Source organism: Symphalangus syndactylus, chromosome 11 (genome assembly GCF_028878055.3).
Source record: "Symphalangus syndactylus isolate Jambi chromosome 11, NHGRI_mSymSyn1-v2.1_pri, whole genome shotgun sequence".
Lineage (NCBI taxonomy): Eukaryota > Metazoa > Chordata > Mammalia > Primates > Hylobatidae > Symphalangus > Symphalangus syndactylus.
In genome coordinates, this window is record NC_072433.2 from 113,394,403 (window position 1) to 113,610,877 (window position 216,475).

General features: G+C 40.1%; 1 protein-coding gene across 16 annotated transcripts; it reads left to right on the forward strand.

Moving 5' to 3' along the window:
- Positions 1–30,192: 30,192 nt before the first annotated feature.
- On the forward strand, positions 30,193–168,126 carry GRAMD2B (GRAM domain containing 2B). 16 transcript variants are annotated; one of them, XM_055299138.2, is made up of 15 exons: positions 91,118–92,513; positions 134,216–134,335; positions 135,217–135,259; positions 138,646–138,757; positions 141,210–141,276; positions 142,232–142,335; positions 146,705–146,800; positions 149,481–149,552; positions 149,652–149,732; positions 157,377–157,488; positions 158,353–158,478; positions 159,659–159,746; positions 160,850–160,954; positions 162,782–162,875; positions 166,882–168,126. In XM_055299138.2, the coding sequence occupies exons 1-15, from the start codon at positions 92,450–92,452 to the stop codon at positions 166,921–166,923; spliced, it is 1,326 nt and encodes a 441-aa protein (XP_055155113.1). In that variant the 5' UTR covers positions 91,118–92,449; the 3' UTR covers positions 166,924–168,126. The 16 variants fall into 16 exon arrangements, with proteins under 16 accessions (XP_055155112.1, XP_063469048.1, XP_063469043.1 ...); XM_055299139.2 differs by having other exon boundaries at positions 158,356–158,478; XM_055299137.2 differs by lacking the exons at positions 91,118–92,513; positions 135,217–135,259 and adding an exon at positions 30,193–30,532 and having other exon boundaries at positions 158,356–158,478.
- Positions 168,127–216,475: the final 48,349 nt, after the last annotated feature.

The following is a 216,475-nucleotide window of genomic DNA, read 5'->3' on the forward strand; positions in this document are numbered from 1 at the left end:
AGACAATAGGAAATGTCAATTTAACATCCCTGCTTACATTCATGTTTGTTTGGGCCTGGTGACTTCTTTACCTGGGAATGCATTTGGAAACTTCAAGTCACCTGCAAAATGTCAGTAAAACTACACACAATGAAAGAAAGAACCTTGAAGAGTCCATTTTGGTGTCAGACACAAAGGGAAATCTTATAGCATTGAGTCTTAACAATGGCCATTAATCAAATTTAACCAAAGGAAAGCTGTCTTGACTCAAAACTTTCCAGAAAGAGAAATAAGACAGACTTAATTCATTTGAGTAGCAAACAGACTTTGGGTTTTTTGTTGTTGTTGTTGTTTTTCGTATCCTACAGAATATTTAAGCAAAAAAAAAAAAAAGAAAAAAGAAAAAAAGGTGAAAGGAATAGGGCTAATCCTAGGTCAATTTTAAATAAATTCTGCTTTGTCCAAAAGCAGTGCCAAGTTCACATTAGGCACAAGAAAACCAGAGTAAACACCAGAGAGTTGAAAGGGTGATTGTCTCTGCCCTTGAAGGCCACATGGTACTGAGTAGCGGCCATAAAAGCTTCGTGAAAAGTAAATTCAGTTAGAATGCAGACACCCCCTCCTCTAATGGAGACAGACCAAGGAGAGATGGAGGATTTGCTTTTGACTTGGGATCGAATTTTTATTCTACCACACACAAAGCAATAAGACAGTGATCAAGACTGCCTCCTCCCTTAGGATTTTAAAATATACCCAAGCCCAAGAGGTGACAGGGGTGGGGGGAAAGCAAGGGAAGGAATAAGGAGATGTTGCTCAAAGGGTACAAAGTTTCAGCCAGACAGAAACAGTAACTTTGAGATTTGTTGCACTGCAGGATGACTATCGTCATGTGGCAGTAAAGAACTTGCTCGCACACATGAACGTTCAAGCTAGACACTGGGTTTTTTGGAACAGTTTCTTTCCTTGCCAGGTCAATATTCTTATATAAGTTATTTAAACTTCTCTAAGCCTCTATAAAAAAGAGTTAATAATAATCCTCCTGCATAGAGTTGTGAGGATTAAATGTCTTCATGCATGGGGAACATTTAAAATGTATATTTCAACAGAATAGTTAGTAGACACTGGAGACTCCAATGGGTTGGGGAGTAGTTAGGGATGAAATACTATCTATTGGGCAGGGTCCAATGTACACTGTTCAGGTGATGGGTACACTCAAAGCTCAGACTTCACCACTACGCAGTTTGTCCATGTAACAACTGTGCTTGTACCCCAAGTCTATAAAAGTGAGAAATAAAATGTGTATTTCCAGATAAGAATTTCAAATGTCTTACCATACAAAATGATATATTAGCAAGATGATAGATATGTTAATTAGCTTGATTTAATCATTCCATGTATGTGGGTATGTGTGTGTGTGTGTGTGTGTATATATATATATATATATATATATATATATATATATATATTTTTTTTTTTTTTTTTTTTTTTTTTGAGACCAAGTCTCATGCTGTTACCCTAGCTGGAGTGCAGTGGCACAATCTTGGCTGACTGCAACCTCCACCTCCTGGGCTCAAGCAATTCTCCTGCCTCAGCCTTCCGAGTAGCTGAGATAACAGGCATGCCCACCAAACCTGGCTAATTTCTGTATTTTTAGTAGAGACAGGGTTTCACCATGTTAGTCAGGCTGGTCTCAAAACTGACCTCAAGTGATCTGCCCACCTCGGCCTCTCAAAGTGCTGGGATTATAGGTGTGAGCCACTGCACCGGCCTTAATCATTCTGTATTGTATATATACCATCACACTGTACCCCATAATTATATACAATGATTTGACAATTAAAGATCACTTAAGAGAGATCAGAGTAAACCATACACCCCATCTCAATAAGAAATTATCAACTATTAATGTAGAAAACGTCTTATATCTTGATTTGAAGTACATACATTTATTATTTCCCACACCAGATATACTGATAACTTTCAGTCCTACAGATAATTAAGGGAAATTATGATTGTCTTACATATATAGCATAATCATCACTTACTTTACAATATATAATTTGCCACCCACACATTACCATTTTATCTGGCCATTGAACTACAGGTAATGATCCTTTATGAATCAAGCCTACAACCTGGAGATTTTCTATCTCATGTTCCTTTGGACCCTTGCAAAAACAATGTAGAATGCCTGCAGTGTAAAATTAGGCCTAAACTTAATTATCTTGCAGCCTATTTCCTGAGTTTAATTAACTTTTCTGAGTGGTTTCCACTGCAATGAGGACTAGACCCATTTTGTATTATTTAGTGTCATAATTTTCTCTTCTCCCTTAGTTCCAAGGACACCACAAGCTCCCTCCAGTCCTAATTGCCATGGCAAATGCAGAGATATGAGAAATGAAAAACAGCTATAACCAAAATTAAGAATCAGCTGCTGTGCATACTAATATAGGGTCAGAAATACTATGCTATCTAATTCCTGCTAGCCTCTAAATGAACTGACTTTAAATATTTTATTATCTTGTTAAATAAACTCAGGTTATAGATTCAAGTCCATGTCATTATAGATCAGGCTGTTTAAGGAATATGAATTCAGCCCAGGCCAACAGCTTTTCATATGCTAGAATATGACACACAGTTTGTAGTTTAAAGTGTCTTCCTTCTCTGTACTTAGCATACAGCTACTCTAAGAAGACTAGACGCAGCAAGATAACCTGCCCCTAGAAAGCATCTGAACCTCTTCCCCACAGTAGTGGAGTGAACGTGGCCTTTGGAGCCCAGCAGATTGAAATCAATCCAGGTTTCAGACAAAGGTAACTGCCCCATTGAGCGGTTGTGATGATTAAGAAAGATAACCGATCACCTCCCTTGCCTTTCCCTTTCCCAATATAAAATGTTTTAGGGAACAAAACAGTTATTTCCAGTGAAAAGTGTTGCTTGGCTTTCAACGTACCAGTGTGTTTTGTGAATGGCTGAGAGGGCATGTGAGCTGGAAAACAGACATAAAAAAGGAGGGGGCCAGGTGTGGTGACTCACGCCTATAACCCCAGTACTTTGGGAGGCCGAGGCAAGCGGATCACAAGGTCAGGAGTTCGAGACCAGCCTGATCAATATAGTGAAACCTCATCTCTACTAAAAATACAAAAATTAGCTAGTCATGGTGGCGTGTGCCTGTAATCCCAGCTACTCAGGAGGCTGAGGCAGGAGAATCTCTTGAACCCAAGAAGTAGAGGTTGCAGTGAACCGAGATCACACCACTGCACTCCAACCTAGAGGAGGAGACCATCTGCTGAGACAGGTAAGAATGAAATAAAATAGAGAAAAGTTAGTAAAGAATGTTGTTTGTAAGAAAAAATAGAAAAGGCCACGGAGGGAAGATGGAAGAGAAAGAATACAAAGCATTCAGGACATACAAAGCAAGAACGAGCCACAACTTCTAAGAGTCTATGACAGAAAACAAGAACTCCGAGAAAACAGAAGTGCTCTCAGGTCACCTTCTAGCCTCCAGGTCCTGCCTTCACTTTTATCCATGGCTTTGGTGCTATTCAAGCACAGAACCTGGCTTTATACCAGGTGGGCAGGGAGCTGATGAAGGTTGGTACCGGGAGACGCTGTAAACATTCTGATCCCACAGGTGCCTCATGCCTGTCTTGTCACTCATTCACACTGCTGGTCCAGTCATATGGCTGAGATTTTTCTTGCTTTAAAGCAAAATTCTCATCCTTAGTTCTGTAATGGGGAAGGTAGAGGATGAGGGATGATGTCACCACTGTCCCTGGTCAGAGGCACATTTTGACTAGCTCCATCCAGTCCCTCTTTGGTCCCCCACCTTAGCTAGCCATGGAGATTTTCTCTGCCATGCCAACATCTATCTTTGAGCTGTCCAGGATCCTATTTCCCACCCAGGTGTAAAGGGAGATAGAATGAGAGGTGCTTACGATTGTGCTGAGCCATAGAAAGGGGCATCTCCACTCCAGGAAGATCAGCTGGGGGCGCAGATTGATGCCAGTACTGGTGGACAGGCTGCTGTCCACATGAGGTCCTCTCCCGAGAGCAAAGAGAAGAATGTAGATCTTTGGCTCAGGTTACGTGTGATGCCACAGTTCTAGCTGACACCAGTGATAATGGCTGATACTTGCAGTGTTCTTTCCTAGGCTTACCAAGGTGGTTGTCCAGACTCAAACACAAGCAACTCTGGAAATATTCTGTTCTGTATTAAGTGTCCCATAACTGAGGATGTCAGGATTGAACCACCCAATCCTTATATAACTAGGGCACTGACATGTACTGAGGTCCTGGCATTTTTGTTGCTACTGTTACTGCACTCACATCATCTCTAGACTTTGGAAAACTTCCCCTCCACACATTCGTCTTCTTGCTTTCATTCAGAATTCCCGAATCTACCTTGTTTAGAGAAATAATTCTCAAGAATTAGCCCAATGTTTGATTCAATTTTTCAAAAACAAACAATAGACTCCTGCATAATAGAGAATTTATATTTCTCTCATATTTAGTCCATAGTCTTGGCCATCATAGGCCCTTACAATTCATGTACTGGCCCTTATTTTAAATTAAGATTTTTAAGATTTAGCCCTGAGATTATACTGAGCCATAATGGACTTTGTACCGGAACATCTTCTGCCTAGGTCTCTCCCCAGCCGCCCACACACTCCACTGCACACGCCTTAAATCATCCCTACACACCCTGCTCTTGTACCTGCCAACATCATCCACTGTCTAAATGCAGCTAGCAGCTGTTTATTTACAATTAGATCTGCCAGCCGGAAAGCAAACATTCTACATTACGGAATCAATCAATGTTTCAGGGAGCGGGGAAAAAGAGAGTCAGGTACAGCATGAAATGGAAGACAGGAACATTACGTTATATTGCAGCTGTCCTTGTCCAATGCCATTAGACATTCTCAGCACTAAGAATTAATATAAATACAGCCTATGATCAGCTGTCTTCTAGTCACAGATTTGACGTCTAAGAAATACAATCTACTAGAGGTAAGGATTTGGGTTTTAGAAGGCCGTAGCCTGATCACATGAACAATCCTGTCCTAAGGGATGGTTCTCTGTAATCAGGTTTTCCACCCACCACTATGTTTCTCATTTTTTTTTCCAAGTAGTGAATTCAAGTAGTGATTAGAGCTGAATCATACATATTGATACTTCAAAATGATATATTACCGTGTACATGTTACTTGGGGGTATTTCATATGTATTTGATATTTCCAAAATGAGAGAGTGCACCCAAATGATTAAATCCTCACGAAGTGGCGCTTTACAAGTAATCCTTCAGTTTTTATTGACTTATATATTTACTGGTGTTCTTGACCTTGATTTCACTGTTCATTCATATAGCACAAGTTAAAACATGTTTGCCTGATTTGTTCCTCAAATTAGTAAAGCAAAGGAGAGTAACAATTTAGTAGGAATACAGCAGCAAAAGTCTAACGCTCTGGTTTGGGCTTAGAAACTAATGCTCAAATTGGTGAGGCTTTTTATCAGATCTGTTTGAGTTATGTTCTAAGTTTTGGGTTTTTTTTTTTTTGGTGGTGATCAATGGGAATTATAATGGAGAAGGGTGACTAGTTATAAAATTGGAGAGTCACTAACCATGAGATTCTAGTATATAACCTAATATTTTTGGCCCATGAAAATTCCATATGAATGCATTCATACTTGTCAATGTCCTCTAAAAATCCCTGTAGTTTGATTGAGTAGCCTTTCAAAGAAAACTCTACAAATGTCCTTCTCTAGCCCTGGTGTGCTATGAATTTGAAAGTCTCCACTGTGTGTGCTGGCTCCTAATAGGCAACACTATTGCACTATTGTGCAAATGCAGAAACATCTGCTGCAGCCGCTAACAGCTTATTGAAAATGTCTAGCCAATCCTACAGCAGACCCCCTCTGCCCCCATTAGAAAATATGCTGGCAGTCAACAGAAACACAGCAAAACTTGGAGAGCTTCAGGAAGCAGGAAAAGACAGTGAAGGGCTTTGGGAAAATAAATAAAACCCTCTCAGCCACGTTGTAGGATTGGCCATTTGTGGTTGCAGAGCCTTCATTAAGAGGTTTCCATTTTCTATATCCAGTTGTTTCCCCCTAACCTTACAGGTTCAGACTCCACCCTTTCACCACCTAACTACCTCAACCTCAAGAGGAGTAATCCACTTTTATACTACCTGTTCACCTCACTATTCAAAGTAGCCTTATAAATACTCAGTTTCCCAGAGTACATGGGAGAGGGTATGTTTTAACATTACAAGCAAATGCTGGGAAATAGTTAAGTTGGTGCTGTGAGTAGACAAACTTAGAGAAGGGCCAGACTGAAAGGCAGGCAATCAGACCATTCATTGCAGGACCTCCACAGGTACAGGGGGATAAGGTCCCAAGCTAAATAAAGGTCAATAAAAATTCAAAGACTGTTCCCAGGGATGGGAGACTGTGTTGAAAACAGAGTGCTCAGTGTGGGGCAGTCATTTGCTTTGGGTTCCTTGGGAAAAACAGAAACATTGTGGACTTTGCGATGATGCCCTTTCCTTTCTCACAACAGCTCACTGAGTACAAATCAACTGGATATGACCTACTCGAAGTTATTGTGTTATTATAGCTTTTCATTCTTTTTGTTTTGCTCCTGGAAGATCCCTCCTTGCTCCTTCACCTTATGTTCTCATTCCCATCCCTCATGGCATTCAACTAACATCATATTCGTTTCGATTATTTGATTGAATGCAACATAAATGAGTTCTAACTTTAGCCAAAAAAAAAAAAACAAAAAACATGCAGTGGAAATGGAGAAATAGATCAACTGGAAAGGCAAGATGAGTAGCCGAGTATAAGGAAAGATGAAAACCAGGGTAACACTAGAGAAATGATGGACAGCCTCTTCAGAATCACCAAAAGGTTGAATCAAATCCAACCATTTGGAGTCTTGTTGATGTTATTCTGCTCAGGATTCAAATTCCTAGGTGGGGTTATGTGCCTATCCTTGGGCAGACTAGGGCTGGGCCCTCAGATTGAGATTCCCGTGGAGGCTGTGTGGAGTTGGCGAGGGGAAGGTCCCCAGTGCTGGTGGCAAAAGGTAGGCTGGGTGCTGGGCAGGCACTGCCCTTGACTATCCCCCACAACCACACCCAACATGTACATGAAGCAATGGGATGAAGCTCAGAGAAACTACATGTCAGGCTCAGCTCCTAAAATACAAGTTTATCCAACTGCTCTTCACTTTATGTCTAAATACATCCTCTTCTAACAGTGCATTTGATACATTTCATTCCTTCCTTTAACATAGAAATTTCTCATTTCAGTATTTAGCTTTCACAGTGAACTGTCACCAGGCTTTATTTCCTGCCATGGTCTGAACATTTGTGTCTGTCCAAAGTTCATATGTTAAACAAATCCCCAGTGTCATGGTATTCAGAGGTAGGGCCTTTGGGAAGTGATTAGATAGTCAGGGCAGAACCTTCATGAATGAGATTAGTGCCCTTATAAAAGAGGCACCAGGGAACCTGTCTGCCTCTTCCACCATGTGAGGACACAGTGACAAGTCAGCAGTCTGCAACTCACAAGAGGGCCCTCATCAGAACCCAACCAAGCAGCAACCCTAATGTTAGACTTCCCAGTGTCCAGAACTGACGTATAAGTTTCTATTGTTTATAAGCTCCCATTTATAGTACTTTATAGCCCGAATTAGGTTACTAAGATGAATCTCCACTCCTGCCCATTAAATAATTCTGATTAATTTTATCACAAAGACCAAGATATAGCTATAAAAAACATCTCCCAAAAAAAGGCATTTTCAATCACATTAGTGCTGCCCAGTAGAATTTCCGGCAATAATAGAAATGTTCTATGTCTGGGCCATCCAGTATGGTAGTTACTAGCCATATGTGGCTAGTGCAACTGAGGAACTGAATTTATTTAACTTCAGCTAATCTAAGTACAAGTTCAAATAGCCAAATGTCGGCAGTAGCTACCATCTTGGACAGTGCAGAAGAGATATAATATCCTAGAAATTCTTTTGGGGGTTCTGTCCGGCTTCTACACACTTCTACACTCATGTATTCCATCAATGTGGAGTGTTAAAGGCTAAACAAATATGTTTCTGAGAATGTTATTAGCGCTCTGTACCAATTGTACAAATGTGGCTGAGAAACCTTGTAGCTAGTTGACTGGCATTAGGTCACCCAAAATCTAAACCATGCCCGAGCAAATACGCAAAGCTCCAGGAAGTCTCAGGCTTTAGCTCTTCTTTCCACAGATCTGTGACCTTTGGCAAATCCAGTTTTCTACTTCTTGAAAAGAAGGGGGCTAGACTGCATGCCCTGGGGTTCTCTCTTCCAACTCTAACAGCCACAATCTTAATTTTTATCCCATTAAAATCTAGAAGCTGTGAAACAGAGGTTGCAAATATAAATGGCTACAGAGTCCAGTCTGGCAAATGAGTGAAACTTGGCAGGTGAGGACTGGAGCGAACCGGAAAACGCATGCTCGAGGCAATTATATAGCTGGGAACGTCAGTTCATTTCAAGATTCTGATTTTTAAAGAGACCTCAGGAATTTTTATTGTTGACATCTGAAGCAATTTATAAGAACATTTGTGAGCTACCCAAAACTCACCCAAGGTATGACATGGATTGCTTTAGATAGATTATAGCTCTGGAGCACTCCAACTCTGTCCTCCAAGTGGTCCCCCTCCCCGCCGTCGCCGCTGCCACCACCACCACCACCACATTCAGAATTGTCTGACCTCTCCCACATTCCCATACTGTCCTCATTTTAAATTATTACTTCTAAAGTTTCCTTCCTGGGCTGCAAACATGATTTACATTAAAACGTTGGTTGTTAGATCAACCCACAACACCACGATTGTGAAGGTGGCTTTGTTTCTAATGACAAAAATTATCAGAATGTAACCAATGTCGACAGATGCCTCATCTCTCCTTTATCATTCGTGATGCTACCAACGAAATTTGAGCATAAAGGGAATTCAATGCCTCTGTGATTCACTGAAGTTTGTGTTTTGAACAAGTTACATTCAACTTAGTCTCAGATAAAATTGCAAATAGCTACTGCCCAGAAAAGTCTAACTTTTCACTGAAGAATTAGTCAACTACACAATCTTACTGCAGTAAAAAGGCATAACCACCAGGTGGCAGCATAATATCATTGAAGAAGCTCAGACCTTGAACTTGAGGTTGTTTCCAAAAATTGTTTTGGTATCGTCTAGTCAATCTATATGACTTACAGATTTCTTTCTTATTTTCAATCAGTTATGAATATTATTTGAAATTACTGTGGCTTCAGCCATTCACCCTGAAATCAGCTTTAAATTTTTTAAATGTTCGGAGTTCGCAATACCTTGCTGATTATTAATCTGCTTGTCTTACAGGATCCTGGGAATAAAAGATGCTGCATTTTGTAAGAGAAACCCTAGATCGTAAGATTTATGTTCTGGAATCCCAGGAGTATTGTATACTAGCTCAGGAGACAATCTAGATAATAAGCAAAGAATCTTTTGGAATACAGGAAGTGCACTTCTGTGTACTCTGGAAATAAAGCTAAATTCAGATCTCAACTATAATGCCTAACAACTGGTCCCCAACCAACTAAGGATCAGTTCCTTCTCTCATCCTCACTTTCACTCACTCATACATCAATTTTGTCTTTAGTCAGCCATGCGTAACTGCCATCTCCTCGCAATTCAAGACAAGGCAAAATGTATTTTACCACTGAATATATATACATGTATACACACACACACATACACACATATCCATACCATTTTCTACCTAAAAAGAATTTCTTAGTATCACCATATATTCAGAAAGTGTTCTAATTCTTAATTGTCTCGAATGTTGTCTTAGTCCAAGCCTACTGCTATAGACAAATTTGTTCTTTATAAATTACCCAGCCTAACAAAATACCTTAGGCTGGGAAATTTATAAAGAACAAATTTGTGTCTCATTTCTAGAGGCTGAAGTCCAAGATTAAGGCACTGGCAGGTCTGGTGAGTACCACTCTCCACTTCCAAGATGGCACCTCTTAGTGCATCCTCGTGTGGATGCAGTGCAAACAGCATCCTCACACCTCTTACATAAGGATGCTAGACCCATTCACGATGGGCCCAATCTCATGACTTAATCACCTCTAATATTAATACAATCACATTAGTGATTAAGTTTCAACATATGAATTTTGAGGGGACACATTGACCATAGTAAATGTCCTCATTTCAGAAAACAAAACTTTCCATACCTTTTGCTCTTCCTGGCCCCTCCCTGCTTGTACAATTAATTTAGCAGAAGTTCACATTTGGACTTGGAAATCCATCACTGGGAGAAGCAGTGCTGAAGCCTGGGAGCTGGGGATTTTGACTTCACTGACCCTTAGGCTTATCCTCACAGTAACCCCTCCCAAAATGGAGGGCAAATCTGCCCCATCTCCATTCTTAGAGGTGGCACAGAAGCAAATTTCTGGCAATATCAGAATAGCCATTTTTCTCTGATTCCAGCAAACACGAGTTCAGAAATAAAGCCAGTTCTCAGAGCATCTAATAGAAGCTTAGTAATATTAATTGTAAAAAAAAAAGTTCTTTTATTCTTTTAATTTAATGAGACAAGAAGCTGATACAGTGGATCATTCAGGTTCTTAGGGATACCTGCCTGCCTTACAGACCCATAGAAAATCTAAAAGAAGTTATGGACACTCTCTCCACCAAAAAGAAAAGAAAAAAGTCACCTGCACTGTAAAAGAGTACACATTTTCAGAGGACTTGGGAATAGGGCACCCACACTTAGCTTCCAAGAAGAGAACCTTTGGCACCATCAACCTGTTTCCTGTGAGAGCTGTGCTGTGCACACAGGACAGTATAACAGCACATGAAGTCAAGCAGAATGTGACCTACAATCGCTCTCTCCAACCTAAGTATCTACTTCCTAGTAAGTTGTTTGTTCGACAGTTTTGTATTATTTTGTTTTCTCCAGACCAGAGCATCTGAGAGATGAGCAAAAAACCATCTCCTGAAAAGCCAAGGGAAGGTGACAGCCTCACAGGTTTTCGTGGTTGGTGAAAAGGGGGCAGACATTCTGCGGGCAGTTTGGTCATCTACCTGGAGGCTTCAAGTTCTGCACATGCCTTGACCAACCTGGCAATCTTCCTTCTAGAAATGTATTCTAAAGAAATCACTGTGACCGCACCAGTGATGTAGCAAAGAATATTCACTACAGTGTTTTTTAAAATACTGACAAATTAGAAATAAGGTGTCTAACAATGCTGGCGACGTTAAATCAACTATGGTACATCCATTAAAGAAAATAATATGCAGACTTTTACAACGGCTTGGTAAAGGTTATTGTACTGAAGTGTGTTTGATATATTACATGGAAAAGGCAGATTCTAGAATAATCTGTGCTATACAGAGACCATTATTTTGATTATATATCCTGGAATAATATCTATTTTGATTATATATCCTGGAATGATACATGCAAAATGGCTAAGACTGACACCTCTAGGTTATAGAATTAGGGCTGATTTTATATACTCTCCCTTTCTTCCTTTGATTCTTTTTCTCATGTGTATTTTTCTATAATAAATGTATAGTTCTATGTAATACAAGAAAAAATGTTAATGTCAGCTTGAGGCATAAGTGCATTCTGAGAATCCTTGCTCACCAAGGTCAAGGCCAGAAGCATCAGGAAATTTGGAAAGCCAGAGAGGTCAAAAATGAGCAACAACAACAAAATCAAGAAATCAAGACAACACCTATTATGGCAAAGAGTTTCAAGGAAAAGACCAATTCCAGGAAGGAAGAATCAAAGCCTTCAGCGAGGCTCTCACAGGGACTAGAAAATCTGCTGACAGACAGGTGAGGTGGCGACTGATATTGACACCTGCTCAGTTCCCCATTTTCTCCTACTAAAGGGATTCTTTATATATGAAATTTTTATATAAAGCTGATAATGAAATAAATCCAAGTCTCTATAGCTTCATAAATAGTGGTTCCAAAAGTCTAGCCTGTGGGAAAGATTTTAATTTTCAAATGCATATCCCTGCCATAGTCCAGAAAAAAACTGCCACATGTGTGGAAGAGAAAACTCAGCCCTTTCCTAGAAAAGATTAATAGCAGGTGCCAGCTTTTCTGTCTATTGTGCTTTTTACAAAGGGACTTTGTTTCATGTAAGAATATTTGAACTTCTTTTGTAAGTCTGAGCACATTTAACTCAGACACAAGTTAAAAATCAGAATAGGTTTCTTGGATTTACAGCCTCAATTGATTTTTCTTCTATAGGCTGTGTTTCCAGGCTGTCTGCCTTTCCACAATAAGCTAAAGGGATCCAAGCCTCCCAAAGCAGCACTCGGCAGGTATGACCCACAAACCCTATCAATGAAACTCTTTAAAAATTTAATAATCCCCATTTGCATGACTTAAAGTCTATCCCTTGTAACAATAGCTGTGGCCAAAAAATCGGTGTCAAAGATAGGGGTACAGTAATCTGACTTTATTTTTTGAGTTCCCATTTTACTAAGGTACTTGGATTTTAGTAAATTTGGATTTCCTTCTTTTTCACTGGTTATATCTAAGTTTGGGAGGGTTATATAAAGCCAACACCTTATGAGGGGGTCCCCGGGTTCTTGTGTCAGCATTCATACAGGTGTCCCCCAGACTGCACACAGCTGCCCCAACAGCTAAGAGGATCCCACACTTCCATGTGTTGAGGCAGCCAAGAGAACCCTAATAAAGTGAGTCAAATCTGGGAAGCTGTAACTTCAACTTTAGGCCAATCTAAACATTTTCCCCAAACCAAACATTAAGTGTTCTATCCAAGTCTAATAAATTCAGTAAGTGAAAGTCTCTGCCTAAGAAGGGAAAAATTATTTCATACATTCTGTAACTAGTTATTATTTCCCTTACCCAAGTGTTTTTCCCAGATCTTTTTGTACCTTTTAGCTCACTTTTCTTCAACTCATAATTTTTTTTTTCACTTTTCAGTGATTCTAAATTATTCTGGAGTGTAATTAATGTATATTTAGCATGTATTTGTCTTTAAATCGCACTGGTAGGTATGCCACTTTCCCACGTGCATTATATCCCAGGGCTAACTCTATTCTCTTATTAGGACATTTTTGTGCCCCTTATCTCCTTCCAACCACACTGTAATAGATGAACAATAAGTACAGCCATGCTATCTTTTCCTTGTGATGGTAGCAGCACCAGAAAATGCCATCAGGGACATGAGTTCTGCACTCTGGGGGCTGGGTTTGAATACCAGCTCAGCTACTTACTAACAGGGTGACCCTCCACAAATTATTTGTGTTCTCTCTGCCTTAGTTTCCTCATGTGAAGGAAGGGGTCATAATAATACCTATCACACAAGGGTTGTTTAAAGGATTAAATGACAATATATATCAAGCACATGGTGAAGTGTATAATGCAAATATAGGCCATTTGTTGGAAACCCAAGAACTCAAGTCATAAAGCAGACCCTTCTAAAGTGAGTCATGTTTTCTCCTACTCCTCTATAAGAATATCATATACTTATATAGTTATGTACATAACTACATAAGTGTTTTGGGTTTGACCAGACACTGATATCAAATCACTCATGGCTAGAATAGCAAAGTGCTATAGAAACAAAAGCAGGGCAGGTGTAAACCTTTGTAATTAATCAAAATAGTAACTCTATATAACTACCTCAAATTCTGTATAACTACCCCAGGCAAATCTATTTCTGTAGGTAATTAAGACTTCATTTAAGAAGATTTAACACCAATATGCATCCTCTTTAGATGACAATGCCCATGTATGTTTTCCCCTAAGAGTGTCTAAATCTAAAGACTTATGTAGAGGAAAAATCAAGTAATTCTGCATGCCTTCACTTGCATATTTCCAGAAGGCAAGCCTCATATTTTACAAAGAGTTTGTCAGGGTCGGGCATGGTGGCTCAGGCCTGTAATCCCAGCACTTTGGAGGTTGAGGTGGGCAGATCACCTGAGGTCAGGAGTTCCAGATCAGCCTGGCCAGTATGTGAAACCCCATCTACTAAAAATACCAAAAAATTAGCCAGACATGGTGGTGCATGCCTGTAGTCCCAGCTATTCAGGAGGTTGAGGTAGAAGAATCACTTGAATCCATGAGGCGGAGTTTGCAGTGAGCCAAGATCATGCCACTGCACTCCAGCCTGGGCGACAGAGCAAGGATCCGAAGCCCTGTCTCAAAAAACAAACAAAACAAAAACAAAACAAACAAACAAACAAAAAGGCGGTCAGGCATATCGGGAGAGCTTACCCTTTTGACAAAGACCCTAAACAAGGATAATTTGCAAGATATAATCCTTTGGTATTCTGGATATTGACTCAGGTTTGCAAGATAAAATGTTAAGTTTTTGTTTATTTGTTGTTTGTTTTTTGTTTGTGAAACCTCCGATGAAAAAGTCACCAATCAGAGCTCTCCAAGTGATCCTAGCCTGGTAACTATGTGTGAATGATTTAAAATCCTTCCAAAATAACTCTCCCTGTTGTAAAGAGGTCTTCTTAGCCATGGGCATTTCATTCATCATCTTTAGCATTTGCTGAAAAAAACAGTTAACTGTTCACCTCTCTCTAAAGATCAAATCCACTGTGTTTAAAACAAACTGCTTTCCTAGAGCTTTAAAAAAAATTGTTTACTTCTAAGTCCTAATGAAGATATATTAATTCAAAAGCCGCAGAATAGAGGTCCCAGATATAGCTTTTGAGTGAATCCTGAGAAAGGTCAGTAAGGTCGTAGATAAGAGGTTTCTGCCGCCTTGAATCAATCTTTTAGCGTGTTCCAAGCTCTCTGCAGTCTGTGCTAACCAGCTTTGCCGGGTTGAGGAAGGGTTATCCATTGGAAATGACTTGCATCTAAGACAGCAACAGAACAAATGATTTTTCTTCCTTTAAAAGATGAGATTGTTCTTAGCCCCTTTCATACAGTGTGTTTAGATGGGAAGACCAAAATGGCAGCAGGAAATACTTTCAACAAAAGATGTAACAACAACTCTCATTTACTCAAGCCATTGGATGGCAAGTGGCTAAAAGTATTCTGCTGAACAAGGAGATCCTCAGAAACATCAAGGTCCAGAAGAGCTCAAACCTCTGCTAAGTCAAGTACAAGGGAAGATACTGCTTTGGAGGACAGACACTAGTTCCCTCTTTTCTCCCAGAGCCTTGAAGTGGTGTACATCTCAGTCAGAGGTCTTCACTGCGTCTTTATGGAACAGTGAGGAGGAAATAATGTTTGGCACTCCTGAGAGATTTTCAGAAGACCACTCAGTAAGACCGTGGCAGATACAGAAAAAAAAAAAAAAAAAAAAGTTTTCCCACTTATGATAGCTACACTTCATTTTCTCCAACACAGGAATTGATCCCGGGTGCTACTACCAGATGACACAGCAACACAAGTTTTTTGTTGTTGTTTTTTTTTTTAAGAAAACAATGTGACAAAGCAAAATATCTTCACAAGGGTCTTCATTGTCCTCAGGATACTCCAGGCCACACTAATCTCTTGGCTCTTGGAAGCACAGATTCAAGTTGAGTAGTTTTCAAGCCTGGCTCCATAGAACCCCTTTAGGGAGTGAGAAGAGCCAGAAGGAACCCTGCCGTTCTACCCCAACTACCCCAGAAGAGCTCTTAAAGGGGCCCATGATTTTAATACATAGATATTTTTAAACAACCTAGGCTAATCCTAACCCTTTAAAAATGAAGAAACGGAAGCAAAGAGAATCAAAGAAAAGTACAGGTGAAACAATGAGGGTGGAAATCAATATCTAAAGCAGGCAGCCAGAGCCCAGGGTCTAAAGAGGAGAAGGACATGCTTACCTAGGGCCCAAAAGGATGGGTGCTTACAAGAGGTGGTTCCTCAAAAGTACGTCATACAAACCCCTCAAGATGGACTTTAATATTGATTCCCTCTTTGAAATGCACCTCATTTTCTCATAATAGATAGCAGCACAACTATTGATCTTTCATCATAAATACATTTATCTTCCTACAAATTAACCTTAGTCACTTTTTTTCTTCTCTTTCAATTCCAAACTCTTTACCTTGGCTATCTCTTCAACCCTCAACCCTTCTATAGGATTTTATTCTGAATTGGTAAAGTCAGTTTGGTCCCACACAATTACATGTAAATTGTATTATCCAACAGTATCAGTTCAATCTTACATCTGTGGCCAGTGTTGTTTTATGAAATTGGAATGAAATACTTTAAATATATATATTAATATTTAAATATATATTTTAAGGAAAAAAGTACTTGAAATACTACAAAAGATAATACAAGACTTGGTTCCCTTCATATGCTGATTCAATGAAACCAGATGGTAAAAGGAATCGTATAGTCGGGAGGGTCCTTAATAGATCATGTAAGCCTCTACCACCTTCATAGAGCAACATTCTTAGACTCTACCAATGGGATCAGCTTGAAAGGCATCCAGAGATAACTTTTAAAACACCCTTAAAGTTGTTCCCCAGCCATCTCTTCTCAGTTCAATAATTCCATTTCTACATTCTATCATTTTTATTTTCCATTTATCTTTTGGTTCTTTTCTGTACTCCTCTTGATTCTGCATATCCCACTTACCTTGAAGTGCCAGACTACTTACTAGGTTTTAAAAAGGGTCTGAATATAAAAGACTTTTTCTAAGCCCTTACATACTACTTTTTTGAGACAGTCTACTCTGTTGCCCAGGCTGGGGTGCAGTGGCATGATCTCAGCTCACTGCAACCTCCGCCTCCCAGGCTCAAGCAATTCTCGCACCTCAACCTCCCAAGTAGCTGGGATTACAGTTATGTGCCACCACACTGGCTAATTTTTGTATTTTTAGTAGAGATGCGGTTTTGCCATGTTGGCCAGGCTGGTCTCAAACTCCTGGCCTCAAGTGATCTACCGGCCTCAGATTCCCAGGGTGCTGGGATTATAGGCGTGAGCCACCACGCCCAGCCCTATATTCTTAACTGGACATGTAAGTTGCTTTTCTCCAAAAATTACCCAAAAGTCTATTAGCAAATAAATATAACTATTAACATTTTAGTATACTACATATATTCTCAGTTTTTCCTGTGTGGATACAAATTTAGAATATTATTGCTCATGTTTTTGTAAACTTATTCAACAACATATTTTGGAAATCTTTCTGCCTTATTAAAATAGGTCAACATTGTTTTCATGCTTTTATACTAACTCATTATATGCCTACAACAGCATTTAGATCCAAGATAGGTTCTGCCTTCCAAGTTGTTCATCTTTAGTCTCATTCAGGGTGTTCTTGATTGTTCTAGTAATTTCCTAACCGATCTCCTTGTTTGCTTTTCCCTCTATAAGCCATTATCCAAATGGTTGCCGATCTTACCTTTCCAAAATGCAGGGAGGATCACATTTCTCCCTATTCACAATTCTTCCACTGCTTTTTAGGTTAAGATTCAAATTCCTTCCCAGGGCATTCAACATCCTCCAAAATCTAGCTCTAGCTTGGATTACAGTAAGTTCTCACTCTGTCACTCAGGCTGAAGTGCAGCGGCACAATCTCAGCTCAATGCAGCCTCAACCTCCCAGGCTCAAGTGATCTTCCCACCTCAGCCTCCCAAGTAGGTGGGACTACAGGTACATGCCACCATGCCCAACTAATTTTTGTATTTTTAGTAGAGATGGGGTTTCACCATGTTGCCCAGACTGGTCTTGAACTCCTGGCCTGAAGCCATCTGCCTGCCTCAGTCTCTCAAAGTGCTAGGATTAAAGGCATGAGCCACGACCATTCCTGGCCCAGCCTCCCCATCTTCTCTAAATCCTAACATCCCAGAGTCCTCACTACTCTCTGGCCCCTCCGTGGAAATCCAAGCTTCATGCCTCCCCTCTTGCTTTTCATATTTCCTGTAATGTCCTTTCACCGCATTGTTTGACAAATTCCTACTCAGCTTTTAAGATTTTCTTCTCTGTAGGCTTCCCTGCCACCAGTAGAGTTGCTTTCTCTGTGTGTAACACCATTTCTATATTTTTATGCAATGACATTTACCATTGATTATAACTTTGTGTGCATATTTGTCCCTCCCACAATTCTGGGAGACCCATGCCTTTTCATCCCTAGTGTTTTGCATGGTGAATGGCACCTCAATAAATGCGGAAGTGAATTCAATCTCTCAGCCCATGCACCAGATTAACAACAACATGAGATAAGGTATTTAGGTCAGCTTAAATTCTGTGTCCCAAAGATGAGCTCTGTTTTCACCCATCACAATTGTGTCTCTGATAAGTCAGCAGAAATTGAAAATGCTAATCTTTCTTCCTCTAACTTCCAGATTGAGGGTAACATCCCAAATATGCAGGGAATAGCTTAAGGATAGCATCATTGACACTATTTCTACTCTTTCTACTGATAGAAAAGAATGATGATTTCAGGTATCATGTCCTATCTTCTATTACAGTCTACAAAACTCCTGGCAGAGACACCAACTGTGAGAGCAGTCAGTGCCGTATGGAAGATAGTATGTCTGCCCAGTGCAGCCTCCTGGGCAGAGACAAATCTATTGGCTGTTTCAAGGCCACGAACATATAACATTTAAATGTGAATTTTGGCAAATATGAAATATTAATTTTTTTTACCAGTCTATATGACTTCCGTTTTCCCACCCCCTTCTAAGAAATATACAATTTTTCTGCTGAAAACTTTTCTCCAAGTGATACCTTGTGACATAATCCTAGATGGTATTTCCGGGGGAAAACAAAGAACATGTCTAGATAACATTGGCTTCAGTGATAGCAATGTTTAGCTTTCACTTTCCTCTTAAGTTTTCTTGGAAACAACGCCTTATACTGGTAGCTTTTTCTGGCTTAGTGGGGCATGATGATTCTTTTTTCAATCAAGTGCAGTCCTATAGCACTGCAGTGTTGATTGTGTTTTGCTTTGCTGTTTGTTGTTTTTGTTCTGTTGCTGATTGCCACTGATCTGTTGGATGTTTGACCCCTTATTGGTTTATATGGAGACTGAAACCCAATAAAATCCAAATCAACACTGCAATACAGTGGATGTGGGGAAAAAAAAAAGTTGCCAGCCTAACAATTCTTTCCTTAACCAACCACTAGAGATACCCAGTCTCATATTTCACTTGAAAGTCAATGAGAAGAACCATTTGTTCTGTATTGTCCTACTCCTTAATGAGCTGTAACAAAGAAGAAGAGAAGTGCTCAAATCAGCGTACAGCTCAATAAACTTTCACAAAGCAAGCCTACCAAAGCAACCAGTGCTCAGACCATAATCAGCACACAAAAGCCCCATTTGTGCTCGCTCTTCAATACTCCCCACCCAAAACAACCTCTATCCTGTTTTGACTAGAGATTAGTTTTGCCTGTTTTAAGCTTTACATAAATGGATTCGTTCAATGTGTACTTTCATGTCTGATTTCTTTTCCGTACATTATATGTGTAAGATCCATCTTTGTTTTTGCACGTGTCAATGATTTGTGCATTGTCATGGCTATATAGAATTTTTGTTTCAAGAGCATCGAAGCAAACAAGTATTCTGAGGAAAACGCTTTGAGATACATGGTGTTAGAATATAAACAGCTTTAATCAAAAGAGTAAAAAGTAAATAAGACCACCTCTTGAAACAGCCTGAAGTCAATTGTTAAGAAGTAGCTGTTTCAGGAGAGAAGTAGAATGGTAAAAAGCTCTATGTATATGTTAATTTGCCTGATTTGATCATTCTACAATGTGTAAGCATATCAAAACATCACATTGTCCCCCATAAATATGTACAATTATTATTTATCAAAGATAAAACTAAAGAGAGCTCTCAGATGAATCAGAAAGGCCATCTTAGAAATACCCAGAACTGAGTCGGGGATCTTGGCTCAAAGGGAAATAAGACAGCCTTCCAAAAAGGTTTTGATTTAGGCTTTGTTCTCATCTCTTCAGCAAAACCTCTTTTTTGCCTCTCCATTTCAGACTTTAGAGCCCTAACTGTTCTGAAGGCAATATCCCGTATAGCGATCAGGTTTTGCCACAGCTTTCCACACATTGTATATACATGACCTAACCATTCCTCATGGGAAAGGACATTAGCATTCTGTTGCTGCCTCTTTAAAACACAATTTCTTGGCTGGGCACGGTGGCTCATGCCTGTAATCCCAGCACTTTGGGAGGCCGAGGCGGGCAGATCATGAGGTCAGGAGATCCAGACTATCCTGGCTAACACGGTGAAACCCTGTCTTTACTAAAAATACAAAAAATTAGCTGGGTGTGTGGTGGGCACCTGTAGTCCCAGCTACTCAGGAGGCTGAGGCAGGAGAATGGCGTGAACCCTGGAGGCGGAGCTTGCAGTGAGCCGAGATTGTGCCACTGCACTCCAGCCTGGGTGACAGAGCAAGATTCCGTTTCAAAAAAATATATATATATATAGATATATAGATATATAGATATGATATAGATATATATGATTTCTTGTATTAATATTATCAAAAGCCCTCCAGATTGAGGGTAACATCCCAAATATGCAGGGAACATCTTAAAGATAAAATCGTAAGTTTGATACTTTGTAAGTTTGATACTTCACTGTTGCCACTTTATGAAACTTTCTAAGTTACTAAACTATTGTTACCAGCTAACTGATATTTAAGGCACTAACATTTTTACCAATATTTCATAATACTAGCACTTAAGACAAGTTTTTATTCTGTTATGAAGATGTTAAAGCAATTATCAAAATGGTCCCAGAAACACTGAGGCCGTATTCTGAAAATATGATTACGCTTTATTCTTTTTATCTTCCTTGAAAAAAAAAAAAAGCTCAAATTCACAAAAAACTTTAGTTTCATAGAACTCATTTGAAGTACATTCAGTAGTTTTTAAAAAAGATACTAGTTTCAGTGGCTCTGGGAAATATTCCAAGAATCTAAGCTTTTTCCTACATTCTTCTACTTACGTGAGATTAAGTCTGTGATAGAGTTCAAGGGCCCTGGCTTTAAATATTTAACAGGAACAAGAGTAGAGGTGTTGGACTATTTACCAGGGTATTAGTAAGAGGAAGGAGTGGTTTGTCAGCACATGGTTATTTGAATTCTAGCTACAAATCCAAACCCAGATAAGAGGACACCAAAAGTTCATTTCATCAGCTACCAAGATACACTGAAATAAATTTAAAGTGGTCATAAATTGTATTAGCTCCTCCCATCAAGAGATAGAGTATTTCTCCACCATGTGAATATAAGTTGGATGACTCATGACTGCTTGGACTGATAGAATAAGTCAGAAGTGATGTTTTGTGATTTTTGAGCTTGGGCTTCAAGAAGCTTGCAACTTTGCTCTTGCCTTCTGGACCTGAGGCCTCCATGTGAGAAAAGTGAGTGAGGCCACTGCAGGGAGAGACCAGGCGGAACACACTCTGAAGGCCCCAACCAACCTGTCTTAGTCCATTTGTGCTGCTATCACAGAATACCCAGACTGAGTATCAAGAACAGAAGTGTCTCAGTTCTGGAGGCTGGGAAGACCAAGATCGAGGGGCCAGCATCTGATGAGGGCTGCTCACTGCTTCCAAGATGGTGCTTTGGATAATGCATCCCCAGAGAGGAGAAATGCTGTGTCCTCCCTTAGCAGAAGGAGAAAGAGCAAGTCTACTCCCACAAGCTCTTCCTCTAACAGCATTAATTCATCAGGGCTCTGCCAAACACATCCCCAAAGCCCCACCTCCCAGCACTGTCACACTGGGGGTTAAGTTTCTAACACATGAATTTTGGGGGACACATTCAGACCATAGCACAACCTCCTGATAACAGTTATTATTTGAATAAACCCCCAGAAAGAGCAGCAACATAACTGCCTAATTGAGCCCTGCCCAACTTTGTGAACAAATTGCCAGTTTAAGCCACTATATTTGGGAGAGGTTCGTTATACAGCAAGAGATAACTGAGACAGAGCCCATTTCATTGGCTACCAAACACGCCAACTTAGAAGGGAAACGTACTAGTATAGTTGGGGTTTTACTATCAGGTCTCTACCTTCAAATTTCTACACCACTGCTCTGCCTAGTTTGGTCCCAATTTATTTCCAATCAAGACAACTGTAATTGACTCCTGGTTATCTGTTCCTGCCCCTATTTACTTCCCACATCAATCTAACTTTCACATTATTCAAGTGGCTAGGATCCTAATTAACATTCTCCCTGCTGTCACTCTTCCGCTCAAACACACTTCTGTCCATGGGATAAAACCCTGAGCCCATTATTCATAACCTTCATAATGAGGCTCTGCCTGACTTAGGAGAGAAAGAGGAGTATTTAACCATTGACCCCCATATCCCACAGATCAAGTGTTGTTCCCCCCACCTCTGGGCATGTGCCATGGCCTAGAAAGTTCCCTACAGCACCAAAAATCTAATTTCTTTATATTTTCTTTAGATTAATAAATTAATCTAATACCTGAGGTATTAGATGAAGCACTTGAAGTGAGACAATATCAGCTAGAAATAAGTGAAAGCCTTCAGAGAATTGTCCAGTATAGTCACAGCTGAAATCAAAGGGCCAGTCAAGCATTTGTGAATCCATGTGCCAGCTGTACCTGCTGCTTCCTGTCTGAGGTCATACATCAAGATCCATTTCCTTAGGAAGCCACAGAAAGTCTGATGTAAAAGGTCTCCTAGGAAGTGCACAGATATCCTGGACCTCCTAAGCTGTTTATGCAAACCCTGAACCTCCATAAATCATCTTTTCAGACAATGTTATCTCAGTTAAATTTATCTATGGACTGTGTCTTCCCAGGAAAAACTTACCACAAGACAATCAGAAACATCTCCTCTAGAACCACCTGATATAGGATTATTTTGTAAGAGAACAACCCAAGGAGCCTCTATAACCTCAAGCGATCAAAATTTAGATCAATAAGAAATTGACATCGTGTGCTTCTTGATCTGATGCACTGAGAAGAACACAAAGATTGTCATTGTGGCAATCTTACCAAAGATACAAAACCTGAATTTAATCAGGAAGAAGCATCAGAAAACCCAAACTGAGGAACATTCTTAAAAAAAAAAAAAAAAAAAAAACTGTCCAGTACTCCTCAAATTTATTGACAGGGGAAAAAAAAAAGACAAAGGAACTGTTTGATTGGAGAGACTAAGGAAGCATGCTTATAAAATACAACATGGCCCCTGGGGTGGATTGCAGCCTAGAAAGACAGTTGAAAATTTTGAATAAGGCCTATGTATGAAGTAGTATTGTGTCAGTGTTAGTTTTCCAATTTTGATCAATTGTATTATGGTTGGATCTGGAATAAATGATGAAGTAACTCTCATAAGAGTTCAAAATGAGAAGTTAAAAAGTTTAAGTTGTTAGCTGGGCGCGGTGGCTCACGCTTGTAATCCCAGCACTTTGGGAGGCCGAGGCGGGCGGATCACGAGGTCAGGAGATCGAGACCACGGTGAAACCCCGTCTCAACTAAAAATACAAAAAAAATAGCTGGGCATGGTGGCGGGCGCCTGTAGTCCCAACTACACGGAAAGGCTGAGGCAGGAGAACGGCGTGAACCCGGGAGGCGGAGCTTGCAGTGAGCCGAGATTGCGCCACTGCACTCCAGCCTGGGTGACAGAGCGAGACTCCGTCTCAAAAAAAAAAAAGTTTAAGTTGTTAAAAATCAGTGGATAGCAGATAATGAGCAATTGGAAGATGATACCTGAAATAGGCAGATTACAAATGACGTTTGTCATATTTAGTTGGATATTGGTTGATTTGAGCACTGATTTGCAACATGAGTTTGGGGCTATCCCACTACACCCCCAAGTTCATACTCACCTATTTTTACTTGAATATGTCACTTAATTCTTAGAGAAACTTCAGAATAGTGTTGCTCACAGTTCACTTTGATTTTACAATGTAAAATATATGTATAAATATTTTTACAAGGAGTAAAAAAGAGGGAATATCATACGAACAAAAGGCTAACTTCCAAAGAGATAGTTGAGTTTCACAATCAGTTAAAACAGAATCACCTGGGAAGCTTGTTAAAAAAAAAAAAAAACTCTGACGCCCAAGTCTCACACCAAACCTATAAAATCAGAATATATAGGTGTGGGGTATTTGTACAAGTTCTGTGCAATTGTGAGGCATACTAAGAAAGTTTGAGAACCACCATTTAAGAAAATAACTGGTCTCTAAATTAGGATTCATTATCCACTAGATGGTGCCAAGAATTCAAAGATGGAAATTTGTGGTACAATGTCTATTTTCCTTTGAGTATACAGTGTGTTCATTTTCCTTCTTACCCACTTTCTCTTCCACCTCTCCCCAACTTCTAGGAAAGGGTTACATCACACCAAAACAGATATTTTGTTCAGTATCAGTTTAGCAGCTTCTCCTTGGATTTTGGTTATAACAGGCTCGTTCTGAAGGGATCTTGAGAGGAGGTTGTGTGAGTACTCTTCCCTTAGCCTTTTACTTTCTCAGTGCAGATATTTAGAAGAGGCAAATCCACTGTAAGAGGTGGCCTCATTGGCAATGAGTGATTGGATAAGAAAGAATGCTCTGACCAGTTCCTAAAAGCCGTATTTAGCTGTTTGTGGTTTTGATCCCTGTCCTTTCCCGGAAACAGTGACTTCAAGAACGTACCACAACTATTTGGTATATCAGTTAAATAATAAATCACATTATTAAATAATATCAGATTACTCTTAAGCTACCACTGCCTCAATGGGAAAGCATTTGACAGTTTCTTAAACTATTTTATGCTTTCTTTATCCTCAGGATTTTTGCACATTAAAAAATCCTGTGCAGATGATAATCTCATTTCAGTTTTTCTGATGAGTTTATGTGCTTGGAATCTGCTCCAAGGCATTGTGTTTATCCTCATGAATGTTTATTTTTAAATGTGTATTGAATAGAAATGGCTAGAAAGCCGAGCGAGACAAATAACATTTTATTAATCCTTGTCTTAGTCTCCTTGTGCTGCTATAACAAAGTACCTGAGACTGGGTAATTCATGAAAAAAAAAATGTATTTTCTTACCATTCTGGAGGCTGGGAAAGATCAGGGTGCTGGCTTCTGAGATGGGGTTTTTTGGCTACATCCTCACACGGAAGGAGGAAGAGCAGCAAACTAACTAAATGGTTCATGAAGCCTCTTTTATAAGGACCTTAATCCCACTAACGAGGGAGAAGCCCTCATGGCCTAATCATCTCTTAAAGGCTTCACCTGTTATCACACTGGCAACCTTTGAATTTTGGAGGGAACACATTCAAACCATAGCAGTCCTACAAATATCTATTGAGCAACTATATGTACCAGGCACTGTGATACACATTGGTGTAGGGATACAAGGTTGAACAAAGCAAAAAAATATAAGCTCTCATGAATTTGCATTCTAGCTGTGAGAAATGTACAGAGGAAAAAAATAGCAAGATAATGATAGAGTGACAACTCTTTTACGTAATAAAGCAGAGAGGTGTAATAGTTCCTGCACAAGCTGGTATAATTTTTGACATTGTAGTCAGGGGAGGCTCCCTGAGAAGGTGACATTTGAGTTGAAATTGAATGATGACAAAAAGAGCCAGAAAGGAAGCTATCTAGTCAGTGGGCGGAGCAAGTGCAAAGATCCAGGGGTAGAAACAAGTGTGATATATTGCAGATTAGGAAGAAAGCCAATGCAAGGAAGCATGAGCTAAATGAGGCTGGAGATATGGGCAAAGACCTGAGCAGGGCCAGAGGTTGCAATTTAGTGAAATAGAAAATTAGGAGATTTTAAAGGGAAGAGTAACATGGTTTTTCTTTTTCTTATTTTTAAATTTTAAAATCATCCTGGATCCTGATGGTAGAGGTGACACAAGTGGAAACAGAGCGATTGGAATACTGCTGCGACAGTCTGGATAACAGATGGAAGCTTGGACTAGTAATAGGAATACCAGTGGAGAGAAGCAGTGAAATTCTGGATGTGTTCTGAAGGCACAGCTGATAAGATTTGTTGATGAACTGCATGTGGGGAACAAGGGCATGAGAGAAATCAACAACACCTAAATTGCTGTTAGGCCAACTAGGGGGATGAGGAAGCCCTTTACTGGTCTGTCCTTACACTGCTAATAAACACATACCCGAGGCTGGGTAATTTATAAAGGAAAGAGTTTTAATTGACTCACCGTTCCACATGACTGGGGATGCCTCACAATCATGGTGAAAGGCAAATGAGGAACAAAGTAAAGTCTTACCTGGCGGCAGGCAAGACAGCGTGTGCACGGGAACTCCCATTTATAAAACCAGCAGATCTCGTGAGACTTATTCACTACCACGAGAATGGCATGAGTGAAACAGCCCCCAAGATTCAATTATCTCCACCTGGCCCTGCCCTTGATATGTGGGGATTGTTACAATTCAGGGTAAGATTTGAGTGGAGACACAGCCAAACCATATCAGAACGGTAAAATGAGACAAGAAAAATTCTGGAGGAGAGCTGTAAATAAAAATTCTACTTTGGTCACAGTAAGTTTGAGATGTTTATTTGATAGAGAGAAGTAAGAGGGGAATTATAAGACTTGGACATCATCAGCATATAAATAGCATTTAAAGTTATAGGATGAATAATATCACTGAGAGAATGTGTCGATAGAGAAGAGTATGCAGGACTGAGCCCACTGACTCTACATTGATGTTGTATTGTTACCCTCTCAATAAGCCTTCAGTGATTTTCCTTGTTTATTTATTTATTTGAGGAAGGGCTCACCCTGGTGCCCAGCCTAGAGTGCAATGGTGTGATCATAGCTCACTGCAGCCTTGAACTCCTGGGCTCAAGCAATCCTCCCACCTCAGCCTCCCAAGTAGCTGGGTCAGTGGTTATTTTTGTTTAAGTAATGTGGTTAAAATCAATATTGGTAAGGTGAGAATAATAATACTGCATACAATTATTGCAAGGAGTAAATGAGGAATATGTAAAATATCTAAGACATTGCCTGGTGGAGTAGGAAATCAACAAAATATGACCTTTTTTTCCCCTATTTCCTTCCTTGGTAAAAGTGGACTCTGCCGTAAACTGCAATAGAACTAAAATCTCTCTATTGGCTCAGATGTCTTTACAGCCAGAGAAAGTCTTCAGAATCATCGGCCTCTGCATTTCCAAAAGGAGATTCTTCCTATAGGATATTAACAGTTTTCCATTTCTATTTGGTTGAGTCTGAGTTAATAAAGTTGATTTATTAAAGTAGATTTATTAAATGCAGACCTTCATAGAGACCTCTAAGGGACAAAAATTGTGTGCCGTATTTGCCAACTTCTACACAAGCTAGAGAAATTGTCCACAGACCACAATTTAGGAAAGCATTGATTTACCCCAAGCCCCTATTTTACATAAGAGAAAACTGAGGCCAAGGGAGATAAGGTAACTTGAGTAAAGTTCCACCACTAGTAAAGCGTTCTGACACCAACGTTGGAGCTCTTTTTTCTAGAATATTCCATCACTATGATGTCGCTTATTATTACTAACATTACTCCAACTTTCCAACAGCGTTTCCCTCTGAGTAGCCTACATCAGCTCTTTTCCTAAAAGCTGAGTTGATGAGGTGTCTATACGGGGCTTTCAGGTAGATAAGATGCCTAGAGAAAGCAGTCAAGTGCCTCTGTTTGTCTGAAATAGAACCCCTGTGGTTTATGAAGAGTTGCCTATTTAAGAATGACTTTGTTACATATTCATAATATGGAGTAAGAGGTAGAGTTTTTCTTTCTTTTTGAAAAAAATGAAAAAGCACAAACTGAGTAATCAAACTGTTACCGTATTTATGGCCTCATCTCCAATAATATGTGTGACGTTGGATCCGTTCACCTGAGGTAAAATCTCTGAACTTTCATTTGTGTGGCTGTTATTAAGAAAGGCAGTAAAATGGAAGTTAATATTTGGTAAACCTTTGACCTATAATGCAGTTTCTAAATCAGCAGAAAGTATCTTCGTAGAGTTAAGCAGGAAAGAGAAAAAACAGAGCTTTGCCAAGTGCCTTTTCTCATCACCAATTCGCAGAGAAGAAAACTGGATTACACAGGCACTAAACCCTTATCATGTCCAAGGGCCCTTAACATGTTAGGCAAAAGGCAAGATTGGAAGCCAGGTTTGTCTCACATTAAAGGTGTATTACCCCTTCAATGAAAAAACCTGGAGTGCAGCCATTAAAATGGTGAGAAGGGCTTCCCATAGACCTGAGAAGAGTTGAGTGGTGAGTACTATTCTAAACTTTGCCTGGTGACCACGGAGGGAAGTGGAAGTACGGAAGGGGAAGTGGGAGGTGAAGTGGGATTGTAGTGGCAACAGTTTGTAGGACTAACGAATACAATTTTTAGATCTTTAATAGATGTCATCTACCCTACCCTAGAGCTACCTTTCCCATTCTCATGATAGCAGACCTCTAAAGCATATCAGGCTTTGATCCCAGGAAGATCCACTGTATTGCCTATGTTCCTCCTGCTGACCTGCTGAACCTGAAGACCCTCTCAAAATTACCCTCATTTAGCTCAAGTGGTTGGCAACAGTTAAAATGTAATTGCCCCTGGAGCTATTATCATGTTACTGCATTAGTGATATGAATATAGGATCTGAAGCAGTTAGCTATTGCTGTGTAGAAATCCATCTCAAAACCTCAGTTTGAAAAATTATTTATTATTTTTTATGAGTCTACAGGTGTTCAGGTAGTTCTGCTGATCTAGATGAGTTAGATTTTGGCTGGGGCCACTACTGTGTCTGTGGGGACGTGGCAGGTCACTGGGTAGCTGGGTGGTCTACGACAGCCGGAATGACTCAGGTCTGTGCCATGTGGTCTCATGTGGAGGATGCCTCTAATTCAGTCGTGTAGTCATAGTGACCACAGGGAAGGAGCAGAAACCCACGAAGCTTCTTGAGGTCTAGACTCAGAACTGTCACAGCATCACTTCTGCCACATTTTATTAGCCAAAGCAAGTAACAAGACCAGCCCAAGTTAGAGTAAGCAGAAATTACAAAGCTATAAGGCAAAGGCTATGGCTATATAGAGGCCATTAATGTAGCTGGGATTATCAATGCATTCAATCTACCACAACCTGAGGGCAAATTTTAATTGAAAGGATAGGAAAGGGGCTGGGCACAGTGGTTCACACCTGTAATCCCAGTACTTTGGGAGGCTGAGGTGGGCGGATTTCTTGAGGTCAGGAGTTCGAGACCAGCCTGGCCAACATGGCCAAACCCCATCTCTACTAAAAATACAAAAATTAGCCAGGTGTGGTGGTCCATGCCTGTAATTTCAGCTACTCGGGAGGCTGAGGCAGAGGTTGCAGTGAGCCGAGATTGTGCCACTGCACTCCAGCTAGGTGACAGAACAGGACTCTGTCTCAAAGAAAAAAAAAAGGAAGGAAAGGATACAGAATATAAGTTGTTTGCATTCTAAATAATCTCTTGCATAGATCTCTATTGTTCTATTACCTAGTTTTGAACTCAAGCAAATTGTACTCTTCTTTCTCATTTAAAGGTTTCTTTATCTTAGTATATCCTATGCAAGTAAATCATCTCCAAATGTACGCTTTGTTTTGCAATGGTCTTAGATTAAAGTGAATTAAGTACCTAAAACTATTTAATTATTTGAGTTCAGCCAATCCGATTTTTGTTTGATACGGAGTGAAAAAAAAGAAAGAAAAACTTTAATGCCATTTCATTGTTCTTCTAATTAATGAGCAACTTTACTGTCTGTATTAGTAACATGGTAGAACAGCTAAAAAGAAGGAAGTTTGAGAAAGTTCAGCTTCTCTGTGAATTTGCTTTCCAGCATGACAGGTTTATCATCAGTAAATATTCATTGAGTCACCACAGTGAGAAAAGAATCGTGATGAGTGTGACACAAAACATATTCTAAAGAGAAATATATTCTGATTACAGGATGCACATATGAGACATGGGTGATAAGACATTGATCATGCCATTCAATAGTGAATATCAAAGTTGTGTTAGGTTTGTTTAATTTATGTAATGAATAGTCATGAACTTGTAGGACAACTGAGGACCATTTGGGGTGAACTACGGTGGAGTCTTTGAGGTAACAGACAATCACTGTCTTCTAAAGTGAAGAAAGGCATCAGGATTGGGGAAAGACATACGTCATCATGAGTAAAGGGTCAGTGATGTGACTCCAAGTCAACATCAAGATAAGATGAAGCTCTTAAGGCAAAGACGTAACATTATCTTAAAGGTCACATTGAATGTTTCTGTGGTCATTTGCTTTCTCACGCATGTGGGTTTCAAGTGCGGCTGGTCCCATCCCTCTGAGCAGACTCTGAAAGAGAAAACTTCTAAGATAGCACTTGTGAGTGAAGAGCAGGCCAACTGGCTCAAAGAGCTGTGGTTGGGCAGATCTGGTGTAAATACAAAGTTCCTTCCTGACATTCCCCAGAGTTTCTTGAAGATCACCTGGCCTCTAGAAGATGACAAGGAGACAGCAAGTCCTACAAGCAAAAAGGAGCATTCAGCAAACATTCCAACCACAGCTCATGCCCTGGAAGAGTATGTTCCACGGGAGAGAAGTGAAGCCAATGGGTCCAGACCTGGAACTGTAAGTGACAGGTCTCAGACCTGGAAAAGCCATTTGGGAGTGGAGTGTGGCTTCTGTGGTTTAAAAGGCCTTTTTGGTATCTTAAGGACAGAGTGTCTCCACATGGAGAATGTCTTTGATTGCCCGCTGGGGGAATTTTCCTTGTTTATCATCAGGGTCTTGAGCAAAAGCAAGAATTATCCCACATACTGTAATGTCCTCAGAAACCTCTGATACAAGTACATTTTTCTTATAGGTGTATTGCATAAAACTGGAAGTTTGAGATTTGTCATGTCACTCAAGCTGAAAGGGGAATTCAAGTGGAGACAGCAGTGAGCAATGCTAGGAGTGGCTTGAAAGATACAGTTGCAATCTAAGACTCAATGTGTTCAGGAGAACTCAGTATTTGCCATTTCAGCTCAGGAAAACTAGGATTATAAGATATTTGCATGAAGTCACACTTGCCATGTCAACTGTCTACATTTTGGTTTTAGGTTCCTTTTAATCTAGAAAGGTAGGTTTGGGTTCGGGTTAGGTTTTATGAGTTCCTTGTAAGCAGGCACTATGGGTTAGGTTTTTGGTTTTTTAGGTTTTGCTTTGTTTTTTACTTTAAATTTTGTACAACTGCTAGCAGAGTAACAAGTATATGTAGAGATATTTAATTTGTTTAAAAATTCCTCTATTATTCTGACTATAATTGCTTTAAAATCCCTCAAGTAATCCTATCTTCAAAGAATAAATAATTGTATTGGAGGGTTGTTAGGCTAAGCCCAGAGCTAGGGCAATAAATAGAATGTCTTCAGAAAGACACGTGAAGGGTACACACAAACACTGTGAAGACAAACACTGTCTGTGAGGCATGATGGGAACTGAAAACATAACATAAAATATAAATGGGTGGGAAGATTAGGATCTCTAGTTTCCTTTCAAACTGGGCTTTGGAGTCTACAAACCTGCCTTTGAATCCCAACTCTGCTGCCATTTAACTGAATGTGTCGACTATGAAAAGAGACAGTTTCTCTTGAGTTTCAGTTTTCTTATTTCCAAAATGGTAAAAAAAAAAAAAAAAATCTGTTTCCTAGCATTACTAAGAGGATTGAGTAAGTTTCTATATGTAAAATGCCAGGCATATAGAAATTACACAATGAATAAATTCCCTCTGCTCCTCGTCTTCCATTTCTGAAAATCTAACAAGAAACACTGAAACACAGTATCTCAGATAAACTGCCCAGGGCTCTGCAGTTCTCATGATGGCCCAGCCCAGTCACCAAACCCTACCTCACGCTATAGTGTTTTCACAGGTGCTTTGGGCAGAGGTCCCATTCTAACTGTAATTTACCAAAAATCTCAAAATGATGTCTTTCCTGTCTGGGTTAATTGCTCATTGTGGCTGTGGAGGAGTTGGTAAGCCTCTATATCTGTGTTTGAGTGTCACAAACTGTGGGACATGAGACCAGTTCAATCGGCACTCTGAGCCTCAGTTCTTCCTCTGCAAAATCAGTGTAATGCCTACCTCCCAGAAGCATTCCCAGCATTGCACACAAGCATGTTAAGCCTACCACCATCATCCCAAATGTGGTGACCTTTCAAAAACTCCTTTCCAGTTTGTTACCCAGTTGGGTCTCCTCCTTTGTTTTTTATTATTAGTAGAGAATATTTTTTCATTTGTTATTAGCCACATGCATTTCTTCAGCTATAAATTGCATGTATATGAGCCTTTCACTTTACCTGTCTTTAATCTCATGCTTTCTAAAATGCCTTAAGATTTTGTTGACAATCACCATTATTAGTGTTCTTTGTTATTGCCATTATTACAAACAGGTGAAGTAAATAACTACCTAGAAAATTATGATTTCAGGATTATCAGGAAGAATTAAGGAAAAGTACCAAAAGTCCTGGCCTTGGACTTATGTAGACATACATGAAAAAGAATAAAAACACAAGATCTTCAAAAGGAACAGAGATAATCAAATTCATTAATTCTGAATATGTTTCTATGTATATTGTTTAAAATAGTTACCAAGAAATAAACACTAACATTTATGGTTAATTAATTTTCAACAAAATGGGCAAGATAATCCAATGGGAAAAGTATAGCCTTTTCAGCAATAGTGCCAGGACAATATTCTAAAGAATGAAGTTGGACCTGTACCTTACAACATACACAAATATTAACTCAAAGTAGATCACAGACCTTATATAAGAGCTAAAACTATAAAAATCTTAATAAACATATGAGTAAATAATCCTTGGGTTGGGCAATTATTTCTTAGGCCCAACACCAAAATCGCAAGTGATAAAAGAGAAAATTGATAAATTGGACTCTACCAAAATGGAAAACTTTCTTTGGTGCTTCAAAGGACACCATGAAGAAAGTGCAGAGACATCCTATGAAATGATAGAAAATATTTACAAATCATATATTTTAAGGAACTTGTAGCCACAATATATAAAGCATACAAGTCAATAATAAAAAGACAAATAACCCAATTTTAAAACAGGGCAAAGGATTTGAATGGATTTTTCTCCAAAGAGAATACACAAATCGCCAATAAGGACATGCAAATATGCTCAGCATCATTAGTCATTAGGAAAATGCAAATCAAGACCACAATGCGACACCACTTCATACCCACTCGAATGGCTATATCAAAAACAAAAAAAAAAGAAGTGTTGGCAAGCATGTGGAGAAACTGGAACTCTCATCCACTGCTGGTCAGAAATGTAAAATGTTATGACCATTTTGGGAAAAAGTTTGTCAGTTCCTCAAAAAGTTAAATATAGCAATTTCATTCCTAGGTATATAATCAAGAGAATTGAAAACATGTGTTTGCATAAAAACTTGTACACAAATATCCATAATAGCATTATTTTTAATAGCCAAAAAGTAGAAACAATCCAAGTCTCCATCAACTAAATAATGGATAAATACAATGTGGTATATCCATACAATAGAATATTTTTGGTCACAAAATGAGATGAACTTTGAAAACATCGTAGGTGAAAGAAGACAGTCACAGAAGATCACAGATAGTATGATCCCATCTATATATGAAATGTCCAGAATAGGTACTTTTTCTATATATACAGATGAGATATGAATGTCTCATCTCTAAAGAGAGAAAGTAAATTAGTAGGTTCACGGTTGCTTAGAGCAGAGTGGAAGAGGAAAATAGGGAGGATGGGGAGGGACTGCTCTTGGGTACAAGGTTTCTTTTAAGTGATGAAAATGTTCTAAAATTAGATGGTGGTGATTGTTGCACAATTCTGTAAATGTACTAAAGCCACTGAATTATACACTTTGAACAAGTGAACTTTGTATTATGTAAATTATATCTTAATAAGACTTTAAAAAAAACTCTAAAACGATAGTTACTTTAAATAAGACCTTATGATTTTATTATAAATATTGGTCAAAATAAATATAAAATTTGCTAAATCCTTATTATGTTCAAGGCAATATTTAAAGTCTTTACAAATACTAGCTAATGTACTTTCTTAACAAACCTATTTGGTAGGTACTATTATTCCCATTTTACAGATTAGGAAACTAAAATATAGAGATTTTCAAATTCCCCAGCTATTAAGTAGCACAGTAAGAATACAAACAGAAAGAGTCTGCATTTTTTAAACAAAGTATGTACTGAGTCTGGATCTAATTGTAAACTATGGGGAGGAAATTCCTGAAATTCAGAAAATTGTGGAAATTTTGAAATATTATAATTAATGATGGAACCTAACACAGCTAATGCCTCAGAGTAAATATCTATGTAATTACTTCACACAATAGCAGTGGAAAATGAAAGTGTAGGTTGTAGGATCGCTTCCCTCTCTTGTCCTGTACAAAGACAATATTTAACACAGATGGGCTGTTGCTGGTACGTTTTCATTCTCTCAAGAGGAGGAATTCTACAAAGCAGCATGATGTGAAGAGGATATAGATTACCAGGTCAGGAGTGGAACATGAATCAGGAGGCAGCCCTAGCTCTGCCACCAACTATTCAAGTGACCTATCCCCCATTAGTGATAGATCTATAACAGGAAGTATTTTAAGTACATGCATTCTAAGGTTCCTATTGGCTCTAAAATCTCATCCTCTATATCCTCTATTATCTAGTTTCTAGACTAATCTCGAAAACATCTTGGTCAGTGGTATGTTCATTCCCAAACAAATCTTTCTGAGATCTGTTTCACAGAATTCTCCAAACATGTCTTTGATTCTGTTTCCACTACTCTGGCCCCTGGTACTCCAGCTGTGGGAGAGAACAGAGAAGATGTATCTGTTTCTCACTTTGAAGGGTAAGGCCTCTTGAAAATAATGACTGTATTTAGTGAATATTGGATATACTTTCAGAATTACCAAATGATTTTGATAATCCTTTAGAGTAAAACATATTTTGATGATGATAAAGTGTTCATTGTGATTATCTCTGGTAGCTGAGGATTACAGATGATATTTTTCTTCTTTATATTTTGTTTATTTTCAAAATGTTTGTAATGAGTATACATTTTGTTTTGTAAACTAAAAAAGCAGTATATTTTAAAAACCTTAGTGGCACAAAGTTGTGAATGTAGTTCATGCCACTGAACTATACACTTTAAAATGATTAAAATAGTAAATCTATGTTATGTATCCCTTAGGCCAGTAAAATTAATACAAAAAATAACCTTATGGGGGACACTAATAATCATACTATCTTCAGAAGTATTTCTCTGAAAATAATTATCAATTTGCATAAAATCAAACAAAGGCAGAATATGCAATAACCACTATGCAATTTGACAGATAATAATGCTATTGAAATCAAAAATGCTGCTTTTTAAAATCTGGCAACTCTGAGGTCAAATGTATATGTTTTATCAAACACCCAAATGTGAATGTTTAAATGTTCACAGCAGTGTAAGGGAGTCAGCTCATGCTTGCTCAACTGTCAGCTCATTACAGGCTCAATTCCCAAAGTCACGTTCAGTTTATCATGTCAGCAGCTTGAAACCAGCTGTGGTGGGAGTATTTACACTGTGGAAATTGGCCAGTGCTACAAATCAGAGCTTTTTTTTTTTTTTTTTTCCTGAAAAACTGGTTTACCAATGCATCATTGTTTAAATAATAAACATATCAATCAACAGAAAGTTCTGCAAACAAAATTTTTAAAATCAACTATCTCAAATCATTTTATAAATTTAAGCAAATATAGTTAAAAGCACTAAAAAGACTTACCCAAGCTGGTAGCTAAACTAGGATAGGAACTTGGGTTTTCAAATTTCTTACCTTTATATCTTAAAGCCCCAAATGCACACAAAAAAAGAAAGATTATCTTAAGTCCAATCTTGCCGTGTTTACTTACATGTTTACTGAAGCTGCAAGATCAATTTTCTAATCTTCTGGGGGCAAACTCCCTCTAAAGTCATGAACTACGGCAGATGGTAATAGTTTTCTGACAAGGGGATAACATATATCCTTTCTCTGCATCCTCTCAAAGGGTTCACAACTTTGGGAGAGAAATCAACTCCTCCCCTCTTTATCATAAAAACCATAGAATAAAGAAGTTTGAAGGAGAGAGGAAGGGACTTAAGATAGGCTTTAGCCCATGAATTAGACCGGAATATTCCAAGCTGCTTGGCAGGGTCATTATCACCAGTGTCAACACTCCATGGGCCCAGACTGTCAACGCTTGCCCTCCCTCTAGGATTAGGTCTTCCACAAACCACGTGCAAACACACAGCTGTTGTCCCATTGAGAAAAGCAAATCATATCTTTCACTTATATCGTATGACTCCACTCAACATGAGTGAAAGTATGACCAGCTCAAAGATCATAATATTCATTGTCATTACCATCAGTAGTACTTTCTGAATGCTTACTATGTACAGGCTTCATACTTGAAGTTTACACATATTATATCAAGTCCTCCAAACAATTTTTTGAGATAGATATTATTGTTATTCCCATTTTTAAAAAAGCTCAGAGTAGTTAAGTCCCTTTCTAAGGTAACACAGCAATGAAATAATCAAGCCACCCTTTTCCAGGCAACCTGACCCCTAAACTAACACTCTAAACCATGAAATCAAACAGCCAACCCCAGGAATGTGGATATATTTACTTTACACCCACACACTGGTTTTCCATACATGGTTATTCCATGTATGGAAATATGGTGACATCTGAAATTCAAGGTGATTTTACCAGACCAAGGCTTTTTTTTTTTCTTTTTGAGACGGAGTCTTGCTCTGTCACCCAAGCTGGAGTGCAGTGGCACGATCTCGGCTCACAAAAACCTCCACCTCCCTGGTCCAAGTGATTCTCATGCCTCAGCCTCCAGAGTAGCTGGGATTACAGGCCACGCACCACCACACCTGGCTAATTTTTGAATTTTTTTAGAGACGGGGTGTCACCATGTTGTCCAGGCTGGTCTCAAACTCCTTACCTCAGGTGATCCAGGCGCTTCGACCTCACAAAGTGCTAGGATTACAGGCATGAGGCACTGCACCCGGCCTAGACCAAGGCTTTTTTTATCCAAATCACAGTACTATGTGCTTAGAGTATACAAGCTAATTGTATTAATAATAGCCTAAACACAGCATAATTTATCAAATACATCTTAAGGCAAAAATATTTCTAACTTTGCTTATTTGTAGAGAAAATCTCGTTTATTTCTACGTGTAAATTTATATTCCATGGCTCTGGAAAACTCCATTTTGAAGCTCTGTTAATCTGGTGGTTCTGGTTTGATCTTATGTCTCAATATCCAAATCCTACACCTGTAAAAACTGGAGGAGGAGGAGGAGGAGGAGGAAGTAGAGGAAAAGGAGGGAGAGGAGGAAAAAGGGAATATACAGGCATGAATTCCCCACCTCCTGTCCATTGAGCCTAGCATCAGTAGGCATATTAGTTTCTTATTTATGGAATCCAGAATGCTTGGATATAATAACCAAAGATTATCATCATCATTGCACAGGACTATATTCTTTGAATTATGGACGTTGTTTCATTGAAGAAAGAAAAAATTCTTATGGCCAAACTTTAATTTGTAGGGCTTAAGCAAAGAAAACTAGAGCTTGAGAAGATTTTCTTTTTTTTTTTTTTTTTTTTGATTTGGATTCTCACTCTGTCACCCAGGCTAGAGTGCAGTGGCGCCATCTCGGCTCACTGCAAGCTCCACCTCACTGGTTCACGCCATTCTCCTGCCTCAGCCTCCCGAGTAGCTGGGACTACAGGCGCCCACCACCACGACCGGCTAATTTTTTGTATTTTTAGTAGAGATAGGGTTTCACTGTGTTAGCCAAGATGGTCTCGATCTCTTGACCTCGTGATCTGCCCGCGTCAGCCTCCCAAAGTTCTGGGATTACAGGCGTGAGCCACTGTGCCCGGCCGAGAAGACTTTCAACATTATTTCTCAATTCCCATGGAAAGATATAAAAGAGTCTCTATGATTTTTATTTTAGCTGTATTTTATTTATTATCATATATTATTCATTTTGGCCACTGTGCATGTTCCTTTTATAGTTATATTTACATAAACGTCCTACTCCAGTTGTTTATCTTCGACCACCTGGTCTTTGTTTTAATTTGCACACACACAAATGAAAGCTGTGGCACAGGCTAGGAGGGCTTGGGCAGAGGCCATGTCTAAACAGTCAAAGGGCTCAGGCAGTGGCTGTGGATGGCTGCACAGCAGTCAACTGCCATTAATCTTGAAAATAAAGCTGTCAGAATTCACATTTTCTTTCAATGATCATGTACTATCAAAACCTTATTCCTGTTTAAACATAAAGTCCAGCTATAACTACGTGCACATTTTGTCAGCTTTATCACAGGCAGCTCATAGCAAGAAGTGAAATTCACCAGGCAAGCCCCAGCAGGCTTCAGCCCTCAGACAGGTTTAGGATGCCTCCTCCCACGAGAATCTGTTTTGTTTAAAACTGGAATGCCCTGAGGGAGGCATAAGCATTCCTTTGTTTGCCACTCTCTGCTGGCTTCTGTCCCTACCCCAGGGTTTTACTTACCTTTCTGGTTCCTAAAGGCCTTTGAGTTTGTGACCCGTGCTCTAGACTTTCAGAAAATCTCACCTTTGACACAATTTCTTATAAGGATCAACTCAACATCTTACATAAGAGTTCAGCCAATACTGTTTAACTACTTCAGTATGCTTCCCATAGGCTAGTAAATTGCTGCGTAACTGAAATAACCATATCACCCGGCTGACTGCAGTAATGGGACCAACTCATCTCATTCTGCTTCCAAAGCATCGTGCACATGGCCACTGAGCTCACTTTTCATCATTTTATTTCCATCACCTACAGGATAAAGTTTGAACTAACCACACTGGCATCAAGGATCCTTCATAATTCAGCCTCCGGATAAATGTTCACTATTCCTCTACTTCACCAACACAAACTCTCCACTCTCCACTCTCACACACGTACCTGGTCCATTCCCATTTATTTGTTCATGAGCACTACTCCTTTCCCTTTCTGCCTTTCCCAAGCCCCCACATTGAACCTCAAATCCCACATTTTCCATTAGACTTTTGTAAGTCATACCAGTCTCAATTGATTTGCCTCCTTTTAACTGTAAATGCTCAATAAATACTTGTTGAATGAATGAATGAATGAATGAATTCCAGCATGACCATATGCTTACTATTTAATTATGGCCAAGTGGTTTAACCTTTTAAAGATATAGTTTTTTGAATCTATAAAAATGTAATTTGGGCAACGATTAAATGAGATGTTATATATGAAATTATCTAGTAGAGATGCTATATTGACTCAAAAGATATTAGCTAGTACAGAGACTCAACAAATATTAGCCTAATTCACTGCCTTTCTATCGCTTTTATTTTTAATTAACTTTTCAGTTATGTAGATTGTTTTTTCCTAGCTTCATTGTTGAAGCAAGGACCCATTTTTAAAAATTTTTTTATCACTCGCTGCAGGTAGCAAAGAGCTTTGCTAATAAATACATATCAGTTGATTGAGTGAGTACAAGGAAAGCTTATTTTGAAAAATAAGTTCAAAGACTATTCACTGACACTGGAATTTCCTCCTTTAGAGACATTTTGTTCTAAGTTAAGAATTATCCCTGTTTAATCCAAACCTGCATGAGACAGACAGTAACAGACTACATTTCATTGGCCATTAACATCTGTGCCAGTAAGAGTTGTTTTTTGTTTACAAGAAGCAGAAACTCCCATGCAGGTTGTTGCTATTGTGTGAGGCATGGTGACTGGTTTAATTCAGCAATTTAATATAACAGCTTATTTAATGTCTCCAACATTTCAACACAATTTCAGCACAGAGATAAGAGAGGAAAGAGAAATATAGACCGTGCTCTGTCAAGGAAGGACAGGGAGGAAAGCTGGGGGCGGTGCACCATCAGAACCGTAGTATGAGGGCGCTCAGCAGTACTAAGGTGACCACCCGCCCCAGTTTGCCCAGCACTAAAGAGTTCCTAGAATTTAGGGCATTCAGTGTTAAAACCAAGAAAACTCAGCAGGAAAATATTGTCCAAAATAATGTAATATCACTGAAAGACTCACTTCAAAAGTGTTCTTAGAGTCAGTACAGCACATAGAGCAGCACAGACCTGTCCCTGCCAGGTTAGCAGTTGGTTAGAGCAAAATGCTAATGAGGCCAAGGCTAAAGGTTTGCTTTGATTTCCCAGGAAACTTTGCTCTCTTCCACAATCAGAAACTGTGTACTTCTCTTAAGCCAGCCGTTCTGCAATGTCACCGAATAATCACAAGGGGAACAAGGAGAGAGAGCATAGCTACTGTGGAACAAGTCCTTCACTGGTGCTAGTAACGAGGGGGGAGGGACACTGATGTTTTCCTTGTGCATGAACATTTGTCGCATGAAGAAACTCATTTTCTGAACTTATTTGTTAGTAAAATGCATATCTAGGTAACAATAATGACACATAATTGCAAATCCCTATTGCATATTCTCCTATGTATTTCATTCTAATCCTGTGAAATCAGCATAACATATCAAACAGAGCAGAATTCGGATCACCTGCAGTTGCCCAGTCAGCAAGCAAGAGACACATTCGAACTCTCGCCTCCTACTGTTTGTTTGTTTGTATTTGTTGTTATTGTTTGGGTACAAGTCACGGCCTCCTGTAACCCAGCAAAATATGCAACCTGAATATTGAGACTCCCTTGACTTTGTGTATATCACTTCCATAAGAACTCCAGAACTCTTCAGGTCCCAAGGACCAAGGAATGCAGCCTTAAAACTGCTGTGCATCTGCCAAACATTGGCTGCAACACACACGGTGTCCTAGTCATTTCCTGCATTAGTACAGGCATAAAGCACATCCACATTGCTCACCCTGTTGGTCAGGCTCAGGTGGTTAGAAAAAGCATCCTGCTTTTAATGTTTAGATGCTGCCAGTCTCTGCACCTCATTGTTTTGTTTTGTTTAGGTGTTTACTTTTCCATGCTTTTCTGACTAAATTCAGATTTAGTGGTGTTCATCTTAGTGAACTAAAAGTTGAATTTCCCAAACACATTTATTTCTTTACAGCAAATATAGATAGGATGAAAACCACCCTGTGTCACACTGATATATTAATCATTAACTGACTTTTAAAAAAATAGCCTCAGCTAGATTGAGTCACATGAAGAAAGAGCTTCCTGCAACACAAGGACTGTACAAAGCTGAAACGCAGAGATTTTCATATTATTTGGGAGACTCAGAAATGAACTTTTAAGGTTGTTCCCTGACTTGCGGATCAATAAGCGCACAATGGTGAAGAAAAGGCTGCCTTCTAGTGACACAGTGTTCCGGTTTGAGACTCCGGGCAGCCCAAGGAAGGCCAGCGTGGAGGCCTCACGCAGCTCCACAGACAGCCCCAGCTCGGTGTTCCTCAGGTGGGTACAGCCTGGGCCTGGCCATCCACGTCTATCCCCCTGGTGGCCTCAGCTACCCAACTGGTGATGCTTGGAGAGCTCCTTTTTCATTCCCGGAGGTAGGGATCAGCCATGGGAAGAGAAGGTGCAGCCTAGGCATCCTGACTAGTGGATTCAAAGGGGGTATATATTAAGGGATGTGCTCTTCTGAGCAAATAGAACTATTACTACTATTAAGGAAAAATAATTTTTAGTGCCTTCTTTAGTACTTTCTTAGTACTGGATAACTGGTCACTATGCAATTTCTCAATTCTTGACTTACTCTCAGGTTCATAAGAAGTGAAAACAAATCGTTGAACCCCAAATCAACTTTGGTATCAAAATTACATGAACTATTATTAAAATAACAATTATTAAAATATTAAGATAATTGCCTTCTTTTTGCCTTTCCAATTTAAATTTAAAATAGTACCAACTGTGCTCTGGTTCAAGTATTTACTGCATAGTGATTTATAGCAGTTTTGGCCAATTTCAGAACATATTCATTTTAGCTATAAACACATCAGTATCCGAATCAGCACATTAATATCCACATCAACAGCACTCTAATAATTACATATTTTTCGTGAAAATTTATTTTTCAAATTCTTTATTCATTTTGTCTCATTATATTTATCTAGCAATTTATAGAATGTAGAAATTTAGTATAAGTGGAAATCACATATTCAAAAGCAAGTTTTTCATCCAACTTCCATGTAAACTTTAACGTAGCATTCATGTAAACGTCTCAGAATAACCCCCACACCCAAACTTTACTTTTTGACAGCACCATATCCAGAAATTCAAGAGTTAAATATGATCATTGTTTTCTTTTTTAAATTGTTTTAAATCATTTATACAAAAAGTACTTTAAATTATAGCTTTCAAAAATTTAATAGAAAACAAAGAAATTCTATTTTATTTAATTGCATTCACATATCAGAATGCCAGGTTATGAAAATAAATTAAATACTTTTAAAAAGAAGTTTTAGAGACCAAAAAAGTGAATGTGTGCAAATTGTTTCATAATATATCTTTTTCAAGTTACTTAATTTTTCTATCCATTATTAAAATGAACCTATCTTACTTGCATTACTAGTTGAGCAAGGGTATAATTCTGTGATTTAAAATGTGAAACTTAGGCAAACAAAGAGAAAAATAAAAATAAAATGAAATGTAAAACTCATGCGTATTTCCATATTTTGCTGAGCTTCAAGGGCCTCTTGAATCGCTTTGTCTGTGGAAAGTCTATTTAAGACACTGTCAGGCTGTCAGGCAAATTCTTCTTTGGAGCTCAAGCTCCAACCAGGAAAAAAATTAAATTAAATCAAAATGTATCAACAAACAAATAAATATTAAAACAAATACAAAATACATAAATTATAATTGAAATAAAATAAATGTTTTCATAATTATAGATAAATAGGATAAAAGTAAAATAAAACCCACATCAACTTAAATTCAAGCCTCTTGCAAAAAAACTCCAGCCTATGTCACCTGCATATTTGAGGATTCAATATCAAGTTTCTATGTTAGCATCTATAAGTGGTTTTTTTAAATGTGTATTAGAACCAACCTAAAAAAATTTAACATATCTCTAAATAGGTCAGGCATTGAAGGACTTTTAGTCTAGTTGAAAGATGTATTTAATGTATTGTGTAGAAAATCATTGAAAATAATTTGTGGAAGCATGAGGCACACATTGGTTCAATCTTTGAGATAAAAAATAAGACCAGGTAAACACTTTCCTTTACCTTCTAAATAAGTATTGAGAATTTATGCGGCTATTTTAGTATCACATTATCCTTTCAATGAACTAGAGCTAATAAAATGTACTTGCAGATCAACAAGCCACTTCAAATAGGCACAGATACAATTTACACAGTGTTTTTATTCAATCACTCAATTCGCCAAAAGTTTATTGAGTACATACATGCCAGGCTATGTACAAGGCACAGAGGTTACAATCATGAGTGAGATAGACTTAGTCCCTGCTCTCATGGAGATTATTAGTTTAATGTTTAAGACAGGCCAAAAAATGAATGAATGCATATGTGCATACATAAATACACAATTCAAAAATTAATATGTTTTATAGGAAACAAAGGTGAGGCAGACAGTAAGAGAGTGAAAACTAATTTAGATGGGGTGGTAAGTAAAGGACTCTTCAAGGAAGTGATATTTAGGCTGACTTAGAACCAGTCATCGTAAGACTGAGAAGGAGCGTGATTGCCCTGCAGTAGGGAAGATAGGGAAGAAGTCTAGAGGAAACCTGCGAAGAGTGGCACCCATGAAATCAGAGAGATAAACAGATGATAAGGGGGGTTAGAGTTCTGTTCTAATTGTGACAGGAAGCCACTGAGGGTTTAGAATAGAAGAGTGTCATAATGTGACGTTCACTTTAAAAGAGCACTCTGGCCCACTTGTGAGTTATTTCCAGTTGTCTGACCATTCAAGCAATGCTACTACATCTTGCCTGTTTCCCCTGGTACACTGTGGAAGGGTGTCTCTAAGACACATACCTAGAGGAAATGCTCATCATAGATTCTGAACATGATTAACTTTTTTAGCTAATGTCATTCTGTGTTCCAAAGTTCTGTGTCATTTGCGCTACCACCAGCAGTTATTCTGCTGCCTCAGCAACACTGGAATTGTCTGATTTTTTTTTACTTTTTTCAATCTGGAAGATGTAAAATGGTAACTCAATGTGGGTTTAATATATGTTAAACTAAGAGGAGGAACATCTTTTCAACATGTTTAGTGGTCTTTTTTTGTTCTCTCTTCTATAAAATGCCTACTTATGAATTTATATCCCTTTTGAAGGAAAGAGGTCACTATCTTTTTCTTCTTTTGAGATAGTTTTTTAAAATACTCCAGACACTGATCTTTTGTTATGTGTTGCAAGTATTTTATTCCAACATATGACTTGTCTGTTTACACTCTCTACTGTGTCTGAGTTCTTATTTTAATTTGTTAGTTTATTATTTTCTTTATGATTTGTTTATGACTTAAGAAATCCTTCCATACCCTGACGTCATAAGAACATATGTATTTTCTGCTAAAAGTGTGTTTTCCTTTCAAACTGTGTTTTCCTTTCTGTGTTTGGAATGTATTTCCTTTTCTGGTGTGAATTAGGGCATCATTCTAAATTATTTGTAGAGATAATAAATTGTCCCACATTATTTATTGAATAGACTGTCCTTTCATCACTAATCTGTAATGCCAGCTCTGTCATATATCACTGTCTTAATTACCATCACTTTATAATAAAAAATCTGCTAAGATTCCTTATCCAGTTCAGAAGTGTTTCATTACGTTGACCTTTGTACTTCCACTTAAATTTTAGAATTAGCTTATCAAGTAAAACTTTTAAAAATGAAATTACATTGAGCCCATTGTTCAACTTGAGAAACTTCAACATCTTAATGATGTTAAATATACCAATTCACAAACATGGTATAGCTTTCCATTTATTTAGGTTTTCTTTAATGTCCTTCAATAAAGTTTTAGAATATTCTGCATAAAGATCTTACACATCACGTTAGATTTATTCCTAGATATTTTACACCTTTGTTGTTATTGTAAATATATTTTACATTGTATTTTCTTTTGTCAATGTACAGAAATATAATTAGATTTCTAAATTGATCTTATGTTCAACATCCTTGCTAAACTTTTAATAATAAATCCATAGACTCTTAAGAGATTTTCTTTGTAGACAATAATATTTGATATAATAAAAATTTTATTTTTACCTTTCCAAAATTTACTCCTTGAAATCTTTTTGGTTTTTTTGTTGTTTTTTTTTTTATATATATTTTTTTTATTATTATACTTTAGGGTTTTAGGGTACATGTGCACAATGTGCAGGTTTGTTACATATGTATCCATGTGCCATGTTGGTTTGCTGCACCCATTAACTCATCATTTAGCATTAGGTGTATCTCCTAATGCTGTCCCTCCCCCTCCCCCCACCCCACAACAGTCCCCGGAGTGTGATGTTCTCCTTCCTGTGTCCATGAGTTCTCATTGTTCAATTCCCACCTATGAGTGAGAACATGCAGTGTTTGGTTTTTTGTCCTTGCGATAGTTTACTGAGAATGATGTTTTCCAGTTTCATCCATGTCCCTACAAAGGACACGAACTCATCATTTTTTATGGCTGCATAGTATTCCATGGTGTACATGTGCCACATTTTCTTAATCCAGTCTATCGTTGTTGGACATTTGGGTTGGTTCCAACTCTTTGGGTTTTTTTTTTTTTGAGACGGAGTCTCGCTCTGTCACCCTGGCTGGAGTGCAGTGGCGCGATCTCTGCTCACTGCAAGCTCCACCTCCCAGGTTCACACCATTCTCCTGCCTCAGCCTCCCTAGTAGCTGGGACTACAGGCACCCGCCACCAAGCCCGGCTGATTTTTTTGTATTTTTAATAGAGACGGGGTTTCACCATGTTAGCCAGGATGGTCTCGATCTCCTGACCTCGTGATCCACCCTTCTCGGCCTCCCAAAATGCTGAGATTACAGGCATGAGACACCGCGCCTGGCCGTTCCTTTAAATCTTCTTTTGCTTTATTACACAAGCAAGGAACACAAGCATAATGTTGAGTAGATGCAATAATTCTAGACATCCTTGTATTGTTCCTGATTTTAAAGGGAATGCTTTTAATATTTCAGGATTTATCAGCTGTTTTCAGATTAAAAGTTTCCTTCTAGTTAAAGTTTCCCAAGAAGTTGTTAAAGTTATTCAGTGCTTTCCCAGCCTCCATTGGGTTAATCCCCATTTGGAAATCTTTGACACTGATAATGTGCACAGTACCTCAAAACTCAAAATTTGCAGAAATCATCATTTCTCAAAATATACAGAACATTAAGCAGACTTGGAAAAACATGAATTGCTGTAACCTCTATAGGTAGTTGACTGGGAAAGGCTTTGGTGAATTAAGAGTTCCATAAATTATCACTCCGGTAATTTAAAATATCAAAAACCTCTATTGGATCAAGAAGCTTTTGGAGATTTATTATGCAAATTAGCCATTAGGCAAAAGTGAAAGTTGCCCAGTAGAGTTAGTGTGTAGAATAGGACACTATGGCCTTTGGGAGTACAAACAAGGCCCAACATGGGAACTGAAGAGGACAAAAATGAGGCAGAACTAATCGGAAATGTTAGGAGGGTGCTCAAAGTCCTTCTGTGTTCTGGGATGAGGTCCACTCCAGGCTTGCAGTCAACGATAACCTTGGTGTCCAAGGCAACCCCACAGTCACACTCATTATGCCTCCACTTAGTGGCTCCAATGCATCTGTGTCTTCTCCTCTATTCTGGCTGCCACCAGTGGGTAGGAGAGAAAATGTTTGCCCTACTTTCCTTCTGCCCTCTTCTCTCAAGAGTTTTGTCTTTTCTTAGCCAACCCCACTTCTCCTGCTGTTACAAAAAGGACAGGAGCACTCTATGGCACCAGATGAACAGGAACACAGCAGACACTGTGCCATGACCCATTTTCACTAGTCAAGCCCATGGGCTCAGCACCTGTTCACAAGAGTGCTATGTAGAGGCTGGAGTGGGGCCAAGTCCTGGAAAATGAGGTTACTTCAAGAGCAGGGATGAGATGGAAGGATTCAAAGGAAGCAGCACTGTTTTAAGGGGATATAGAATGGCATTCGTTTTCTGGGTGTGGAGCAGGTATTTCAGCAAATGGGCAAGGTCAGGACAGGAGGACCTATGAACTCTGCAGAGCTTCACAGAGGAGAGTGAGGGGCAGGCTAAGATAGGAGGCAGAGAAAGAACAAATTGCACCAGGATGTAGTGAGACATGGCTATGGAAGTTAAAATGAGAAGGTTAAGTCAGAGGACTAGGCTCTCTTAGGAGAGTTAGAATTTTCCCAGCAGGAAAGAATAAAACTCGCCAGCAGTGTCATTGCAAGGAGCGAAAGGACCTCTGGTCTCTTTCCCAGACTTCACCAGATACTTCCGCACATTCAATATTTTCTAAATGCACATGGTCTATCTAGTTGCCAGGCTGTTGAACATGCTGGAAGTCCTCTTTGATGGCCTCAAAAATTCCTGTGCCCTGTCAAGATGCACCTGGAAGGTCTAGTTTAAGCTCTGAGTAACTTCCCTGTGCCACCCACACCCCCACTCTCATCCCTCAGAACTAGCAACCTTTTAATTGTTGGCACTATATCCTATATTAACCACTTATCAGAATGTATTGCCGTCAGGATGTATTTATTACAAAGCCAATGCAGCTTAAGCTTCTACCCTCATAAGACAGCTTCTACTGTCCAAGGCCCTGGGAGAGCCACTAGTAAGGTGCGCAGATAGTCCTACGTTCCTGAAAAATTTGCAGATAGTATTTTAACTGCAATTATAATTTCTGTCTCTTTCCACTCCTGTTTTTCCTCTTTCACACTTTTCCTCCAGTCAGATATGTAGCCAAAGGCATTTTTGGCATTCTGAACTAAGGGGAAGTTGTTCAGAGATACATTTAGTTTGGTATTTGTGGAATCTATTTGTGTGATTTGCCTTCATTTCTATGTGCACATAAGTTATCACTGGCTGTATGGTATTGGACTGGCTTCCAGGAATACTCCCACCACCCTCTAAGCCAATATACCCTGCTCTGGGGCATGGTGCAGAGCCAGAGATGGGATCATAATATGAACATGGTGCCATGCATCAGAAGTGTGTGGGTAGTGGAAAAGAAAATAAGTTTGAAATGGACAGAGCCAGAAACTAGTTTCTGAAAAATTTTTCAATCATCAGATATATAAATCATAAGATACATAAATATATAAAGTGGTAGATTCTATTCTCTTTATTGCCTAGTCAAGACAGTTATCTCCTATTAGGACTATATACTCGATAATGCAGCTGATATAATTATACCAACCTTATCCTTTTTCTTTCTTTTTTGGTGATAATTGTGCATAATAGACTTTATCAGAATTCTTGTGTTTATAAGGCACAAACACAAAGTAATACTAAAAACACCCACTGCATTTGTGTACGTGTCACATAGTAGATTATCATCATATTATCAAAATGGGTTTGAATTTGAAATAAATCTTTAACCTATCAATAAAAAGGTAAGATTTTTTTCTAGAGAAAAAAACTAAACCATCTTCTCTTTACTGAAAATATTATGAAGTTGTTGCCATATGAAGAGATCAATGAGTATCAGCTATAAATTATAAGAAAATATCATAGAATATGTCAGACAGTTAATTCATAAGAGCACTATATTACTTTTCTGGATTTGGAGATGTTTATGGAATCTGTAAACTCTTTCCAATTCATAATTTGATTTTTTCTCATTTAAATGTATAATCACTTTCATGCCTAATTCCTTGTTCATACTTTTCTTAAAGAAGACTCTAAAATTGTATAAGCTTCAGGCCCATAAAACCTGGATCTGCCCTCTGATTATAACCGCTTCTATGCCCGTCGTCTCCTACAGATCTGCTTTTTCTATTTGTAGAACTTCATACACTGTGTACTTTGCAGTACTGAGTGAAGGAATGGATGTGGTTCTCCCAGCTAGGGGAACGAACTCCCAGCTAGGGGAATGAACTCCCAACAGGAATGCATGTTGGCTTGTGACTGCCTGTTATCAGCCCCTTATTTTTGGAAAGTTTGAAAATATTGGTAGGAAAACTAATTTTACACAAATGGTTTTGAGTAGTTTTTACTTTGCCAATTTTTTCAGACCACCAAAAATTGTTATTTTTAAAAATACACACTATTCAATTACCTATTCTGTAATATTTGACTCACTTTTTTTATTTCAATAGGTTTTTGGGAAACAGGTAGTGTTTGGTTACAATAATAAGTTCCTTAGTGGTGATTTCTGAGATTTTGGTGCACACATCACCCAAGCAGTGTGCACTGTACCCAATGTGTGGTCCTTTATCCCTCACCCCCCTCCCACCCTTTCCCCCAAGTCCCCAGAGTCCATTGTATCATTCTTAAGCCTTTGTGTCCTCATATCTTAGCTCCCACTTATGAGTGAGGACATACGATATTTGATTTTCCATTCCGAGTTATTTCACTTAGAATAATAGTCTCCAATTCCATCCAGGTTGCTGCAAATGCCATTATTTCATTCCTTTTTGTGGCTGAGTAGTATCCCATGGTATATATATACTACATTTTCTGTATCCACTCATTGATTGATGGGCTTTTGGGCTGGTTTCATATTTTTGCAATTGTGAATTGTGTTGCTATAAAAATGTATGTGCAAGTATCTTTTTCATGTAATGGCTTCTTTTCCTCTGGGTAGATACCCAGGAGTGGGACTGCTGGATCAAATGGTAGATCTATTTTTAGTTCTTTAAGGAATCTCCACACTGTTTGCCATAGTGGTAGTACTGATTTACATTCCCACCAACAGTGTAAAAGTGTTCCCTTTTCACCACATCCACACCAACATCTATTATTTTTTGATTTTTTGATTATGGCCATTTTTGCAGGAGTAAGCTGGTATCACACTGTGGTTTTGATTCACATTTCCCTGATCATTAGTAATGCTGAGCATTTTTTCATATCTTTGTTAACCATTTATATATCTTCTTTTGAGAAATGTCTATTCATGTCCTTAGCCCACTTTTTGATGGGATTGTTTTTTTCTTGCTTATTTGATTGATTTCATTGTGCATTCTGGATATCAGTCCTTTGTCAGATGTATAGATTGTGAAGATTTTCTCCCACTCTGTAGGTTGTCTGTTTACTCTGCTGATTATTTCTTCTGCTTTTCAGAAGCTTTTTAGTTTACCTAAGTCCCACCTATTTATCTTTGTTTTTGTTGCGTTGGCTTTTGGGTTCTTAGTCATGAAGCCTTGGCCTAAGCCAATGTCTAGAAAGGTTTTTCTGATGTTATATTCTAGAATTTTTATGGTTTCAGGTCTTAGAGTAAAGCCTTTGATCCATCTTGAGGAGATTTTTATATAAGGTGGGAGATGACGATACAGTTTCATTCTTCTGCATGTGGCTTACCAATTATCCCAGCACCATATGTTGAGTAGGGTGTCCTTTCCCTACTTTTTGTTTTGTTTGCTTTGTCAAAGATCAGTTGGCTGTAAGCATTTGGCTTTATTTCTGCGTTTTTTATTCTGCTCCATTGGTCTATGTGCCTGTTTTTATACCAGTACCATGCTGTTTTGGTGACTATGGCCTTATGGTATAGTTTGAAGTCAGGTAATGTGATGCCTCCATAATTGTTCTTTTTGCTTAGTCTTGCTTTGGCTATGTGGGCTGATTCCATATGAATTTTAGGATTTTTTTTTTCTAGTTCTGTGAAGAATGACAGTGGTATTTTGATGGAAATTGCATTGAATTTGTAAATCGCTTTTGGCATTATGGTCATTTTCACAATATTGATTCTACCTATCCATGAGCATGGGATGTATTTCCATTTGTTTGTGTTGTCTATGATCTTTTTCAGCAATGTTCTGTAGTTTTCCTTGTAGACGTCTTTCACCTCCTTGGTTAGTTATATTCCTAAGTATTTTATTTTTTTTGCAGCTATTGTAAAAGGGGTTGAGTTACTGATTTGATTCTCAGCTTGGTCACTGTTGGTGTATAGCAAAGCTACTGATTTGTGTACATTAATTTTGTATCCAGAAACTTTGCTGAATTCATTTATCTGTGTTAGGAGTTTTTAGATGAGTTTTTAGGGTTTTCTAGGTATACCATCATATCACGGGCAAAGAGTGACAGTTTGACTTCCTCTTTACCAATTTGGATGCTTTTTATTTCTTTCTATTTTCTGATTGCTCTGGCTGGGACTTTCAGTACTATGTTGAGTAAAAGTGGTGGGAGTGGACATCCTTGTGCTGTCCCAGTTCTCAGGGGGAATGCTTTCACCTTTTCACCATTCAGTATAATGTTGGCTAGTGTTTGTCATAGATGGCTTTTATTATCTTAAACTATGTCCCTTGTATGCCAATTTTGCTGATGGTTTTAATCATAAAGGGATGCTAGATTTTGTCAAATGCTTTTTCTGAATCTATGGAGATGATCATGTGGTTTTTGTTTTTAATTCTGTTTATGTGGTTTATCACATTTATTGACTTGGGGATGTTAAACCATCCCTGCATCCCTGGTATAAAACCCACTTGATCATGGTAAATTATCTTTTTGATATACTGTTGGATTCAGTCAGCTAGTATTTTATTGAGGATTTTCTCATCTATGTTCATCAGGGATATTGGTCTGTAGTTTTCTTTTTTGTTATGTCCTTTCCTGGTTTTGGTATTGGGGTGGTATTTTCCTGTTCAACTAGTCCTTTTATCATTGTATAATGTCCCTCTTTGTCTATTTTAACTGTTGTTGCTTTAAAATTTGTTTTGTCTGATATAAGAATAGCTACTCCTGCTCACTTTTGGTGTCCATTTGCATGGAATATCTTTTTCCAACCCTTTACCTTGGGTTTATGTGAGTCCTTACGTGTTAGGTGAGTCTCTTAAAGATAGCACATACTTGGCTGGTGACATCTTTACCATTCTGCCATTCTGTATATTTTAAATGGAGCATTTAGGACATTTACATTCAACATCAGTATTGCGATGTGAGGTAGTATTCTATTCGTTGTGCTATTTGTTGCCTGAATACCTTGGGTTTTTTTTTTCATTGTGTTATTGTTTTACAGGTCCTGTGAGATTTATGCTTTAATGAGGTTCTATTTTGGCATATGAGGATTTGTTTCACGATTTAGAGCTCCTTTAGCTGCTCTTGTAGTGTTGGCTTGGTACTGGTAAATTCTCTCAGCATTTGTTTGTCTGAAAAAGTCTTTATCTTTCCTTCATTTATGAAGCTTAGTTTTGCTGGGTACAAAATTCTTGGCTGATAATTGTCTTGCTTAAGGAGGCTAAAGATAGGACTCCCTTCTACCTTGTAGGTTTTATGCTGAGAAATCTGCTGTTAATCTGAAAGATTTTCCTTTATTAGGTTACCCGATGCTTTTGACTCACAGCTCTTAAGATTCTTTCCTTCGTCTTGAATTTAGATAATCTGATGACTACGTGCCTAGTCGATTATCTTTTTGTGATGAATTTCCCACATGTTCTTTGAGCTTCCTGTATTTGTGTGTCTAGACCTCTAGCAAGGCCACGGAAGTTTTCCTTGGTTATTTTCTCAAATATGTTTTCCAAAATTTTAGATTTCTCTCCTTCCTCGGGAACACAGATTACTGTTAGGTTTGGTTAACATAATCCCAAACTTCTTGGAGGCTTTGTTCACTTTTTAAATTCTTTTTTCTTTGTCTTTGTTGGATTGGATTAATGCAAAAACTTGTCTTCAAGCTCTGAAGCTCTTTCTTCTACTTGTTTGATTCTATTGTTGAGACATGCCAGTGTATTTTGCATTTCTCTAAGTGTGTCCTTCATTTCCAGAAGTTGTGATTGTTTTTTATTTATGCTATCTGTTTCTCTGGAGATTTTTCTGACCATATCCTGTAACATTTTTAAAATTTCTTTCAGTTGGTATTTACCTTTCTCTGGAGGTTCCTTGATTAGCTTAATAATCAACCTTCTGAATTCTTTTTCTGGCAATGCAGAGATTTCTTCCCGGTTTGGATCCATTGCTGGTGAGCTAGTATGATCTTTTGGGGGTGTTAAAAAATCTTGTTTTGTCATATTACCAGAATTGTTTTTCTGGTTCCTTCTCATTTGGGTAGACAATGTCAGAGGGAATATCTGGGGCTCAAGGGCTGCTGTTCAGATTCTTTCATCCCATGGGGTTATTCCTTGATGTGGTGCTCTCCCCCTTCCCCTAGGGATGGGGCTTCCTGAGAGCCAAACTGCAGTGATTATTATTTCTCTTCTGAGTGTAGCCACTCAGCAGATCTACCAGGCTCTGGGCCAATACTGAGGAATGTCTGCAAAGTGTCCTGTGTTGTGATCTGTCTTCAGGTCTCTCAGCCATGGATACCAGCACCTACTCCAGTGGAGGTAGCAGGGGAGTGAAGTAAACTCTGTGACTTACTTTTTAAATGAAGTTTTAAATTTCATGGAAATTTATTTTGGATGAATTTAGCTTAAAGTCCTCACTTTCATTAAAAGCTTTTGATTTTTGAACAGATAAAAAAGTTCAATCAGGTTCATTTATATGCTTTCACCTCTAAAGATGTTTATTATTTATTTAGGCTTCATGTTTCATAAAAACAAAACCAGGCAAATGTAATTGAATTGAAGGTTCTAGGAGTTGCCTTCTTGTGAAATTATGTAGAAGACCTAGCATGGGGCTACATGGGGCAAACTGGGAAGCCCTGCCAAGAAGCACATAAGTGATGAATGAGTGCTTATATATAGCCCAGCAGTAACAATAATCACCTCTTCTATTTGCACAGTGCCTTACTCGTGGGAACTTTTTATAAGCATTACTTTATAAATCTTGCTGGCCTTTCACTGTGGCAAATGGATTACAGTTTTTCTCTGCATTACTTAGATGAAGTAAGCAGGTAAAAAAAAAAGTTTTCTGTTGTTGCTGTATGGCAAAACCATGCGAACAAATTAGTCCAGGTAGTATATATATAGCCAGATACATGACCAAAATGGCATTATCCAAGTTCATGGACCAATTTATTCACCCAACTCGGCTTCAAATTATTTGGGCTATTTTCAAAAATCAAACCCACTTTCGAGGGTCATTTAATTCCATTTCTTTATCTCACTCAGGGTGATTTATAGAGCCCCAGAGCATACAAAGATTTCAGAAGTAGACAGAATACTCTTTGAAAGAGAAGGTCAGGCTGGGCGCGGTGGCTGAAGCCTGTAATCCCAGCACTTTGGGAGGCCGAGATGGGCGGATCACGAGGTCAGGAGATTGAGACCACGGTGAAACCCCATCTCTACTAAAAATACAAAAAATTAGCCGGGTGTGGTGGCGGGCACCTGTCGTCCCAGCTACTCAGGAGGCTGAGGCAGGAGAATGGCGTGAACCCGGGAGGCGGAGCTTGCAGTGAGCCGAGATTGCGCCACTGCACTCCAGCCTGGGCGACAGAGTGAGACTCCGTCTCAAAAAAAAAAAAAGAAAAAGAAAGAGAAGGTCTGAGAGAACTATGTGAGATTCCCAGTTCTACACTGACTCATTATATGATTCTGTAGGCTTAAATGTTCTAATGCTGGTTGTGACTGTTACAGGACAACAAGGGAGATCCACAGAGAAATAATGGTATATTTACTCATCACCCAGAGCTCCTAGAAGCTAGCAGATACATTCTTTCCTCTCTAGTCCTAGCACCTAGCACATAGAAAAAATTTACTTTACTAAAGCAGAATCTTGAGTCTATTCTTCAATAGATCTTAAATCTATTCTTTGAGAAGAATAGATTCTTCTTGAGTAAATAAGGCTCAGATCCTGCTTCGAGGAGCTGAAATCTCTGTTGGTGACTGACACAGATCCAGAATACTATAGAAGGCAGACAATGTACATGCACTTTGAAAATTAAATTATGAGCCTAACTCTCCAAACTATCATTTTCCACAACATGCCTCTTGCTCATCCTCATATTGCTATATTTAGATCTAGAAATAAACTGCACATTTCCAATGCTTAGTACAACAAAATAAACCTTGCCTAATGTAAAAAACTAACAACTGCCAGTATGATCCCAGAGAAAGAGAAAGTTTCTATTTATTCCTTCAAATAGCCCCATAAGGGCAGGGTAATATTCCATGAGCAGGTCTCACTTCAAACATGCTCCTGTTTGGAGGGAAAAGAAATCTGGAAGCAGGAATGGGGAAGTAGAACAGGTATCTTCAGTGATCTCACAGAGTTGTCCTTTGGCCTCTTAAGGAGAATTATCTGTGACCCTGGTCAGCTTCCCCAGTCATATCTGTTGCCCTTCCTTGTGCCCAAGAAGTCCACACTCTATGCACGCACTCTGGTTCAGGGCCTTTGCACCTTCTTTGCCTACAATACTCTGGCAGGGTATTCTGAACTGTCCTTCAAAACTGGGCCAGGTATCACTGTCTTCAGAAAGCCTGCCCTGGCACCAATCTCCCTTTCTCTGTGTTCACATTGTGCCTTTTATTTATCTTTGGTATAACATTCATTATACATTAAATTATACTTGTTATATTTGTCCTTCTTCCTCACTGTGCTGCCTTTTGTTTCTAACCGATCACTGAGCACAGTTCCTGGCATAAAGTAGACAACGATAAATGTTAGACGGATGAATAAATTTCAGGTAGGTTATGGATGAATGAAGACATTCCCTGGTTGACAAGCAAGGCTGACCCTTGCTGGGAGTGCTGCTGACTTCACCCCAGGAGGGCTGAAGCTCAGCAGAACATTCAGGGCACACAAGTCACTAATATGCTCAATATAGGGAGAACAGCGAGTGGCAAATCAAAAGATACCACAGACCTTCTGATTCATAGTCCAGGAACTTTCCACTACTCCACAGAGATTTGTTAATAGATCTGAATTCAGATTTGACTCTCAGCAATCCCAAATATTTTATTCTTGCAACTTGGAAAAGAGAGGGGAAAATTACACAGCAAAAAGGATACCATAAGCAATATAGGCTTAAATTTTTACCTCCATAAATGTAAATGTAAGTTAATTTTAGCTTAATTTCACATTGAATTCATTTGTTTAAAAATTAATTATGGTAAAGTCGAATTAAGTTATGTATGAAATACATAAGCATTTACTTAAAGAAAACATCCATTTTTAATTTAATATTCCCTTACACATCCCACACACTTTCATATCTTCATGCCTCTGCTCTTATTTTCTCTGTGCCAGAAATAACATTTTCCTCAAATAATACTTAGTCAAAAAGTATTGATTGTGTAATAAGGCAGTAGAGATCCATTGGTGAATAAAACTAGTGTGGCAGGTTCTTATGTTGCTTGTAATCAGAGAAAGACAGGCATTAAAAAGGATTCTGAGTGTCTTGCACACTGGGAAGGTAGAGTAGAAGGCAGAGGGAGCAATGGGGGGGCAACCCAGTCCATGGAGTCATAAAGCAGCAGTCCCTGAGGAAATGAAACAGAACATGAGACTGGAAGAGAGGAAGAGGGAGAGGTAGAATCCCATTTGTGGAAATAGCATTTGCTATTCTCGGTAGACGAGAAAACACATTTCAAGTTGCTGAAAGAACACTGGGTCTCTGGAGCAGAGAGAGGGAGAGAGGGTTGGAGGAAATGAGGTAAACCGCAGACACACTTGCCTCAAAGAGTAAACATGCAACTCCAAAGCTTAATTATCCCAAATTATAAATAAAATAAAACTCTCCAGGATTAATATCATCCTATTTGTTTTTCTTTTAGAGATTGTATTCGGTTGACATAGATACTGAGTTAGTAGTGACTCTTGTAATACATCATCTTTTGGGAAAAAAAGACATTCATTTCTCTTGTGTAACTGTACATCACGATCACCACCCAGGATCTGTCTGCTGATCCTTGCATGATTCCATGCTCTCCAACATTCAAAGGCAAATCCAAATTCCAAATCGGTCATTGATATGAACATGAAATCCCCAAGGAAGCACGTTCCAAGCTGAGTAAGAATGATAAGTGTTAGATGAGTTGTCAATTGCTTCACAGCATATTATGCCAAATCTTAGCCTCTTAAACAATGAGCATGTATTATCTTACACAGTATCTGTGGGTTCTGAATCTGGAAGTAAATTGGTTGGTAGCTCTGGCTCAGGGACTTTCATGAGGTGGACAATCCAAGGCTGAGAATACCAAGAAGGGCAATCACTGGGGACCATCTTGGAGGCTGGCCACCACAAAAACTCTGAATATTTCTAATCTGAAAGGCAGTATTTGGTGAAAGGACATTAGTCTTGGAGTTACTTGGATCTGTATATGAATCACAACTCTGCCACTTACTGTGCCACCTTAGTCCCATTAACTAATCTTTCTAAATTCCAGTTTTCTCATTTGTCAGATGGGGCTAATAGCATCTAGCTTGTTGGACTATTCTGAGGATTAGGTACGGATAATTATGGAGGCTGGCAAGTTGGAGGCACTGAAGAATTGTTATCACTATAGCTACAACATAGGTGAATTGTTACTGTAGAAACACAGCTGGAAGTCATTATCCATACAACCCTATGTCAAATTCTAAGGTTTTGTTTTACCTATTTGTTTTATCATCACCGTATATTCTTTTATAACCTAGTGAGAGCCAAACAAAGGGAAAAGAAAAGGTACATGAGGCTTTAAAAAATTATGTACTTTTATGTATTTGAATACATGTAAAAATCATAAGAATTTTAAGGGCCAAACTTGAAGAGTCAAAAAACTGTCAAGCTATTTCAGTTCTCCCATATGACTGAAGTCCATATTTTGATGACCTTAAGTAAACAAGGAAATAAATAAATAATAATAAAGAAAATAGAAGAGGAAAGAAAAAACACCAATACTGAGCTAAGTGGGTTTCTCAAAATTTTAACTCTTCTGAAAAAAAAAAAAAAGGATTATCTCTTTTCATAAAAAGACAAGTTCTGTCTCAAGTCAAAATAAAACTTTTTTTTTCCCAACATTGCTACTGGTTTATGAGGCTAAACAAATGTTTTGTACTCAAAAATTTGAGAACTGTGCTTTGGCTTGGTTTTAAATGTCTCTGGGCTTAGTTTATTTTCTGGAAATATAAGAATAAAGACACTAAGAGAAGATGATTCTCCATCTGTATACTCAAAATATTATTTCTCTTATTGCTGCTATAACAAGAAATATATATATTTATGTATTTATAATTATATATGTATATAATTTCTCCAAATTCATATGCTGAGAGTATAAGTGGAAAGGGCCCAGACCTGGCACTGGCAGGCTTTTGTTTCCTGTGGCAAAGCACTAAGTCTCTCTTTTTTCTCATCTCACAAATGGAGAACAAATTGTAAACAGAATTTTGCCAGACAATGGAGAAACAGAAAGAAGAGAGAAAAAAAATCAACAGAGATTATATATACACATAAATTTACAAGCTCCTTCTGGTGAAAAAATGAAGAATTGTCTTCAGGGACTATTTCATTCTTTTGGCATTTAAAAAAAAATTTAGATAGTCACTATCTGAAGTGCTACATTTACCACAAAGCTAATGAAGCTGAAACTTCAGAGTCTGTCACTTGAATGAACTTCTTCTAATTCAATATTCATTGTTTGCACCTAATTTTGTGGGTTTTTTATTAAAGAAACCCCCTATACTATATTAGCTTCAGGCCTTACAAAACTGAATCTGTCCCAGTTGCTGCTGCTGTTAACTTAAAGATGCAATTTTCAGGCCTGGCACAGTGGCTCACACCTATAATCTCAGCATTTTAGGAGGCCAAAGCAGGTGATTCACTTGAGCCCAGGAGTTTGAGACCAGCCTGACCAACATGGCGAAACTCCATCTCTACAAAAAATACAAAAATTAGCCAGGTGTGGTGGCTCCTGCCTGTGGTCCCAGCTGCTTATGGAGTCGAGGCAGGAGTATCTCCTGAACCCAGGAGATTGAGGCTGCAGTGAGCCATATTCATGCCACTGCACTCCAGCCTGGGTGACAAAGTGAGATCTTATCTCAAAAAATAAACAAACAAATAAATTAATTAAATAAAGATGCTGTTTTCAACCAAGACAAATTTTCTAAATATTATAATGAAGATTTTATGCTAGTAAGTGAGATATTATTTACTAACATGTAGTTTAACAAACCTATACGAGAAGCTATCATTATGCTATGAAAGGTTTATTCCATTTTGGAATCAATCATTGATTCCTGGGAAATATGAACATGAAATTTATTCCCTACACAATCATAACTTTTTTAGGAATATTCATCTTAATATAACATAAGATGATCACATTGTATAAGACATGTAACTCAGCACACTATATTATACAACATATTTGTAATGTAGAATTTTATTTTAGAGTAAATTATGGATAAATGTATCTTTATTTTCCTTCTTGAGAGAAAAAAAACCTATTGAATATTTTAGTTATCTACATTATTATATCCCACATTTGGGGGGTTTTGAAGAACTAAAGCTTCCAAAAATCCCAAAGTTACCAAAGAGGGTGGGGTGGGGGTGAGAATTGAAAAATTATCTATTAGGTACAATATTTACTATTAGGCTGATGGGCATACCAGAAGCCCAGACATCTCCACTTGGCAATATATGCATGTAAGAAACCTGACTGGTACCTCCTAAATGGATAAAAATCTAAAAATAAAAAAAACCCCAAAGTGACTTTACTAACAATAATTCTTATTTGCATGGAGAAGTAGCATAGGATAGTAGTTAAGAGCCCCAACTTCTTAGCCAGGCTGCCTGAGCTCTAATGTCATCTACGTTACTTATCGTGTTGCACTTTAGTTTGCTCTCCTGTTAAAGGTGGGGTGAAAGCTTACCCCTCACAGGGTTATTGTAAGGATTAAATGAATCACCTCATCTGTGAAGTGCTTAGAAAACTACCTAGCACATATAAGTACTATAAAAGTGTTACTTGAAATACCTTTGGCTGGTTTCTAACTTGGACTGTCAACTCACATATTGCTTTATTAACCTGGGCAGTGATTTCGATCTTCTCTCCCACTGTCATTCTTCCATGAGCAAGGACACCTTGCTTCTAGATCACCTCCTGAATTGCCACACTTGTACTGGAAGAAATTATATTACTCATCCTTGTATCCTCCTAAGGTATTGTTTTATAGTCTTCTATTCTTAGTAAGAGTCCCTAAATGGTTTTTTTTTATTATTGCAAGTTAATACAGGAAAAACTAAAATAGAAAACTGTGTGCTTAAAATGAATGTTTCACAGCATAAGATTATTATGTGTTTTTTCAAAAGATGTTTTAATATTTGTTAAATTGCACTGGGCACCGTGGCTGACACCTATAATCCCAGCACTCTGGGAGGCTGAGGTGGGTGGATCACCTGAAGTCAGGAGTTCAAGACCAGCCTGGCCAACATGGTAAAACCTCATTCCTACTGAAAATACAAAAATTAGCTGGATGTGGTGGTGCACACCTGTAGTCCCAGTTACTTGGGAGGCTGAGGCAAGAGAATTGCTTGAACCTGGGAGATGGAGGTTGCAATGAGCCAAGATCATGCCACTGCACTCCAACCTGGGCAACAGAGTGAGACTCCGTCTCAAAAAAAAAAAAGAATGGTTAACTTGTCCACATTGGGAAATATAACTATGCCAATTGTTAACAAAGGGTTTTACTTTTGATGATGAATAAAGTAGTAAAACTTTAGGTTGAGTTTTTTATATAAAAATTACTGAAAGATGTCTTTATAGTACATATAAATAACCATATCTCTACTGGAAGGTGCCTCCTCATTTATTAGTCTACATGCTACAAAGGAATAGGCTGAACTGAGATGACTTGACTTTGAACTTTCACTGATATCTAGGTTTATAATAATAAAACAGAATGTGTTTATTATGGCCCTAACCTGTTTCTGTACCCAAGAACACCAAATGATTGAGACATGTATATAAAAGTTCTGAAGTCATGCTGTAAAGCATGGTAAATATTTAACTGAAATGTCAAGTGACCTTTCCTACTCATATCCAACTGACAGGAAAGGAGTTTTGTTTGTTATTTTCTACGTAGTTATATAAATGGCCATTAATTAATGATAAATACTAATAAGCACACATCATGATGAAATGTTCAGTTAGGCTGACACTACAGTTTTTTGGCCTAGGATTCTTCTTTAGACCCCAAAGAGGAATATCATTGTTTATTGCTGAAACCAGAAGAAATAAAATCATTCTGCTGTATATCTGTCAGGATTTTTTATGCTGCCAGAAAGTTATATAATCATAAGTAACGTAATTTCAGCAGCCCTTCATAAATGCAGCTGGAAGAGTGATAACTTTAATTCTGCTAGGCAATTCTTGAGTTGGTCCAGCCAATTCCATAATCTCTTGATAAAATTATAACAACCTAACATTTACTAGATGTCTTCTGTGTGCCAGACATTTCCTCCTAAACTCTTTCCACAAATAGGCTAATTTAAACTTCACAATAACCTTATGAAATAGGAACTATTATTACTCCATTTTCCAGGTAGGAAACTGAGGCTTAAAAATATTCTGCCTCATTCCCGTAATAAAAGAGTTGGACTCTATATGAAAATTCTAAATTCCATACTCTAGCCACTTCACTGTACTCCAACTCCTCCCACCTTTAATTTCCATCCATCATATAGTAACAGATTGGGCTTAAACATGTAGACCTCCTAATGTTAGTAGGATGATTTAAAATCTGGTACAGGAGTTAGATGTGGCACCAAAAGCATGAGTGACAAAAAAATGAATCAGCTGAGGTCAGGAGTTTGAGACCAGCCTGGCCAACATGGTAAAACCCCATTTCTACTAAAAATACAAAAATTAGCCAGGCGTAATGGCACACACCTATAGTCCCAGCTACTCGGGAGGCTGAGGCAGGAGAATCGCTTGAACCCAGGAGGATTGCGCCACTGTACTCCAGCCTGGGCAAGAGAGGGAGACTCCATCTCAAAAAAAAAAAAAAAACTTGTACATGGTTATTTGTCAGTTATAGCTCAACAAAGCTGAAATAAAACCTGTCCAAATAACAATAACACTTGTACATGGATATTCATAGCAGTATTATTTATAATAGCCAAAAAATGGAAACAACTCAAATGTCATCTACTGATGAATAGATAAAATAAAATGTGGTATGTCCATGCAACGGAATATTATTTGGCAATAAAAAGAAATGAAGTACTATTATATGCCACAACACAAATGAATGAAGCTAGTCATAAAAGGCCACATGATTCCATTTATATGAAAAATAGGCAAATCTATAGCGATGGCAAGCCAATTAGTTCCCAGGGACTGCAGGGAAGGAATGATGGGGATTGATTACTATCGGGTACAGGGTTTTTGGGGGAGGGTGATGAAAATGTTCTAGAATTGGTGGGGAAAGTTACACAATTCTGTTTGTGGTACTAAAATCACCGAATTTTACCCTTCAAAAGGGTGAATTTTGTAGTATAGTGAATTATATCTCAATAAAACTATTATTTTTTAAAAGGCAAGAAAGATCCTTAAAAGCCATTTCTTTCTTGGAAGTTCATATTCTGTAAGTACAAAGTAAGTAAATAATTTTTCCATGACTAAATTGGCTTGATGATTTTCAAAAAGATTGACATGCCTTTGCTAAACTGTATCTTCTGGTCAGTATTTTATCTGACATTTAACTTTTCCAAAACATTTCCCTTTTCTCTTTTCACTAAAATTTTGTAACGCTACAAAAGGGATGTATCAGGATGAGTACTGCAAGAAAAGGGGTTGTGTTCCCTAAGACCACCCACATTCAGAGATTCACTAGAAGGACTCATAGAACTCAGCATCATTGGACTCATGGCTAAGATTTCTTAACAGCGACATAGTAAGGTGGATCACAGGGGGAAAGATACAAGTGGAGTCTGCAGGAATCCATGTACAGGCTTCCTTAGGCTCTTTCCGGGGGCACAGAGAGCACACTTTTGCACCAGCAACAAAAATGTAGCAATATGTGTGCAATATTTCTGCCCAGAGATGCCCATTAGAAACTCAGAACGGAAGATTTTTATTGGAGGCTGGTCACACAGGCACTCTCTGACCAATACATACCTCAAATTTGAGCTCCCAGAATGAAAGCAGGGGTTCAACATAAATCCTATTATTTGCACAGTTTAAACAAGCGGTCCCCAACCTTTTTGGCACCAGGGATTGGTTTCGGGGAAAACAATTTTTCTTCCACGAAAGAAAAGTTCTTTTTCTTTTTTAAATTATTTTTCTTTCATGGGAGGGTGAGGTGCAGGCGGGGGGTGCGGGATGGGAAATAGTTTCAAGATAAAACTGTTCCACCTCAGATCATCAGGCATTAGATTCTCATAAGGAGCACTCACCCTAGATCTCTCGCGTGTGCAGTTAGCAATAGGGTTTGTGCTCCTATGAGAATCTAATGTCGCCACTGATCTGACAGGAAGCAGGTTGAGGACGCCTGAATTAGAATCTATTTAAAAATAAAGTAGAAGGTCATCTTTCTTCCCAGAACAATAAATTTCTGTTTCATAGGAATTATTTAACTACTGAACAGTTTGTTACAAAATATATAATTACACCACAGGACTCAAAGTTTATGCAAGAAAACAGTTTAAGGACTGAATGAGTACTTGGAATTTCTTAGACAACCTACCTTCACTACCTTTTCCCTTTTTTCTCCCCTTCCTCTCTTTCCCTTCCCTGCTTTCACCCATCAGCTTTATCCCCTTCGCTTTCCCCTTTTCCATCACGACCATCTCCCCAATTATAAACTGACTGTAATTTCAAAACATTCAAATCACTGTAAAAATTGTTTTCTTTTACAATTTTATTTCACAGGTTTTCCAAGTGTAAAATATTATCTCACTAATAGATGAATTCTCATAAAAATTTTTACATGTTTGCATATACATGTACCTGCATCTTCCAAATTAATAGCTTGATTTAAAAATTATCTTCAGAAAATATCAAAGTTGATGGAAATAAATAAAATTTTTTGACAAATTGCAACTTCAGCCCTTTGAAAAAATACGTAGTAAATTCTTATTTAGCAGCAGCATTTAAATACTACAACATTTCAAAATCTTCAAAGTTACACCTTACCTACAAGGCATGCAGAAACCCAACTTCCCCAGAACAAGACTTGGTGGTCAATTGTCTTGAATCTCCAAATAAGTCAACTTGGAAGCAAGACACAACATATGGAACCATTTGCAGACTATGCCAGCCTCCAAGATAATAATTATCTCCCACTTCAATTGCCTTCCATTGAGGCAGGTTTTTTCTAAGAATAAAATGGTTCTCCCTAAAGCACTGCAAAAAAACAAAGTTTCCTCAAAAAAAACGAAAAAGTTAATTTGATAGTGAAGAGCATGAACAGACTCTAGAAAGCATAAGATCATAATCCCATGCAGGCCAGGCCTTCCCTGAACCATGCTGAGAGCCATGTAAAGGTGACAATCTGGTATGTGCTCAGAAGAGAGCATCTGAGAATATCACAAGACACTCATACCTACGTCAGTTGTTAAAAAACTAGGGATATTAGGCCGGGCACGGTGGCTCACGCCAGTTATCCCAGCACTTTGGGAGGCCAAGGCGGGCAGATCACGAGGTCAGGAGATCGAGACCATCCTGGCCAACACGATGAAACCCTGTCTTTACTAAAAATACAAAAAAATTAGCCAGGTGTGGTGTCGGGTGCCTGTAGTCCCAGCTACTCTGGAGGCTGAGGCAGGACAATGGCGTGAATCCGGGAAGCAGAGCTTGCAGTGAACCGAGATGGCGCCACTGCACTCCAGCCTGGGAGACAGAGCAAGACTCTGTCTCAAAAAACAAAACAAAACAAAAACTAGGGATATTAGTCTGCAGAGGCAAACCTCAGAGGTCAGGTGGAGAAAGTAGGGCATGAGTATTAGTTCAGGTATTTAAAGGTTTGTTATGTGGTACAGCAAATCTACATGGCCTGACGAGCTAAAACTGGAACCAACAAGTGGGAAGAGATGACAGTCCAATCATTGCATTGTAAAAAAGAACTCTGAGCAACCAGAACTGCCCAAGGATGGCCTGGCTGCTTTGAGCCGTAATGAGCTGCGTGTAGCTGGAAGTGTTAAAGTCTTTGATTGATTCATTCAATATTCTGCATTCCATTTCAATATTCTGCATTCCATCCTATCTTTACTCTGGAGACGGGACATTGGTTCTACACACATGAGTGAAATAGTCAGGGTTCCTGCTTTCATCTAACTTAGATTCTGATGGTGTGATTTCAGATATTTAGAGGAAATTTAAATGCACATACAGATAGGACCTGTGAAACGTTTTGTAATTTCAAGAAACTGTAAATCTATGAAATAAAAGCCATGGGTTTTTCTACATTTGGAGTACCATAAATATGTTTTTTTTCTTTCCAAGAGTGAGCCAGCCAAACTAGTGACGCTTAGCTATGAAACACCCTAAGGCTAGCTCAGAGATTATTTTGGATACCATTGAAATTTGGGCATTGAAGTTATAACTGTGGGTCTCCAAAGTATATTAATGACGAAGACTCAAAACCGTTCTCTTAAAGTGAGCCAGTTATTGTCAGCCTTTTGCTTTTGGCTGCAGTTCTTATAACTTAGAGTTAGACATGTTTTTTGATTAGAAGATAGTTTTCCTTCAGAAAAATAGAATAATAATGTTTTATAATTAGGAAAGAAATCTAAGACTGGTTAAAACACACGGAAAGGGATTTTTAAAATATGGTTACCATTTAAGTCTCAGAATTAAATTAATACACAAAACTACTTAAGTACAATCTATTCTTGCCTGTTATAATCAGTGAAGTTCATTTTTTAATCATCTCTTAATCAGCATATTTCAAGATAAGATCACTTTAATCTGAATTAAACAACTATGGTCTGAGGCTAAAGTCCCAGGCTGGTTTGGAATTATGCTGTCTTGTGGCCGAAAGCCCTCATACTTTGCCTGGTCTGACACAAGGCTGGGGAGAGAAGCAATGGGGAAATTCCAGAGGTGACTCTCATTGAACCTCCCAGCATGGCTCCAGGCAACACAGAATTCACAAACATGTCTTCACAGGAAATTAACTTGCATTCACAAACACTCACTTTATTTTTTTATGCTTTTTTAAATTGCTAAGACCAATCCAAAAAAATCTATTAGTAAACTATGTATTAATCAATTTTAGAATGCCAGAAGTTTAAAAGAGAAAAAGAACAAACGTCAGAGACTGAAAAGTCAAAAGCAGCAAGAGAGAGCCTGCTACTCAGTTTCCAGAACAAGAGGGAGGGAGGGTCTGTGTGTGTGTGTGCATGTGTGTATGTGTGTTTCAGCTTTATTGAGGTATAGTTGACAAATTAAATTGTATATATATAAGGTGTACGATGTGATGTTTTGATATACACATACATTGTGAAATGATTACCACAATTGAGCTAATTAACATATCCATTACCTCACATAGTTACCTTTGATTTGTGGGTATGTGATAAGAACACTTAAGTCCACTATCTTAGCAAATTTGAAGTATACGATATACCAACAGTGTACAAGGATTCCCTTTTATCCACATCCTCACCAACACTTATATTTTGTCATTTTTATAAAAGCCATCCTAATAGGTATTAGGTAATATTTCATCATGGTTTTATTTGCATTTCCTTGATGATTAGTGATGTTGAGCAAATTTTCTTTCTTTTTTTAACTTTTATTTTAAGTTCAGGGGTACATGTGCAGGCTTGTTACATAGGTAAACCTATGTCATGGGGGTTTGTTGTACGATTATGTTGTCACCCACGTATTAAGACTAGTACTCATTAGTTATTTTTTCTGATCCTCTTCCTACTCCAACCTTCCACCTACCAATAAGCCCCAGTGTGTGTTGTTCCTCTCTATGTGTCCATGTGTTATCATCATTTAGCTCCCACTTATAAGTAAGAAGCTGCAGTATTTGGTTTTCTGTTCCTGTGTTAGTTTGCTAAGGATAATGGCCTCCAGCTCCATCCGTGTTCCTGCAAAGGACATGATCTCATTCTTTTTTATTACTGCATACTATTGCATGCTGTATATGTACCACATTTTCTTTATGCAGTCTATCATTGATGGGCATTTATGTTGATTCCATGTCTTTGCTATTGTGAATAGTGCTGCAGTGAACATACATGTGCACGTATCTTTGTAATAGAATAATTTATATTCCTTTGGGTATATATCCAGTAATGGATTGGTAGATCAAATGGTATTTCTGTCTTTAGGTCTTTGAGGAATTGCCACACCGTTTTCCGCAATGGTTGAACTAATTTACACTACCACCAACAGTGTCTAAGCATTCCTTTTTCTCAGCAAACTCACCAGCGTCTGTTATTTTTTTTACTTTTTATAACAGCCATTCTGACTGGTGTGAGATGGTATCTCATTGTGGTCTTGATTTGCATTTCTGTAATGATCTGTGGTGTTGACCTTTTTTCCACATGATTCTTGGCCGCATGTGTGTCTTCTTTTGAAAAGTGTCACTTCATGTCCTTTGCCCACTTTTTAATGGGGTTGTTTGTTTGTTGTTTCTTGTAAATTTAAGTTCCTTGTAGGTGCTGGATATTAGACCTTTGTCAGATGCATACTTTGCAAAAATTTTCTCCCATTCTGTAGGTTTTCTGTACATTCTGTTGATAGTTTCTTAAAGGGAAAGCGTTCAGTTTCTCCCCATTGTTTAGGATGTTAGCTGTGTGGTTTTCATATTGACTTTTACTTTATTTATTTATTTTTGAGACAGAGTCTGGCTCTGTCATCCAGGCTGAAGCACACTGGTGTGATCTTGGCTCACTGCAACCTTCACCTTCCAGGCTCAAGCCATGCTCCCATGTCAGCCTCTTGAGTAGCTGGGACTACAGGCATGCACTACCACACCTGGCTAACTTTTGTATTTTTTGTTGAAATGGAGTTTTTCCATGTTGCCCAGGCTGGTCTTCACTCCTGAGCTCAAATAATCCACTCAACTCAGCCTCCCAAAGTGCTGGGATTATAGGTATGAGCCACCACACCTGGCTTTGACCTTTATTTTCTTAAGTTCCTTCTATATGTATTTTATTGACAGTTTTAATCATGAAAGGATGTTGAACTGTGTCAAAGGCTTTTTCTGTGCCTATTGAGACGATCGTGTGGTTTTCTTCTTTCATTTTGTTAATGTGTTGTATCACATTTATTGATTTGCATATGTTGAACTAACCTTGCATCCCAGGGATAAATCCCACTTAATCATGATATATGATCCTTTTAATGTACTATAAAATTTAGTTTGCTAGTTGAAAATTTTTCTATCTGTGTTCATCAGTAATGTTTGGCCTGTAGGATTATTTTCATACAGTGTCATTGTCTGGGTTTGGTATCAAGATGATGATGGCCTCATAGAAAAAATTTGGAAGTGTTCCCTCTTCTATTTTTTTGGAAAAATTTAAGATGGACTGCTATTACGTCTTCTTTGAGTGTTCAGTAGAATTACCTATGAAGTCATTGGTCCTTGAATGTTTTTTCGTTGTTGGGAGATTTTTTTTTTTTTTTTTTTTTTTGAGATGGGGTCTTGCTCTGTCACCCAGGATGGAGTGCAGTGGTATGACCACGGCTCACTGCAGCCTCAACCTTCCAGGCTCAAGTGATCCTCTCACCCCAGCCTTCCAAGTTTCAGGGATCACAGTCATGCACCACCATGCCAACTAATTTTTTTATTATTGTAGAGAAAGTTCTCTCTATGTTGCCCAGGCTGGTCCTGAACTCCTGAGCTCAAGCAATCCTCCCATCTCAGCGGAAGATTTCTTAATACTGATTCAATCTCCTTATTTGCTAGTGGTCTGCTCAGGTTTTCCGTATCTTCATGATTCAGTTTTGGTAGGTTGTATGTTTCTAGGAATTTCTTCTAATTTACCCAGTTTTTTGGCATATAATTGTTCATAATAATCTTTTATGGTCCCTATTATTTCTTAGATATTTGTTGTAAGGTCTCCTCTCCCAATTCTGACTTTAATTATTTGAGTCTTCTGTCTTTTTTGCTTGGTTACTCTACTTTGTCAATTTTGTTTAACTTTTTTAAAAACCAACTTTTAGTTTCATTGATTTTTTTTCTTCTTTTTATTCTCTATTTGATTTACACTGACTCTAATCTTTATGATTTCCTTCCTTCTGCTAACTTTGGGCTTAATTAGTTGAGGTTTTTTTCTAGTTTCTTAAGGTATAAAGTTAGATTGTTTTTGCAAAATCTTTCTTCTTCTTTAACATAGGCATTCATCACTATAAACTTTCCTTTTAGAACTGCTTTTTCTGTATCTCATAGGTTTTGGTATGTTGTGTTTCATTTTGCTTTGTCTGGAGGTACTTCTTAAGTTATCTTTTGAGTTTCTTTTATACCCAATGATTATTTAGGAGTGTGTAATTTAATTTCCACATATTTGTGAATTTTACAGTTTTCTTGCTATTATCTCTAGTTTCATTCCATTGTGGTTGGAAAAGATTCTTGGAATGATTTTGACTTTATTGAATTTGTTAAGACTTACTTTGTGACCTAATACGTGATCTATCCTGGAGAATATTCCATGTGCACTTGTGAAAAATGAGTATTCTGGTACTGTTGAGTGGAAAGTTCTATATAAGTCTGTTAGGTACATTTGGTCTACAGTGTTTTTCAAGTCAGATGTTTCATTATCAATTTTCTGTTTGGATGTTCTATCCATTAGTGTAAGTGGGGTATTGAAGTATCCTACTATTATGGTATTGCTCTTAATTTCTGTCTTTAGATCTGTCAATATTGGCTTTATATAATATATTTAGGTCCTCTGATGTTTTGTATATATGATATGGTTTAGCTCTGTGTCTCCATCCAAATCTCATCTTGAATTGTAATCCCCACATGTCAAGGGAGGCATCTAGTGGGAGGTAATTGGATCATGGAGGCAGTTTCCCCCGTGCTGTTCTTGTAATAGTGTGTGAGTTCTCACAAGTTTAAAAGTGTTTGGCAGTTCTTCCCTTTTGCTCTCTCCTCCCACCGTGTAAGACATGTCTTCCTTCCCCTTCACCTTCCACCATGATTGTAAGTTGCCTGAGGCCTCCCCAGACATAAAGAACTGTGAGTTAATTAAACCTCTTTTGTTTATAAATTACCCAGTCTCAGGCAGTTCTTTATAGCAGTGTGAAAATGGACTAATACAATATATTTATAGTTGCCATATCTTTCTGTTGAATTGACCCTTTTAACATTATACAGTGATCTTTCACTCTAGAGACAGTTTTACATTTAAAATCTATTTTTTTCTTCTATTGTCATTCCTGCTTTCTTTTGGTTACCATTTGCATGAAATATCTTTTTTTAGCCATTCACTTTCATGTATGTCTTTAAATCTAAAGTGAGTCTCTTATATACAGAATATTACTGGATCCCATTTTCTTAATCCATTCAGCCACTCTATGTTTTTTTATTGATGATTTCAATCCATTTACATTCATAGTAATTATCAATAATACAGGACTCATTATTGCCATTTTGTTAATTATTTTCTGTTTTATGGTTCCTCTGTTCCTTTCTTGGTGATTTGATTTTTTTTTTGATAGTGGTATGTTTTGAATCCTCTCTCTTTATCTCCTGTATGTCTACTAGAGGTTTTTCTTAGATTTAAAGACACACATGAAAGTGAAAAGAAAGCAGGAGTGACTATAGAAGAAAAAATAGATTTTAAATCTAAACTTCATGGTAATCACAAGGAACATCTTATAATTATGTTATAACAGTTACCTTATTGTAAGCTGATAATAACTCCAATTTCATGCAAAAACTCTACACTTTTATTTCTCACACATACAGTTTATGTTATTAATGTCACAATTTATAGCTATTAATATTGTGTATCTATTAACAAATTATTATAGCTTTAGTTATTTTTAATACTTTTGTCTATTATCTTTTTATACTAGAGTTAGAAGTGATGTACACACTGCCAATTACAGGATTAGAGTATTCTGAATTTTACCATATACTTATCTTTACCAATGAGTTACATATTTTCATGTGTTTTCATGTTACTAATTAGCATCTTTCATTCAACATGAAGAATGCCCTTTACTTTTCTTATAAGGCAGGTCTAATGGTGATGAATTCCCACTTTTGTTTGTCTGGGAAAGTCTGTCTCTCCTTTATTTCTGAAGGACAGTTTTATCAGGTATGGTATTCTTGGTTGGCAGTTTTTTCTTTCAGCACTTTGAAAATATTATCCTACTCTCTCCTCGCAGGCTAGTTTCTGCTGGTAAATCTTCTGATAGTCTTACATATATTCCCTTGTATGTGACAAGTAACTTTTCTCTTGCTGTTTTCAAAACACTGTCATTGACTTTTGATCATAATGTGTCGCCATATAATCTTCTTCAGGTTGATCCTGTTTGGAAACTTTTGAGCTTCATGAACCTGATGTCCATATCCCTCCCCAAGATTTGGGAAGTTTTCAGCCAATTTTCCCATTTCTCTTTTCTTTCAGAGGCTCTCATAATGCATATATAGGTTTGGTTATGGTGTTTTATAAATCTCTTAGGCTTTCCTTATTCTTAAAAATTCTTTTTTCTTTCTTCTTTCAATCTCCTTGGATTGAAAAATAACATATGATGTGTCTTTGAGTTCACAGATTCTTTCTCATGCTTGATCAACTTTGTTGCTTAAGCTCTCTATTGAATTTTTCAGTCCAGTAATTGTGTTCAGCTCCAGAATTGGTTTGGTTCTTTTTTATTATTTCTATCTGGTTGTTAAACTTCTGATTTTGTTCATGTATTGTTTTCCTGAGTCAGTAAGTTGTCTATCTGTGCTGTTTTATAGCTCACCGAGCTTTCTTAAAATAATTATTTTTAATTCTTTGTCAGAAAGTTCATAGGTCTCCATTTCTTTGGGTTCAGTTACTGGAATATTACTGTGTTCCTTTGGTGGAATCATGTTTCCTTGATTTTTTTTCATGTTCTTTGAAGTCTTTCATTGCTATCTTCACATTTGAAGAATCAGTTAGCACCTCCAGTCTTTACTGACTGGCTTCAAGAGAGAAAGACCTTTACCAGTCATCCAAGCTAGAAATTTGCAGGGCCTCTTAAATCTTTTCTGTGGATGCACCTGCTCCACTTCTCTTGTTCCAACAAGGAGTGTTTTATGGAAACGCTGAATATAGATCTGCTTTACCTAGCACTTAGAAAAGTTTACTACCATATGGAAAAATGATAGCTTACATTATTATACTGTGTTTTGGGTAGACATTAAATACTGTGTCTTGAGTAGACCATATCTATTCAGCTTAGTCAAGATATCACTGTTGCTGATTGACTCAGACAATTAAATATTGAGGTAACCCTGTCATCCCAGGTCATATACGGGGTCACTCTAATCCCAGCAAGTGACACAGCAAATTGGAAAGTGCCTGGTTCACTGGTAGGCTTTCAAATTCTAACAAAACAAACTTACTGGTCATATATAGCTGAGAGTCTATTTTGTGACTGCTGAATTAGCCACAGGGAAAATCAAAAGCCTAGGTAGGGAGGCCCAGCTGAATTGGTTTTCAGCCTCCATCCTGTTCTAGTATCAGCACTCACATCCAGTGCCTTCAATAGCATCCTTCCGTTTTATGTATCTGCAGGGCTTCTACCAGCATCCTCGCTGGGACTCCAGGCCATCACTATGGTTTCCTGTCACCCCACCCTAAGTGGAAAAAGGAAAAGTGAAAGAGTTTTCTCTCCAAGTGTACCATTCTTTTAGCCAATGCAGAAAGCCTGGCTTACTAAGAAATAAGCTCACTAATAATAACACTTAAGGCTAATAAACCCAAGGGTTGCCTAACCCAGGAAGCAAATACTACCTTGGTAAATACCACCTTGAATTATAAATTGAGCCTTCATTCCGGGTACAACACCAACCTCTTCAAAGAATGTAATTCTGCTCTGTCTCTGAGTAGGGTCCCTGCAGCTCAGAACTCAGTCTGAAGACCGGAACCACCTTTATAATTTTCTTATTTGATACATTATCTCTTTGACAGGTCCACAGTCCCTTACCCACAATTCTGAGATAGAAGGGTTACTGAACACCAAACAACTTTTATAATTTTACAAGCAGAACCTGAATTTATGTGACGTAAGGCTATGAGCGGTATCTATTTATCTCACTTTGTGGAAATAGTCTTACAGTTAGCCAAAGAAATATTATTGTGTTGAATTACAGGCCAAGGATATTATGTAATATACAGCATATGTGTCATATTACTTTTCTAAGATCCAAAAATATCTCTGAACTCAAAAATACATCTGGCCCCATGAGTTTCGGATAAAGGCCTAGGAATCTGTAGTAAATTCAGAATTTGTTCTAGAGTATTCTTTCTATTTTCCATAGGGGCTGAGGTAATTATGTAGAATGTGAGGCTAAAAGGAGAAGGTCACATAAGGAATTAGAAATCTTCATAATGTAATGGGGAATTTAGTGGGAGGCAAGTATTTTTATAGAGCCAGGAGTTAGGATCAAGTCTTTCCAAAGCAATGAAGAAGATGCCATTTCCTCCTTGGCAGCCAGTTCTCCATCTCTCTGAATACCATTTGATTAATATTCACACAGAAAGAAATATATTTCTTAATTCAGTGTAGAGGTCACCTTGGGATAAGAAGTACCTTCTCCACACAAACAAGTTTTTAAAAAATGATTTGATTCCCAAGCTAACCCAGAAAAGTTTGCTACTGGGGTAGTTAAAACAGTAGAATTTGCAATACATGATAAACTCATTTTATGAGCAAACCTAGGTATCTGAGTTCTTTCCACATTACTCTTTATGTAGGAAAGTATATTTGGCATCCTAATAATGAATTACAAAATGCCATGTGGAACACAATGCACTTGTACGTTGGCTGTTGCCTGTACTATGCAGAGTGTTTTTCTGATTAATTAAGTCATCACTTATTGCTCAGAAATATTTACTGAGCACTTGTAATAGGTACTAGGAATAAAGGGCTCAACAGAAAAGAAAATGAACCATCCTTTACAAAGTTTAGGCTCTAGGGGAAAAAAGAGCAGGGGAAAAAAAAGTTTTAACAGTTTAAAATAAATTCATCTTAATGTAAAATTAAGTATTTAATAAAGTTACATATTTTGTTGTAATTTTATTCAAAACCTTCCTATACTGAGTTTCCTCTTACTTAAGGCAACTTATATCTCCACACACTGAAAGACTTACATAGAGGAACATAAAAGTCTCTAAACTTTCACAAAGGTCAGAAAGATTTTCTAAATACGTATAATTATCCCCCAAGTTCTGCTAATAAGGAAGAGGCTATCTGGAACAAACCAACTTATAAAGTTCACAGTGGAATAATAGCATCATTTTTTCAAGCATTAGATGTTGAACAGTATTTACATTTAATATAGATGAAATTTGTTGTTTTAAAAAAAAGTCCACCACTTTGCCAAAAGAAGATGGAATGCTAAAGTCTGATAGCTATTGTCCACATTTTTAGAAGGTTTGTCACAAAGTTCTACATACCATACTTTCAAAAACAATTGTGGTGCTATTGAAATGCTAATGTTAAATTCTCTGAGTGGAAATCAAAAGACAATAGCTACCTCCCCTGAAATCAGGAAATCCCAGGATTGTACAGTCTGAACACAACCCAAGGAAATGAAACCCTTTTTGTGATTGTAATATCTGGTAGAGAGGGAAAATGTCAAGGAAAGCAAAAAAAGTTAAGCCCCTTATTTTTCTTTGTGGTAGCTAGCAGAGGGAGTTAAAAGTACCAGTGTCAACAGAAATGGGAAGCTGTGGGTAAAAATCACATATTAGGATTACTTGTTACCTTAGACCAGTTTGCCTCAAGGACATGATGCCAAGAATAGAAAGTCAGTCCGTGCTTGATGTTAACCCCTTAAAGGAACAACAAAGAAATAACCAATTCCTAAGTGAAATCATGGGCATATGCAGCTACTCCTGTATTTTTGGATTCCTAAAAGAAATGAGGAATATAGGGAGAAAATGCCAGCCTGGAAATCAACAATCAGGATCCTCAAGAGTAGCAGATTATGACAGGGGAGTCTTGGATTCTATACTTGATAGAGTCGTTAACTGGGAAAATTTGGAAAGTCATTAACTGGGAAAACCAAATTCATCCAATAGGCCTTTGTTCCATGTCTAGAATGATTAAGCATTGATCTTGGCACTAAGAGGAGGAGAGGAAGAGGAGTGCATTACAAAGGTGTATAAGACACCATCTCCATGTCAACAGGTAGACAACCCTGTACACATGTAACAATAAATCACAGAAGAAGAATTATACCATATAATAACAAAAAATAAATCATGAATACTCATAGGACACTTTCTACAGGTCACATCCCATTCTAAGGACTCTCCATATTTTAATTATCACAACCACTCTTTGATTTTCTACACTGAGGAAACCAAAGCTAAGTTACTTACTGAAGGTCACACAACTTGTAAGTGGTAGATCTTGGATTTAAACCCAGGTTCCAGAGGCTGCTTACTCTTAACCACTCATAAGGAAACATGCAAAAGATTTTAATCCTGACTATGACTGGGGATACAGAATAAGGTGAGGAGGTAGGAAGAGGAGTAGAGGAAGCGTCTGGGAAGAACTGGTAGTTGAGTTCTATGTTGCCCATTTGGACCCAATATAACCTCCCTGGATGCTGTTTATCTCCAAACAAATGGAATTGATGACATTATCTCTAAAATCCCTTTGGCTCTTTTAAGTACTTCTTAATTCATCTGTGACATCACCAGAGATAGTACATTGTGGGAAAAGAGCAACCTTTGAAAACCAACACAACTAAATTATCAGTTGTGTGACTTGGGTGAGTTATTTGCCATTCCTGAATCTAAGCTTCCTCAATAGTACAATAAGACAATCCTCACAGAGTTGTAAAGATTAAATAATCTGTGCGAGGCACAGTGCCTGGCACAGAGGAAGCACTCAATTAATTTTACTCTCCCCACTCCCTTTCTTTTTCTTTAATTGCATATAATCTCAGTCCATGAATTCACCTAAGTCTAGTAAACCAGATCATTACATGATTAGCTACACGTTATTAGAATACCCTTTGGCAGTAGATGGCAAAAGATAGTCTTCTTGAGGATATCTTTTTTTTTTAATCTAGAAATTTCTAAGTTGCCATCCTGCTATTTTATATTAAAACACCGTTTGCTTTTCTTGGTTCTTTTGATTATGCAACTCAACAAACTTAGTAAACAGCCACACGATAAGCTAGGAACCAAGTAGTAAACTTGCATGCCATTCATAAACCATGACTGATATGGCCTAGGAGGTTTACAATAGATATTACATAGATTGTATAAAGCCAAAGAAAAGTGTAGTTAAGAGTTTAAAATGTTCTAGTGTTACATACTAAAATAAATATTTGAATAAAAGCAGGCAGAAAAAGTCCTACCTAAAAACTCATTTGTCATAATTTGAAGCTTTATTGTCAAAGACTAAGTAAAGGCAGAGAAAAGGAGGCATTTATCCACAGAAAAAAAGTAAATATAGAGACAAAGATCATACTCATGTCTAAAAGAAAAAAGATATTTATGTTGTTGTTTTGTCCTTCATTCTATTATTTTACTAACTCAGAATACATTTTTTACCAGCTCTGGCTAAAGAAGTTTGGGGCTTTTCTTTTTACTTTTTAAAATTGATATACCTAATGTTAAATGACAAGTTACTGGGTGCAGCACACCAACATGGCACATGTATACATATGTAACTAACCTGCACGTTGTGCACATGTACCCTAAAACTTAAAGTATAATAATAAAAATAAAATTGAGATTTAACTTACATATATTAAAACGCACAAATTTCAAGCATACACTCAATTTTTATATACGCATATACCCATGTAACTAACCACCACCTAGATCAATATGCAGAATATTTCCAATGCCCCTAAAAGTCCTCTACCCCCTTCTCAGTCTACAGCCCCAAGGCAATCCCCATCTAGACTTTTAAATAGAGAAGATAACAAAAATAGAAAATGAAAAAGAAACCCTAAATTTGATTTTGTTATGTTTTCTGCTGCGTACTATTTACAGAGCTTACTTATTGGAGTTTTAGTAACCCCTGGATACCCAAGGCTTTAAGGAATTGGTTCACTGGGTGATAAACTGAAAAATCATAGCTGGGGGCTTCAAAGAAGCAGCCTTTAGGTTTTTACTGTGGAAGAGTCAGATTACTGATGATTTCTTTCTTCTAGAGAAAAACAGGTAAAGAAAGCATCTGGAGAAGTAAGCCAGATTGCTTTCAACCTCACTGTCAACAGAAGTATGATTTTCAATGAAGTTTGAACACAAATTCTGTTTTGTGGTTCTGAAAGCCAAGATAAGTAATAACAGTAACAAACTCTGTATTGGGTCATAAAGCTATCTGCTCTGTGCATAAAGAAATCCTTCTGATTTGACATCAATGGAGCAGGAGCTTGAGTATTTTTCAAGTAATTGTGATAATTTGACATTCTTGCTACATTTCCTTTCACCCCACCTTTCTGATAAATTTCAAGCCATTTAATAGGAGTAGGGAGTACAGTGAGTGACAGAGGTAAGTGGCCTGCTTGGACAGCAAGGCAATCAGATCCAAGATTTTGGTTCAGTAGGTGCCTAGTCTAAACAACTGAGCTAATATGATATTTTAGTTAGGTCCCTACTATAGATTGGCTATCAACAAATGTTACAGACAGGGACACCTGTTAAGATTGAAAAGAGTCTCTATTATAAACATGCCAGAACAGCAGTACTAAATCAAGACTGTCCTAAGCAAACCAGGACATACAGTCACTCTAGCTATCATAAGCCTCTATTCCATCAGAGTTCATATAGATTAACTCTTAATTCCAATGACTCTTATACTACTTAAGCTAGAGCTTTCGGGGTGGCAAAAGCATCTTCCTTTCCTTCCGCTCACAAAAGGAAGAAAAAGCAAATAGACAAGACAGATTATGGCTGAGATCTAGTGAGTTAAACATAAAAATGGCTCCGATCTAAATATACAGGCTTAACTTCTGACAAGGATTCAGCATAAATAGGGTTGAGGATTCAGATGGGGACAGAGGTCACATCTTGTATATCTTTAGTAACTTCCTCTAGCACGTGTCATAATACTCCACACACTGTGGGTTGCCATTAAGAGGGCTGATGAACTAAAGGAGGGCAATATGCTCAATTTGTAAAACTACTACTCTGGCTAATAATGATGTGATGGTGGTGATAACCAATAATGGATATGAATTGAGTGCTATGTGCCTGGTATACTGTGCTAAGTCCTTTGTATATATTATCTCTTTATATTCCTTAATGATTCTATATTATTTTTGGTTTTTTTAATGAGTATCTTTTCATTTTTTATAATTTCAACTTTTGTTTTAGATTTGGGGTACATGTGCAGGCTTATTACCTGCACATTGCCTGATGCAGAGGTTTGGGGTATGATTGATCTCATCACCCAGGTCCTGAGCATAGTACCCAGAGGTTTGTTTTTCAACCCTTGCTCCCCTCCTTCCCTGCTCTATTAATCCCCAGTGTCCACTGTTGCCGTCTTTATGTCCATAAGTAACTGATGTTAAGCTCCCACGTATAAGTGAAAACATGTGATATTTGGTTTTCTGTTACTGTGTTAATTCACTTAGGATAATGGCTTCAAGCTGCATTCGTGTTGCTGCAAAGGATATTATTTCATACGTTTTATGGCTGCATAGTATTCTATGGTATATATGTGCCACATTTTCTTTATCCAATCCACCATTAATGGGCACCTAGGTTGATTCCATTTCTTTGCTATTGTGAATAGTGCTGCAAGGAACATGCAAGTGCATGTGTCTTTTTGGTACAATGATTAATTTTCTTTTGGATATGTACTCAGTAATGGGATTGCTGGGTCGAAATGGTAGTTCTGTTTTAAGTTCTTTGAGAAGTCTCCAAACTTCCTTCCACAGTGTCTGAACTAATTTACATTCCCACTAACAGTATAACAACTGTTGTTTTTATACACAACAACATTCCTATTTCTCCACAGCCTCACCAGCATCTGTTGTTTTTTGACTTTTTCATAATAACCATTCCAACTGGTATGATACGGTATCTCCTTGTGGTTTTGATTTGCATTTCTCTGATGTCAGTGATGTGGAACGTTTTTTCATATGTTTGTTGACTGTTTGTATGTCTTCTTTTGAGAAATATCTGGTCATGTCTTTTGCTCATTTTTAAATAGGGTTATTTGTTTTTTGCTTGTTCAATTGTTTAAGTTCCTTCTAGATTCTGCATATTAGATCTTTGTCAGATGCATAGTTTCTGAGCATTTTTTCCCATTCTGTAAGTTGTCTGTGTATAGTTTCTTTTGCTGTGCAGAGCTCTTTAATTAGGTCCCACTTGTCAATCTTTGTTTGTGTTGCAGTTGCTTTTGAGGATAATCATAAATTATTTCCCAACGCCAGTGTCCAAAATGGTGTTCCTAGGTTTTCGTCTAGGATTCTTACAGTCTGAGGTCTTACATTAAAATCTTTTATCCATCTTGAGTTAATTTGTGTATATGGTGAAAGGCAGGGGTCCAGTTTCATTCTTCTGTATATGGCTAGCCAGCTATCCCAGCACCATTTATTGAAAAGGGAGTCCTTTCCCCATTGCTTATTTTTGACAACTTTGTCATAGATCAGATGACTGTAGGCGTGTGGCTTGATTTGTGGGTTATCTATTCTGTTCCATTGGTCTATGTGTCTGTTTCTGTACCAGTACCATGCTGTTTCAGTTACTGTAGCATTATAGCATAGTTTGAAATTAGGTGATTTGATGTCTCCAGCTTTGTTCTTTTTGCTCACAATTCCCTTGGCTATTTAGCCTCTTTTTTGGTTCCATGTGAATTTTACAGTATTTTTCTCTTATTCTGTTAAAAATGATGTTGATAGCTTGATAGGAATAGCAATGAATCTGTAGATTGCTTTGGATAGTATGGCCATTTTAACAATATTGATTCTTCCAATCCATGAACATGGAGTGTTTTTCCATTTGTTTGTGTCATTTAGGATTTCTTGTTGCAGTATTTTATAGTTCTCCTTGTAGAGATCTTTCACGTCATTGGTTAGATATATTTCTGGTGTGTGTGTGTGTGTGTGTGTCTATTTTAAATGGGATTGCATTCTTGATTTGGCTCTCAACTTGAACATTATTTGTGTATAGAAATGCTACTGATTTTTGTACATTAATTTTGTATCCTGAAACTTCACTAAGTCATTTTTAAGTTCCAGGAGTCTTTAGGCAGAGTCTTTAGGGTTTTCTAAGTATAGAATTATATCATCAGCAAAGAGAGATAATTTGACTTCATCTTTTCCTATTTGGATGCCTTTTATTTCTTTCTCTTGCCTGACTGCTCTGACGAGGACTTCCAGAACTATGTTGAGTAGGAGTAGTGACACTGGGAATCCTTGTTTGTTCCAGTTCTCAAGGAAAATGCTTCCAGTTTTTGCCTGTTCAATCTGATGTTGGCTGTGGCTTTGTCATAGATGGCTCTTATTATTTTTAGGTATGTTCCTTTGATGCCTAGTTTCTTAAGAGTTTTTATCACGAAAGAATGTTGGATTTTATCAAAAGCTTTTGCTGCATCTATTGAGATAATCATATGGTTTTTGTTTTAAATTCTGTTTATGTGATGAATCACTTTTATTGATTTGCATATAATGAAGCAACCTTGCATCCCAGGAATGAAGCCTATTTGTTTATGAAGAATTATCTTTTGGATATGCAGCTGGATTCAATTTGTTAGTATTGTCTTAAAAATTTTTGCATCTATGTTCCTCAGGGATATTGGCCTATAGTTTTGTTTTTGTTGTGTCTTTGCCAGGTTTTGGTATCAGGGTGATTCTGGCTTTATAGAATGAGTTAGAGAAGAGTCCTTTCTCCTCAATTTTTTGGAATAGTTTCAGTAAGATTGGTACCAGCTCTTCTTTGTACTTCTGGTAGAATTTGGCTACAACTCCATCTGATCCAGGGCTTTTTCTGATTGGGAGGTTTTTTATTACTGATTTCAATTTCAGAACTTGATATTGGTCTATTCGGAGTTTCAATTTCTTCCTGATTCAATCTTGGGGACTATGTGTTTCCAGGAATTTAGCCATCTCCTCTAGAGTTTAGTTTATATGCATGGAAGTGTTTATAATAGTCTCTGAGGATCTTCTGCATTTCTGTGGGATAGATTGTAATGTCACCTTTGTCATTTCTGATTGTGCTTATTTAGATCTTCTCTCTTTTTTCTTTGTTAATCTAGCTAGCAGTTTGTTGATCTTGTTTACCCTTTCAAAAAGCCAACTTTTGGTTTCACTGTTTGAATGGAATTCAGAGTCTCCATTTTGTTCAGTTCTCGTCTGATTTTAGTTATTTATTTTCTTCTAGTAACTTAGGGGTTTGTTCTTGTTTTTCTAGTTTCCCTAGGGGTGATGTTAGATCATGAATTTGAGAGCTTTCTAACTTTTTGAGGTGGGCATTTAGCACTGTAAACTTTTCCTTTTAACATTGCTTTTGCTGCAGCCCAGAGATTTTGGTATGTTGTGTATCTGTTTTCATTTATTTCAAATAATTTCTGGATTTCTGCCTTAATTTTGTTGTTTATCCAAAAGTAATTCAGAAGCAAGTTTTTAAATTCCCATGTAATTGTGTAGTTTTGAGAGATCTTCTTGGAATCAATTTTTCTAACACATTTTGACTATGGCTGGTATGATTTCAATTTTTTTTAATTTATTGAGACTGAACATGAGGTTGAACATGTGATCAATCCTGAAGTATGTTCCATGTGCAGATGAGAATATATATTCTGTGGTGGGTGGAGTGTTCTGTAGATGTCTCTTAGGTCCAATTAGTCAAGTGTCGAATTTAAGTCCAGAAATGGCTTTGTTAGATTTCTGCCTTGATGATCTGTCTAAGGCTGTCAGTGGGGTGTTGAGGTCCCCCACTATTATTGTGTGACTGTCTACATCTTTTTTTTTTTTTTTTTTTTTTGAGACGGAGTCTCGCTCTGTCACCCAGGCTGGAGTGCAGTGGCGCGATCTCGGCTCACTGCAAGCTCCGCCTCCCGGATTCACGCCATTCTCCTGCCTCAGCCTCTCCGAGTAGCTGGGACTACAGGCGCCCGCCACCACGCCCGGCTAATTTTTTGTATTTTTAGTAGAGACGGGGTTTCACCGTGGTCTCGATCTCCTGACCTCGTGATCCGCCTGCCTCAGCCTCCCAAAGTGCTGGGATTACAAGCGTGAGCCACCGCGCCCGGCCTGTCTACATCTTTTTGTAGGCCTAGAAGTACTTGTTTTATGAATCTGTGCGCTCCAATGCTGTGTGGGTATATATTTAGGATAGTTAAGATTTCTCATTGAATTGAACCTTTTATCCCTAATGATTCTATAAAACGGTTGCTACTACTATTCCCATTTTTCCCCATAGATAAGAAAAATTGTGGCTTAGAGAAGGCAAGTCACTTGTCCAAGGTAGTAAAGTGCATATTAGGATTCTCAGATTAATCTGACTCTTAACCATTCCCTTATTCTACCCCCCAGTCAGGACTCTCTTATCTCCAGGACAACTCCCTCAACTAGCTCAAACAAGGAGAGTTGTTTACTAAAAAAATACCATCGAAAATCCCTTAGACTTCCAGTGCAGAAAAGTAAATACTGTAGGACCACCTGGGAAATACAGCTAAGAAGCCAGGAATCAAGACTATTCCCACCAGCTCTCATCACCTGATTCTTTGTAGTGTCTACTGCAAATTTATACAATATTTTTTCAAAATCTGGGGGCTTCAGATTCTATAAGACCAATGTCTGTCTATTTCCAATGTCTGAATCACCCTCTGATAGGTGTCTTATTAGAGAGTTTATCATATATTTGTTGATATGGAATAAAGATAACTCTTTAATTTGATTTCCTCAACTACTACTAAAAATAAAAACTAAATTCTGACTTGAATTAGTCTGAGATCTTAACACACAGGGAAATGTTCTGTTTTCAGCTGGTTTTCTTGTATGTTGTTGTTGAGACAGGGTCTCACTCGTCACCCAGGTTGCAGGGTAATGGCTCAGTCAGTCATGGCTCACTCCAGCTTTGATCTCCTAGATTCAAGTGATCCTCCCATCTCAGCCTCCCAAATAGCTGGGACTACAGGCACATGCCACCATGCTTGACTAATTGTTTTAATTTCTTTTTTTGTAGAGACAGTGTCTCACTATGCTGCCCAGGCTGAGCTCAAACTGCTGGGCTCAAGTGATCTTCCTACCTTAGCCTCCCAAAGGGATTAGAGGCATGAGCCACCATGCCCCACCTGGTATGCTTTTAAATGTAGAAGCTAATGCAAATTACAGAGCCCTATAGGAAGATGGTAAATGCACTTATCTTCTCAGGCAAATAGACTTCAATAACTACCCTCTCCTCATGAACATTTTTTTCAAGGTTTGGCAATTGGTTTATACAACATTTCTATGTAAAAAGTCTCCCCTACCCCATTTCTGTAGTTTGTCTATATAAAGACAGAAAGAAGAGATACTGCTATAATTATGCAATCTAGGGCCCTTTCCTTAAGGCCAGTAGTTCTATTACTTCAGTGCTGTATTCCATTAATCACATTCCAGTACAAAGCACAGAGCTTGGAATAGAGCCCAGTTCTGACTTCCAGCCTAGAGCCTGTTCTAAAAGTTGTTCAGATGCATGGGGGATGTAGGGGGTGGACAACTGGGAATGAGTGGTTTGTGTGTGACCCAAAACAAAAGAACACAAAGCATCAAATGGTCAGCCCCTTTCCTTTCTCTCCATTTAACACCATGATGTTACCTGGCACCATATCTGGTTGTGATGTAAGAACATGATGGTTTCTGAGTAAGGTTCTGTGTGTGCATGTATGTTTTGTAAATATCTGTTTATTGATATCTTTCTTCTACTGGACTGCAAACTCACTTATAGCAATCATGGTGCTTATTTATTTTTATATCTCCATCACCCAGAATATGGCCTGACATGTAAAAGGCATGCAAAAAAAAAAAAAAATGTTTGTTGGAAGGAAGGAAGCCAGGAAGGAAGGAAGGGTGGGAAGGAGGGAAAGAGGGAGGGCTACACAATTTGCCTCCAGTGAAGGTTCTATTTAAAAGATTCAACCAAAAAGTGAAAGTAAAATAAATCTGTGGCTACTTGAGCAAAGTAGAAAAACTTTCTTATTTGCCTGAGGAGTAGAAGTCTTCTGCATTCCCTTCTCTTTGGTTCCCCCTTTCCTTCCTTGTTTCAACTTATTAGTTTCAAATGATTTTTAAAAATGAATAGTGCTACATAGAGAAAAGACTGGAGAAAATATAACAAAATGCTATAATAATAGAAGTTGTCAAAAAAGAAAAAGAAAATATATTTAAAAAGATGAAAAGTCAGAATAAGCAATAGAAAGTATACAATATAAGTGATAGAAAGAAAATATGTAATATAGAGATACTAGCCATGATTAAATATTAACTACTTCAAAATGATCTGTCAGTTGCAATGCATGGATTGCACTGTCAAAACATTTCACACGAAGAAAAAGAACATGCCAATCGTGGCAGGAGGAAAGAGAAAAGCCAGGACTAATATTGATGGTGTGATCATCAGTTCCCAAAACAAGGAAAGGAAGTAGCTGCATGAATGTTTCTCTGAGAAAATATGAGAGATTCCATAACCCTAAATTGTTGCCTGTGGATTATAAACAGTGATTCTTGGACTTGCTCCGGGTCTAAACCATCTGAGAGTCATAGGACCTTTCTAATCTGGTAGAGGCACTTGCACTCTGCTAGAAGTCATTTGGTAAGTAGCATGAACCAAAGATTTTCCTTTTTATTATGGGGAAGAAATTATTGTCATATTTCTTTTTCGCTTACTTCTTTTCTTCCCGCAAAGTGAAAAAAAAGAGTAATTATTCAACATTAGAACATCTCAGGTTAGTAAGAGTTCCACAGGAGTATGGTTGAAACTCAGTAGTTAGAAACAACCACTCAATGATTCATTCACTCAACAAATATTTATTGAGCATCTAACATGAACTAGACACTGTGAACACAGAAGTGAACATGACCAACAAGGTTCTTGTCTTTGAGAAGATTCCATTCTTGTGGGAGAGGACAGATAATAAACCAAGGGACAGAAAACATTTTCTGTGAGATACCATCCTTCTCCCGCCAACCTTCTCCTCCTCCCATAAGGGAGTATAAACTCCAGGCACAGTGGAGAACACTGGCCTTCTTTCCATTCTTAAAATATGCCAAGCCCAGTCCTGGCTCAGGGTCTGTACCTTCACTCTTCCCTCTGGCTGGCAAGCTCTGCAACCAGACTTTCACATTGCTTCCTCCTACTCACCGAAGGCTTAGCCGAGATGTCACCTCTCAAAGAAGCTTCCCTGATGATCCCGTAAAATAGGCCTCCCTCAAGCTCTATCCTTTTCTATTTTATTTTCTTTATATCTCTTACCCATTGAAACTGTGTTATTTATGTGCTGACTTGTTAAATTCTCAGTCTCTCCCACTAGAATGTCAGAGCCACAACAGCATGGGTTTTACGTGTTTTGTTCACTTCTATATCTCATGCATTTACAACAGTACTGTTAGAAATGTCCATTTACCCACATGCCTAATGACAAAGTATCTATAGTCAGAGGGCCTAATCTATTATCTGCGCTGTGATACGTGGTCTCTCTAGATGGCCCCCAGTGAGTTGGTATTCACATCTTGTGTAGTTATCTCACCTTGAATCTGGGCTAGCCCTATGGCTTACCTTTGACCAACAGAATGTAACATAGGAAAAGCTGCATGACCTCCAACTGTCTCATAGGAAGCCTTGTAGATTCTACCTTGGTGTCATAGGACACATGGTCTGGAGGATGCCAGAGAACAAGTTAAAAAAAATCCAACTGTACTGAGATGGACATGCTGTAAGGCAGCCAAAGCTAGCCACGTGGAGCACTGCACAGACACTGAAATGCTCAGCTAGCCTTCTGCTCTTCCAGCCATCCCAGCTGAAGCACCAGACCTGGGAATGAAAATTCCATCTTGCACATCCAGCTTAGCTGAGTCTTCAAATGACTTCAAACCCGGCCTTTATCTAAGTTCAAATGCATGAGTGACCACAAGTGACAACCATTCAGCTGAGCCCAGTCAATCCACAGAACCATGAGAGGTAATAATAAATTATTGTTTTAAGCCACCAGGTTTTGAGGTGGTTAGTTATACAGCAACAGATAACTGCAAAATGCATCCACCAAAGATAACTCTAGATTCAAATGTTTCTTTCCCCACAAACATTGTATTCCCACCTGAAGGTCCTTGGGCTTTCTCTCCAACACACTCTCCTGCAAGATATGTGTCTTTGCCACTAACAAAATTTGTTTTGCACACTCACTCTCCTACAACCCTAAAAGTACCCCCCTGCAAGTCAGGAAAACTGGATCTTTGTTCTCATGAGACCACTGTAATTTTGGCCAAGTCACTGACCTCCGTGAAAGCTTGGGCTCTTCTCTGAAAAATGATGGTGGAATTTTATTTTTAAATTGTATTCAGTTTGTGGCAGGCCAAATAGAAATTAAGAAAGAACACAAATATATTAAACAGATACAAGTAGAAGAGTCCTAATTGAAGCAGGAGAGATGGCATTGAAATACTAGCAGGAAATAGGCCCAGGAGTCAGAACACCTAAGTTCAAGTGCTGGGTCCTCCCCTCACTAGACCAAAGAGCCCAGGCCTCCTGCAGAACCGAGCATGAAAATCACGGTGCTGGATGATCACAGGGGCCCTCCCAATTCACACATGGTGATCTGTAACATTTGCCATATACAGAATAGGCATGTATTTTAAAACTCTGAGATAGATATTAATGTATTGTTTCTGTGGCATCATTTATATTAATTCTTAAAAAATAACATGAACTGGAAGAGTTTTTTACTGCTTCTGCTTTCTCAATGAACCAGATTTAAATTAGTGTTTCAAAACTACCCTCTGGCCCTGGACCAGTAAGCCCTTGCCATCTTGCCTATTCCTCTGAACATGAGTGCTAAGCATAGTGGTTGCTTCATCTCTAGGAAGAGAAATAGAAGATTTCAAATATCTCAATCTGCAGTATCACTTGGCTTTGGAAATACTGGCTTAAAACTACTCTACTAAATTTTTTAATCTTATTTTCAAAGCCCTCCAGCTTAGAAGATTCCATAATCTACTACAGAGTTCCATTCCAATGTTTCATGGTTATATTCATTGGGAACCTTTTCTTCATATTGACATAAATCATTCAACAAAGGTACCCATTCAGATAATCCTTCTCAACTTTCATTCTTACGATTTTTTTGAAAGTCTTAGAATTAAGTCCTTCGTTGTCACTGTGTGTTTCTCTTCTGAACTCTCTCCATTTTTCCCATTTTCTTCTTTGGATACTGGCTTTAATTGAAAACAGGAGTGGTCTGAGAAGTGTTCCTGGAATTCTTTTACTTATAAAATATCATGAATAGTTAAGTTATTACAGAGCTTCCAGGTTTCATCTTGATAAGGTCATCAACATCTTCTAAAACCTATCATCAGACAATATGCAAAAAATTATAGGCATGTGATGATACTTACCTATACTTACATTGGTTAATAAATACTCACCTCACCACATGTTTTAAGTTAGGTAACTATAATATTTGACCATACATTGTGTATTAGTCCATTCTCACACTGCTATAAGGAATTACCTGAGATTGGGTAATTTATAAAGAAAAGAGGTTTAATCAGCTCACGGTTCTGTAGGCAGTGCAGACTTCTGCTTCTGGGGAGGCCTCAGGAAACTTACAATCACAGTGAAAGGCAAAGGGGAAGCAAGCACCATCTTCACATGGTGAAGCAAGAGAGAGGCGAGAGAGAGCGAGAGCGCAAAGGGGGAGGTGCTACACAGTTTCTTTTTTTTTTTTTTTTTTTTTGAGGCAGAGTCTCACTCTGTCGCCCAGGCTGGAGTGCAGGGGAGCGATCTCGGCTCACTGCAAGCTCCGCCTCCCGGGTTCACACCATTCTCCTGCCTCAGCCTCTCCGAGTAGCTGGGACTACAGGCGCCCGCCACCACGCCCGGCTAATTTTTTGTATTTTTAGTAGAGATGGGGTTTCACCGTGGTCTCGATCTCCTGAACTTGTGATCCGCCTGCCTCGGCCTCCCAAAGTGCTGGGATTACAAGCGTGAGCCACCGCACCCCGCCCACACTTTCAAACAACCAGATCTCATGAGAACTCTATCACAAGACAACACTAGAAGGGTGGTGCTAAACCATTAGAAACCACCACTATGATCCAATCACTTCCCACCTCCAACACTTGGGATCCCAATTCAACATGAGATTTGGGTGGGGACACAGAGCCAAACCATGTCACCTTGCACCCAAATCTCCACTCAAGTCTCCAAACACATTGTTTGTATTCTTCCCCCAAGACTATGAACAGATGCATGGTGTATGTGCTCAATGCTAAGGAAGGCCAATATCTGACCAATATCAAACATCAAAGCTGTTCGCATAGAAGCTCCCACCCACCGAAGGTGTCATGTCTGGCATCTTCTGCCAAAGTGATTTTAAAAACTAGAAAAAGTATCAGCTAGAAATCTTCTTTGCTTTTGCCAGGCACGGTGGCTCACGCCTGTAATCCCAGCACTTTGGGAGGCCGAGGTAGGCGGATCACCAGGTCAGGAGTTCGAGACCAGCCTGGCCAATATGGTGAAACCCCGTCTCCACTAAAAATACAAAAATTAGCTGGGCGTGGTGGTGTGTGCCTGTAGTCCCAACTCCTCGAGAGGCTAAGGCAGGAGAATTGCTTGAACCCAGGAGGCGGAGGTTGCAGTGAGCTGAGATTGTGCCACTGCACTCCAGCCTGGGCAACAGAGCGAGACTCTTTCTCAAAAAAAAAAAAAAGAAAGAAAAGAAATCTTCTTTGCTTTTAAAAACAAGAATTTAGATTCCCAGAGACTTAGCGGAAGAAAAATAATGTCTCTTATTGGTGCAATATCAAAGGGCATCCTAAAATATATTTTAGCCATAATCTTTTTTTCTTGTCTCCTCTCTCACATATCATAGGCATAATCTTACATCGCTATTTTGTCACATGGCAATGACATTTCCTTTATTGTTTATCTGCTGTGCCTCTTGAATACTATATTCCATATATTACTGTAGAATAGCCCCAAGAATAAACAAATTAGGCAGTTGTTTAATGATGCCTTTAAACGTAAGCCCCAAGAATAAACAAATTAGGCAGTTGTTTAATGATGCCTTTTAAACATAAACAAGTATGGTAGCTTACTTGCTCCTTTCTAATTCTTCCACTCTAGGAAAAGACTGATATTTTCCCTACCTGCCTTGCCTTCCACTTCAACCTCACCTGCTCACTTAAAACCACACCATTGGAAGTCCTCATACCATGCACTGAAGAACTTCAAGCTATTTCAGGATAACTGAGTGCTCTTTAATTGAGCCATAAGCCCATGCTAAGACTGCTTTGAATACTTGCCCTTACTCATGCATTAAAAGAGGCCTGACCGTGATTTCTCAGAAGGGTAAACATAGACTACCATATGACCCAGCAAGTCTACTCCTAGGTATATATCCAAAAGAAATGAAATCAGGGACTCAGACAAACATTTGCACACTCATGTTCATAGCAGCATCATTCACAATAGACAACAGCCAGAAACAACCTAAGTGTCCATCAACAGATAAATGCGCAACCCAAATGTGGTATATACATGCAATGGAATATCATCCAGCCAAAAACAATGAAATTTGGATATATGCTATTACATGGATTGACCTTAAAACATTACACTGAGTGAAACAAGCCAGACACAAAAGGAAAAATATTGTATGATTCCACTTGTATGAGGTACCTAAAACAGATAAATTTATAGAGACAGAAAGTAAACTAGAGGCTACCAGAGGCTGGGAGGAGGTAGAAAAGAGAGAGTTATTGTTTAATGTGTTTAATGGGAGTTTACGCTAAGGATGATTAAAAAAGTTTTGGGTACAGATAAGTGGTGATAGTTAAATAACATTGTGAAAGTGTTGAATGCTGCTGAATTATACACTTATTAAAATGATAAATAGTAATGTTATGTATATTTTACCACAATAAAAAAATTACTTAGGGGGGAAGTCGGTACGATCTGAGCTCTGTAATGAGAAGTTGGAGGGCACCTGAGATCTGAGAGTCCTCATCCAGAGTTTGGGAAATTGACAACCTCATCTCTGTTCCAAACCTATCCCTATCCTGATAAGGGGGGGGATCTCGAGCAAAGACGTAGAGGTGAAGGCATCAGGAATGTCCCCAGGAAGAGACAACTATGGGCACCAAGGAGACAGCCTTCAAGCTTTCAGGTCACCCAGAGCTTTCCCCATCCCACCTAGCACAGCTCCTATAGCAAAGCGGTCAGTGGTCAGGAAGAAAAAAGAGAGAGAGGCCTGACTAAGCCAACTCTTCTAGAATTTATGTAAGCTTTTTTCTTTACTTATTTTTCAAATGTCACGAGCATCAATTTTGGAGCAAGCAGGCTACAAAAAGATGATTTTGTTCTCTCAGCCTAATGATACATACGTAAAAAGAGAAGGAATAAGAAAACTTTGGAAAGAACTTGCACCTCCGAAATGTTTGAAGTTACTTAGGTTAGGTGTTTTACACACACGTACACCCTACAAACATACATACATACATGTACATACTATGGTTGTATAGTCTTTGTAATACTCTTAAATCTAAACTTTATTTTAAAAGAAAAATGAAGGACTTGCAGCCCCAGAACATAGTTAGTGGTTTTTTCCCAGGCATGTCATGCTCTACTGTTGCCACTTGTAATTGCTTTGAAGTCAAGTCAGGCTTCCAATAATAACGTTTTATATTAATTATTCTAATTGTCAACTACTCCATAGCAAATTAGAAAACCACCAACACAAATGTTATTTGCTATAACAAGTCAATGTTTATATAAGCTTGCCCAACCTGCAGCCCAGAACAGCTTTGAATATAGCCCAATACAAATTCATAAACTGTCTTATCACATTCTGACATTTATGCACGGAATTTTTTTTTTTTGAGACAGGGCCTCACTCCGTCACCCAGACTGGAGTGCAGTGGTGCATCTTGGCCCACCACGACCTCCACCGCCCAGGCTCAAGCGATTCTCCTGCCTCAGCCTCCCAAATAGCTGGGATTACAGGCGCCTGCCCCACCTCACCCAGCTAATTTTTGTATTTTTAGTAGAGATGGAGTTTCACTGTGTTGGCCATGCCAGTCTCGAACTCCTGACCTCAAATGATCCACCCGACTCGGCTTCCCAAACTGCTGGGATTACAGGTGTGAGCCACCGCGCCAGGCCCCTGCACAGACCTTTTTTAAAGCTCATTATCTATCCTTAGGGTTGGTGTATTTTATGTGTGGCCCAAGACAGTTTGTCTTCTTCCAGTGTGGCCCAGGGAAGCCAAAAGATTGGACACCCCTGGTTGAGAACAATGCCTGGAACTTGGTAGCTCTCAAAAGTTTGTTCAATGAATGAATGAACGGATGCTTCCAATGCAAAACCTTAGAACAGGCAAATCAAAATGTCACCAAAAGGTGGGAAGAAGAGGCATTCACGGTACTGGTTGAGTGCATAGTAAATAAAGTACTTGCACAACTATGGGCAACAAAGAGGCGGCTTGGGAATTATCAAACACCAATTTTGATTTTGATGAGAACAGTCATAACCCAATATTTGAAGATTTTGATGGTTGCTTCTTCTTTTCCCCTCTAACCGCCCCCACCCCCAGAACGATGAAGGGTTAACCAAAACACCACCAAAGGCAACTACTTATTACCTTTGTTATTCCCACATAAAAAATTGAGCAGACCTATTGTTTAAGCAGAAGAGGCAGTCCCTCAATGAAGCAATATCCTGTTTGAATAATTTAGGACAGGGCATAGGCCAGCCCACACAGCGCATTTGTGTGACAGGGCGTCCCACTCAGAGGTCTCTATTTCCGGTATCTAGAGCCGGCTGCCCTCTTTAAAAATCCCCCTGTTACCGTCGGGATAGAAAACAAAAAGGCTAATTTACCAGGAGGCTAAACGGATTGTGCCTTCTTAGGCAAAAGTTCCACCTGCTTGGCCAATTAGCTTCCTCTCCCGAAAGACTCGTTCAACAGGTTTCCTTTTTCTCTTCTCTGCCTCCTGGGTTGGGGAAAGAGGCTGTCACTTCGCTTCGACCCTCCCCTTCCCTCCCTCTCGGCTCTTCCACACTGGGTCGGACCAATCGCGCCCGCTCCGACGTGTCCGGGTCCGCGGCCCCGAGAGCTTGGCGCGGGCGGCCCGGCCTGGATGCGCGGGGCGGAGGGTGCAGGGGAGGGCACGGCGCCGCTTGCTTGGCCTGCGCACCGGGACCTAGAAGCCGGGAAGAGCCGGGGGAGAGCCAGGCTCGCGGAAGTCTGAAGGTGCCCTCCAGACACGGCCCCGATGACTGAACTACAGCAAGATGTGGAAGACACAAAGCCTGCGAAAGTGCTCGGGAAGAGGGAGAGCAAACTTGGCTCAGCCCAGTGAGTATTCTCAGCTGGGACCCATCCAAGGTGGGAGGAGCGCAGCCTAAACTTCCCTGCCCCGGGACGCGTTTTGGGTGGATGCGGATTTCTGGAGTTCCTACATGGACAATCTTGTGGCGCGCTCTCTCTCTCTCTCTCTGTCTAGATATTCAGTTAAGGAGATGGTTTAGATTGATTGAGAAGTCTACTGTAGGATTTAAACAAATTCTCTTAATTCAAAACTCACTGGATGTTGGGAAAATAATTTTGTAGAAAATAAGCCTAACCACATTGAAGCTCAAAGTCCCAACACAGCCCTTCATTTAGAATGACCATTTTCACAAATTCATTTTAGTTCAGCAAATAATTGAGTACCTACTTGTTCAATAACGATGGGCAATACAAGGCTAAATGTTATTTTGGATCTGCCCTTCTGGAACTTCAAGAGCAGAGTGGGGATGGGGGAGGCACAAATGAATATTACTGTACTTCAAGGGACTTTGGTGACCATTGCCACATTAAACACACAGACAAGGTATGATAAAGAGTTTAGCCTATAACTGAGTCTTCTCTACTGTTAAAATATTTATCTATTTTGCAGTCTTGGGTAAAATTGGTTTGGGAGGAGAGGTTGGTTGTTTTTTCCTACAAGGCGGTATTTTCTCAGCCTACTGAAGTCACTTCTAATTCAGTCTAGGATTTTAGACACTAACCCTTCTGAGCTCTAAAAACTCTTGTTCAGGTATCAGGATATGAATAATTTAGGAAGGAGGGATATATATTATTATAAGGATATACTGATGTGATAATTCCACTTTGAAATCATTTTAAGTTGCCAAATTTTTGTGCTTAGAAACCCGGTCTAACTTCTGTTTTGAACTTCATAACTTAGATTATCACTAAGCTCAAAGTCTTGTTGAAGTCTGGGTGTCCCAATGGACATTTCTTCTAAGAGGATTAGAATGACTTGCTCCTCGCAATTTCCCTGCATCTGTAACTGCACCCATGTAGGCCTCATCACCTAGAGCCTTAGCCTCCTAAGTGATAGTAGCTGGCACTTACTGAGAATGCTTACTATGTGACAGGGAGTGTGCTCAACACTTTAAATGCATTCTCACAAAGAATGAGGCAGGTGGTATTATTTCCATGTTGCAGATAAAAGCACTGAAGCTCTGAGAAGCTAAGCAGCTAGGCAGAGTCACACAGTTAATAAAAGGGCAGCCAGGATTCAAGCCCAGGTCTCCTAACTTTACAGCATGAACTTATAACCACTATGCTGTACACCGGTTCCTCTGTTCCAGAATCTATGATGGCCTTCCATGGCCTACTCTTAAAAATAGGTTCCTCTGCCAAGATTTTAAGATCCTTCATGATCTGGACCCACACAGACCATTGCAACCTCACTTCCTAATACTAGTCAGCATGCACATCTTTTATAGCCAAACAATCATACTAGCAGCCCTGTATTTAAAGGAGTGATATGCAGCACTCCCATGTTCATTGCAGATTACTCACAATAGCCAAGATATGAAATCAACCTAAATGTCCATCAACAAATGAATGGATAAGAAAATGTGCTATATATACACAAGATACGAAATCAATCTAAGTGTCTATCAGTGGATAAATGGACAAGAAAATGTGGTATATATACACAATATTATTCAGCCTTTAAAAAGAAAGATCATTTGTAACATGGGTGAACCTAGAGGACATATGTTAGGCAAAATAAGCCAGGAATAGAGAAACAAACACTGCATGATCTCACTGAAGTGTGACATCTAAAAAAGTTGACTCAGGCCAGGGACTGTGGCTCATGCCCATAATCCCAACACTTTGGGAGGCCGAGGCTGGAGGATCACTTGAGCCCAGGAGTTTAAGACCAGCCTGGGCAACAAAGTGAGACCCTGTCTCTACAGAAAAAAAAAAAAAATAAGTTAAGCATGATGGCACACACCTGTGGTCCCAGCTACTCGGGAAGCTGAGGTGGGAGAGTCGCTTGAGCCCAGGCAGTTGAGGCTACAGTGAGCCATGTTCATGCCACCGCATCCCAGCCTGGACACAGAGTAAGACCCTGTCTCAAAACTAAAATTTAATTTAATTAAAAAATAAATTTAAAAGTTGGGATTCATAGAAATAGAGAGTAGAATGGTGGTTGCCAGGCGCTGGAAGGTGGAAAGGGTGGGGAAGGAGGGAATAGGGAGTTGATCAGAGGGTACAAAGTTTCAGTTAGACAGGAGGAATAAGTTTTGAGATCTACTGCACAGCAAGGTGATTAGTGAATAATAATGTGTTGTATATTTCAAAATAACTAAGAGTAAATTTCAAATGTCTCACCATAAAAAATGATAGGTAAGCAAGACTATAGGTATGTTGCTTGATTTAATCATGCCACATTATATACATATACCAAAACGTTACCTTGTACCCCGTAAATATTAACAATTGTGATTTGTCAATTAAAAATAATATTAATTTTAAAATAATTTAAAAATATATTTCTTATAAAATTCAAAAAAAGAAGTGATGTGCAGAAGGAATAAGGAACTGGTATGCCAAACATAGGACCGAATGAATCCCCTTCTGTCTTCACTTTTCCTTGCGGCTATTCTTTTCCCCTCTCTCCTCTCTCTTCATCTGCTTCTAGAAATCAACTCAAGTTTTCCTTCATGTGAAACCTTCCTTCATTACTGGCCATACTCATCTCTTCTTTACCAGTACTCACCTTGTACATATGTGGCTTCTGCCTCATAGAATTTAGCTGCTGTTATTATGACGACTAATTAACAATTAATGTTTATTGACAGTTTAGTTTGTACAAAGTACTGTTTCAAGTTGTTAACATATATTAATTCACCCACTAATCCAGTTGTATTAGTTATCTTTCCTCTAAATAGGTTGCAGACTCGGATTACATTTTTCCTTATTGAATTTCTCAGAGGGCCCAACCAACAGTCACTTTCGAGTACCATCTGTTGGTGAGCTGGGGAAGCTAAGACCCCAGCCCAGTAATTAAGATATACACTGTGATAGGTTTATAGCTGACATTCAGCTTGACTATATCAGGGGAAATTCTACGTTTAAAATTTTTCTTAATCACATTTCCTATCAGTAGCGGTTAGAATTTCTAGGTACGTTTACTTGCCCAAGAGCTGTGGCTAATTTGTTCATCTTTGTGCTAGAAGGTGAAGCTGCTGATACACTCATCACCAAACTGCATATTTGATTAAAAAATACAATGAACCCCTTTCTGACCAAGAATAAGTACTTTAGCTGTATATTTCCTTTTGAGATCCTAATTTTCTCCACTTTTATTACCTTTTTCATTCTGAATTTTATGTTCCCAGTACTTTAACGGTCGTAGCATAGCCTGACTTTTTTTGACACACATTTTTTTTTCCTTCAAGAGGCCAGAATACGCTTGCTCTAACTTTTATTTGTTTGTTTGTTTGTTATTTAAGTTCTGAGGTACCTGTGCACAACGTGCAGGTTTGTTACATAGGAATACATGTGCCATGTTGGTTTGCTGCACCCATCAACCCGTCATTTATGTTAGGTGTTTCTCCTAATGCTATCCCTCTGCCAAACCCCTACCCTTGACATACATTTTATGAAACACACCTTTATTTCTTAAAGTTTCTTCTGGATCACATTTAGTAATATCCAGGTTACTTTTAATGAATTTCAACAAGTACCCAAAATGAATGCTGATATATTCTGAGCAAAAGTTATCTTGATTCATGTTTCAAATAATGAATTAAATTACATGTAATATCATTCAAACTGCAATTTGAATTTTTAACATTTGAACTTTAATAACTTGAGGTGTAAGAATTTTAGAAATGTGTCCAACTCCATATGTATGTAGGAAAAGGATAGATGTGGGCAACAAGAACATTTACCTTAAAAGGAAGCACTCCGCTATTATCAATAAAGGTTTGTTATTTTTAGTATATATTTTTACTTAAAATAGTGAATTCAAGTAAAAATAAATGACCTGCACCGGCAACATGTCTCATCTAAACTATCCATCTGTGTGCATGGCATGTTGGAGTACTTGACAAACAGAACACAGGTTGAAGTTGGGAACTGATCTTGAATTAGAAGCAAGAGAAATAAAGGCAAATAATTGTTGGACCTAACTCAGTTTCTTAGTGCTTACTTAATTCCAAACTTTGAAAGCTCCCATTCAGCAAAAGAAGATTATCTCTCTATCTATGTATGTGTGTGCATATAATTTTTTTTTTTTTTAATTTCTAGGTCATCAGATCTGACAGGCTGGCATTGTAGTTCACTATAATCCCAGCAGTTTGGGAGGCCGAGGCAGGTGGATCACTTGAGGCCAAGAGTTTGAGACCAGCCTGGCCAACATGGTGAAACCCCGTCTCTACTATAAATACAAAAATTAACCAGGCGTGATGGCTCATGCCTGTAATCCCAACTACTAGGGAGGCTGAGGTGAAAGACCTAGGAGGCAGAGGTTGCAGTGAGCCAAGATCGTGGATCATGCCACTGCACTCCAGCCTGGGCAACATAACAAGATCCAGTTCACTTTTCATTATAAACTTTGGGGTAGGAAAGAATGATGTATAACATGTTTTAACATATATTAATTCACCCACTAATCCACTAAATATGGGCCTTCAATGTATGAAAACTCATATTTTAAAATGTTATACATATTATATTTATAAATTATATTAAACAAATTATATTAAAGTATAACACTCAATAGAGGAGTTTTAAAAAATGGAGAAAAATAAACAGTGTGTGTTCTGGTTTGAAAGGTTTGAAAAAAATATATAGTGAACCAAATCAGCTCTATGACTGGAGGTTAATGTCACAGAAAATGCTGATTTATCTGGGCTCAGTACATGAAGTAGTTAAGAATGTAGGCTCTAGGAAACTAGCATTTGAATTCTGACTTTCCTGTCTCCTACAGGTGTGACTCTGACAAGTTACTCAGCACCTCTAAGTCTCTGTTTCATTATCTATAATGGGGAGTACTTAAGTCAGCAGTTTGATGCAGGCTTGCTTTGAAGTTTAAATGGGAAATGTAAGAACAGACACTTTTCAAAAGAAGACATATATACAGCCAACAATCATGAAAAAAAGCTCAACATCACTAATCATTAGAGAAACGCAAATCAAAACTACAATGAAATTCCATCTCACATCAGTCAGGATGGCAATTATTAAAAAGTCAAAAAAATAGCAGATGCTGGTGAGGTTGCAGAGAAAAAGGAATGCTTATACACTGTTGGTGGGGGTGTAAATTAGTTTGACCATCGTGGAAGACAGTGTGGCAATTCCTCAAATACCCAAAGACAGAAATACCATTCAACTCAGCAATCCCTTTACTGGGTATATACCCAGAGGAATATAAATTGTTCTTTTATAAAGACACATGCATGTGTACGTTCATTGCAGCACTATTCACAATAGCAAAGACATGGAATCAACCTAAATGCCCATCAATGGTAGACTGCATAAAGAAAATATGGTACATATATACCATGGAATACTATCCAGCCATAAAAATGAGATCACATCCTTTGCAGGGACATGAATGGAGCTGGAGGCCATTATCTTTAGCAAACTAACGCAGGAACAAAAAAACAAATACCGCATGTTCTCACTTATAAGTGGGAGTGAAATGATGAGAACACACGGACACATAGAGGGGAACAACACACACTGGGATCTATTGGAGGGTGGAGGGTGGGAGGAGGGAGAAGATCATGAAAAATAACTAATGGGTACTAGGTTTAATACCTGAGTGACAAAATAATCTGTATAACAAACCCCCATGATACAAGTTTACCTGTATGACAAACCTGCATATGTACCCCTGAACTTAAAATCAATGTTAAAGAAAAAAGTAAAATAAAAAAGAAATGTACTTCACCTAGTGCCTGCATATTATCAGCTCTCCATAAACTGTGGCTGTATTAGTCCTCACTTTTTAACATCTGGGACACGCTATGGGGTGGAGGTGGGAGGATGACATAAAATATAATTAAACTAAATCGTCAAACTTCAAAGAGGTCAAATGCTTACGGTAGCCTGCAACAATGTTCTATAAAGTGACCCTGAGGACTCTTGTGACAGCACGTGAGCATTTCTTTGAGTCTAACCAGGTGTGTTGGTTTTTACTTTATGCTAAAAAGATCTCATGCCATGAGTATTTTGTGACCTTCCAGCTAATTTAAATATTACTTACTAATTTGGTATTATACATCTGTTGTCCAATACTTCTATCCATCATCCACTGATTCCACATTCTGCTTCCTGGCACTGAGCTTTTTACTTACCCATGGACTCTCAGCTTTAAACTGTTTCCATTTGCTAAACTTCAACAGAACTGTCCTTTAACACCTTTCTAATTTTTTAAATGCTCAGCTTTAGCCACTTTGCACATTTTCAAATGTAATAAAGCAAAGATCCTTGAGAGAGATTCCTCCTCAGCCACCTTAATGACTGCTTCTTTTTCCTTAAAGAGGAGTGTTTTATTCGAAGTTTGATTCGTTACCTTGAGAAGAGAAGCAGAACCAACTTAAACTACATTTCCTAAAGTAGACTAATTTACATTCCCTAAGATAGACATATGTAGCCGTCATTGGTCACTCCATGTGTGTCAAAGGTTTCTGTATTTATAATGGACATGATGTCCCAAGATGCATAGTATTTGTAACAGCTTTACTGAGATTTTACCTCATAAAATTTACCCATTTCCAGGTGTAATTCCATGACTCTTGGTAACATTACCAAGTGCTGCACCATCACCATAACCCAGTTTAAGAACATTTTCATCCCTCCAATGAGATCCCTCAGGTACATTTATTCTTAATCCTTATTTCAATTCCCAACCCCAGCTCTAGGCAATCACTACCTACTCCTTATCTCTATAAATCTGCCTTTTCTGGGCATTTCATAGAAATCTTTGTTCCACAGGCTTGATTTAAAGACAATTAGATTAGATCTTTTACTAAGCCTTTTACTCTATAAATATATGTCTTTTCACAAAGAAAAAGAAAAAAAGAAAGGGCTTTCATGTAGCAAGAGAAACAAGATTGTAAGCATCTTAAAGACAGGTCAGTGCCTTATACTTTGTAATAATAAACGTCTGTTGAATGTTGATTAACTGACATTCATACTTAAGATTTTGAAAACTTCCCAAACCACAACATCAAAGATAACTCAGGCTGTGATATTTGGGTACATTTTTTTACGACCTCTTAAAATTTTGCATCTAATATTTATTACTGGTTTTTTTTAAGTGACAGAATTGGAACATAATCTTCCTATATGTGTTGATATTTTTTAAAGCAATACATGTATAAAGTCAGAAATTAAAACAATATAGATAGATACAAAATGAAAAATGGGGGCCTTCATGCTGTCTCCCACCTTATACTTCCTTGTCTCAAAGTTAACACTTCCCAATGTTTTGGTCTTTTTTTCTTATGCTATTGTCATTTTAAGGCCGGAATCAAGTTTTTTGTTGATTAGTTTTCCTTTTTTTTTAGACTATCCAACTTTAGCCGACTATAAATGTGTTGAACTTGGCGACTTGAAGCATCTCGTGAGATTGTTATGATTAAGTGTGATCACACAGTATCTGCACACCATAGGAGAGCTCAATAAATGGCAGGCATTACTCTCAAATACTGTTTTTTCCAAGCTTCTTTGCAGAATAGTTATCCACCCATAAAATGAATTCATAGTTTTAACAGTAGTAAACAAACCCATTAGAATACAATCTTATGGTGATGACCTTAGCAAGGTAGACCCACAGTGTTAAACAGAGGAATTGTGACTGAGCCATCCTGCCAATTCATTTTCTTAATCTCTTCTGTTCCTCTCTTCTAGTCTGGATGATCCTAGACAGACCCCCTAATTAGATGAGGTAGTGATATCTGGGCCACCCTCTGAACAATTCAATAGAGGGCACAATGGTGATGAGACCTGTTTTAAAAGGGAGGAGACCAAGGTGAGAGAAATGGAAATGTGAAGTTGGAGAAAGTGAGTAAAGAGATGAGGAGAAAATAGAAGGGAGTTGGGAAAAGAGAGGGGGAAATAATACTGAGTTATATTGAAAAGAGAAAGAAAAAATTTGGCTAATTTACCATTAACCTGCATAAGCTTCCTCTTCTGCCCCGGAAGATATTCCTTCTCTTCTCTCTGTATTCTATTCTGTGTCTTGTCTCAGGCAATGAGATGGGGTGTTGACATGCCTCTTCTTCCCTAATGGGGATTTTTGTTTTGTTTTGTTTTTCAAGGCAGGGTCTCATTCTGTCACCAAGGAGTGCAGTGGCATAATCACAGCTCACTGCAGTCTCAACCTCTCTGTGCTCAGGTGGTCCTCCCACCTCAGCCTCCAGAGTAGCTGGGACTACAGGCATGCACCACCAGTCCTGGCTATTTTTCTCATTTTTTGTTGAGACAGGGTTTCACCATGTTACTCAGACTGGTCTTGAACTCCTGGCTTCAAGAGATTTGCCCACCTCAGCCTCCCAAAGTGCTGGGATTACAGGTGTGAGCCACCATGACCAGCCCTAGTGGAGATGTTGATCTGTGTATACATGTTGGTGTTTTCTTAAATTCCATATATATCAGGTATATGATTATATCCGTATTTGTTGTCTTTCACATTACGCCCAACTTGTGCAGTAAGTTAAAAACCAGGAAGAACCTCGGAAAAACAGTATGTTAATTTTTGTGTCCTTTATAATAATTAAGGATTATTGTCTGAAAGCAGTTGTGTTTCTACAAATGATTCTGAAACCTTTAGTGTGTAGTGCTGTAAAATGTGTATTGTGAGTTGAATTGCTATATATCGATAGTGATGAAAAACTCAATTCATCATGACAACTTTTATTATCACTACATTGTTTCTATAATTCATTAGAAAATAACACCTCATTAGATCTATTTAATCCTAAAATATTGTGCAGGATGATCTGTGTAATATACAGTGTGGTCCTCAAAGAGCCTACATTTAGTGTTAAGAATATATTTCTTTTCCTCCTGCTCTCCCTTCCTCCCTTAATAACAAAGTTCCATAGTATATATAAAGTTGGACTTGTTTTGATGTGAAGTTGGTAGATTTCTTAGGTGTGTTCTTGATTTGATCAGGATCTTTTCTGAAAATTTTACAAAGAATCATAGCACCTTTTCTCAAATTCTAAAATCACAAAATATCAGACCTTGCATCAGAATAATAAATGGCATATGAGCTATAAGAGAAAAGCAGTATTTGACAGTTAATGATGAACAGAGAGATTTGATTGAGTACTCAAGTGACATTTACTAAGTACTTTTGCACCATGGGTACCATGCTAAGTGTCTTGAATATCACCAGGATGAAACACGTAAAGTCTTTGCCATAAGGAAAATGGAAGAGGGCAGAAAGGAATATTTTGTTTTGAGATTCGATCTTCTTTCAAAGAAGAAACTAAGTAGCTCCAGAAAATATATCAAAGCTTAGACAAGATGAAGTAATATCATTGCTATTCATTAGACACTATTCAAAGTGCTTTTACAGATATACATATAATAAGGTAGGTACTATTTTCATCACATTTTATATGTAGGAGAGACACAGTGACTTGCCCAAGTCATAACAGCTGTTAAAGTGTTGAAGCCAAAATAGAAAGGCAGGCAGTCTAAACTGAACCAGCTTCCTAAAATCACTGATTATACAACCTCACTAGATTTATGAAGGGCAAAGATGCAGAAGACAAAGTAACTCCCATTAAAGTCTGTGCATCCCTGCGTAGCTCTCTTAACTTTTGTACGTGTGTTTTCTAATCATAAAACAAAGACTTATTTCCATTCTACACTTCTAACATTGAAAGAATTTCTAATACTCTGTAGAAGACAAGATAAGCTGTCAGTTGAGCGCTTGTGCTTTCTCTGTATTGTTAAACACAGGTACCTCTTTGGATACTTGCGTATTCATCTGTGCTCCAGCTTAGCAGTAGAGAAGTTCATTTTTTCGGTTGAAGCTCTACATCGTAATTGGCACAGCAGTCCTAAATGGATTCCAATTTTTAAAAACCTAGATGGGTTCTTCTAGATGGGTTCTAGATGGGTTCTTCTTTGCACAAGTACAGAGTGTTTATATAAAGTGATGTGACTGATGTGTTTTAAAAGCATGTGAATGTTGTGTCTTTAAAAGTAGTCACCAAAGGAACCCAGGAACTTTTCCAACAATGCAGCAATTGCACAAAATCTGTTTGAAATTCTTCTTGTAGTGTTACTTTCAAAGCCTGGAGCCAATTCTTGGAATAGTCATAAGGTTGGCAAATCTTCTTCTTTTGAGAGTGAATTCAGGTTTTGAAAAACAACCTGGAGTTACTTGAAGCCAAATTTGGTGAATAAGAATAGTTTAAATATCTTTAAACTACTCTGTGGATAAGATCATTTTCTATCAAAAACAAGATGTGACTATACAATAATAAGACTGAGTTTCTGGCAATACTTAACAAACTAATTTCTATACATCCAATTCAACATTTATTACTTTGTTACCACATTATGAAAATAGTAAAATGTTGTAATTATTATTCTGTCCTAAATTCATTTTTCAGTGTTTTTAATATACTCAGGTAGGTGTTGGTATGTCATAAGTATTAAAAATTACTTTTAAATTAAAAATTATTTTTTTTAAATGTCCATGAGCTTAGGCAGTGAAAGTTCAGCTATCACAATCTTCTTGTACTGGCTTCTACTCTATTGTACATTATGGCAATTTGTATAGAAACCACACTTTTTCAACCCCCCTCCTCATATTCTAAATGGCCTTTCTTTCACTGTCTACAGGACACTACTCTCGACTTTCCCACATGATAGTTATCAATTTTGTTTGTTTTGTTTTGTTTTGTTTTGAGACAGAGTCTTGCTCTGTCGCCCAGGCTGGAGTGCAGTGGCGCAATCTCGGCTCACTGCAAGCTCCGCCTCCTGGGTTCACATCATTCTCCTGCCTCAGCCTCCCGAGTAGCTGGGACTACAGGCGCCCGCCAAAAACACTCGGCTAATTTTTTGTATTTTTAGTAGAGATGGAGTTTCACCACGTTAGCCAGGATGGTCTTGATTTCCTGACCTCGTGATCCGCCCGCCTCGGCCTCCCAAAGTGCTGGGCTCACGGGCATGAGCCACCGCGCCTAGCCGATAATTATCAATTTTTAGCATTAAGCTTTCCATTTTTGTCTGGCACCTGATAGTTAACCTCTGTTAGCTGATTGGTTTACTCCCTGAGAAGTTCCTGAGCATACCTACGGACAAGCACATTCTCCTGTTCTTGACTTTGGGTCAGAATGGACTCATTAGCACAGCAGTGTTACACAACCATTTTATCTAAGATCTGAGTTTAACACTGTACTGTTCAGTAACTTTTGTGTGCTATATCTTCACTCTTCTCTAATCCAAAGTAAGTAATTCAGCAAGCAGTTACCTAATGCTTACTCTGTGCGGGGAATACAAGGCTAAATGAGGTATCAGTGATGCCCTTTAAGAGCGTCCAGTCTGGGGAGAGGGGAACGGGATGCATACCCACATAAGTAATACCATGTGATAAGAATTCCACAGTAATTAAATGCTGTGAGGATAGAGATGTAGGCAATTTGTGAGATAAGAGGTGCTGTTTGAAGTGAGGTTGATGGACAAGGAAGAATGTGTCTTTAACGGGAGGGAGAAAATTATTTCAGGCAGAGGGAAGAACGAGGATAGGATACTTGAAAGTTTAAATGCATGTTTTTGATGGGCACTTAGAGGTCTCCTGTGGCGTGACTGGCTGGGGCTGGGAGGACTCTCAGGGAGAGCAGAAGGGGGAAGGACTCAGAGCCCCCCGTTAGGTGCCCCCTCTTGCTTTGCTCTTTCCTTCTTTTCCGGCTTTGGCCCTACTACCGACTCTTTGAAACTTTAGGGAAGTCGTTCTCCTCTTTGGTCTTCAGTTTCCTCCTCTGTAAAGAGAGAGGGCTGAATGACCTGATTTGTTAGATCCCTTCCAACCTGAAGAGTCTTTGAAGAAACTGCCCTACTTCTCTGCTCTCTTCTGTAGTTTTTGTATAAAGAATTCTATTAAACTGAACAAACCAAGGAAAGCCTTTTTAATATGAATAGAGTCCTTGCTTTCTTATATGGTTTGGCCTCTTTATTTTTATTTCCTTTTCTTTCCTTAGATAAACATATACCTGTTTAAGGCAGGACTGCCGCTGGAACATACCTAAACTATCCTCTTACAGGTTTTTTTTTTTTTTTTTTTTTTCCATTTTATTTATTTATTTATTTATTTATTTTTTAATTATACTTTAGGGTCTTAGGGTACATGTGCACAATGTGCAGGTTTGTTACATATGTATCCATGTGCCATGTTGATTTCCTGCACCCATTAACTCGTCATTTAGCATTAGGTGTATCTCCTTAATAATCAAAGATTGTACTTAAGTAGAGAATACAATTTTAGGTTAAAAAGCCCTTTTCCTCAGAAATGAAATTGGGAATACCTAAGAGATACCAGTTTCCCATTTCAACTTAATAATAATACTAGCATTTTAATTTACTTTATATTCATTTAAGTACTTATATTTACATAATAATTGAATTTAATGCACATTTTTTGAGGACCTACTATTTTTAGACATTATACTGTGTTATAGTTATTAGGATGTATTAGGCATGAACTGTGTCCCCTAGAACATTAGGCCCGGTGCGGTGACTCACACCTATAAACCCAGCACTTTGGGAGGCCGAGATGGGAGGATCACTAGAGGCCAGGAGTTTGAGGCCAGCCTGGGCAACATAGCAAGACCCTGCCTCTACCACAAATAATATAGAAATTAGATGGGTGCAGTGGTACAAGCCTATAGTTCCAGCTACTTGGAAGGCTGAGGTGGGAGGATCGCTTGAGCCCAGAAGTTCAAAGCTGTTGTGAGCTCTTATCATGCCACTGCACTTCAGCCTGAGGACCCTGTCTCTTAATTTAAAAAATAATAATAATAATTAGGTCAGGTTCACTATAATTTGGGCAATGTCTTACTATGACATTAACTATGAATTTCAATCTACTGTGCTATGTACAGGCATTTTTAAAAGAACAGTGGGGAAGAAACTAGCCCAGTATGGGGATTGAATGAAGGCCTCTTGGAAGAAATGATGATATCTGAGAGAAGTTTTGAAGGAGGAATAGGAGTCAGTTGCCTACTCTGCCAAAAAAAGACGGAAATCATTCTAACTGGAAAAAGTAGCCTAAAGTAAGACACAGTGATGTGAAACAGCCAGGTGACTATTAAGAATTAATATTACTAGAAGATAAAATGTATAAACCTGAAGGGCAGCACCTAAGGCAGAAGCAGTAGGTTGGAGGAAGGTCCCAGAGGACATGTTTTTGTGATGAGAAGGAGGTCTGGTTTATCTATAAGGCATAGGGGCCACTGACAGGGTTTACCCAGGGATGTGATATAGCCAGGTTTGAGTTTTTTCGGGATCATGCTAGTGACAGTTGAAGATAGATTTGTTGAACAACAAAGCAGGAAGCAGGAATTAGCTGGCTGTAAAACAATCCAGGTGAGATGGGTAGGGGAGAGGGGAGAATGAGTGTGAGAAATTTTGAGGAAATAAAATTGGAAGGACCAGGTGATGGAATGGATTGATAGAGCAAGGAAGCCAGAATGACTTAGTTTTTCTCTTCAGAAAGGCTGTGTGGATTATGATGCCATTTCATTATGCCATGGAAGGGGATTTGGGGTATTAAAAAATGAGTTCCCTTTTTTAATAGTTGTGGGATAGAGTTTAGAGCTGGCAGATAGATTTGGCAACTGTTGGCCTATAGGTAAGAGTTAAAATCATGAGAGTGGATCCAATTTCCCACTAAGAAGAGTAGGAAACTGAGGAGAGAACCTGAGAATGATTCTGTGTTGGGATGAAGGTCAAAAAAGGAAGAGGCCACAAAAGGTGATGGGGAATAAACAGCACAGCAGAGAATAAAAACAAAACAAAAACAACCAAACAAAATAAAACAGAGGAACAGAATCATGAAAAAACAAACAAGGAAAGGAGAATCCCAAAAGATAGTCACCAGTGGCAAGTGCAACCAAGAGCAGCCACTAAACTGTCCTTGGCATTTAGAAATAGAGAAATCACCAGAGAACCTTTCCAAATAAATGTTAGTAGCACGCTGAGCATGAGGGCCAGACTCTGTGGGCTCGGTAAATGGGAAATGAGGAAGCCAACATAGCCTGTGTAGACTTTACTGCCATTTCACATAATCCCTCACTGTCAATGCCTGGCTTGCCTCATGGCTCAGATTGGTGCATACTGGAATCTTCTTTGTCAATATGGCATCCTCATGTCCTCATGTCTGCCTGTAATCTCCTATCCATCCCTTGCCATTCTCACTACCTGTGCTTTTCAGCCTCAGAGAGAAGCATAAGCTCTTGATGTTTCCATGGTCTCCTAGCCTATCAGCCCCTTCTGGACTTATTTCCTAGGTGGCTCAGGAAGCTACGTAGGCTTTAAGAAGTTTGTCTGAGAAGTGAAGAAAAGAGAGAAAGGTAACTGGAGGAGCGAAGTCAATGAAAGGTTTTGTTTTTTAGGTGAGAGAGAGCCTTGTGAGCCCGTACATAGCCTCGGAGAAACAGTCTGCAGAGAGGGAGAATATGAAGGGGCACACCCGATAAGTGATAGAACAAGCCCAGAGGTGTCAGGAATGGGCTTGAACATGAGTAAGAGAGAGGCCTTGCCTTCCGAAAGTGGAGGAATGAGTAGATGCAGTCGATGCAGATATAAGTAATTAGAGGTCTGGGGAAGAAATGTGGGTGCTCTCATATAATGACTTCAAGTTTCAGTTTTCTTAGTGAAGTCATGACAAGGCCCCTTTCACCAAGAAGGATGAGCTGTGTTTCATCAGGGGCTTGAGGAACGTGGAGAGTGTTTGAAATACAAGCTGACGAAATAAAACAGAATGTGCAGGCACCATTGAGGGCCCAGCAAAAGGACTGATCCACAATAAAGACTGGTATTTTTTTCCCTACAATGTGCTCAGAATCTTGGTATTAGAAGTTTAAAAGGCTGATTTGGGGATTTTATCTGAGTGGGCATAGCACAACAATTAGCATGATTGGAAATTGAGGGTGAACAATCACATATATGGCCTGAGCTGCCTCAGGAAATAAGTCCAGAAGAGGTTGATTGACGAGAATATGGAAACATCAATAGCTGATGCTTTTCTCTGAGGCTGAAACACACAGGTGATGAGAATGGCAAGGGATGAGAATTGGAAGGATAGGAAATTACAGGCAGATATGGGGACATTAGAGATGACATATTGACAAAGAACATTCCTGTACACAACCGTCTGAGCCATGATGCAAGCCTGGTATTGACCACGAGGGATTATGTGAAATGTCAGTAAAGGTTGCTGGTGATAAGGCCATTATTACTGGATGCCACTCCACCTACATGGACATTGAAGATTCCATGTGCCAAAGTCCTCAAGAAAGAAGTATGTCAGAGGATGAATGCAATAGGAACACTAAAGACAGTGGATCAAAAGTAACCTGCAAGAGGTTGGACTTTGCATATGTTGAAATATATATATATTTCATATATGTCTATATGTTGAATATAGATAAAATTGATTGTTTCTTTGTTTTTTGGTTTTTGTTTTTGTTTTTTATTTTGAGACAGAGTCACTCTGTTGCCCAGGCTGAAGTGCAGTGGCATGATCTCGGCTCACTGCAACCTCCACCTCCTGGACTTAAGTGATTCTCATGCATCAGCCACCCGAGTAGCTGGGATTACAGGCCCATGCCACCATGCCCAGCTAATTTTTATATTTTTGTAGAGACAGGGTTTCACCATGTTCACCAGGCTGATCTTGAACTCCTGACCTCAAGTGATCATCCTGCCTCAGCTTCCCAATGTGCTGGGATTACAGACACCACACCTGGCCAAAATTGATTGTATTTTTAAAACTCAAGTGAACAAACACAAAAGCAATTAGAAATAATAGTACTTAGTAAGTTGACTGATTATCAGAAAAATTATAAAAGTCCATGATATGGTTTGGCTGAGTCCCCACCCAAATCTCATCTTTACTGGAGCTCCCATAATCCCCACGTGTCATGGGAGGGAGCCAGTGGGAGGTAATTGAATCATGGGAGCAGGTTTTTCCCATGCTGTTCTCATGGTAGTTAATAAGTCTCATGAGAACTGATGGTTTTATAAAGGGCAGTTCCCCTGCACACGCTCTCTTGTCCGCCACCATGTAAGATGTGCCTTTGCTCCTCCTTCACCTTCCACCGTGATTGTGAGGCCTCCCCAGTCATGTGGAATAGTGACTCCATTAAAACTCTTTTTTTTTTTTTTTTAAATTACCCAATCTTGGGTGTTTCTTCATAGCAGTATGAAAATGGACTAATACAGTCAATTACCTTTCTTAACTAACAATAAAAAGTTAATAAAATAAATTGAAGAGTTACAGACTAGCATCCAAAAATGTAAAATACCCAGAAATCAATTTAATAAGACTTCAAGTAAAATAACACACATACTAAAGGAGAAAACTTGCATAAATGGAGTTTACCTTCCTCAAAAGGAAAGCTTATAAAGTATTTCTTAAATGTATAAGTTCACTGCAACTCCAAACAAAATCTCAGTGACTCTCTTGAGAAAACATTTCAGAATGATTCTAAAATTATTCTGAAAGATTGAAGTGTTCAGAAATAGCCAGGTCAAATCTGAATAACAAAAAGATAGACCTATAGCTTATCATGATGAAGCTATCCTAATGATGGTTCAGAAGGAAATCCAAATATATCTGGAGGTATTTTCAAATCCATGGGGAAAAGATGGAACAACTGGTTAGCCATTTGGGAAAAACTAGAGCTAGAAATCTACTCCATTCCATAATTAAAATAAGCCCCTGATCAATCAAGTATTTAAACACAGAAAAAAAGAAACCATAAAAGTACTAGAAGAAAACAAAAACTACTATATAATGTGGAAGTAGGAAGTCTTACAATGCATGGAATTAAATTCAGAAGTTATAAAGGCAAAGATTGATAAATTTAACCAAAATGAAAAAATTGTGTGAGATAATAAAATAAGGCATTACAAAGGACCGTCAGTTCTGTATTAGATTAATGAACTACACATTAACACAATGGTATATTTTATAGCATTCATGAAAGGTGGCATTTATCTCTAATCATGGGGGTAGAATAGTCTCAGGACTATCTTTGACTTTTTTTAATTGCATAAAACATGTATAAAATGATCCCATTATACAAAATTTTATATTGACATTTCTGTTTATTGAAATAGGCCTGCAAAAATGTTCCCCAAAATGTTAAAAATGATGATATTCTCTAAATTCTCTAAATTATGTTTTCTTATTTTGTTTTTGTTTTTTTTTTTCATGGTGTTGGTAATGTTTGAATTTTCTAGAATGAGCATGTATTATGGCAGAGGAAAAAATATAAAAAAAAATTATATATTTTTTTTCTTAAGCTTAAGATCCCCTACTTTGTAGAGGAGATAGATATGTTTTAGACATTAAAATACTGTTAGCTGGGTTTATCTGAAATGTAACAGCATGAAGACAAGTTTGTAATGTTATAATCATTGTCCCTCAAATTAAGTCTTACGTCATACTGTGAAATTAGGTACACAGATGCATGTAGGCTCTGGGCTATGGATTGCTCCAAACTACAGACTGGGTCCTCATTGGTGCTGCAGAGGAAAGCAGGCTGTTTGCAACCAATTTCAGGATTGACTCAGGGCCCCCCTCCTCTACTTTGTCACCTTCACACTGTTTCAGTGATTATCTTCCTTGCCTTTTATAGCCTGAAAACTATGCAGGTGCTCAAAGGACAATCAGTAGGCTTCCAGCCTTTCTCCTCTTCTTCCCATACTCCTTCTCTTTATTTAGGCCATTTGATCATGCCATACAAGGGAGAACTATAAATAATAATGCTGGCACACAGCAACATTTCACAAATTACCATTGCAATGGCTAGTCCTGATATAAGATTCTTTTTGCTAAAACAGATAATATAGTTTTAATTCTAATGAGCAGAGCTCCCCCATTGAGGATTTTTTTAGGAATATAGGAACCAGCTCGTTAAAGGTTCTTGATAAAATATACTTCTGAATTGCAGGCATTTCAATGGTAAACAGGAGACAGAACCTACCTGATAATTGTGACAACCTTAGATGGTCATAGGATTATATCTGCTGAAATCTGTGTTTCCTCGCATTAAAAATTTTCAAATCAAATCAAAACACTTTTTTTCTGGCTAAAACAAATTTTTAAGTCTTGTTTTAGTGTATTTATGCATACTTTTTTATGTAAAAAATCTATGAATGTTACTAAAGTCTCAAAACATCCTAAAAGGAATTATTATTCCTAATATGCCTATGAAGATACTTCAACAAGAAGGCTAACTATCCCACTGAATACCAGACAAAACAAAAGCAAAAACAGGATTTGAATTCAGCATATTAACCCACTAACTCCTAATCTCATCTTCACATTCTTCACCTGAATATTTACATCAGTCATAATTTTGAAGCAAACTCATTCAAAACCCTCCCTAAAATGCTTTTTCTTTTCTTTTCTTTTTTTTTTTTTTGAGATGGAGTCTCACTCTGCCACCTAGGCTGGAGTGTAGTGGTGTGATCTCGGCTCACTGCAACCTCCGCCTCTCGAGTTCAAGCAATTCTCCTGCCTCAGCCTCCCTAGTAGCCTAGGATCACAGGCGCCCACCACCACACCCAGCTAATTTTTGTATTTTTAGTAGAGATGGGGTTTCACCATGTTGGCCAGGCTGGTCTCAAACTCCTGACCTCAAATGATCCACCCGCCTCGGCCTCCCAAAGTGTTGGGATTACAGGCATGAGCCACCACGCCCAGCCTAAAATGCTTTTTCTAATGTGTATTTACATGTATGCATTATAAAACTTCTAGATTTTTCTGTGAGCCCCATGCTTAAAATCCCTCTCTAAATATTTCCTTGAAATCTGGTCTAATTTAAGATACCACGTACAACTCGTGTCTCAAAATTAAATGTGGTCTCTATTACTTCTCTTCTTTAAAGATTTTTTTTAATTAAAATCTATGATTCTACAAAGCTCATTGTAGAAACCTTGACAAACACGGATCATAGCAAAAAATAAAATTTAAAAAACACCAGTAATTTCATTTCCCAAAGAAAACTAGATGTGGCCCATATTTTGATTTTGGATAATGTATCTAACTAATCATCCAAAATCCAAAATTACTAAGTATTTGGAAACTTCTTTCCTGAAGTAGCATTATAGACTGATCATTAATGGGGATTGCTTTTCCAGTAGTACTGATAAATTTACCACTCTCTCCCAGCCCTCCTTAGAAGATTGCTGGATGAAAGTAACAATAGTAATTGACCGACTTCCAGTTGGCCCAGTAATCTTGGCTTGGTTGACACCCAGCTCAGTAGTTCCAAGATTTTGGTGGGTATAAGATTTAAGTTTTTAAAAGGTCTGAAGTAGACCTAAGAAGTGCATTTTTACAAGCCCCATGCCTAAATGGTTCTGACATAGAAAGTTCTTAGGCCACAGTTTGAGAACCTCTAGTTTATGGAATTCAGAGACTGATCTTTCAGAAACTGTATGGCTCAGGCGCACCTGAAATGACTTTTAATGGAAGAGAGGAAAATTCTTCAGCCTTATTTATATTCTCACTCCTAGTTTTAGTAAGTGTTGTTTCAGTCTGTGTATTTCTCTGCAGAGCCAGTGTCCTATTAATTAGTTAAAAGAAAACAGGGCCCCTGCAGGCAAAACCCTGAGGCTTCAGAGTCCTCCCACATCCTCTTTCATTATCTCCCTTCCCTAGTGTCTTCAAAGACATCTTTGCCCAGTCACCTTTTGCTCTCCCCACAGAGATGTTGACATTGAACTTTCCTGCACAATAGTTTTCTGTCTTTTCTCAGTAAAACTGGCTTTCTCTCAGCTGTGGTGGAAAGACTCCATCAGTGACTTCATGCATGCATGTTGTTATATCCATAACAGAAAACAATGAGCTGTAAAAGATACAGAGGCCAGCTGTGTGCTGTGGCTCACGCCTGTAATCCCAACACCTTGGGAGGCTGAGGCAGGTGGATCACCTGAGGTCAGGAGTTCGAGACCAGCCTGGCCAACATAGTGAAATGCTGTCTCTAGTAAAAATACAAAAAATTAGCTGGATGTGGTGGCGGGCGCCTGTAATCCCAGCTACTAGGGAGGCTGAGGCAGAAGAATCACTTGAACCCAGGAGGTGGAGGTTGCAGTGAGCCAAGATCACACCATTGCCCTCCAGCCTGGGCAAGAAGAGTGAAACTCCATCTCAAAAAAAAAGATAGGCCTTCCAGCACTCCACCACCACTACTACCACCACCACCAATCCCGGCCCACCTTTTCCAAAGATTATTCCAAGAAAAAAATAGGTGAAGCACACTGTGGTAGGGGGCCAGGGTGGTGGCAAGAGAATTTATGGAATTTAAGGACAAGAGCCCTTCCCATTATCCCCCACTACTGAGCAAACCATACTGTGTAGATGTCTGTCTGCCTTAAGAACAAGCTGGCCTTCTAGTTTAGAAAAGACATTTCTTCCATGCCTTCTCTAAGGTAACTTGCCTATTTGGTATCTGAAGCCATTCAAGGAGATGTTATGAATTATTGTTTTGTAAAAGCCGTTTCTTATGAACCGAATTCCATAGATTTTTTGTTCTAAGAATTGGCAAGAACGTTTTGCAAGGATAAGGGGACAGGTGCCCTTTGAAGTATATGTTTATGATTGATCAGTTCAGAGAATCTAATACTTCTGAGAGCTGATTTTTGCAACTAGAATTCCATATTTTGTTTCAAACATACTGCTCATTTTTTAGATCTATACAGAATTGTTACAAAGCTTGTAAATTCTCCAAGATAAATGAGCATGTTCATATGAAAACCCAGACAATCTTTTCTTTTCTTCTCCTCTTCAACTTTTATTTTTAGTTCCAGGGGACATGTGCAGGATGTGCAGGTTTGTTACATAGGTAAACAGGTGCCATGGTGGTTTGCTGCACAGATCAACCCATTGCCTAGGTATTAAGCCCAGCATCCATTAGCTATTCTTCCTGTGCTCTCCCTCCTACCTCTCCTGACAGGGCTCAGTGTGTGTTGTTCCCCTCCCTGTGTCCATGTGTTCTGATCATTCAGCCTCCACTTACGAGTGAGAACATACGGTGTTTGATTTTCTTTTCCTGCATTAGTTTGCCGAGAATGATGGCTTCCAGCTCCATCCATGTTCCTGCAAAGGACATGATCTCAGTCTTTTTTATGGATGCATAGTATTCCATGGTGTATATTTACCACATTTTCTTTATCCACTCTATCATTGATGGGCATTTGGGTTGATTCCATGACTTTGCTATTGTGAATAGTGCTGCAGTGAACATACTTGTGCCTGTATCTTCATAACAGAATGATTTCTGTTCCTTTGGGTACATACCCAGTAATGGGATTACTGGATCAAATGGTATTTCTGCCTCTAGGTCTTTAAGGAATTGCCACACTGTCTTCCACAATAATTGAACTAATTTACACTACCACCAACAATGTAAAAATGTTCCTTTTTCTCTGCAGCCTTGCCAGCATCTGTTTTTTCTTCACTTTTTAATAATCGCCATTCTGACTGGTGTGAGATGGTATCTCATTGTGGTTTTGATTTGTATTTCTCTAATGATCAGTGATATTGAGCATGTTTTCATATGCAAAACCCAGACAATCTTGAGGGCCAGCACAGCCTGAGGACTTGCTGACACAAAGTATTGATGGGCCAGAGGAAGTGGGCAGCCTGGCTCTCACATCACCCCATGTCTGCTGCTGCTCAGGTTTCTCTCACTGTCTCTTGGGTATGTGGTGGGGGGTAGGGGGTGAGGAGAGGGTGGGAGGGCAGATTAAAGAGGAGCAGCTGCAGCCTGAGGCACAGACAGGATGCAGAGTGACTCTATCATCCCACCCAGAGTCATGGACACACACCCACTTCAATACATTCTGTTCACAACCATAATTCCTTTCATGCTGATTCGAGTCATTGGGAGTCTCTCTTCTTCAGCTTCAAGAGAGCCGAATCTGACTCAGGTGTTGAGATTGGGGAATGGCATTTCCATTTCTTCCTCTCTCCAGTATAGCCAGAGCAGGAAGGAGCCTGGTACCTGGTGATGTCAAAGTAGGTAGCTCCTACTGCCATGCTAGCAAGAGCCATGTGGACTAGTGTGAGAACAGGAACTCTCCCAAGTCCCCTGCTGGGTAACCAGATACCCAACAGTGTGCCTAGAGATGCTTTAGTCCACTCCAATCCTAAATACTACTACATCGTGCTAATAGTTTCCCTGAAAAACAGCCACATTTCACTCCTTTTTTAAAAATCAATTACAATTTTTAGTCTTAAGGTTTGATATTGGTACTGTGTTTATTTTTTCAAAGAATCTTTATCTTCTAGAGTTACACACTGCAATAGTTACAGATGAAAAGATAATATGGTCTGGGATTTGTCTCAAAACCAGTAGGAGGTAGGAGTGCTGGGCTACAGGTATATAGATAAAACAAGATTGCCTTGTTTATACTATTCTATCTACTTTGTACATGTTTTATATGTTATAAAATGTTCATAGCAAGTGGTTTAAACTTCAAAAATCATTTCTGAAAATAAGTAGATATGCTTATTTACTCAGCTGTGCTATAAATTTCATATTAACCCCCTAAAACTAGACCAGTCTGAGTGTTTCTAATAAAATCCAGCAGTAACCGTGACTGATTTTAAAACATTCACTGCTTCTCTTATCAACAATGCCTAGCTTCATTGGTCATGTAGAAAATGCATACATTCCCCAAGCTTTTAAAAATTAAAAAAAAAAAAAACCTGTGTGTTCTCAACTTGAGTAAGGTGTGACGGAGAGCAGCTCTGTGATGCAGGCTGTGGGAGGAGGATCTGGTGTGGAGGCGAGGAAACTGGGGCCCTTACTAAGACACTGAAATATGATAAACATCCTTATGAAGATGCCACTCCCAGAAACTGGGACTTGAGCTACTCTTAGGAAGCCACAGACCATGGAATACAGATTCTTCTCCTGGAAACTTCTTCATTTCCAAGAAGGCATAAAATGAAGGAAAGCAATCCTGTTTCCTTTCCGTTTCTTGGAATCTAATATCTAAGCATTGCCCTTTAAACTCTAGCAAAGTAAAGCAAACTAAGGCATGTCGGCCACTCCCAGCAGTAATTATGAGATCATTTGGCCTCAGTAACTAGGCAGACTCCACTACCTTTAACCTAGTTTCGTGGGAAGAAATGGTAAAGCTTCCTCGATGGAAATGTTCCTTCTTTAGCCATAACCTTCACAGGATCCATCTGTCTAATCTTTGTCTGAAGGAACTGGAAGGGCAGGTGGTTGCCTCACCAAAAGCACCCTCAGTAGTTTAGTCTACTAACTATGGGGGGTTGTTCCAGAAGAGGATCCAAACCCCAGCAGAAAACTCCTGGCCTTTCCCATGCCAGTTTTCCCAAGCCCAGGAATTCCAAGTGAAGTACATCCATTCCTATTGCTATTTATGCTGTCTGGTATAGCCAAAATGGGCCCTAGGCTAGAAATCAGAAAGCCTAGGCCGGGCGCGGTGGCTCACGCCTGTAATCCCAGCACTTTGGGGGGCCAAGGCAGGCAGATCATGAGGTCAGGTGATTGAGACCATCCTGGATAACACGGTGAAACCCCGTCTCTACTAAAAAAATACAAAAAATTAGCCGGGCGTGGTGGCGGGCGCCTGTAGTCCCAGCTACTCAGGAGGCTGAGGCAGGAGAATGGCGTGAACCCGGGAGGCGGAGCTTGCGGTGAGCCAAAATCGTGCCACTGCACTCCAGCCTGGGCGACAGAGCAAGACTGTCACAGAAAAAAAAAAGAAAGAAATCAGAAAAGCTGGCCTTGAGAGCTGATTTAAGGAACATGAAGTCCTTAACGTAAATGAATCGAACCCCTTTGTGGGGATACAGAGATGTGAAAAGACCAGGTTCCTGCCCTCCAGAGGCATATGGTCAAAGCAGGGCAAAGACAAGTAAACAGCCCATTTATAATTTGTTTTTGTTTTTTTTTTTTTTGAAAAAGAGTCTCACTCTGTTACCCAGGTTGGAGCACAGTGTGACATGATCTCAGCTTACTGCAACCTCCGCCTCCCAGGTTCAAGCAATTCTTCTGCCTCAGCCTCCCAAGTAGGTGGGATTACAGGCATGCACCACCACACCCAGCTAATTTTTGTATTTTTAGTAGAGAAAGGGTTTCACTGACCAGGCTGGTCTCAAACTCCTGACCTCAAGTAACCCACCCGCCTCAGCTTCTCAAAGTGATGGGATTACAGGTGTAAGCCACAGCACCTGACCCCATTTATAATTTTTAAATAAACCACATACTAAAGTGATACGTTGCCATGACAGTCACAGGGTACTGGAAAGGAGCACAAAGAAGAAGAGGTCAGTCCTTAGGACCTAGAGGGGGTTGGGGAAGTTGCCAGGTAGGAGGTGACCCCATCAAGAGCTAAATCTTGAAAGATAAACAGTGCTTGCAAGGGACCACAGAGAAGGCATGGCAGCCCAGGAGGAGGGTGCTTGGGGGCAGCATGACAAGAGGTTCAAAGCCAGAAAGGGAGACTTCACATTGCAGAGGACCTGTTTTCTGTACTCATCTTCAGCTTTATCCTGTAGGCAACGGAGAACCAAAGGGGTTTTAAAGGAGGAGAAGGAATGATATGATCATATTTGGGCTTTACAAAGATCATAGAGCACAGTGATCTTCCATATAGATGGAAGGAGGAGGGGTCACGCATAACTCAAATGAGGTAGGGAGGTATAGTGGTCCAGGCAGGAGGCATTAAGGACCCTAGCTAAGCCAACTGAATGAGGCAAAGAAAAAGAGGGGACTTAACTGGAAAATATTAAGGAGGTAAAGTCTACAGGTATTGGTGTCTGACTGGGCTTGGAAAAAGAAGGCTAGTCATAGTATGAGAGTAACAGAGGCTTCAGTCACCAAGATTGGAGTTGTGTGGGCCCTCAACGAACTCATCTTTGTTTCCTTATTTGTGAAACGTGGATAACACCTGTCTTACATGCCTGCTTCAAACACCTGTCTAACACACCTGTCTTACATGCCTGCGTCAGGGTTAGTGTGGTATCATGGTGTCATGGGTATGAAGGCTTTTTGAATGGCAAAGCACCATGCAAATATAAAGTCATCCGGGAAATCCAGTAGAAAGGAGTGGCAAGGAAGAGGGAAGAGGCAGAAATGTGTTTTCCAAAGCGATGCATTTAAAGTCCAGAGAGAGAAAACGCATTATTTGTGGTAGGAGAAATGAAGGACAGTAAGTAAAGATGTCAAATATAAAATTAAAATCTTTTAGATCCACTGCTTATTTCCTTGAAAGAGGTGCTGTCATGTACAAATTATATTCAATCTAATTCTTCTATCCCATAAAAGTTAGTTATATTTAAAATATTGGGGTAAACATTTTAACAGCAGTGAAGAGCTATCACTAGTTCCACAATTATTTCATATCTTGATACTTATAATAATTAAAATCATGTATATTTTTACATAATAACAATATGCAATAATTCTATATTGTTGACACTAACATGACAAACCACATGGATAACTTCTAGGGAAAGCCAAATACAGATAAGAGACATTTACATTCTTAGGTAGATTAACACCTTTGAAACCTCACAATTTGAAATACTAAAACTATACTCTCTTATTTTTTGCCATGGGATATCATGAACTTCTTTTTCCTTACGTGTGTCTAATATGAGGGTGTTTTGGTTAAACCAAAGCCTTTTACATAAAACTGCTTTCACCAATATATAGATATATTCCACTTTTTTAAAGTGACAATGTCTTTCTTCTCTAGAAGTTGAGTCCCATTGATTTTCTTTAGAAAAAGAATCCTGAGCTTTAATAATACTTGGCATTTAAGCAAAGAGAATTTTCACCTGTGCTGCTGACGCCCATGTTGATTCATCTGGTGGGATATGGCATGAAACCCAAACCTGGCCTCTGGGAGAGTCCTGTATGTCACATCCTGTGAACACCCTACTCTGTCCTCATATGTGTGCGGCTCTGCACTGTAAGATCAGAACACAGGAGACTGAGGAAGTAGCAATGCAGAGTTTGAGTGAGGGAGAAACAAAGGGACAGGTTTCTGGAACTATTTTGGACTCCCATAGTAACTTTTAACTCTGCTACAATGCCCATGTACTTGGTCTTTTAAGCTCTCTCTGGCTTTTGATCTCTGTTTTTTTTTTTTTTCCTCCTACATGAAACAGAAGACAGAGTTACAGGAAATGAAGGGTATAAGAGGAAAGAAAGAGCTGTAGTTATCATAGATGCCAGGATGGCAAGAGGCAGCTCTTCTTTCAGGGGCTTAGCTGAGGGCCAGAGTAGTACAGCTCGTCTCCATGGGGGTGGAGAGGGGTGCCTCAAAACAAAAGCAAACATTTCTCTCTTCTAAGTCAGCTTCTAATGGCCCTGGTTTTCATCTGTTTTAACCTAAAAGGTTATTGCACTATTAACAGGTAAAAAATTCTCTTCTGACCAAATACATGTATTTCTAGCATAATATATTCTCTCTCTCTCTCTCTCTCTGGATAAAATTTATTAGCATATTAGCATAAACATAATTTTTGTAAGGTCAGACAAGAGATTTGAAGTGTAATTCAAGGGGAATTTGTATTAACATGATGAAACATTCTGCTGTGAAGTTTACTAGCAATGCCTCACTCTGGGTTATCATTTGTGACTCCTCCCATTTCCTTTCTCACCTGTCACCTGGCCCTCATTCATTCTCTGTCCTAGAAGAGAACCTCTAAAACCAGTGTCAGTCCATTCAGCCTGCTGTAAAAAAAAAAAAAAAAAATTTTTGCTCCCTCTATCCCGGCCAGTCTGGCTCTAGCCTCAGCTCAAAGGGGCCCAGGTACAGCTCGGGCTGCCACTCCATAGGGTGCAAGCTGTAAGCCTTGGTGGCTTCCATGTGGTGCTAATCCTGCAGACACACAGAACGCAAGAGTGAAGAAGTCTTGACAACTTCCACCTAGATTTCAGAGGATATTTCAGAAAGCCTACATGCCCAGGCAGAAGCCTGTCGCGCAGTGTAGCCAACACAAAAACTCTACTAGGGCAGTGCTGAGGGGAAATATGGGGTTGTACCCCCACACAGAGTGCCCACCAGGGCACTGCCTAGTGGAACTGTAGGAAGGGGGCCACTGTCCTCCAGACCCCAGAATGGTAGAGCCTCTGGCAGCTTGCACCCTACATCTGGAAAAGCCACAGGCGCTCAACTCCAACCTGTGAGAGCAGCCAGCGAGGCTGCACCCTGCAAAGCCGCAGAGGCAGAACTGTCCAAGGACTTGGGAGCCCACTCCTTGCACCAGTGAGCTCCATAACTTGATCTTGAACTTCCAGCCTCCAAAACCATGAGAAATAAATTTCTGTTGTTTACAAGTATGTTAGTCCATTTGCATTGCTATGGAAGAATACCTGACACTGGGTGATTTATAAAGAAAAGGGGTTTAATTGGTTCACAGTTCTGCAGGTTATACAGGAAGCATGGTGTAAACAATCTCAAAAGAGATTGTTTTGGAGCTTTACGACTTAATGACTGCCTTGCTGGGTTTCAGACCTGTGTGGGGCCTACTTCCCCTTTCTTTTGGCCAACTTCTCCTTTCTGGAATGGGAATGTTTATCCAGTGCCTGTACCACCATTGTATCTTGGAAGTAAATAACTTTTTTTATTTTACAGGCCCATCGGTGGTAGGAGATGAGTCTTTTATGAGACTTAGGACTTTAGACTTGATGCTGGAACAAGTTAAGACTTTTGGGGACTTTGGGGAAAGTATGATTGTATTTAGCAATGTGAGGACGAGATGTGGGGGGCCAGGGGCAGAATGATATGGTTTGGATATTTGTCCTCTCCAAATCTCATGTTCCAATGTGATTCCCAGTGTCAGAGGTGGGACCTGATAGAAGATGATTGGATCACAGCAGTGGATCCTTCACAAATGGGTTCGCACCATCCCCTTAGTGATGAGTGAGTTCTCACTCAGTTAATATGAGATCTGGTTTTTTGAAAGAGTCTTTGACTTCTCTTTCTCTCTCTCTTGCTCTCAGTCTCACCATGGGACGTGCCTGCCCCGCCTTTGCCTTCCACCATGATTGTAAGCTCCCTGAGGCCCTGACCAGAAGCAGATGCCGGCACTATGCTTCCTAGACAGCCTGCAGAACTGTGAACCAATTAAACCTCTTTTCTTTATAAATTACCCAGTCTTCAGTATTTCTCTATAGCAATGCAAATGGACTGACATTCTTGTAAACAACAGAAATTTATTTCTCATGGTTTTGGAGGCTGGAAGTTCAAGATCAAGTCATCAACAAATTCAGTATCTGGTGAGGGTGCATTTGCTGTTTCATGGATGGCTGTATTTTGTTGGATCCTCATGTGGTGGAAGGGACTAATGAGCTCCTTACAAGGGCATTAATCCCATTCATGAGGGCTCTACCCTCATAATCTAATCACCTCCCAAAAGCCCCACATCCTAATGCCTTCACCTTGGGGGTTAGAATTTCAACATGTAAATATTTGGTGGACACAAACATTCAGACCATAGCACCTGGTTTCCCTGACATTACTCTCTTGCAATACCCATCTATCAAAAAATAGATAATAATTTTCTCCTGAGTATCAGGTTCATAAACTGTCACATCTCAGGAAACCACGGCAGGGCCTTTTATTCCCTCCTAAATTCAGAAGCACCCTTATCCGTCCATCAGTAAGTCTGGCCCCTCAGTCACTCTATTCCTTATCATTCTACTCTCCTGGCGGTTCTCGTACTACAGACACCACTTCTCCTTGGCATTCCTGATATATAAGTCAGTTCTTTCCTTTCTCCTCCTTTGTATACTAGTAGTAGAACCTTTTATGACTCTTGCCTGAAGTTCTCATCCTCACAGTTTTGTTCTCTCTTTGATCTTCTGTTCCTTTAAAATGAGGTTCCAAATTGGTTCCCTTTATGATAGACCTCACTAAGTAATGAAAAATTTCATTTTCTCTAAGTATGTTTTTCTGGACTTTATGCCCTATTCTTTTGCATTTCTATCTTTTTGTTTGGGTAAGCTTTTCATTCTAGTTAAAAACTAGTTCTTACCTAAACACAGTCTTCAGAACAAAAAAACCTTAATCAAATAGATGTCCTCTAATATATCTTAGGTATATGAAAAGTGGCTCATTGTGACATCCAATTATTGGTGGAGAAGAGCTCCAAAAAGGAATGAAGATAGGAGGCCAAGGTGGGTGGATCACCTGAGGTCAGGAGTTCGAGACCAGCCTGGCCAACATGGTAAAATTCTGTCTCCATTAAAAATACAAAAATTAACTGGGCGTGATTGCACATGCCTGTAATCCCAGCTACTTAGGAGGCTGAGGCAGGAGAATTGCTTGAACCCAGGAGGTGGAGGTTGCAATGAGCCAAGATCACACCACTGCACTCTAGCCTGGGCAACAGAGCAAGACTCCATCTTCTCCATCTTGGAAAAAAAAAAAAAGGAATGAAGACAGAAATTCAAAAAAATGCTTAAAGTCCCTGCCCCTAAAAAGGTTATAGTCTAGTTTGGAGGAGATATTTCAGTATATGTTTTTAGGAAGTTTATTATGCAGTGCAAAATAGCATTCACGCACTGAGGCTGTAAATAGCAAAAGAGAATTCACTATCAGCAGCATCTATCTTCCTTGGCTGGAAACTAGAAAAGTCCATTGCTACCTCCTTGCTGCATTTTATAATTTACTTTGTTATTTTCCAACTGTGCTTGGCCTCAAAATGCTACTGCTGTGAAGTTAGTTTGATGAAAACAGTCTTTTCAAGTTTCCATATGGTTTCAAATTATTACTCATCTAACTAATAATCAGTTTGAAAAAATAAGTTTGCACACAATGCCAATTCAGCAGTGGGGAAAATGAAAAGACTGGCCTTTTTCTCTTGTTCTCGCCCCCTCTTCCAAAAGTTGTCAACCACACTTGGGAAGGAGTTCATGAGGTAGGTTTTGAGATAAAATTTAAGCCGAAGCCCTTTTTAAAATGCTAATTGTTTTCCTGTATTGCAAATAGATGTCTAGGCAATAAGTATTAATTTCACAATTTCTTATATTATTGATAATAAAGAGATGGAGGCCAGTATCAAAGTGGGAATGTAACTGGATTTGTTCAGAGTCTGGTATGATGGGTTCCTGTGTGTAGAGAGGAGGGAGCAGAGAACTGAGAATCAACACATAGAGGAAGGACAGAACACGATCTAAGTGCAGCCAAGGTAGGGCGACCAACACGGCGGGAACAGAGAATTCCTTTTGAAAAGCAGAGGGAGATTGCAAAACTGGAGGATCTTGGTTCATGTCCAGATGCCTCGATCTGGAACTCAATAGAAAGCCATTGTTGACTCTGGAGCAGTGGCATGACATAATGGAGGCCATGTCTCAGGAGGATGAATTGCACATTGATGTCCCAGAATCTCGGAGAGGAAGATCCTAGAGATCATTGCTGTGCGTTCCAAGGGTGGAAGGGAAATCACTGCAGCTGCACCCACTGTCTACTGTTGACTTCGTCTTAAAGCAGTGACAAAAGCCCTTGGGGGCTGTTTGGTTGCTTTTTTAAAAAAATCATAAGCTAGTTTGAGTTGGGTTTCTGTCTCTCCAAAATCAGAATCTTAACAATTAATTGCTTTTTGGAGTTATATGAGTTGCCTTAGGCTTTCGAAGAGACATAATATTTTAGGAAAACAGAATTAGGAGTAGATATAGAGGCAGGAATGAAGCACATGATTGTTCATGGGACAATGACTTGTCCACTTTCATGAGAACAGAGGGGTCTTCTTTGAGATCATATTAAAGAGGTTACTGGAGCCAGATGGTGGCCTCTGCTGAACCATTTCTCTAGCCCTGCTATTGCTGCTGGTGTTTAGGTATTCAGTTTTGCTACAGCAGTGTGCTGGAGACTCAATGGAATTAGTTTCCAAACTGGCGGAACCCCTCCTCTGCAAAATCTGGTATTCTTTTTATTGTTGACCTATTTGGGGCTCTTTTGGTTTTTTAGATACAGTTTTTTACCTGCTATCAATATACGTCTATTATGTCTAAAACTAAATTTACAAAATCCTTCCCACCAAACTACAATTTCTCTTGTGTTCCCTGTAACTGTTAGTGGCAATGCCATCCTGTCCATCCCCCAGATAACCTTGGTGTTCTTGGATGTTCCTCTCCATTGCGTGCTCTCCCTAATCATTCCAATGTTTTCTCTGGATTTTCCCCCCAGTGCAGTGTCTGCTTCTTGCCTTCAGATTCACTCCCTACCTGCCTTTCTGTTTTCTCTTGTCTCCAGCTTCCACCCTCCCTTGTTCTCGTACAAATAGGAATATAGTCCTCCAGAAGCCCATAGCTCGTCAGGTCCATGATGTATAAAAGGTGGGCATTTAATATCTTGTCATTTAATTCCTTCTGTTTAAAAATCTTCAATTAATACCTACCACCAGTCAAATGAAGTCTAAAAGCCTTCCCTCATTAGCAGTCAAACTTCACAACTTAATTCTGCTTCTTCCTGCTGCCTGCACTTCAGAAAAAAAAAAAAAAAATGCTGGATTTCCTTGTGAGAGTGACTTTTCCATGTCTGCATATTGTGCTTCTGCCTTTCCTTGTGTTTCTCATGACCTTATGGCATCTCTGAGTCCAAATTGTATGTATCCAGCTCAAATCGCAATCCTTCCACAATAATCATTGTATAACTACAGCGTTTCTTTGGGCAGAGAGGTGGCACCGACGGCTATGATGCAGTAATGAAAGTTTTGATTTCTCCAATCCAAAGGACTGTTTTATTTTTACTGTTTTATATAACAAATAGAAATATAATTTACATTTCTAGTTTCTCATACTGAAATATATTTCTGACAGCTATAATATTTTTCTACTTAACTAGAAAAGACATAGCGCCCTCCCTATACACAAGGGTGTCATGCTTATTTCTTCCACACAACTTCTCTGAGTCTCCTCTTTACAATTAGAAGAGGTTTCTGAATTCCTTAGACACCTTCTTTATGACACAATATCCTTTACGACATGTATTGTTCTGTCTTTATGTACTAAACTTAAGCTCCCAATAAAGCCTAAATCCTTTGAGAACATAAAATCTGGTATTAGCTTTTACACATAGTAAGAGCTCAAACATTTGAAGATAGTAAATCCACTGATTTTTATTATCCACTCTGTATCTTACATCTTTGCTACAAGGATATGAATAAAACTTTTAAAACTGTTTCAATGCTTACCAAAATAATGTAATTCATTAAAATTGTATAATGATCTCAATCCCACCTCTCCCATCCCCTATCTGCCCCCTCAGTAGCTACCACTTTTTTTGTTGTTGAGACAGGGTCTCACTCTGTTACCCAGGGTAAAGTGCAGTGGCACAATCATGGCTCACTGCAGCCTCGAACCCCTGAGCTCAAGTGATCCTCCCACCTCAGCCTCCTGAGTAGCTGGAACCACAGGTGCACACCACCATACCTGGCTAATTTTTTTTTTTGTTTTTTTATAGAGATGGGGTCTCCCTATGTTGTTCAGGCTGGTGTCAAACTCTGAGGCTCAAGTGATCCTCCCACCTCAGCCTCCCAAAATGCTGGATTACAGGAGTGAGCCACCACACCCAGCCTACCACTTCTAACTGTACCCAGTTTTAGTGTAGTGGTTACTTCATTATCTGTAAAAATGTGTGTATCTTGCTCTTTTTGTTTATCAGTATTAAACCTTATCTCTCAACTTCCTGTTTTGATGGAAAAGAATCAACTCCCTTATACTAACTCCCTGCTTCCCTCTCTTCCTAAGTTTAAACAGGCATATCTTTCTAGTTCCTATTTTCATGCATTTGTCTATTGCCTCTTTTAAGTAATACAACAACCTAAATTTCTAATGAAATCACTTTGACTCCCCACTTTTTAGGGTAAGAAATTAGTAACCGCTGCCATTTTACCTACACCTTTGTTTTTTCTTTAATAATGTCTTCTCTCTTTTTCAGTTTAGAATGCCTGTCCATTTGATATAGAAGTACCTGGCTGAGGCCAGGCACAGTGGCTCACACCTGTAATCCCAGCACTTTGGGAGGCCGAGGTGGGCAGATCACAAGGTCAGGAGATCAAGACCATCCTGGCTAACACAGTGAAACCCCATCTCTACTAAAAATACAAAAAATTAGCGGGGCATGGTGGCAGGCTCCTGTAGTCCCAGCTACTTGGGAGGCTGAGGTGAGAGAATGGCATGAACCTGGGAGGTGGAGCTTGCAGTGAGCCGAGATCGCACCACTGCACTCCAGCCGGGGCAACAGTGTGAGACTCCATCTCAAAAAAAAAAAAAAAAAAAAAAGAAGTACCTGGCTGACACATGTCGTGTTTTTCCCTCTCATACCTATTCTGTTTTTGAATTTTGGTATCTTGATGCTATCTTACTTTGGTCCCTTAATGCTTTATCTCCTTTGGTTAAATATACAGGTCTTGGCCAGGCATTGTGGCTCACGCCTGTAATCCCAGCACTTTGGGAGGCCCAGGCGGGTAGATCACCTGAGCTCAGGAGTTTGAGACCAGCCTGGCCAACATAGCGAAACCCCGCCTCTAAAAATACAAAAAGTAACCAGGCATGGTGACATGTGCCTGTAATCCCAGCTACTCAGGAGACTGAGGCAGAAGAATCACTTGAACCTGGGAGGCGGAGGTTGCAGTGAGCCAAGATTGCACCACTGCACTCCAGCCTGGGCAACACAGCAAGACTCCGTCTCGGGGGACAAAAATTACATATATGTATATGTGTATGTATATGTATATATATATATATCTCATTGAGAAGGTGACATTCAAGTTAAAGCTTAAAGGGAGAGAGTCACTTGGCTAACTGGGGTATAGCATCCCAGGCAGAGGGAACACTAGGGCACAGGTTTCTCATGGGGGCTTGGAGTGGGACTGGACTGGGGTGAAGGAAGGAGAAGAGAGGATCAGGGGAGGTGTGTGGGTCAGGTCCTGAAGTGCCTGATAGGCTATTGCAAGGATTTGAACTCTGAAAAAATTGGGGGATAAGTAGGGTTTCCTTCTCCATAACATTGTAATTCTCTTTCATGGGTGCTACCTTTCTCTGAAGATATTAATTCGTAGGATTTAGATTTTGTTTTTCTTGTTTGCATATTTGTCTTTTGTTTTCATCTGCTCACTAAAGCCAGTTTCCCTGGGATTTTACTTTCTTGTTGGTCCATCTTGGTCTTTTCTTTCAGACTTCAAGTTTTCTTCAAAGAAATGGCAATCCTTGGTTGTTATTTCATATTTAAGAATGAGGGACTGGGCCGGGCACAGTGGCTTGTGCCTATAATCTCAGCACTTTGAGAGGTAAAGGCAGGCGGATCATTTGAGGTCAGGAGTTCAAGACCAGCCTGGCCAACATGGTGAAACCCTGTCTCTAAGAAAAATATAAAAATTAGCCAGTCATGGTGTTATGCGCCTGTAATCCCAGCTACTCAGGAGGCTGAGACAAGAGAATCACTTGAACCTGGGAGGCAGAGGTTGCAGTGAGCCAAGATTGCATTACTGGACTGCACTCCAGCCTGAGCGACAGAGTGAGGCTCCATCTCAAAAAAAAAAAGAATCAGGGACTAGAGAAAAAATAGTAAGGGACTGGAGTAGCTGCTCCTCATCTTTGTAAGTTCATGGATAGGGAGTTGGCACTTTTCCTGGGACTACCATATTCAAAATGGAAGGATGAGGATTTACTCTGGGGCTCCGTAACTAGCTACCACGGTTATATATAACTAGCTGCCACGGTTATATATAACTAGTTACCACAGTTTCCTGCACCCAAGTTGTTCAGTTATTTTAGCAGTGACCCCTCTGATGCTTTTCCCTCTTAACTGCGTGTAATTTGGGTCTGAGCCAGGGAGAGTGAGGAGGAAGTGTCAAGATTTCACAGCCACGTCTTTAATGAAATCTAGTGTTTTCGGAAACTTTTCACCCACTCCTCCTATAACACCTCACTGGACTTCTGACAAACGTGTCGGTGTTTTCTTATCCCCCGTTGATGCCCATATTCAAGACTATGGCTTCCTTTGCTTTGCTGCATGAGTAAATATTGTACTTTACTTTCTGCTTTCCGTTTTTCCATATTTCAGGAAGTTTCAGAAATCAGTCTCCTGTTGATGGTTTCCCTCCATTATTGTAGCAGGATTATCACTTCTTTTGTAGATATTCATTTTAAAGGCCTTAGAAAGAAAGGAGAAGCAAACATTCGTGCTCCCATTCTCCATCCTGAACTGAAAGCCTGTCACATTTCATTGAAGGTTTTGCTGAAATTAGAGAATACTGTATTTTTGACACTCCTTTTATCTGTCTGCTAATAAATCTATCAACAACAAAACTAGTTTGTCATTAATGTTTTATTTTAATGTCATGCCAACCGCTAATATCCACTTAACTTTTTTTTGAGATGGGGTCTCTCTATGTTGCCCAAGCTGGTTTCAAACTCCTGGCCTCAATCCACCCTCCCACATTAGCCTCCAGAGTAGCTGGAATTATAGGCACATGCCACCATACCTGGCTTCCACTTAACTTTCTAAATGTTTAAGATTATCTATTTTAAAAGTCAACTGTAGGATGTTACTAAGAATCTGTGATGCAATTATGATAAGAATTGTTTATACTAAATGTTTCAATCAACAACCCATTAGATAAATCGGCAAAATGTACATATAAACAGCTAATTCACAAAACAAGAAAAATTTTAATAAGCGCTTAGATATAGGGAAATATACTCAGCTTTACTCTTAGGAAGAAAATGCAAATGAAACTGTAGTGGAATATTTTTTAACCTTTCACATTTGCAAAGATCAAAAAGTTTAGCACTAGTCATGATTAAAATGATGATTGTTATTTTGTGTGCCAGCTATTATGCTAGGTACTTCAAAGTATATATATTTTTAAGGCTAACACTTTGTTAGTGAGAAGATATAAACACTGTTGAATATTTGGGTGTGCATCACAAAATGTCTACTGAGGGCAATTTGGCAATAGCTATAACATTTTTTCTGTCATATACCTTTTGACGCAGTGGTTCCATTTCCAGAAAATTATTCACACATGTAGTAAACATATAAGGACATTTGTTGCAATGTTGTTAGTATTTGCAAAAGACAGAAATACACCTACATGCCCCATCAGTAAGGAACTGGTTAAATAACAGTTCATCCTTACAATGGAACTTTATGCAGTCATTAAAAAGTATGAGGAAGATCTATGGGTACTGAAAGAACACCAAGATACAACAAGTAAAAAAAAAAAAAAAAGCAAGGTGTAGAATAGCATGCTGTCTATCATTTGTGGTTCAAAAATGCACATGTTTACATGTGCACAGTCTCTCCCAGGAAGGACACACAAGTTGCTTGGAAGAGTAGGTGCCTTTGTGGAGAGAAACTGGGTCACCGTGAAACAGGGGTAAAAAGAAAATTTGTTTTTCCATTTGTAACTTTTAAATTTTATGCTTATAGTGCCTATTCAGAAATATATAGATAGATACATGAAATTTATAGTTGTCCAAACAAAAATACATGTATCAGAATTGTAAATGGAAGATCATTCTTCTTGACTTGTAAAAATCTAATTTGGGAGATTCTGCGTTTATGAAATTGGAAAAGCTAAAGGGTTTCCCAGCCACCCTGTCTCCATTGCTCACTCCTGCACTTCCACACTCCATTCTATTTCCTTCTTTTGGTCACTGTGAGGCCTCTCTTTATTTGTACTATGGCTGCTGTCCAGCCCTCTTCCATCTCTATAGCCCAACTCTTTGCTTCCCAAGTATTGTGGCCTGTGTCTGCCAGCCACGGAGCCACTGAATAGGCAGCACTCCAAAAACAAGTGTCTATGAGGCCCCAGATCTTGGTGAATCCAGGTGCCAACATGGTTTTCACTACAGAGTTTCAGGAACACTCTACTTTCACAGACCCACCCATGACCACAACAATCCCATTGCCAGGAATTTATTCTATGAAGACCCTCTGATGAAACATATCCTATCTTCAAGACACTTCTAAACCTTTGTTGATCAAGACTGTGGCTTTAAAATGATCAGAGACTTTTAAAAAAATAATAGTAGATGTAAAACTACCCCTACTTCTCCTACCATAAGGAAGCTTAGTGATTTTTTTTATGCCTTTAGCTTAGATTAACATGTAGGTAGACTCAAACACAGGGACTCGTCACTGTAATTAGAAGGGAACACACCTTCTTGGACTGAACCACAGTGAAACACTTGTTTTCCTTCACCTGAGACACAGCTTAATCATAGGTTCTACCCTCAGCTACTTATTTACTTCGACTTGCATGTGAAGTGCCTGAATACAATACATTTCCAGCAGGAGCCACAAAGGGCCAGTGATGTGACAAGAGAAAGGCGTATTGAGTTTAGCTGAAACTCACACAGACTATCTCCAGCAGGAATGATACTTGACTCCACATAAGAGTTCTAATTCTGAAAAATTGTGAAATCCGAATTTAAGTCGTCATCAAACTAATGAGGTCTGGGAAGTGACAAATATTAGATCGCTGATAGGGATTGTACAACCTGTTTTTGTATTTATAAATTGTGTAACAGTGTGTGGCAGTGTTTTATTGAAACAAGATTTTCCTAGCCAGTAATAAAAATGCTGTCCCCTGGCAGGCGTGGTGGTTTATGCTTTGTAATCCCAGCACTTTGGGAGGCCGAAGCAGGCGGATCACTTGAGGCCAGGAGTTCAAGACCAGCCTGGCCAACATAGCGAAACCCCGTCTCTACTAAAAATACAAAAATGAGCCAGGCGTGGTGGCAGGTGCTTATAGTCAAAGCTAATCGGGAGGCTGAGGCAGGAGTATCGCTTGAGCCTGGGAGGCGGAGGTTGCAGTGAGCCGAGATCGTGCCATTGCACTCCAGTCTGGGTGACAGAGTGAAACTCCGTCTCAAAACGATAAGTAAATAAAAATAAAAATGCTGTCCCCTAATAGGTGAAGTCAGATTTAGTTGTTATAAGCATGACTGTCTCACTGCTTTGAAATTTCTACTAAAAACCTTTCAGGCAGGGACCGTAACTGATGCTTAAAATGGGTTGGAGATGGGAGGAGAAATAACCTGCCAAGGCCAAGTGAAGGTTGGTCCTGTGTCTCCAGCATTTTCTACTGCTTCTGTGGATACTTACACCTGCCAGCTCACTTACCTGTCTCACCTACAAAGCTCTGAGCACCCTGACAGCAGGGACGAGTCCAGTAAATATTTGTTGAAAAAGGAGGCCTGGTTTTTTGGTTTGTTTTTTCCGTTGACTCTTTTAGTCAAAGTCTGTATACAGGGCTTTGTCTTCTGGTTAAAAAATAAATAAAAACTGATTTCCTTATTTTCATGATTTAAATGAAACCTGTTCAGCTTCGTTGACCGTAACTTTAAAGTTACTAAGCGGCCTGGTTCAGCTTCATTGACAGTAACTTAAAAGTTTCCGAAAGGCCTTGAGGAAGCATTCCATTTCCCCTCCCACACTGCTCACTCAAACACACGCTAGCCTCTGCTGCTTGAATTCTACATAGTTTCAGTCTGCTGCTGACAAGACCTCCAAGGTAAGGGACGCTTGCAGGAATAATCTTGCCTGTGTGAGGAATTAACTTGCTTGAGCCTGCAGCGTCTTTAAGCAAAAACCTAAGATCGAATTGACCCATAGATGAATTTCACTTCCTCTTTGAGATACTACATAATTAATCCATATCATTCAACGTATAAATGACCACTGTGAGCAAATGCTGAGCTGAGTGCTATGGGAAAAAAAAACAGACATTCCCTGCCTTTAAGGAACTTAGTCTAGTGCTGGATAACTAAGATTTTTGGGAGAAAAGGTACCAGTACAAGGTATTAATTAATTGGATGCCTAGTGAGTTATAAAATCAGCAGGCAGCATAGAGACTTTTAAGCAGTGTGGAGGATGCGTCCCCTGGCTAGGGCCTTCAAGGAGAGAACCAGTGCTGAAGACAAGACACAAGTTGAAGGAGAAGTGAAGTGGAGAGTATGTAGAAAAAAGCTACTTTGAGTACACTGTATGTTCCATCCTTGAAAGACATTGTTTGAGTAGGACAATATAGAGGCATGCACTGTAATCTTTTCAGTGCTAAGCTAGGGGTCCTGAAACAGAACCACCTTATGTGGTTAAGCACTTAAGTCACCTGCACTGCACACAAATGCCTGACCAAGATGGGTCAGGGTCAAAGAGGGGCTGAAATCTAGCCTCAGTTTTGCTGCCTTCTGACCTCGGTGCTGGGCCGTTTCTGCCCAGAGCAAGGAGCACCTTATCTCTGCCAGGAGCACCTTTTGCAGAGTGGCCCTCTGTACACAAAGATGCTGTATAGGACAGCTCCGGCTCTCCCTCTAAGTCTTCATCTGATCCTGCATAAAATCCAGTAAATATCTGAATAAATGTTGAGATGGATTATTGAAGTTCTATACCCAGCCTCTACTTAAAGAGGGCTTCTCAAGTAGATTTCTGCCTGAATCTGTTGAAGAAAAGAGATAATGTGTGTGTGTCTTGGGGGAAGCAAAAAAATGCAGAGGTGGGCTTTAAGGCCTCTTAACTATTCTAAAATTCTTTGAGTCCACAAATTAAACTTGGTGCTAAGTTTAATAAAGTCCAATTATTATTTTAAACCCAAAACAGGGTTTTCCTAATAATATTTCAAGGCCTTGGCCTTCCATGTACCTTTGTCACACAATGCAATTCTGTTATGGACTGAGCCCTTTTAATGTATGTAACTGTTTTATGTACTTTGAGAAGAATTGAAGAAATAGAAGGTTGGACCTCTGTCCTCAGATATGTATCTACTAGGAAAAGAGAAATGCTTACCACAAAATTAAGAGCATCAACCATTTGGCCAGGTGCAGTGGCTCACGCCTGTAATCCCAGCACTTTGGGAGGCCAAGGTGGGCAGATCACCTGAGGTCAGGAGTTCGAGACCAGCCTGGCCAACACGGCAAAACCCCATCTCTACTAAAAATACAAAAATTAGCCAGGCATGGTGGCGTGCGCCTGTAATCCCAGCTACTCGGGAGGCTGAGGCAGGAGAATCTCTTGAACCCAGGAGGCAGTGGTTGCAGTGAGCCGAGATCGTGCCACTGCACTCTAGCCTGGGCAACCAGAGTGAAACTCCATGTCAAAAAAAAAAAAAAAAAAAAGAGCATCAACCATTTGTGGGGGTTATTAGTTAGATACCCTCGTCAGATATACTGGCCTTGATTCTGACGCTACAATAGGACTCCTCGCCTAGGCTGTAATCTTCATATGCTGTGAAAAGTGATCAGCAAACCAACCACACAGCTTAAACTATCCAGTGGCATTTCCTGCCTGCACAGTCATATGCAGGTGAGAATACCAAATAGGTGGTAAATGAAAGTGAAGATTAGCTGATCTCTCATAGCAATGCCATCTTAACATGTCTTTCTTTAGGCTCAATCTCCATGGAGTCCTCACATCCTCAGAAGTATCGTTTGTGTTTTACTGAGCTGACACACCAAAGAAGTTCTGATCCATAAATAACATTTTATATTCTTCCTTCAACATCCCTTCCTTTCCCACTTTCCCGTTGGAAGTGGTTTCCCTTGCTTCCCAAGAGATCTTCACCAGCAGACTGAGGGAACTCACTTCTGCATCCCCCATGCTGGTTGTCCTCTGTTTGTTGGTTCTATGCACAAACCTTCTTGACTCACCTTCCCCTCTACTCCTTTCCACCTTCTCTTTTACCAAGGTCAGACCTAGTTTTTCCAAAGCCTATTGATCATGACTGTAGGTCAACACTATCCTAGACCCCGTGGTTAAGACAAAGATGAGTAAGATTCCCACCCCGCCCTGGAGCTCTCACACTGAAGAGTTAATTATGGGCATAAATGGATGAGTAGGTGGATGGGGGGATGGATGGAGAGAGAGAACACAAAGGCTTTGTGGACAGACATACTAAGTTTGAATCTCAAGTAAGATAGATGCTAGCTCTCTGAACTTAGGCAAGATAGCAAGAGCCTCAGATTCCTCAGCTATAAAATGAGGGTAGTAATTCCTACCTAGTCTGGGTGGTTGTAAAGATTAGAGACTGTAAATTGCTTAGGGAACTGCTTGGTTAAACATGTAAGTGATATAAGAGAAATGCAAACAAAAGGGGTGGGGGTTACCAGCAGGAAGGCTCACACCTGCAGGAGGCCACACATGAGCGTGTGTGCCTGTGCGTGTGCGCGTGTGCAGGGCCCTCCCAGCCTCCAGGTGATCTGCTGCCCCAGCACAGCCCATGCAGAGCAGAGCTGGGCAGCACAGACCTGGGAGCCAGCAAGTCCACACAGTCTGGCATTTACAAGTGAAACACATGCAACCTGCAGCTACTGCTGTTGGGACACCAGGCAACGGGTTAGAATGGAGATTGGGAAAGGGCCTCTCTGTCAAAGTTAACTACCCTATCAGTGAGGAATGAAAATCATTCCACTCTCTAGAAAACCAGGTTACTTCATCGTTTTCCTTCCAGCTACCTCTCTCTGAATGTCTAAAGTGAAGTGTTTTCCTATCTTCTTCAGCTCAGAGGCTGAGAATGGTGTGGAGGAGAAAAAGAAAGCCTGCAGGTCGCCAACAGCCCAATCCCCTCTCCCATCTGTGGAGGCCGACTCCCCAGACCAGAAGAAAATCATTAGCCTACGGTAAGTCCTCCGTTGACTCTCTTTGTTCTCTTTTGTCTTTTGGGGAGAGGGCGTTACAGGAGAAGCAGGGGTTTTTTGTTAAGAGTGAGGATGTTATTAATACTATAGACAAATAATACTCCTGAGAGAGCACGATCATTTTTCCTTGATACCCAGGCAGCATCTTTTTCTCCCTCCTGCCCCAACCTTCAGCAGAGCATCTGCACCTTTCTGAAAGTGCTGATTTTGCTAAGTGATGAGGCCAGGGTGGCCCCCTCTCAGGCATATGTTTAGAAAGCTGGGTGGGGTCGGGGGAGGAGGGAGGGACAGCATTAGGAGATATACCTAATGCTAAATGACGAGTTAATGGGTGCAGCAAAACAACATGGCACATGGATACATATGTAACAAACCTGCACATTGTGCACATGTACCCTAAAACCTAAAGTATAAAAAAAAAAAAAAAAAAAAAAAAAAAAAACAGTGGAAAAAAAAAAAGAGTGGACACAAAAAAAAAAAAAAAAAAAAAAGCTGGGAAGGCTGGCCAGGTTGGAGTGTCTGCCCAGCCTTGGGTGTGCACACCTGGTGTCTCACTTTCCTGGGGGCCATGAAAAAAGCCGAGGAAAAGAATCCCCATCCCGGGGACCCAACAGGCCATCAGTTTCCTGTGACAGACTAAGAGGGAGGGCTGGTTTGGTCGTGGGGCTGGCTTTGGGGCACTTAAAAGATAGCGGTTAAACCAATAGTGTGTGATGGGTGAGTGCAGTTTATCTAAACTGAGTACAGAAATCATTGTTGTCCTTCGCCATTATTAGAACTTTTAGAACTGCTACCTTCTACTTCTTTTGGTCTCTGCTAAGAGATTATTAACTCCACTTTTTGCTTCCTTCCTGGCTTCCCAGCCCATATCTTCTCTCCAAATCTATGCTTCATTCAGGACCAAGAGTAAGTCTTAACTCTCCCCGAAATTTTCCTCTTCTGACTCTAATTCCCAATTATCTTTCCATCCTTCCTGCATGCTGTTTTGTGGCATCTCACTTTTTTTTTTTCAGTCAGAGTCTCGCTCTGTCATCCAGGCTGGAGTGCAGTGGCACATTCTCAGCTCACGGCAACCTCCACCTCCCAGGTTCAAGCTATTCTCCTCCCTCAGCCACCCCAGTAGCTGGGACTACAGGCATGCATCACCATGCCCACCTAATTTTTGTACTTTTAGCAGAGACAGGGTTTCACCATGTTGACCAGGTTGGTCTTGAACTCCTGACCTCAGGTGATCCACTGGCCTCAGCCTCCCAAAGTGCTGGGATTACAGGCATGGGCCACTGTGCCTGGCCAGCATCTCACTTTAGCAATTTTTTTTTTCCTCTAGTTGTTTCCTCCCAAAGCCTCACCTAATGCTTCTCTTCACAAAGGCACAAGGCACATTATTTCTCATGTCTTTTACCACTGTTGGCTGACTACAGCAGGCACCTTAAAAACACTGTTGGTTTTACTCCAGCTTCCCCAGGCTTCAGTAATGATAATACACTCTCACAAGGCATGCTTGCTAAACTTCATGGGCTTGCAGTCCGTGCAACTGGAAAGGGCCCACACTTGGTTTAATGTTCCCCTCTTGCTATCCAGAAATGCTTAATAATTTTTATGTAAGGGAGCTGGGCATGGTGGCTGACACCTGTAATCCCAGCACTTTGAGAGGCTAAGGTGGATGGATAACTTGAGGTCAGGAGTTTGAGACCAGCTTGGCTAACATGGTGAAACCCTGTCTCTACTAAAAATAAAAAATTAGCCGGGTGTGGTAGTACATGCACTCAAGAGGCTGAGGCAGGAGAATCGCTTGAACCCAGGAAGTGGAGGTTGCAGTAAGCCAAGATTGTGCCACTCCAGCCTCAGCAACAGTGTGAGACTTTGTCTCTATATAAAAATTATTAATTAATAATTTTTACTTGTTTTATTTTATTTGTAAATAAATATTTTGTTTTTATTAATTAATAATTTTTATATAAAGGACCCCACATTTTCATTTTGCACTGGGCTTCTTGTCACCTGTAGGAAGTGAGAATAACAGGGTTGAAAAGACCCAAAGAAATCCATATTGTATACATACATACCCTGTCCGCAGGGGCCAGTGTCATGCAGGTGAACCCCCTTATCGCTTGTGCCTTTTGAAATTATCAAGGGTAGAGCCACCCTACTTGTCATATTTGCTTGCAGTCCATGGATCTTCAAACAGTCGGATCATTTCCTTGCCCATTCCGTTAACATTTATTAATGTGAATCAGTAGAGGTGATGAATTCAAATCTGTGAATAGTATAAATAAAAGGCAAGTTGACATTTGTACAGATAATTTTATTTTCAAATAGAGAACAAATGTTTTTTCATAGCTTCCAAAAAAATGTAATCCCTAGAATTCCCAGGGAATTTATGTCTGTGAATAGCTTCAATGGCCTGTATCTGAAATTAAATTCATTTACCTTGAACTGCTGAGGGGTATTTGCCCTGTGACTTCAGCATTGTGGAATCATACACTGTAGTGGCTAGAAGAGGCGTGGGACATCATATAGTCCATCTTTTCACAGCTGAGAAAACCAGAGCATAATTCTCTAACTTCAGTCCTTTCTGTTTCTCTGTGACACCCATGTACCACCTGAATTACTTCAGATTGTTCTTAAATCCACTTTGAACCAATTTTTTTTAACTGAACCTCATTTTAAGGAATAATATTTTGATATCATGGATTTTATGTGCCATTTCCTCCCAATAAACATTAAAGCAACTTCATAATCGTAAAACTTATTCATATATGTAACTCCAAAAATCATCCGTGCATTCTACTTTGAAATGACTGCTGTTAGCCGTAGGGTTGAAGATACGTACAAATGTACACATCTACTAAAATGGAAAACCAGGACTAGAATCGTCTTAGAAGGAAACTCTGGAGCTCTGACCTGTGTCCTTAACAGGAAAAAGGAAGACTTGGCTTCAAACATGTTTCGTGGTTTCATTTTTTTAATTCTGATTTCACTTTTATTGTATTCCCACTCTGGGATGTTTTGTCTCTTTTCCTCATTCCGAATTCTTGCTTACCCTGTTAGGCCCAGCATTTTAAGCCCACATTATTCTATTGTTTTCCTCTTCTCTTTATTTATTTACTTTTTAAAATTTAACTTTATTTTTTTGAGACAGATTCTTGCTCTGTCCCCCAGGCTGGAGTGCAGTGGTGCAATATCAGCTCACTGCAATCTCTGCCTCCCGGGTTCAAGCGATTCTCCCACCTCAGCCTCCCGAGTAGCTGGGACTACAGGCGCCCACCATCATGCCCGGCTAATTTTTGTATTTTTAGTAGAGATGGGATTTCGCTATGTTGGCCAGGCCGGTCTCAAACTCCTGACCTTAGGTGGTCCGCCCACCTTGGCCTCCCAAAGTGCTATGATTACAGGCATGAGCCACTGTGCCCAGCCTGTTTTCCTCTTCTCTTACCTCCTATTAGACTTATTGGCTCCATACCTTCTCCTAACTCCTATAATATGTATTTTTTTTTGGTGCTAAATCATGTACTGCCTTTTAAAAAAAGTGTTTGATGCATGCGTACACAGACGCCTTAAGGATACAAACTGTGTTACGGGCCCGAAGACATTTAACACAATGCCCCACTCAATTAATACTTGTTAAATATTAGTGGAATTCTGAAACAAAAATATTCTTTGATTGAACTATAGCCGCAATACTATTTAGTAATTTGCCTCAAGTACTCCTTTTTAAGTACTGATTAAAATAGTTTTAAAATGATGTAATTATTTTCACAACTTGTTATTTCACCCTTTGTAATTTACTATTTCTACAGTTTTTGATTACAGCCTGATGAAATCATTCCAGTGTCCTAAAGCATGTGCTGTGTAAATGCTCTCAGAGTATCATGAATGATTTTTGATATCCAGAAAAGAAAAACAAATGTCAGGTTTTCTTAGAAGATAGTGTAATAATCAAGATTTATTACAATAAATTAATGAAAAATGTATCTCATAGGCCAGGTGTGGTGACTCATGCCTGTAATCCCAGCACTTTGGGAAGCCGAGGCGGGTAGATTGCTTAAGTCCGGGAGTTCAAGACCAGCCTGGGCAACATGGTGAAACCCCATCTCTACAAAAAAATGAGCTGGACGTGGTGGCACGCACTTGTAGTCCCAGCTACTCAGGAGGCTGACGCTTGAGTCCTGGACGGGGAGGTTGCAGTGAACCGTGATCATGCTGCTGCACTTCAGCCTGGGCAACAGAGCAAAACCGTCTCAAAAAAAAAAAAAATTATCTTATAGACACCCTGGACTTTCTTTCTTTAGGTCAAAATCCAGTTTTGATGGTGCCTCTTTAGCAACTGATAAGAACGACTGTAAAACAGAAACCAAAAATGACCCTAAGACTGAAAGAAAAAAGTCTTCATCTTCCAGCCAGGTAATTTGAGAATGGAATTTGTATTGTCTTAGAGGGTGACAGGACTATTGAAGCCAGTGACAAGAAGGAACCCAAGTATGCACCTTCCTGCTGGTCAAGACTAATAAAGGCATAGAGTTTAGAGAATTTAGAAGAACAAACAGGCAGCAGCAGTTCCTCCAGTCCATTTTTCATCAACGTTATATTCCACAACTCACTTTTCAGCACATTGCATGATGGTGAGTTCCATGCTGTGGCCTCGAACTCTGACAGATACCCAGAGATCAGGGACCAACACAAAGTCATGTGCTTATCCAATAATTAGCAGGACAAGGGGAGTTGTGACATCCTTGTACTGAAATTGAAGAGTCTGATAAGGCATCTGCCTGAATAGTAGTAAGCCAGCCAACTGCACACAGAGGAGTTAGACCTTTGAACAGGGTCAGGATTCTTCTCCAGATCTAATTTTGATTCTGATTTAAAATACACCCAGATAGGAAACAAAGCCTAGTTCTATGTCATCAGAGAGTGTGATGCATGTACCGGGGCCAGGAGTTTGGGGTTTTTCTTAATTCTTCACCCCTCTAAATACGTGAATATGTGTTTCCTAAGAGCTAAACCAAAAACCATCGGCACACCCAAGAAATTTAAATATGAAATGTATTAAAATATTATTAATATAAAATTCACTTTTGAATTTCCATAGTAATCCCAGTAATAAATATCCTTTTTAAAGGTGTTTTCTTCCTCTCCAGGATCCAATCAAGAGTCACATACTGCATGTAATTGCTATGTCTTTTCTTTTGTTTTTTTTCAAGACAGAGTCTTGCTCTGTTGCCCAGACTGGAGTGCAGTGCCACGATCTCGGCTCACTGCAACCTCCACCTCCCGGGTTCAAGTGATTCTCATGACTCAACCATCTGAGTAGCTGGGATTACAGATGTGCACCACCACACCCAGCTAATTTTTGTATTTTTAGTACAGACAGGGTGTTGCCGTGTTAGGCAGGCTCATCTCAAACTCCTGGCCTCAGGCGATCCACCCACCTCTGCATCCCAAAATGCCACGATTACGAGCATGAGCCACCACACTCAGCCTGCTATGTCCCTTTTAATTGAAAGCAGCCCCACTACCTTTTTTGCCGTTTATTACGTTGACATTTTTGAAGTTTATGGCCTAGCATATTTTAAATCAAGCGGGCAACCACTGCTCACTGTAGCCATTGAAAAAAAACGCTCAGTGAAGCCATAGAACACCTAGCTTTAATCAAGGTACCTTTCTATAAGGTGTTTGTCTATAAAATAGTTGACTTGCAGGGACCATCTATCGTCTTGATGACCTGGTCTGTAGTTCTTTATGGCAAAACAGGGCCAGTTTTGCCATTGAGACCACTCTTGGTTTGGATGATAAGCCATCCAGGGCCTCCTACCCATTCTCCTTATAAGAATTTTTCTTCAGAAGCATCCTATGAGGCAGATCGATCCTGTGGAAGGAGGATAGATTTCTACCCCATAGCTCACTGCAGGCTTGAACTCCTGGGCTCAAGGGATCCTCCTGCCTCAGCCTCCCGAGTAGCTAGGACTACAAGCACATGCCACCACATCCAGCTAACAGTTCCACCTCTTAATAGCTATATGATGCAGGTGAAAGTGTTTTACAAGCTGTAAATTGCTGGCTATCCATTGTTATTGTCACAGTTGTGAAAACAGATCCCTTGAAGATGAAGTGACTTACAGCTTTCATAGTCTTGGGCCTTCTGCTGTCCTGGATAGTGAAGTCTTTGTATGAAATCCTACTTGTCTTGACAGTAGCCTACTACTGCATCCTACTCCTGTCACTGGCTAAGGAAATGCCTTCACGATAATACAGTAGGAAGATTGGCCATATGTTGCCTTAGACTATAGGTCCTTTACGTGTATTATCCCATTTAAGCCTTATGGCATCCCTTGAGGCAGGTACCGTTTTTGCCCTCTGGTACAGAAGAGGAAACCAAGGCCCAGGGAGATTAAGTGACTAAGCCATGGTCACACACCAAGGGCTAGAGCCACTACAGCCAAGACTTCAGCTCGGGTTTACCTGACTACAAAGCTTTGAACCACTGTACTCTTCTGAGAGTACTCACTGGTACCTTTAGTACCTGGGATCCAGTACCTTCCCTAATGAGATTCCTTGGAATTTCATCCCATTTCTTATCAGGGACATCCTTGTCCAGCCTTGTTACCTCGGCAGTAGGATGACCAGCAGCTGCATCATTATATCCAACCAGCAAAGCATTAAACTTGTTAGAAAATGAAACTGTGTACCCAGACTTTCACTGTGTTTTACCGAAGGCTTGTGTCAGAGACTGTAAGATCGGTGAGAAGGAATTCCTAAAGATACTATTAAGGGAGGGAAAATTTGTTGTTGAAGTTGAATTTGTGATGTTTCGCAAGAAAGTGAGAGTGGTGATGCTTGTATTTTGTTCTCATTGTAGTACAAGGCCAATATGCACTTTCACAAGTTGTTTCTTAGTGTCCCAACGGAGGAACCACTGAAGCAAAGTAAGTTCTGACCTGTTTGACTTTTTAAGCTACGTATTTGAAAAGTTGACCACTAGTTTTGGGGAAGAAAGAGGGCATAGTCTGTGGACTGAGTCACCAAGGGTATCAGGTTTCTGAAAGTCATAACATAACAATAACACCAGCTTCAGTCAGCTTTCACCAGGCAGCGTGAAAAGATCACAGAGGAGAAAAAGAAACAGTTCTCCATGGGGTATGGAGTCACCCAAGATGGTTCCATGATACCCTTCCCTTCTTTATTTATTGCTGAAATGCACATGGTTACATTGCTTTAAGATTTAGGATAACAAGCCTGGGGTAAGGGAGGCCACTAGGAGAAGGCTAAAAGAAAACTCACATCCTTAGACATGGACAGACATGTGATGCCACTGTGAAGGGTGTGATGGTCACCTAAATATCTTGCCCAGCATGCTAGTTAAGCACGCCTACTAGGCTCTGCAGTGGTTCATCAAGGGGCCCAAAGTTCCATTCTAGCCTCTCTTGATGTGCGAAAGTTGAGGCAGGATGCTGGGTTCCTGCCATGACCTTCAAACAGGAGGTGTGGGTTATGTGCTCTTCCCCTAGTGAGGCCATCTATTTCTAAAACAGTCATTACTGAAAAGACTGGGGAAAAGGGGAACAGGTGTACTAATATCAGCACGTGGGTGACACACCAGCCTAAATAGAGGAGACTTGTAAAACCCCATTCTTGGTCTCTCAGGTACAATGGTAGATTTGCCTTTTCATCCTGATATTTGTACTGAAGTTGGTAAGACTTTGAATTTAAAAACAAACTGGTCGCCACAGCTTTCTTTCCGTAAAGATGACAGAAGAGGCAATAAAATTTTTGAGTATGAATATATTATCTCTGCTCATCCTTGAGTCAGCAAAATATATACACGGTTTTTATTTTAAGTGGAAATTCTAAATGGTGCTGTACCTGTGGATATTTTCCCAGGCTTTACCTGTGCTCTACAGAAGGAAATACTATACCAAGGAAAGCTCTTTGTATCAGAAAACTGGATTTGTTTTCATTCCAAGGTCTTTGGAAAAGACACAAAGGTTGGTATAATTAAAAAAAAAAACAACACTAACCCTATACTTTATCATATATGGTAAATATTAATCATCTTAAATTTAGCTATATTTATAGATATTTGTATCATGGTTATTCTTTTATGCCAAGTTTCTTTTGTTGTAATTCCAAATACTTTGTGTTCTAAATGCCTCCAGAGGACACTAACTTCCCTTTTTCCCTAAACATTATTTTCTCACTCATTTGTTTATACACATATACCTCACATATACACATATACACATGTACCTCACCCATAACCACAGCCTAAATCCTTTTTACTCAGATGTCACCAGAGAGCACTCAGAATTGTTTATATGGAGGGTGTGTCATGATTTTCATAGACATACATTTAAACCAAAATCATTTCTTTTAAGAAACATCAGTTTTTATACCATATTTATACCAGTTACCAGTGATGTCTAGGACAGCAGGCCTATAAATAAGCTACTTATTAGCACTCCCATTGTACCCTCACCAGCACAAAATGAGCAGGAAGTGGAGCAGTTAAGACCTAGCCTGGGTAAGTCAGACACCCTCAGTCCCAAGTGTACTCTGATATTACATCTTTTCATTATTATTAAACATAGGTTTGGGGGAGCAGAGACACATGACATCCTGAGGCATTAAGGAGAACAGCCTAAAGGAATTGGCACTGCCCTCTAAACTGGGGACCGTGGGACTGTGGCCTATCAAGGAAAAGATAATTCTATCCCACTGACTTTTTTTTACCTTTGAGCTATGATGTCACATCACAGTTCATTCAGGCCTCCAGAATAACACCAGAGAAACACCTTCTCAGGTTTGCATGACCTCAATGAGTTTTCAGTCATTCTGATTCATGATTATGAAGAAGCAACTTTCATACTCATGAAGTCGCTGATTAAAACTTCTTTTTGAGTAGCAGATGTGCCTTATTTAAATATTCTCTCTCAAACCACTGGCAATTGCATAAAGACCACTTAACAAATCTAACAGGAATATTTTCTTTTGTTAGTGTTGGAGCTACAGACTAGCATACTATTCTTTAGGTAAAACATATTCTTTTCATACTGATTTTTTATCATATACAGCTATGTTTAGCTAAGCATTATTTGATTGACAGTATTATCTGAATCAGTAAAATACAAAGCAATATGAAGCAGTATTTCATATATTTCTACATTTCTGGATTAAAGGCCTTGTTCATGGAATGGGGAGGGGGATTGGGTAGTACTGATCAATGTGATATAGTTCTCAGGAATTCATAGACAACCAACATCCCTGAGCAGAGCAGAACAGCAGGGACTGAAGACACTAATGAACAAAGTATTAGTCTTTGTTAAGGGATTGGGGGATTCAAAAAGGCAGTCAGTGCACTTTCAAGCTAATATGATTCTAGCAATGGTTTTAAAGTTCTACTTCTACCTAAGAATGGATAAAAAGAAGTTAGAAGGAATGACCCTAGTTTTTTGAAGACATGGATATACTGAGATTGCTTTTACAATGTGTAACCTACAGAGGCAGGAGACTGAAAATTAGCAGGGCGTGGGAATAAGAACCATGATAGTGACTTGTATGTTCCATCCCTTCTAAAGATGGTGTCAGAGGAGATTTGGGCTTCAGAGATGTTGCAGAATTTCCTCACTGCCAATGGACCTCAGTCCAACATGGTCCAATATGAGCTGAAGGCACCCAAACAACTGCTCTACAATGGGAACTTTCTAATCAAGTTCCCCTTCTAAAGCAGTTTACCCTGGAAAAATGTTACCATTACCCTGGAAAAATATTATCATTTACCCTGGAAAAATAGTAATAAAGTGTAGCCTTAATTTATTCCGGACCTTTTTAGTCAGCCTGTTGGTATTTTCAGATGCTAGTAAAATTAACATGCATGTATCACATTCTGTCTAAGCTCAAACTGAAAAGTGATTTAAGCTTTATTTTACAAATGTTATCTGGTCGTAATTTTATACTTATGAAGCAATTGCTTGAAAACTCCTTCTTAAGGTTGTTCCATGCCTTAGATTATGAAAAATCTAAATTTCTAGCCCTTTGTCACTGCATGTTTGTATTGCTGCTCAGAAACAAAATTAGACTCATTTTTTAAAAATCATCTAAGTAGATCTCAAATCTTTTTTTCCAAATTTATCCCAACTTGTAAGTTCTGAGTTGCCTCCTGCCTTTGAAAAATGTTGTGAGTGGGGTTCTTTGGCAAACAGTTTTTAGACAATGTCTTGATTGGGTTAGCCCCTTGTTCTTCCATAGTCTTCCTGCCTAGATCATTGAGGGCAATAAATAAGCCCATCTCATAAACCCAGATGTGAATGCAAATATTCAAAATTAAAAGCTCATTTTGTGGCCAGGCACGGTGGCTCATGCCTGTAATCCCAGCACTTTGGGCAGCCAAGGGAGGCGGATCACCTGAGATTGGGAGTTCGAGACCAGCCTGACCAATGTGGAGAAATCTCGTCTCTACTAAAAATACAAAATTAGCTGGATGTGGCCGGACGCGGTGGTTCCCACCTGTAATACCAGCACTTTGGGAGGCCGAGGCGGGCGGATCACCTGATGTCAGGAGTTTGAGACCAGCCTGACCAACATAGAGAAACCCCGTCTCTACTAAAAATACAAAATCAGCCAGCCATGGTGGTGCATGCCTGTAACCCCAGCTACTCGGGAGGCTGAGACAGGAGAATCGCTTGAACCCGGGAGGTGGAGGTTGCGGTGAGCCGAGATCGCACCACTGCACTCCAGCCTGGGCAACAAGAACAAAACTCCGTCTCAAAAAAAAAAAAAAAAATTAACTGGGTGTGGTGGCACATGCCTGTAATCCCAGCTACTCAGGAGGCTGAGGCAGGAGAATCACTTGAAACTGGGAGAGGGAGGTTGCCGTGAGCAGAGATTGCACCATTGCACTCCAGCCTGGGTAACAAGAGCAAAACTCCGTCTCAAAAAAAAAAGCTCATTTGCTTCCTTCAAGTTGGCAGTACTTACATAAAGCCCATCTCTTTGAGAACATGTGAGGCATTTTCAAGAAGTAGATGTTCAAGTGAGTGTGAGTTCCTAGGGAAGGAGGGAGTCAGATCATTTTACCATGGCTGTGTGTGACTCTATTTTCAGGGATTGAAGTGATGTGATCCATTTTCCTTTGAGATCAAACTTGGTTGGAGAGGTATGACATAAATTATCATGAACTTCTGTTCTTTGTGCCATTTGATACATTCTTATAGCACATTGCATTGAAAAGAACCCACATTTGGAATCAGATTGGCTTGAATTCCATCTTTGTAACTTCTTATATATGACATGCACCTCTCTAAATAAAGTTTTTTCTTATAATATTGACTATATAGAATCATAATTAAATTAAATTCTATCTGGTAAATAGGTATCAATAATGGTAGCTTCTATAGTTACTGTTGTTGTTATTCTTTGTTGAACCAGAAAAGTATTTAGAGTTCTTTTATATCACCCATCCTGATTTCATGAAACAAGTGAGGAAGTGAATGAAGTTTTTATTCATCACTGGCCATTTTGCGTATATTATCTCACTTAATCCACAGAAAATCCTGAGAAGCAGACGAGGCTATCTCCAATTTATAAATCAAAAAACTGAGGCCTAGAACGGATAGCTTACAAGGGGGAGTAGGTCATGTAGATACAGGTTGAGTATCCCCTATCCAAAATGCTTGGGACCAGAAGTGTTTTGGATTTCAGATTTTTGCAATATCTGCCAACGTATAACTGGCTGAGCATTCCTAGTCTAAAAATCCAAAATCTGAAATGCTCCAATGAGCATTTTCTTTGGCCATTAATATCAGCATTCAAAAACTTTTAGATTTTGGAATAGTTTGCATTTATGATTTTCAGATTAAGGATGCTCAACCTGTAGTAACAGAACTGAGCCAAGAATTCAGGTCCCAGATTTTCTATCCAGTGATGGTCCTATCATACCAGTGCTTTTTGACGTTTTCCCCCCAACATGCACCTAGAGACAGAGGAGAGTGGGGCATGTGGAAGTTAGCCCAAAGTGGATGACCACAAGCTTGAAATTTCTTTAGAGCCTTGGGCTTATCTTTAAAATGAATATACATTTTGCATTATATTTCCATGTCTGAAGATAAAGGTTTCCCACCAAGATCTTCAGTCCAATTGATGATTCAGATTTATCCACTGGCTTAGTAAGTCCCACTTTGAGGAGCTCACTGATACATTCCTGCCACTCTGTAAGACTGGCTTTTCTTCATGGAGGCTGGAGGAGAGCTTGCTGCTGGTTTTGATTTCTGTTTACCTTTTTTTTTTCCTTTAATGTGAAGATTTGAAGTGCTGTTCTGTCAAGTCTGAACTGGCATTAACTCGCTGATTCTGTTTCAGATTTCTATTCCAGCTTTCTCGGTAACCCTAATAAAGAAAACCAAAACTGCTCTTCTAGTGCCAAACGCCCTGATCATAGCAACAGTCACAGACAGGGTGAGTATGCAGCAGAGCGAGGGCACCTTTGCTTTGTCCTCCTGCTCTGGGGTCTGCTGCCTGAGGGGCCTCTTGCCAAGGACCAAGACTCCAAACCATAAATATCATCATCTCCTGTGGTGAATCAGGAAAATTCCATAAGACTAATTTTAAAAATTATAGCCTGTAGACATTCATGTAGTACTGTTTCCCTTCACAAGGGGATTTATTCTCATAGAAGTGTTGCCAATTTTGAATTTCCTGCTGACTTAATTATACTTGCCTGACCAAGGTCAAAAAAATAAAATTCTTTCTCAACTTCTGCTAGGTCAGGCTAACATCTGCTAGATCAGGCTAAACTGATACAGTCAGTTCCTTTAATAGTCTTAAAGAAAAAAAAAAAAAGGAGGGCAAGCCTTTAATCCAGCACTTTGGGGAGCTTAGGGCTGAGGTGGCAGAATTGCTTGAGCCCAGGAGTTGGGAACGAGCCTGGGCAACATGGTGAAACCCCATCTCTACAAAAAATATAAAAATTAGCCAGGTGTGATGGTGTGTGCCTGTGATCCCAGCTACTTGGGAGGCTGAGGTAAGAGGATCACTTGAGCCCAGGAGGTAAAGGCTGCAGTGAGCCATGGTTGTGCCACTGCACTCCAGCCTGGGCAACAGAGCAAGACCCTGTCTCAAAGAAAAAGAAAAAGGACAAGGCCAGGCATGGGGGCTCACACCTGTAATCCCAGCACTTTGGGAGGCCCAAATGGGCGGATCGCTTGAGTCCAGGAGTTCAAGACTAACCTGGGCAACATGGCAAAACCCTCTGTCTTCAAAAAATACAAAAATTAGCCGGGTGTGGTGGCACACACCTGTGGTCTCAGCTACTGGGGAGGCTGAGGTGGGAGGATTGCTTGAGCCTGGGAGACAGAGGTTGCAGTGAGCTGAGATCGAGCACCACTGCACTCCAGCCTGGGTGACAGAGCAAAACCCTGTCTCAAAAAAGTAATAAATATATGTAAAGAACAAGAACAACAAAACCACCACCTTACTGACAGGGTGAGGCGGGCAGGTTGATAATGAGGAGTTCCTGGTGTGGGGGTGGCCAGCCTCCCCATAACCTCAATCAATACCTCCCTAGAGCCATTCCAAATAAATAAAACTTGCACCTGCTCTGCAACTGCAGGTACAGGATCAGTTTTTAGACCTGCTTTACTAACAGGTTGCCTAAACTACCTTCTATACAGAAATTCCAGAGCTGAATTGACTATTGAGCTACCCCAGACATGCGCAATCAGACAAATTTACATTAAAGTGGTGTTTATTTCAGCTTGGCAAGAAAGAGGGAGTGGAGTGGTCTGGTTACTTTTCACATGAATTTTTTTTAATCTTTTACGAATTATTTCTATGAAAGCATAAACTCTACATTCTATAGATTTCATTTCTCCTTTTTCCTTTTTTATTTTTTCTTTTTTTAATAGAGATGGGGTCTTGCTATGTTGCCAAGGGCGAGTCTCAAATTCCTGGGCTCAAGTGATCCTCTCACCTCAGCCTCCCAAAGTGCTGGGATTACAGGCATGAACCACCGTGACTTGCTATAGATTTCCTTTCTAACCATACTAGAAAACTTGTAGAGAGAAGAAGAAAGAAGGAAAGATAAAAGAGACCATTCTGATAAGCTAGAAAATATGTTAATATCTATTTGGGGATTTTTAAAAAATACTAATAGCCAACAAGCATCAGTATTTCCTCCTTGTCAGGCCATACACTAATGCTTTTCTTATATTTTCTTGCTACCACCCTGTAATGGATAACTGTTATTAAGAAAACTGAAAGTTAGAGGGGTTAAGGAATTTTCCCAATGTCACCCACTTAGTAAGTGTAAGAGCCAGAATTTGCAACTGGATCTGCCTGATGCCAGAACCCACAATATTAATTACTTTGAAATATAGTACTTGCTTGGAAATAATGCAAGTTCCCTCACTGGTGAATGAGAAGGATAATCACAAACTCATGGAAAGGAGGTCTGAAAACATTCTATGGCATAAACAGATGGAAAAAAAGTAGATTTTTATATTTTCTGAACATATCGTTTATGGTAAAATCATTTTTCCTCATGTCATTTGTCTTCACATGATTTGTCTAGCTTTGATTTTACCCCTTTCCCATGGCTCACTTATAAGTCTCCACTAGAAAATCTCCATATTTGTACAAGGAAGAATCTGGAAGTGGCATGAAAGAAAGCTAGCCTGTTAGAGCCACTGGGAAGTTTTCAGTGGAAATCTAGGTCAGAGCAGAGAAGGCGGGCCCTCGGGAATTGTTAAATACCCTTAAAAACAAAAACCGAGGGAGAGAGATTTTAAAGGGGATTTAGTGAATGTCACCAGCCTTTTCTTAATGTCCATGCCTTTTCTTCTCTGGGCTTGTTTGAGGCACCAATGACAGGCTTTTGGAGCCTTCATTTTGCCCTACATGTATTTATTACTGTTAAATTGGGTTTGAAGATTGTGTTGCTTTTATGGGAGAATGTTTGCTTTATTACAGGAGTGGAATAAAAATGGAATGTTTGAGTGAGAGGAATGCGAATATAGATCAAAGAGAGGTCCATGTTGTTTGAAAATGAAAAAGCTGTATACAGATACTTTTCTGAGCTCTCAACTCTCACTTCTCACCAGGCAATATCTATTCATAATTATCCTGTTTTGTTTTTCAGTACATATTTGTCTCCTTACTCTCCAGAGATTCAACTTACAAACTACTAAAATCTGTGTGTGGACACTTAGAAGTGAGTATGATGTCCCTGAGCCTCAATTACTGTCTCTCTTCTGTATTTCTTACGGTTTCATAGTTAATCTGGTTTTTCATTTTGTTCCAATAATTTCAGAATACAAGTGTTGGTAACAGTCCCAATCCATCTTCTGCTGAAAACAGTTTCCGAGCAGACCGCCCTTCATCTCTGCCTCTGGTAAGTTGCCTACATAACTATCTATCCCTTAGACTTTGTAAACTGTAGAGTAAATCTCCAGTGGGAAGTAGCTCCCTCTGTTTGTGTAAGATTTGTACCCATAATGGTTATAATGTTTTCCCAAGAGAGTTCCAACCATATCATTCAAATGATTATAAATATTCAACATTAGTGAAGCAATATGAGCCCATGGTTTCAACATCTCCCACAAATCTTTTTTTGAGAATAGTTAAAAGTAATGGGATTGAAAGCGTGTTCACACAAACACTTGTACAAGAATGTTAACAGCATTATTCATAATAGCCAAAAGGTGGGGAAAACCCTAATGTCCATCAACTGATTAATGGATTTTTTAAATGTGGTATACCTATACAATGGGATATTATTCAACCATGAAAGGCAAATTAAGGGCCAGGCGTGGTGGCTCACACCTGTAATCCCAGCACTTTGGGAGGCCGAGGCGGGTGGATCACGAGGTCAGGAGTTCGAGACCAGCCTGGCCAACATATTGAAACCCCGTCTCTACTAAAAAATACAAAAAATTAGCTGAGCCTGGTGGTGCATGCCTGTAATCCCAGCTACTCAGGAGGCTGAGGCAGGAGAATTGCTTGAATCTGGGAGGCCGAGGTTGCAGTGAGCCGAGATCACACCATTGTACTCCAGCCTGGGGGACGGTGCAATGAGACTCCATCTCCAAAAAAAAAAAAAAGGAAATGAAGTACTGATACCTGCTACAATATAGCAATATAGATGGACCTTGAAAGCAGTATGCTAAGTGAAAGAAGCCAGACTCAAAAGGCTACCTACTGTATGATTCTCTTTATATGAAATATCTTGAACAGGCAAATCCATAGGCACAGAAAGGAAACTAGTGGTTGCCAGAGAATGGGGTGAGGGAGAAATTGAGAGTGACTGCTAATGGGTATGGGCTTTCTTTGGGGGGTGATGGAAATATTCCAGAACAAGATTGTAGCCATGGCTGTACAACACTGTGAATATTCTAAACACCTCTGAATTGTATACTTTTAAATGGTGGATTTTATGTTACCTGAATTTTATCTCAATTTCTTAAAAATATACCTTGAAAAACAGCAGTGGGAAGCAGTACAGAATATAATGTAACACATATGATTTGGAATCCAAGAAACCTGGTTTTAAATCTGGGCTCCACCCAGCTATGTTGTATCATCAGGCAAGCTCTTTAACTGCTTTGACTCAGTTTCTTCATCCATTAAAATACCAGCTTCATGATGTGGCTGTGAAGGTTAAATGCAATCATGTATGTAAGGAGCTTTGCATACTGCCTGATACAAGATAGGCATTCAAGAAATCATTAAATTGAAGAAATTTTCAATTTTCCTTCTCCTATAAATCCTTGTATGAAATCGAAATGAGTGTTGAGATGAACAAAAGACAGCTACGTCAAGGTGAAAGGTTGGTAATTTGCTTACAAGATGAGTCTCTTCTTCATTTGGCAGCTGACTAAATTGTTAAAAGCTCAGCCTAATTGTACCTTTGCCAGGACATTTTAATGACACCATTTGTCTCTTCAGTTCTTAAGCACTTTGGGGAACCAACAGAATACAAAGTAGAACGTCTGTGCTTTTTACCCTACTCCTCCATCATCTTTCTAAAATTTAAATGTACTATCACTAGCCCTGTTTTGATTTAGTTGAGGACAGAAAAAAAGCTTAAACTTTACTTTCAGGGTCTAATTGGCTAAAGCCATTTTTCCTTTTCTGTTTCCAATACTTTTTTAAAAAAACTATAATTTAGTAATATCTTTCTGTCTACATATTTGAACTTGAATTTAAAGCTTTCTATTTTTTTCTCTTATATATGTCTGTAGTAATCAGGTTTTCTCATTACAAAGTGCTAATGAGGAAGGTGGAGCCAAGATGGCCGAATAGGAACAGCTCCGGTCTCCAGCTCCCAGCCCCAGCGACACAGAAGACTGGTGATTTCTGCATTTCTGCTTGAGCCACCCCTGTTGACACCCAGCCAAACAGGGTCTGGAGTGGACCTCTAGTAAACTCCAACAGACCTGCAGCTAAGGGTCCTGTCTGGTAGAAGTAAAACTAACAAACAGAAAGGACATCCACACCAAAAACCCATCTGTACATCACCATCATCAAAGCCCAAAAGTAGATAAAACCGCAAAGATGAGGAAAAAACAGAGCAGAAAAACTGGAAACTCTAAAAAGCAGAGCACCTCTCCTCCTCCAAAGGAACGCAGTTCCTCACCAGCAACGGAACAAAGCTGGATGGAGGATGACTTTGACGAGTTGAGAGAAGAAGGCTTCAGACGATCAAACTACTCTGAGCTACGGGAGGAAATTCAAAACAATAGCAAAGAAGTTAAAAACTTTGAAAAAAAATTAGAAGAATGGATAACTAGAATAACCAATGGAGAGAAGGGCTTAAAGGAGATGATGGAGCTGAAAGCCAAGTTTCGAGAACTACGTGAAGATTGCAGAAGCCTCAGTAGCAGACGCGATCAACTGGAAGAAAGGGTATCGCTGATGGAAGATGAAATGAATGAAATGAAGTGAGAAGGGAAGTCTAGAGAAAAAAGAATAAAAAGAAATGAACAAAGCCTCCAAGAAATTTGGGACTACGTGAAACGACCAAACCTACGTCTGATTGGTGTACCTGAAAATGACGGGGAGAATGGAACCAAGTTGGAAAACACTCTGCAAGATATTATCCAGGAGAACTTCCCCAATCTAGCAAGGCAGGCCAACATTCAGATTCAGGAAATACAGAGAACGCCACAAAGATACTCCTCGAGAAGAGCAACTCCAAGACACACAATTGTCAGATTCACCAAAGTTGAAATGAAGGAAAAAATGTTAAGGGCAGCCAGAGAGAAAGGTCGAGTTACCCACAAAGGGAAGCCCATCAGACTAACAGCTGATCTCTCAGCAGAAACTCTACAAGCCAGAAGAGAGTGGGGGCCGATATTCAACATTCTTAAAGAAACGAATTTTCAACGCAGAATTTCCTATCCAGCCAAACTAAGCTTCATAAGTGAAGGAGAAATAAAATACTTTACAGACAAGCAAACACTGAGTGATTTTGTCACCACCAAGCCTGCCCTAAAAGAGCTCCTGAAGGAAGCACTAAACATGGAAAGGAACAACCGGTACCAGCCACTGCAAAAACATGCCAAATTGTAAAGACCATCGAGGCTAGGAAGAAACTGCACCAACTAATGAGCAAAATAACCAACTAACATCATAATGACAGGATCAGATTCACACATAACAATATTAACGTTAAATGTAAATGGGCTAAATGCGCCAATTAAAAGACACAGACTGGCAAACTGGATAAGGAGTCAGGACCCATCAGTGTGCTGTATTCAGGAAACCCATCTCACGTGCAGAGACACACATAGACTCAAAATAAAGGGATGGAGGAAGATCTATCAAGCAACTGGAAAACAAAAAAAGGCAGGGGTTGCAATCCTAGTCTCTGATAAAATAGACTTTAAACCAACAAAGATCAAAAGAGACAAAGAAGGCCATTACATAATGGTAAAGGGATCAATTCAACAAGAAGAGCTAACTATCCTAAATATATATGCACCCAACACAGGAGCACCCAGATTCATAAAGCAAGTCCTGAGTGACCTACAAAGGGACTTAAACTCCCACACAATAATAATGGGAGATTTTAACACCCCACTGTCAACATTAGACAGATCAACAAGACAGAAAGTTAACAAGGATATCCACGAATTGAACTCAGCTCTAAACAAAGTGGACCTAATAGACATCTACAGAACTCTCCACCCCAAATCAACAGAATATACATTTTTTTCAGCACCACACCACACCTATTCCAAAATTGACCACATAGTTGGAAGTAAAGCTCTCCTCAGCAAATGTAAAAGAACAGAAATTATAACAAACTGTCTCTCAGACCACAGTGCAATCAAACTAGAACTAAGGATTAAAAAACTCACGCAAAACCGCTCAACTACATGGAAACTGAACAACCTGCTCCTGAATGACTATTGGGTACATAATGAAATGAAGGCAGAAATAAAGATGTTCTTTGAAACCAACGAGAACAAAGACACAACATACCAGAATCTCTGGGACACATTCAAAGCAGTGTGTAGAGGGAAATTTATAGCACTAAATGCCCACAAGAGAAAGCAGGAAAGATCCAAAATGACACCCTAACATCACAATTAAAAGAACTAGAAAAGCAAGAGCAAACACATTCAAAAGCTAGCAGAAGGCTAGAAATAACTAAAATCAGAGCAGAACTGAAGGAAATAGAGACACAAAAAACCCTTCAAAAAATTAATGAATCCAGGAGCTGGTTTTTTGAGAAGATCAACAAAATTGATAGACCGCTAGCAAGACTAATAAAGAAGAAAAGAGAGAAGAATCAAATAGATGCAATAAAAAATGAAAAAGGGGATATCACCACCGATCCCACAGAAATACAATCTACCATCAGAGAATACTACAAACACCTCTATGCAAATAAACTAGAAAATCTAGAAGAAATGGATAAATTCCTCGACAAATACACTCTCCCAAGACTAAATCAGGAAGAAGTCGAATCTCTGAATAGACCAATAACAGGTTCTGAAATTGTGGCAATAATCAATAGCTTACCAACCAAAAAGAGTCCAGGACCTGATGGATTCACAGCTGAATTCTACCAGAGGTACAAGGAGGAACTGGTACCATTCCTTCTGAAACTATTCCAATCGACAGAAAAAGAGGGAATCCTCCCTAACACGTTTTATGAAGCTAGCATCGTCCTGATACCAAAGCCAGGCAGAGACACAAGCGAAAAAGAGAATTTTAGACCAATATCCTTGATGAACATTGATGCAAAAATCCTCAATAAAATACTGGCAAACCGAATCCAGCAGCACATCAAAAAGCTTATACACCATGATCAAGTGGGCTTCATCCCTGGGATGCAAGGCTGGTTCAACATACGCAAATCAATAAATGTAATCCAGCATATAAACAGAACCAAAGACAAAAACCACATGATTATCTCAATAGATGCAGAAAAGGCTTTTGACAAAATTCAACAACCTTCATGCTAAAAACTCTCAATAAATTAGGTATTGATGGGACGTATCTCAAAATAATAAGAGCTATATATGACAAACCCACAGCCAATATCATACTGAATGGGCAAAAACTGGAAGCATTCCCTCTGAAAACTGACACAAGACAGGGATGCCCTCTCTCACCACTCCTATTCAACATAGTGCTGGAAGTTCTGGCCAGAGCAATCAGGCAGAAGGAAATAAAGGGTATTCAATTAGGAAAAGAGGAAGTCAAACTGTCCCTGTTTGCAGATGACATGATTGTATATCTAGAAAATCCCATTGTCTCAGCCCAAAATCTCCTTAAGCTGATTAGCAACTTCAGCAAAGTCTCAGGATACAAAATCAATGTACAAAAATCACAAGCATTCTTGTACACCAATCACAGACAAACAGAGAGCCAAATCATGAGTGAACTCCCATTCACAATTGCTTCAAAGAGAATAAAATACCTAGGAATCAAACTTACAAGGGATGTGAAGGACCTCTTCAAAGAGAACTACAAACCACTGCTCAATGAAATAAGAGGATACAAACAAATGGAAGAACATTCCATGCTCATGGGTTGGAAGAATCAATATCGTGAAAATGGCCATACTTCCCAAGGTAATTTATAGATTCAATGCCATCCCCATCAAGCTACCAATGACTTTCTTCACAGAATTGGAAAAAACTACTTTAAAATTCATATGGAACCAAAAAAGAGCCCGCATCGCCAAGTCAATCCTAAGCCAAAAGAACAAAGCTGGAGGCATCACGCTACCTGACTTCAAACTATACTACAAGGCTACAGTAACCAAAACAGCATGGTACTGGTACCACAACAGAGATATAGATCAATGGAACAGAACAGAGCCCTCAGAAATGATGCTGCATATCTACAACTATCTGATCTTTGACAAACCTGACAAAAACAAGCAATGGGGAAAGGATTCCCTATTTAATAAATGGTGCTGGGAAAACTGGCTAGCCATATGTAGAAAGCTGAAACTGGATCCCTTCCTTACACCTTATACAAAAATTAATTCAAGATGGATTAAAGACTTAAATGTTAGACCTAAAACCATTAAAATCCTACAAGAAAACCTAGGCAATACCATTCAGGACATAGGCGTGGGCAAGGACTTCATGTCTAAAACACCAAAAGCAATGGCAACAAAAGCCAAAATTGACAAATGGGATCTCATTAAACTAAAGAGCTTCTGCACAGCAAAAGAAACTACCATCAGAGTGAACAGGCAACCTACAGAATGGGAGAAAATTTTTGCAACCTACTCATCTGACAAAGGGCTAATATCCAGAATCTACAATGAACTCAAACAAATTTACAAGAAAAAAACAAACAATCCCATCAAAAAGTGGGCAAAGGACATGAACAGACACTTCTCAAAAGAAGACATTTATGCAGCCAAAAAACACATGAAGAAATGCTCATCGTCACTGGCCATCAGAGAAATGCAAATCAAAACCACAGTGAGATACCATCTCACACCAGTTAGAATGGCCATCATTAAAAAAGCAAGAAACAACAGGTGCTGGAGAGGATGTGGAGAAATAGGAACACTTTTACACTGTTGGTGGGACTGTAAACTAGTTCAACCATTGTGGAAGTCAGTGTGGCAATTCCTCAGGGATCTAGAACTAGAAATACCATTTGACCCAGCCATCCCATTACTGGGTATATACCCAAAGGTCTATAAATCATGCTGCTATAAAGACACATGCACACGTATGTTTATTGTGGCACTATTCACAATAGCAAAGAGTTGGAACCAACCCAAATGTCCAACAACGATAGACTGGATTAAGAAAATGTGGCACATATACACCATGGAATACTATGCAGCCATAAAAAATGATGAGTTCATGCCCTTTGTAGGGACATGGATGAAACTGGAAAACATCATTCTCAGTAAACTATCGCAAGGACAAAAAACCAAACACCGCATGTTCTCACTCATAGGTGGGAATTGAACAATGAGAACTCATGGACACAGGAAGGGGAACATCACATTCCGGGGACTGTTGTGGGGTGGGGGGAGGGGGGAGGGACAGCATTAGGAGATATACCTAATGCTAAATGACGAGTTAATGGGTGCAGGAAATCAACACGGCACATGGATACATATGTAACAAACCTGCACATTGTGCACATGTACCCTAAAACCTAAAGTATAATAAATAAAATTTAAAAAAATAAATAAATAAATAATCATATAACATACATGTGGAAAAAAAAAAAAAAAAGTGCTAATGAAACCTCTTCAGCTTCACACTGGAAGCTTCTCAATTATCCGTATTCCGGGTGTTTTTCTACACATTTCGTGTTTCAAACAAGTTGGCCAGTGTTTGTTGACGGAATTTTAACTGCCTGAAAAATCCGTTTCAGTAACCAGATACTCAGTCATCTGTTGGGAAAATCCCAGTCGTATGGAGCAATCCTTCCTTCTATTCTGTTTTATAGGTCAGGCCTAGGTGAAAGGGCTGGGAGTTACAAAGCCCTGCCTGTTTACTAAGGGAATATCAGCCTGTCTTCATTTCACTGTTTCTTTCAGGATTTCAATGATGAATTCTCAGATCTGGATGGAGTGGTTCAACAAAGAAGGCAAGACTTGGAAGGATACAGCAGTTCTGGTTCTCAAACTCCTGAATCTGAGAACTCTCGAGGTTTGGGAAATTGTTGTATTTTGACTAAAATTTAATTCCCCTCAAAACATCCTCACCCCACCTCTTAAAAAAAAAAAAGAGAAAATAAAAGAAAGAAAAAACCCCACATTGTCATCCTAGTTAAAAATCAGGAATGGAATCTGGAGAAAGGATGCCGTTAGAGTTCGAGGGAAAAGAATTGCCCATGTGGTAAAAATTCATTTCCTTTTATGCACATTTAACAGAGGTCTCTTAAATAGACTTAATATTGGGGTAGTTGAGAGAAAAAACATAAAATTTTGTTTTTGTTTTTGTGTATGTGTGTGTGTGTGTGTGTGTGTGTGTGTGTGTGTGTTTTGAGGCTGGAGTGCAATGGCGCGATCTCGGCTCCTGCAACCTCCACCCCCCGGGTTCAAGCAATTCTCCTGCCTCAGCCTCCTGAGTAGCTGGGATTACAGGCATACGCCACCAAGCCCGGCTAATTTTTGTATTTTTAGTAGAGACGGGGTTTCACCATGTTGGTCAGGCTGGTCTCGAACTCCTGACCTCATGATCCACCCACCTCAGCCTCCCAAAGTGCTGGGATTACAGGCGTGAGCCACCGTGCCCGGCCTATTTTCTTCCTTCTTATTTCAATAATATTTTTAATTGTTACAGCTGAATTATCCATATGAGTTGGTTGGAAAATGAAAGACTATCCTTATATCACTTTATTACTTATTTGCTTAAGCATTCAATTTCAGCCCCAGCCAGCACAACTAACTTGTGAGACGATCCATTCATATTCTTGACCATTATGCATGTTAAGGGATTGATTTACTTGGAGATTTATCCTGTTTTTAAATACATTGGAGGGAAAACTTACCCAGCTCCATTTTGGCTTAGTAGATTTCCATGTGACAGAATCACAAACAGTTCTGAATGTCTCCAAGGGAGAAGCAAAGCCAACTCGGGCAGATGCCCATGTGAACAGAGTACCTGAAGGAAAAGCCAAGAGTCTCCCTGCACAGGGTGAGGAATGGATGTCTTGTGGGGGTGGGTTTAGAAGTGTTGGAGATGTCTGTTGGTAACTTTTTTTTTTTTTTTTAAGACAGCATCTTGCTCTATCACCCAGGCTGCTGTAGTGCAATGACATGATCTCGGCTCACTGCAACCTCTGCCTCTTGGGTTCAAGCAATTCTCGTGCCTCAGCCTCCTGAGTAGCTGGTATTACAGACGCACACCACAACGCCTAGCTAATTTTTGTATTTTTGGTAGAGACAGCGTTTCACCATGTTGGTCAGGCTAGTCTCGAACTCCTGACCTCTAGTGATCCACCCGCCTCGGCCTCCCGAAATGCTGGGATTATAGGCATGAGCCACCATGCCCGGCCTATTTGTAACTTTTAAAGCGTCCCCATGTTTCACCTTATGACTGCTTTTCATAGTCCCTTTCCTCCCTGTGTATTATAGGTCTTTGCATATTAATTCATTTATTCATTTAGCAAACAGTACCCAGTTCTATGCTTACGGTGGGGGATGCAAAAGTGAATAGCCTTCATGGAGGTCACTTCATGATTCTGAATACATGAGATTATCTTTCAAAAATTTCTCTTACTGTAACCCCAGCACTTTGGGAGGCCAAGGTGGGAGGATTGCTTGAGTCCAAGGAGTTCATGACCAGCCTGGGCAACAGAGTGAGACCCTATCTCTACAAAAAATTTAAAAATCAGCTGGGTATGGTACATGTCTGTAGTTCCAGCTACTTGGGAGGCTGAGGCAGGAGGATTGCTTGAGCCCAGGAGGTCAAGGCTGCAATGAGCTGTGATTACGCCACTGTCACCTGGGCAACAAGTGAGACTATCTCAAAAAAACAAAAAATTTTCCAGTAAAACTCAAGTGTCTTATTTACTAATTATTCTAATAACTAGCTATACTGGTAAGAGAGCAAGGATATTGTTATATTGTTCATCATTGATTCCAACACAATGCTTGACACAAAGAAGGCTGTGGATAGGTATGTAATCAATGAAATGTGTTGGAAGGAATTGTACTACTGGTTAAAATGACAACTGGGAGGCTTCAGTTGATATTTTCTCTGATTTCTTCTACCTGGGAATAATTACCTCTCTCAACTACCCCATAGGGATATTGCTGGATAAAAGAAGTGTGTTACGGTTTTAAGCAGTTGTTTTTTGTTTTCCACCCAACAGGTCTGTCAGAAACTGTTGGAATCTTACATGAAGTCAAGTCTCAGAAATGTCCGATGCTTCACCATATTCTTATATTCTATGCAATTGTGTAAGTACATGAATTTACTGTGAGTGACTAAGAAAATGATTCCATTCGCTAAAGGAGTAATCTCTTCACATTGCTGAGGCCTACTGTAAATCTCAGTTGTCTGAAATGTGACCCGCATCTTTACTTTGACAATTTCTGTCTCCTACTTCAGCTTTTTTTTCTTAGGCTTAGGTCACATTTTCATGGTTGTGCCAAACCCTGCAGAGGACTAAGTTCTGAGTGGGTACCATTAGTTGGGAAATTGCTCTGTGAATTGTGAAGCATCTTTACCCTTGTTATTTGTTTTACTTTATTTTTTTAAGTGACATATAACCATTGTAGGTATTTATGGAGTACATAGTGATGTTTTGATACGTATGATGTATACTGATCAGATCTGGGTAATTAGCATATCCATCACCCTTATCATCTCTTTGTGTTGAGAACATTCAGTATCCTTCTTTTAGCTATTTGAAACTCTATCATTGTTAACTTTAGTCATTCTGCAGTGGTATTCAACACTAGAACCTAGTCCTTCCATCTAGCTATAATTTTGTTTTGCCATCTGTCCCATGTCCCCTGAACAGGGGCCAACACAACTTGAAAATGTTATCTTCATCCCCTTTACCAAAAATGTAGGCATCAACTTTTTTAACTTCTAGTGTGTAACCAAATGTTCTTCTGAAAATAGCCTGACCCAGTTCTAGGCTGTTCCTCCCAACCAAGGAAAATATGCCCAGTCTGGTTTCCAGATAAAGGAGGGAGTCACCAGAGAACGCGGCTGGGGACTGTCTGCCCAGGCTCTTCTAGCAGAGGATGGTAGTACCGCAGGGAGGAGGAACACTGGCTTGATACTCCAACTTGGATCTGGCTCTGACCAATGCTATTAGAAGGGCCATTATTTGCAAATTGGGGGACTTGGACTAGAGGATTTCAAGTCTCTTCTAGCTGTAAGTTTTATAACAAGCATCAGCCTGTTTAAAAAGGATGTTTTTAAAATCTCTTTACCAAGTTATTTTGGAAAATGCCTTGCCTCAAGTGTACCACATTGGCACTGAGTTGTTTTATGAACATCAGATCCTGGCGGTTAACCTAACGAAAGTTTCTCTTTCATCCCTTTCCAGGGTCTGTGCACTAATCATGTCGACCTTCTACATGAGATATAGAATTAATACTCTGGAGGAGCAGCTGGGGTTACTAACCTCCATTGTGGACACCCATAATACTGAGTAAGACGATTGCCTCTATTGCTGTCATCTGCTTGCCATTCTGCTTAATATAATCATTGACCTGAACTTAGCATCCTTCTTAGTAAACATTAACTGGAGATGCATTCTGTATGAGACATTTTGTTAAGTGTATATGTGGAAAGTAAAAAGGTAGGAGGGTCTAGAAATGAATGACCTAACCCTGTACTATTTTGGAGTTGTTGTAATGTTGCTAGTAATAAGGCAAGAAACAAGCCTAATTTTATATTATCTTGCTCTAATATGCTAAGATGCAGTTGTGACCTTGCCCCATTTATTAAACTACGCAAGTTTACCTTAGTAAAATGGCAGTAAATCAAGACACTCAGAGAAAGAAGCAATTCAAGAAACTCAGCACATTTTATCATGCATAACTTTTTATATTAACTCACTTATTTGCAAAACTCTTGACCACTGTCAAGATCGTTGTGACTAGTAATTCGTTGAATGTGTCTGTGAAGATTTTCCATCAGTCTTTTTTTAACATGCCTGGCCTAATTAAACCTTTTCAGATGTAGAGCTCTTTTCCTTAAACCTCTTTACAAGAAGATTTTGACACATTGCCTAAAAAGTGAAATAATTTATGACATATTAGAAAGTGTACATTTAACCCAAGTTTTTGAAGTAGGGATATTTCCTGAGAGAGTAGTCACCACATCCTTAAGGCTCTATTAGAATGGATACATACACATACAAATACAAATGATTTTTTCCTCATTATATTTTCACCATAACCTTAGAATAGAACTGTTATTCCCATTTTACAGATGAAGGAAACTGAGATTCAGTGTAATAATTAGTTTAATGTCTTACAGTTTGCAGATTCAGCTACAGGTCTATATAACTACAAAGACCATGGACTCCTCAGTCTACCAGTGGCTCTCAAACTTTAATTTGCATCAGAATTATCTAGAATTGTTTAAACAGATTTCAGGGCTCATCTCCAGAGTGCCTGATAGAGTAGGTCTGGGATAAGGCCTGAGAATGTGCATTTCCAGCAAGTTCCCAGGAGGTGCTGATGGCAATGGTCTGAGCTCTGTACTTTGAGAAATACTGTGTTATGCCATTCTGGGACCTTTCTTTACTCTGTAGGAATTACCATTAGGTGGCTTACATGTATGCAGGTATACAGGTTATTTTTGACCCATAAATACACACTTGAACTAATAAAATACAAAAGCCTAATAAACAGTTTGGTATGGATTCATACTCTGCCCTTACTTTCTCCCATCTTGTTCAAAAAGTTAATATTGGCATAGAGATAAGAAGTGACTCCAGGCCAGGCACAGTGGCTCACGCCTTATTATAAGACAAGGGCAATTATAGTTGTATGATAAATCTCAAAGAAGAAACTACAAAAGTCTCACATTTCAAGGGACATTTGATTAACTAGATAAAGACATTCCTAAACTTTTAAAGTTCTAGTATAAATAGCTGAAAAGTGCAATAATTCTTGTATGTTTATGCTCTAGTGGAGACAGAGAGGATATTAGGGGTTAATAAAATGGTTCTAAGAAACCACGTGCTTGAAAATAATTGCCTGATTTTTGTTTAGAAGCCAAAACACACCATATCCACTTAAACAGAAATAGCTTAAGAGATTTCCAGCTGAGCTTTTAAGAATTAGTTCCCTAAACATCTAGCCTGGAGTTGAGGATTACTGCAGGGCTTTGTCTAATATTAACAAATGAAATGTTCACTCTCTTCTATTATAAACCAATTTTCTGTTCAAATACATTTTAAATGCGTTCATTCCACTTCTTTCCTTGTCATCCCTGCCCATAATAATTTTTCTCTTTTTTCTTACAGACAGGCAGCACCATCTGGCCTGGGGTCACAAGTACAGTTCAATGTGGAGGTTCTCTGTCAAGAGCTTACAGCTAACATAGTGAAATTAGAAAAGGTGACCTATTTCTTTCCATGTATGGGGGCAGTCACAGTGCCTACTGGTTGCCCCAGGTCAGGTCAGGGATTACACACTCAGATGCTGTTAGTGTGCCACAATAAACCTATATGATCAACCCCGGCTAGGGGCTTTTCATAGTAAATGTGGAAGAATATTTTTTATTTCCACAAAGAAATAGGTTTTAATCTCATTTTCCTCGAAATACATAGTCTTGTAGGTCTTTTGTTTTTCCTCCTTGATTAGACATATTACTTTATAGCACAGGGCCCAATGGTAAGTGACCACTGACATCGGAGCTCAGTATAGAGACATAGTAGGGAGTGAACTGGAGACCAACCACTGGCTTGGCCAGAAAGTACAGCCCCAACTCCACCCAGGCTGACTGTTCCCATATGTAAAATATTGCATGTAAGTCCTATTAGAACCATGGAAGATAGGTGTCATTGTTCCCTATCTGATAGGGGAAGAATCAGAGTTTCAAATTAGCTTGCTGAAGGTGACACACCTAGAAAGGCAGCAGACATGAGTCTGCTGAGAGAGCATTAGAAGAAAAATATATAAATAAAGTCAGCAGATCTGGAACCTGAACCAGGCCTGTCTGACTGCAGAGTTGTGCTTAGAAGCTCTCTGCTTTACTGTTCCTCAGAATTCAGCTTTAGGCTTTGTTGATAAGGCCACAGATGTACCTTTACCTCAAAGTATCTACAGTCCAAACCCTAGGGCAAATCGGTCCTTAGCTTGTGGCATTCTTAGAAGGCAGCAGGAAGGTGAGCTGGAGAAGAAGATAGGCATGCCAGAAATATCCCAGAAATAACCTGATTTACATGTCTTATTTTCTTCTCCTTTGTCTGATAACTACTTTGTTTTTACTCTAATCCTTCAGGAAAGGCTTAGAGAGAAGAATCCAGTGTTCAGTTAGAACTGCTGTCACAAATGCCCAGTATTTGGTTGCTTTACATCATAGTACAGTTATGCTTACTTGGGAAGACATATTTCTTCATATTAAATACAAATCAGTAAAATTTCATATTAAATACAAATGAATAAAATTATCTTTGTTTTCCTACACTCAGTGTTAGTTAGTATTTAACAGCTAAAGTATTAAAAGCAAAGGAGTTTCCAAACTTATGTTCTAAACCAAGTCAGGTCAGAGAATTCATATTAAATCATTCTATTTATGGGCAAATGTGGAAAGTTCTTTACATCAAGAATCAACCTAGAGAAGGTATGGGTTAGCTTTTTTCCTTTCTAAAACATTAGTTTCTGAGAATTGAAGATAAACGATTTTTTTTTTAATGAAATGCTTACAAATGTTTGGCTTTCATGCAACCCAGAGAATGGAGTGGTATTAATTTTCAATTTTGTTCACTCTTACATACCAATGATATTCTTTGGATTAGAAACACATGGGATCCTGCTGCCTTCTTTTGTGTTTCTTCCCACTCTCCCGCTGAGCCTGGCCGGGACACCACATTCTGTAACCAGGGAACTGAAAACAGAAGGGCTTGTTCACAGCAGGCAAACAGCCTCGGGTCTTGTGCAGGGTTCAGACACCCTAGCAGGGAGGCTGGGGAGGTTTACAGGAGCAGCAGTGGAGACCACCTTTGTCTCAAAGCAGAAACTGATTCAGTAAAAAGTAGATTTGGGGTCAAAATGCACGTGTTGATGTTCTAAAAAGTTAGAAGTTGCACACATTGCTCAAAAGAATCTAAGTATAAAAAAGAGGTACCAGGCCACACCCGTGCTCTTTTTGATTCATCTGCACCTTTCCTCAGAGGCAGCTGGGCACTAGCGCAGCACAGCCTGCCTTTAAAATAGCAGCTCCATGCTGTTGAAGGTGTTATACTGCATACCAGCAATTCCTTCTTCTCGCCTTCGGGGGCCGGTGATGTCTAAACCTCATGATCTTTCTCTGCTTATAACTTCCCTATTTCTGTTCATGGCATCACTGTTCTTTCAGTCATTCTCATTGGAAATCTAAGAATAATTTTTCACTCCCTCTTTTCACCTGCCGCTGGTTGACTAGTTGGCAAATCCAGTGAAGTCTGTCTTCAAACGTCTCCTCAAAGTTTCTTCCCACAGGTACCATCCTAGTCCATTCAGCCTTCCCACTACCAGTCAGATAGTGTGAAGCTCGATCTCACTGTGGTCTTTACTTGTATTTTCCTAATTATTACTGAGGCTGAACTTCTCATACATTTATTGGCCATTTGGGTTTTCCTCTGTAAATTTCTGATTTCCCTCCTTTGTTTTAATTTTGGGTTTTGTGTGTGTGTCATCGTAGGTGTGTTTTGTGGATTTGGGATGTCAGTTCTTTGTTTTATTCCTTTTTCTACCTCCCACTCCTGTTTTTCCATTTATCTTTGGTCCTGAGGGATACATGAGGAAGAAACAAAGCAAGAAAGTGGGGGAAGAAGGTAATGTCTTTTATGGGAACTGAAGTAAACACTTATTTTCTTAGTTCTGGAAGTGGAATTAAGGAACAGTATAGTAGAAAGAGCATAAATGTTGGAGTCAGGCCTTTGTTCTTATCCCTGCTCCACCGCTTACTACCCACATAACTCATCCTGCTACTTCAGCTCCCTGGCCCTTGGTTTCATGTGTAAAGCCTGTCATTGTGTGGTGTCGTGTGGCTCAGGAGCAGGCATGCCTTTGCTGGCACTTACATATCGGATCTCCTTCCTCCTCACTCACCTGAGAACACGCATAGGACATCACAGACTGTTCCTCTAAAAAAACAATATGTTCTTTCCTTTCATCTGCAAGGTTTCTACTCCCAACACAGTGCTGGTTGTTGAGAATTCCTTGCTCTGAATTCTTTTTTTTTTCTTCTTTGCTTTTTTTCCCGAGACAGAGTCTTGCTCTGTCACCCAGGCTGGAATGCAGTGCCGCGATCTTGGCTCACTGCAACCTCCACCTTCCGGGTTCAAGCAATTCTCCTGCCTCAGCCTCCCAGTAGCTAGGATTACAGGCACCTGCCACCACACCCAGCTAATTTGTATATTTTTAGTAGAAACAGAGTTTCACCACGTTGGCCAGGCTGGTCTGGAACTCCTGACCTCGTGATCTGCCCACCTCGTCCTCCCAAAGTGCTGGGATTACAGGCGTGAGCCACAGCACCCAGCCGCTCTGAATTCTTACAAGTTCCTTTATTCAACAGTCATTTACTGAGAACATTTTTGATGTCCAACATTGGACCCGTCTTAAGATCCAAACATCTGACATGATTGGTCTCTGTCCCTGTGAAATCCACAACCTTCTTGGAAATGTTAAATAATAATATCTAATTGGAGTAACAGGAGTGTTAAACATTATTACGTGGCACTTTTCTTATTAAAACCATCAAATGGGCTGTGTAAAGACCAATTTCCCATTGTCTTCTAATGTATTTGGGTCACACTGGTGTTGCCAGTTCCTTGTTCTTTTTCTTCCATCTCATTTATCTCAGTTTCTACTGACATTTTCATCTTTCTGCCATTCTCTTTTATTTTTTTTTTTAAGCCTTATATTCTCTCATTTTAAAGTGGATTGTCAGCTGGACATGGTGGCTCATACCTGTAATCTCAACACTTTGGGAGGCTGAGGCAGGAGGATCACTTGAGCCCAGGAGTTCAAGATCAGCCTGAGAAACATGATGAAACTCAATCTATACAAAAAGTGCAAAAATTAGCCAGGCATGACGGTGCACGCCTGAAGTCCCAGCTACTTGGGAGGCTGAGGTGGGAGGATCACTTGAGCCCAGGAAGTCAGGGCCGCAGTGAACCATGATCACGTCACTACACTCCAGCCTGGGTGACAGAGCGAGACCCTGTCCCAAAGAAAAAGTGGATTGTCAGAGTTCTAGTTTATGAAAAAGCATCTATTTGCCTCACCTAAATTTAACTCTTTTGTAGCTTTTTATTCAAAGTGGAATAATCTAGAACGTTATATAGACTATAGCAAATATGCCCTTAATATACTCCATTCTATTTAATAATAAGAGCTTCTTTTCTTTTATTTCAAGATACAAAATAACTTACAGAAGCTGCTTGAGAATGGGGACTGATCGACCAGATTGCTTGGGCCATCGGAATACCTCATGTTTCCCTTTGAAGAAGGTGCTTCCTGAGGCGTTTTGTTTGAGTGCGCCCTGCTGGTCAGAGGCGCAAGCAGATGAGAATCCAGACATTGCATGTGGACGTCTCCAGCTCAGGAAAGTGGGGAGGGAAATAATTTTGGTTCTTGTGCAATAAAAGTTGACCTTGACTCTCTGAGGAAGATTTTGCTGCTGCTGCCTGAAGAAAACAGACCCATCTCTGGAGGTCTCAGGAAGGGCCCAGCGAACACTCTCTTGGATAATTACCACGATGGCGTCAGCAAACACTCCACCCTGTGCCTTTTTAGTCCTTCCTGCCTCTCCCTTACACCCCTCTTAACGACTTTCAAACTAAAGGATACATCATATACCAACAAACTCACTGTGGTCCTTTCAAGAATTAGCCATGAGTCTCAAAAAGGCAATAAATGGCTCTAAGTGGACAGGTTTGCTTCAAACAAGTAACATCTACATTTTGTCTTTTTTTTTTTTTTTTTTTAGTTCTCCTATTATGTTCTGGTTTAAATCACCTGTGTATCTTAATTTCTCAACTCCTTTTTGGCAAGAATATCAAGCAAGGTGGATTTAACATTTCGTTTATGTTTTGTTTTGTTACTGTAACTAATAGTTAATTGGACTGATTCTTACCCAGCCCTGATCAAGAATCTGTGAGGCGTGTGACTGAAGTACTAAATTAAACTTCTTTTGAAACCAAACCTAATTTTTAAGCCAAAAGGTATAATAGTGATTTAACACAGGATGAAAAACACTGAATTTTTAAGACTGTAGGTGGACTATGTTAGTAGTTTTGAAACAGGATGTCTGTATTCAGCATTCAATAATGCTAAAATCCATTTCAGCATGAAATTTGTATGTTTTTATCCTTTGCTGACTAAAATAAAATAACTGGTGGTTTGCTAAATATTTACCATATGGGTTGACTGGTTTTTATTAATAATTGTTTAGGGTATCATAAGATCTGTAAGTACAAAGGATATTCTGTTTCTATCTGCAATGCATTTGATAATCATTTCTATGAAATGTATTTTATTTAATCAGATAAGCTAATAAGTGAATTGGTTATATCGTTTGTATCTGTTAGCCTAGTGGACAGCTGTGCCTGGTGCACCTCTGGCTTTTAATAAATACTCATTGGTTGAAACGCCCTGCTAACACTGTGTTTTGTCAGTTTGTAAATTCTTTTAACCAAGACTTAACTATGCTTTTTAACTCTTTTTCCACCTGCCATCTACTACTTCCAACTCACTTATACTTCCTTCCTCCCAAGTAATCATTTCAAAACTGATAAAGGGATTTAAGTTCTTGGGTTACAATGGTTTAAAGGAAAGAAAATGAACTTTGAAGTCAAAAAAAAGAAAAAAAAAAGACAATGCTTGATTCCTCAGTCCACATTTCATGAGTTATGTGACCTTTAGCAAAATATTTGGCCATATCCCCCCATTTTATTGATAAGGTTGAAAGTACCAGTAAAAAGTATCAGCATGAGGATTAAATATGATAGTGTCAGCCAGGTGCAGTGGCTCATCCCTATAATCCCAGGATTCTGGGAGGCCAAGGCAGGAGGATTGCCTGAGCTCAGGAGTTTGAAATCAGCCTGGACAATGTAGCAAGATCCCATTTCTACTAAAAATAAAAATAAATTAGCCAGGTGTGGTGATGCATGCCTATAGTCCCAGCTACTCAGGAGAATTGCTGAAGTCTGGGAGACTGAGGCTGCAGTGAGCCATGATCACACCATTGCACTGTAGCCTGAGTGACAGAGCAAGACCTTGTCTCAGTCAATCAATCAGTCAATGTGATGATGTCTCTAAAGCACATAGCCATGTCAGGCAAGTAGTATGCTTTCATAACAGCTACAATAGTCATTATTTTAAAAAACATTTTTGCACACCTGTAGTCCCAGCTACATGGGAGGCTGAGGCAGGAGAATCACTTGAACCCAGGAGATGGAGTTTGCAGTGAGCCTAGATCACGCCACTGCCACTCCAGCCTGGGCGACAGAGCAGACCTTATCTCAAAAAAAAAAAAAAATTCATGTCTGACATTACAGTTTTATTAAAGTTCAGTGTCAAAGCTTTCTATTCAAAACCCATTAGTGATTCAAGAGTGGGTCAGCCACCTCTGGAGAACAAGTTTATAACCATATCAAGAGCCTTAAAAAGGCTCAGATTTCACTGAGTTTTAGTAATCTGCCATCTAGGAATTTATGCTAAAGAAACAATCAGAGGTACAGTAAAGTTTATATACAAGAATATTCTTTGACACCTCTGACAGCAAAATATTAGAGTCTAAATATTCAATAGAAGAAGAGTTAAATAATGTAGTGATTTAAACTTGCATTGTCAAAGAAAGGCGTAGAAAATATCGAAAATTGCATTAAAAGACATAAAACTATAGGGTATGATCCCAACTTTAAGAAGAGAACCCTAAATGTGTGTGTATATATATATATGCATACGCATACATACATACACGCAGAAGCCCACACACCTTTTCCGTATCCTACGGATTTTGTATAATGAACAGTCATTAGCTTTTTTTAATCAGATAAGTTAATTTAAAAGATTACGTGTCTCTCTGCAGGGAATCAGAACTCACAACTCCCACCCCCACAGCATGGCTGCTAAGTTCTTTAACTGAAACTTTATTTTCCAACAACCACTACAGTTGACTCATCCAAAGCGAAAGACAGCTCCACCATTCCTAGGTTGAGTTATTGTTTCTTTGCGGATACTATTGTTTGTTTTGTTTTCCTTTACTAGCTTCCAAGTGAAAATGTGGTGCAGCTAGATCCGAATGGTGAAATCCAGGTCATAAGCCTGCATACTAACTACCAAGCAAGGGAAAGCAAGCATCTGGGATTTTTACGCCTCTACCAACTAGGTTATAAATGTAGGGAATTCTAACATGGGGGTTTCAGATGCTGAATGGCCAAAGTAATAGCAAACGTCCACCATATATTTAGCCCTTCAAAACTTGTGTAATCTTAAAAAGATTATCAGTTGTAATACTATTTCAATGCACTCTAATATTTTATAATATAATTAAATACATACTATTTTGGTGAATAGAAATTACCCATCTTCCATAAGCTGGAAATGCTATTATTATTATTGTTGCCCTCTCAGACTTTGTAAACATTTAAGATACCTTCTTTTATATACTCCACAATACTCCAAAGCATTTCCCAGGTATTCATTTACGCAATTTCTTGAAACCCACCAAGAGACATTTTTTTTTTCAGATAGGGTCTCACTCTACCATCACCGAGACTGGAGTACAGTGGCGCAATCTCAGCTCACTGGAACCTCTGCCTCCCAACCCATCCTCTCGCCTCAGCCTCCCAAGTGCTACAGGTGCACACCACCATACCCAGCTGATTTTTTGTATTTTTAGTAGAGACAGGTTTTTGCCATGTTGCCCAGGCTGGCGTCGAACTCCTGGGCTCAAACAATCCACTTACAAACATGAGCCACCTCGCCCAGCCCAGAGACATTTTTTAAATGCCTTTTCCTTGCCTTACACAATTTCATAAATTCATGGAGTCAGGCCTAAACAAAAATTCTGACTTAAATATGAGTTATCTTATATGCTATTTTGATTTGTATATCCTAACGATAGTAAAATTCAGGTGATGCTTTCTTATTTTTTTGTTTCTGGTGATCTAAAGGATATGGACACTAATGCGTTATGGATAGCTCGGGTTGTTTTACTCTCAAGCATTTTTTTAAGTCAAAATTCTACACATTAGTAATAGTTATACTGCCATTTGAGGTCATAACCTGACCCACTGACAAAGGGGCCCAGTGATATAATATTATTTTCATATGCTTCTTTTACACCTCTCCCTGCTAATTACCATCATGTTACCATATTCTTGCCAAAAAAAAAAAACAGAGTCATTACGTGAAGCATCTTTGATCACTGAATTTCCAGCACTTCTTTGTTGTGTCTAGATGCTAAGCCCTTTTCTAATTTGAGAAAAAAAAAAACTGGAGACCTGATTTTGTTTGTCTCTTGCAGTTGCTTTTATCTCTGTTTCTAACCACTCTATTTAGTACCTCTCTCTTTTTTTCTGTCTACACACATATGGAGCATCCACCATACCAATAATCACAGTATGTGGTAACGAAAAGTAGAAGGGAAAAATGGCCCTTGCTTCTCACAGACAAACTCACTATCTCAGTGGATCATTTTCGTTTTTTTGTTTTGTTTTGTTTTTGAAACAGTCTCACTCTGTTGCGCAGGCTGGAGTGCAGTAGTGCAATCTTAGCTCACTACAACCTCTGCCCCCGGGTTCAAGTGATTCTCCTGCCTCAGCCTCCTGAGTAGATGGGATTATGGGCACCTGCCACCATGCCCTGCTAATTTTTGTTTTTTTAGTAGAGATGGGGTTTCACCATGTTGGCCAGGCTAGTCTTGAACTCCTGACCTCAAGTGATCTGCCCTCCTCGGCCTCCCAAAGTGCTGAAATTACAGGCATGAGCCACAGCACCCCGCCTCAATGGATCTTGATGAGCTACGCAACCCATTATTTGTGTGTTTTTATGAATGCCACCAGAAAGTTTCATTTTGTTCTTTCTGAAAACAACCATGATTATAAAATGTCTTCTGATACACGGAAGTGAGAGAACATGTTATACAGAGAAGCATGCATCCCTTTGCCCTGCCACCACTGCACCTATGCTAAGCATATTATAGACAGAAGGATGTCCATCTGCCTATGTAAGCTCTTGCCCATTTGTTCTTGGGCCCTGTCCAGGCTGTGACCCTATTACTCCTTTGCTCCTTCTTCATTTGAGGACTATGACTGTGAACTCTATTTCTTCCTCTCTGCACATATATAGGCTACAGGAGGAAGTAACAAAAATCTTCCCCCACACCCAGACCTAAATATTTTTTGCCCCAAGCTGAAAGTTCTCTAATGAAAATGCAGTTCAAGGCCATAGATGCAGGAGAGAAGTCGATTTGTTGGCTGCCAAAAGGAATATTTGTACAGTTTTGTCTAACAGCACCATCCTAACAGCATTCTGATTTGTTTTACTTTCCATTTTTAACACCTTTGTCGATGTGTAATTTATATACAGTAAACTACACACTTAATGTATACAATCTTGTAAGTTTTTATGTACATGTGTACTCGAGGAACCACCACCACAACCAAGATGATAAACACCCATCACCCCTTGGAGAAATCACATTGCAATCCCTCTCTTGTGCCCCTACCTACATTCTCCATTCTAAGCAACTGCTGATCTTCTTTCTGTCTCTGTAGATTAGTTTGCATTTTCTAGAATTTTATATAAATGGAGCCATATAATATGTACTCTTTTTTTGGTCTGGATTCTTTCCGTCAACGTAATTATTTTGAGATTTATCCATTTTTTGCATGTTTCAATAGTTTATGCCTTTTTATTGCTCAACAGTATTCCATTGTATGTATATACCACAGACTGTTTATCCGTTTGCCTGTAGATGGATATTTGGGTTGTTTCTAGTTTTTTTTGTTGTTGTTGTTTTTACCAATAAAGCTGCTGTGAACATTTGGCACCAGTCTTTGTAAGACTTTAAGAAATGGCACTTTCCTTTCTCTTGGGAGTAGAGTTGCTGGGTCATATGATAAGTATATGTTTAACTTCAACGTTGGGCTCAGTGGCTTATGTCTATAATCCCAGCACTTTGGGCGGGCAGATTGCTTGAGGTCAGGAATTTGAGACCAGCCCGGCCAACATGGCGAAACCCCATTTCTACTAAAAATACAAAAATTAGCAAGGCATGGTGACATGCACCTGTAGTCCCAGCCAGTCAGTAGGCTGAGGCATGAGAATCACTTGAACCTGATTGCCAGAGGTTGCAGTGGCCAAAAAATCGTGCCACTGCACTCCAGCCTGGGCAACAGAGGGAGACTCGGTCTCAAAAAAAAAAAATAATAAGTATGTGTTTAACTTCAGAGAAATCTGCCAAACTGTTTCTCCAAAGTATACCATTTAACATTTCCACAAGCAGGGTGAGAGCACCAGTTCCTCAACATTCTCACCAACACGTGATATGATCAGTCTTTTAAATTTTGGACATAATGATATAGGTGTGTTCTGTTATCTCATTGTAGTTTTAATTTGCATTTTTCTAAAGACTGTTGATGTTGAGCACCTCTTCATGGACTTATTTGCTATCTGTATATTTTCTTTGGTAAAGGGTCTGTTTAAATCTTTTGCCCATTTTTTACTGGACTGTTCTCTAATTATTGAGCTTTGAAAGTTCTTTATATATTTTGGACTAAAGTCCTTTATCAGGTATTCAATTTGCAAATATTTTCTCCCAGACCTTGGCTTGTATTTTTATTCTCTTTATGTCTTTCGAAGAGAAGTTCTTTCTGATGCTCTATTATGCAAACTCCACCACTTGGCCAACTCCCAGCTCCATTTCTGGAGCTCAAAGAGATCCCTGGGCTCTGCCTGTGTTCCCTTCCCTACAGTGCAGCCTGAAAACCCTCAAGGCAGTAAGCCAGGCAATCATAGGCTAATCTCCACTATTTCCCTTCTCTCAGGCATCACTGTCCTTCGCTAGCTAATTTCCAGTGTCCTGTACACCATTTGTTTCATATATTTTGTCTGGGTTTTTTGGTTGTTTCAGATAAGAAGTCAAATCTAGCACCTGTTACTCCATCTTGAGTGGAGATGGAAGTTCCACATCACAGAAAACTCAACATCTAGAATTGTGAACCAAGTAGAAAAGATTGTTAACTTGGTAACAGAAAAGGGAAACAACATGAAGAAAGCATGGAAGTGGCAAATCTAGGTTTGGGGGAACAACAGAGAAGTGGTTGAAACTACAACAGTTTAGAAGCTCAGCGGAGGGGCTTCCTGCCGCTGAAGCTCAGACCTCTGAAGAAGGGGCACAGCCAGGTGGTGTTAAAGTCGCAGAGGAGGCATAATGAAGCTGGTTCTGCAAATGTTGGGGATACTGCAAACTGGATTCAGCTTACAGAAATAAGCTGCCATTGTCAGAGTGACAAACTCACCAGAACAGGAAGAAGTCAAAAAGTTCTTAGAGAAAAAGAGCAACCCCTTCTTCCCCTCCAGCCTCACAGGTGCCAGCTCTCTCTCTCTCTCTCTCTCTCTCGCCCCCTATTGGCAGAATCTAACAGAGCTACTAGCAAAATGAAAATTCAGTTTGAAGATTCAGCATTAGCCTCACAAAACAGAATGTAGAAAGGCAAGCTTCAAGCAGAGATAATAACAGCTTAGTTAACTGGCTATTACCCACCCCTTTGACTATTCAGCATCCACACACACACCCTTCTACAAATATTTGAACTCTCATGCAACAAGAAACACAACTCTGGCACAGTGGCTCATGCCTGTAATCCCAACACTTTGGGAGGCTGAGGTGGGCAAGTCACCTGAAGTCAGGAGTTTGAGACCAGCCTGGCCAACACGGTGAAAACCTGTCTCTACTAAAAATTCAAAAAAAAAAAAAAATTAGCTGGGTGTGGTGGCGGGTGCCTGTAATCCCAGCTACTCAGGAGGCTGAGACAGGAGAATCGCTTGAACCCGGGAGGCAGATCTTGCAGTGAGCCAAGATCGTGCCACTGCCCTCCAGCCTGGGCAGCAGAGCAAGAAGACATTCTCACATTTTCCTCAAGAAGAGATGCAAAGTCTCAACATTCATTGTATCTGTCTCTGGAAGGCAGTTACACCATTCATCTCTCAGCTATATTAGTTATTCTTCAAATTTGGTATAATACCAACTGAATATTCTGTAGTCTAATGACTAAATTGTAAAGTTAGCCATCAGTAAAACTTATATAAAACCCTAAAGGGAAGGAAAAGAGATAAGAAAATAGCTAATGTACATTCACTGAGGATCTATATACCATACATTCACATGCTTGTGCACACATGTGCACACACACACACAAAGCAAGAGAAGAAAATATGCATAGCTGCTATACTTCTCATTTCTGTAACTCATCACAAAATGTTTCTCTTCCATCTTTATTCTTCCATTACTCATTTCATCTTTTATTTGCCCTCAGACAGCTCAGCTTGTCACAATTCTTTACCTGATAAGGATGACCCAAATCTTTATTCCTGAAGTGTATGGATTCTCAGCGGTCCTATCTTTTTCTTTCTTTCCTCTCTTTCTTTCTTCTTCTTCTCTTTTCTTCTTCTAGTATTTGGTTTTCTCTTGGTTCAAGAGCGTAAGTAGACCAAAATGGGTATTTGGAAGTCTCAGCTTCCAATTCAATGGAAACATTTATGTCCCCTCATGGAAGCATTCTTCCCTTGGAAATGAAAACCTCCAAACCAGCAGAGCTCAGAATTGTACAGATGGGAAGCAAGAATTCTGCAAATGGGTTTTTAGTTGTAACAGTGAAACAGGGAATCTTCCCTGACCCTGTTGCAGGCCTCACGACAGGATTGTCTAGCTTGCTCGGCCCACAGCTCTCAACCCCTCGTGGGACGGAGAGGTACAGGTGAGTGAGTGGGTGCAGGAGCCAGAGCAAGTTCTTCTGGGTGTTGACAGGAGCAAAATTCCATGTGGGGCCCAGGACAACGACTAGTGGGGGAGTACCTGTGACCTCCAGAGCCCCAGAGGGCAGGCGTTACAGTGAGTCATTTAGCTTTGCTGTCTGCAGATAACTTAGGTGTTAAACAGCACAGTGGGCCCTCTGCCTTTTCATGAGGTGGTTGCCCTCCGCCAGGGAGGACAGAGGGTCAGTGTGACAGCATTTAGCATCTGCACTGGGGCATCCGAGCTCTTGTTCAGTGTCCAGGAAAAATCAGGTCACACAAACAAATTGAAGGGAGGTGAATGCAGAGGATTTTATTGCTGATGGAAGTGGTTCTCAGCTGGAAAGGGAATGGAGTGGGAAGATATTCCTCCTCTAAAGTCCAGCCACCTCCAGACGATTCTTCTCCGAAGTCCTGCTCCACCATCAAGCCATCCCTCTGAAGTCAAGCTGCTTCTCTGGGACGTTCAGCTGTTTCTTCTCTTCTCCCCTTCTCTACTCTCTGCCAGTGGAGCCTGGGGTCTTTATGGGTACAGGACGAGGGATGGGGCAGGCCAGGGGTGGTTTCGGTAAAAGCAACATTTGAACAGGAAAACAAGGATGTAAAGTTCTCACTTTGGACCGTAGTTCCAGGCTTGAGGGTGGGGCCCTTGCTAGGTACCCCACCCTGTTCTGCCTCGAATTTCTCTGCCTCCTGTCCCTGTCCACAGTGAGAGAAGCCATTCCTACCTCCAAACTTGACTCCTGGGTCCCTACATTCTGACTAGATAAAGGGCATACAAATATTTGTTTCTGCTTCATACTGCATCCTCCAAGATAGAATTCCATGCGTCTGGGGTGCATCTCCTGATGGCCTAACAGAGTCTTCAGGAGGTCATGCCACTGCCCTAAGTCAGCAGCTTCTGGGTAATGGAGAATGTGGTAAAAACAGTGGATTCAAGTAGGCACAAGCCCACTGCTACACTTCTTTTGCTGTTAAATGACTTTCTTGATTAGAAGCAATATGATGTGGAATATGAAGTCACTACTGATAGCGAGTAAAGCAGAAACATTACAGTCAAGGAAGGCAGATCAATACCAAGAACATAGGTCTATCCCAAATAAGACAAATTTATTTCCCCAATGGGGAAAGGTCCAACGCAATCACCCTGCCACCACATGGCTTGTTGATTTGCAGGGAAGTGGCACCAAATCCGGGCTCAGTGACAGTGCCTGCTGTTGCCACGTTGAGAGGTGACAGCGTGCTGGCAGTCCTCACAGCCCTCGCTTGCTCTCGGCACCTCCTCTGCCTGGGCTCCCACTTTGGCGGCACTTGAGGAGCCCTTCAGCCCACCGCTGCACTGTGGGAGCCGCTTTCTGGGCTGGCCACGGCCGGAGCCCACTCCCTCAGCTTGAAGGGAGGTGTGGAGGGAGAGGCGCGAGCGGGAACAGCGTCTGCATGCCCCACTTGTGGGACAGCTGGAGTTCTGGGTGGGCGTGGGCTTGGCGGGCCCCGCACTCGGAGCAGCCGGCCAGCCCTGCCGGCCCGGGGCAATGAGGGGCTTAGCACCCGGGCCAGCGGCTGCAGAGGGTGTACTGGGTTCCCCAGCAGTGCCAGCCCACCGGTGCTGCGCTCGATTTCTCACCAGACCTTACCTGCCTTCCCGCGGGGCAGGGCTCGGGACCTGCAGCCCGCCTTGCCTGAGCCTCCCACCCCCTCCATGGGCTCCTGTGTAGCCCGAGCCTCCCGGACGAGCGCCACCCCCTGCTCCACGGCGCCCAGTCCCATCGACCACCCAAGGGCTGAGGAGTGCGAGCGCACGGCGCGGGACTGGCGGGCAGCTCCACCTGCAGCCCTGGTGCAGGATCCACCGGGTGAAGCCAGCTGGGCTCCTGAGTCTGGTGGAGATGTGGAGAACCTTTATGTCTAGCTCAGGGATTGTAAATACACCAATCGGCACTCTGTATCTAGCTCAAGGTTTGTAAACATACCAATCAGCACCCTATGTCTAGCTCAGGGTTTGTGAATGCACCAATCGACACTCTGTATCTAGCTGCTCTGGTGGGGCCTTGGAGAACCTTTGTGCTGATACTCTGTATCTAGCTGATCTGATGGGGACATGGAGAACCTTTATGTCTAGCTCAGGGGTTGTAAACACACCAGTCAGTGCCCTGTCAAAACAGACCACTCAGCTCTACCAATCAGCAGGACGTGGGTGGGGCCAGATAAGAGAATAAAAGCAGGCTGCCCGAGCCAGCAGTGGCAACCCGCTCGGGTCCCCTTCCACACTGTGGAAGCTTTGTTCTTTCGTTCTTTGCAATAAATCTTGCTACTGCTCACTCTTTGGGTCCACACTGCTTTTATGAGCTGTAACACTCACCGCGAAGGTCTGCAGCTTCACTCCTGAAGCCAGCGAGACCTCGAGCCCACCGGGAGGAACGAACAACTCCAGACGCGCCGCCTTAAGAGCTGTAAAACTCACCGCGAAGGTCTGCAGCTTCACTCCTGAGCCAGCGAGACCACAAACCCACCAGAAGGAAGAAACTCCAAACACATCCGAACATCAGAAGGAACAAACTCCAGACATGCCACCTTAAGAGCTGTAACACTCACCGCGAGGGTCCGCGGCTTCATTCTTGAAGTCAGTGAGACCAAGAGCCCATCAATTCCAGACACAAAGTTAGGCACTCAGTCGAGTGAGCCTTCCTTAGGGGAAGTCTGTGTGGGTGAATCCAGAACAAAACTTGGTAATAATCATATTTATTCTCTATTTAAAGATTAACATTTGGGCTGAGGCTAGTGACTTACACCTGTAATCCCAGCACTTTGAGAGGCCAAGGCAGGAGAATCACTTGAGCCCAGGAGTTAGAGGTCAGCCCGGACAATGAAAAAACCCATCTCTACAAAAGACACAAATATTAGCCGGGCATGGTGACACACGCCTGTAGTCCCAGCTACTCAGGAGGCTGAGGTGGGAAGATTGCTTGAGCCAAGGAGGTTGAGGCTGCAGTGAGCCATGATCATGCCACTACACTCCAGCCTGGGCAACACAGTGAGACCCTGTCTCAAAAAAAAAAAAAAAAAAAAAAAAAAGCCAGCTGCAGTGGCTCATGCCTATAATCCCAGCACTTTGGGAGGCCAAGGTGGACAGATCACCTAAGGTCGGGGGTTTGAGAGCAGCCTGGCCAACATGGTGAAACCCCGTCTCTACTAAAAATACAGAAACTAGTATATGTGGTGGTACAGACGTATAGTCCAGCTACTAGGGAGACTGAAACGGGAGGATCGCTTGAACCTGGGAAGCAGAGGTTGCAGTGAGCCAAGATCACCATTGCACTCCAGCCTGAGTGACAGAGTGAGACTCCATATAAATAATAATAATAATAATAATAAATAATAATTTAAAAACCAGAAAATTAACATTTGATTGAGTTATTTTAGATTGAAGACAAAGCAAAGACTATCTCTTATAGCCACATTTCCAAAAACATTTGAGATATTCACAGTCTGCCTGTCAACATTGGACTCGTTTAAAAGTTATTTATTTAGTGATTGCTCAGTTAGGAAGCCATCAGAGCCAGTCAGCAGTCTGGAGGGTGTGAAAATATTTCCTGGATTGCTTGGTGTTAAATGGTTATGCTGACTACTTCAGGAGAGGACAGGGGTGAATGAGAAATCTGCATTTCCTCCACTGCACATTCTTTCGTGTTTAAGACTGGCAAATTCCCAGTCAAGGGTTAAGCTCATCTGTAGAAAATTAAGTCATTTCTTGCTAGACTGAGAAGAACAACAGTCACGTGATAAGGCTGGGACTCTGACACAGTTGATCTGGGTAACGTTGCGTGGAGGATGTGATGTGCTGTCAGCTTTACAGACAAGCATATTGTGACCCGATTTGTTTGCCAGGCAGTTGTTCCAGAGAAGTAGTTTACTGACAGAAGAAAATTGACGGCAGAGTACTGATTGCACAATCAAAGACAAGTGACTGCTGAACCGAATAAAATGTTATATAAATCCTAAAGTCACCCTAGAAAAAACATTAAATAACAGGGAGGAAAAGGGATTCACTCAGCAATGAAACACAAGGTGATTCCTACCTTCCTACCTGCCTCTCCTGGTCCACCAGTGACCCAGTGTGCCAAACCAAATAAATCGGTCTCCAACCTGGCTCAAAAGACTCCCCAGGAACAGAATCCTTTTGGCAGTCTTCGTAAAAGAAGTGAATAAGCTTTGGGTCGGCATATATATCCTTTTACTGTCATTGTTTTTTAACTCCTGGGAAACCTTAAAAGATACTATCAATTGTATTTTATACCGTTTTGTATAATCAGTGTGTAGTATAGGATATTGATGCTTTCCCCTAACACTATTTTCTCTAACACTGCAACAAATTAAGCCCAAGGCAGTTCTGTCTCATAGGCTTGTGACGGCATTGATCCTACTGCCCAAACAGATTTTTGAATTAAGTTTTATTAAAAAATAACTATATATGGACGCTTGGAGGGGCTTAAGCTCCCTTAGGTTACTTATCTTTTTCCTTGTATTTTCAATGTCTAGAATAATCTTAATTTCAAAGAAAAATGTCATGAAAGCAGGTCTCCAAAATGAGATGAATTTGGTGGTCATTTGGAGTAACTATAAAGCCTTGAACAATTGGGTCATTTCTCCTTTTGAGGGGCAAAGTATTAAATTAGGTGGGAATTCAAACTCTACATCAAGTTGCAGTCTCAAAAAAAAGGATCTTGAAAATATGTTCTCCCAGGACATAGCCAGGGAAGGAAAGAAAATGGCTGGGTTCACTCAGAACTAGAATCTTCTTTTATTTTTTTTTTGTTAGATGGAGATTCACTCTTGTCGCCCAGGCTGGAGTGCAATGGCGTGATCTCTGCTTACTGCAACCTCCACCTCCCGGGTTCAAGTGATTCCCCTGCCTCAGCCTCCCAAGTAGCTGGGACTACAGGCGTGCACCACTGTGCCTGGCTAATTTTGTAGTTTTGGTAGAGATGAAGTTTCACCATGTTGGCCAGGCTGGTATTGAACTGCTGACCTCAGGTAATCCGCCTGCCTTGGCCTCCCAAACTGCTGGGATTACAGGCGTGAGCCACAATGCCCAGCCCCATCATTTTTTTATTTTTTATTTATTTATTTGAGACAGAGTCTCACTCTGTCAGCCAGGCTAGTGTGCAGTGGCTCAATCTTGGCTCACTGCAGACTCTCCCTCCCAGGCCCAAGAGATCCTCCCACCTCAGCCTCCTGAATAGCTGCGACTACAAGTACATGCTACCATGCCCAGCAAATTTTGGGTTTTGTTTTTGTTTTTGTTTTTGTTTGGTAGAGACAGGATCTAATTATTTTGCCCAGGCTATTCTTGAACTCCTAGGCTCAAGAAATCCTTCTGCCTCAGCCTCCCAAAGTATTGGGATTACAGGCGTGAGCCACTACACCTGGCCTCCATTTTTATATGAAACCTTAATAAAGATTAAAGTTTGCTAAATTTTGTCTGAGGAAGTAGTGATGAATATGAAATGAGGACAACCATAAAACACTTAAAGCATAAAACCATATTCTGATGATGGCACCTAGAGAGCTGGAGCTGCATTTTCTCCAATACATGTAAACACAATGGCTTAGGTAGATTTGTGTATAAAGTGTCAGCTTTCTACTTGGTTCTCCTCCAGGTAAATATTTCCACATGACCACACCTGCTACTCAAGTGAATGCGTAGAACCAAGCACACGGTCTTCCTGGAAACATAGGAAGTTCGACCATTTCTAAATCAATATTTTTCTAGCCTTTTGTTCCAATACCTTCATGCTTTGTACATTTGAAAGACATCCTGTCATTTGGGTAAATTTTACCCATGATGTTTTACCCATGACGTTTATAAAGGACGAAATATGTCACTCCCATCCCCTACTTCCAACTTCACAAACAATACCTGAGACAGCAAGATTAAGTAATTTTCCAGAGGCCAAGCAGCCAGGATTGAACAATGGGGGCTGACTTTAGGCCATTCTGCTTCCTTTCAACCTGGAAGCGTGTCACGTGGATGTTTATCCTCCTACATACCCATGCTATTTAGACTCTGGTTTGAGGAAATGAAAAAGCATGGGACTTAGTTTTTTCCTCCCATGAATTTAGTTTGTATTAAATATTTAGAATCACATAAACATTTTTATTTCATGTTTGAGAATATTATTTATTTCTTGGTATTTGGCACCAATAATGAATACAGCACCCAACAAAAACTGGACACTGTAATAATCCAAAGACATCCTAATTTAAGCAGCCATCGTACAACCTTTCCCAAGGTTGAAACACTTGAAGGTATAAGTGCTCATTTTCCTAGATATGCAAGTTTCACCTGCCTTTCCAGCTGTCACAGGTGCACTGCTCACCTGACTTGCTCTGGCCATGGAGAAAACACAGACCTGCTGCAACAGATCTGCCCCTCACTCTGAATCTCACAAATCCGAGACCGTGGACTCGGCCTGAGGAGGATCCCAGCTTGGGCTCTTCCAGTCGGTACCCTGGGCTTCCCCAGCTGTCTCATAGAACGTGGCCTTCCCGCCACAACGGTGTGGTCCTAGGAACACCCACCACAGAATCCAAGGGAGGTGGATGTTTGTTGAAACTGATCGTTAGACCCACCCCTCCATCAGATTTCCTGAATTAAAATCTCTAGTGGTAGGTTTGGGATTGTAGTGCCACCCACTTAGGAGAGCGTACATCAGAAGAAAGTAAAATGGTTGAATTGAACCTGGTTCACTAGTCCCTGGTTATAAACTCTCAGGCCCTTTAAAAGTGTAAGGGAACCTTATTATGAGCAAAATTCGAGTCTAGGTGTGTATTAGTCCATTTTTTGTGTTGCTATAAATGAATACCTGAGACTGGGTAATTTATAAAGAAAAGAGGTTTAATGGATTCACAGTTCTGCAGGCTGTACAGGAAGTGTGATGCCAGCATCTGCTTCTGGTGAGGGCCTCAGGGAGCTTACAATCATGACTGAAGGCGAAGGGGGAAGCAGTGCATGGTGAGACAGGGAGCAAGAGGAGGTGGGGGAGGTGCCACACACTTTAAAACAACCATATCTCACATGAACCCAGAGCGAGAACTCACTCATTACCAAGAGGATAGCACCAAGCCATTCATGAGGATCCACCTCCATGACCAAACACCTCCCACGAGGCCCCACCTCCAGCAGCCGGGATCACACTTCAACATGAGATTTGGAGGGGACACACATCCAAACCATATCAAGGTGTTATAAGAAAATGACCGAAGGGTCTTTCCTAGGAGGAGAGTTGGTGGCTTTTTGGTACTGTGCTTCACAGCACTAATTTCCAGAGTTCAAAGATCTTTTCCAGTAACCTCCAGTCTCTAACCATGTTTCTAAATATCCCAGACTGCTATAAGTCTAGCCTCTAGCAAAGTAGTGTATCAACATACATACCCTAAAACGTCATACGTGTTCTATCCATCTTTTTTAATTTTTTTTATTTTTTGAAATGGAGTCTTGCTCTGTCTCCCAGGCTGGAGTGCAGTGGCGCGATCTCAGCTCACTGCAACCTCCACCTCCTGAGTTCAAACGATTCTCCTGCCTCAGCCTCCTGAGTAGCCGAGACGACAGACGTGCACCACCATGCCTGGCTAATTTTTGTATTTTTAGTAGAGATGAGGTTTCATCATGTTGGCCAGGCTGGTCTAGAACTCCTAGTCTCATGTGATCTGCCTGCCTTGGCCTCCCAAAATGCTGGGATTACAGGCATGAGCCACCGAGACTGGCCTCCACACATCTTGCCCATAGGTTGTCCTTTCCCCTGCAGGAAAGTTAAAGAACAAAAAGCCATACAGCAGACATGCTGTGAATTTTCTGAGACCCAAACAGAAAAGGAAATAGGAAGAAGCAACTCACATTATTTTCTTCTCGTTTTGAATTGCTTTATGCCACACTAGATTTCTTTTTGGCCCTGGGGACATAAACTAGGACTGTCTTTATGGTTGCAAAATATGCTGGTTATGCCTATTCCAGATAAATTTATTTACTTACTTATGTTTTGAGATGGAGTCTTGCTCTGCCGCTCAGGCTGGAGTGCACGCGTGCGTTCTCGGCTCACTGCAACGTCCGCCTCCCAGGTTCAAGCAATTCTCCTGCCTTAGCCTCCTGAGTAGCTGGGATTACAGGTGCCTGCCACCACACCCAGCTAATTTTTGTATTTTTAGCAGAGACAGGGTTTCACCATGTTGACCAGGCTGGTCTGAAACTCCCGACCTCAAGTAATCTGCCTGCCTTGGCCTCCCAAAATGCTGGGATTACAGGCATGAGCCACCGCACCTGGCCCCTATCCCAGCTTTATTAATGGCAAGAACAGTTTTAAACCATCATTGCTACCGAGCATGAAGAAAAATGTTCATTGATGGATACCAGAGCACATTTCAAACCGGAGTGTCCTTTGATATAAATTTAGTAGTGTGTATCTAAAGCAGATCATAAACTGAGAGCATTTCTGGAGATTAGGAAATATTTGTGGTCCCAAACCAGAAGCAGAGGTCCTTGAAACCACCACACTATTGGCTCTTGAAGCACGGAGGCACCCAGGTGACCCAAATCCAGCTCGCAGGCACTAGATGATGATCAATTCATTCCTCTTTCTATTGCTTCTGGTTCTTCTGCACCTGTGATGAAATTTAAATTGGCTGCATCCACATCAAAGAAAATAAATTTCTTGATAGAATTTAAATGTTAAGTGTCCTGAAATGTGTTTACTTCTGGATCAGAAATGAGAAAGTACTGAAACAGGAAGTCAGCTTCACAGCAGGAAACAGACCTCAAAGAAATGTGACTCACATAGTCTTTTGAATGTGGTCCACTTGGGGACACAATGTTCCCCACAGCTTGCCCATCTCATCCATTCTAACTTTCCCATGTGACAAAAAGCATCATAACAAAGAATTAGAGGAGAGGAAGAAATCAATCAAAATGGTAGTAATGCAGTAATTATACAAGAACAAAACAGTGACCAAAATAGTACTGTGATGATAATTTACAAATACATTATTTAATGCAAAAATATCAACCCTTTAAGATCATGGCCAACTTAAGTTAAAACTGATACTTAGGGTGATGACATAATGTATCACTCATACCAGGACACTTCTGAAAGTAAAAGGTGGTGCCCTTAATAATTTTGTCAGGACAGCCAAGGTGAACCAGAACTTTCCCAGGCAATCTAGTACATATGGTCACCCAAGCGATAATTCACAAACAACACATCCTTCAAGAAAAGTGTGGGAATTCCAAGCATCTAGATACTCACTGGCTCAATAAGAACTTTGCAACATTATTGGCAGTAAAATTCTGAGAATGTAGCCTCAGGATTATCTAGCAACCCACTAATTCTAGTGCACAGACACTCCTGACAGCTGTGGACTTTCTGTATCTCAGAGATTTAGGTCAACCTGACTTCAGTCCATTAGGATCCACATCTGGGACTGCCTCACCTCTAATTCACTTCAAAATATTTTAAAATTTTTTATGACTTCTTTTTAACTCCAAGACTTCTTTTGTTGTGGTGGTTTTGAGACCGGGTCTCATTCTGTTGCCCAGGCTGGAGTGCGGTGGTGCAATCATGGCTCACTGCAGCCTCAACCTCCCAAACTCAATGGATCCTCCACCTCAGCCTCCCAAGTAGCTGAGACTACAGGTATGCACCACCACAACTGGCTAATTTTTATGTTTTGGGGCTTTTATGTTTTTTGTAGGGATGAGATTTCTCCGTGTAATCCAGGCTGGTCTCAAACTCCTGGTCTCAAGCAATCCACTCACCTCAGTCTCCCAAAGTGCTGGGATTACAGGCATGAGCCACTGCACTCTGCCCAGAATTTCTTTAGTAACATTATTTGATTTCCAACATATAAGATGTTTAAGCTATTCTTTTGTTATTGATTTCCTTCATTCTTTATTTTTTCATTGACAACTACAAATTATATATATTTAGGGTCTACAACATTATGTTTTGAAATACGTATACGTTGTGGAACAGCTAAATCAAGCAAATTAACAGATATATCACCTCACTGACATTTCTTTGTGAGAACACTTCAAATCTACTCTCTTAGTGATTTTCAAATATACAATATATTGTTATTAACTACAGTCACCATGAGGTACAATAGATCTCTTGGATTTACTCCTCTTGTGTAATTGAAATTTTGTGCCCTTTGCCAACATCTCCTGTATTAGTCCATTCTCACATTGCTATAAGGAACTACCTGAGACTGTGTAATTTTTGAGAAAGGAGGTTTAACTGACTCACACTTCCACAGGCTGTACAGGAAGCATGGCTGGGGAAGTCTCAGGAAACTTACAATCATGTTAGAAGGGTGAAGGGGAAGCAGGCACATCTTCACATGGTGGATCAGGAGAGAAAGAGAGAAAGAGTAAGTGCAACACACTTTTAAACAACCAGATCTCAGGAGAACTCACTCACTATCATGAGAACAGCAAGGGGGATATCCACCCCCATGATTTAATCACCTCCCGCCAGGCCCCTCTTCCAACACTAGGGATTACAATTCAACGTGAGATTTGGGTGGCGATGAAGAGCCAAATAATATCATCTCCCCAATCCCCACTATCCCCAGTCTCTTCTCACCACGATTCTATTCTATTTCTATGAGTTTGACTTTTTTTTGGCTGCATATATAAGTGAGATAATGTGGTATTTATCTTTCTGTGTCTGGCTTATCTCACTTAACATAAAATCCTCCAAGTTCATTCATGTTGTTCCAAATGACAGAATTTCCTTATTTTTGAAGGCTGAGTAATACTTCATTATGTATATGTACCACATTTTATTTATCCATTCATCCATTGATGGACACAGGTTGGTCCCATATCTTGGCCATTGTGAATAGTGCTGCAATAAGCCTGAGGGCACATATGTCTCTTTAACATACTGATTTTATTTCTTTTGAACATATACCCAGAAGTGGGATTCATAGACAATATGGTAGTTCTATTTTTAATTTTTTGAGGGACTTTCATACTCCATATGTAATGACTATTTTCTGTTATTGATTTCTAATTTTATTGACAATTATGGTCAGAGAACATAGTCTAGATGATATAATGATATTGTTCCTTTTGGAATTCTTTGAGGAATTTTATGTGGCCTAGTGTGTGTGTGTGTGTGTGTGTGTGTGTACACATATATGTATATATCTATATATTTTATATAGATATTTTAGTATTTAGTTTTTGCTCAATAAGAAAGCATCAGCTGGACACAATGGTTCACATCTGTTATCTCAGCACTTTGGGAGGCCAAGGCAAGCAGATCACTTGAGGCCAGGAGTTCGAGACCAGCCTGGCCAACATGGTGAAAACCTGTCTCTACTAAAAATATAAAAATTAGCTGGGCGTGGTGGTGCATGTCTGTAATCCCAGCTACTTGGGAGACTGAGGCAGGAGAATTGCTTGAACCAGGGAGGTGGAGGTTGCAGTGAGCCAAGATCGTACCACCGCACACCAAGTTGGGCAACAGAGTGAGACCCTGTCTCAAAAAAAAAAAAAAAAAAAAAAGAAGGAAGAAAGAAAGCATTTACCGCCCCCACTTTTTATACCCTCCTGGTGGCCATCTTGCCACTTCTGTGTCTATAGGTGCTGGTGACCTGAATACCACCATCATCATCAGTTTTCAAAAGATGTGGTGCAGGTTCCTGAATGTATAAATTGACTAGTGATATGAGGGGTCCTGGGGAGAGCACTCACCATGCCCCACCTAGCCTTGGGCTATCACACCTATCACATTGCTCTTCCTCCTCCTCACCCTGATCTCTCAGCGTCTGCCCTTTGCCAAGGTCCTTACCCACACAATTTGAGCTTTGCTGAGCATGCACCACAGGTAGCAGCCCCTCCAGCCAGTCAGCGCCCCCTACCTTAGAGGCCATCTTCACCCCTGACAGGGCTTGTCCATGCATAGCCTCCTTGAAAGAGGCAGCCCCCCTGCAAGGAATTTGCTTACCAGCTGCAAAGGGAGTAAGATTGTCTTCACAGACTGCATCAAATGATAGTAAATAAATATCACACTTACTAAGTAACTTGTAGGTAGTTCTCAAACATGCCAAAGGGGATTGGTAGAGATATATAGGAAAAAAGCGAAGTGTAAAAACCAAGCTGTATTGTCCTATTCTCACAGTTACTCAACACAACACTTCTGATATCAGAGTCTCCAGCAGACACCAGCTTGATGTCTTCTTATTCAATTCAATTCAATTCCAACTCTTGTCTACCTGGAGATAGCATTAGATCTCACAAGTTGAGGACTCGATTCCACAAGACTGCCCCCCAATTCAGATGCCAATGACAAATCCCACGTTGTGACCTGTGGTTCTGACTGACCAGCTATAAATCAGGGTTCCCATGCTTCCTTCGTCAGGTTTGATTACTTTGTTAGAGCAGCTTACAGAACTCAGGAAAACACTTTTCTTACATTTACCCATTCATTATAAAGCACATTGAACAGCCAGATGAAGAGATAGATAGGATGAGGTCTGGAAGTGTCCCAAGGGCCAGAGCTTCTGTCCTCGAGAGTTGGGGCATGCCACCCTCCCAGCAAGTGGATATATTTTTGTTCACCAACCTGGAAGCTCCTCAAACCTGGTCCTTCCAGATTTTCAGGCAGGCTTCATTATGTAGGTATGACTGATTCAATCATTGGCCATTGGTGATCTTCTCAAACTTCAGCCCCTCTCCCTTTCTCAGAGTTGGGGTTGGGGCTGTGAGTTGGAACCCTCCAATCATACTTTTGTTTCCCCTGGCAACCAGCTCCCGTCCTTTCCCAAATCACCTTATTAACATAAACTCAGATGTAGTTGAAAGGAGCTTTGTGATATTATGAAATATATATTTGGTCTTCATGCCTTTTTCCTGGCCTATAAGTCCTAAAATCTTTGGAATCTCCAAAGTGCTGCCTTTTTGTATGCTAATGTTGACAGAGAGCTTCAGGATGGGCCTGGTCAGTGGAAAGACAAAGGCATAATTAGAGGGTTGAGACTTTCACCCTCATCCCCAACCTCCAGGTAGAAGAGAGGAGTTGAAGGCCATGCTTGTCACCAGTGGCCAATGTTTTAACCGATCATGCTTATGTAATGAAGCCTCCATAAAAACCCAAGAGGACAGGGTTCAGAGAGCTTCTGGATAGCTGAACACACGGAGGCTCCTGGTTGGGGGGAGAGGAACACCCAGGGAGGGCTTGAAAACTCCACACCCCCTCCCCCATACTATGAATCTCTTCATCGTATACTTTGTAATATTCTTTATAATAAACCAGTAAACGTAAGTGTTTCCCTGAGTTCTGCAAGCCACTCCAGCAAATTAATCGAACACAAAGAAGGGCCTAGGGAACTCCAGTTTGAAGCCAGCTGGTCAGAAGTTCCAGAGGCTCAGACTTGGGACTGGTGTCTGAGGGGGAAACAATCTGAAGCTATCTCTGAGTAGACAGTGTTGGAATTGAATTGAAGGACACTCAGCTGGTGTCCGCTGCTGAACTGATTGCTTACTTACTGGTGCAGAGAAATCGCCACATATTTTTAGGGTCACAGAAGTCTTTTGCATCGATGTTGTTGTTGTGTGAAAGAGAGCGGAAGAAAACACTGTTGGAGTGTTTTCCCAAACAGCCTTGTTATGAATAACATGTCTGTTTTTGTTACCAGAAAGGGGTCCTGATCCCGACCCCAAGAGAGGGTTCTTGGACCTCACACAAGAAAGAATTCGGGGCAAGTCCATAAAGTGAAAGCAAGTTTATTAAGAAAGTAAAGGAATAAAAGAATGGCTACTCCATAGGCAGAGCATTGAAATGGGCTGCCTAAGTATACATATACTTATTTCTTGATTATATGCTAAACAAGGGGTGTATTATTCATGAGTTTTCAGGAAAAGGGGTAGGCAATTCCTGGAACTGAGAGTTCCTCCCCTTGTAGACCGTATAGAGTAACTTCCCGTTGTTGCCATGGCATTTGTAAAATGTCATGGCACTGGTGGGAGTGTCTTTTAGCACGCTAATGCATTATTTTTAGCATATAATGAGCAGTGAGGGCGACCAAAGGTCACTTTCCTCATCGTCTTGGTTTTGTTGGGTTTTGGCCAGCCTCTTTAACGCAAACTGTTTTATCAGCAAGGTGCTTGTGACCTGTACCTTGTGCCGACCTCCTATCTCACCCTGTGACTAAGAATGCCTAACTTCCTGGGGATGCAGCCCAGCAGGTCTCAGCCTTATTTTACCCAGCCCCTATTCAAGGTGGAGTTGCTCTTGTTCAGACGTCTCTGACATTTTCAATCAAAGTCTTTGAGTTTCTCGGTCAATTTAGCTGGTAGTTATCGTCCCCAACCCTGACCAAAAAGCATCAGGAAGGAATCCACCTGTAAGGACGGCCTACAAGGGTTGGATTGTGGGCTTCAATTACATAATCACAATGTGAGAGTCTAAGAAATTTTAGTGCTTACAGACCCAGGAAGGAACATGGCACTCCTGCAGGCCACACGGAAGAAAGCCTTAGGGAGCATAGACAGGAAGAGAGAAGAGAAAACAAAGTGGTGGCCACCAGCAATGTATATAAGGGAATAGGGTGTGGGTCACTTTAACTTGACAGACAAATGTCTGAATGGTCCCTTTAAAGGAAGAGGAGGGATCATGGGGAGCCCAGCCTGCTAGGCAGGAGAGACGCGTCTATGTTCTTTTCTCTGACCACCAGCTTGAGGCATTTGGACATGATATAGAACTGGAAACTGCATCACAGGTGATTGAGCCCTGTCTCGGGCACAAGAAAGCCAAGACTGCATTCAAAACGGATGCGGAGGCAACACAGAATTATAAGCATTCACTACAACATCGCTGACCTTTATCACTCTGGAGGTGCTCTGGAGCTGTTTCAAGAAGCAAGAACAAAAGGCTAAATATTTTAATTAAAGATACTCCTATTTCTCTAATCATTTAAGAAATTACAAGGATTATGGGTGCTGGGAGCCAGGTACGATGGACAAAACCTATACATATCTTTCATATCTCAGGGATCATGATATACCATGCCAAAATATACTACTTTGGCATAAAAACTACTTTGAGCTAAAAGCATTTGAGCTGCTGAAATCCCTGATCTTCCTAAAAGCATCTCAAAAGAATTCAATCTCAAATCTCCTCCCCTGGGAGCAATTTTAATCTTTTCTGAGATAAGAAGTCCAGACAGAGGCATGATCAGAGGATTGGGACATTTTCACAAGACTATTGTATCTCCCATCTGTTCTCCCAAGAGCCCACTTATCTTTCCAAAAAGTCATTTGTTTTTCCCCAAGTGCCCTTTCTCCCCTTCCCTTTTCTCTAGTAAGATAGGTATATATAAGCCCCCACATCTAACCACTTATTTGAGCTTTCTACTTTTTTATATAAGGCCCTCTGTGCACATAAAATTAACATCAATAAAATCAATATACATTTTCTCCTACTAATCTGTCTTTTGTCAGTTTAACTCACAGGCCCCAGCCACTAAATTTAAGAGAATAGAGGAACAGTTTCTTCTTTTTTACAGTACTAAGTTCGTGGAAATGTGAACCATTGTGCCATTCACCTTTTAGAACAACAAGAAGAATTTTGCATTTTCTTTGACTCATCTTATGAAAATTTCCAAAAACATAAGAAATAAAAAAAAGAATTGTGCATTCTTAGGTCAGATCTGGCTAAGCCAAAGAACCTTGATATTCTTGATATTTCCAGGAGTCCTGAAAGAAGAAATATACCAGCGAAGACGATGCTCCCAAACCCAATGACTTTTGTAAGCTGGAAGGCAAATTTTTCAAGTTTGAGAGCATGGATTCTGGAGCCCAAGTCTCTGGATTCAATTTTTTTTTTTCTGTGACTTACTAATGGTGAGGTTTGACAAAGTTTCCTAAGTTTTTAAGCATTAGTCACATCACCTGCAATGAGAATAATGACTCAAAATTCTGCAGGCTTGTGGGGATAATTGAATGAGATCATTATCTCAGCACAGTAGAGCACAGTGATGTAGTAACAGTGTTGTTATGTGCCCAGGGCAGCTGCTGCTGGTAGCATCACTGGAAGAGAGCCAGAACTTCACTTACAAGGAATATTATACACATACACATTCCCTCTTTAGGGGGATTTCTTACTTGGTTAAGGATCACTTGTGTTGGAGATGAGCACCTCATAATTGAATGGAATTAACAACAAACCTGCAGTTTCTTCTAATGATTGACAAATTATATGAATATTATGTTATTCATACAAATGGTAACAAGAACTTGTTACAAAGCCTTGTTTATACAACCCCACCTTCAAGGCACAGAAAAATCTGGTCAAAAAAAAATGTCCAGACATAAACTTGTATTAACATTTTACAGATGAAGAAGATAAATTCCAAAAAGCTAAATGACTTTCCCAAGGGACTAAATTATAGGGGAACGCACTTAAATCCAGGTGTTCTGATTCAAAATCCTAGCACCTTCCTATTATATACCTCATGAATGTCCTAAATACAGTATAATCCTTTGAGGAACCTTATAACTAGTAGCAGAAAATATTAATTCCAAAGACTCCCAAAATTAAAATAATTGTAGATTACATGTTATATTCCATTAACCAGCAAACATCACAAACAAGCTATTACATAGACATCATTGGCACAATACTTCCTTAAATAACTCAGTTTGCTTTTTTTGTTAAGTATACTGTAGCTCAAGAATTTAAATTTTGCCTTAGGTTATGCAAAGCCCGCTGTGGGAACTTTGAAATAAGATTGATTTTTATCTTGTTTGGAATGACTTGCCTTTGCTTAAGGGCAAAGCTTTAGACTCAATAGCCTTTCAAACTCAGTTTTTATTCTATGATTCTGTGACTTTTAATGACACCTAAAATTGAAATTAGTTGTAAGACCAGCATTTGTGATTACAATTTTGCCACTAATAACTTGCATCAGTATGAAGAAGTTTAATCAACATGTTGTAAAACAAAAATAAAATTCTGAGACCCCCAACCAACTGAATGGGCTCCTCCTCTCAGCTGATGGCATTCTCTATATTTTTTTTTTGAGATGGAGTCTCACTCTTTCGCCCAAGCTGGAGTGCAGCGGTGCAATCTCGGCTTACTGCACCCTCCACCTCCCAGGTTCAAGCAATTCTCTGTGTCAGCCTCCTGAGTAGCTGGGATTACAGGCACCTACCACTACACCGGGCTAAATTTTGTATTTTTAGTAGAGACGGGGTTTCACCATCTTGGCCAGGCTGGTCTTGAACTCCTGACCTCATGATCCACCCACCTCGGCCTCCCAAAGTGCTGGGATTACAGGCATGAGCCACCATGCCTGGCCTGCCAAGGGCATTCTAAAGTAAACCCGGGCCCAGTGCTATTAAAAAGAAACAATAATAATCTCAATTATCCCACATTCTGAGCTCAGAAGTCGGTCTGGGCTGGGTGTGGTGGCTCATGCCTGTAATACCAACACTTTGGGAGGACAAAAGTGGATCACCAGCCTGGCCAACATGATGAAACCCTGTCTCTACTAAAAATACAAAAATTAGCTGGGATGATGGCGGGCACCTGTAATCTCAGCTACTCGGGAGGCTGAGGCAGGAGAATCACTTGAACCCGGGAGGCAGAGGTTGCAGTGAGCTGAGATCGTGCCACTGCACTCCAGCCTAAGCAACAAGAGCAAAACTCCATCTTGAAAATAAAAAATAAAAAGTAAACCCAAAACATAGTTCATGCCATGATGTGAATGAGTTGTCCAACGTGCCTCATTATGCCCTCCTCCCACTGGAATTCAGGCACAGCTCACCAGTATTAATATTAAAATAGACCTTAACACTGACAAAACAGAGTCTTTGTAGCAATAAGATATCAACATGACAGGCTCTGAAAGAAATCAAAGTATTTTACCCAAAATATATTTCTTTGACATATTTTGAAATGGTCCTGCAAAGCTGTCTCTTGTGGAGAAAATCCACTTTCTGAAGAGCATCCTTTTCCCTTTCCAGGTCTTTTTCCTAATCCAGGACAAAATCAACTAAGAGTCTGGTACCTTTTTAAGCCTGAAAAGAAATAGCTACAATCTATTCTCTTTGAAGCCTGCTACCTGGAAGCTTCATCTGCATAAGAACCTTGGTCTTCATAGCCCCTTATCTCAACCCAGACACTCCCTTCTATTGATTCCAGGTCTTTAATCAGAAAATCTTTAAATCCACCTATGACCTAGAAGCCCCCACTTCAAGTTGTCCCACCTCTCTGGACTGAACCAATGTACATCTTACCTGTATTGATAGATGTCTTATGTCTCCCTAAAATGTATAAAATCAAGCTGTAGGCCAGGTGCGGTGGCTCATGCCTGTAATCCCAACACTTTGGGAGGCTGAGGCAGGCGGATCACCTGAGGTCAGGAGTTCAAGACCAGCCTGGCCAACATGGCGGAACCCTGTCTCTACTAAAAATACAAAAATTAGCCAGGTATGCTGATGAGCGCCTGTAATCCCAGCTTCTTGAGAGGCTGAGGCAGGAGAATTGTTTGAACCTGGGAGGTGGAGTTTGTGGTGAGCTGAGATTGTGCCACTTCACTCCAGCCTAGGTGGCAGAGTGAGACTCCATCTCAAAAAACAAACAAACAAAAACAAGCTGCAGCCCAACCACCTTGGGCACATGTTCTCAGGGTCTCCAGGGATTGTGCCGCAGGCCATTGGTCACTCATATTTGGCCCAGAATAAATCTTTTCAAATATTTTGCAGTATTTGATTCTTTGTTGACAAGGTAAGGCTGCTATTAAGGGGAAAAAATTCATTGCAAAGTTAACTGATAAAAATTAATTGATGTCCATGTGGTATTTTGAAATAACCGTTTTTCTGGATTTGGGGAAAATGTAAATCAATAATGTATTACTGCTATTGAATTTTTCATATGCCTCTGGTTCTAACACATAAGAGTCAAACTTCCGGAATCCATTTGAAACACCCAAGGCATTTTGTTTTGAGCTTTAACTTTTTTTTGAGACGGAGTTTCGCTCTTGTTGTCCAGGCTGGAGTGCAATGACGCGATCTCAGCTCACCACAACCTCCCCCTCCCAGGTTCAAGTGATTCTCCTGCCTCAGCCTCCCAAGTAGATGCGATTACAGGCATACGCCACCACACCTGGCTAATTTTGTATTTTTAGTAGAGACAGGGTTTCTTCATGTTGGTCAGGCTGGTCTCGAACTCCCGACCTCAGGTGATCTGCCCACCTTGGCCTCCCAAAACACGGGGGTTACAGGTGTGAGCCACCGTGCCCGGCCGAGCTTCAACATTTTTAATTCTCCCAGGTAACCATGAAATTCTTCCTTTGTTCCATTAGTGTCCACCCACTTCTATACAATTTATTCACATCATCTCAGATATCGAGATTTCAACCCTACAGAATTCTCAAGCAACCAGACTCCTGCAGAATCTGATAGTCAAGGGAAAAAGAAGAAAACATCATTGGTGATAAAGGAACTTGTAAGGCAAAAGTAAATCAAACAACTAAAAAGAGAAGTGCCAGAAAGACTAACTAGAAACACAACTTTAGGAGATTTGCCAAAAAAAAGCATTCTGCTTTTCTGATGACCAAGCCTGATTCTTTGTATGAAGGCTACTAAAGCAAAGGAGAAAAAAGATCATAAGAGAAAAACAGCAGAAGAGGTAAGAAACAGCTGCTGCTGTGCAGAGGAAAAACAGTGACAGGCAGGCAGCCCAGCAGCGTTCATTCAGACACCAGAAAAGAGAACACAGCTGCTTTCCTGAGGGGTCACTCTCACTTCTACCCACCCTGCAAGCACCAGCACAAGACCACTCCGTGTGGGGGCTGCCCTGCAGCTGGCACAAGGCCTGGAGGTCAACCAGTCCCAGTGACACCTTTGAGAATGATCAGGATCAGAATATGCCACCCCAAAATATGCCACTTTGGCAAAGGATTGTGTTGAGCTGAAGGCAATTGAGAAATAACAGACTGCTGAAAAAGCTGTCTACCTTCCCCCAACTGCCTAAAAACAGGACATAAATTTCTCTTTGTGAAGGCACTTTCCTCTCCTCTCCTATACCAGGAAAAAGAAACGGTTCTTATCACTGGAGATGCACTGGCTTGAATCTGCACAAACAAACCTTACTGAAATAACCCTTATCTTTCATTAGCTACCCCACATATTTACCTTCCCACAAGGTACGGTGCCTAGGAGCTCCAAACCCTTTTCCACTTCTCCACAAATTTATCATCCTTTGTTAAAATGCTATATAAGTCTTTGGTCACCTCTTTGGGGTTTTCATTTAATTTCTCTGAGGCCCCATTATGCACATTAAATAAATCTTTTTCTCCTGTTAATCTGTCTTTTGTTGGTTCAATTTGCAAGACCCCAGACACTAAATCTAGGAGAGTAGAAGAAATATTTTTTTTCCTTCCCCTCTAGGGAAAAGGCACAACAACCCAAGGAGAGCCCATTCAGTACTGATCACATCCTCTGTCTTTGATAATAACTAAAATTTGTTGACCACTTATTAAGTGCCAAGTCCAGCTCTAATTACTTTATATCTTTTACTCATTTAATTCTACCTATGGGGTAGATACAACTATTAGCACCCACTGTTAGATTAGGTCCTCCAAGAAGCAAATGCCTAGATGAGAATAAAGATGTCTGAATTTTTTTCCAGATGGAAAATAAGTGAAATGAAAGTAAAAATATATTTATAATAAAAAATTATTTGTTGTTTATCTGAAATTCAAATTTTACTGGACATCCTGATGCTTGTTTGTTTCTAAACTGACAACTCTGTCTTAGGAGAAATCCCTGAGTGAGAGAAAATAAGGGAAAGAGCTGGCTAGGCTGGGAGAGCCCTCAGGCCATGATGCAAGTCTGATCCCAGGGAGGAGACAGGGAGAGAAGCTAGGGTGGAAACAAGCAAGATAAAGGTTTTGTTAGGAAAGCCATCAAGGAGTCCACAAGCCAATGCGGCAATCAAAGGAGCTCTGTGTGGCCCAGGATTGGGTGTGCCTTAGTATCCCTGATGAACTCGGTTGGCCAGAAGCAGCTAGACAGGCCCTTCCACACAGTGACAGATTTAGAGCACAGCAGCTGGGGCCCTTAGTCAGTTATACTCCCTGTAGTTGAAGGTTTGCAAAGCACATCCTAGTGACCACCACACTCCCATTTTGTAGGTGGTGGAACTGAGTCACAGAGAAATAAAGTAACTTATCAAAAGTCAGGGCTAGTCAATAGCAGAACCAGGATTTGGTGCTTTGGTTCCAGAAGCCTTGCTTCTGACCACTATGCTGTGTCCTGTCTAAACCCACATCTTCTGCACCTTCAGAAACTGAAGTTCACAGAAGTGTCCTTAACAAAGTGCTACACTTGGTACACAGTGTGTAAGAAAAGGAAGTCTGTACTGTGTTTACAGTTGACCAAAATTAGATCAATTTCCAAGTCTAGTAACTACAAAGCACTCTGAAAAAATTACATATCCAGACTGACTTTATTTATTTATTTATTTATTTAAAGAGACGGTGTCTTTCTCTGTCACCCAGACAGGAATGCAGTGGCTCAATCCTAGCTCACTGCATCCTTGAACTTCTTAGCTCAAGAAAAATCCTCCCACCTCAGCTTCTCAAAATAAATCCTCCCACCTCAGCCTCTCAAGTAGCGGGGACTACAGGTGCATGCCACCAGGCCTGGCTAATTTTTTTTTTTTTTTTTCAATTTTTTGTAGAGATGGGAGTTTCTCTACAGTTGTCCAAACTGGTCTTGAACTCTTGGTCTCAAGTGATCCTCCCACTGCAGCCTCCTAAAGTACTGGTATTACAGCCATGAGCCACCACACTCAGCCCAGACTGACTTCTGAGCTCAGAATGTGGGATAATTGAGATTATTATTGTTTTTTTTAATAGCACAACATCAGTAAACTCTACTATTTCATCAGGACCCTCAAATCTTATAATACCTGAAATGTATTTTCACCATCTGGAACCAAGGGAGGCCAAAATCAAAATGAGAGATCAGGTAAATAATACTGGGGGGCATTTCTTATTAGGCTGGGAATCATGTCCCAATACCATGAATTTGCTTCCTAAAGATAAACATTCACAGAAAAAGTTTCCCTTTCAGAGAAGGGAACAGAAAATTGAAATTCCTAGGAACAAAAGCTCTGCACAAGGCTGCCCAGGACCTTTCAATGGACCTCAGAGGCTGGACCAGATCCTTCTACCACGTGCCTCTGGCCCCAGTTCTTGAGGACAGCATAGGCACTGTTAGCCCCAGTAGCACAGTGACCTTCATCTAATTCTCTCTCAAGCCAGGACCTGCCCAGCTAGCACCCATTGCCCTGGAACCAAAGATATCAGGGACCATTTCAAATCAGTTATCATTTGAACCTTGCACAAAGCAGTTTTAGGGATCCAAACTTTCAATTGCTTAATAATCTCCCGTGAGTAAATGTATTAAAGTGCTTAAGATTCCAAAGGCCAGTAAAAACTCCAAGGATTTTTTTTTTTTTAAACTGAGTTCCACTCTTATTGCCCAGGCTAGAGTGCAATGGCGTGATCTCGACTCACCGCAAACTCTGCCTCCCAGGTTCAAGCGATTCTCCTGCCTCAGCCTCCCAAGTAGCTGAGATTACAGGCATGCGCCACCACACCCAGCTAATTTTGTATTTTTAGTAGAGACGGGGTTTCTCCTTATTGGTCAAGCTGGTCTCAAACTCCCGACCTCAGGTGATCTGCCCACCTCGGCCTCCCAAAGTGCTGGGATCACAGGCATGAGCCACCATGCCTGGCCCCAAGGGTTTTTTTTTAATGACAACTTTACTCTTGTGCCAGTGAGCATTGTTTCAAAGTTAGTGCAATTAAATAAAATCTCTCATGCTTTTGAGAGCCATTCTGTGGAGAAAATCTAAGCCCTGACTTCCATCCATTCATTCAAATGCTGCATCCAAGAACACCTATTTTTACTTGCAGCCTTTGTAGATCCTGATTCACATATGGCAGTTTTTCCACCCTCTCTGTGTGCATTGGACTTGCGTAAGTAAAATACATTTCATGTGTCTTTCTGGGCTCATGGGACTGCAGCTAGAGCCAGCTGTCACATCCCAGATCTTAGGTTTTACGGTGAAGTGCATCAAGTGGGGAATTGAAGCTGGGTGGGGATTGAGGTGGTTCTTCCCTCCGACTGGGTGTGTGAGACTCTGGAGGTGTCTGCTCACGCTTAATCAAGCGAAGCTTTTCAGTACACAAATCTGAAAAGAATTTCTCCGAGACCTCTATAAGCTGTGGAAAATTACCCATCATGTCTAAAGTGGTCCCTGGCTTGTTCTGTTTGTTTGCTAAGATTACAGGTATGAGCCATCATGCCTGGCCTCCATTTTTTTAATTATATAAATAATTAATTTCCTCATAAGACAGAATTTCAACTCTCTTCCAAAATCTACAAAAGTGTGCAGCAGTGAGACAGCCAAGTAAAAAGGGCCCCCTGGCAGAAACTTCAACCAGCCTGCACACTGGGAGGATGGGGTGGAGCCTCAGGAAGTTCATGCCATTTGCAGGCGGGAGGAGCCTGGCCACTCCTGTTCCAGGGTGGGACCTGGGATTCAGTCTGTGAGGCAGGAAGCCAACTAGCAGGACTTTTGCTTTGCTGAGAGTCCCTGTTTCCTGTTTTTTCCCTTTTTTGCCTAATAAATTCCATTTTTCTCAAACCTTCAAAGTGTCTGCAAGCCTAATCTCTCACGGTTGTGTGACAAGAACCCCGTTGATAGCTGAACTAAGGAGAAAGTCCTACAACAGCAGGGATCCTGCACACACCCACATCCCCTGTTTCACTCCAAGCCAGCCCCACTGGCTTCCTCGTCTTTTTCCTCTTCCTGGAAAGAATATCAAATATGCCAACCTCCTTCCTGCTGTAGAAGAGGAAAGACTTTTCCTCTACCCCCTTAGGTTCTGAGTCTGGAGATGATAGCTTGAACTGACACAAAACAGACTAACAGGAGGAAAAATATACACATTTTATTTGATATTAATTAATATTTTTATGTAACATGAGAGGCTTCATAGAAAAAAGTGAAAATCCAAAGGACCGGTAGACCTAGGGGCTCATATACCATTTTAACAAAGGGCAACAAATTGTAAAGATGAGGCAAGAGTGTGGAGCCAAGATGGCCAAATAGGAACAGCTCTGGTCTACAGCTCCCAGCCTGAGCGACACAGAAGACGGGTGATTTCTGCATTTCTGTTTGAGGTACTGGGTTCATCTCACTAGGGAGTGCCAAACAGTGGGTGCAGGACAGTCAGTGAAGTGCACTGTGCGCAAGCCGAAGCAGGGTGAGGCATTGCCTCACTAGGGAAGCGAAAGGGGTCAGAGAGTTCCCTTTCCTAGTCAAAGAAAGGGGTAACAGACGGCATCTGGAAAATCGGGTCAGTCCTACCCTAATACTGTGCTCTTCCAACGGGCCTGGAAAATGGCACACCAGGAGATTGTGTCCCGCACCTGGCTCGGAGGGTCCTATGCCCACGGAGTCTCGCTGATTGCTAGCACAGCAGTCTGAGATCAAACTGCAAGGCGGCAGCAAGGCTTGGGGAGGGGCGCCCGCCATTGCCCAGGCTTGCTTAGGTAAACAAAGCAGCCAGGAAGCTCGAACTGGGTGGAGCCCACCACAGCTCAAGGAGGCCTGCCTGCCTCTGTAGGCTCCACCTCTGGGGGCAGGGCACAGACAAACAAAAAGTCAGCAGGAACCTCTGCAGACTTAAATGTCCCTGTCTGACTGACAGCTTTGAAGAGAGTAGTGGTTCTCCCAGCACGCAGCTGGAGATCTGAGAACGGACAGACTGCCTCCTAAAGTGGGTCCCTCACCCCCGAGCAGCATAACTGGGAGGCACCCCCCAGTAGGGACAGACTGACACCTCACTCGGCCGGGTACTCCTCTGAGACAAAACTTCCAGAGGAACTATCAGACAGCTGAATTTGTGGTCTCAGGAAAATCCACTGTTCTGCAGCCACTGCTGCTGACACCCAGCCAAACAGGGTCTGGAATGGACCTCTAGCAAACTCCAACAGACCTGCAGCTGAGGGTCCTGTCTGGGAGAAGGAAAACTAACAAACAGAAAGGACATCCACACCAAAAACCCATCTGTACATCACCATCATCAAAGACCAAAAGTAGATAAACCCACAAAGATGGGGAAAAAACAGAGCAGAAAAACTGGAAACTCTAAAAAGCAGAGCACCTCTCCTCCTCCAAAGGAACGCAGTTCCTCACCAGCAACGGAACAAAGCTGGGCGGAGCATGACTTTGACGAGTTGAGAGAAGAAGGCTTCAGACGATCAAACTACTCCAAGCTACGGGAGGAATTCAAAACAATAGCAAAGAAGTTAAAAAATTTGAAAAAAAATTAGAAGAATGGATAACTAGAATAACCAATGGAGAGAAGGGCTTAAAGGAGCTGATGGAGCTGAAAGCCAAGTTTCGAGGACTAGGCGAAGATTGCAGAAGCCTCAGTAGCCGATGGGATCAACTGGAAGAAAGGGTGTCAGTGATGGAAGATGAAGTGAATGAAATGAAGTGAGAAGGGAAGTTTAGAGAAAAAAGAATAAAAAGAAATGAACAAAGCCTCCAAGAAATTTGGGACTATGTGAAAAGACCAAACCTACGTCTGATTGGTGTACCTGAAAATGACAGGGAGAATGGAAGCAAATTGGAAAACACTCTGCAAGATATTATCCAGGAGAACTTCCCCAATCTAGCAAGGGAGGCCAACATTCAGATTCAGGAAATACAGAGAACGCCACAAAGATACTCCTCGAGAAGAGCAACTCCAAGACACATAATCGTCAGATTCACTAAAGTGGAAATGAAGGAAAAAATGTTAAGGGCAGCCAGAGAGAAAGGTCGGGTTACCCACAAAGGGAAGCCCATCAGACTAACAGCTGATCTCTCGGCAGAAACTCTACAAGCCAGAAGAGAGTGGGGGCCAATATTCAACATTCTTAAAGAAAAGAATTTTCAACCCAGAATTTCATATCCAGCCAAACTAAGCTTCATAAGTAAAGGAGAAATAAAATACTTTACAGACAAGCAAATGCTGAATGATTTTGTCACCACCAGGCCTGCCCTAAAAGAGCTCCTGAAGGAAGCACTAAACATGGAAAGGAACAACCGGTACCAGCCACTGCAAAAACATGCCAAATTGTAAAGACCATTGAGGCTAGGAAGAAACTGCATCAACTAACGAGCAAAATAACCAGCTAACATCATAATGACAGGATCAAATTCACACATAACAATATTAACTTTAAATGTAAATGGGCTAAATGCTCCAATTAAAAGACACAGACTGGCAAGCTGGATAAGGAGTCAAGACCCATCAGTGTGCTGTATTCAGGAAACCCATCTCACGTGCAGAGACACACATAGACTCAAAATAAAGGGATGGAGGAAGATCTATCAAGCAAATGGAAAACAAAAAAAGGCAGGGGTTGCAATCCTAGTCTCTGATAAAATAGACTTTAAACCAACAAAGATCAAAAGAGACAAAGAAGGCCAATTACATAATGGTAAAGGGATCAATTCAACAAGAAGAGCTAACTATCCTAAATATATATGCACCCAACACAGGAGCACCCAGATTCATAAAGCAAGTCCTCAGTGACCTACAAAGGGACTTAAACTCCCACACAATAATAATGGGAGATTTTAACACCCCACTGTCAACATTAGACAGATCAACAAGACAGAAAGTTAACAAGGATATCCAGGAATTGAACTCAGCTCCACACAAAGCGGACCTAATAGACATCTACAGAACTCTCCACCCCAAATCAACAGAATATACATTTTTCTCAGCACCACACCACACCTATTCCAAGATTGACCACATAGTTGGAAGCAAAGCTCTCCTCAGCAAATGTAAAACAACAGAAATTATAACAAACTGTCTCTCAGACCACAGTGCAATCAAACTAGAACTCAGGATTAAGAAACTCACTCAAAACCGCTCAACTACATGGAAACTGAACAACCTGCTCCTGAATGACTATTGGGTACATAATGAAATGAAGGCAGAAACAAAGATGTTCTTTGAAACCAATGAGAACAAAGACACAACATACCAGAATCTCTGGGACACATTCAAAGCAGTGTGTAGAGGGAAATTTATAGCACTAAATGCCCACAAGAGAAAGCAGGAAAGATCCAAAATTGACACCCTAACATTACAATTAAAAGAACTAGAAAAGCAAGAGCAAACACATTCAAAAGCTAGCAGAAGGCAAGAAATAACGAAAATCAGAGCAGAACTGAAGGAAATAGAGACACAAAAAACCCTTCAAAAAATTAATGAATCCAGGAGCTGGTTTTTTGAAAAGATCAACAAAATTGATAGACTGCTAGCAAGACTAATAAAGAAGAAAAGAGAGAAGAATCAAATAGATGCAATAAAAAATGAAAAAGGGGATATCACCACCAATCCCACAGAAATACAATCTACTATCAGAGAATACTACAAAAACCTCTATGCAAATAAACTAGAAAATCTAGAAGAAATGGATAAATTCCTCGACAAATACACCCTCCCAAGACTAAACCAGGAAGAAGTTGAATCTCTGAATAGACCAATAACAGGCTCTGAAATTGTGGCAATAATCAATAGCTTACCAACAAGAAAGAGTCCAGGACCTGATGGATTCACAGCCGAATTCTACCAGAGGTACAAGGAGGAACTGGTACCATTCCTTCTGAAACTATTCCAATTGATAGAAAAAGAGGGAATCCTCCCTAACACATTTTATGAGGCCAGCATCGTCCTGATACCAAAGCCTGGCAGAGACATAACCAAAAAAGAGAATTTCAGACCAATATCCTTGATGAACATTGATGCAAAAATCCTCAATAAAATACTGGCAAACCGAATCCAGCAGCACATCAAAAAGCTTATACACCATGATCAAGTGGGCTTCATCCCTGGGATGCAAGGCTGGTTCAACATATGCAAATCAATAACTGTAATCCAGCATATAAACAGAACCAAAGACAAAAAACACATGATCATCTCAATAGATGCAGAAAAGGCCTTTGACAAAATTCAACAACATTCATGCTAAAAACTCGATAAATTAGGTATTGATGGGACGTATCTCAAAATAATTAGAGCTATCTATGACAAACCCACAGCCTACATCATACTGAATGGGCAAAAACTGGAAGCATTCCCTTGGAAAACTGACACAAGACAGGGATGCCCTCTCTCACCACTCCTATTCAACATAGTGCTGGAAGTTCTGGCCAGGGCAATCAGGCAGGAGAAGGAAATAAAGGGTATTCAATTAGGAAAAGAGGAAGTCAAATTGTCCCTGTTTGCAGATGACATGATTGTATATCTAGAAAACCCCATTGTCTCAGCCCAAAATCTCCTTAAGCTGATTAGCAACTTCAGCAAAGTCTCAGGATACAAAATCAATGTACAAAAATCACAAGCATTCTTGTACACCAATCACAGATAGAGAGCCAAATCATGAGTGAACTCCCATTCACAATTGCTTCAAAGAGAATAAAATACCTAGGAATCCAACTTACAAGGGATGTGAAGGACCTCTTCAAGGAGAACTACAAACCACTGCTCAATGAAATAAAAGAGGATACAAACAAATGGAAGAACACTCCATGCTCATGGGTTGGAAAAATCAATATCGTGAAAATGGCCATACTGCCCAAGGTAATTTATAGATTCAATGCCATCCCCATCAAGCTACCAATGACTTTCTTCACAGAATTGGAAAAAACTACTTTAAAGTTGATATGGAACCAAAAAAGAGCCCGCATCACCAAGTCAATCCTAAGCCAAAAGAACAAAGCTGGAGGCATCACACTACCTGACTTCAAACCATACTACAAGGCTACAGTAACCAAAACAGCATGGTACTGGTACCACAACAGAGACATAGATCAATGGAACAGAACAGAGCCCTCAGAAATGATGCCGCATATCTACAACTATCTGATCTTTGACAAACCTGACAAAAACAAGCAATGGGGAAAGGATTCCCTATTTAATAAATGGTGCTGGGAAAACTGGCTAGCCATATGTAGAAAGCTGAAACTGGATCCCTTCCTTACACCTTATACAAAAATTAATTCAAGATGGATTAAAGACTTACACGTTAGACCTAAAACCTTAAAATCCTACAAGAAAACCTAGGCAATACCATTCAGGACATAGGCGTGGGCAAGGAGTTCATGTCTAAAACACCAAAAGCAATGGCAACAAAAGCCAAAATTGACAAATGGGATCTCATTAAACTAAAGAGCTTCTGCACAGCAAAAGAAACTACCATCAGAGTGAACAGGCAACCTACAGAATGGGAGAAAATTTTTGCAACCTTTTCATCTGACAAAGGGCTAATATCAAGAAGCTACAATGAACTCAAACAAATTTACAAGAAAAAAACAAACAACCCCATCAAAAAGTGAGCGAAGGACATGAATAGACACTTCTCAAAAGAAGACATTTATGCAGCCAAAAAACACATGAAAAAATGCTCATCATCACCGGCCATCAGAGAAATGCAAATCAAAACCACAATGAGATACCATCTCACACCAGTTAGAATGGCCATCATTAAAAAGTCAGGAAACAACAGGTGCTGGAGAGGATGTGGAGAAATAGAAACACTTTTACACTGTTGGTGGGACTGTAAACTCGCTCAACCATTGTGGAAATCAGTGTGGTGATTCCTCAGGGATATAGAAGTAGAAATACCATTTGACCCAGCCATCCCATTACTGGGTATATACCCAGAGGACTATAAATCATGCTGCTATAAAGACACATGCACACCTATGTTTATTGCGGCCCTATTCACAATAGCAAAGAGTTGGAACCAACCCAAATGTCCAACAACGATAGACTGGATTAAGAAAATGTGGCACATATACACCATGGAATACTATGCAGCCATAAAAAGTGATGAGTTCGTGTCCTTTGTAGGGACATGGATGAAACTGGAAAACATCATTCTCAGTAAACTATCGCAAGGACAAAAAACCAAACACCGCATGTTCTCACTCATAGGTGGGAATTGAACAATGAGAACTCATGGACACAGGAAGGGGAACATCACACTCCGGGGACTGTAGTGGGGTGGGGGGAGGGGGTGGGACAGCATTAGGAGATATACCTAATGCTAAATGATGAGTTAATGGGTGCAGCTAAACAACATGGCACATGGATACATATGTAACAAACCTGCACATTGTGCATATGTACCCTAAAACCTAAAGTATAATAATAATAAAAAAAAAAAAGATGCAGCAAGACAAAGGAAAAAAAGGCTTGGGCTAGGGGTAGTGAATTGTGGAAAAGTGACTAGAAAATATATAAAGAAACTAATGGAAGATATAAGTTATTTTAGTACGATTTGTTTTTATGGATTCATCTCAGTATCAACTCTCCATCTCCAATGATAAGAATGTTCTACTCTTCTTCCTGGTACGGGGAGGGTACTTTTCTTATGGGAAATTTATGCTCTGCTTTTAGGTAGAAAAGGGGAGGGCAGAGAGCCTTTCCTGCATACGCTGTTTCTCCACTGCCTTCATCTGAAAATAATGAATACGCCAAAGCAGCATATTTTGAGATGCTCCATTCTAATCCTTTACACTGCCCTGACTGACCGTTGCCTGGACACTCAGCTCCTGGCATCACTCCTTCCATTCTCATCTCAGGTGAAATGTCACCTCCTCAAGAAGGGCTTTGCTGACCTCCTTAAGTTAGGATATTCTCCCACACCTCCCTCACCCCATTATTCTATATTCTAGAAGCCTTTTCTCTTTTTAATGGCATTTTGTTTTAAATATCTCAATTTGTGGTCAATATATTTGCTGATTTACTTGTTTATTGACTTTCCTCTTTCCTAGACTGAGAGCAAAAAATGATACCATCTTATTCTCTAAATTTCTTGTCTTTTGCCTACCTATATTTTCTAGGTTTTTTTCAAATGCCCTGTTTCATAATAAGAAAATAAGATAAGATGGTGGTTAATGTTAACAACATGCTGAGGCTGGGCACAGTGGCTCACGCCTATAATCCTAGCCCTTTGGGTGGCCAAGACAGGAGGCTCACTTGAGCCCAGGAGTTTGAGATCAGCCTGGGCAACATAGTGAGATCTCATCTCCACAAAAAATAAAAACACATTAGCTGGGTGTGTTGGCACAGGCCTGTAGTTGTCTCAGCTACTCTGGAGGCTGAGGCAGGAGAATCACTTGAGCCTGAGAGGTGGAGGCTGCAGTGAGCCATGATCACGTAACTGCACTCCAGCCTGGGTTTCAGGTTCAGCCAGATCCAGGTTCTCATTATGACCCTTCCAGCTCCCAGCTGTGTGCATGTGGGGAAACAGTCTAAACTCTCCAAGTCTCCGTGTTCTTATATATAAATTATTTTTAAAATATCAATTTTCAACTATTGCTCTATATTTAACATTTTGTTACTGGTAATATTCTTGCTTGCTATTTTAAGAAGTTAACTCTTTAAAAAATCATGAAAATTGAAAACTCATCTATACCTTGAACCAAATAAAACTGCCAATATTTGATTATTTTTAAACTCTCTTTAAAATGACAATTTGATATGCTACAACATAATTTATGGTTTTTTTGACTTGGAGTTTCAGTGGGAAGCAGAAAAATTTGGACTCTGCAAATAGCTGATGGATAGCTGAACCTCCATTGACCAAGTCATTCCTAAACCAATGACTAAGAAGATAAAAAGGGGAAATGCCCCACATTTGTAAGTGAATAGATATGAAATAAATTAACAAAGAATATAAGCTTAGTTAATTCTAAACACCTCTAAACTGACATGGTTTTCTATGGTCATCCTAGCTAGATCTAGATTTTTATTTTCATTTTATTTATTTTTATTTATGTTGATTGACTGATTGAGACAGGGTATCTATCTGTCGCTCAGGGTGGAGTACAGTTGACGTGACTATGGCTCACTGCAGCCTAGGCCACCTGAGCTCAAGCGATCCTCCTGCCTCCACCTCCCAAGTAGCTGAGACTACAGGCACACACCACCATGTCCAGCTAATTTTTTTTTTTTTTTTCATTTTTCTTAGAAACGGGATCTCACTATGTTACCCAGGCTGGTCTTGAACTCCTGGGCTCAAGCTATCCTCCCTCCTCGGCCTCCCAAAATGCTGTGATTACAGGCATGGACCATTGTATCCAGCCTTGGATTTAGATTTTTTTATCCCAATCTCTCCCTGGTCTTCACAGACACACATGTTAAACCAACATACCTGTTATGACTAGATTTGGCTGCAAGTGATTTAAAAAAAATGAACAAAATGGAAGGTTAAGAGCCTACAGGTAGGCAATTCAGAGCTGGTCTGGTGGTGCCGAGAAGTCCTCAGGAACCCTGTCTACTTTTTCACCTGGCCATACCTCCAGTCAGGAGGCAGAAGAGGCTGACTTTATTCCAAGCAGCTATGTGCCCACCCTAGAACAGACGGGATGGAGGTGGGGTAGGAAATAGCTGTCTCTACCATCACCAAATTCTACCAAACACATAAAAAGAAGCCAATACCTCCACAAATTCATCCATTTATTTGCTTATTCACAAATGTTAACTGATTTCACACTATATGCCAGGCATCTTGCTCAATGAACACAGGAAAGCAAGAAAGCGTGAACAAACTAGACAAGGTCCTGCCCTCACAGAGCGTCCACTGAGTGAGTGAAACAGACATGAAAAAATCAGGGTGCACTGCATCTGTTGGGGACAAAAAGAGGGAGAAGTTAATTTGACTTTGGGGTGAGGATGGTCATAAAAAGCTTTCTGTAACCTTCCTTACTGTTATTAAACGATACAGACAAGAAAAAAGAAATACATATTATAACAAACCAGAAATAACCCTGAAGTGAATTTTCTGTAGTGACTATTTAACCATAAGCCACAGTACAGCTTGCTCTATGCTGCTTAATATGGTAAACAAAGTTCAGCCAAGGATCCTTTGCTGGAGGGAATAGCTTGTGCAGTTAGAAAGCTCCTTTTGTTTCTGAAAGCTACTAAAAACTCAAGCCCTTCAAGTCATTTTAGCAACTCTGAGGGAACAATTATGCTTTTGTGCACAGACTTTAAAGAAAGCATTTTACAGAGAAAAATCTTGGTGGTGGACAGAGAGGATGGCACATTGCCCAGGTTTTTTATAAAGATGCAGGACTGAGCGGATATGATGACTCTAGCTATTTAGTCACAGAGGCACATAGGTTATAAAATGTCAACAGTAGGGCAGGCTTCTTGTGTAGATTAGAAGTTCTGGGAGGCCACAGTGGAGAGAGCCCTGGGAAGACTAAACTAGCCACAGCTGGGGTGGTTCTGTGCTTCTGGTGAGCAAGAATAAAATGAAATCCCTTAAGGAGGAAAGAAGGCAATATGTTCACCAGAAAAGTCATAGTTAAATGTAGAGGTCAAAAAATAAAAGGAAGGGAATGAGGCCAGGGGTGCTGAGCTTACCTGCGTTCCAGAAAATACTACATGACTTGTGATTTACCTGGCAGCTGGGGTGGATGGCAGAGAAAGTCAAGGGCAAGCAAACCCCTTCTCTTGGTCTGCTCCTTGCACAGGGCAAACATGAGAATAAAAACTCATTGAGTTACTGCTGCAGGTTCTATCGTCTAGAAGCTATAGAAAATTGTCTGATGCTTTTTATTTACCTTTTTTTTTCTTTGAGACAGAGTCTCACTCTGTCTCCCAGGCTGGAGTGCAGTGTGTGATCTCAGCTCACTGCCATGTCCCAGGTTCAAGCGATTCTCGGGCCTCAGCCCTCCTGAGTAGCAGGGACTACAGATGTGCACTACCACACTGGCTAATTTTTGTTTTAATATTTTTAGTAGAGACAGGGTTTCACTATGTTGGCCAGCTGGTCTAGAACTCCTGACCTCAGGTGATCCACCCACCTCGGCCTCTCAAAGTGCTGGGATTATAGGCGTGAGCCACTGTGCCCGGCCTCTTTTTTTTTTATTTTTTTATTTTTTTTCATTTCAGGTGGTTAAAATCACCTGATCTCTCTCTTTGGGGCACCTGAAATCTGGATTTAAAACACCAGGGAAACATTACAATGTTTTTGTATAATTTTTTAGCTTGGAACAAATTGTTTCTTCAAGGAAGGAAAAAAAGTCTTCAATGAATCGTTAATTCCTTTTTTCTCCTTTTATTTTCTTTTTTGACATTTGGCCAAAGATGAACTTTTTTCCTTTCTTATTTTTATCTATTTATTAACTTATTTTCAGAGATAGCATCTCACTCTGTCACCCAGGCTGGAGTGCAGTGGTACAATCATAGCTCACTGCAACCTCGAATTCCTGAGCTCAAGTTACCCTCCCGCCTCAGCCTCCCAAGTAGCTGGGACTACAGGCACGCACCACCATGTCTGGTTAATTTGCTTACTTTTTGTAGATTCAGGGTCTTGCTATGTTGTCCAAGCTAGTCTCCAACTCCTGACCTGAAGCGATCCTCCCACATCAGCCTCCCAAAGTGTTGGGATTACAAGCATGAGCCACTGTGCCCAGCTGTTATTTTTTCTTTTTTAAATTAAAGCTTTTAATACTGAGGGATGTAGTATAAAACTAGCATCTGATTCTCTAAGCTTCTCCAGTACAAAACAGGAGCAAGTTGATGTTCCTTTATACTATCCCCAGGAAAGATAAGTTATTGTGTCCTCTAGGCCCCAAGAAAGCGCACAGGGGACAGAACATGTAAATCTTCTCTCCCCGACCCTGTTTGAGATTGTGAGCACAGCTCACCTTCCCAGCTCACAGCTGAATGTTTTCATGTTAGAAGCATGTTCAGTGACCCACTAAATAGGATCAAATATCTCATTTCATTCAGGAGATTTTCACAGGTGAAAGTCAAAGAATTTAAATATTCAGTGAACGATTTGAGTTCACCAGCTCAAAACAGAAGTTAAAACTCAACTGGAAGATATTTCCTTCTTCTACACTTCTGTACAGTTGTTCAACTCACTGCAATCCAAGACCAATCCATTCTAGCCAAGGTTCTTGGGACTGTAGGCTGGCAGAATATGCCACCTCAAAACTTTGACATAAGGATTATTTTGAGCTGAAGGCAGTTGAGAAGAAACAGATACAAGAAAAGCTCTCTGCACTCCCCATCTTAGACATCAATTTACGAATATTTTCTTCCTCCCCTCTCCATCAGGAAGAAAAAAAGTTAATCACTGGAGACAACTTTAGATCCTTATCTGCCTAGAGATGGCACCAGAGGAACCTGTGAAGCAAACTTTACTAACAGGCCTTTATCTGCAATTGGTTTCCCATATATTTGTCTTCCCACAATTTGCTGCCCCTAGAGACTCAGGTCCTTTTCCTTTGTCCTGTCACTTCTCTAAAAAATGTATTGGGGCCAGGTGCGGTGGCTCACGTCCTTAATCCCAGCACTTTTGGTGGCTGAGGCAGGCAGATCACCTGAGGTCAGGAGTTCAAGACCAGCCTGGCCAATATGATGAAACCCCGTCTCTACCAACAATACAAAACTTAGCCGGATGAGGTGACACGCACCTGTAATCCCAGCTACTTGGGAGGCTGAAGCAGGAGAATGGCTTGAACCTGGGAGGCAGAGGTTGTGGTGAGCTGAGATTGTGCCATTGCCCTCCAGCCTGGACAACAAGGGTGAAACTCTGTCTCAAAAAAAAGAAAAAAAAACTATTGGTCCTTTGCTAAAATGCTATAAGCCCATGTTCCAACCAAACCTTTGAGTTTATTCATCTCTGAGTGTTCCCACATGTAATTGCAATGCACATGCTAATAAAATTCTGATTGTTTTCTTTTGTTAATCTGTCTATGTCAATCCAATGTATAGGGGCTCAGCCAAGAAGCTAGAAAGGTAATCAGAAAAAGAATTTGGTCCCTTTCAAAAGTTTCTTGAAGAGACTCTGCTGTCATTAGAGGCAGCTCTAGAGATCCTACCTCCAGGGACCCAGCCTATAGACTCAAGACACAGCCCCATCTCCTTTCTCTGCTCATCCAGGCAAGTGTCTTCTTGCTCAATCCCCGGACCTGCCAAACGGGGGCTTAGCCCCAAGACTATGTGGTTTCCTCTAGACCCTGTTTACTGAAGAAATTCTCTTTGAATCAGGGTGACCCATCAGTCCAGACCTCTGAGCCTCACTTAATTAAATGACTGCCCCAAGGATGGTCCAGGCCTAGACCAGCTCCACACAGAAAGCAGGGAGATCTAAGTGCTTCCATCAATAACACTGAGAGGTGAAGCCAGCTGGACTTCCTGGGTGGAGTGGGGACTTGGAGAACTTTTTTGTCTAGCTAGAGGATTGTAAATACACCAATCAGTGCTCTGTGTCTAGCTAAAGGATTGTAAATGGGCCAATCAGCGCTCTGTAAAATGGACCAATCAGCACTCTGTAAAATGGACCAATCAGCAGGATGTGGGCGGGGCCAAGTAAGGGAATAAAACCCAGCCACCCGAGCCAGCAGCAGCAACCCACTCGGATGTGGCTTTCCCAGTGTTTCCTGGCGAAAAGTTGGGAATCAAATGCACGTCTCTTGACAGGCCTGGTGCCATAGATTAAGAATCTGCTGAGCCAGAGCATAGCAAATGGAGAAGAGGCCATGCTGAGCTAGAAGAGGCTTGAAATGTAACTTAGCCCAGAGAGGGAAATTTATAAAGTTGGGAAAGATGGTCTGAGCTGTCACCCACCTGGGGCTAATTGGAGTGCACAGCCTCCAACTAAAGAACCTTAAATTTGATTTTTTTGAAACTTGTCTCCTGGCCTGGTGCAGCGGCTAATGCCTATAATCCTGAAACGGGAGAGTTCCCTGACCCCCCTCAGAGACGTGTGACCGAGTGTGGCTCATCTGTTTGGCCACTGTGCACTCAAACCCCTTAGAAGAGGGGGAGCATGCAGGAGCTGGGGCAAGCGCTTTTGGGCTCCGACGCCACAGTAGCATCTAGGGGTGGGTGCCTGTAACTCCTGAAGCCCCAGTGGGCATATTACAGTACTTCTTTAGCTCTGCTGTCGCAGCTGGCTTAAGTGTTAACTAGCTCAGCGCCCTCTTGGTACCCGGGTCCTTGTCCTGCATCCAGGAAGAATCAGGTCACACGGACAAATTGAAGGATGGTAAATGAGGGGGATTTTATTGCCAGATGGAGGTGGCTCTCAGCAGGATGGATGGGGACCTGGCGAGGGGATGGAGTGGGAAGATGATCTTCCCCTGGAGTTAGGCAGACCCACAGCCAATCTCCTGTCCGACCATCCCCAGGCAAACTCCTCTCAACATTCAGATGCTCCTTCCCTTCTCTCCTTCTCTGCTGCACTGCTCTTATGTTTCTCTGCTCTTCTGCTCAGGGTTTATATGGGTACAGGATAGGGGGCATGGTGGGCCAAAAGGCAACATTTGGGCAGAAAAACAGGAATGCTTGTTCCCATTTAGGGCCATGGGATTCCAAGCTTGAGGGTGGGGTCTTTGCCAGGGAACCATCCTCTTCTACTGCAGTATCTCCCTGCCTCCTATCTGTATCACTCCCAGCACGTTGGGAGGCTGAGGTGGGTGGATTGCTTGAGCTCAGGATTTTGCGACCAGCCTAGGAAACATGGCAAAACCCTATCTCTACAAGAAATAAAAAAATTCGCCAGGTATGGTGACATGCGTCTGTGGTACCAGCTACTTGAGAGGTTGAGGTGGGAGGATTGCTTGAGCCCAGGCAGTCAAGGCTGCAGTGAGCCATGACCACACCACTGCACTCCAGCCTGGGCAACAGTGGGAGACCCTGTCTCAAAAATAAATAAATAAATAAAAAAGAAAGGAAGTTGACTCCCAAACAAAATAAGCACTTAGGCCAATTTTGGCCGTGGGGCACCAGTCTTTGATTTAGATTTGGTCCAATTCATTATTGGAAAAGCTGGGGCACAAGAGATCAAATTACTTCTCTAAGATCATTTGGCCCCTTAGAAACAGAGCTGTGCCTGGAAGGCAGGTGCTCTACCTCCGGGACCTGTGCCCACCCCGCCTATTCCACTCTTCCAGCTTAAGTCCAGATATCTCTCCTTCCTGCCCCAGAACAAGCACGCATGGGGCAGTCAAGTACTATTTTGATTCCGACTCAAAATTCTGCATTTAAGGAAAGATCAGTTCTTCTTTCTCTACCTCTTCCCTTCCCAAACAATTCAGTCCTGAAGCCATTAGATGGGTGAGAAGAGTGCCTCCACGGAGAGGAGCTGTACATGGGTGTCAGAGCCTGAACTAGGTGATGAGGGCACTCACGTAAGGACAAGTCCAGCACCATCAGAACCGGAGAGAGGTGAGGAGGGCGTCCTCTTGGGATGGGAGATAAGTGATACACAGGGAGTGATCTACAAAAAAATGCATCAAGGGTAGTGAGGCAGGTTTCTCATCAGACAAGAGTTGCAGATACTGAAAGGAAAAAACTAAAAAGGAACGCTGTGGTGTTGGATAGGATTTGGAAGTTTTATGTAAACTCACACTTGTCCATATAAACAGATTTATAAATAAATGTAGATGTACATGTCTGCCAGCTGCAAGGGCCTGGGAGCAGTGACATCCCCACATCAATAGGCATCCCTACACTAGACTCTGGCTGATAAACATGACGCTTTACCAAAAAAGACCTGGGCTCCTTGAAGAAACGGCTGATTCTAGGGCTGGGGCAGGAAAAGTACAAACTGAGCCTGGAACATCTTGTGCCAAAAAGAAAGGAAGTGCTCAGAGAAGGACAGGAACATGTTGAAAGGACAGTGAAGCCAGCTTGAAGGGAGTCCTGCTGGCCAAATCAGGGATATAAAAATTTATTTTGAGCATCAAAGTAAGTAATGTAATAAATGGATTATAACTCATTGGATAAAATAGAAAAATTTAAGTACATACAAATATAAATAAGTGAATCAATGGAAAGTTGGATGGAGAGCAGGACATGTACATAGTTTCAAAGTATCTCCCCTCACAAAGACCTATTAATTTACAAAGGGTAAAAGAGATGTTTCACAGGGGAGAACGCTGGCAGACACCACCTTAATCAAGAAATCAAAGTTAATATCATTGGTATGGGCAAACAGAAATAACATCACACACTGCCTGATAGGATGCAGGTGAGAATACGGTGTTTTTCCGTGAGTGTACGGCTTAAGATGCACAACCTGAATTTAATTATGAGGAAACGTCAAGTTGAGGGATGATCTATGAAATAAGTGGCGTGTAATTTCAAAAGCATGAAAGTCAAAAGAAGACTAAAAGAGACTAAAGAGATATGACAACATACAAGCGGCAAAAGTTGAACAGGATCTGAGGATTAGATATTAGTAACACGTTGGTATGATTCGGCTCTGTGTCTCCACCCAAATCTTACGTATTGTGATCCCGAGTGTTGGAGGTGCAGCCTGGTGGAAGGTGATTGGGTCATATGGGTGGTTTATAATGGTTTAGCACCATCCCGTAGTGCCGTCTCATGATCGAGTTCTCAAGAGATCTGGTTGTTTAAAAGTGTGTAGCGCGTCGGGGCCCGGTGGCTCACTCCTGTAATCCCAGCACTTTGGGAGGCCGAGGCAGGCAGATCACGAGGTCAGGAGATCGAGACCATCCTGGCTAACAGGGTGAAACCCCATCTCTACTAAAAATAGAAAAAAATTAGCCGGGCATGGTGGCACGCGCCTGTAGTCCCAGCTACTCGGGAGGCTGAGGCAGGACAATGGTGTGAACCCGGGAGGCGAGGCAGAGCTTGCAGTGAGCGGAGATCGTGCCACTGGACTCCATCCTGGGCGACAGAGCGAGACTCCGTCTCAAAAAAAAAAAAAAAAAAGTGTGTAGCACTTCCCCCCTCACTCCCTTCCTCCTGCTCCGACCATGTGAAGACCACGCCTGCTTCCCTTCGCCTTCCGCCATGTGTTAGGTTTCCTGAGGCCTCCCCAGCCACACCTCGTGTACAGCCTGTGGAACTGTGAGTCAGTTAAACCTCTTTTCTCATAAATTGCCCAGTCTCAGGTAGTTCTTTATAGCACTGTGAGAACAGACTAATACACACATCAATCCTAATTTCCTGATTTTGATGGTTGTATTGTAGTTATGCAGGAAAATGTCCTTGTCTGTGGGAAATATACACTAAAGCATTTGGGAGTAACAGGGCATCAGATCAACAACATTCTCAAATAATTTAGGGGGAAAAGTTCTATGTACTTGCAACTTTTCTTTAAGTTAGTGATTATGTCACATTAAAAGACACTGCAAAAAAAAAAGTCAACAATTAAGAGAGTCAGACAGGGAAGGCGAGGAAATAAGAACTCTGCTATTTCAGGGACACTATTCACATTCATAAGAATACTAACTCTGAGGCCAGGCTACTTGGATTCAAATCTCAGCCCCATCATTTATCAGCTGTGTGACCTGGGGAAAGTTACTCAACCTCTCTGTGCCTCAGTTTCCAAATCAATAAAGTGAAGATCATAATAATATCTATTTCCTAGGGTTATGAGAATTCCATGGGTTTATATTTGCCAAGTGCTTTGAGAAGTTCCTGGAACACAGTAAGCATCATTTAAGTGTAAATAAAACGAATGACCCATGGAGTTCTTCAAAATGGAATAACATCACACATATGCTCACTGCAGGTAAAGAAGAATGGATGGAAAATTTTTTAAAAAAATGTTTTGTTTTGTTTTGTTTTGTTTTGTTAGGACAGGGTCTCACTATGTTGCCTAGGCTGGTCTCAAATTTCTGGGCTCAAGCAACCCTCCCTCCTCGACCTCCCCAAATGTTGGGATTACAGGGATAAGCCATTACATCCAGCCACATTTTTAACTTAAAAGATACAAACCTGCAATTATAGGCAGTAGGAGAGGCAAGTTACCAATGGCGCTGGAAAGTAAAGCAGCTCATAAATGTGGGGCATTGTCTGTTGACTGCAAAAACTTTTCCATGGTGACCTCC

What these genes read in the sequence shown, in the direction of transcription:
- GRAMD2B (XM_063612973.1), top strand. Translation starts at nt 30,405, where the DNA reads ATGACAAGGAGACAGCAAGTCCTACAAGCAAAAAGGAGCATTCAGCAA. An exon ending in AGTCTTCATCTTCCAGCCAG is followed by an intron (nt 138,758 to 141,209) that starts GTAATTTGAGAA and finishes TTCTCATTGTAG; the next exon opens with TACAAGGCCAATATGCACTT. An exon ending in TAGCAACAGTCACAGACAGG is followed by an intron (nt 146,801 to 149,480) that starts GTGAGTATGCAG and finishes TTTGTTTTTCAG; the next exon opens with TACATATTTGTCTCCTTACT.